This window comes from Tursiops truncatus, chromosome 5 (assembly GCF_011762595.2).
Source record: "Tursiops truncatus isolate mTurTru1 chromosome 5, mTurTru1.mat.Y, whole genome shotgun sequence".
NCBI lineage: Eukaryota > Metazoa > Chordata > Mammalia > Artiodactyla > Delphinidae > Tursiops > Tursiops truncatus.
In genome coordinates this window covers 51,330,553-51,605,850 of record NC_047038.1, presented here as the reverse complement: position 1 = coordinate 51,605,850, position 275,298 = coordinate 51,330,553, and the positions used below count along the sequence as shown (strand labels likewise).

The following is a 275,298-nucleotide window of genomic DNA, read 5'->3' as shown; positions in this document are numbered from 1 at the left end:
ATTAAAACGCTCTAGGTGCTGCCACTTTGCAGCCAAGGTAGGAGAGTCATACTCTAAAACCTCTGACATAGGCAAATATCTTGATCCTTTATCCCATGCCTGCAACTTATTAGTAGTATTAGCCCCCACCATGATAAATGAGGACTGTGGGCTCAGCCAGGATTTGTCCCGTAGCTATTGGAGCATCTACTATGTGAAGGAGTCTGAGCTACACAAATGCACGGGACGGAGGCTCTGCTCTGTAAGGTTCACAGGTCAGCCTGGCGGGTTATGTCAATCAGAACCCATCTGATGCTTCTTGTCACACATTTAAATGTGTTAACTTGTTTAAAAGTTTCCACAAGTTATGAACCTGGTTAAGAGAATGTGACAGTATCATCCTGTGATTCTTGATCTTAAAGTCTGTGGTAGAAAGCCATCTATCTAACTTTCACTTCTTTTACTTGTTCAAAGTAGAAAGGAGGCAGGATCTTCAATTTGCAACAAGCCCCGTCTTCCTGCCCTCTGTCTGGATCTAGCCCCTGGGATGAAGGTGATAGAGGTAGACTAATTCATTCAGCAACAAATATTCGAGGCACTCTTTTGTGCCAGGCGATTTGTAACTCCTCATGTTTACCCTGCTTCCTGAGATAGGCTTTTTCCCTTGCCTTTTCTGCAAACAATTTAGAATGTCCCCCAAATTCACCCACAGGCAATATCCTAAGGTGAGAATGGGCTTGCCTTTGTTATTCATGAAATGCGTTTTTGGGTATTATTTAATGTTCTGGGGTGGTGTGTGATTGCTAGCACAACTGATGCCACCTTGGGCACGTACAGTTCCTCCCGTCCTTCCACTGCCCTACCCAGGGCTGTACTGTGCGGTAAATCACTTCTCTGTCAAGGGCATTGTAGTTAATTGTTTAATAATCATTAGGACCAGGTGGCCTCTATGCTCTGTTAGTCCCCAAGCAATGATGAAGACCTTCCCTGACGTATTCCTGGCACCCACAAGACTAGTTACCCATTCATAAATCTTGACTTAACGAATGCACTTCCTGTTTCTCTAGGTGAACTATAAAATTGTCCCAGTGGTCCTTCGGCGATGCCGAGTGCAGCTGTGAATGCTTCCAGACCGTTGTCTGCTTGATCCCATCCTGTAAGTTACCGGATAAGCGTATCCATGGATTATATAATAGCTGCCTGCCTCATAGTCTGATCTCAAGATACCTTCTCCATCCTCCAACAGGTGGCAATAGATAACCTACATGGTAGGGGTCCAATATTTTTATCCGCTTAACAATCTTATGAAAACTGAATGCCATTTTCCTGAACCTTATCCTGAATATGAACCCTCATACAACACATGGAAAGGACTGTTAATAGAACTATACACTCAGTGCTACAAGACAGACGAGAGTAACTACCTGCATATTATGAAACCTTCACAGAAGAGTATGAATTACCCAGAAGGCATGTGTAACAACACAGGGAACAGCATAGGTGTGAAGTTCCAGATGTGGCCATAGCACCTCATGCGTGTCAGCGGGAGTGGGTGGCAGGGATTGTTACTGGAAATGATCCGAAGTAGCCATAGGACAAGAGCTGTTAGCACACGGTATTTCCAGGCTTTTCTTTTTCTCACTGCCCCATAAAGGAGACTTTGGCTTTACCCACTCCATTTCTTTGCCTTCCCCATTCTCTAAGGAAAGCACTGCTTAGTCAAATTGGTTTACTTGTGCTTATGTGGCACCGGATCAAAAGGAAAAGGGGGAAAGGCCCAGGGATCAGGCATTGGTGCTTTTTAAGAAGGCAAAGACGGGAGATACAAATGTGCAGAGTGGGAAGTGGGAAAGGGGTGAGAAGAGAAAATAGACTTTAAGAATTCCCATGATGTGTATTAATCTATCCTCTTCCTAGTGCTTGAAAAGAGAATGCAGGGGCTAGCTCTTCTGAAATAACTTTTTGGTAGCCAGGCTGTTTCTTTGATCACTACACCCCTTGGGCTAGCTCACACCGACGGCACCTTTCCACGTGTTATAACGGTGTGGGGTTAGATTCTGAAAGGCAGGAAGTTGAGAACAGAGGTTGTTGGCGGAGGGGCGTGTTGTTGACGGCATCACACTGGTTCATCAGTCATGCAAGACCTTAATTCTTGTGCCAAGGCTGATGATGGGTTAGAAAGGAAGGAAGACTAGTTGGGTAGAGGCGGAGGGGAGGGGGGGTTGCAGGAGGTGATTCCAGAGACATTTCTGAAGTAGGATAACATGAACAGATTATTGATTAGATCGGGGGAATGAAAGCAAGGGAGTAGTCAAGACAGGTTGGGATATTTGGGCGCACAGACTCAGGGAGTAGAGAACTGGTTGTTGTTGGGTGGGGTGGGATATGAGGGAAGTATGAGGGGAAGGGAGGGAAAGTAGACCAGAGCAAAGGAGTTCAGTGGGGACTGTGTTCAGGTGGAGGTGTGGTGTGAAAATCCATCTGTGATGGTCAAAAGGCAGCTGAAAAGGCAGGTGTGAAGGGGAAAGGTCAGGGCCTGAGCAGAGATGTGGGACTCACAGTGTACAGGGATGGAAGATGGGAGTTGTGTGGGATGTGACTGATCTAGGCCAGGTGGAAAGGCTGTTATTTTGAGAGGCCTATTTTGAAGTCAAAAAGTAAGTGAAACATACAAAATAAGCAAATTAACTGGATTTGCTGGAAAAAGAAATAAATGTTAGTGATAGAATCTCTCTGCCCTGCCGTGGTCCCAGTGGCACAAGTAATAACTAGAATGTGTCGGCTCATGTAAATTACAAGTCCAGTCATGGGGCCAACTTCAGGGCAGACTAGATCCAGCAACTTGGAGTCACCAGGGACCCAGCTGAAGGTGTGCACTACCATAAAGCTGGCTCCCCATGTGTTTGCTGGAAGACTGCCGACAGCACCTGGAGCTACAGGCTTCCTCATTCAGAAGGAAGAATGAGCGTCTCTTCACCAGTCACAAGACTAAAGTACTGAGCTGCGTTGTAATTAGACCAGCCCCTATCCTGAGCCTCGCTGAACTCACTCACAGGTAAAGGGGGTGGAATTATGCCCTATAAAAAGTCCTCCCCAAGAGCTGGAGCGGATGTCAGTCAACCCTCCCCCAAATCCCACAGCAGGCACACGATGGAACGGGTGGGAGTGATGGTGGCGAAGCGGCCCATCCATAGTGTTCAATATGACAATCAATCATTACTACTCAAAGGGTGGTTTTACGTTTGAAGCGCGTCTGGGAGATGTGGGTCTAGACTGTCAGTTCGTGGTGCTTTGCTTGTCTCCCACGACCACTTCAGATGCTGTTCGGAGACCAACTCATGTGACTCCCATCTGGAAAAAAAGTTGTAAGAGCTACAGAACCAGTATTTGTATGTATAGGAACTTACCTTAAGGAAATGAGAAAAAATGTGAGTATAAGTATGTTCACCATAGAGTTGTTTACACTAGTGAAAAATGCAAACAATTTAGATGTCCAACCATAAGAGACTGATTAAATACAGTACATGCATACTGAAGAATAATACCGTTGTTATAGGTATAAATTGATGTTCACAACATGTTTATGAGGAGAGGATTACAAACAGTATATTTTAATAGTTCCATTTTTGTGGGGGAAATTTTACAGCGTCTATATAGCTTTTACACAAGAAACAATCTTTGGACGAACACACACGTAAGTGTGACAGTGGTTATGTCTGGGTGGTAGAATTAGAGTTACTTTTCATTTTATTTGACTCACCTGGCTCATGTATTAATTGTAAAGTTAGCGGGCAGCAACTTTTATTTCCTTTTGTCCTCTAAGCATGTGGAATGTTTAGGCTGTCTATCTCTAGTTTTCTCCCTTTCCTCACCTCCACATTTTCAGATGAAGAAGCTGGCCCATCTAATCAGGCTTCGTTTCTTAGAGATCACCAGATGTCACGCTGCTAGTCTGCAGGGCTACTAAGCAACACAGTAGTGTGAGAATCTTGTGACTGTCCAGCTAATGGGATAAAACTCACCCCTCAGATCTCTGCGACCTGCTTGCTTACTTTCAGTGCTTTTTCCCCCCTCAGTCTTGCTGAGTTAACATTTATACTAAGTCACTTGAAATCAAATAGTAGAGTTCTTATCTTCACTTTTTTGCAGTAGCTGACGCTTAAGTAATTTAACCCATGTCCTAATGTTCCAATTAAAACCGCATCAAGTAAGTCAAATTGGATTTTGCTTTGCATTTTTTTAAGCTTTTCTTCCTTGGGGAGCTCTAAGTGTATTAGCGTCTTACTGTCAGGCAGCACAGATGGGTTTGGAGGCATAAGTGGCCATCTCCATTCACCCGGTCCGTATTTAGGAGCAGCTTCTACTTGGAGGGTGGAGAACGGTGTTAGCCTGGGCGCCTGCTTCCCAGGCTTGTGGGAGGAGGAATGAGGCCATGCATACTGCAACTGGTTGTCTCTGATATCACCATGTGCAAGACACAGCTCTGGGAGCCAATGAACGTTCACGATGATGTCCACAGGCCCCTGCCATCAACGAGTTTCTAATCTACACAGGGGAAACAAGCACAAAGAGTTGTTCTAATGCAGGGCATGATTTAAGTACCTGAAAAGAAGTAGAAATGAAAAGACACACAAACACACACCTATTTTTATTTCACTGGTAAGAGACGTACTGTTCCACTGGAGACACCAACAAGGACATCACGAAGGAGGCGGTATCAGACAAGCACCTTTTATAGGCTGTGGTTTTGTATTTAAAAATTAAATATCTTGTTTTATTGTGCTTCGTAGATATTGTGGTTTGTTTTACAAATTGAAGGTCTGTGGCATCCCTGTGTTATGAGATGATGTTTTAGCATTTTTTAGTAATAAAGTATTTTTAAATTCAGGTATGTGGATTTTTTTTTTTAGACAATGCTGCTGCGCACTTAACAGACTACAGTGTGGTATAAATGTAACTTTTAGATGCCCTGGGAAACCAAAAAATTCATGCGACTCCCTTCACTGAGATACTCAATTTATTGCGGTGGTCTGGAACCAAACCCACTATATTTCTCTGATGTCTGCCTATAGTCAAGCTTCTCCCAGATGCCTAGTATTTTAAAAATTGCTTCGAAAAGGGCAGAAATCAACTTAAGTGTTTTTCTTAAAATAACCTTGAAAGCTGAATTATTCTAAGTTTAAAGACTTCCAGATAAGGCTGCCAATCTCGCTCACACAGCACATCCCAACATTTAAACCCTCCTGTTGGCTCCGAATTCCTCCCAATATTGTTTAGGTCTGTTTTCCTATTTTCAGTCCTTCTGAGAAAGAGAAAAAAGCAACTCTCCATATCTTAGGCATGCTTACTGTTAGGGAATGAATTGTGTCTCCCCAAATCTGCATGTTGAAGTCCTAACATGCAGTAGCTCAGAGGGCGACTGTATTTAGAGACAGGGCCTTTAAAAAGGAGATGACAAGTAAAATGAGGGCATTAGGGTGGGCCCTAATCCAATCTGACTAGTATCCTTATACAAAGAGGAAATTTGGACACAGACAGACACCAGGAATACACACACATAGAAGAAGGACCATGTGAGGACACAGTGAGAAGGTACCATCTGCAAGCCAGGAAGAGAGATCTCACCAGGACCTGAATCAGCAGACACCTTGATCTTGGACTTCCAGGCTCCTGAACTGTGAGAAAGTTAATTACCGTTGTTTAAGCCACCCAGTCTGTGACTTTTTGTTATGGCAGCCCTAGCAAATGAATACACCTACCACCTGAGAACCTCTAGAAAATTCCATGTTTTCATCAACATTTTACTGAGCACCTACAATACATAAGAAAGACATTAGAGTATAAGAAGTGGGTACTGACCTGAAGAAACTGAAACCTTTCGGGGAAACAGAATCTGTCAATATAATCACAGAATAATACATGAAAAGTGCCTCAAATGTGGCGCAGAATAGCAAGGGGTTTGGAGAGGAAGGTACTGGCTGCTATCAGGGACTCATGTGAGGCTTCCCAGGAGAGAGTGGGACTTGGGCCAGGGCCTAAAGGCTCCATAAGACTTTAACAGACGGCTGTATGGAGGGAAATGTTCCAAACAGAAAGAAGAGAATAGGGTGAAAAGATTGGGGCATATTGGAGAAATAAATTAGTCTAAATATCAGACTAAATGTAGGGAAAAAAACAAATCTGATCATCCAGGGCCTACAAAGTAACTTTGTATTTCATTACATTTTATAATATAAGCAAGAAGTAGAATGAAATTTAGCTGTAGTTATTTAAGAAAAATGTCCTTTTAAAAAGCTTAGAAAGTTTTATCTGTCAAATTTCAGGAATTTTTTTCTATTGCTATTTTGAGTATCTTAATGTTCAGATAGGCAGATTTCTAATTAGAACAAATGACTTCATCTCCCATCACACTTTACCTCCCAGAGACATTTTTACATTCTATTAGTTTATCCTCTGAGAAAAGAAAGGGATTAAGTCCTTAAAATTAGTATTAATTGAACAAAAAAAACAGAACCATCAAATTTCCTATTTTTAACTCTCTGAGGTAACGAAGTTTTTAAGTACAGAATTCCTGATTATAAGTAATACCCTATTTGCTCAATACTAAGATGGACATTTTTTTCACATTTCAATATTTCTGAAAAAAGAGACATCTAAAATTTAATGTATACAATTAATGAGATAAAGGTGTTTTCTCCCTGAAAAGCTGTGATTACATTGAAAATGCATTTTACAATTGATCGTATCTTAAAACTAAGAAAATATGGTGATGATAAAAACCATTGGCCATCAGGACCCAATTCTTCAGCAGTCATGGTCCCGCAGCTGTTTGAGTTTCGGGGGACATTTCAACAGATTTTAACCACGGTATCGTGGACACCATGAAAGTCAGGCAATGTCCACATCTATGCCTGAATCAGAGAGGGGAACTCTCACAATGATTGTACAAGGTTCATATCTCATCCAATCACATCAAAATCTGCCCCTCCTATCACCACAGGAACCCATGTTAAAGAGGGGGCAAGAGAAGAGTTTTCTGATGCTTGTTAAGTCCAGGAGCTTAGCTCATTTTTTGCTATAGCCTGATCTACCAGGACCACACTGATCAGGGCCACATGTGTGTATTCCACATCAGGCAACAAACCATCCTAACTTAAATACCAGATGGAGTGCAGTTCTTCTACCTTTACTCTCAGGGCTCTAGCTAAGCCCAAGCAGAGATGCCTCCAAACCTGCTCTACAGCAGTCATTTGGGAAAGAGAGAAGAGTCATTGTGCAAATGCAAGCCATTCTACACTACTAAGGGTTGTGAAATGCAAGCCATTCTAAACTAAGTCTTAAGGAGACAATGAACTGTTTGTTCAAACTACTCCCTTCCATGCTACAGTACCTGACCACCCGGTGATTACCATTAGTGCTCCTAGCCATCTTCATTTGTTAACGTTTCTCACGGGTAGCAGGAGAGCTGAGAGCCAGGGGCATGTGCCTCATTTAATTTCACCACAAACAAACCTGAGGTCTAACTATTATTGTCCCCATTATAATAACGAAGAAACAGTAGCTTCTAGAGAATGAATGACCTGGCTAAGGACATACAACCAGGAAGTATTAGAATAGCAATGAGGATCACCAAAATGAAAACCAAAGTATCCTGCCTTCTGCTACTACTTGTACAAAGAGAGAAAAGTACTGCCTAGGTTAAAAGACACTAAGATGACAGGGCAAGTCATAATTCTAAATACCTCACTCATTCAACAAACATTTAGGTGATTCTATACCATCAAAGGACAACTGCAAAAAGTATTTGAAAAATAAATATTTAATAATAATAATGTAACCATAATCATAATCTTTATATCTTTAGACTGCCTTTGTCAAAATTCTTTCCATCATCTTCAGATTCTGTCTAAAAAAAATTAAACATTGTATTTCTCTTTACAAGTGGGGTTTAAGCCATTGTACAATACTTTAATATTTAAAATATCGAACTTAACATACTCTTATGTTCAATGTAAACAAAACCTCAGGTTTTCATTCTCATTTTCTTCTTTCTTCTAGCAAAAGGACGCTTTATGCCCATTTTTCAGATAAAAGAGGCTAAAATAATATGACTGGAAGAGATTTAAAGAGAGAAAAAAGGCACTGAGAGCTGGCAAACCAGCTAAGGATGAAACAACTCCCCAGGTCTCCAGAGGGGCTGCTGGGGGTGAGGAGGTCTATAAACCAGGAAATACCACCTGCCTACTTTCAAGCTTAGAGAGGTGCATACCTTTGAAAGCAACAGAAGTTAAGTCCAGTGAGGCACTTTCAGAAAATGGCATCAAATAAATCTATAAATCTTTCTTATTCGCAAGCCACTGGACATTTAAGAGCACAGATATTGATGAGCTTTTTCTCTTCTTTTCTTCTTCCCTGTAACAGTTGTATGATTCATGGACTGTCCTTTAGTGGTCTCCATTTTCATCTTATTGCTCTTTCTTTGCTTCCGCTTTCTGACAGCTCTGAAAAACAAGGTGCTAAATTATTTTGTAGAATGAGCACAGTGAATTATGTAATTATGTTGAAGTTTAATTAACTAGCTAACCAAATAAGAAAACAGAAGGGAAAGAATTTACTGTATTATAAGCATAAATCCTCAGAATCCTAACCATAATAACAAGGAGATAGAGTCCTGACCAAGCAAAATGTTTGAGAAAAGAAATTCCTTTGAAACATGGTGACTACAAATTTAGAACAATCTATTCAGGAGAAACACACCACAGAAGTAAATAGTCAGGCCAATGAGTTGGGAGGTTTTTTGGTTGGTTTTTCTTTCTTTCTTTCTTTTTTTGGTACATCTGTACTGCTCAACTCAGCACTTCAATCTCCAAATCCCTGAATTACATTTTTCAGAAAAAAGACCAATACACTGGCAGTTAGCAGTGGTAGAAAAATGAAATAGCACAATGGAAAAAACTGAAAAAACTTAAAGAGGCCCATCTTATAGTCCTACAGCTAATTTTCCTTTCCTCAGTAGATCTAAAAGTCCTGACAAGTGCCATACAAGATGCCCACATTTTGTGGTCTCTTCTTGAAGACTAGCTTCAAAATGAACAAGTTGAAGCCACTATGGAGAACAGTATGGAGGTTCCTTAAAAAACTAAAAATAGAACTACCATACGACCCAGCAATCCCACTACTGGGCATATACCCTGAGAAAACCATAATTCAAAAAGATACATATACCACAATGTTCACTGCAACACTGTTTACAATAGCCAGGACATGGAAGCAACCTAAATGTCCACTGACAGATGAATGGATAAAGAAGATGTGACACATATATACAATGGAATATTACTCAGCCATAAAAAGGAATGAAATTAAGTTATTTGTAATGAGGGGGATAGACCTAGAGTCTGTCAGAGTGAAGTAAGTCAGAAAGAGGAAAACAAATACTGTATGCTAACACACATATATAGAATCTAAAAAAAAAAACGGCACTGATGAAGCTAGTGGCAGGGCAGGAATAAAGATGCAGATGTAGAGAATGGACTTGAGGACACAGGGTGGGAAGGGGAAGCTGGGATGAAGTGAGAGAATAGCACTAACATACATACACTACCAAATGTAAAACAGATAGCTAGTGGGAAGCTGCTGCATAGCACAGGGAGATCAGCTGGGTGCTTTGTGACCACCTAGAGGGGTGGGATAGGGAGGGTGGGAGGGAGGCTCAAGAGGGAGGGGATATGCGGATATATGTATATGTATAGCTGATTCACTTTGTTGTACAGCAGAAACCAACATAACGTTGTAAAGCAATTATACTCTAATAAAGATATTTTTTAAAAAAATGAACAAGTTGAAACTCACTCTCTAAAAAACATTAAATCACACCAGGAAAAAAAACACCCAGATCGGGCTTCCCTGGTGGCGCAGTGGTTGAGAGTCCGCCTGCCGATGCGGGGGACACGGGTTCATGCCCCGGTCCGGGAAGATCCCACGTGCCGCGGAGCGGCTGGGCCCGTGGGCCATGGCCGCTGAGCCTGTGCGTCCGGAGCCTGTGCTCCGCAGCGGGAGAGGCCACAGCAGTGAGAGGCCCGCATACCGCAAAACAAAAAAAAAAAACAAACAAAACAAACAAACAAAAACCCACCTAGATCCTTTGTTTCAGGTGCTCTCTGAACTACATTACAGGCAATCTAGAGCTGAGGAAGATTACTGGTCTATCCATTCACTTTCTCCAAGCTAGCAGAATCATGCATTTATCATATCATGAACGAAGGGATGGGCTGGGGCTGCCAGTAATGGCAAACCTGGGCATTTCCATGGCTTCCCAGCAATATCAATTGTTAGATTCACTTATCCTAAACCACCACGAGTCCTAGGGAAATGCTCCTTCTTGATCTTCCCAGAACCAAAACCTGGGAAAGGAGCTTCATAAACAGTATATAATCTCCTAGTGGACCAAACTCAGCCTCTCCTTTTGTTCATTCAGTATATATGTTAAGTGTTGGGAATACAAAAATGAATGGACAAAGTCTTTGACTTCAAGGAGCTGGGAGACTGAGCCAAGGCAGATGTCACTCTTCCTTTTCCTTCCCCCCATTTTTTTTAGGGGAAGAAACAGAGGCTATGAAATCATCCATGAGAAAGTGGCAGAACTAGTTTGATTCAGGAAATTGTGTTCTTAATTACCTTGATACTACATACTCTACTATAAATTATTCAGGTATGTAAAATGCTAAGCATACAGTAATTAATAAATAAATATTAGCTATTATTAGTAGCTCCACATGACTACTACTCAGAATTTTGCTTGGCAATTTTATATTTTTCCATGTTTAGATTTTTCACCATGGACTGGGGTATCCTATAAGTTCAAAATAAAACAGTCATCTTTATACTGTTTTGTGCATGTTACATAAATCTCCTTTCCCTCCAGCCATTTTTTAGAAGTAGGATAATGTCCTGATAAGTGATGATCTAGCAAATTTTTTTTTTTTCTTTTTTGTGGTACGCGGGCCTCTCACTGCTGTGGCCTCTCCCGTTGCGGAGCACAGGCTCCAGACGTGCAGGCTCAGCGGCCATGGCTCACGGGTCCAGCCGCTCCGCGGCATGTGGGATCTTCCAGGACCGGGGCACGAACCCATGTCCCCCGCATCGGCAGGCGGATTCTCAACCACTGCGCCACCAGGGAAGCCCAGATTTAGAAAATTTAATGAAGTATAATCTCTTGATGGCAAAGGCAATGAAGCTATGCATGTCTGTATACAAAATTTAAACAAATTTTCTTTGGTTTGTCCACTCAGAAGAACTAAACATGAACCAGATTTCACTAGAAGATACAGTAAACAAAAACAGAAAGAAAATGTTCATTTGTAATATGAATAAACAAAACTTTCCAGAGATAAAGCCTCTCAACAGTGATAAACTGAGTATAATAAACTGATTGTTTCATTTTGCCTTAAAATTAAATTGACCTAGTATTTGTCCTCTAAATTATAGGTATTTATGTAACTGATAAAATGAGCTCTAACCACAAGAGGGAGCCAGCATCATGCCAGATCACAACCACAGGAAAATTAATACCAAGGAAAACCAAATTAACATGACAGCTATAAAACATATAAGATGAAAAGATCTTTTATGCCATATATGCTAAAAAAACTATTAAAATTATTTTTTACTATTATAGAGAAAAAATTTTGCATTGTCAATTTCATTGTAAAATTTTTTTGAAAGCAGTATCTGAAGATCACTGTTCACAGATTAGGAGTCTTCTCTAAGAGAAGAAAGTGGTACTATTTAATAACTATCAGGTATACCACATCCTAAGGAATTTGGTCTTGAATTAAAATTGATAAAATCTAGTACTAAGAGATACTACATGATTTCCCTCAATGAAAACAACATATTACTATCAAATAGACTAGTCAGGGCTGTTGAAGAACCAATAAAGAGCCTACATTGTATTACCAAAATGCAAATTCAGTTTCCACGTGTCATAAGATCACAGAATCAAAGGCTGAGCATGTTGTTTGCAAGCACAATTACATTGCAATAGTGCAACAACCCCAGATCGATCCTTTATTAGGTTGTATTCTATTCTTAAAGCTTTATAAAAAAATATTTTATAAGACTCTTCAATACACCTCTTTAATTAATTTTTAAAATTCCACTTCTACCCTAGATTACTTACTGGAAATATTTAAAGTAAATTTGATAAAAAGTAATAGAAAAGGTAGTTTAAATACTAGGCAGAATTCAAGTGGCTGGGCTTTAATGGAAAAAAATGATTTCTACTGACCAAAAAAAAAACAAATGGAAAAGAATTCTAATACAATCACAAGTAGCTACTAAACCATCAGATACTTCTAATAATAATAGATTTTTTTTCATCACAAGTCATATGATAGCTCAAAATTTTTATCCTGATCTCAACGGTCATATAATGTTAAACTTGGCTATCTGGTTTTCACATCAGTAAAACAAGAGGACTCAATAGCTATAAGTCCTTCAGTTTAAAAGGAAAAAAGTATAACATTCAAGTTAGCCCAGTTGAAATACCAATAGTTTTTCTAAATATACTATTGTCATTGGTGTAACCTTGCTCTGAATTACACAGCTATATTACACAAATATATAGGAAGTGAGTCACTTTCTACCTTATATTTTGGTTATTTTCATGCCTTACCTGTAAAATTTTTAGCTCTTTGACTCACCTTCATATCCTCCCTCTCCCCATCTATGCAAACAATACCTAACAGTGAAAGCAACAATTAATTTAGCATTTAGCATTTCTGGATCCTCTGATTATTGTGTACTTCTGTGGATTGCTCTGTACAAATATACAAGGAAAATTTTTTCTAGTAAATAAAAGAATTCAACTAACTTGTTAACTTTCTTAGACGTAAAGATGTTAGGACAAGTACTCCGTTTATGATCTAATTCACCACAAATAAAGCAGCCATCTTTAGGGCCGTTGCAAGAATGATCTGGAAGAGCACAGTGATTGCAAATGTTACAGTGGATCCAGGCTGTAAAATAAAAATTAGGTATTAGAAGAGGTTCATTTAATATAATTTTTCATTTGATTAACCTTTATGATAAGGAAGCATGAATAGTGTTTACTTCAAATATTGTGATTGCTTTGCATAGCTAATTATAATTTGGCTAAAGAGGCCAAGGTTAAGAGGTTGGAATTCCATGTAAACCAGCTAACTTCTTTCTGATACATGGCAACAAATTCAGCCCTTCTGCCCTGAGTCATGAGCTTAGAGCCACTGACAAAATGGGGGCTGGCTGAGTGATACAAAACCCTGTTAAAACAAGCCAAAGCAAATGCAACACTGAAACAGGGTTAAAGTCATGTCTCTCTTTGAAGGAGAGAACGTACATTTTGGCAAGTGTAAAAATTAAAAAGCAAGTAAATTAAGGCAAGTCTCTATTATTTTTTTCTTTTGTAAATACAGTTAAATAAAAACCCTATTTAGATGAAGAAAAAGTCAAATATTTTCAGAAGATCTCAAACACTTAAGTCTGAATACTTACAAGGCTTTACACACTTTTTGCAGAGAAAGCAATGATTCCATTTCCTGCCATCCTACAAAAACAATTTTTAAATTATGTTTAACTTGTCACTAAAAATCAAATTTCCACAATTAAAAATTAAAATGTCTTATTAAAATCTGTGTAAATTATTCATTCCTTATTTCTCACTTTCCTGGGCTTTACTATTAAATACTTTGATTTTAATTTATGCATTTCTCTACTCAACTCAAACACCTCCTTGATGGGCCCCAATTTCCTTAACTCTAAAACTGGAGGATTTATCTAAATGATCTTGAAAGTCCACTCCAGATCGAGCAACCCAATCTGCATAAAGAAGGACTCAATGAAAATTTCAAGAGAATTAATGATTCATAGTTTTTATGTGTCTAGCTGGTATAATCCTTAATAACATTCGTATTTGAGAACTTAATGTAATTTAGAAGGATAGAGATTACTATTTGAGGATTTAAAGACTGTGAAATAAAACATTCCTAAAAAAGCACATGAGATGCATATGTCCAGTTTAATGAGTATTATAAAGTGAACACTGATGAACCCAACAAGTCAAGAGACAATACCATCAGTACTCTAGACACTTCCCCACATGCCCCTTCCCAACCCAGCATTCCTCCTTCCCCACTGAGAAACACCTATCTTGGTTTTTGTGATGGTCACTTCCTTGCTTTTGTTTATTTTTTCCACTTACGTGTGCATCTCTAAATAATAAAATTTTGTTTTCCTCATTTTGTACTTTGTATGATCTGAGCATAATTTTTTTAATGAAGAATACAGATAATTTCTAAACTAATTGGAAATATATAATCAGATGTGTTACCATAGTTAAAAACCAGTATAACCAGTAATATAAAGTTATAAAAAATGTACTTTCCAATAGTTTTAAAAATATAGCCTTTCCTCTGGCAAATAATATGTGTGTATCAGCCAACTAAACTTCACGTGTTCTTTCTGACTGGATTTAGTTAAAATAACCGAGTAACCTAAAGGTGATCCCACCTTCCTAAAAAAATAACTAGGAGGTATGTCCCCTGTAGTCCTTCCTCATCTGTAAAAAGCCCTGTCTACTAGTGATGTGAGGAGTAAATACACAGCACATGTTATTAATTATTGCTTCATCAGAACAGTGATGGTATCTAATAGTTCAATTCCTTATTCGAAACACCTTAATTTTGCCCTCAACAAAATTTAGCCCTTATTTAGTGCCTTATTTGAAACACTAATAATTTTAGCAGTCATACAGTACCATATAAAAATAACTCAAATAGTTGTTAATGATGATGAAGGCAACTAAGTATTTTAAAAGCCTGCCATACTTTATAATTAGAGAAAAATATTATATTAAATTATAATTAATAAATGATAATACATTAATACAAATTAAAATATTAACAAAATAACATTAAACAAATGTAATGAAACTAGTGACCTAAAATAAAACTAATATGTTTGAGTAAAAACACATTCTAAAGAAAACTGTACCTTGGATGTGCAAGAATTACAGTGTTCACAGTGCTGATTCTCTAGAGAAACATATCGTTGACACAGAGGGCAAAATCTAAGGAGAAAAGAAAAGACTCGAAGAAATCAGCTGCATATACTTATTGAGATTCACTAGGTAGATAAAAGTTCACAAGGCATTTGTTACAAAAATTCGGTGTAATTCAAATTAAATTCAATATAACATTATAGGCCAAATTTAAAAGTAAGAAAAGAACTACATGAGTCAGTATGAAAGGCATTTGGTGTTAGATATACGGAACTTTATTTTCAGTGACTTGTGTACTTCAAGGTCTCTCTTACCTGTACCCTTCCTCAATAGGAAGGATTATTTTGTTGGGTGGGATATTGGTGAAAATACGCACAGGAGACTGTTTCCGTCCTGTCTTTCCATGTTTATAAAGTGCATGATTATCATAATCTACCTAGAAAGTTTAAAAAAATTAAAAAGGAAAAATTTCTCAAATGAGTCAACATTTGTTAAGATTCTTTAACCAATAAATGAACAAACTGATGCCAAGGTACAAATTAAATCAGAGTATTTAAGAAGAAGTTCTTAAAAGCAAGAGTTTACTTATTAATCAACAGCCTCAGAGGGGCCTCTATGAGAGTAAAATTTCATTATAAAAAAGGTAAAATTTGTTATGACACATTCATGTTACCTAGGATTCAAAAAACAACTCTAATCTTTTATCCAATGCAACAGACTTTGCAGGAAAGGCTTTTATATAATTAAGACTTTAGCTTTGGGCATTAAAACATTCCACCTTTGATGATCTGTGCCAGCTTGTATAGGGCTTTTCATTTTTTGCCTGTGAAATTCACTGCATGCCCGTTTTCAATTCCCCAAGGCTCAGTGCAGCCTCAGTGTGGCCCTCCACCATCACTCTCTGACACAGCCAACCCAGCATTCCTCCTTCCCCACTGAGAAACACCTATCTTGGTTTTTGTGATGGTCACTTCCTTGTGGGGGCCAGGCAGTGGCTCTGCCACTCACTTTTTATGTGACCTCAGGCAAGTCTGCATCATTTTCATCTGGAAAAGGAGGTTACTGATACTTACCTTAGAGTTGTTATGAAAGTTAAATGAGACAATGTATGTAAAACACTGAATTCAGGACCCGGCATATGGTGGAGACAGATAGAAGGATGGAGTGCAGAGGGAAATCTATAACTATAGTTGTTTTCCCCACAATGACTATTTCGAATGTTTACCTCTCTCCTCAAGATCCCTAACTCAACTTTCCATTTCTGCAGATTATCTGGAAAGTAAACTGAGGCCAACAAGCATGATTTCTATTAGCTTCTTGCTCCCTTCTCCTCCTCCACCCTATCATCCATACACATTCTCAATTTGGTTTTAAACCTGCCATGAATCCACCTGGCCACTAAGTCCATCCATCTTCAGATCAGTAATTCTCAAAGTTTGGTGTCTGGATCAGCAACATCAGCATCACCTGGGACCTTGTTAGAAATGCAAATTCTTGCCCCACCTGGGACCCAATAACACAGAAACTCTGGAGGTGGGACCCTGCAATCTGTTATTTTTAACAAGCCCTCCTGGCACACTAAAGTTTGAGAGCCACTGCTTTACATGACCCACAAGAATACCATGAGATTTTTATAAGGTTAATACAGGTAGATCGCAACTTTCAAGTAAGTTGTAATAAATTCTTTAGATTCTAAATAAGGTTACACTTAAGAATCTACAACAGAACTGACTTGCAAAGTAGCTATTTAATGAGAGAATTACAAAAATGTAAGGAATCGGTGACAATGGAAAGAGAGGACTTTAATGGGAGGGAGATTCCTAAGCTCTCTCCATGGCTATGCCAATGCCTGCTAGATTTACAGGTGAACAAATTTAGGAAGACTGATTAACAAACTTCAGCACTGGGAAAAAAATAAGTACAGGATGAGGAGACTCAGCTAAATGAGAGACAGTGCGGAAAAAAAAAAAGCCCTAGGGCGTTTGGCATGTGAGCACGCACAGTCCAACGTGGGGAGTCCACAGTCTATCACAAAGGTGTAAGACTGGTGTGGGCTCACAGCCGGCTTACACAGAACTGTAATATTGTAACAAGGAAGGGAGACGAAGTTAGATCACATTTGAAGCCCTCCATTCAGCTGCTACATTTTAAGAGAGACATTAATAAAGCCAGTTCATTTCTATTGAAAGTAATGGGAATAAATAGGGCTTATAGTTTAACAGATTGGGGGTGTTTATTCAGAAAAGAGAAGACTGGGAGGATCTGATAGCTATGTTATAACTGAAGGGGTGTCATGTGGAATAGAAATTAGACTTATCCTTTATTACTTCGGAAAACAGAAGTAGGACCAATGGTTAGAAGTTAATAGGGAGCATATTTTATCTCCATATGAGAAACTTTTCTAACGATTAGAGCTATTAAATAAATTGAGTTGCCTTGTAAGGCTGTAGGACTTTGCTCAGGGAAAGCATTCAAGTGAGACTAGATGACTGCTTGTCACGAATTTAGTGGAAAGGATCATTACATTGGGAAGTCAGCCTACGTTAAGGCTATGCATCTTCACAACTTTAAAATTCTATGAATATACGTTACCTATTAGAGGCTAAGATACAAAAGTAGATTTTACTTCAAAATCACCGTAAAATAGTACCTTAAGTAGTTTTCTTTTAAAATGATTTAAATTCGTAATTTTTCCCTAATGCACCTTCTCTATGTATTCAGTAAATATATGGTACCATATTAAATTCAACAAAGATATCTTGAACATTTATGAGTGTCATAAGAAAAAGAATTCTTCCCAAGAGAATCTTATGAAGATTTTCAAATGCTGGAAAAGAGTATCTTAGAAAGATTTTTAGTAAATGGAATAGTCCATGCAATATAATAGATAGCAGATGGAAGAGAGGGAAAAAAAAAGAATTTCTTTATGGTTACCTAAGGAGTCAGAGAATATGTGCGTCAGGGAGCTGGCTGATTACTTGATCTTGCATAACCTAATTGAGATTATTATTATTTTTAAATGTGGGTTTGTTGTGCTAATTAACTATAAACATATGGTATGTAAAATGCATGCTGCTAGGGTAAATTAATGTACCTCTAACATACATCCATATTTCATAGCTTCATCCACACAAATAAACCTCCTATGGAAGTGCTGTAAAGCAAACACAATTTTGCAAATTGCGTATCACTAGTGGTAGAGCTGATACACCATTTTCCCATCATTATCCCTGACATTTCACTCACAATGATGATGAGAGGCATTTTTGAATAGAAAATTTCTCCCATGGAGCTGATTAATGTGATGAAGTACTGTATAGAAATGAGGGAAAGCACAAAATCTCTGCAATTCCTAACTTTTAATTTTATCTATACACAAATTTCTTCTGCAACATGAGACTGAAACTAGTTATACGGAAAACAAGACATTCAAGTCGACAAACATTTATTATTCTGCACCTACTATGCTCCAGGTATCATGCTAGGAAACAAAGCTTAAATAAAACAGAGTACATGTTTGTATTTTCATAAATCCCTAAAGTGTGTTCTGTTTAATTTCAATATATTCAAAAGATTCCAAGTGAACTCTTCAGCTCCATCAATCAACTTCTACCATAGCAATAAGGTTTTTTAGTCACACCATATTCCATGTAACCTCTTATTTTAAATATCATATGTATTACACAGACATACACATACATATATGTGTGTGTGTTATTCCTCATCACTTCAAATCCATTAAATGTTTTATGTTTATTGTATATTGAATTTTGAGAATTTCACGTGTCACCTTATAATTTACAATCATTTCTCAGAAATTCCTGTCAAAACCTCTTCATTTCTGAACATGAAACCAGACTCGAAAAACAAACAGTTTTCTAAACAGGATGATTTTTTTAAAGACAGCTTAAAAAAAAAACAAAGATCTCTACTTTTAACAATCCAGACAAATGTCCCAGACTAAGCAGAAACAAGAGATCATAGCATGTTCAAGGTGGAAGGGAAGTGTGAAGATCTAGTTCAGATATGGTAAATACACGACCTGAATGCCATCACTCCCTGACCCTGACCCTGTGGCAGACATCACTAATCAGTCACGCTACTCTTTGCCACTGAGCCTGGTATTCTCAACAAATTCTCCAGAAAGTCACTACCAATTTATCAGGCTTAAGTCTAAAAGTAAAACTTATCTGGCATCCTTTTTCTGGTTCAGTCATTTTATTTTATAGGTAAGGAAACAGAGACCTGGAAAGATAAAGTGACTTCCCTCAAGATTATATTTAATCTTCTAAAAGGCAGGGCTAAGACTCAAACTTCTTCTGACTCTAAATCAGAATTTCTTTTCATTACCAAATCCTTCCTTTCTAATCTGCCCTTAATAAAGCTCTTGGTTTTCTACGTCTTTGATAGCTATTTTATTCTGTACTCATCAAGTGCTTTATCACTGAAGAGTCTACATGATTTATAGTTTATGAAGATTTGCAGCATTTCCGCCTTCCTCTTACCTATAAAGTATTTCCAAGAAAAGAGATTTAGTGATTTTTTTTTTTTTTTTTTTTTTTTACTGCATTGTGGTTTCGGGGCTTATAATCATCTCAGGCAAAGTCAGAAAGAAGGCCTAATCAAGGTCTATGGGAAAAGACCTGTGAAGGAGGAGAGGAAACTTTCAAATTTTTCATTTGATGAAGGTGGCTAATATAAAAGGAAAAAAATTACCACAAAATGAAGTTAAAGTAACAAAAGAAAAAAAAAGAATGCAAAAGGCTCAGAAAGGATAATAAGTCCAGAGAGAGTTTCAAACAAAAAAAATAGTAGAAAAATCATCAAAGGGGAGGTACAACAAACAAAGTTTACATATACCCTAGGAGATCTGGCAAAATCAGTTTCTCCCACTGAGCATGTAATGGGCAGTAGTGTTCTTATCTTTAATAGGAATCATGAAAAAATGAAGATTTTTTTTGTTTTATAGGTTTTATTCTAATTTTCTTCTCAAAGGTTGGCTTTCTCTTTATTGGAAAGACTGCTTTTCACCCTGATACACATGGCCTAATTAGAACATTTTCCACCAATGCACTGAATCATATGATTACTTTCAGTAAGCTTGGACCTTGGAACTAGTTCTTAAAATTAAAACTACAGTATTTCCAAAAGTTCTTTCCTAGTAACACAGGCTGTCTAAACAAACAGTAACTGGTTACTACACATTAATAATCACTCTCATCTGCTTTATTCTGGATCTGCCTTCTTCTGCCTCCTCACCAACTGAAACTCTTGCCCACAGTGAAAACTCATCTCTAAATTGTGGATGAAACAGTTTTCTGAGGAACGATGTGTTTTGCAGTTAAAATAATGTGTTTTCTGACATAAAAATTGAAGAAAAGTTTTACCCCCATTCTGGGGCCATCTGAATGATGACTATAGTGATGGTTACGACAATGCTTATAGCAATAACCTTTTTTCTCTATTTGCTGTGTGTCAGGGATGAGGCTGAATCTTTTAATGTATTATCTCAAATAATTCTTAAAACCTTATGAAGCAGATATATTATGACTATGCTCATTTAACAGGTAAGATGAGTTTCAGAGAGTTAGATAAAATGTGTAGGACTAGCTAGTAGGTGGCAGAACCAGCATTATAACCTAGTTCCTTTTCAACTCCAGAGTTCATGCCCTTTTTCATTCAAATATTCATTCAACATGTACAGGGCACCTACTACGTGCCAAACATTGTACTAGATGATTATTCACTGTCAAAGGCAGCAGGTGCTCCTGGAAACCAGAAATAGTTTACTTAGTTAACGTCTTTAGGATATGTCAGCTATCTCTGCATTGCAAATGTCCATATTAGAAGCATCCTTCAGATAAGAAACAGAAAACTGGATGCCCTAAAAAGGAAAGTAAACCAGCTTTGAGAAGATATATGGTATGGATTTGCCTAAAGCAGAGCTCAAGAAGTCAAGGTTAAAATGACTTGTGCTACACACTTTTGGAAAGGACACTGTTAATATGGTTCAAGAGCCATAAAAAAGTCCATTAAATTTGATAATGTAACTTTTATAATTCTATTTTAGTTTTGGAAATTTATTTTAAGGGAGTTATGGAAAATATGGAAAAATTATATGAATAAAAGATGTTCATGGCAGTGTTATTTATAGTACCTTAAAGGTGGGAGCAACCTCTAAGTCCAAAAAGAAGAGAATGATAACATAGCCTATTGATGGAACAATTTACTTGTTAAAAGCATAAGATTATGTAGCTACATTTTAAAATATACACTTATATAAGGCAGAAATGAAGAAAGCAGAATTCATATTCATCTTCTATGATTACAAATATGTAAAAGTGTTTTTTAAAAAGACTGGATGTGAATACAGCTGACCCTTGAACAGCATGGTTTGAACTGCGTGGGTCCACTTATACGTGGATTTTTTTCAATAGTAAATACTGAACCAAAGTTGGTTGGATCCACAGATGTGAAACTGCAGATATGGAGAAACCTCACATACAGAGGGCTGATTATAAGTTATATACCAATTTTCAACTGCACCCATAATCCTCCTGTTGTTCAAGAGTCAACTGTACCTCAAAATTATAATATTTGCTATGTGAGGTAGAATCACAGGTAGGATCTATCCCCTCATTTCTGGTAACACTGTTTCATTATTTCTAAATAATTTTCATAATAGTGTATATCTTCAAGACTAGAAAGATTAGAACCAAGTGCTATAGGGAATTATACCCATTATCTTGCAATAGCATATAATGGAATATAATCTGCAAAAATACTGAATCACTATGCTGTACACCTGAAACTAACACAATATTGTAAATCAACTATATAAAAAAAAAAGAAACAAGTGCTATCTTGGAACAACTAGTGAAGACGTTTACAGTTCTAGAGCTGAAAAGCCTGAATCAGAGGCTAGTCAACTGCTCAGAAAAATCAAATAGAAAAATGTCATTACAAACCTGGAAGCAGTGCCCACTTGGTGACCACACATAGTGATGGCGACAACAGGGTTAACCTCAGAACCCAAGGAAATGAATCCAGGAGAGTGGACATTGAAACAGAAGGAGTTGAAGGACAAGGATGCAAAGGAGGAGGTCCAGTCAGTCTGCCCTGAATCAGCACACCCACACCTCAGCATCTCTGCTTCTCTGACATGCCACAACCTTGGGCACACCCCTCCTTAGAGCTCCTGGCATCCTCTGAGCAGCAAAGTTAAGTGTACATGGCGTTCCACCCACCAGAAAAAGCAATTTACTTCTCTACAACCTCTGAATGGAGAAAACCATGTTCATAATGATGATCCTGGGGTGCTGCACAATCTTCTGGTGATGATGAAAGATCAGATCATTTGGTCTAAAACCTGGCTACAGTTCAGAATCACCTGGGAAACTTGGTAAAATATTTTTTCTTAGGGCTTTACCCTCTGATTTTGATTTAGTAGGTTTATTTTGGTACCTAAGAATCTATATTTTTAATAAGCACCCTAGAGATTACAGACGTTTAGGAACTACTGCACTAAGTTACATATGATATAGTTTTAGTGTTTCATACAGCTTATAGTGTTTGCATTTACTAAAACTGATGAATCATCTTATCAGAATATTTATTTAAGCAGAATATCCATTCCCCAACCATGTCAGAAAACAAAATATTTACTATACCTGGTAATCCAGCATGCAGAAGCTTGGGAAAAACTGACAAATTCGGGATTCAAAAAAATAGGGAAAAATCCAGAATATGGGTAGTTCTTTGTGACTGTTATCTAATGGATCACAAAAAAAAGAGAAAAGAAAATAAGAAACTGATATTAAAGAAAAAAAAATAAATTAGAAAGCTGTTACTGAAAATATATGGTATTGGGAGAAATTGTAATCCTTCAATACATTTAAATCATACAAACGAAGAGATGATTTACCAGAGTACCATTTACAACTTGACCTTTCCCAGAAGTCAATGGAAACATTCTTTTATATCTAAACACAGCTATACATGGTATGTAAAAGTTATCTTTACATGCATATCACTACAGTCTAGGTAAAGGCAAAGATATTACAAAAAAAGTGGGAGATAAAAAATGAGCATCACTTTGAAGCACAAAGGTGGTTATGATATGGAAGAAGGAAACCTGGACCAAAATGCAGAAGGCCTTAGGTCTGAATCTTAGCTCTGCCATAACTCACTATGCCAGCTTTCAGGGTGAATCCATCTTTTCTGAATCATGGAAAATTCTTATGAACAATTTTATCCAAATTAATTTTTATGAGAGACAGGGGACACAGCTATTAATTACAGAGCACCTGATACAGGCTAGTACAATGCTAGGTGCTTTCTGTATGTTACCTCCTTAAATAACCCCTGGAGTTAGATGTTAATATAGTAATCTCATTTCACAGATGCGGAAACTGAAGCTGCAAAATTTAAGCAATTTGTTCAAATTCATGCAGCTAATAAGCAGCAGAATCAGTTCAAGCTCACAAAGCTTTTTATTGCTTTCCCAACAACAATGACTTTATCCACTCTGATAAGTAGACTTCAGAACCAAAAATAAGTGGAATACTTAGCACTGTGAGTCATGTTTTAAATTTCATTTGCATCCTGTCCCCAAAGCACACTATTTATATAGCACAATTAATGGAGAAGCTTGATCACAAATTCCTGACACTCTTACATTTATCAACTTGCAGGTTGGAAACTGAAAAATGATTATACTGACTAATTAGATAATTACATAAAATACTTTGAAGTCCTAAGCCATTTTAAGCTGAATATCCCCCAGTCATTAACCCACTTCTAAGCTTGGGTATCCATGTGACACTGATAACCACTGTTAGGCGACTGGACAGCCAACCTTCCCACACAAATCTTGGCACAGTTTAGAGCTGTGGACCAGGGGCTGGGTGCCCTCCTAGAGTTCTGGGCAAGACTTTTGGAAGAGGAAATGTAAGGTCTAAGTGGGCAGAGATAAGTGTCTGTCTTGTTCACCCTTCCATTCCCAGCACCTAAACAGTACCTGGTACATAGTGGCCATTCAGGAAATATTTACTGAAGAAATGCCAACAGTTCACGGCTATTCTTCATAATGTCCCCTTATGCCCACCAAAAACAAATACTTTACCTATGAGCCATTTTTAAAACACATGATTAGAATAATACGAAGTGTATCATGATGATAAAGTTATTATCAAATAAGCCTATTTTTAAAAAAAGAAGAGAACGCAAGACATGTATATTTTATCAGTGCTCTGATTCACTGAGCTCTGCTAATATTTGACAGGAAGTATATACATAGATACATGTTTATTTTGCAGTAAGTAATAAATTACACACCTTGGCTTTGACCTTCTTTCCACATAGCAATTAACTTCTTGAATGTAACAGCCAGAGGTTCAACCAAGCCACCAAAAGGAGGATCTGTCACCATAATGACTCCTTCACCTTTATCCTTCTGTAAAAATGTTCTGCATACTTCAAGGGCAGCCTGGAACAAACAGAAATTCATTTCTAAATTAGGACTAAAGGGAGGTACTTCATCCTATTGGGAGGAGAATGCATTAGGCTCAGTCTCACTCTTCGGACTGAACTTCACCCATCCTGCCACCCCAGAGTCCCTCAGTGACATCCTGAAGCCTCTCTCATTCAGCCCCCATAAGATTTTATCTTTGGGTTCCTTGATAAGTGGGTTTTTAAAATTGCAAATTCAAACACCATCACTATCAGAGGACTACACATTCAAATGGTTAAATTAAAAAACTAAATTTAGTAACCTAAAAGAGAGAAACTCATTACCCATGAGGACTGTCTAAAATGCTAAATTCAATTGAACAAACAGAAGTAAGGACTGTGCTAAACACTGGAGACACAAAGACGAATAAGACATATTTTTTCCTGTCTGGTTTGTCCACCACCATAAGTTCAGGTTAATGAGAGCCTAATTACCAGTTAAACATGCACATGTTTTTGAGTGCCAGGTAAATGACAGGCACATTTGAACATGCAAAGTAACATGCAAAGTAAATAAATGAAAGCTCACAAATAAAGCTTACCCAGGCCATGAAACCATGCCATTAACGCATTTTCCCAGCAAGCTGACGTGTTTTTAGTGATTGCAAAGTTAACATTAAAAACTGTCTAGGATATTTATCACTTTTTTGCTTTGGGAGAAGTCAGTAAGAGACAGACCTGTAATATTAGCTCTAATCTACTGACTTTGTAGTTGCTTTCAAGTACTTATCTATAAAAGCAACTCAACACTTACAGTATACAAAATGGCAGAAGATTTGAAAGCTTAATGGCATTTAAACTTTAATAAACCTATATGTACTTTATAATAAAATATATATTACTTTACTACTAAATCAACTTAGAAGACCCAACTGATGAAAGGAAAAAAAATCACAACATCCTAATCCCTTTTCTCTAGTAAAGTCTTTATTAACTTCCTCCTCAAAGTCCTACAGCAAAGGATGGTGTCAAGAAGGTTAATCATTTTTCAAGTGCTGCCTGGCACTTCCTTAACCTGCCTACACGAACAAGGACTAAAAGTACAGATGATGTTACTGAAAAACTTCAAATTCCTTGGAGTAAACCAACTATACTCCAATACAAATTTTAAAATAAATTAATTAATTAAAACCCCTTAGAGTTAAAAGTAGAAAAAAGAAAATAGGTGAACGAGGCCTGAACTCTTAACCAAATTAAAAAAGAAATTAAAGAATATCTTCCCAGGTAAGAATCAATGGTGGGATGTCCCGTCCTAGGTTGCTGAGGGTCCTAATGTTGACCACCTATGGGAAACAGACACTTGCTTACGCCACCAAGGTTGACAATAACTTAACTCTGTTCTTCATCTCAGTCATCAATAAAAAAGTGCTCGGCATTTTAAATAGCCACCCTCTGTACACACTTTAACCACCTTACCAATAAGGCGTATGACATTTTTTATTACGCAAAAGACTGTATTATTTGCTATGAAAAAAATCCTGTGCAGAAAACTCCTACTTTTTAATCCCATGAACTGTGAAGAGCTTCTGTGCAGTGGCAGAGGCTTAGATCCTCAAAGGCACATGGTACCTCAAAGGCTTATATGTCTTCACAGACAGACACCTAGTAGACACTTAAATGCTTTGGTGATTGATTAGTAGATGGTAATCTCTACTGAAAACCCTGACTCCGTAAGTAGGTAGAAAAAGGGGAGACAGTAAAATCATTAAACAATAGTTTTCTGTAGGTCACTCTCTACAGTTGCAGTGCCATTTAGTGGCTGCTCTTAAAATACAGAGAAAGGAGAGCCTGGGCTGGATGACTGTTTTCTTCTGTGAAACAGAACATGGAGCTCAGTCTTGGCAGCTTATTCCAACCGTTATTCTAGAAACTTGTAAGGTAATTCTATAAACTCTCAATAAAAGTTACATAGAATTTCCTAGAAAAGGCTACTTACATGTCACTTTCTTAAGATATATGAAATTGCTAGCCAACTCTTCGGTATGTAATTTTACTCTTGTCTTTATTGTTCAAATTAAAAAGCAAAGTCATGGTCTGGTATTAAAAACAAATAAACAAATACCTGACCCACTACTGCAGCATCAAGCAGTAATATGAACTCAGTTCCTTCCTCAGCTGTGTCACCAGTGCTGACAACCCCCCTGAGCTCAAAGCCCCACAGTTTCAAGAGACCACACTGGACATTTGCACGTCGATGTCGTGCCAGCCCCACAAACTCAACATTTCCAAACGTCGCTTCCACACTTCCCTACTCTCTGTTTTGAAGAATGGAAGATGAATCCAGGTCACGGCCCCAAGTCATCTTTGATTTCACCCCTGGTACACTTATCACCAAGTCTTCTTTTTTGTTTTTTAATTGAGGTATAACTGACGTATAACATTATATTAGTTTCAGGTGTACACAGAGTAATTACACCAAGTCTTCTGGTTTCCATCTGGGAAATGCCTTCAGAATCCACTTCTTTCCTCTCTTTTCTCCACTGTCACTGTCCGAGGTGAGAAGCCCCTCTTCATCTTCTGTCAAGCGGTCTTTCAATTCCTCGTTCTCCTTCATGCTCATCGAATCAGTTCTCAAATTCTAGTGTTTATCAACCACACAAGCGCTCTGGGAAACAGTGAAGTCTAATTCTGTTATTTACTTCAATACTCGGTTTTCATACCTTTCGCGGCTGAAAAATATGTATCCCCATGCTAAACGGATTCTGATGGAAGGAGTACATCACTGGCTATACTTACTAAATCTCACTTTTCAATGAGTCTCATTTCTTCAATCCCAACCAACAATTTAGAATCTATTTTCATTTCCTGAATGCTTAGTTTTTTAGTCTTGCTTGGTTTTCATTCTATCATTAGCTAATATCTTAAAGCACAATATATACTTAAAACATGACTCACAATTCTTTAAAAATTGATATATACCCATCATATGTATGTATGGATATGCTTCAAGCAGTCTTGATAATTTCAAACATTTCTGACCAACCTCCTGTCAGGTGTGATTACTTGGTTGGTTATAGATTTTATTTTGTAATGGGACTGACAAAGAGCTCAAATTAGGAGTAGAAATATCAGCTCTGCTATGTTGTTTATTCACAATGATGTTATTAACATCATATTGAAAGAAGATTTTTTTAAACCACTCTCCCTTTATTACAAGGCTATTTTTTTTTAGAGTAGTTTTAGGTTTATACCAAAATTGAGAGGAAGGTACAGAGGTATCCCACATACTCCCTGCCCCACACATGGATAACCACTCCCACTATCAACAGCACCCACCAGAGTGGGACATTTGTTAGAAGTGATGAACCTAAACTGACACATTATCACCCAGAGTTCATAGATTGGAGTTAACTCTTGACACTGTCTATTTTTTAAGGATTAGTTTAATAAAACCATAAATCCCCTTAACTGGGACATGAAATTTATCAGGAAGGCAAACAGCAAACAACTAACTACAGAATTATTTAATTACAGCATCATAAATCTACAAAGGAGAACCTGACCTTGTCTGAGGGCCAGGAGAGGCTAAAGAAAGTGACTTGGAACAGGGTTCTGAAGGATGAGGTGACATTAACAAGGCAAAGAGAGAGTAGAAGGTGGAGGGAACAGCATGGGCAAAAAGCCCCTGTGCTGGAAAGGCCAGTTTGAGATGAAGGTCATATGTCCTGAACATGAACAGCAAAGCAGGAACAGGGAGAGGACAGGCTGGAGAGTGGCAGGGGTCAGATCACAAACAGCTACGTGAGTCTTGGTGAGAAAGTGGCTCTTCACCCAAGAAGCAGTGAAAAGTCATGAAAGATGAATAACATGATCACCTCTAGGTGCTCAATACACACTCAGTGAATGAACAAAAATAAATATCAATAAATGGTAGAAAAGCCACCATTTGCTCTTGAGGGACCCTAGAAAAATAATGAAGGAAATACAATAAAAGAAAGAGATAATTGTCATAATTCTTACCTTTCCATCAAAGAAGTGATGGTTAAACATGTTATAATGGCAAAAACTATCTTCCATATAAAACTGTGAATACCTGTAAGATAATTTGTTTATTACTGCAGTTACTTGTCTGGTCATAGTTATACATAAATAAATAAATAAATGTAAACTAAATTTTAAAACTATGAAATCACACCTTTAATAAAATCAATTTCATCATCCTTTAGTTTTTTGAAATAAAGAATACTTTCCCAAAATCTCAAGAAGTCAGCAACAGAGGATGAATAACAAACTTAAATTATGGTCCCAAGTTTAATAAACCAGTGGCAAAACTACAGAACACTCATATATAAAAAACACATATAATCTTCTGGTTCCTACGGACCAGAAGATTCTACATAAATAATCATGTTCCTGATAGATTATTATGCAACTTAAGCTTGAGATGGGCTGGCAATTAAAATACATCTCTCATAGTTAATAATTTTAAGGAAAATACTGAATCAACATTTCTTCTCAACAGCTGTTAATTATTTTCTTCCGTGGTTAACAAAAAAAGGTATTTAATACAGAGTTTTTCCTGTCTATTGTGAATTAGCTTAATAAAATATGCTTCTCAATATGTAAGAGAAAAGAAGTACGCACATTTCATATATACTGAATTAGTGCCAGGAAAGAGGATATTTATTTACTGATTGAATCATTTTATTCTTCTAACATACTACTTTAAAATGCAGTCAGTAATGAATGAGAATACCAGCTTCAGGTATTAACATTTTATAAATTTTCGCTAATTTACTAGGCAAAATTCATACCACATCATGGCTTAAATTTGCATTTATTTGACTTCTTACAAAACTGAGTTTTCTTTATTCCTTAATTTTATTTGTACTGCCTAGGTCTGTTTTTCCCATTTATGTCTATGGGCCTTAATGTCTTTCTTGCTGATTTCTGAGGTTTTTTTGTATAATATAGAAACCTCTTTTACCTCAATAGGATTTTGAACTTCCACAGTTTTGTCATAAACAATTCACATATGAACCACACCATCCTTCTACAGAATTCATAACCTAGTGGAAAGACTGAGAAAAAATCAGGGACACATCCTTACTTACACAGCTTCTTTAACCAAATCACGATACGGCGCTTCTTTGCTTCTACTTCTACTCACAGTTATTTATGACCATCTATAACTGATCACCAACAATGCTGAGTATTTAATACAACGGACAAGCCTAGTTTATCCTCTTCCTATTACACTGAGGCTAAGAGTACAGCTGTACAGTCGGGTGGTCTGGTTTCAAACTCTGGGTCTCTCACTTATTAGCTGTGTAATCTTAGTAAGTTATTTAACCTATCTGAGCCCCCATTTCTTCATGTACAAAGTAGGAAAATAGTTTCTATAATAACTCATAGGACTTGGTAAGAATAAATAAGATAATGTATGTAAAGTGCTGAATACAATGCCAGCTACAAAGCATATAATGAAATGTCAGGTATCATTATTTTAATAAATACCAGCTATAAAGATGTATGTCTCAGTGACTCTAATGTTAGGGAATTATGTTTATGCCCAATCAAAATATCTCCTCCTATAATCTAAATCCATTTCTTGTTATTCTGTGGAGATGGAAGAACAGCTGTTTGCCATTCTCAGTACAATATCCTTTAATATCACTTAAGATACTGTTAGTACATCTGATGATTTCATAAAACAAATTTTCACTGAAGAAATAAACAGAAGGTTTGAATAACTGAAAAATATTTAAACTATATACTGCAACCCAAGGAACATTCCAAAACACTGTGGGACAATGTAAATTACCATTAATAAACAAATGTCTTCCTCTTTAACCAAATCCCAAATAGCTGATAATATAGCTATATCAGTTACTTAATTTACACATATATATTAATACTAGTACAGCTGTGGATCAACCATCATTTGAGAGTGTTTTTCGCTCTTGCATTGCTTTGTGTAAGCAAGGGAAAATACAATCTCTTTTAAAATATATTTCTACCACCCTCCATTTATTTTCATTGCTTCATGATGCAACAGTCATTTTTTAAAATTAAAAAAAAATTTTATTTACATAAAATTCAGCATAGCACACTCATCCAAAATGTTCTGGGCAGCAGTGGGCAGAGCCAGAGAGAGAAAAAAGCCAAGATTTCAGCTCTAAGTTTCCATCAAACACAAACAAGGAAGCATAATTATTCATATTTTAAATTATGAAAAATCACGCAACATCACCCTCTTAGAATGAAATTGGCCACAAAGAATTATTCTCTCCATTGAATAAGGCAAACAAAACCAATCAGAAATGCATGCACTTGAAAACTGCTCAAAAGGACATTCATTTAATTTGGCCATTCATTCTCTTTAAATCTGAGTCAGTTACCAAGTATGAAACATGTTCTATACAAAGGAAATGTAATCAAGAGCTGAATAAAACTAGTTCATGAAATGAGCCTAAGAAATACATTTTTTTGATACAACTTTATTTGGATGATAGTTTGCCAAACAGAGTTTCATATCTTTCATGCTAAAATCAGAGCATATAGAAATCCATCTTAGCAAATGTTAACTTCATATCTTAGACCCCCAGAAAAGGACATTTACCGCACATCTACATATAGCCCTGGATTTGAGGCAGTTCTCTGCAGCCTTGCACACACCTTACATAGGGCAACAACAAGCCAAAGTCAAAGTGCCAGAAGGAACTATTCAGTACCACTTTATACCACAAAGGAATGTTTCCCTGATTTAACTGTGGTCCTTGTGAGAAATCTGAACCAACCCCACACTCCATCATAGTGTAAATACAGGCAACAGGCTGAGTTCATTCTGGCTACAAACATATGTCAATAAACCAGCTCTATCTTAGCACCCAATGTTGACCTTTTACAGAACTGACTCAGAAACAGAGTAGCTATCAAGGAAGCTATGCTAGGATACCACAGTACTATACCTTCAGCTTTTGTCTGCAACACACACACACACAGGTTTACACACACAAAGAAAAAAAGCATCTGTGTATTCCACAGGTTATAAAACAACTTTATCCACATCCCCTACTCCCTATTCTGACCAGGGGATTTGAACTACAAGCTCAAGAAAGGTAAAACTTCAAGGCATGGCATTTAAGGCAAAAGAGTTAAAGGGCCATATAAATCTTTCAAATTAAAAATACATCAGGTAAGATGCAAAGAGTTCTGGAAAATGTGTATAACGATATGAATGTACTTCACTTACTTAACACTACTGAACTATACACTTAAAAAATGTTTAACATGGTAAATTTTATATTTACTATGTATACTTTATTGTAATTTTTTTAAAAACAGGGCAGTAGCAATGAACAATAGATAATAAAATTTTAAAAAACAATTTATTTACAATAGCAACAAAAAGAATAAAGTGTTTAGGAACAAATTTAACAAAAGAAGTACAAGTCTTGCACACTGAAAACTACAAAATATTGTTTAAAGAACTTAAAGAATATCTAAATAAATGGAAAGACATCTCATATTCATGAACCAGAACACTTAATATTAAGATGAAAACACCCCTCAAATTGATCTATAAATTCAATGCAATCCCTATAAAAAGGCCAGTTGGCTTCTTTGTAGAAACTGAGAAGGTAATTCTAAAATTCATATAGAAGTGCAAGGAACCCACAATAGCCAAAACAATCTTGAAAGAGAATTAAGTTGAAAGACTCACACTTTGTAATTTCAAAACTCACTACAAAGCAACAGTAATCAAGATTGTGTGAGACTGGCATAAGGACAGACATAGATCAATGGAACAGAATTTACAGAGTCTACAAATAAATCCATACATTTATGGTCGTTTGGTTTTCAATAAGGTTCCAAGACCATTCAATGGGAAAAGAATGATCATTTTAACAAATGGTGCCAAGGCAACTGGATATCCACATGCAAAGAATAAAGTTAGACCCCTACGTCACACCATATATAAAAATTACTCAAAAGAAATCAATGACCTAAATATAAGAGCTAAAATTAAAAACTCTTAGAAGAAAACAAGTGTAAATATTCATGACTTTGGATTAGGCAATAGTTTCTTGGTATGACACCTAAAACACAAGCAACCAAAGAAAACAGAATGACTGGACTCCATCAAAAGTGAAAAAACACAAAGAACGGGAGAAAATATTTACGAATCATATATCTGATAGGGGTCTAGTATCCAGAATATATTGAGAACTCTTTCAATTCAACAATAAGACAAATAACCAATTTTAAAAATGGGCAAAGGACTGAATAGACATTTCTCCAAAAAGATAAACAATTGGCCATAAGCACATGAAAAGATGCTCAACAACATTAGCCACCAATAAAATGCAAAACAAACCACAATGAGACACTACTTCAAAAAGACAGAGAATAACAAGTGTTGAGAAAGATGTGGAGAAATTGGAACTCTCATACATTGCTGTTGGTAAAATAAAATACTGCAGTCACCTTGGAAAGCAGTTTGGGAGTCCCTCAAGAAGTTAAACATAGAATCACCACATGACCAAGCAATTCTACTCCTAGGTATATACCTGTTATGGCCTTGGTTGTGTCCCCCCAACTAATTCATATGCTGAAGCACTGATCTCTCAGTCTCTCAAAAGGTAACTATATTTGGAGAGAGGGCCCTTAAAGAGGTAATTAAGTTAATTTTTAAGCATTTATCCTTTTAAATTTTTTTTAATTGAAATATGATTGATGTACAATGTTATGTTAATTTCAGGTGTACTAAGAGGTGACTAAGTTAAAAGGAGGTCATTAGGGTGGGCCCCAATGCATATGACTGGTGTCTTTATAAGAAGAGGAAATCTGGACACATAAAGAGATACCATGGATGTGCACACACACAGGAAAGACCATGTGATGACACAGTTAGAAGGCAGCTATCCACAAGCCAAGGAGAGAGATCTCAGAAGAAACCAAACCTGGGACTTCCCTGGTGGCGCAGTGGTTAAGAATCCACCTGCCAATGCAGGGGACACAGGTTCGAGCCCTGGTCTGGGAAGATCCCACATGCCATGGAGCAACTAAGCCTGTGTGCCACAACTACTGAGCCTGTACTCTAGAGCTTGCGAGCCACAACTACTGAGGCCGTGTGCCACAACTACTGAAGCCTGCACACCTACAGCCCATGCTCTGCAACAAGTGAAGCCACTGCAATGAGAAGCCCATGCACCACAACGAAGAGTAGCCCCTGCTCTCCACAACTAGAGAAAGTCCATGCACAGCAACAAAGACCCAACACAGCCAAAAATAAATAAATAAATAATAAAATAAATTTAAAAAAAAAAAGAAGAAACCAAACTTACTGACACCCTGATCTTCGACTTCTAGCCTCCAAAACTGTGGGAAAATAAATTTCTATTGTTTAACCCACCCAGTCTGTGGTATTTTGTAATGGCATCCCTAGCAAATTAATACAATACCCAAGAGAGATGAAAATGTATGTGCTGCTGACAACTGACATATATTGTCTTGAATAATTCAGTTGTGGACATCTTTTCTTTTGTCTTTTTTTTGTCTTTCTAGTACCTATATCTCCCCTCGTTTCAGTCAAACATCTATTTCCTATGGAGAACCCACTCCATAGCACTCTATCTGCCAGGCCACAGTGATGATTCTGGAATGGCTATGTAACCCCAGGCAAGGTAGGCAGAGTACTCACTGGAGTTTTGCTGCTGGAGCTCTCAGGAAAGATTCTTTTTCTACTGGGCAGTTCAGCTGAGACTATGTAAGTTTAAAGCTGCTGCCCACCAAAGTCCTTGGCAGAATGAAGGAAGCTGTCTGAAGAATAAGGCCAGTACAGAGAGAAACACAGAATGAGAGGTAGAGAGAGAGAAAGACAGAGCTCTAAAACATTATGTGAGGCCCAGGATCTCAACTGGACTGAAGCCTGTTATACCCTAGACTCCAGCAGTGTGAGCCAATACATTCGCAGTGACATAAATGGATTTCTGGGATGCTAATGAAAGAAAGATTCCTGACTAATATGAATGCCTGACTCTAAATACATGAATAACCTGGAAACCAGTTATTAACGCATTTGCAAACTATTGTGGAACAAAGCAGGGGGATAGGTGGAAAAAGGGAAACCTAGAAGGATGGCAAGAGAGAAATACAGGCTATATAAGAAAGGCTTATATACACTTCCAAAAGCAAAGTTATTTCCAGAGGATAATTCAATTTTGGGGGCCAGACTGACTGGGTTTGAATCCTGAGCTGGACATTTATAAACTGTGACTTTGGTCAAGTTATTTAATTTCTTTGTACCTCAGTTTTCTATTCTGAGGAAAAGGAGAATGTTAATAGTATCTACCTTATAGGTCTATTGTGAGGATCAAAGGATTTAGAATAGGGTTTGACAAGTGCCAAGTATTCACTAAATACTAGTTTTGTTAATATTGTTATCATAAGACCTCAAAAGTTAAATTTCTACCTTTAAAATAATACATTTATAATAATTTAACAATAATACTTTAGGAAAGAAACATGGTAGTTAAAAAAGAAATTGAGATATTCATACAATGGGATATTACACAACCATAAAAGGAAGTACAGTTATAAGCTATGACATGGAGGAATTTTGAAAACATTATGCTAAAGTGAAAGAGGCCAGACATAAAGGTCACACATTGTATGATTCCATTTATATAAAACATCCAGAATAGACAAATCCATGGAGACAGAAAGCAGATTAATGGTTATTAGGGGAAGTAAGGAGTTTCTTTGTAGCATGATTAAAAATGTTCTGGAATCATGGGTGATGGTTGCAGAACCTAGTGAATATACCAAAAACTGCTGAAATACACACTTTAAAATGGTAAATTTTAGTGAATTATAACTCAATTTTAAAAAAGAATTTGAGTTTAAGAAAAAGTCCATATTATCACTTATGGAATTCCATTTTCCCGAGGATTACTCCCATCAAGCAGGTATTTGTAAAGTGTGTGCTAGTCCTGTTAATAAGGGATGAGGGTTACAGAAAGTGTGGGTTATTTCTGAGAAACATATGTGCTTATATTAGATAACCTAAAGTTGACTTGGAAGTCTAAAGAAAAATAAATAACGAAAGCTGTACATTTTATTGTGACTTTCTACACTTTAAAAATCTGTCTGCCTGTTTTTAGGGAGAAAAAGCATATGTAATTTCATAGAGAACCTGAGTAATAATACTAGAGAGAATCCAAGAAATGCTGGAATATTGGCCAAATAGACTCTATCAGATTAAATAAAAAGAAACTCAAAGCCCGATTCCTTCAATACACTCAAGAACAAGTAAAATATACTAAGAACACAGTGTCTTACAGACTCACCATGAACTCCTGGAAATCAAACAATTACAGAAACTAGGAAGAGTACTTCAAGTTTATAGAATCAGAGAGTCTGAGGATGGACACATTTGCCATCCTGTGTTGTAAGTCAAATGTCTGTATCTTCTCAATTACCACCAGAGGGGGGACTCAAGATGTGGTCCACTGTCTCACCTGTTTGTTCCAACACATCAGGAGCCATTTAATTCTGACCCTCTCCCACAAGCTTATCTGTTTGTTTATCCTCTGCCTCGGGACTTTTCTATTTCCTAGTTAGCGCTCCCTTCACTTCAGGTCATGTCCAGTGAAAGACAGTATGCATATCATCCAGTAAAAATATTAAAATACATGTCTTATCACACTTAAAACATCATGATGAAACAAAATTCTGGAGGAAATTTGGAATTACCCTTGAAAAATAAGTATATTAGAAGAAATTTCACTCAATTGAAATGTATCTCTAAATTATAAGCCAAAGACAACTAGACATATTCACAGAGAAAATTCAGGAAGCAAACTAGCAAAAGGAGAAATCTACCACCTCCCTGTCTGAAATATGGAAGATTACATGTTGAGTCTATATGACTAAAATGATACCTTATAACCAATCACTACTTCTAAATGTTAAGTAAAGGACTGTAATAGGATTAATAAGACGAAAACATTAAAAAGAAACAGAACACAATGAAGGAGAATAAATATTATACTTTGTAAACCTACCGAAAATCAATATCCAATAAAAGGCTTTTAATGTTAGACTTCTTGTCACCTGATGCTTTCAACCTGATCAGCTCATGCAACCTAAAGCAATGAGTGAAAGCAAATTTAATAAGAAATTAGAAATGCCATAGATGACAAGCAAACAAAAAACCCATCAATGTTCTCCTGATATTTCTAATATTTCAGTGAAACACTGAGGAAAATTTGGCAAGTATAAGCAAGGTTTAAATTTCACAAATATTTTTAAAACAGTGGATGGATCTCATCTGAAACAGAAAACTCTAAAATAATAAATAACTTAAGAATCAAATCAGAAAGAATCTCCTATCATATACCAGAAATCTACAAAGATTTCTCTCAAATGGAATAAAGATTACAAACTCCTCAGAGAGGGACCATGTCGTAACCTGCACATAGTATTGGGTTGGACAAAAAGTTCATTTGGGTTTTCCATATCTTATGGAAAAACCTAAATGAACTTTTTGGCCAACCCAATAAATAACTACTTAATAAATTTTCTTACAGTTTAAATAGTGGTGATAGGAAAATGTTTAAAATACCATATAACATACCTTGGTGTCCCGACACACAGTACTCTTCTGAACCCAAGGGTAGAGAGTAGGTCTACCAAAAACAGACAGCTCCTATCAGCAAACAAATACTGGGCATTTGTCTTCTTGTTTTCCAATGGATAAAGGAGTTGACTGGGCCTTTTTAACTGGGTGATAGAAATATCACCCACTATCTGATGCTTGCGATGCTTTTCCTCATCATCTGGCAACAGCAACTGCTGACATCTTTGACAAAACTTCCTCTGAGACAAGGGCAACTCAATAAACTTCAAGTACCTTCAAGACACAACAAAACACAAAGGAATACATTTTAAGTTTGTTGCTTTAAAGACAATTGATTTTCGCCAGGTTTAACATGCAAAAAGTATTATTACTTCCTAAAGAGTACTGCATGAAGAAGCAAAGGTACGAAACAATCTGTGGAATGTTGGCTAGGATTTATGTCTGGCTGCATACCTACAAAGTGGAAAAGAATCAGCGATTTCTTAAAAATTGAGATGCTCCAATTTAGTCACTGGCTGAAGATCAATATCCATTTAAAATGTGAATATAAGATATTATTCAAACAACTTAGTAGTAATGGAGACTACTATCACCTTTAAATTTATTGACAAATCCATGTGTTCTAACTTGGAGGTGTTAAACAGTCTGGCTCAGTAAGACAGTCATTTTCAAACGAGAAATTAAGATCATTCTTCAATTTCTTATGGCATACATAGCAAGAAAAATTACCTCCTAAAAGAAAAAATGTTCCCACAAAGTTCCTCTATTCTTAGCAGTACTGATGGAGGCAGTTCTGAGAAGCTCACTCCAAAGCAGCAAAACAATAATCAAAGCCTTAAGAAATACGACACCAGATAGCCTATTTGATCCCTTTCAAGTCATCTTTATATCTGATTTCAAAGCCACTACTTTGGGTTTTTTGCCCCTCTCTTTCCATTTTATTACTGATGACTAAAGAGAGAAGACAATCACAGTATGTTTTTAAAACTGCTGATTTTGTATATGCAATCCAGCTAAGAATTCACAGTAAGATGGACTTCCCTGGTGGCGCAGTGGTTAAGAATCCGCCTGCCAATGCAGGGGACATGGCTTCGAGCCCTGGTCCAGGAAGATCCCACATGCTGTGGAGCAACCAAGTCCATGCACCACAACTACTGAGCCTGTGCTCTAGAGCTCGCGAGCCACAACTACTGAGCCCGCGTGCCACGACTACTGAAGCCCATGTGCCTAGAGCCCCTGCTTCGCAACAAGAGAAGCCACTGCCATGAGAAGCCCGTGCGCCACAACAAAGAGTAGCCCCCGCTCACCACAACTAGAGAAAGCCCGCTCACAACAATGAAGACCCAAAGCAGCCAAAAATAAATAAATAAATTTTAAAAAATTTTAAAAAAGAAAGCAGAATAAGAAAACAAAAGAAAAATAAGTAAGATTATCATGGCTCATAGAGGGTCAGAAATGTCTAGATCTAAGCATGTCAAATAGTGCACTAAAGGATTCTTAGAGTTTGAGAACAGTCATATGATTTCAGTTGAACTAAACTCTGAACTGCACTGTAAAAACTGTGAACTTAACACAGAATCAAGGTGGATATTAAAACTTTCTGTATATAAGCACAGTTTCACTTCAAAGCACCCAAGGCAGTGAGAAATAGGTATTCTGAATGGCGATAGCAAGAAATAAGCTCATCATGCTGGTAATTTGTTTCTATTTCTATGATAACTGTTCTTTTGACAGCTTTATCTATGACTGCAAAGAAAAAGGAGCATGATATTAGAAGAAACTTTAATAGTAATTCAAAGTAAGAGTGTCAGTAGAGAAAAGGGCCCCTAAGACATGAGATGCAAGTGGAAGGAACCAGCACCCTCCTTGGCAACAGACACACTGAATTTACTCCTATTACCATTCATTAGTAACTGTTCATTGTTGAAGACTTCCACATTCAGCCACGAAAAAGCAAGAGAGACCAGATTTACCATCCTGGCCCTCAAAAAATTGATAAAATATATGAAACCACAGTTTTAAGATACTGGACAAAAGAAAAAAGTAGGAAAAAAAAAGATATCGGACAACTGGCAGCCCAAACAGTGAACGCCGAGAGAAGGGAAGAGGTGAGTGAGCAGTACAGCTGCTCAGCTTCCTGCCTGTGGAGAGCTGGCTGCACAGGATGGAGGCCCCAAACACAGCACAACAAGTTGATGAGGTAGAGTTGAGAAATCGTGGAGGCCAAGGCAGCTGGATCCACAAGGCAGGGCACTGGATGGTACACATGGAGTACACGGAAGGCAGACAGCAGACACTGAGCTAGTGCTCCAAGGCTTGCTGAGATTCCCCTCCAGTCTATGCTGAGCACTGACTAGCAGGTGCGTGAAAAGACTACCTACCAAGAGAGAGAGGACTGCTGGAAATGAGCAGGTAGAACAATCACCCAGGGCCCAGAGTGAGAAACCTCTGAATCCACAAGGATGAGGTAGGGCGCTCAGGACATACAGCCTCAGGAGTGGGAAGAAATCAGCCCTACCCCAAGGCTGCTCTGGTCCTCCAAAAGGCTTAAAGATAAACCTTCAAAAGCAAGAGACTATAAAGGATCAGACAGTAAATATTTTGAGCTTGGCAGACGATCCATTCTCTCTGTCACGACTATTCTATCGCTGCAGCACAAAAGCAACCACAAGCCCGAACAGAAATGAACAGGCATGGCCAGATTTGGCCTGCAGACTGTCGTTGGCCAAATCCTGCTCAAGAGTATCAAACATTAGCCAAGTAACTTAACTGTATCTTAGAACAAAGCTCAAAAATAGGTAAAGGAATAAAAAATATCCAGTATACAAAAAGGTAAAAATCACACTGCTAGCACTGAATCAAATATAACCAGGTATGCAAAGAAACAAGAAAACATGACCCATGATTAGAGGGAAAAAAAACCCAAAAAACCAATCAATTCAAACCAACTCAGAAATGACAGAGATAATATAATCAGTAGGCAAAAACATTCAAGCCATTTTATTATAACTATATTCCATATGTTCAAGAAGGTAGAGGAAAGCATGAGCCTAAGGAAAGCCATGGAAAATATAAAAGGACCCAAATCAAACCTATAAAGATTTTTTAATTGTCTGAAATGATGTGACTAACAGCAGTTCAGACACTACAGAAAAAAACACTGGTGTACTCGAAGGCACAGCCTTAGAAACTATCCAAAATGAAACACCAAAGGGCCTAGATACATGAAAATGGACCCCTGAAAGGGGGGAGGGGGAAGAAAAATTTTTGAAAAAATAATGGTTAAAATTTTCTAAAATTACATTCAAAGATCAAAGAAGCTCAGTGAACCCCATGTACAAGAAATGAAGAAAACTATAAGATACATTATAATAAAATTATTTGAAGATCAGTTGATAAAGAGAAAAATCTTAAAAGAAACCAGAGGGGAAAAAAACACGGAAGAACAAAGATAAGAATGATACCAGATTTCTCACTGGAAATTAGAAAACAGTGGAACAATACCAATTCTGTACAAATTCTTCCAAAAACCAGAAAGGAGGGTATAATTCCCACTTCATTTCATTAGGCCAACATTACTCCAATACCAATACCAGAAAAAAATTATAAGAAAACTAGACACCAATATACTTCATGAACACAAACTCAAAATTATTAACAAACCTTTAGTCAATCAAAAAACACATATATAAAGACAGTAAGTAATACATCATGACCAAGTGTAGTTGACCCCAGATATGCAAGGTTGCTTTAATGTTTGAATTCAATCAGTGCAATGCACCATGTTAAAAATCAAAAAAAAGAAAAAACGATCTCTTTAGATGCAGAAAAAAGCCCTTGACAAAAATCAAACATCCATTTGTGATAAAGAATCTCAGAAAACTAGGAATAGAAGGGGACTTCCATAACCTAATAAAGGGCATCTAAGAAAAACTTACAGCTAACACCACTGATGAAAGACTGAATGCATTCTTCCTGAGACTGGAACAAAGCAAGGATGTCTACGCTTACCATTTCTACTCAGCACTGACCAGGGATTCTAGCCACTTTGATAAGACAAGAAATAAAAGGCACAGATTAGAAAGGAAACATTAAAACTTCTTTACTCACAGACATGACCATGTATATAGAAAGTCCTAAGAAAATCTTCAAAAAAGCTGTTAAATAAGTAAGCTTATCAAGTATAAAAGATAATATACAAAATCAACTCTATTGTTAGACTAGCAATAATCAGAAACTGAAATCTGAAATATAACAATTTAAAATAGCATTAAAAATATAAAATATTTAGGAATAAATCTGACAAGAGACATATAACCCCAGTACACTGAAAATTACAAAATGTCATAGAGAAAAATTAAAGATGACTTAGTAACTGGAGAGATATACCATGGCTATGGATTATAGAACTCAGTATTATTAAGATGTCAATTCTTTCCAATTTTATCTATAAATTCAACACAATTTCAATTAAAATCTCAGCAGGACTTTTTGCAGATACTGAAAAACTGGTTTTAAAAAGTTCAAAAGCCTGACCCTATTTCATATCATATTTAAAAACTAAGCAAGGACTTCCCTCCCGGTCCAGTGGTTAAGACTCCATGCTTCCAATGCAGGGGGCATGGGTTCAATCCCTGGTCAGGAAACTCAGATTCCACATGCCATGCAGCACAGCCAAAAAAGAAAAAAAGGAAAAGAAAAACTAAGCCAAAATGGATCATAGACCTAAATCTAAGAGCTAAAACTATAAAACTTCTAGAAGAAAACATAGGAGAAAATAATAATGATTGGATTTGGCAAAGATTTCTTAAATAGGACTTAAAAAGCACAAAGTATTTAAAAAAAACCCAATAAATTGGAAATCAAAATTTTAAACTTTTCTTCAAAAGACACCCTTATCGTAAGCAACAAAAAAAATAAATTGGACTTAATCAAAATTAAAAACTTTTGTTTTGCAAGGGATACCACCAAGAAAGTGGAAAGACAACCCAAGAACGAGAAAATGTTTGCAAATCGTGTATCTGGTAAAGGAACTGCATCCACAATACATAAGAATACTTACAACTCAACAATAAAAAGAATTAGACCAACTAAAAAATGGCAAAGGAAGTGAACAGACATTTCTCCAAAGAAGATATACAAATAGCCAATAAGCACATGGAAAGATGCTCAACATCATTAGCAATCAAAGGAAATGCAAATCAAAACCACAATGTGATACTACATCACACTTAATATGATGACTATAATTTAAAAAATAATAATAAGTGTTGTGTAGAATGGGGAGAAACTGGAACCTCATAAATTGCTAGTGGGGATGTAAAATGATGCCGCTACTTCGGAAAACAGTTTGGTAAGGTTAAACACATTTATCATATGATCCAGCCATTCTACTCCTAGGTATTTACCTAAGAGAAATAAAAAGATGAGTCCATACAAACCCTTACACACAAATGTTTGTAGCAGCTTTATTTGTAATAGGCAATAACTGGAGGCAACCTGAATGTCTACAAACAGGTGAAAATATATCCATACAACACAGTATTATTCAGGAATAAAAAGGAATAAACTAATGATACAAACACTTAAACATGGATGAACATCAAAAATATTTATGCTAAGTAAAAGAAGATAGACACACATCCCCTCAAAAACTACTATATACTGTATAATTCCTTTATATAAAATTCTAGAAAATGCAAACTAATCTATAGTGACACAAAGCAGATCAGTGGTTATCTGCGGCCTCTGGGGATGGAGGAATATAGGACAATGGTAGAGGAGGAAACTTTGGGGGGTACTGGATATGTTCATATTCTTAATTGTGGTGACGGTTTCATGAGTAGATGGTTTCATGTCAAAACTTATCAAACTGTAATTTTAGATACATGCAACTTATTGTACACAAATTATTGTACTTCAGTAAAGCTGAAAAACTTGGGGAAAAAATGTTAATTTCCCCCTAACAACCCACATTCCTCCACGGTGCCCATACACCCCTGTTTGCCCAGAACAGTCCCAGTTTACATCTGCTGTCCTGGAGTTCCATCTAGTTAGTGCCCCCTTTTACTCTCAGAAAGTATTCTGGTTTGGATTAAAATTATATGGGCACCCTACCTATAACTTCCATCATATTGTAAAAATTAAATCAAATTCAAAAAGTGCTATACCAAAAAGAATAATTTCAATTAACTAAAAAATAACTAAAATTTTAAAATACATGTTTTCATAGTGATATTAAAAATAAAAGAACAATGACCCTGATAAGTCAACTCTGTAAGTTGCTGGGGTACCGAATCATTATTCTGAAAACAGGCTGAAAACAAACAGTAAGAGGGGAAGAATTAAACATTTATCTTGACTTCCCAGATGAACTGTAAACACAGTTAAGTCAACAGCTGATGAAACAAAGTTCTTCTTTAAAGAATCGCAGCTAATAAATGCATGAGCAATGACAGGAATTTGTAAACCCTTATAACTCTAGGCAATGATCGTCAATTACTGCTGAAATCATTAGAAGAAACAGTGACATAGAACTTTATAATGGATGGTATAGGCTGGCCTATACCTATATGATCTGAACACACAACCAATCTTATAACACACTAAGTGAACAGCCAGACATTATCTGCCTTTTGATGTGATATAAAAGGAAACAGACCACACAACTTACAGAAGAGGTTGCTCCTAAAACTGAACTCGATTCTGGGGACGCCGCTACTTTCCAAGAAATACAGGGGATAGAATAAATGTTAGCTGACACTATAGGATGCAATCAACCAAATTCAGAATATGGAAATTTCTATCAGACAAATGACTCTGTTTCTTCAATGAATAAAAGATTAAAGATATCAACCAATTGCCATGTGTAAAGTCTCTATGGATCCTGATTTGAACAGACCAATTATAAACTGGCATTTATGAGGTAACCAGAGAAACGCTGAACGCTAACTGCATGCTACGTAATATTAAAAAATTGTTTATGTTTTAGGTATTTTAATAGTATCGTGATAATTTTTTTTTAAAGGCCTTATCTCTTAAGATACATAGAGAAGTGTTTCCAGGTAGAACTATATAATGTCCAGATTGTAGGTCGGGGTAGAGGGTACAGGGGAAACAAAATTAGCCTCGTACTGATGACTGAGGAAGCTGGGTGTGGGTGCAGGAGGTTCTTAGTATACTGTTCTCTCTGCTCTTGCGTATGCTTGAAATTTTCCTAAATAAAAGATATTAAGAAGTGCTTTAAAGGAAAGGGAAGAGTTAAACTCAAAGAAAACAAAGACAATTCCAGAAGATCACTAAGCAAGAACTGGGTTGTACTCTGTCCTAAAATCATGTGAGACTTGGTTTTTCATTCTTTGGCAATAGGGACATAATCTGGGAAATTTCTCAGAACTCAAGAACATGAGTTTCCAGTTTGAAAGGATTTACCTAACACCAAGCAAAATAAAATAAAACAGACTTACATCAGATAGATCATCATGACATGTGACATCCCTAGGAATAAAAAGATTCTAAAAAACTGACAGAGGGATTAAACAAGTCACAGGTCACACATAAGAGATCAAGAATGAACTTGTTGAACTTCAACCTCTCAACAGCTATAATGAAGACAGAAGAAAATGGAGCACTGCCTTCCAAACCCTGAAGGAAAGATATTCCCAACCTAGAATTCTATCATCTGTATAGGTTATAAATCAAGTATCCGCATAAAGGTATTTTCAGAAATGCAAGATCTCAAAATATTTACTTCCTTTTAAGCATTCAGGAAAAAGATCAAGTGAACTGCTGGGTGGTCAAAATCAAACCGGCCCCAGACATCTACAGTACCTACTTAACTCTAGAACAGTGCTCCGCAAAGAGGGCCATGCACTGGAGCTGGCCGCCAAATGTTTCCAGTTCCTGATGAGACAAAGACAGACATCCAGAGTACATGTTTAGAAACTTTTATACCAATTAGACAGAGTACTTCTAGGTCTGTTCAATCTAATAACAAAAAATGTGGGCTTGTATTTTGTATGTCTTCTCTTTTTTTCCATTTTATTTTCTAGTTATTTATTTCTATTATATTTACAGAAGTATCTGATCCCAGTGGACTAGAAATAAAAACAAAAACATAAAACAAGCAAACAAGCAAAAGACTGACCCTTTAACACAGATCATTTAAGAAGTACTGCTCTGGAGGACATGAAGCAATCCTGCAAAGTCCCCAAGTAAAACATACACCCAAACAATTTTATACTTAAGTACCATGCCATTCAAGAATAAAGGAGTTACACAGACATAAAAAATAAACTTATGGTTACCACAAGGGAAAGGTGGGTGGGGAGAGATAAATTAGGAGTTTGGGATTAGCAGATACACACTACTGTATATAAAACAGAAACAACAAAGTCCTACTGTATAGCACAGGAAACTATATTCAACATCTTATAATAAACTATAATGGAGAAGAATCTGAAAAAGAATATATAACTGAACATATATATATATATATATATATACACATACATACATATATATAGAGAGAGAGAGAGAAAGAGAAAGAGAGAGAGAAAGAGAAAACTGAATCACTTTGCTATACACCAGAAACTAACACAACATTGTAAATTAAACAATACTTCAATTAAAAAATATATATGTAAAAGAAAAAATAAAGAGATCAAATTTCTAATTTTCAAAAAAAAAAGAATAAAGGAATTAAATATTTCTGGACTTGGAAGAACTCAGGTTATATAGTTATATTACCTGGATCCTTCATGAAGAAACTGCTGGACAGCTGGATGCCAAGGAGAAAGGGCAACCATTACAGATGGGAACATTTCTGAAAGCTCTAGGACAAATTTCTCCAAGAAGATGAAACCAATAGATTATGCTACACTTGAATGTTCTGAAAGGATTCAGACAACAGGCAGAGAGTTTGCAGTTGAATCATTTCTGAAGCACATAAATAATTAAGCAAATAGTCACTATAACAACAAATAAATTCAAAATTGTTATTAACTAGGAGGAAAATAAAAAGCTGTGTAGGAAAGAAGTTATTATGATTTATATATTTTTATATAAATGGAATCATACAATAGCCACACAGATATTTTGATTTAAATTTTTTTGATTAATAAAAGCCTTTCTAAAAAAATTAAAACTGCTAGAGGATGAATTTCAGCCAAATAGGAGATAAGTGAAGAAACTACAGCAAAGGGGCTATCAGTCAGCACTAAATCTATTTGACCACAGACTAAAAACAGAAAAAATATGGGTATTACAGTTAGAGTACAAAATGTAAATAATATAAAACCAAATAAAACTGGTATGGGAAGAGAAAGGGAAAGGGAAATCAAAAAGTGTATTGATTTTCTCATATTTTAGAGCCATCGGCCAAAAGATATAAAACTGAAAAACCAAGTAAAAGAGCTATAAGCAATATTCAAAGGCATAAAGGTTAACCCTAAAAGGAAATAACCAACTAAAATCAGATAGTAATTGAGCCCGAGTGCCACAACTACTGAAGCCCACGAGTCTAGAGCCTGCGCTCTGCAACAAGAGAAGCCACCCAATGAGACGCCTGCGAACCGCAAGGAAGAGTAGCCCCCGCTCGCTGCAACTAGAGAAAAGCCTGCGCGTAGCAACAAAGACCCAAGGCAGCCAAAAATAAAAATAAATAAATATATTTTAAAAATAATTATTAATTAAAAAAACAGATAGTAATTATAGAGAAGGAAAGAGAGAGGAAGAAGAAACATATTAAGTAATCATTTCTCATTTTTAGATGGAGGAAGGCAATCTAAAAAAAAAAAGAAATATGGTTTAAAAAGTTACAAAGGCAACCATTAGAACAAAAATACAGAAGAAACACACATTAAAACAAGAAAAACAGGGCTTCCCTGGTGGCACAGTGGTTAAGAATCCGCCTGCCAATGCAGGGGACACAGGTTCGAGCCCTGGCCGGGAAGATCCCACATGCCGCAGAGCAGCTAAGCCTGTGCACCACAACTACTGAACCTGTGCTCTGAAGCCCGCAAGCCACAACGACTGACCCCACGTGCCACAATTACTGAAGCCTGTGCGCCTAGAGCCCGTGCTCCACAACAAGAGAAACCACTGCAACGAGAAGCCCGCGCACCGCAACAGAGTAGCTCCCACTCGCTGCAACTAGAGAAAGCCCGCGCACAGCAACGAAGACCCAGCACAGCCAAAAATAAATAAAAATTAAAAATTAAAAAATTAAAGAAAAACAGGGCTTCCCTGGTGGCGCAGTGGTTGAGAGTCCGCCTGCCGATGCAGGGGACACGGGTTCGTGCCCCGGTCCGGGAAGATCCCACATGCCACGGAGCGGCTGGGCCCGTGAGCCATGGCCGCTGAGCCTGCGCATCTGGAACCTGTGGCCCGCAATGGGAGAGGCCCCAACAGTGAAAGGCCCGTGTACTGCAAAAAAAAAAAAGAAAAGAAAAGAAAAGAAAAGAAAACCAAACACAGACCACAGAGTGAAAGAGCATAAAAAGAAGCAATAAAAACAGGAAGTATAAAAATAATAAAACTAAGACCAAGCATATCTGTCATATCCGCTATAAAAACGGGCTAAACCCACCCATTAAAAGAAAGCCTGGGGGCTTTCCTGGTGGCACAGTGGTTAGGAATCCACCTGCCAATGCAGGGGACACAGATTTGAGCCCTGGTCCGGGAAGACCCCACATGCCGCGGAGCAACTAAGTCCATGAGCCACAACTACTGAGCCTGCACTCTAGAGCCCGCGAGCCACAACTACTGAGCCCGCGTGCCACAACTACTGAAGCCCACACACCTAGAGCCCGCGCTCCACAATGAGAGAAGCCACCGCAATGAGAAGCCCACTCACCTCAACGAGGTAGCAGCAGTAGCCCCTGCTCACCGCAATTAGAGAAAAGCCCACGCGCAGCAACAAAGACCCAACGCAGCCAAAAATAAAACAAATAAATAAATTAATTTAAAAAAAAAAGAAAGCCTGTCAGATTGGATCACAAAGCAAAATCCAATCACTTCTAAGATGCAAACATTTTCACATTTTAGCATCTAGGATATTGAGACATGATTTATAACTGCCATCAGCCAGACTGTAGGTGGAGTGTCACTGCTATTATCCTATGACTCAGTCCCAAAACAGAAAGTTATTGTACATGCACTCAGGGACCAAAACAGAGAAATGGAGCAGAAGCACACTTTTGATATTAGAGAAGTAAATAGTTGTCATTGAATGAATGATGAAAACAATCAAGGGCTTTATAGGAAAAAGGAGAAAGGAAGCTCCCCAAATAGATAACGCTGTGCCAGCTTCTGCTACTCAAATATGGTCAAAAGGACTGCCTATCACACACCAAGTGAAGCCAACTGAAGGCAGCAGAAGCTGCAAAATCACCAGGAAGAGATGAAAGTTCAAAGCGAGGGGCTAGTGTGGCAATTCACTCACTACATGGGACTATCTTAAGGCACTAAGTTTAATTATTTTTAAATGAAGGATAAAAAGAACAATGTTAAATGAACCTCCATTGATGTATTTTGTGCCTGGTCAAAACTGTCCTTCAGAAAGCTTCCATTGCTAGTTTATTAACCTTCTCTTGACAAAAGATCAACTGAGATCTTGCACATATTTCTATTCAAAATTATGTCATTATCATTCAACTGTATGGCTTTAAACGTAACATTCAGACACAAGGGGTTTTTCTTAAGTTTGGTAGGAAGAACTTGAGACTCTCAGGAACTAAGGATTACTCAGTGCTCCTTCCTCATTTGTACTTACTACACATACCCGGGGGGAGAAGAAATTCATTCTGCTGCATGGCTCAGCATGACTCACAAATTGCAGGCTAGCATTTTGAAATGTCATTTTTATTGATCTCCATTTGATGTTCCATTTGACTTTCCGGGAGTAGACAAATTATGTTTATGGCATTTCCCTAATAGCAGACCTTGAAAATCTGAGTTTAAATGAGCTCTGAAAAAAACATAACCGAATGAAATATCAACTAAACAAAACTATCGGGATGCACATAAATTAATGCTGATTTTAGCATTAAAATATATCCTCCCTAAGACTTCAGCAGTCACGATAAAGATGTCAACATACTACATAATAGAATAGCACATTTCAGGGCATGACAGGCAGCTAAAAACTATAAGGAAAGTCAAGTCTCAGACACAAAATGTAAATCTGTCAACTGAACACATATGAAATATAAAGCATGGTTGAAATTAGAAAAATGAATATCAAATCCTATTCTGTAGAACCTAGAAGTCTGTGCAGCACTGCCAGTTCCATAATAAAAATCAAGTAAGAAAGGTCAATTTATCTCAATAGCTACCATTATTCCTTTCTAATAATTTCAAAACTAAATCAGTCAATGAAAAGCTATTGCTATGTCACAGTAATAGATAAAAAGTTTGCTTTATAGAATAGGTATAATGTTTTAATGCATTTTAACACTTTCAAATATAGTAGTTATTTAATAAGATAACATAAATGAGTTGTATAAAGTTAAATTAGAAAATAATTATAATCTCAAGTAACAGTACGTCATCCTTACATCCATTTACACACAAGAATAATCTGCCAGTCTCAAGCTGAAGACACACTAAGAGAGTAATTAATAACACAGAAGAGGTAATTTAGTAAGCCTTTGGTTTTAAAAAGGCAAAATTTTTAATTTTGAGAAATGACTGATTTCAAACTTTTCACTCTTGTTGAAAGCATGTAAGAAAGCATAAGAGCATCAATTATAAAGTGATCCAGTGAAATCAGTGATATTACATTTCAAAAGCAAAAACTTTTACCTATCCTCCAAAACCTCTTCGAATACTATATCCTTAAACTGAATTGATCAGCTAAGGCATGAGTTAGCTGTAAAGCTTCTGACCTTCCAGAGTACTCAATCTTTTCTATGAATACTGTCAACACAAAACATTCTTCTTTTGCACTGTATTATGTTTAAATATATCTCAACTCCATTACTAGCATTTAAAGTTCTTTCTGAACCCTCAACAAAGAATGAATAAATGACTGGATGGATGGAATGGATGGAGGCTTGGACAACAAAATCTGAGGTTTTGGGTCACAGATGATTTAGGATGTTGAAAATGACTTTATTAAGACATGCTCTCAAGAATCAGCACTAAATAACAGATGAAATTATGGCCCCCAAGAAATAACCTTTTGAAAATTCTTTAATATTCCATAGTCTAGCCAGTGTCTTTAAATTCTAACTAACATGAAATGTGAATTTCAAAAATTCTTCAGTATCAAAAACCACACTCTGGTAGTACAAAGTCTTGCACAGTGGTTTAGCTCCAGACTAAAATCTTATTACGCAAGGAAAGAAGATCATCTAAATTTTCTTATAGAGTGTAACTGCATCACCAATATCCGTATGTAATAATATGAAGTACATGCTTATCAGCTAAAAGTGATACGGCAGAGTACAAAACTATGTCCACATTATGACCACAATCTTGTACAACAAACCTTTGCATAGGAAAAAAGGCCAGAAGGAAGACTACAAAATGACCAAGGTGATGGGTTCAAAGGGAGAAACCAATAGTGATATTTTTCTACTTTCTGCATCTTCGATATTCTATCTCATTATAATAATCTCATAATAATATATCTCTATATAACTCTTTGTTTTATATCCTTATATCTCCTTAAATTAAATCACTACACATAATATATTAACTACTATCTGCTTATATGCTTAAAAATACTGTTTTAGAATCTGGGAGACATACGTTTGAGTCACTGCTCATTCATTCTAATAGTATGAAGTTGATGAAGTTACTTAACTTCTCCAAGTACTCAATTTTCTCATCTAAGTAAACCACCTTGGCAGGATTCAAACAATATATCACGGAAAACACCTCGCATAGTGCCTAGCTCAGTGGTGCTCAGTTTACATTAATTCCTTTTTCAACATTTTTTGTTGTTGATTTAATTCCCATAAATTAAGTAGACTTAATCACTGATTAAGTACTGCAGTTAAGGGGCAATCAAGTTATCTCAAGAAAAGCCTCCCCTATCAAAGGACTTTAAAAGCTACTAAGAAGCTCAAAAAGACATTTTTAACAGATCCCAATATTCCTTTACACTTAGCCTAGATATGACCTCAGAATCCTTCTAAACACAGCAGCCCAGGTAACCAGCAGGAGTTATCATGAGAGTGAAAACCTATTTGTCATCAGCAACCCAGACAGAGGCTTCTTAAGAAGTCTCTCGCAGCACACAAAACACAACGCCTATAACAAAGGAGAGGGATGAATTCTTTTCACAAGTTTGCCAAAAAATTAAATCTATGACTCAATTCCAGTTCACCCAATAAAACATTTTAAAAATGCAGATTTTTAGGGACTTCCCTGGCAATCTAGTGGTTAAGACTTCGCCTTCCAATGCAGGGGGTGCAGGTTCAATCCCTGGTCAGGGAGCTAAGATCCCACATGCCTCACAGACAAAAAACCAAAACATAAAACAGAAGCAATACTGTAACAAATTCAATAAAGACTTTAAAAATGGTCCATATCTAGGCTTCCCTGGTGGCACAGTGGTTGAGAGTCTGCCTGCCGATGCAGGGGACACGAGTTCGGGCCCCGGTCCGGGAAGATCCCACATGCCGCGGAGCAGCTAGGCCCGTGAGCCATGGCCGCTAAGCCTGCGCGTCCGGAGCCTGTGCTCTGCAACGCAAGAGGCCACAACAGTGAGAGGCCCGTGTACCGCAAAAAAAATAAAATAAATAAATAATTTAAAAAAATGAAGATATTTAAAAACAGATGTTGACAGCTTTTAAAAGTTTTTTTTGTTTGCTTGGTTTAGTATTTCAAAAAGGAAGATTACAGTAAATCTTCATGAGATTGGATTTGGCAATGGATTCTCAGCTATGATACCAAAAGCACAAGCAACAACAACAAAAAAATTGAAAGCTGGACTTCATCAAAGTTAAAAACTCTTGTGTATCAAAGGACATCATTGAGAAGTGAAAAGACAATCTACAGAATAAGAGAAAATATTTTCAAATCATCTGATAAGAGTGTAATATCTAGAACATATAAAGAACTCCTGCAGCTCAACTACAAAAAGACAAATGACCTTATTAAAAATGGACAAAGGACTTGAATAGACATTTTTCCAAGAAGATATACAAATGGCCAAAAAGCATATGAAAAGATGGTCAACATCATTAATAATGAGGGAAATGAAAATCAAAACTACAATGACATACCACTTCACAACTGCTAGGATGGCTATAATCAAAAAAACAGAAGATAATATGTGTTGGCAAGGACATAGAAAAATTGGAACCCTCATACATTGCTGATGGGGATGTTAAATGGTGCAGCCACTGAAGAAAATAGGTTGGCAGTTCCTCAAAAAACGAAGCATAGTATTATCATATTATCCAGTAATTCCACTCCTAGGTATATATGCAAAAGAAATGAAAACAGGGGCTCAAACAGATATCTATACACCAACATGTGTTGAGTATTATTCACAATAGCCAAAAGGTGGAAACATCTGAGTGTCCACTGATGGATGAATGGATAAACAAGATGTGGTACAGGGACTTCCCTGGTGGCACAGTAGTTAAGAAACTGCCTGCCAATGCAGGGGACAGAGGTTCGAGCCCTGGTCCTGGAAGATACCACATGCCACAGAGCAACTAAGCCCATGTGCCACAACTACTGAGCCTGCGCTCTAGAGCCCGCAAGCCACAACTACTGAGCCCCCACGCCTAGAGCCTGTGCACCGCAACTAGAGAAAGCCCGCACGCAGCAACGAAGACCCAATGCAGCCAAAAAATAAACGAATAAATAAATAAATTTATAAAAATAAAAAGATGTGGTACATGGATACAAAGGAATATCATTCAGCCATAAAAAGGATGACGTTCTGATACATGCTACAACATGGATGAGCCTTGAAAACACAACGCTAAGTGAAATAAGCCAGACACAAAAGGACAAATATTGATGATTCCGCTTATCTGAGGTACCCAGAATGGTCAAATCATAGAGACAAAAAGTAGATTAGAGGTTACCAGGGATGGGAGAAAGGTGGAATGGGGAGTTATTGCTTACTGGTGACAGAATTTGTTTGGGGTGATGAAAAAGTTTGGAAACAGACAGTGGTGATAGCTGCACAACACTGTTAATGTAACAAATGTCACTGAATTGGCAAATGTTATCTTATATATATATTTTACCACGATAAAAAGAAATTAATTACTGAAAGTAAACTTAAAGGCACTGAGGGAAAAAAACAATAGGATAATAAATGAAAATGACACAGCATCAGTACCTTTCCACACACTGCGAACGGGATAAAGGAGGCTGACATTTTCGGTTATGAGATTCTCGGGCAGCCAGTCTGGCTCCTGACAACTGAAACAGAGTACAAAATAAACTTAATAAACCATCAAACTTGCTACTATCCTAGAAAAACTGGTATCGCATTCTGCCATTCAAGAGGCCAGAAATTCGAGCAACTCTAAGCTCTAAACAAGCATTCATTCCACGGGAAAACAAAACACATTAACCTGGGAAAATTCTAGAGCAGTTTGAAACAATAACCAACATATTAAAGCACTGAGGGATTAATTCACACATAGTGATTTTAACGAGTCTACAAGAGTGGCATACAGACTGTTTTCCAACAAACCTAACAAAGCTGAAAGATTTCTAGTCAAAACTTTCAGGGCTTCCCTGGTGGCGCAGCGGTTGAGAGTCCGCCTGAAAAAAAACTTTCAGAAACTTTAACTGGAGCTGAGTCCAAGAGAATTCCAAGCTCATAACTGTATCTCTAAGTGCCTTCATCAGTCATCCAGTAGCGGAATAAGGGATGGTCAATGCAAATGCTTCCCAAAAAGTGTTTTTCTAAAGCACTTCCTGGAATGGTAATGACCTGCACTCTTTAGGGAGAACTCTATATTGGCAAAACCAATACTAACACCTCAGAAAGCCTTAAAGGGAACTCAGACTTTGAGACAGTAGTTTAAGACATCAGTAATCAGAGTAAGTTCAGAGTAAATATAAACTCCAGTCTCTCAAACCAAAAAACATGGTATCTTCATCTCAAGAGATTTATCTCATACATTCTCAATGAAATGTCACAGACATCAACAATTAAAAAAAATACATACATATATCCAAAAAGTTGATATACCTTTTCATCTTCCCATTGAAAAAAATTACAATCTTTTCTATCTCTACAAGCTGAGCAGGCATAAAACCTCCGTGTTTCTTCTTTCCCTTGGTTCACCTTTACAAACAGAAGAGTGGGTCCTAGTTCCAGAATAGGAAAATATAAGTCAAACAGTCATCTACCTCAAGTTCCTAGTTTTCATCGCCTTTAAATAAAATTTGTTTCAGTTTTACGCACAATTTGTCACAATTAAATGCACTACTCTGTTTAATAATTTTTTTTCCCCCAAAGTCACAACATTCAGGCAAAGACTACTTAAGAAATAAATTTTGAAAACTGGTCTCTCCAGAAGGAAAATGCTATTGTCAGTACAGTTGCAGTCCACATGGTGAACGGCCTGGGTCCTGACACAACAACAAAGACGGAGTGCAAACAACTGAGCACTCTGCCACCGCCGCTCAGTTATCCTTTCAGTGAAAATCTGAGCTTTTAGAGTTGGACGCACTCTCTCTCCGCAAGAAAAACTGGGTCTAGTTAAGCAAGAATTCATTCTATCGTGCTCCCTAACGGTTTTTTAATTTTAATGGAAAAGACAGTAAAACAACAAATGAAATCTTCAAGTACTTGGCAACGGGAATTACTCAATAACACATATCCTTTTTGCCTAGCCTCTGCCTCATCCCTTCAAAAAACATGTAACAGCCGTAAAGCCAAAACCACAACAGTGGGGACTTTCTATGACGGTTTCTTAAGCAAGTGGAAAACCACAACTTCCCGAGGAAGGAGCGTTTTCTAGATATCACACTCGGTGGGAGAGAGAGAAGGGGATCTGAATCCGAGAGCCCTAAAAGCCCACGGCACGTTCAGGCTCACCCACGCCCCTTGGCTCCCGACAGCCAGGCTCAGCCCAGACGCGGACCCACCGTGAGGGCACAGCGGGGCGGGCGGGGCGGGATCGGAGGAAACCACCACCTCGACTCCCGAGTTCCCCTGGCGACCCGAGCTCCCCTCTGCCTCTACGGTTCCAAGCCGCTCCCTGGAGGCCGCCATCTTCCCGCCGCCGTCCCGAAAGCCTCAGTCCGAACCAAAGAGGCTGAGAAAGAGCGCCGCCATGACCCGCCGTGACTCAGAGCGCCCCCGCTCGCCTAGGAGGAGCTTCGGCCACTGGGGCAGAGGTCACGCCCCGAAATCCAACTTCTGCTGGAACGTCTGAGAAAGAAGCCGTGAGATCCATGTTGTCATCTCAGTGATTTCTCATGTATCTGAGGGGTTCAGCTCTCTAATCTTACCTGCGCTAAGTCATGTGTCTAGTGACCGGCTGATCTAGGTTCATCTTGGCAAGAGTAACTCAGCTCTGCTCCATGTGTCTCTCATCCTCCTGCTGTAACCAGCCGGCCAGCCTGGGCACATTTCTTTCATGGGAATGGCAGAAGCACAACAGAACTAGGAGAAACAGACAAGGTTCTTAAGGCCTAGGCTCGGAGCTGCCACTGTCACTTCTACCTCATTCTTTTGGCTCAAGCAAGTCATATGGTCAAACATTGCAGAGTTACATGGCAAAGGGCATAGGTCAGAAAGGGGTGAAAAATTGGAGCCAATGACACAGTCTATCACAAAAGCACTCTTCACTGGGACAACCAAGTGTCTGGTGGTACTGTTTCCCACCACTTAAGGAGCACCTGCCTCAGCAAGAAGGCAATAAGGAGGAAGCAAAACTAGGAGGTAGGAATGTATGACGATACCATGTGAGCACCTAGATCCAACCATGCCTGAAGTTTCCAGTTACATGAGTCACAAACGCCTCTGTCTACTTAAGACAGTTTGAGATGAGGTTGGTTCTATCTATCACAACCAAGAATGTCCACTAATGTTCTGTGGTCACAGCACAATATTGGATGGATATATCTGTTCATTAATATGCCTGGATTCCCTTTTCCAGTCAAGACCAGCTAACCCTGCTCTCCATTCTCCCTGCTACGATCCCTGTCAGTCTGCCTGCTATGCTCCCCTCCATCCAATCTGTCCCTTCTGGCCCTTGCGGTGGAACCCAGTCTCCTCAGCTGCCTTTTGCCTTGCTGCCCAAAAATCAGCACACAGACCTACTTCTCTTTAAGGGGAAACCTGTCAGGGGTGACAAGAAAGGAATCCTACAAAAGACTTTACCATGTCAGTCTCTGCTCTCTTGTTCTGGATCCTGACTCCCCTGCTGAAAGGGTCACTTCTATGGACTGAATTGTGTCCCGCTCAAAGTTCATATGTTGAAGCCCTGCCCCACAATGTGATGGTATTACAGGTGGGATCTTTGGAAGATAATTAGGTTTAAATGAAGGCATGAAGGTAGGCCCCCAAAATGGGATTAGTGCCCTCATAAGAAGAGACACCAGAATGTGCATGCTCTCCCTCTCCCTCTCCCTCTCCCTCTCTCTCTCTCCCTCTCTCCCTCTCCCTCTCTCCCTCTCTCCCTCTCCCTCTCTCTCTCTCCCTCTCTCTCTCTCTCTCTTTCTCTCTCTGCCATGTGAGGGAGGACACAGTAAGAAGGGGGCCATCCACAAGCAAGGAACAGTATCCTCACCAGGAACTGAATCTTCTGGCACCTTGATCTTGGAATTCTCAGCCTCCAGCAATGTGAGAAATAAATGTCTGATATTTAATACACCCAGTCTACAGAATCTTGTCATAGCAGCCTGCACTGACTAAGACACTCATTATGCCCCTTGACTTCTGATCTCTGCTTTAAATTCTGAGAGCAGACCTCTCCCCACCTCTGAAAAGCCTTAACTGTAACAACTTGGTTGGGGAAGGACTTGGACACGGAGGGGCTTTGTGTGGCCTTCCACACATCTTTGAAAAACAGCAACAACCCTGCTGAACCAAACACCCCGAAAGTAAGGACACCTTTCAATAAGCTACTGAGATTCACTGGTCATTTCTGATGTACTGGGCTTGGCGTGCATCCCAGGACACGACCGACAGCAGTCCTTACAGAGGAAGCCTTTTAGAAGCCAATGCAGACCAGAGGACATGGACCCCGGCAGGCATACCATCAGTGCGCTGAAGGGACTGGCCCTCCACGTTTCTTCCTGCCTGCATATGTCCCTCCAGTGAGAAAGCCAGGAGCAAGGTGCAAAAAAGAGCGTGCATTTATGTGTGTGAAAGTGACTGTTCCTTGTCTACACATACAAATGAAACCTGGAGATAAATAAATCTTCTGAAAGTTAAAATCCTATGGGTAGTGGGCTGAATAGTGTCCCTCAAAGAGCCATGTCCAGTCAGAACCTTGAATGTGACCTTATTTGGAAATAGGCTCTTTGCAGATGTAATTAGTTAATGATAAAGATGAGGTCATACTGGATTAGGGTGAGCCCTAAATCCAACGAGAATGTCCTTATAAGAAGGGGAGAGGACATAGAGAAGAAGGCCACGTGAGGACAGAGGTGGACAGAGATTGGGGTTATGCTGGCACAAGCCAAGGAATGCCTGGGGCCACTAGAATCTAGGAAGAGGCAAGAAAGGCTCCTCCTCCCCTAGAGACTTTGGAGGGAACATGGCCCTGCTGACCCCTTGATTTTGGACATCCAGCCTCCAGAGCTGTAGGAGAAGACATTTCTGTTGTTTGAAGTCACCTGGCTTGTGGCACTGTGTCACAGCAGCCCTAGGACACTAACACACCTTGTCTGAGGCTTGGTCTTGAGACCTTCTTGCTCAGAGCCCCACCGTTTACTTTCCAGGTGACCCTGGAGAAGTCACTATCTAAGCTTCAGGTTCCTCGTCTGTAAAAATAGCACTGTTGGGCTTCCCTGGTGGCGCAGTGGTTAAGAATCTGCCTGCCAGTGCAGGGGACACAGGTTTGAGCCCTGGTCCAGGAAGATCCCACATGCCGCAGAGTAACCAAGCCCGTGCATCACAACTACTGAAGCCGGCGTGCCTAAAGCCCGTGCGCCGCAATAAGAAGCCCGCGCACCACAATGAAGAGTAGCCCCCATTCGCCACAACTAGAGAAAGCTGGCGCACAGCAATGAAGACCCAACGCAGCCAAAAATGAATTAAAAAAAAAATAGTACTGTCTACCTTCAAGGAGAGGGAGTGTTTGAGTACACGAGAAAATGAACACAAGAGCTCTTTGTCAACAGCCAAATGATATGTACATATTATTACATTCCTCTTTTACAGCTATGTTCCAACCTACAAAGGTGCTACTCTATGGAAGAGAATTCCATTTATTCTGGATTACTCAGCACGGTAGAACCTGGGTGAAATTATGAGAGGCAGATTTTGGCTGAAAAAGAGCATACTGTGGGGTTCCTAGAAGCAGAGCCCAGGATGGAGATTCTTGTGCAAGTGACTTTTTGAAGGAGAAACCTGTAAGGAAGTGAGAGAAGCAGGAGAAGGCAGGGGTAGAAGTGAGGCAGAGTCCAGCCTCAGCCTGATGCACAGGGAGCTATGGTGCATGACGGCACCGTGGAGTTTCCTGCTTTGGCGGGGGATGGGGGCTATTGTACCCTGCCATCTGTCAGTCCCAAGCCCAGAATAAGTAGGAGTCCTTCTTAAGGGAACCAACTCAACTGGGAGGTTTATCTCCTTATTTTTTCCCCCTACTCCTCCCTGCTGGTGGAATGCAGATACAGTGATGGAAGCTCCAGCAGTCATTTTTGGACCCTGAGGTCCAAATAGGAGAAACTGGACTATCAAACTCAACTCCTTTTAGGTGACAATAAATTCTTGTCTGTTTAAGCCACTTGTTTATTGTGTTTTCCCTGATACATAATCAAACTTAATGTTAAAATAGGGGTTTTTTTTGTAATAGCACTTCAGGTTTCAAAAATGTTATTTGTAACTAAAATCATGTACTATACGCTCTCCAGATTATAATGCTCCCCCTTTGAAAATGGAAGGATTACAATCTGAATAGCTATTTAAAAAAAATATTCTACCACCATGTCTGGTGCTTAAATGTATAAATGTTTCATTTATATATCAACTCGCAGGAGCTATACTATTAGGTACACTTTACAGATGAGGAAACAGGATCGGAGGTTGGGCTGCGTAGGGCAACCGTGAGGAAAGTTGGCTCTGGAGTCAGTTGGTCTTGGTTCTAATTCCACTCCACCACTTGCTAGGTTAGGCAAGTTACTTAACCTTTCTGTGCCTCAGTTTCTCATTCTGTATACAGAGGGATGAGGTACTGTTGGGAGGATAAAAAGAGCTAATTCATGTAGTGCACTTACCAAAGTGCCTGGAACATAGTGAGGAGTTATTATAATGGCTCAGCGTTAGAGATGAGGCAGGATTTGAACCATGATCCCTCCAACTCCAAGGCTCATATGCTCCTTCAGCAACCTCTGCAGCAGATAGGCCACCCTAGTCCTTGCTTCAGGGAAAGAGCATGCTGCCTGCTCTTCATCTGTTCACGTCTTATTCCTGTTTGCTTGGTTAACACCTGGTCCGCTCTCATGATTGCTTAGACATCACCTCCTCTGGGAGAGCCTTCCCTGAGCCCCAAGATTAGGTTAGATGCTCCTCTTATGTCCTCCTGTAGCATCCTGAATGTACATCAGTAGTATTGATGATCACTCTACATTATTAATTGCCTGATTGCTGGCTTGTGCCACCCTTTACCCTGTAAGCCCTTTGAGAGCAATGATCGTATATTATCCTTATATCCACAGTGCTAGCGCGTAAGAGACTTTTAATACATATTACTGATTAAATGACAACTAAAATCAGACTTTAAAAATCTGATGATGTTTGAGTTGGAAGGAACCGTTGTGTCATCTCATCTAGTGATTCCAACAAGGCTGTGCCACCTCCTAGGGGGCACATTTTAGAAATGCCAGGAGGTGTTTTTGGTTGTGACAGTGATTGGGGGATGCTACTGGAATGTGGAGGGCAGGGGCTGTGCTAAAAGATCTGTAATGGTTAGGACAGTCCTGTGCCATGAAGAACTAACTACTCTCAATCCTGCACAACTTCCTCTAGAGTCTGGAAAGACACTTATGTAGGTGAGTAACCTGTTTATAGTTATTTGAACCTACACTCCAACTTTAATTTACACAAACACAAAGTAGTTTCTTACAGTTTTAATATATCTGAATATGCCAGGAATGCAACAACTGTGTATATCAGGGGGCAATTATACTTTGCTTTGTCCAGAAAAAAAAAATTCTTCACCACTGTGGAAAACTCACATGATCAACAACAACATGGCTCATGTAATCCGAATTCCCAGTACACCCCATCTGTATCTGCCTTTAAAGCTGTTACCTTCATTGCTTGTCTGTCAGCAATTTCTGTATAATAAGCTATTCTAAAACATAGTGGCTTAAAACAAGTCATTCTCTCGCATACATCTGTGGGTTAGCTGGCGGTTGGCTGATGTGGCTGGGCTCAGCGGAGTGGTCCTGCTTCACACTTGGTCAGCTGAGCCTGCTCCCAGCTTGGGTTGGGCTCAGGTCTGCTCACTGTGTCTCATCGTGGGCCCGGGCTGGAGGGGCAGCAGACACCTGGGAGCAGTTCTTCTCATGATAATGGCAGAGGCACAGGAGGGCAAGTCTCAGTGCACAGCACATTTCACGCCTTATTTCAGTCTTGCCTGACTCTCCCACTCGGCCAAAGCAGGCCACACTGGCAAGCCCAAAATCAAGGGGTGGAAAAGTACAAGTACACTCTTCCCGTGGAGGTGGAGGGCAGAGTGGATATTTTTGAGCAAAATCTAATCCACCTCAGTGATTTTACACAAATATCCTAATTTAGCTCTGATTTCAAAATGTCATACATAAAGAAAAATTCAGTTTTGTCTTACTTATCTTGAATCTAAGTGTATTCATTATAAGAAAGTATGTGCACCTGACAATTTCACTATAACGTAACAGTGTGGTCACGCTGAGCATTTACATGTGGAACACATATTTTATTGTAAGTAACCATCCTTTTATTTTAAAATATTTTGTGGGCTTCCCTGGTGGTGCAGTGGTTAAGAATCTGCCTGCCAATGCAGGGGACATGGGTTCGAGCCCTGGTCCGGGAGGATGCCACATGCCGCAGAGTAGCTGGGCCCATGTGCCACAACTGCTGAGCCTGTGCTCCACAGCCCATGAGCCACAACTCCTGAAGCCTGTGCGCCTAGAGCCCATGCTCCACAACAAGAGAAGCCACCACAGTGAGAAGCCTGCACACCGCAACTAGAGGAATCCTGAGTGCATCAACAGAGACCCAACACCACCAAAGATAAATACATAAATTTAAAATATTTTGTGTATTTTATTTGAAATTAGGTGTTTAGTTAGATTAAATTATCTATGAATTTCATTTTAAGAGGGTCAAGAGGGTCGGCAAAGTATTTTTTACGAGAAGAGGACAAGGGGAAAAGGTTGGGACCACAGAGGTAATCCAGTACAGCTCAGCCTGATGAGGGGGGTAGCTGAACCATACACGCCCCCACTTTGAATCCTGCTCTACCCTTCACAGATTATGTCACTTCAGGCAAGTTGCTTCACATCTCTGAGCCTTTCTCAGGTGTACTATGTGTAATAATACACGTGGCTTCTGGGTTGCGGAAAGAATGAAATGAACGCACATGTGTGACATTCAGGATCCTGGCAGGGAACAGACGGCACATTCATGTAGGGTAATTGAAGGAAGCTTCATAAGGGGGCTGTTTCCCAGGCTGGGGGCAGGGTTAAGTTAAACTACCCAGGGAAAGTGCATTCCCTTAGGGCTATTACTAGCAGGAAGTTATTTCCACCCCAGGTCTACAGGGCCAAGGAAGTTACTTGAAACCCAAAGAGAATAATTATATGGAAGGAACAGCCCTACAGAGCGATGGCCTTCAGCAGAGGGCCTCAGCCAACCATGACACGCCCACAGGGAAGAAGCTGGGGGGATAAATATCCAGCCTCAGTCTCCTCCTTTGTCCCTCAGATCTTTCATCTGTCAGTGTCTCCTACTGGGAAAAAAAAAACAACAGCCAGAGATGAGATGTAGAAGTGCCTTTTGATGGCGTCCATAAAGGTCAGCCTCCCAGAGCATAGAGCAGAAGGGGAAAGCGGGGAACAAATCTGGAGGAGAAAAAAAGAGGATGATTACACAGCATGAAAAACACAGTACATGGCAAAGTAAGAACTTTATAAGTGGTAGCACAGTTAACTAAATAAGTAAACACACCCACACACATACATATACATATACACATACACATACACATACATACAGGGGAAACTCAAATAATCTCCCTAAAGTATGAATAGAACCTCCACTAGAATCTAGTTGATCTTGTAGGGAAGGTAAAACAATCTCTTTCCTTTACCCATCTTGGGTTCTCTGGCTGAGGCCCTACAAATTAAACTAACAAAAAAACAGATTGATAAGAGAAAAAACAAGCAGACGTTTATAAACACGTGTGTCAAGCATACACATGGGAGCACTTAGAGGTGAGTACCTCAAAGAGGTCGTTAGAACCTAGGCTTACACAGCATCTTGACAAAAGAACAGTATATTTTTAGAGACATGACATGAGAAGGACTTTGAGCTCCTACAGGTGGCAAATTGTGGGAAGGCGAGGAGATGGGGAAACTAATGGTAAATAAGGGTCTAGAATTGTCTATGGTGATTTATTTCTGTTCTTCTTGATAGAGAGGGGAGGTGGCGGGGAGGAGGGCATCTTTACAAATTATGTTCTGCATTTAGGCAAATAAGGGGAAGGCAAAGAGCTTTTCTTATATCTGCTGATTCTCAATTGCCTTCAGCTCCAAATCATCCTTAAACCAAAGTGGCATATTCTGCTACCTTTCCGTCTCTTCGTTCAAAGGCTTTTTCTACTGCATTCCTTTATAGATTATATCAAATTTCCACGTCAGCAATGACAACTTGACCTCTCTGAGCCACAGACTTTCGAAACTTTAAAATAAAGATAGTAATATTTGCCCTCAAAACATATTAAGGGGGATGTTGTCCCAGTAACTGAGCAGCATTTAAGCGAGAGATTCAGGGAATTAAGCATATCCAATTCCTCATCTACAGCATGGAGAGTAAGCGTAGCTGAATGTTACATTGCTTAGAAACTATGCCAGGGCAGTGGCGACCTTGGTCTAAACCGGTGCCTTGGTTGAAATACAGTTACCTGTAAGTGCTGCAATTTAAAACAAACACTTGAAGGGTAGAGTAGTTTTCCGGATTGTTCCCAAAGCCACACTGAGATTAAAGGCAGTCTTATTTCACCCTGACAGGCGTTTGGGCACAAGCATCACTGAACCTGGTTAAACCAGTTCCAGCAGCCGGGGGATCAGCCCTAAATGTTTACACAACTTTCTGACTCCTGGGAAAGGCAAGGCTACCTGATTTTTCTACTGTTTCTGAAAGCTTCAATAGTTTCAGAAGTCTTAACAGTCAGGTGGGAATTGTGTAACCAGAGGTAAGGAGCAGCCAGGGTTCCTAGAGTCAAAGGAAAAATAAACACATCTCTTTGCATACAGAGTAGATTAGCTGCTTCTTTTTGATATCACATGCTTTCCATTTTCAGGTCTTAAAAAACCCACAAGGCGACCTGCAGAGGTACCAGCCACCGGCTGCCAGATTAGCATTTCACCAGCTGGAACCAGATGTCAGGATTCTGCACAAATACCTTTTTGAAATGTCGCTTAGTTTCTCAGGGAGTCAGGTTCAGACAAATCTCTCACTATTACCCAGTGACCTCAGGTGCCTTTTCCTCTCAACCCCAGATCAACCCCGGGTGTCACACAACAGAAAACTTTAAAATAGGCTTTGGTTCCAAATCTGTCACCATGCTCCAGGAAAGATGATATTCAATCTAAAACTTTATGCAATAATCCAAACCCATAAACACAGATGTATGCTTTATTTCATCATCTAAAACCCCAAATCCAAAAGTACCACTAACACACACAGACAGCTGCTCCGGTAAAAACTGAATCCATAACAGAATTTGTACCACACTTTTCACAAAATACGTGAAATGACATTATATGTCATCTTTGTTACAAAACTTTGAAGTTAGCATTAGCTCATGTATTTTACAGGTGGAGAGAAAGCTGGTCTGGGAGACTGTAAGATCTGCCCAGGGGCATGGAGCTCATGAGCAGAGCCAGGACTTAAATACAGGTCTATTCCAATCTCAGACTCAGCCAAAAGGGAATTGTGGCCTATCTTCTACTTATTGAAGATACGCAATATTAGAACATAAGTAAGTTTGCAGTATTTCAAAAAGACAAAAGTTAAACCTATTGTATTATTTGGCTTTAGAATAAAAACTTCAAAGCTTAAGGATTTGTTTTCTCAGAGAACTCTTTACGTGGAATCTGAAGCAGGTTAAAATTTGCTGAATAAGATGATGCTGATTAATAATGCACTTTGTTAGATAAATATATTTTCGTTATATACTTTCACAGTTCAATCCATGGGCCCACTTAACATTTAGGGATCTTCAGATGAGAAACACTGAGTAAAAGCAAGATAGCTCACGGCGATGAATAAAAGCTCTCAGAAGTCATACACGACTTTGTTCCAAGTTATGTATTTTGTTCCTCAGATTTTATGCTTAATTACTACCATTCATGACAATATTTTTTTGATATTACGACAGATTAGTAGACTTGCTTGATGGAAACCAACTCATCATCATCATCATTATCATCATCAAAAAAGAGAGCTAAATAAGAAAAACTCATTGACAAAAAAAGATGGGACAAGAATTAAGTTTTCAAAGAAATGGGGGTAGGAGGAAATCTAACCACACTCCATACACAAGAATATGTTTTGATTTGTTAAAAGAGTTCCTGCTGCCACAGCTCTCTGGCTTTTTTGGGATTTCCTCTCCTAACATGATGAATTCGTTGATAAAAATTAAATCTCTCTTTTCTAACTCCTGATCTAAATGCAATATGAAGTACACAGAATCATTTGTGAAATAGTCTTGCCAAAAATGTTTAACCTGAACCTATTCAAGCTTTTGGATCTCATTTCCAATTTATAGGAAATACAGGGGATACAGAATCAAGTTGAACACTAAGAGGAAACAATGAGACAGATCCAGTATGGGGAATATCCCAAAAGTTAATGTCATGGGGAAAGTGAAGGAACTGTTTTAGATTAAAAGCTAGAACAACAGATGCAATGTATACAACTTGATTGGATCTCGATTCAAAGAAACCTAGCTATAAAATATATATTTGGTGAATAATTAAAGATATATGAATACGGTCTATATAACAGATAACAGGAATTTTTTGTTAATTTAGGAGAGATGATGTTATGGTAAGTAGAATGGTCTTATTCTCCTCTCTTTCATTGTAGTCTTTCTACATGACTAGCTTGGGTTTCCTCACAGCATGGCGGACTCTGGGTAGTTGGACTTTTTTTTTTTTATTGGCCGTGCCACATGGTGTGCGGGATCTTAGCTCCCTGGCCAGGGATCAAACCCATGCCCCTTGCAGTGGAAGCATGGAGTCTTAACCACTGGACCGCCAGGGAAGTCCCATTTGACTTCTTACATGGCAGCTGATTTCCCAGGGAGAGTGGAGGCTGCCAGGCTTCTTAAAGACTAAGCCCAAACTGGCATAGTTGCACTTTTGTTACATTCTGATGATTAAAGCAAGTTGCAAGCCCAGCCCAGATAGAAATGGGGGAGAGGTAGATTCCACTTCCTCATGGGTGGAAAAGTACATGCTTGCAAAGAGGGAAGGAAGTAATGACAGCCATCTTTGGGGACTATCTACTCCCTTACCTCCAAAGAATGGATTAAATATATTGAGATGTTGAATGAAAGCCACGCTCTCCACAAGCCTAGACATTGAAAATATGCTTCTATTAATAAATAAGAAAAATGTTGACAGCTCAGGTCAAAGCCAGTGAAGCATTTTGTTTACAAAGCATTTCATTTCCCTCCCCTGTAGGCAAAGAATTTACAGTCTAAGAGGCAAAGGTAGAGATGTGCACACACGATCAAAGATTAAGACATTATTCCCTCAAAAATACTTCATTTTAGACCTACCACCATTTTCCGGTTTTCCTTCTGCCTTTGAGCGGTATCTGAAGAGTGAATCAAAGAGCTGAAACTGTATTTTACTGATATGTGTCTTCCTACTGCCTTTTGGAGAACCTGGCATACAGTGAGTACCCATAAATGTTTGTTGAATTCAGTGAGTGACTTCTATCATACAAACTGTTGTCCATACAGGTGTTGAGATTTTAGCAAATGAGAAAAGCTAAAGCAAATTCATGTATCTGCCATGATTGAGAAACGGAGCTGTTCTGGTTCACAACTATGCAGAACAGAACCAGGAGCGAGGCAGTAAGCATGACGTTTATTTCAGTTGTAAAAATAATTATTACAAATCCAGGCTGAAAAGTCCTACATAGTATTAAGAAGAAAGCCTCTCAGACTTCACTTCAGAAAATATTTACAGATGGGTGTTCTTATTATTTCAGTGTTCCACTGAGGATATGACTAAGGAGGTGGCTGGGACTGCAGCAGTGGCCAAGGTTGAGGCTGAGCCTGGCCGCAATCAGAGAGCCTAATGCAGATGGAGGTGCCTAATAGTTTTTTAGTTTGGGTAGTGCTATGGACTGCATTGTGTCCCCTCCCCCCAATTCATATGCTGAAGCTCTAGCCCCCATGTGACTATATTTGGAGATACAGCCTTTAAAGAGGTAATTACAGTTAAATGAGGTGGGCCCTAATTCAATAGAACCGTGTCCTCAGGATATGAGTGCAATAAGAAAAGGCCATGTGAGGACACAATAAGGCAGCGATTTGTAAGCCAGGAAAAAGTCCTCACCAGAAAACCCTGCTGGCATCTTGATCTTGGACTCCCAGCCTTCAGAACTGTGACAAAATGTATTTCCATTGTTTAAAGCCACTCTGTGATATTTTTTCGTGACAGCCATAGCAAATTAAGAAAGGTGACAAAGTATTCACATAAATGTGCTCCCATATAAAAGCTTATTTTAAAAAATGAAATAATTGAAGCATACGGAAAATAACAGAGAATAACATATAACAACTCACCTACCACCCAGATTTTAACAAATGTGGCCATCTGGTCATATTTGCTTCAGATACTTTTTAAAGAGATAAAATTTTATACTTAAAGTGTACTTGGTAACCTTTAAATCTGCTTCTATAACCTCCTTACCTCCTATTCTGAAGCTGGAGAAGGACATTCCTGTTCACTTTTTAATATACTTACATGTATGCATATGTCAAAAAGCAACTATAAAAAAGTACCGTAGTACTGTTTTGTATTTACATAAATGTGTAAATACTTTTGCAACTTAGTGTTGTTTTCCTTCAACATTGTTTTCAAGTTTATGTGTACATTTCAATACATGTGGCTACAGTTGATTTTTAGTGCTCTGTGGTCTTCCATTGTATGGGTATACCACAATTTATCCATTTCCTGCTAATATTCAGGTTGTTTTCAATTTTTCAGTACTATAAACACTATAGCATTGGCCAATCTTGTATGTGTTTCCTTGAATGCACACACTACCAGGTACTTGCATCTTCAATTTTACTAGAGACTGCTCTCCAAAATGATTCTACCAACTGTCAGGCTTTTACTTTTGCCCGAATCTGCTAGGTTTGAAGTGGTAATTCATTGCTTATTGTTTCATGAAGAATACTTTACATACAATGAGCTGTGCAATTTGATGATCTTTGATAAATGTACTCACCTGTGCAATCAGAACCACACTCAAGACACAAAGTATTTCCATCATCCCTTGAAATTTCCTCAGACCCCCATGCAAAGCAGTGTTTACAATGCCACCCTAGTTAACCAGCCCCCCCCAATAATACACCTCAGTCCCCAAGCAATCACTGGACTGTTTTAACAATGGATTAGTTTTTATTTTAGAAAATTTTATATAAAAGGAGCCACATGGTACATTCTCTTTGTGTTTGGCTTCTTTCAGTCAGCATAATCGTTTTGAGATTCATCCATGTTGTTGGGTTTATCAGCACACGACTTTTTTTTTTTTTTTTTTTTGCAGTACGCGGGCCTCTCACTGTTGTGGCCTCTCCCGTTGCGGAGCACAGGCTCCGGACGCACAGGCTCAGCGGCCATGGCTCACGAGCCCAGCCGCTCCACGGCATGTGGGATCTTCCCAGACCGGGGCACGAACCCGTATCCTCTGCATCGGCAGGTGGACTCTCAACCACTTGCACCACCAGGGAAGCCTAGCACATAGTCTTTTCCTTTTCATTGTATGGATGTATTTTTTGCTTATCCATGCACTTGTTGGTGAACTTGGGTTGTGCCCAATTTAGGGTATTACAAAAAAGGTTGCTGTGAATATTTCTATGTAGCCGTTTGCTTTCATTTCTCTTGGGTGGGTAAAAGAAAAAGGAATGGCTGGGTGTGCGATAGGTGTAAGTTTAACTCTACTCATTGTGGGTTTTATTTGCATTTCCCTAGTGGTAATGTTGAGCATCCTTTGATGTGCTTATTGGCCATTCATTTATCTTATTTTGTGAAGTGTCCGTAAAATATTTTGTTCATTTCTTTTTTTTTTTAACATCTTTATTGGAGTATAATTAGAGTGTTGTGTTAGTTGCTGCTTTATAACAAAGTGAATCGGCTATACATACATCCCCATATCTCCTCCCTTTTGTGTCTCCCTCCCACCCTCCCTATCCCACCCCTCTAGGTGGACACAAAGCACTGAGCTGACCTCCCTGTGCTATGCGGCTGCTTCCCACTAGCTATCTATTTTACATTTGTTAGTGTATATATGTCCATGTCTCTCTCTCTCTCTCTCTCTCTCTCTCACTTCGTCCAAGCTTACCTTTTCCCCTCCCCATGTCTTCAAGTCCATTCTCTACGTCTGCATCTTTATTCCTGTCCTGCTCCTATGTTCATTTCTTAAATGGGTTATTTTACTTCTTATTCTTGAGTTGTGCAATCTCTTTATATATTCTGGAATTCTTTATCAGATATATTTGTCAAATATTTTCTCCCAGTTTGTGACTAGAAATTTTATTTTCTGAAGTGTCTTTTGAAGAGCAAAAGTTTTTAGTTTTGATGAAGACCAATTTATCAATTTTTTCCTTTAATGGTTTGTGCCATTTGTGCTCTAAGAAATCTCTGTAAAAACAAGGTCACTAAGATTTTCTCCTGTTTTCTTCTATAAGTTTTAGCTCTCATACTTAGGTCTCTGTATGGGGTGAAAGTAAAAGTTCACTCTGTGTGTGTGTGTGTATTACAGTATCACTTGTTGAAAAGACTTCCCTTTCTATTGAAATGCCTTGGCACCTTTGTTGAAAATCAGTTTACCATGTATGTAGGGTTTATTTCTGGATTCTCTTTTCTGTGTCCTTGATCTTATGTCTATTTTTACCCCAATTACCACTGTTTTGATTGCTGTAGCTTTATAAGTTCTGAGACCAGGTAGCGTATAAGTCCTCCAACTTTTGCTCTTGTCTCATAGGTTGGCCAGAACATTTCCATATACATTTTAGAATTAGCTTGTCAATTTTTTTTTTTTTTTTTTTGCAGTACGCGGGCCTCTCACTGTTGTGGCCTCTCCCGTTGCGGGCCACAGGCTCCGGACGCACAGGCTCAGCGGCCATGGCTCACGGGCCCAGCCACTCCGTGGCATGTGGGATCTTTCCAGACCGGGGCACGAACCCGTGTCCCCTGCATCGGCAGATGGACCCTCTTGTCAATTTTTTAAAAAATCCTGATGGGATTTGATCATGTTGAAACTATAGACAAACTTGGGAGCATCAACATCCTAACATTATTGATACATAAGCATGGTAATGCCCTCCATTTATTTAAATCTTGAATTATTCTCAATACTCTTTTTATAGTTGGTATAGAGAGCTTATACATCTTTGGTTGGACTTATCCCTAGAAATCTGATGTGTTTCGCTGCTGCTATAAATGGTATCTTTTAAAATTTTCTTTTTCTAACTAATGTTGCTGGTATATAAACCTTGCAAAATTCACTTATCAATTCTAATAGCTATTGGTAGATTCTTGTTAATTTTCTACATGCATAATTATGTCATCTATAAATAATGACAATTTTCTTTCTTTCTTTCTGAACCTCATTCCTTTCACCTCTTCCCTGCCTTTACTGCACTGGTTATGCTCTCCAGTACGATACTGAATATGAATTGTGAAAGCAGGCCCCCTTGTCACATTACTGATCTCAGAGAGAAAGTGCAGAGGCAGAATACTGGCCCCCAAAGATGTCCATGTCCTAATCTCCAGAATTTTTGAATATATTAAATGGCAAAGGGGAATTAAAGTTGAAGATGGAATTAAGGTTACATATAAGCAGGCCTTAACATAGGGAGATTATTCTAGATTACCCAGGTGGGCCCAGTGTAATAACAAGTGTCCTTAAAAGTGCAAGAAGGAGGCAGAAGGGTCAATGTCAGAATGATGTGATGAGAAAAGTATTCAGCCCGCTGTTGCTGGCTTTGGAGATGGAGGGAGAGGGCTACAAGCCAAGGGATGTGTGAGGCTCCTCGATACTAGAAAGGACAAGGGAACAGATTCCCCCCTAGAGCCTCCAGAAAGAAACACAGCCCTGCTGACACCCTGATTTTAGTCCAGTGACACCTGTATCAGGCTTCTAACCTGCAGAACTGTCAGATAATGAATTTGTGTTGTTTAAAACACTAACGTTTGTGGTAATTTATTACAGCAGCAACAGAAAACAAATATAGAAAGCTTTAGATTTTCCAGCACTAAGTATGATGTTTGCTGTAGAGTTCCTGTGGATGTTGTCTATTTGCCCTTGGGTGCCTTCTAGTTTATTTCTGAAACATACTGTTAACTCCAATATTTCCTCTGAGCTCTGTCAGCTCTCATTTTATTTCCTCCTGTTGCTTGTCCATCTAATTTTTGAGCTTTCCTGATTTTGATGTTATATTGTTCTTTCTCAGGTTCTATCATTTCTTGAATTTCTTCAGCATTTTAACAAATATTACTGTTTTCTTCTGCTTTGTAAAAGTTTCTAGGCTATCTTCATTTCCTGTGGGTATGTGATACATGCTGTTATCCTGTTTTCTTAAAGCATATTGTATGATGTGGTCATGTTTAAGTGAGATGGACTTTTTCATACTTTCCTCCTATATTTTCAGAAGATTCCTGGGTAGGTGGTGAGGTAGGCCTGGAGTTTCCTGGTTTTGTAGTTCTAGGGTTCTCTCTTCTGTAGTTATTACAGAGTATTAGATAACATTTTTTTTTAAGATAACTTTTATTTTTATTATTCTTTTTGTAATAGCTGATATTTTAGTCTTACTTATTTATTCGACCGTGCCACTTGGCCTGCAGTATCTTAGTTCCTGGACCAGGGATGGAACCTGGGCCCAGCAGTGCAGGTGCTGAGTCCTAACCACTGGACCGCCAGGGAATTCCCAGATGACATGGTTTTTTATGAACCTTCTTAGTACTTTCTGAATTGTCTCATCTGGTCCCCTCTTCTATCTGTATCAGAACCTTGTCTCCTTTATCCCCAGGGTCCTTCCCTCATCAATGTCTATCCTATATCCAGTAGCTTCTCTCAGGGCAGGTCTATGTGCTCTCACCAGCTACTTCCGGGAACCCTGAAGACCAGGTTGCCCTGGCACCCTCATACCTTCCTGCAGGCTCCCTTTACAGCTTCCGGCTGAATGCTGGACAGCCCTCTCCCAATTTTGATTGTTGTTTTGGATGCACCAGTTGAGACTGCCACGATGACTGGGGGCGCCTCCTTTTGGGGCTGATGACATGTCAGCAGATTCTGGGCTCTTTGTACCATCACAGGCCCCCCTCACTTTCCCTCCGTTCACTCCTCCAAAGCTGTTGTTCCCATGTGATCCTTTTGCTATTGATGGATGTAGCCCAAACTGCTCATTTCTGGGATCCATAGGGATATTCTATCATCTAATTTTAGTGAAGATGGTGTCACTGTGATTTTCCTTTTGCTATCCTAGTTGTTCTATGGGGATTTGAGATTAAATACTCACTGCTGCTGCCATTCAGCCTTCTATAATTGGTTTTTTATTTTAAAATGATTTTTTTTTTCTATTTACACCGTTAATGCCCAGGATAGGACAGACTATGGTAAGTTTTAACATATAAATGCAAAATTTTAGTGACTAAACACAAGCACTATTTCTTGCTCATGTCACAGTCCAATGCAGTCAGCACGCTCTCCTGGTAGGTTTCCAAGCAGTGACTCACATGCCCTGGCTGCTTCCACTTTGCAAATTCTTTGTTTACAGCCAAATGGGAAGACAAGAGAGTGGTCAACGGTGATCACTGGTTGTGCCGCAGTGAGTTTTACTGCCAGGTCTGGAAGCCACATATATCCCTCATCCCCACATCTTACTGGCCAGAACTCGGTTACATGGCTCCAAACTCACCATAAGAGAGGCCTGGAAACAGAGCCACACTGAAGATCTCTGCCACTATCTGTACAGCTGCCCAAGCAACTTTGGGAAAGAAGGCAGACTATAAAACATAAGATGCTGCCTGTCTCTTCATATATCTGTAAAAGGATTTAAGATGTAATCTGATCAAAGGACTGGTCACCACTGTTTTTAATAAGGTTTTAATTCCATTAGTACAAAACTTTAATTAAAAAAAAATTTGTGAATCAAATCGTTTTCAAGATTGCAAAAAACATGTTTCCATAGTCTTCAACTAACTGCTGACAAATTTGGGGGAGAGTAAGGCAGCTTATATTCAAATAAAAATGAAAATGTCTCTAATTATAGAGATTCCAGTTAAATATATCTTTTGGAATGATGAAGTATTAAACTGTACTACTAATATATGCAGTAAGAAAATGGTGGTTTGTCATCATTTATAAACATAAATGTATTTACAAACATTCTAAATATTCAATATACATACTTCAGGAGAAATCTAGTCTTAAGACAGTGATTTTTATTACCTTTCGTCTACCATGTTTGACACTATAAATATACTCACTGAGAATATTAACACAATATTTAAATAAAAATGAAGTTCATGAAAATTTATAAAATAAAACCAACGTACTCTGACTTCTAAGCATATCTTAAATATTTCAACTCTATTTTTCTGGCCTGGTCAGACCATTTAAAAATATTTCCACACTATTTTAATTTTAGGGTACAAAACAGTAGCAACTTACTAAGTTTTCATCTTTTAAATTAATACAGAAATTCTCAAAATACTGAAAACCCTGTTTTATGAAAGCAGTAACCACATCATAACAACTTATTTCATTAAGAACACATCTTCAAAAGGCACATTTTAATGACTGGTATTTATCTAAAGATATTAGCTTGAGCTTTGAATTTCCAGTCAATTTTCCATTATCTCAACATTGAGATCATGGAGGGTCAGGGGAGGTAGGAGAACACAGGTTTCCAATGGACTTCCACTAGGACAGCAGTAATCCTCACTCATCACATCCACGAAGACCAAGAGAAAGGTGTGAAGAAAGGGAGAACGGCAGATCTGACTTCCATCCTAATTCAATCTTCAGGAAATACTTTTTATATAAAAATAATTTGAAAAATTACAGGACAGAAAGCTTAACGACAAAAGGCCAAGACCACAAACTGCCCAGTTTAGTCTGAGTGGTGATGTTATTTGTTTGGAGCCTAAGAAGAGAATGAAGCTCCTGCTTCTTTGGGATCAAATCTTCATATCGGGCTCATCTCAATTTCAATCACTTGGTAAGTTAAAAGTACTACAAATTCCCAGGATGTCAGAAATACTGATATTCAAAATCAAATAAAAATGACTTAATGGTTATCTCTGTTACGGTCCCCTTTAACTGGGACTAGTATTCTAAAGTTGACTGTAATTATAATAACATCAGTAATTTCAAGTACCCTACAACACTACTATTATTTTTAAGAGGTTATGTCCTAGGACCTGAAAATGCAACCCAATATACGGTTTGAGTTATGGTTTACCTTTCAGTGAAGTTTAATACTAATTGAAGTACTAAATTGAATGAGATCAGTACTCTGAGGTACTAAATGATTAAGTATTGATCCCATGCAAGAAACAGATGGGAATTTTTAATGCTATTCTGGAATTTCAAAATACTGGGGATCTATCTTAATTTCATATTATTCCCCTCAAGTCTCAGTTGAGTGTTTCCATTTTTTTAAAGGGGGAGATAGCGTTAGATTTTTTTTCCCTCACTATAACAAAATAATTGACCCAAAATATTCTGAAGTACAAAAAGGAAAATGGTCATTGGTAACTTGAAATATAATTTTCTGGTCCCTAATAATGGTCACTTTAGGAGCATTTATTCAAGTTCTAAAGTAGCAGCTTTTTAAATTAAGGCAACATTGTTTTATTCTTAACTATTTTCTATTAACTACTCTATTAAAGCTCATAAGAGCAGTTTCATCCTCAAAGTCCTTTTATAATGTAAGAAGAGTTAACATGACCATTCTTCTCAATATTAAAAAAGTATATAAAAAGTTATTGTATTCAAAGTCAACAAACACCTTATTTTTCTGTTTGGAATTCTAGAGTAATTATAGTCATTCCAGAATGTGTAAACTATGAAATGACCTCTGAAACTAACATCAACAACATAAAATACAATTTTTCTACAAAAATACGACATAGGAGATATATCACTTCTTCCCTGAAATAGAAATTTAGTATTTGGACAGAAAACTGTAAACTTCAATTACATTCAAAGAAAACCTTTTAGAAACTTATATTATTTGAGGTTTTGGCAACTGGAGCTCTTACCAGCAGGTTTACAGGGCGGTAATGTTGTAACAACACAATAATGCCAAACGGTTTCTTTCTCTCACATCTGCTACCAGGAGGAAAAAAAAGGCTTCCTGCAGTGGACAGTCTGGGTGAATGAATTGCTGAGGTGGACGATCCGACCCTGACCTCCACCTTGACTGCGCTCCACAATCACACAAGGCATCTGTACTAGCTGGACAGGACTCCTCCTGTCTCTCAATGCCTGAGTAAGGTTTAAGATCTGTGGAAAGAAGAGAGGTTTTCATCAGTTCAAAAAAGATAAAAACCTTCCGTTCATTGACATTATTTTAACCATCTATTCATAACTACAATTTTTATTTCATCCATTTATGCCCAGCAGAGACTGTGATGAGTAACTGCTATCAATATATATATGTGGATGTATGGATGCTTATACACACACATACATATACACAGACAAATGCACAGGATTAAAATTAAATAATTTTTGCCAATTGGTAACTTTGAAATATTCTAGAATGCATCTATGTCCAGGAGCAATGGAGTCAGAGACTGAATGAAGTGAATGGTTCCACATACATACCCCAGTTGACACTGGACCTAAAAAAATACTGCTCTAAATAGTCTGGTTTTTACTAAATACTTGCCTTACCCACTCATTCAACAAATAAATTTACTGCATGCTTATTATGTGCTAGGCTCTGTTCTAAGTGCTGGGGATGCAACAGTAAGAAAACAAACAAAATCTCTGCCTTCACAGAGCTCACATTTCAGCAGGGGAGGAGTCAATAAACATCTCAAACAAGTCAATTACACCAAGTATTAGAAGGAAAAAGTGCTATGGGGAAGCATGACGCAGGGCAAGTGAATTAGCGAACTGGGGAAGGTAGCATTTAAAGTAAAGTTTTATTTAAGAGTCTATTCTTTTTTTTTTTTTTTTTTTTTGCGGTACGCGGGCCTCTCACTGCTGTGGCCTCCTCCATTGTGGAGCACAGGCTCCGGACGCGCAGGCTCAAGTGGCCGTGGCTCACGGGTCCAGCCGCTCCGCGGCATGTGGGATCTTCCCGGACCGGGGCACGAACCCGTGTCCCCTGCATCGGCAGGCGGACTCTAAGAGTCTATTCTTAAATAGGAAAAGTAAAACTAGGAAACGTGAACTATATTACATTCCATGTTTAAACATACTCTTGGAATTGCTACTTGAGCATATAAATAAGGTTATGAAACAATGCATAGCTTACAGCCTATTCTACTCTGTTCAAATAAAAATTTAATAATTAATTTTCTTTTTTTCCCTGCATATCAGGTAAAAAATTCCCTTTGGGGGCTTCCCTGGTGGCGCAGTGGTTGAGAGTCCGCATGCCAATGCAGAGGACACGGGTTCGTGCCCCGGTCCGGGAGGATCCCACATGCCACGGAGCGGCTGGGCCCGTGAGCCATGGCCGTTGAGCCTGTGCATCCGGAGCCTGTGCTCCGCAACGGGAGAGGCCACAACAGTGAGAGGCCCGCGTACAGAAAAAAAAAAATTGCCTTTGTTGTGTACGTTAGAAATAAGGATGTCTCCTTCAGGTATTTGAAAATATTTAATATACAGATGGTGTGCATTTTACTAGTTGTTGTAAAGACTGTTTAATAGTGAGATAAGCATAAAGGTTTCAACATAAAGCCATACTAATAAATAAATGTCATAATACTTGAACAGTATAAACTAGATGGTTTAGATCCTGGAAGATCTGAAGTATTTAATACATCAGAGAAATAAACCTTTACTAGTAATAGTAGCTACTCATTGTATTTATGGTTTAGGATTCCTTTTAAGCTCTTCCCTTAAAATCTTCTAGGCTAGTTATGTTTGGATAAAAAGACAAAAAGAATTTACAAAATTTATGTTTATAAGCATTGCCCTTACCATGAAAATAAATGTGGGTACCAGCATGGCTAAGGAATGAAATATTCAGTTAGTTTCCTCTTTTGATTTTAAAAATCCTATTCTAAACATGTTAATCTAAACACACTAATTTAAGTAACATCTAATATTTTCCTGACTCTAAAAACAATACATGATTGTTGTAGAGAATCTAGAAGCGGAATGGTACAAAGAAAATGAAAGTCATTCTACAAGACTAAAAAATTTCAAATATATAATAGCAAAAATTATTCAGTCTTAAAACTATCCAAAATATTAGTATTTCTTTGGGAGTTGAGAAGACACTTGATGATCTTGCATTTATTTGCTAAAGAAATATTTACTGAGCACGCGCTGTGTTGGGGAGAAGACTAAATACGAGGGAAAAAACCCATCTGAGCCCTTAAAGTGCACACATTGTAGAAACAAACAGCCACACAAACAAATAACTGGAATGTAGTGTGACAAACACTTCAGCAACAGTGGATCTATGCCCTGACTTTACAATCTGATCCCCTCCTTTACATACCACTCATTTTTTCATTTCCCAAAGAATAAACACATCTATTACTATATCTTTACATCAGAGAAGATTATTTTTAGAAATAGACTAAACATTGCAGGCAAGGAAAAACACTTTATTTATTTATTTTGCGGTACACGGGCCTCTCACTGTTGTGGCCTCTCCCGCTGCAGTGCACAGCCTCCGGATGCGCAGGCCCAGCGGCCGTGGCTCACGGGCCCAGCCGCTCCGCGGCACGTGGGATCCTCCCAGACCAGGGCACAAACCCGTGTCCCCTGCATCGGCAGGCGGACTCTCAACCACTGCGCCACCAGCGAAGCCCAGGAAAAACACTTTAAATGCTCCATCTATGCCACATTTGATACCATGGTAGGGGTGTGATAGGTCAAGGGCAGATGGTGTGAACTCACAGACTTCTGCATATAGACTTTGCTTTCCTTTGGACTAGTTCACTGGTCCTCAAATTTTAGTAGGCATGAGAATTACTGTACTATCTACATAAAACTATGTATATTCTACTTCCTGGTTGGTTTTAAGCTATTTTTCAACTGTACTATGCCCAATTTGCTGTCCTTTTTTTTGGGGGCCTGCACCGTACGGCTTGTGGGATCTGTTTCCTGACTAAGGATTGAACCTGCGCTGCAGCAGTGAAAGCCCGGAATCCTAACCACTAGGCCACCAGGAAACTCCCCCAACATGCTGTCTTAACATCCAATTTCTGAGTGAAATGTGACCCCAATACTCCCATGGAGTGCTAGGGAAATCAGAACTCCTTGAGCGGCAGGAGGAGCCTAGGAAGACAGAGCTGGAGCTTGAAGGAAAAACTGTTCTCCAGAAGGAGAGGAAAAGGCATCCCAGGAGAGACGACAGCACGCAAAGGGCACCACTGGGAGATGTGAACTGGGACTGAAGAACAGTTCTGAGCGGCTAGGCTTAGGGGAAGCTGACAGTGACAAGAGATAAAGGTAGCTATGTTGCTGGAGGCAGACTGCAAAGGTGTTGGAGAAGTTGCTCAAAGTCAGGGCTTAAGCCTGTACGGACTGACAAATCAGGGGAGTTTTAAATCACAAAAGAGATGATCATATCTGCTTTGAGAAAGATTGTTCTGGTCTAATGTGGAAGAAGGATGGGAAAAGAGGTAAGGACACCACTTAGAAGATCATTAAATCCAGAGAAGAGATGATAAGGACCCCAGGCAGAGGCAATGCCGAAATGTTGCAGATTCGCCAGACTTTAGACTCCCTTATTAAACAGATGCAACGTGTTAACCCCTTTGAGCCAAGTTACAAAATGCAGGCAACTATGTAGAGCTGTTATGAGGAAAAATAATAACAAACATAAAAATATCTAGTAAAGAGTCAAGTACTCAGGAGGTACGAAAGCGTCACTTTCATTTTCTTTAACATCAATTTTTACTGAATCTGCAAATGAGCTTCTGGTTTATATATCACTGAATAGAATTTCACTCTGTATTAATGAAACTGTTTTATTAATCATTTCTGTCACTTTTTTCAGGTCGTGTATAAAATGTATTTCAAATAAATAAGTATTTCTGAGGTCCAGTGCTCCAAACAGGCACAGGTAGAAAGAACATAAAATGATGCTCTTATTGAGCTTGATCATGATTCAAGCTTGATCATGACCCTACTGCTAGTTAAAGTAAAATTCAAAAATTTTAACTGAATAAACATTTCTAGTCAAATTTTAAAAGAAATGCCTTCATACTAGCTCCTAATTCCAGTCCACATCTTTATATGTAGAATGAGAATTGTCACTGATTATGTGTGCAAAACTAAAAACTTACTATAAACTAGGACAGAAGACTAGGTTGTACGAAGCACAAATCATGATGTTAATTGGCAAAATTAGAAGGGAGAGGGATTCAAGGGATAATTATAAATGACTGAAATAATGAAACGGAGCAGGACCCTATGTCCTCTGCCTGCCTTTTGTCTGTGGAAAAACCTTAGCCAGAGAATAAGTTTAATCAGAGAAATGAGAAAATACGGAAACAAAGGAAAACAGCCAAAGGAGACCAAATAATAACAGGTTAGTCACTAAGCACAGTCAAAGACCTTAGTTCCTCCTCAAGGGCTATAGATAATAATCTGGGCCATATCCTGTGAGCTGTCTTATAGATACTGAAACCCCCATCAAGTGGAAGAAGTTAACTACATGATGACCAGACTGTAGCCATGACCTAAGCTGACACAATTCCAAGAATTGGCCTCAAGGAAATGGGAAAAAAAGGACCCTGGAACTGAAGATTAACTGTACTTACAACAACCAAGATGACGCTGGTCAGACCACCGCATGACCAATTTCAAGATGACTGTCAGAGCTGACTGTGCTGTTTCTGCATGTAGCCCCCTCCCTCCATCTATAAAAGCTCTTGCCCACTGGTTGTAGGAGGGGGGGAGGGGAGTTGGTCATTGGACAGGCGTCTGCCCTCCCCCACCAGTTGCCGGCATCTAAAATAAAGCAAACTTTCCTTTCCACCAACCTTGCCTCTTTATTGGTTTTTGAGCAGCGAGCAGCCCGGATCCCACTTTCGGTTTCAATAACACAGTATTTTGACTCAATTAAGGGACTGGCTGAATAATGAATTCTGTTGCTTGAAACACAGGTATTAGTTTTTGTTTGTTAAGCCTTGGTTTCAAAGCACTGCTTTACTTTAGAATATAAAATAATACCTGATTTTTTTCAGACTAGCTTCTTTTAAAAAAGGGTTAAAATCAGAGAGCTACACAATCATGTACATGGTCAGAGTACCTTACTCTTTTTGGCTATCAGAAAGGTCAAAACCAAATTAAAATAAAAAATCAAAACAAAATAAAATTAAAACATAATGTTCTATTTTATTTTTTCTTTCCCAGATCCTGATCCTGTCACTTTTATATTCTATTACACCCATTTGTATAATACTTTACTCCTTTGTATAATACTTTACTCCAGGATATGAATAAATAAACCTAAAACAGCAGATAGCCACTGGTATATCTTTGTAACAGACCTCAGAACTAGAATGTCCCCATATCTGTTCAGACAAGCATTTTAAAATTAAAATTAAAATTTCTCACATACTAACTTTAATCTACAATTAAAGCTTACAAGATTATTTACAGCTTTTATTTAAAAAAAACACACAAACATTTCTGAAATAAAGATACATCTTTAGGGATAAGAGAATTCCAGAAGATGGAGCATATTGTTAAGTCAAATAGATATGTTTCAAGCAAAAATGCCAAATAAGGGCATAATTACGTATGCCTGAAAATTTAGTTCAAATATAGTTTAGGGTGGTAACACTCAGCAACATAATTACAATCATCAATCATCTAAGCCCATCATTCATACCTGAATTACCGAAAACACCTCCCCACAAGGCTCCCTGGTTCTAGACTCATCTGCTGAGTCAATGTGCACCCCACTGTCCAATCTGCAGGGATTCTTTGTTGGGTTATGGACACCTTTTGCTGGGATATAAATTCTATTGCCCAGTCCATGCCCAAGACACACATATAAACAGAATTTAGCACGTAATCTGAGGGAGTTCATAGGAGAAACCCCAGGGTAAGGTCTCCTCTCGGGAAATGTAAGTCTCATCATAACTCTCCCTTTTAAAAAAATATTCTGATTCCTTTTTTATTATATACAATATGTTAGCAGCTTATACATACCATTATGCACTACATTTTATAACATATTCTGGAGATCTCTCCATACTAGTAAATGGACAACTTAGTCATTACCACAGCCCTGTTTAAAAATTGAAGTATAGTTGATTTAAAATATATTGCATTAGTTTCAGGTGTATAGCTTAGGGATTCTTTTTTTTTTTTTTTTTTTGCAGATTATACTCCATTAAACGTTATTACAAGATATTGGGTATAATTCCCTGTGCTATACAGTACATCCTTGTTGATTATCTATTTTATGTACAGTAGTTTGTTAATCCCATACTCCTAATTTGTCTCTCCCCTCTCCCTCTCCCCTTTGGTAATCATAAATTTGTTTTCTATGTCTGTGAATCTGTTCCTGTTTTGTATATAAATTCATTTGTATTATTTTTTAGATTTCACATATAAGTGATAATCAAAGTTTTGTCTTTTGCTGACTTATTTCATTAAGTATAATATTCTTTAGGTCTATCCATGTTGCTGCAAATGGCAATATTTCATTCTTTTTTATGGCTGAGTAATATTCCACTGTATTCTAAGCCAATCATCTGTTGATGGGCACTTGGGTTATCACAACTGCTCCAATCCCTTCCATGTGGAGTCTATACCCGGCACTTAAGGCCCTTCAGAATCTGGCTCTAGCCTGCTTCTCCGGACATTTCACTTACTATTTAAAACGTATGACTCCAGCAAAGCACTGTATAAGCGCAAGAGAACACAGAGAGATGTATATGCTAATAATTTGTCCCTTTTCCTGACCCCCAGCCTCATCAGAAGCAAGAGCTCCATCAGAGTAGGAACTTGGTTTTTACTCACTGCTTTGTCTCAATCATTAGGACAGTTTCTGGCTCTGGTTCTGTCAATAAATATATAATGAATACACAGTTATCTAATTTAACTATATCTATTTGTTAATGTTATATAATAAATAGTGCAAAACTTAGACTTGTCTTCTTTGTCACAGGTATGCAGCAAACAGCTACCTTAAATGAAATGCATATTTTAGGAAGAAAAAGTTAATTAGTAAGTCACTAAAAGACAATGTTTACCCTATAGTTTATTTTCATTTCAAGTCTTCCTTTTGGAATCTAAATACTATTAGTAGACTAGAAGAACCAGACATCACCTGTAGGTCAGCCCAGCCTGCAGGTCCACACCAGCAGATGTAATTGATACCCTGTATTGCTAATGAAAGGAAGTGAAAAGGAGTGAGAGGACTGAGTTACAGCTAGTACTTTTATGTCCTAATTCGTGCTCAACCATGGTGACATGGTTATTTACTGACTGCTCTAGCAAAGGCCAAACATATTTTATGAGGAAAATAATCAACAGGAAACAGAACTTGGTATTGAAACATTCAAGCAAGTGGATTTGAGGAGGAAGACGATACCAACACTCAGGAAACCAGTTATCAAAATGAGGACAAGAATTAGCAGTAGGAGGAAACTGGCTAACTAAACAATACACAACAAGGTAAAAAAAAATCTAATACAGAAGACAAAAGAGAAAAAAAGAGTATTGAAATCAACTTCATTTCTAATCATCTGAGCTACTTTGGTTCAGAATAAAGGACAGTGTTGAGAGCTGCATCTTTGGGTCACAATGGAAAAAAAAAGTTGACTACTGTTTCAAAGAGAGAGTTTTTCCTTAATGAACAAGATCTTAAAAAGGTGACCTACCTGACCCCTCATCACAGACATCTGCCTTTCAAAAGTGGCTTTGTCAAATCTTCTGTCAGTCTATCACAAAAAGGAAAGAAAACATTACTACAATTCTAAAAATCAGGATCTTTGAAAAAAAAAAATTGAAAAACAATGAACTCTTCAACTCAGCACATAAGGTCATTAGAAAGCATTCCTAATAGAAAAAAATAGCATGAAAAGATTATTTTTAATTGATGTATTTTCATATTCCTCGTTTATACGAAATACATTTTCGTATGTATTTCCTATAAACAGTGTAGTTATACTCCAACTTGTTCCGGAAAGGATTTAAAATGACTTTCCAGCCAATGGGCTTAGGCTTTTTTAAAAAGAAAATTGAATCATAGCAGATCACCAAACATTTATTATAATTCAGAGAAATTTTGTAAAAATTCAACTTTTGAAGCAAACAACTTCTCAAATTATAATGTAATTTCACTTCAAAGAATACTCATAGTGTAACTTCACAAACTTATGCTCCTATAAAGTAAAACTGCTAATTCCTTTCTGTTATGTCAGGTTCTACTGCAAGCAGTGATACCAGAAGCAGTAAACTGCAAATCAACTCTATTAAGAAAATCTCTTTTAAGATTTATTTCATTTTCTGCAATAATTAAAACTAAAAACTTATTTACCTTAAAAAGTTCATAAAGATCTTCACATAAATCTTGCACAAAGTTCATGTCAGAAATATGTGGCAGAACTAAATTTCTTATTTCTTCAGAAAAAGGAACTTTTGCTTGAGGAAGCCAAGCCCAGTGAAATGGATCTAAAAAAAAAAAAAAAGTATTCTTATCAGTGAGGGGAAGTGGTTTACTTAGACCTAAATTTACCCTGTTTTTCCCCTACAGTTCCTAGGTTAAAAAAAAAGACAGGAGACCTAGAGGGGTGGGATAGGGAGGGTGGGAGGGAGACACAAGAGGGAGGAGATATAGGGATATATGTATATGTATAGCTGATTCACTTTGTTATAAAGCAGAAACAAACACACCACTGTAAAGCAATTATACTCCAATAAAGATGTTAAAAAAAAAAAGGAGAAAGGAGGTATCAGAGAGAACAATTAGTTTTTGCCATCTAAATTATTCAGATTTCTAAGTTTGGATGGTTAATTCAGATGGTAAAGCACGGTAAGGTATTACCTGAACTGGTTAGGTTTCTGAGTTTTAAATTGGAAACAGTAAGAGTTTTGATAATGAATCTATCTCAAACAGCCCTATATCAAAAAATATATCTGGGGCTTCCCTGGTGGTGCGGTGGTTGAGAGTCCGCCTGCCGATGCAGGGGACACAGGTTCGTGCCCCGGTCTGGGAAGATCCCATATGCTGCGGAGCGGCTGGGCCCGTGAGCCATGGCCGCTGAGCCTGCGCGTCCGGAGCCTGTGCTCTGCAACGGGAGAGGCCGCAACAGTGAGAGGCCCGCGTACCGCAAAAAACAAAAAAACATATATATATATATATATATATATATATATATATATATATATATATATGAATCTCTGGTTCCTGTGTTTGGAAACTGAGGGGTATCTATAATTTGTTCACAGCCCCAGATACCATGGCCGAGGTCTCCCTGCCTTTTCAGCCATAAATTATCAGGAACTGACCACTCATATTTGTATATGTGTGTGTATGATGTTCCAAAATTTTAAATCATTAATAGGTAAACAGGTAATTGGCTTTGAGGGATAAAAGATCCATGATTCTGGGCTAACTCTAGTTCTCTCCCAAGAAGACCATTAAATATACACAGTGCCAGGACTAGAAAGATTTGTAACGTAGTGAGATTGTCTAGATAGGGTACATATTCAGATTCATGCAAGAAAATGTAAGGCTTATGAGAATATGATCACCCACAGAACTCCAGTGGGTACATCCAATGTGAACCTCCAGCTCCTACCATGTAGAAAGCCCTGAGGAAAACACTCTGCCTTTAGAGTCATTCCTTCTGAATTCTCTTTTATCTATCTCTTTGAACACTGTGGGAAGTAGTCCATTCCAAAGAAAGCCTTTCCTGTGGCCTACATCTCTGAAGCTATGTCCAATTTCCCTTTGACCTTTCCCTGACCAATTATATAAAAGAAAAGCCCTGATTCTATGCCTGCCTCTACTTCCAATCCCTATCCCTCAACTTCTACTATCACCATTCAAACTCTCCCCTAAGATCACCAGTCATCTCATAAGGGTTTCTCCAAAAGCCCGTCTTCAGCCCTCATTCTACTTCATGTGTCTTTGCAGCAAGCAGCACTGTTCTCTATCATCTCCCTCTGAAATTCTCTTCTATGTGGTTTTGGAGATACCACACTCTCAAACTTTACCTTCTGTCTTTTAAGCCATTTCTCTTGTTTGCTGGCTTTTCCTCTCATTTTCAATGTCACCATTCCCAGATTCTATACTTAGTCCTTCCTCTCCTTCATCTACTAAATATTCATGAAACATTTATTGAGTACCTACGTACCTCACATTGTCCTAGTGGTGGCATTTGTTCACCATGATTTTCCCAGGTGATAGCAATACCACCACGGCTTCCACTTACCAAGGTGACAGTTTAAAAATGACATCCTCAATACCAATTAATCTTTCAAGTTCTAGACCCTTAATCCCCAACTGTGTGTTTGGTAAAATTTTCCAGGTGTACTGTAGGCATCTTAAACTTGACACTTTTAAAATACAATTTGCATATAGATTCCAAACCATTAGAGGAAAAAAAAAATAGAACAAAGACATCTCAAGTCAGTTCAACCAAAGATAGGAAGGAAAAAAAGAAAAAATTGAAATTCATGGTAAATAGAAAAAAAAAAAAAAGATGGCAGGAAAAGTTCAAACACATCAGTAGTTTATTGAGACAAACTACAGAGTTAAGTGTACTGGTTAAAAGGATCTCAGATTGGGTAAAAAAAAAATTCAGCTAAGAGCTGTTCATATGTCATATCAAAATAATGAAAGTTGAAAATAAAAGTATAGAATAATACAGGTAAATACTAATAAAAAGAAACGAGGTACAGCAATGTTACAACAGATGAAATAAGAAATGCCAAAAACACTGCGAGGGATAAAGTGGGATATATTTTACACTAATAAAAAGAACAAGCCAACAGCAAGATAAAACGCCAGGCCTTTGTGCGTGAAATACAAAGCAAGAAACGCAAAAAAATGCAAAAAGAAACTGACAAAATTACAATCACAGTGAACTTTGTCTCTCAAAAATTAACAGATCAAGTGGTCAAAAAATATATCAAGAATATGATTTGACTAACAAGCTTTCATTAGTAGACAGACACAGAACTTTGTGCCTAACCGCATTCTTCTCAAATACAGTCCTTCAAACTGGCCATATATCAAGTTACAAAAGAATTACTAAAAAATTTCAAAGAGCAGAATTCACACAGTTAACATTCACAGATCACAAAGCAATAAAACTTGAAAATAACAATGGACAGTTTTTTTAATCAACTGCCCTAGAAATTTAAAACCAAACAAAATACTTCTAAATTATTCCTGTCAAAAATAAAATCGGAAAGTATGAATATGTAAAAGCAGAACAACAATGCAACACCTAGCCAATCTGTGCTTTAGCCAAATGATACCTAGAAAAAAAAAATATAGGAAAATAAAATAGCACGAACACAACAGAAGAAAATAATAATGGAAAACATAAATTATGAAAAAGAAAAAGCAAATAAACAAACTGGAAACCTGATCAACAGAAGGTCAATTACCTGATAAAAGCGAAAAAAATATATATATAAAATATATTTATATAATTATGTATATATTTTTTGTATATTTATATATAATCATATATATTATATATATGGGTCAATGCTTTACAATAGACAATCTTGGGCAAGTCTAGTGAAAAAAAATCCAATAAGCAGTAGGAGTTTAAAAGAGGCATAGTCATAAATACAGAGATTATTTTTTAAATTTATTACATATATTTCAAACATACACAAAAATTTTAAAAACTAGTACAATGAATTCCCATATTCTGAATAACCTAATTCAATTATTCCCAAATTTCTTATAAAATTTGTTTCATCTATCCTTGTTTTTCCTCCCCCTAAGTATTTTAAAGCAAATTCCATTTAATTTCACCCCTAAATATTTAATATGCACAGAGGGGATTTCTTAAATTATAAGAGAATTCTTTAAAACACTTATACGCATAAATTACAACTCAAGATAACATGGATAATTTAAAGCAAAATAACAATGTCTAAAACTGGCTCAAGAAGACGTAGAAAACCTGACCATTAACTGTAGAAGAGACTGGTAAGGCAGTTAAGCCACTACTCACTAGAAAACGGGGAGGTAGGCCTAAATTGTTTTAGAAGTGAATACTACCGAAATATGAAAATAAAATTCTACCAAAATATTAAAATAGATAATTCCCATATTACATACATTTAAAAACTGGAAAGCTATCAAACTTATTTTACAAGGCTAATACAAGCCAAAAAATCAAAATCAGACAGTTATCCAAAAATAAGCAAACAATACATGGCAAGACCCACAGAGCGTAGTACACATCTTTGCATCCCTAGTGCCTAGAACTGAGCCCTGATGAATGACTGTATTTCACCCAGTTTTTCCTCTGCTATTGTGATATCCATAAATTTCATTCCCTTCTTATTCTGGAAAAGGGGTAACTATAGAATCTATGGAAAGTTCTAAATACTCACATGCTCTCCACTCATCAGGATGTTTAAAAGGAAATGCTAGACCATTATCAATTGCAGCTATTTTAATAAGCGTTTCTTTATCATCAGTCCATTTTGTTTCCTGAAGGGCAGAAAAATAGTCTGTTGATAAAAAAATTTATATGCATATTTCCAAAAGATAATTTATAACAATTATTGAGGTTTAAAGACATTTTATCTGAAGAGCTTATAAAAATAAAGTTGCCAGAAGGTACCAATTTACCCTTTAAGGGAAGAGACTGTCTTAAGAATCAGTAAAAACTTCATAATCACTATTATTTTTTAAATTTGGTATTACAAATTCATGCATTAATAGTTTCATTTTTTTCCTCTTTGGGGAAGAGGGCTTGGAATTATCAAGACTTTAAAAAGTGTACTTCGGGATAATTTATTGTTAGATACATTGCTTAAATGTATGGTATTTGCAAAATATTGATATTTTTAAGATAACAACTTAAAGTTACCTTATTAAAATCAAGTCTTTCCTACGGTCTCATAGAAATAATTAGTTCAAATACAAAATGCTTCTAAATAAAACTCCTCAATGACCATAGCTAAATATAATAAGGTCCAGTAGAAGGAACTTCAAGATACTCTTGATTACAGAATGTAGGCCATTCCTAACTTCTCCATTCTTCTGTAAGGGAAACGAAGACCTCAGGGACAAGAGACTTTCATGTTAAACAGTACTTCCTATTATCAAAAAATAGAGGGTTGCCATTATTAAGTGGCCTAGATAAAATAACAAGACGTGAAAAAGATAAATTTTAAATTGAAAGTATTAGAGTGAAGGTCCAAGTGATATATGCCAGGTTTGTTCCTGTCAGTTTATATCAAATATCTCGATGAAAATGCACAAAATACTTAAGAGCAAAAGAATAAGGTTTTCAGTAAAATCCAATTGCTTAAGATATAACAATAAAATATATTTAGGAACTGTTATAAATATGAATATTTTTATATGTGTATTTTAAAACCCATTTCTGCTATAACTGCCATTTATTTTTATTTCTATCATTTTTTTCTATTTACAACTTTATGAGGTATAATTTACACACAATAAACTTTACATATTAAAGTGTACAATCTGACAAGCACTGACAGATGTGAAACCACCCAGAAGTTTCCTTGTGTCCCTTAGCAGTCCCCTCCCTCCCTCTACCCCACCCCAGGCAACCATGGCCTGCTTTCTGTCCCTAGGGATTAGTTTGAACATTCTAGATTTTTATATAAAAGGAATCAGACAGTATCTTCCATTTTGTGTAGCTTCTTTCACTTGGCAGGATTTTGAAATTCATTCACATTATTGCGTATATCAAGCTCATTCTTTTTTTATTGCTGAGTACTATGAATATGTAATTTTAAATTTCTTTGATGAACACGGAAAACTACAAACTTTTAAAGTTATGCAACAGCTTTAAGTGATGAGAATACACAGACTGTAAACATTAGAGAAATTTATTTTTAATCGGTTAAAACTTTCTTAAATGTATAAACTGATTTAAACTAGTAAAATTATTCTGAAAATATCTCTCACGTAAATATCTAAAATTTGAACTTGGGTAGTCAAAGTTGATAGGAATGGATCTAAAATCTATCATTCTGATAGTGTTAAGGGTCTTCACAGTCTATTATGTACATGAAAACCAGCTTCTTATAAGCATTAGAAGTATATTTTTTTAAGTTCAATGGCTATAATTCACAGGTAAAGCACATAGGTTCCATTTTAATTGGGTAATTCTGTATTACCTAATCCTGAGTCATAAGGCTCAGAAAGAAGTGAATTAGTAAAATATAAAAAATACTAGAAGCCTTTCTTTATTACATAAAAGTAAAATAAATATGGTGGTTATACAACAAATTTCCAAAGCCCTAAAAAAAGTACTGAGCTGGGCTTCCCTGGTGGCACAGCGGTTGAGAGTCCGCCTGCTGATGCAGGGGGACACGGGTTCGTGCCCCGGTCCGGGAAGATCCCACATGCCGCGGAGTGGCTGGGCCCGTGAGCCATGGCCGCTGAGCCTGCGCGTCCGGAGCCTGTGCTCCGCAATGGGAGAGGCCACAACAGTGAGAGGCCCGCGTGTCACAAAAAGAAAAAAAAAAAAGTACTAAGCTGATATCATTCTTCTATACTAATACAACATAAAAAATAAAACTGCACAGAGGTTTTGAAAATAGAATAAAAAATACAATGTAAACAGGTGAAGGAAAGAAAAAAGAGGATAAAAACAGAAAAAGGAGATAAAAACCAAGGATCTAGGTGAAGGAGAGGATGTGATGAAAAATAACATCAAGGAATATTTTACAGAAATTGATAGCGTGTGTATGTGTATATACATATATATATTAAAATCTCCTTACCGTAATTTCATCTTCTTGTTTCTGGTTTTCATATCTGATTAACCAATTATCATTTCCCCTGTCTTTCAAAACAAACAAACAAAAAATCTGTTACTTCATTTTTTTATGGATATCATAGTTTAATACCAAGGGGAAAAATTTAGTCATCACTTTTTGAGACCTTTATTTGTTATCTGTAGCATATGGACATATTAAAGGCTCCAATTTAACACATAACAGACTAAAAATACTCATAAATGTTAGCTAACATTCATTGAGATTTACTCTGTGCCAGACATTGTTGTAAGTGCTTAACATGTATTAGTTCACTGAATTCTTAAAACCACTCTGTGGTAGGTACAATTACTGTCAAGAACTCTTAAACCAAGGTTATTAAAAAGGATAATTTCTCTTCACCTTGGGAAAAAAAGCATCTACCCCCATTTCCAGGCAAATTCCTGGATAGGCTCTTACCTAATGTCTCTATAGGAGTATTCTAGATTCTACACTAATTTTTAAAAAAATTGAACTATAGTCGATTCGCAATATTGTGTTAGTTTGAGGTGTACAGCACTGATTCAGTTACATATACATATTTTTTTCACATTATTTTCCATTATGGGTTATTACAAGATATTGAATATAATTCCCTATGCTATACAGTAAATCCTTGTTGCTTATCTGTTTTATGTGTGGTAGTTTGTACCTGTTAATCCCATACTCCTAATTTATCCCTCCTTCCTTCCCTCTCCCCTTAGGTAACCGTAAATTTGTTTTCTATGTCTGTGAGTCTGTTTCTGTTTCGTATGTAGCTTCATTTGTACTATTTTTTTGGATTCCACATATAAGTGATATAATATTATTTTTGTCTTTCTCTGTATGATTTACTTCACTAAGTATAATATTCTCTGGGTCCATCCATACTGCTGCAAATGGCAATATCTCATTCTTTTTCATGGCTGAGTAATATTCCATTGGATTCTACACTAATTTTAACATTAACTTAAGACCATATGATTTAATAAAGGTAAATATAAAAAGGTACATAATGCTTCTCCAGAAACTAATATAAATGAGCAAAGATTTTGAACCAGTGGTTCTTAAGCTTCAGGGTGCATGAGAATTACCTGGAGGATTTATTAAAAACACAAACTGCTGGCCTCACATTCAGCAGGTCTGGGCTGGGCTCCCAGAACTGCATTTGTAACAAATGTCCATATAATACTGACCCTGACAGTCCAGGGAACCACTGTCGCAGATTATCTATTATGTTGGCCAAAAAGTTTGTTCGGGTTTTTCCATAAGATGTTACAACATTTCCAATTTCCAACAGGCTTTGTCCTGTTGCCAAGAAACTCCCCTCTCCCGAGGGATAGGAACTGATTGCTATCACCTGGGCAGGAGCCTGCTCTGAGTCAGAATATCCAGTACGAGATTAATTCTGCCTGGGAGAGTTGGTACTACCCCTCTGTTTTCTAAGGAACGTAAAGAAAAAGTGGCCTCAGGGCTTCCCTGGTGGCGCAGTGGTTGAGAGTCCGCCTGCCGATGCAGGGGTCACGGGTTCGTGCTCCAGTCCAGGAAGATCCCACATGCCGCGGAGCGGCTGGGCCCCTGAGCCATGGCCGCTGAGCCTGCGCGTCTGGAGCCTGTGCTCGGCGACGGGAGAGGCCACAACAGTGTGAGGCCCGCGTACCGCCAAAAAAAAAAAAAAAAAAAAAAAAAAAAAGTGGCCTCAAGACTACTGCAGCAAAATTTTATGTCTTTGATTTGGATAAACAAGAGTTGAATACAATTTGAAAGTTAACAAGATTTGAGTGAACAAATGAGAGAACTTCAGTACCTGTATTTCTGATGAGGTAATCCAAAATAACTAATCTTTCAAACTGTGACTGAAATTGTTTTCTAATATTCTCAGTCAAAGGGTCAGCTTCAAATTTCCTAAGCCAATATTCAGCCTCCTTGTAACCTTCAACAAATAACTGAAAGGAACCAATCTATAATTTTAAGAATTATAGTTAGAAAAGAAAATATAAGAACAAAGAGACTACTTTTTAAAGTTCTCAGCAGTATTGTCATAAAATACTTTACATGAACACAATAAGAAAAATCGAAGTTAACACTAATTTAGATAAGCCACATTTATCAAGAAAACTATTTTTATACACTGATTTAAAATAATCACATAAAGAATACATAGCAAATAAAAAATGCTCAATCCTAGACTTTCAAGGAGCATAGCAGCTATTTTAGGATAACTAAAAAACAAAATACACATGTGCCGTTAAGGTGATATTCTCAACAAGAATGCTGTTTTCTAAAAATATTCATTAACATGAAGTTAATTTTGAAGACCAAATTTTACACCTATCCTGGTTATTTATTTAATAATAGTATAATTTTATCTTACTGAAAAAATACTTCAGGATTCTTTTTACAACATAAGATACAGAAAATGACTTTATTTTTATAGAAGAATGAATTCTTTGACTACGTAGCTTAAAGATCCTGTCATAAATTTTAAAGAAGTAACCAATGAATCACAACCTCTATAGTGGTTTTTTTAAAAAGTCCTTTCCTTGAAGATATGTCTATTTTATAAAGTTTTCTATCGCTAAAATTACTAGTTGTTAATGTTAAACAAGTTTTTAAAGACGGAAATACAAATTTAAATAGCACAGGACACGTAGGTAATGGGTAACGTAGCTGGCCTCATAAATATTTACAAACAAATCACTACAAAGAAAACCTATTTAGGACTCCACGCTTTCACTGCCGAGGGCCCAGGCTGGCTCCCTGGTCCAGGAACTAAGATCCCACATGCTGGGCAGTGCAGCCAAAAAAAAGAAATCTATCACTTATCTTAACACTTTATGTTCTTGTTGGCATGAAATTTTAATGATTTCCTAAATGTTTTCTCTAAAGCACTCATAATGAAGTCCTAGTAGTCATAAATACAGAAATAATATCCTTCTTTAGTCACACCTATTTCAGCATATGCAAGGAGTAACAGGCCTTGTAAATTTTTTCAAAACTTCCTGCTTACTTGGAGTACAATACTAAAGACAAGTTAGGATAACCATGCATTTCTATTCAAATTCTTTTATATAGATAAATGCATAGCAACAACAAAACAACAAAATTGCAGGTTAAATATAATATAAAAATAATAATAATAAAGTCTACTGCTTTTTTCTAGAATGTTTTTCCCATTAACCCTCCCTACCCTTGCTTAGCTAGCTGCTAATCATCCCTTAGGTTTATTTAAAAGTGATAAGAAAAAACAAAATCTAGTATGTATTGAGTAAACTCGGCTACTATCATTTACTATGTGCCAGGTACTGTATCAAGTACTTGACATATATTTTTCCATTTTATTCTCACAACCCGAAGAGGTAGTTTTTTATTAGCCTCGTTTTACAGAAACTGGGGCTTGGAGAGTAAGGGACTTGCCCAAGGTCTCAGAGCTAACTGGTGGAGAGGGTTGGAATAAAACGTGGGTCTAATTCTCAGCCTGCACTTTCAGCCATTACTTTATAAAGCCTTAGGTGCAGCCTCCTCTTGGCAATTCCCTAGCCCTCCAAAGTGGGTTAAATATCCCTCCTCTACCCTCTCTGAGCTCCCTGCACTTAACCATCCTCAACAGCTTTATCATATTGCGTTGAGACTGCTTGTTACTATAAGCTGTTGAAGATGAGAAAACCGGTTTTACTAATATATATCCACAGTCCACAGCACAGTGCCTAGCGCACAGAGCTCAGGTAATATGTGATGAACTTCGCCCCAAAAAAAGCGCATCGCAGTAACTTACCTTAGGAGGAAGTCCTATCCGATGAAATTTTCTACCTACTTTTGGCACTTTCTCTAAAGCATACTTTTTGCCTCTAGATTTTGCACGGTCAATTGCACTGTAGTTAAATGTCTCACTGACGAGCCAAACCACCTAGAGACGTACAGTTAAAAAAAATGGCTATTAGAATTTGCATTATAGTATTTCTATTCACATACACCATGGAACTCATTCTAATGCTGTAAATTAGCAAAGTTTAACACTATACTAAATGCTCCTGAGAATCTAAAATAGAAAGGCTAAGGGATTTGGCAAAGTTGGTTAAATGGCACACATGTATTTCTTTCTGAGAGAGGCAGCTAAAATTGGCCAGTGGAAGAAAGAAGTAATAGTCTTGAAATGTAGAATTAGGAATGAACATTTCCGGTAAAACTTCAAGTAAAAATGTATAAAAGTCAGAAAGATAGCAGTTTTCTGAGCATATCAGTTATCTCTACCTTCAAAAGAATTTCTAGATTTTTTTCTGCTTTCTAAATGCTCGTTCTTTCTCCTCTTTACGTCAGCATCATCTCAGCTCACCTGAGCAAGAGATACTCCCTTGGATACTTTGTGGATCTACACTAGAATCAATTTACTAGTCATTTGTGACTCTGGATTACAAAAAAAGGGGCTCAACTTTAGGCTCTGGCATTACGAATAATACTAAAGTGTTCACAGAGAAGTGGGCTGTAAATGAGAAGTACATGATTAAAAACAATTTCTGCTTTACCCTTGTTTTTGGTACAATGCCCAGATGGAGCTTTTCATCCACAAGGGAGGCACCAGCTTCGGAAAGGTATCCCTGATTAGGAAGCAGGCAGCCTCTGCCAAAGCAGCAAGGGCAGCAGACCTTATGGACGTATTTGGTCCATTTTGGATTCAGGTGACCATAAGGCTCTTCCGATTTGGGTTTAAACACACCAATAATGTTCTATAGGGGAAAAAAAAAGGAGAAATTTTATTAGACTTTTAAGACAGAGAGATCATAATCCATAAAACGCATTCTGATCATTTTCTACTTCTTCCCACCACAAATTTGGGCATCACTCTTAACTATTAAGAGGTTTAATACCAATAACAGTTTTATACGCATTCTCATTCAACAATCTAAAATCAATAATCCTTTGGGCTAATGGTTTTCAAACCGTGCTCTGAGAAATTCTAGGGAAGGTGAGAGAAGAGGGGAGGGCAGGGCTCTAAGACCCCATCCACTGATTTCACCCATTTTATGTACTGGACTTCCTAGTTAAGAAGGGGTTCCACTGATTTTAAAATGTTTGAAAACCACTGACCTAGGTCAAACAGTGTTATTATTCAATATCTATTAAATACCCCAATTCTATGTTTATTTATTGTCTACTTTCCCAGTAGATGTGTATTCTAAAAGGGCAGGCACTTTCTCTGTTAGGGCTATATCCTAAGTACTGTGTACCTGGTACACAGTAGACATTCAAGCATCTGTTAAATGAATAAATCCAATGACAAAAAGTCATCTCTAAGATACAAAGGAAATGATAGGATATAGTGACATCTATGCTGTCAGATTCTCCTACCTTAAATTTTTTTTCAGTTATTTCTTTATGAACCAATTTTTAAATAAATTCTCTCCTCTTAAAAAAAATTGCTCATGTATGTCTAAAAGTCTATAATCATTATTACTGGTCTGATAAAATACATTAATATTAAATTTAGAAGCTGAATTATCCTTAAACAAGAAATAAAAATCTTACTATATGTATATAACTGTCTTATAGTGCAATAAAGTCTGAGTCACTAATAAAAAAGTCAAGAACAAATTAAGAAATCAAGCTTGGAATAAAGATAGAGAGATTGACATTACCTACATATATATATTTAAATCTCAAAAAAGCCTGTGTTTTAAAATATAACTTCAGTCTTTGCAAAAAATATTTGGGTGGAATTATAATCTTTTTTCCTCCTGAAAAAGAGAACTGCTGGCTATGCATCACTCAGAAAGCTTTTAGAAATAATACAGATTTTTGAAAAATTCTAGACTAAGTGGAACAAAGTCCCATATCAACTTCTCTTTTCTGCCTTAGAATTATACTTTGGTTCATTTCACTTTGTCACATTCCAACGCCTTCAAACTTCAGACTGCCCAGGCTCCTTCTCTGGTACAATGCTAGAAAAAATATTCTGAGGGTAAAATAAAACTCTGCTTGGTTACTGTACGGTAAGGACTTGTGAATATAAACCCAACGAATCTACAGCTAAATGTGAATATTCAATAAATACTTGAAACCAAATATTAAAATAATAAAACAGGGGCTTCCCTGGTGGCACAGTGGTTGAGAGTCCGCCTGCCGATGCAGGGGACACGGGTTCGTGCCCCAGTCCGGGAAGATCCCACATGCCGCGGAGCGGCTAGGCCCGTGAGCCATGGCCGCTGAGCCTGCGCGTCCGGAGCCTGTGCTCCGCAACAGGAGAGGCCACAACAGTGAGAGGCCCGCGTACCACAAAAAAATAAATAAATAAAATAATAATAATAATACAGAAAACTATGGCTTAAAATGAATAGCTCAATTTTTAAGCAGTAGAGTGCTTTAGTTAATAGTAAACTGACCTTTATTTCTGAAAAGAAGGTGTAATCAGATTTATTAGGAAAATATCTTCAGAAACTCACAATGACTTCACATTTAAATTAGTGTTTTCCAAAATGTCTGTCATATATAGTAGGTCTGTGAAATTCTCACCCTCTTAGGATCCTTCACGAAGTAACTTCCACTTGAACCTTGAGAGATTCTTTCTGGATAAACTCCAAATTCTATTGCTTGCTCTGCTTTCAATATAACATCAGCAAATTCTGGATCATCCAAGAATGTATTCAACTCTGAAGAACCAACAATTATTGCATTAAGAAAAATCAATGTTAAATAGAATGCTAAGAAGAAGAAAGACCAGCTCTGAGAATGCTCACAATATGGACCTGTAATACTGGATTAGATTATTAGCACTAAAACATTTAGGTACAGAAAAATGCAATTAAGTATTGTTTGGGCTGGTTTGATGCTTTTTTTTTTTTTCCTGTAACCCCACTTCAAGCTATGACACGTGAAAAACAAGATCTCCTATACTGAAATAATCACACTAATGCTTTGTGTTAACTTGAACTCCTCCCTCCCAGTGTTTTTGTTCTTCATCCCACCTCAGCCTCCGACTGCAGTCATACCTCAGATCTGTCATCACTAATACCTGCAATCTCTCCCTACTTTTCACTTTAGGCATCTTTTATTTTTCCTAGTTCACTCCCTCTGGCACCCTGAGTCCAAAAATTCTTCCATCCCACTAGGACGTTCAAAGCACCGATCTACCATATACTGTTCAAGGGTCTTCACCCACTTTGTGTCCCTACTTCCCTCCTTGGCCAGCATAAATTATGGTTAATCATCAAAAAATCACTCTCCTCCTCCCACCCCTCATCATGGTTACCTGGAAAAATCCCAATCCTGGATAAACCCAACTGTCTGCCTATGACTATGCCTATGCCTGGACAGCTAAACTTGACTAGATAAACACAATGCTTGGTGTCTCCCCTTAAATTCATCACCACAGTCCTCAGGTGGACCCTTCATGTTGCCATGGGAGCATACGACATTCCTGTTAAAGACTCAATGCTTGTGTCCCTCAAAACACTCAAAGCCTTAACCCCTAATGTGATCATACAGGGAGTGGGGTCTTTGGTAGGTAATTAGGTTTAGATGAGGGTGGGGACCCCATGATGGGATTAGGCCATGTGAGGACACAGTGAGAAGGTTGCCATCTGCAAGCCAAGAAGAGAGCCCTTAGCAAGAACCTGATCATGCTGGCACCCTGATCTTGGATTTCCCAGCCTCCAGAACGATGAGAAATAAATATCTGTTGTTTAGGCCACTCCAGCTAGGGTATGTCATTATAATGGCCTAAACTAGGATGACTCCCCTAATACACAGACTCTCCCACTCTTCTGGACAACTATCTCATACCCTCCCCTCTCCTCAAATTCCCAACACCTCTTTCCTCTCAGCAGATGATCTTCCTATTTCAAGGAGAAAAGAGAAGCAAGCAGAAAAAACTATCATCAGCCCTCAGCACCGTATCTACCCATCCACAACCTCTGCCTGCCGCCTAGTACTATAGATGGATGATCCAAGCTCTAAGATCAACTCCTCCACTTTGTATACTAGACCTATCTCTTCCTGACTACTCCAGGACATTTCTTCTGCAATTCTTTCCTGTATCAATATTTCCCTCTCTATTGGATCATTTCTACCACCATACAAAGCATGGTGTAATTTTTCTCATCTTAAATCTCTCTTAGCCTCCAAAGTCCCCCTAGATACCCCCTCATTTCTTTGCTCCCTTTTATAGCAGAAGACTTCTATAATTATAGTTACCATCTCCAATTGTTCTTCTCCCACTCTCTTTTGAACCCATTTCAATCACGCTTCTGACCTGACCACTCCATTGATATAATTTTTGTCAGGGTCCGTAGTAACATCCACATTGCTAAACCCAACCTCAGAACTGATCTTCCTTGACCAACACCATCATTTCACCCTGTCGGTCACTCCCTCCTCCTGAAAATACTTTCTTCACTTGGCTTCCAAGACGCCACTTCTCCAAGTTGTCCTTCCATTTCATTAGTTCCTCTTTTTCAGTCTTCTGTGGGCTCATTTTCATCTCCCTGATCACTTAACTTTGGAATGCCCAGGTTCAGTTCATGGCCCTCTTCTCTCCCTCATCAGCACTGATGGCTCCCTGATTTATATCTCAAGCCTGGACTTCTGCCCTGAACCCCAGACTATTATACTCAGCTTCTCCATTTGGATGTTTAGTAGACAGTTCAAACTTTACTGCCTCAAACTCAATTCTTCATTTCCTCTCAACTGCTTCACTCCCAGTATTCCCTGTGTTAGTTACTGGCAACTCCAAATCTTCTAGGTGCTCTTGCAAAAAACCTTGGAATCATCCATGATCTCACACCCTCACCCCCGCCACAGCCAGCAGCAAGCTGTGTAGCTCTACCTTAAATGAATATCCAGAACCTAACCACCTCTTACCACCTCCATTCCTTCCATGTGATTCAAGTCACTATCAACTCTAGCCTAGATTGTTACAAGAGTCTCCTAACTGATCTCTCTACACTCAACAGTGAAGGTATGGTAATCTTTTTCAAACGTAAGTCAGGGAATTCCCTGGTGGTCCAGTGGTTAGGACTCAGCACTTTCACTCACAGGGCCGCCCAGTGGTTCTCCATCTCACTTGAAGAAAAACTCTAAGTTCTTATATTGGCCCCCAAGACCCTACCCAATCTCCCCTAACCTCCACTTTATTTTTCTGGTTAGCACTTATCACCTAACATATTATATAACTTATTTATTTTGTGAGCTCCAAGAAGACAAGGATTCTCTCACTGCTATATACCCAGAACTTTTATAGTTCCTGGAACATAAAAGGCATTCAATAAACACTTGCAGAGTTAATCATTTAAATGGTAATTAATCATTTAAAGTGGTAGACAAGCCAAAAATTATTCACATTTTACTCTGAAAGGCATTTAAGTGCTATTACACATCAATCTTATGAAAATTCAAACTATAAACTTTCCTTAATTTAAAATTTTCCTTAATTCAGACATAAATAAAACAATTATTTACTAATTTTTAAAAGTTTATGCTGAGAAAAATACTACAAAAAGGGCCCTTGGGCATATTTAACCTACTTAAAAGAATAAATAATCCAAGTACCTTAGTCATGTCTATACAATTGATATACTATTTCCAGATCTATTCCATGAAAATTCTTAAGAATGAAGGGAGAAACTTTGTCTTTCTTGTTCACTGTGCATCCCTAGCACCTGGAAGAGGGATTGGCATTTAGTGGGTTCTTCATAAGCATTTAAATGAAGTATTATTTGTGTGGCAGAATATGCCAATAATAATTATCATTAGTCAAATGATATTTCTTCTAGATCAGGGCTCTTAACAAGAAAGAACTTGAAAAGCTATTTATTTCAACTTTGCTCACAGTACTGATGTACTTTGCATAATATATCACCAGCAGGTGGTCTCTGGACCAATGTTTAAACACTTTCAAAGACAGATCACTCCTTTTTCCATACTTTTTGTGTTTGTTTGAAAACAAATATAAACTTCTTTCTTTTTCAGAAATAGGTTTCCTGTAGTTTCACCCAATGTCCCAGACCTGCCATCTGGAGCAAAACAAAAGTCTACTTACTCCTCTCTTCCCAGGGATAGCCCTTCAAATAGCTGAAGATCATTTCATGCTCCCCTAAGTCTCCTCTATTCTCCGCCTCCTTCCATATGGAAGTATTTTCAGGCTTTTCAGCATCCGAGTTGCCCTCCTGTTTCATGCTTCAGTTTTCAATGTGCCACTTTAAAATATGTTCTCCAGAATCAAGCAACCCATTGCAGAGAATAGAGATATCTCTCAGTCTTGACACTATACCAAAATAAGAAGCACTCAAGTATTACAATCGTTGTTTAGGAGTCCTGTCATACTAATTCATGTTGAAATGGCTAAACTCTTGGACCCCTTTTGGTCTCTCCCATCCTGTACTTGAGCAATTCTTTTGGAAACTATGTGCAGACTTTGACATTACTATTAGATGTTATCAAATTGCTTTATGGGTTAAGCTTTATGAGTTCATCATAGAACCTGCCTTTGTTACTCTCATGGAGCCCAGGATCATACTCTGAATACTTAATAATTCAGCTTCAACCAAAATCAGATCAGAACGATTCCTAAAAAATCAGCCTGGATGTTCTCAATCTCTTTTTCTTTAACTTGTCCCTTTAATGAGCCACTCTTTTGGATAAATGAGATTATCTCCCTACATGAAAACTGGCATTCTTTGAAAATGGTCTGGATTTACCATCACAATCCAGAAAGGCACTTAAAAGACAACTGGTCCTACCTAACTACTGCCAGAAAAAAAAAAAAAAAAAGACTATATATCAACTATTCTAAAAATCAAAGTAATTATTTTTTAGTAATTTTTCTGATTCATAACTCACAATTACATTCTACAACTTTCTTCATTTTATTTACCTAAATGTGTATTTAGCAATGAGTTTAACTTGGAGAACACACCCTAAAGTTACACTTCAAGATAAATGTGCCATGGAGATTTGGTTTGAAGGTTTGTTGTCATTGTTTGGTTTGATTTTTAATAGCTGAGGGCTTAATTAGCTATATCTTCTTTAAATTTTGTTCAGTTAAAATTACTTTCTCCCTTTTAAGAAATAAACTATGAGATTTTTATTTATTTGTCCCTGTATCAAAAAATATTCCAATTTTCTGAGGAGCATGTGAGTTCTATCTCTGTATACTCTCTTTGGCACTCCTCCAAGAAGCAGTGGCCTTCTAGTCAAGTTCCAGTCCTATTCAAACTCCACACTTTTCACAAGGCATCCAGCCCACCCTCCGAACCTTTGTCCATGCTGTTCTGATGTATATGCCAAGTTTCCTTTCTATGGCTAATTCTTATCCATCCTTCAACTTCATCTGATCACCTTGCAATGCTATAACAAAATGATCTATGTTCCAGGAGGGCAGAGAGCTTTGTTTTGTCCTGTGATATATGCCAAGTGCTTAAAACTGTACCTGGCACATGGTAAACCCTCAATAAATTTGCGAATTATTTATTAACAAACCCTTAACCACACTTAAGGGTTACAGCTGATCCTCTGATAAGCAGAAATTGAAAATGGATTAAGAGAACCCCTTATATAACCGCTTATATTTAGTTTTATATAAGTGTGCATGGTAACTTATCAAGCTCTCATTTTAAATAAATAAATCAAAATGAACTCTTCCTCACCTAAGGGTTGGGAATATATCTTACCCATTGGCCAGAATATTTTCTAAAAAGAAAAGTAGCTGGCTCACAAGTTTGGCAATCTGACCCAAACTGGAACCCTCAGGGGTTCCAGTGCTATTCATCCTCAAGTCTCAAATTGGATGCTATTTCCTCTGCTAAATCTTCCCTGGCCCCTAAATCCAGGGTATGGCTCTATGGAAGCCTTGGCTTTCCCCATCCAAGCACATATATCCTCTGTTAGAACTGTTTGTTTTAATTGACTCTTTCCTTCATGAGGTTATAAGGTTGCATGGGGACAAGGCTCGTGACTGGACATCCATTTGATATCTGGCCACCACTGTTTCCCCAAGGCCTCAATTTCCACTGGCACCCCACAGACACTGAAACATTTGCTGAATGATGGATCTCTGCAATAAATGGAAAACGAGAATAAGTGTATTCTAATTATTGGTTGAGGAATAATCTCCAACACACTGCTGCTCACTCCCTTTCAAAAGTTCAGCTTTGGAGGATTGTCAAGATCCACGGGATATCCACTCTTCTAATACCTTCCTCTAAATTAAGCCAGACTATCAGGATCTCGAATCTAGACCCAGCAATACTGATAACACCACCCACTAGAATTACTTCTACTGAAATGAACTTCAGGGAAGTTGTAAGCAACACTCCTGTGAAAGTCATCACTTTTATTACCAAGATATTACTCAGCATATAATCTCTTCTCCAAGAGAATACATGACAGTTTATCCTTGGCCAGTTTTGTTTTGGTTCAAATAACTAGTCTGTTTTAACTTTATGGACAGAGTGATTGTGTTTCTCTCAAGTTGGCTGCTCGGTAATCTTAAATATCAAATTTGTGGGCTGCCTGTATCGAGTGTGTGATGTTAATTTTGTGTACTCTTATTCCGGCCCCCATCTTATTTATTTCATTGCTCTTATTTCCCATTCTCATATTTCTTCCTTACTTTTAAATGATTTTATTTTGTTCGTACATTTATAAGCCACCATGAATCATTAAATGGCTTCTAAACACACACTTTCTTTTACTTTAGAAGCTGTTTGCGAATTCTAACACCATTCTCTAATTGCCAGGCTCTCCAACAAAATTGATAAGTGCCTCTGGTTTATATTAACCGGGACCTTCACTTCACCTCTCTGTGCTTCCTTAAAATGAAAATAAATAAAAAATAGTGCTCACATCCATAGGGTTCGTTATAAATTAATATATGTGAAGCACACAGAACTATGCCCTCTGCACGTACTAACTGTTTTGTGGGTATTAACTATTATCATCTTTACTACTCTTCAACTCACTGATTAAAATGACAACTGGAACAAGGAATGCCACTAATCCTTTTGACATTGATCCAACCACACTATGTTTATGCAGGTTCTAGACTTTGTCACATGTCTTGTTCAAGTAAAGATAACAGACATATGACATTCTTCCACTGGGTAAAGTACATAAAGCTCCTGCTTACATAAAATAGTTAAGCATCATAAATGTTAATATTAATCTAAAGGCAAGAATATCTTGGAACTAGAGAGGTGGCTTCATGGAAATTGGATGGTAAAGGACAAAGCAAGTTAATGGACTCAAAAAATAACTAAACTTAATCATCTAGTTAAATTAATCATGAACTTTCTAGAAGAATGGTTTGAAATTTTAAAAATAGTTTTTACAGTTCAAAACTGTTTTTAAATCCATTAAAAATAAGACCTCCATAATAAGTAAACAAAAGTTAACAATTATTTTATAACACTTGGGGATCTACAGCAAAATGGAAAAACTGTAGGACATGAAAAAACTAGGTTCAGTCTGGCTTTTCCACTTCCTGGACCTTGACCTTGGCTTACCTCTGAAGTTCTATCAACTACTAGTTATTACAGTTTTCATTCATTTTCAGTCTTCACACTCAGGATGGGGGTAAATAACTAACTTGCTGTGATATTGTGAGAATTAATGAAATATACAAAAAAAAAGATCTTAGCAAACTGTAAACTGTGATATAAGTAAGTTACTGCCATTCAAAAGGTTGGAATTCTCTTTAATAATCCATTTGTATCCAAATATTATACTCTATCTCCACTTTGACTTTCTCTAGCCTTAATATCATTTGTTTACAAAACCTCACTTTCATAGAATAAATGCATTTTTAAGGTTTTAGGCTCTTTTAAAATCTAGCTACACAGGTAACTTTGGGTAGAAAAAGGCAAGCTAGCCGCACAAATCTTAGTTACTTCACAGACCAGTTTCTAGGTAATATATACCCATATTATCAATGTAGCTGGGTGAATGTGGATCCATTTGTGATTTGATTGCAAATGCATATTTGTTTGTTCTGTTAAATGTTGTACTGTCAATGCATCCCAAAGCTAACATAAGGGTAGCTAGCCGATCTGTATATTAGACAGGTGTGTTAAAGCTTTATTCATTAAAGTCTGCTTCCCTTGGGCTGCTCTGATTTATTTACTCTAGAATATTTGACCATAAATTCAACTACAACTAGAATAACCTACTCTATCCAGAATTCTTTAAATCGTAGAAGCCCCATTACTGTACTAATATAGCAGGACATGTAAAATCTAACCACTCCAGAAAAACTTAAGCAGCATTAATGAAAACTACATTTTCTGTGCCTTTTCTTTAAGCTCACAGGTGGAATGAAACTCCAGGCACAATGCACACATCTCATCATTTAAACCATCCTTACCACCAGCAAGTAGGTGTTATCATGGCCATTTTACAAACTAGCCTGTCTCAGCTCTACCTAGGACTCTTACAAGCCTATTCTATTTTACTATCAAATTAGCCTTATTCGACTCGATCATGGCAAAAAATTCGATTTATCAATAAATATCAATGCCTGCAGTCACATACCTTTCAACATTATTTCAATTATCCTCTCTTTCACCTGAGGCTGTCAGTCTGCTTAACAGTGAAAAATTTTTTTCTTTTTTTTTTAAAGTATAAAAATAGAAATGACTCAAGAAAGGAAACTTTGCAAGAGAGAGAGCAGGTACAGAAATTCAACTGCTTCTGCGCCCTCTGGCTAATGTTACAGTAACAATATTTAACTTCAAAAGTTTTTGAAACGTGTCCTAGTGGCAACCGGATATTCTTGCTCTCTATCTCTCGGCTGTCATCCACCTTGCAAGGTCACCAACTTTCCTGGTAGCTCAGGGTTCTTAACCCCAAACTCAAGTCCAAACTTGACCAAACAACTTACGTCATTTTACAGTGTTAACTTTTCCAAAAGTTTAGGCTCACTCTTAGGGGAGGCCTCAAGGATCAGTGTTTAATGACAACCCCGGGCCTCAGGTGAAGCAGCCTATAGCCCCTGGAAAAGGTGCGAGTAAACGGGGGAGCAGGAAACAAAGGCGAGGTGTCCAAGGTGTGCCCAGCGGCTGACCCCTCGGCCTGTGCGCCGGACCTCATGCCCGGCGAAGAGCCTTTCCTACTAGGCAAGGGCTAGCGGGAGACAGCGAAAGAAGCCGGGGGTAGGGACCCAAGGAGGGGCTTGAATGGGGGGCTGAGCGGCGGCGGCGACAGGCGCACTGGCAGGGCGCCGGGGAAGGGAAAAGCCAGATCGCACCTGAACCCACGGGGTGGTTCCGGTCCAGGTTGGTGGGCGAGCTCCGCAGGCACCCCAAACTCAGGGAAGAGAAGAAAGACGCATCCCTGGGCAGCAGCAGCAGTTCCCGGTCACTGGCCTGGTTAGGGGAGGCCGCGCCCTCCTCCCCGACAGCTTTCTCCAGCCGCACGGCGCCCCCTGGAGCGCCCTTCTGCGGCTGGGCCCAGGCGATCCGCGGCAGCAGCGGCTCCCGCTCCTCGTCCTCCTCATCCTCCTCCTCCAGGCTCCCGCCGCCCGCGGACGCCTGCCGCCCGGGCTCGGAGGGCTCCGCCATGGCCTCCCTCTGTGCCTTCCGCGCTGAGACCGACTCAGAGAGGCGAGGCGTCCGGATCTGGCCTCGGCATCGCGGGGTACCGGCGCCGCTGGGTCTGACCGAAAGCACCTCTCTAGCGTGTGGTCCCGCTCGGCGCCCGCCCGGCAGTTGCCCCGCCCGGCCGCCGGCCGAGCTCCACCTCGCGCCCGTCCCGCGCCTGCGCGGAAGGGCCGGGGCGGCTGAGATGGCGGGGCGGGGGGAGCGCGGGGCGCGGGGCGGGGCCGCCACTTGCCTACTAGGGGCCGGGAAGACGCCGGGAGGGGCTGACTTTACTCCTCGTTGAGCGAAGGGGTCGAAGTTAACTTACTTCTGCAGAGGTGCCCCTCTCCAGCCCCAATCGGCCTCTCCCTCCCCTGCAGAATTCTCATAGAGTTTACCACAATCTATACCTGTATATTTCTTTGTATGACCATGTAACATGTTTCCCCCACTAGAAGTCCACGAGAGCCAGGACCTTGTCACTTTTTCAAACATCCCTGATTTTGGTATTTTGCATTTTCTCTTTTATTTTCTACTGACTAATATGGTCAGAAGTTTATAAAAATTTTAAATTTTTTCAAAAAGCCATCTATGGTTCCATTGATTATTTATTCTCTGGTTTATTGACTTTTGTTCTTTATTATTTCCTTCTTCCTACTTAACTGGAATTTGATTTACTCTTCTAGCTGATTAGAGTAGAAGATTACATTACTGATTCTGGACTTTTCTATTTTTTTCATATAAGCATTTAAAACTATGCATTTCCCTCTAAGCACTGCATTATCTGCATTTCACAAGTTTTAATATGTTGTGCTTTCATTTTCATTCAGTACAGAGTAGTTTTAAATTTCCCTTATTGTTTCTTCTTTGACTCACTTTTTTTGAAGTGTGTTGTTTAATTTCCAAATATTCAGGGGCTTTTCTAGATACTATTTTTAAATTATTATATAGATATATTTTTAGGGAGACTGCGATTGACACATATACACTATTTTTAATTTATTTATTTTTGGCTGCGTGGGGTCTTCGTTGCTGCGCATGGACTTTCTCTAGTTGTGGTGAGCAGGGGCTACTCTTCGTTGCAGTGCATGGGCTTCTCATTGTGGTAGCTTGTCCTGTTGCGGAGCATGGGCTTTAGGCGCGCAGGCTTCAGTAGTTGTGGCACGCGGGCTCAGTAGTTGTGGTGCACTAGTTGCTCCACAGCATGTGGGATGTTCCCGGACCAGGGCTCGAACCTGCATCCCCTGCACTGGGAGGCAGATTCTTAATCACTACACCACCAGGGAAGCCCTAGATATTATTTTTTAATTACAGTATAGTTGACATATGACATTATATTACTTTCAGGTATACAACATAATGATTCAATATTTGTATATATTGCAAAATGATTCCTGGTTATTATTACTGATTTTTAATTTAATTCTGTTGTGGACAGAGAAGAGTCATTAAAATTTCAACCTTCTGGAGTTTATTGAGACTCATTTCATAACCCACCATATTATCTCCCTTGGTGAACATCCCATGTGTGCTTTAAAAAAGAATGTGTATTCTGCAGTTGAGTAGTTATATAACTGTCAATTTTTTTCTATAAATATTAATTCAGTTTGGTGTCGACAGTGTTATTCTGATCAACTATATCCTTATGGATTTTTAAATTGAGTTGTTCTATCACTCACTGAAAGGAGACTATTACAATCTGTGAATGTGGATTTGTCTATTTCTTCTTTTAGTTTGATGAGTTTTGCCTTTATGCATTTTGAAGTGTTATTAGGTGCATATATACATATGATTTTTATGTCTTCTGTTAGGCTTTCAAGTCTTCCTGATGATTTAACCCTTTCTTTCTTTCTTTCTTTCTTCCTTTCTTTCTCTTTCTTTCTTTCTTTCTTTCTTTCTTTCTTCCTTCCTTCCTTCCTTCCTTCCTTCCTTCCTTCCTTCCTTCCTTCCTTTCTTTCTTTCTTTCTTTCTTTCTTTCTTTCTCTCTTTCTTTCTTTCTTTCTCTTTCCTTCGTTCATGAACTGTCCCTCCTTATCTCTCTTAATACTCCTGGCTTGAATTCTATATTGTCTGATAATAATACAACCTCTCCACCTTTCTTATGTTTACTGTTTGCCTGGTAAATCTTTTTCCTTTTCAATCTATTTTTTTTTTTTTTTTTTTTTTTTTTTTGGCTATGTTGGGTCTTCCTTGCTGTGAGCAGGCTTTCTCTAGTTGCAGCGAGCAGGGGCTACTCTTTGTTGTGGTGTGCAGGCTTCTCATCATGGTGGCTTCTTTTGTTGCGGAGCACGGGCTCTAGACATGTGGGCTTCAGTAGTCTCAGCACATGGGCTCAGTAGTTGTGGCTTGTGGGCTCTAGAGCACAGGCTCTGTAGTTGTGGCACACGGGCTTAGGTGCTCAGCGGAATGTGGGATCTTCCCGCACCAGGGCTCAAACCTGGGTCCCCTGCATTGGCAGGCAGATGCCTAACCACTGTGCCACCAGGGAAGTCCTATAGTTGGTTCTTGATTAAAAAAAAAAAAATCCAGTCTGATAATTTCTGCCTTTTAATTGGAGTTTTTAGTCTATTTACATTTAACATAAGATTAATATCATTGGATTTTAAGTCTATTATTATTTGCAATTTGTATTCTATTTGTTTCATCCCTTTTTTGTTCTTTGGTTTCTCTTTTTCTGCTTTCATTTGGGTTAATCAATATTTGTTTATATTTCATCTTTATTCCTTTATTGACCTTCCACTAAACTTCTTTACATTAATTTTTAGTGCTTACTTTAGCATATTCATGCTTGAAGTGTCTCAATGCATGTAGACCTCATATTGTAGTAACTGATGTAAAATGTAAGAACCTTGCAGAAGTGTAGTTCTATTTATCCTCCATTCTTTACATGATTGCTTTCATATACATTAGGCCCACCTATGTTTAAATGCAGTGAACTATTTTTGCCTTAAACAATTATGTCTTTTAAAGAAATTTTTAAAATGTATATTCTTTTCTATTTACCTACATATTTACCATTTCCAGTGCCCTTTATTTCTTCCCATAGATCTGAATTTTCATCTAATATCATTTCCCTTCCCTCTGAATAATTTTTTAAAAGCATTTCTTGTAATGCATAACTTCTAAGTTTTTGTTTCTCTGAAGTCATCTTTCACTATCATTTTCAAAGAATATTTTCTCTGCATATAGAATTCTGGATTGATGTTGCCCCCTACCCCTGCTCCCAGTTTAACTCTTAAAAATATGATTCCATTGTCCTCTAGCTTTTGTTGTTTCTGAATCCTGTCCCTCTACCCACCCACTCAATTTCTACTATGTCATTTTTCCCTAGCTGCCTTTAAGATTTTCTCTTTATCTGGTTTTCAATAGTTTGACCATGATGTTTGTGGTATGAATTTCTTTTTTTATATATCCTGCTTGGGTTTTGCTGGGTTTATTCATTTTTAAAGTTATGTATTCTACCAAATTTGGGGAAATCTGTCATTATTTTTTCAAAAAATTTTCTGCCCCATTCTCTCTTCCCTTTCTTTCTGTGATTCCTATTACATGTATGTTAGGCTCTTTAATATTGTCTTGAAGGCTAGTAGGGCTCTGTCCATTTTTTTAATAGTTTTTATCTCTGTTTTTCAGATTGGATAATTTCTTTTAACCTGTTTTTAAGTTTACCAACCCTTCAGCCATTTCTAAATAGCTGTTAGGACTACCCAGTGAATTTTTTATTTCAAATTTTGTACTTTTCAGTTCTAGAATTTCCATTTGTCTCTCTCTCTCTCTTTTTAGAATTTCTATATCTCTGCTGACTTTTTCTGTTAATTCATTATTTTGACCATATACTTTTTCATGTCCTTGCATATATGTATAATAACTGTTTAAAACTCTTTTCTAGCCACAATGGAGAATGGTATGGAAGTTTCTTAAAGAAGTAAAAATAGAGTTAGCATATGATTCAGTGATCCAACTCCTGAGCATATATCCAGAGAAAATCATAATTGGAAAGATACATGCACCCCAATGTTCATAGCAGCTCTATTTACAATAGCCAAGACATGGAAGCAACCTAAATGTCCATCAACAGATGAATGAATAAAGAAGATGTGGTATGTGTGTGTATATATATATATATATATATATATATATATATATATATATATATATATATGATGGAGTATTACTCAGCCATAAAAAAGAATGAAATAATGCCATTTGCAGAAACATGGATGGACCTAGAATTTATCATCCTAAGTGGAGTAAGTCAGAGAAAGACAAATATAATATGATATCACTTATACGTGGAATCTTAAAAAAATGATACAAAGAACTTATTTACAAAACAGAAATAGACTCACAGACATAGAAAACAAACTTATGGTTACCAAAGGGGAAAGAAAGGGGGTGGGATAAACTGGGAGTTTGGGATTAACATATACACACTACTATATATAAAATAGATAAACAACAAGGACTTACAGTATAGCTCAGGGAGTTATATTCAATATCTTATAATAATCTATAATAGAAAAGAATCTGAAAAAGAATATATATCACTTTACTGTACACCTGAATAACACAACATTGTAAATCAACAGTACTTCAATTAAAAAAAAAAGTCTTTGCTAATTGTTACATCTGAGTCATCTTGGAGTCAGTTTCTACTGACTACCTTTTCTCTGAACCATGAGTCAAACTTTCCTGTTCCTTGGACTCCAAATTGGAAAAGAAGAAGTAAAACTGTCACTGTTTGCAGATGACATGATACTATACATAGAAAATCCTAAAGATGCCACCAGAAAACTACTAGAGCTAATCAATGAATTTGGTAAAGTTGCAGGATACAGAATTAATGCACAGAAATCTCTTGCATTCCTATACACTAGCAACAAAAGATCAGAAAGAGAAATTAGGGAAACAATCCCACTTACCATTGCAATAAAAAGAATAAATTACCTAGGAATAAACCTACCTAAGGAGGCAAAAGACCTGTACTCAGAAAACTATAAATACTGATGAAAGAAATCAAAGATGACACAAATGGAAATGGAGAGATATACCATGTTCTTGGATTGGAAGAATCAGTATTGTGAAAATGACTATACTACCCAAAGCAATCTACAGATCCAGTGCAATCCCTATCAAATTACCAATGGCATTTTTCACAGAATTAGAATACAATTTGTATGGAAACACAAAAGACCCCAAATAGCCAAAGCAATCTTGAGAAAGAAAAATGGAGCTGGAGGAATCAGTCTCCTTGACTTCAGACTACACTACAAAGCAACAGTCATCAAGACAGTATGGACTGGCACAAAAACAGAAATATAGAACAATGGAGCAGGATAGAAAGCCCAGAGATAAACCCAGGCACCTAATCTATGGTCACCTAATCTATGACAAAGGAGACAAGAACAGACAAAAGAAAAGACTGTCTCTTCAATACTGGACAGCTACATGTAAAAGAATGAAATTAGAACCTCCCTAACACCATACACAAAAATAAACTCAAAATGGATTAAAAACCTAAAGTAAGGCTGGACACTATAAAACTCTTAGAGGAAAACATAGGCAGAACACTCTGACATAAATCACAGCAAGATCTTTTTTGACCAACCTCCCAGAGTAATGAAAATAAACAAATGGGACCTAATGAAACTTAAAAGCTTTTGCACAGCAAAGGAAACCATAAACAACACCAAAAGACAACCCTCAGAACGGGATAAAACATTGCAAACGAGGCAACTGACAAGGGGTTAATATTCAAGATATACAAACAGCTCATGCAGCTCAATATCAGAAAAACAAACAACCCAATCAAAAAATGGGCGGAAGACCGAAATAGATATTTCTCCAAAGAAGACATACAGATGGCCAACAAACACATGAAAAGATGCTCAGTATCACTAATTATCAGAGAAATGCAAATCAAAACTACAATGAGGTATCACCTCACACCGGTCAGAATGGCCATCATCAAAAAATCTGCAAACAATAAATGCTGGAGAGGGTGTGGAGAAAAGGGAACCCTCTTGCACTGTTGGTGGGAATGTAAATTGATACAGCCACTCTGGAGAACAGTATGGAGGTTCCTTAAAAAATTAAAAATAGAACTACCATATGACCAGGCAATCCCATTCCTGGGCATATACCTGGAGAAAACCATAATTCAAAAAGACATATGCACCCCAATGTTCATTGCAGCACTAGTTACAATAGCCAGGACATGGAAGCAACCTAAATGCCCATCAACAGAGGAATGGATAAAGAAGGTGTGGTGCATATATATAATGGACTATTACTCAGCCATAAAAGGGAAAGAAATTGTGCCATTTACAGAGACGTGGACCTAGAGACTGTCATACAGAGTGAAAGTCAGAAAGAGAAAAAGAAATATCGTATAATATTGCTTACATGTGGAATCTAAAAAATGATACAGATGAACGTATTTGCAAAGCAGAAATAAAGACACAACTAGAGAACAGCGTATGGACACCAAGGGGGGAAAGGAGGGATGGGATGAATTGGGAGATTGGGATTGACATATATACACTACAATGTATAAAATAGATAACTAGTGGGCTTCCCTGGTGGCGCAGTGGTTGAGAGTCCGCCTGCTGATGCAGGGCACACGGGTTCGTGCCCCGGTTCGGGAATCGTGCCCCGGTCCGGGAAGATCCCACATGCTGCGGAGCGGCCTGGGCCCGTGAGCCATGGCCGCTGAGCCTGCGCGTCCGGAGCCTGTGCTCCGCAACGGGAGAGGCCACAACAGTGAGAGGCCCACGCGTACCGCAAAAAAAATAAATAAAAATAATAAATAAATAATAAAATAGATAACTAGTGAGAACCTACTGTATAGCACAGGGAACTCTACTCAGTGATCTGTGGTGACCTAAATGGGAAGGAAATCCAAAAATGAGGGGATATATGTACATGTATAGCTGATTCACTTTGCTGTACAGCAGAAACTAACACAACATTGTAAAGCAACTATACTCCAAAAAAATTAAGTAAAAAAACCCCAAAACTTTCCTATTCCTTTATATTCTTGTTAGTTTTTTATTGTGTACTGGAAATTGTAGGTGATACATTGTAGAGCCTCTAGATTCTGTTATCTTCCTCTGATACATGTTGATGTATTCTTGCAGGTACAGTAAGTCCCCTACATACGAATGAGTTCTGTTCCGAGAGCACATTCGTAAGTCCAATTTGTTTGTAAGTCCAACGGAGTTAGCCTAGGTACCCAACTAACACAATCGGCTACATAGTACTGTACTGTAATAGGTTTATAATACTTCTCACACAAATAATACATGAAGAAAAAACACAAAAAATAAAGAAAACATTTTTAATCTTACAGTACAGTACCTTGAAAAGTACAGTAGTACAGTACAACAGGGCTGGCATCGAGTGAACAGGCAAGAAGAGTTACTGACTGGAGGGAGAGGAGGTGGGAGATGGTAGAGCTCAAGGATCGTCAGCAATAGGAGACAGAGGGCAAGCTGCAATTTCACTCACGCCTGACGTTGACGGCACAGGTTCTGGTTCCTTGCTGGATTCAGTTCTATCTACCCTCTTGAAAAAACAATCCAGTGATGTCTGGGTAGCTATTTTTTTCTCATTGTAGATGACACGGTAGCACTGGATTGCATTCTGAACGGCTGCTGCAACCTTCATGTACTGTTCTACGATCGGGTCCTGTGCCTCCAAAAGTAACAGTGCCTCCTCACATAAAGAAAATCCCCTTGCCATTTCCTACATTGTGAATCTCTTCGGTTCTGCAGTTACTTCTTCTTCCTCTTGTCTCTCTTCATCCTTTCTCTGGGCCTCCAATTCCTGGCGCTTCTTAGCAGTACCAGCTACATCACCACTGCTTTTACGCTTGCTTCCGGACATCCTGGGCTTGAAATAAAGATACTGTACTACTGTACTCTATACAGTACTGTACAGTAAAATAAACAAAAGCACAACCACTTGTAGAGGATGCATGCACGTGACAATGTACAGCAGACACGTGAACTAACTTACATGATTGGACACGAATACACGTTCACATCTTTGAAAGTTTGCAACTTGAAGATTCGTATGTAGGGGACTTACGGTAGTTAACTTTTATCCTATGCACACAGAGTTCAGGAGTCAACCAAGGACTTGCAGAGTGTATGTGTAGATTTCGGAGCTCTCTCCCTCTATTACTCCTTCCTTTTCAGGAGTTTCATCCTCAACTTCCAGATGCTCTGGGAGCCCCAGGGTCCATTCTCTAATTTCTTAAGCCATTAAGATTGTGGCTTTCTGAGTTCCCGCTGCTTTTCACAGTGCAGACCGAGTAGTGCCCTCAGATAAAAAGAGGTATGAGCATAAATCACACTCATTATATTTCAATTCTTTGAAGAGTAGCCATCCCTTAAAATCCTGCCTGCTAGCTTTTGGTTACTTTCCAGCGTCTTCAAACAATTGTTTTTATATTTTATCCAAAGTTTATAACTTTTATCTATAAAAGGCTTAGTCTGATATAATCTCCTATAACATATTTTTATGGAAATGTATCTTTTAGTGAGATGAATGGTGCTATTTTTTGTCCATAGTTCACATGTTAGTAGAGGAATATTACTTATTGCTAGATAAGACAGGATTCATCATCAGTTCTATTTGTAGTTTTAGTTTTTATAGATATAAACACTGAGAAAGTATGTTCAAATAAATAGATGCTTATGGTGAATACTTTGAAATAGCAATGTCACTCAGATCTTTGATCTTCCAAATGCTAAAAGTCATATAGCACTCTATCATCAAAAATTATTTTTTATGATCTATTATAAGGCAATTCATTTAGGTCCTCCTTTGTTTGAGTTATTCACTTTGTCAATCTCTGGGAAGTATACCAAAAAGTCTTTTAAAAGACTTATCAGTAATTAATAATTGTACTGTAACTCTTTCATTTCAAGGCACTTCATTTTTTAACTCAGAATTGAGAAAATAAGAACATTAACATTTCTATAGACCTTTGGCGATACAATATTATTTGTTAAAATGCTTTTATCTTATCATGAGTTTTAAGTATATTTTTGCCAAAACTTTAGAAAGTTTTGCAGATTTGGAGATTTGGCTCATTCAGTGTATGTAAAAAAATCTAACTTAAAAGTTGATCGGGGGCTTCCGTGGTGGCGCAGTGGTTGAGAGTCCGCCTGCCCATGCAGGGGACACGGGTTCGTGCCCCGGTCCAGGAAGATCCCACATGCCGTGGAGCGGCTGGGCCCGTGAGCCGTGGCCGCTGAGCCTGCGCGTCCTGAGCCTGTGCTCTGCAACGGGAGAGGCCACAACAGTGAGAGGCCCGCGTACCACAAAAAAAAAAAAAAAAAAAAAAAAAGTTGATCTGTAAAGCCAATGTTTATTACCAAATCAATCAGCCAAAGCAGACTTGTTTTCAATTCTCGTAAACGTGGTAAAATATATCCCTGTGTCAGCATCTCAGTTTTGAATTCTAAGGCTCTGCTGCCTCCAGTATTTCTCACAGATATTTCTTAATTTTGTTCCCATGGAATATTCCCTTAGGAGTCCATTCTTCAATAAGAGTCAGGGTTTAGAAGATGCAAGATCTTTAAATGAAACGTGGCATCGCTCTTACAACATCACTCTACATCCTAACACTACATCCTAGAACATCCTAACACAGGCCTAAATGCACCATGTCCAATGTCACCGTCATCTGTAAAATAATGCTCCTTTAATAAGCAAAGACACAGAGCGCTGCCGCTAGTTGCTGGGGCTTTTGTTAATGGAGGCTGTGTCAACATCTGTATTTCAAATCCAGTCTTCGTTGTGAGCCTCAGGTTTTTTAACACCCCGGAGCAAGGAGCCCTTGGAAGATTCCGGGTAGGCATTCCAGCACCACCTGGCATACTACAATCCAATTCTGCCACTAACCACCCAGAGTTAGCACACATCCCACAAATTAAGGGGTCAGTTCTCCATGAGACTGTCCTTACTACAGATGCCAGCTACAATTCAGGGGTCCCCAGGACACCCCCTTTTATGACCAACTGGCTATAAATTTGGGGGGCCCATGACCTCCTCAGGTTCTGTAATTTGCCAGAACAACTCACAGAACTCAGCAAAGATCTCAAGGTTTTTGCCATAAGGGAGAGTATGATGAGATGGAAATTACAAACAAATAAACAGGCAGTTACAATACAGTATGCTGTAGCTATGTGGAGGAAGTACAGGCTGCTATGAGAGCATATAAGAGGGGCCAAGATCAGGAAAAAGGGTTAAGAAAGAGAATTCAGGGGCAGGGAAGAGACTTGGCTGGAGTAAAATCCCACCTGAAATTTCTGATCATTTTTTTTCAGCAACCTAGCTGCTGCTTTTTGCTAGTGGTACTGGTTGGGCTCCATCAACAACTCTCATCCCTCCAAGGTACCCCAAGTGATCTTTATTTTCACCCCTAAGTAGAAAACGATCCTTACTGAGGAAACATGGACTCAAGAAAGTTTCCTAGTTCCTCCATACATTCAACAAATAAATTGTGCCAAGTGCTATTGTAGTGCTGGGAAGAGAGGAGTGAACGCACCTCTGCTCTCATGAGGCTTCCATTCTCCTGGGGGAGATAAACGATAAAAAGTAGCCAAGAGAATATTAGAATGTGAAATTATGACAAACGTTATGAAAAAGAATAACGCAGGGTGAGGAGTACAGAATGATGGTAGTACAATGGGTGGGTGCTATTTCATACAAGGTGGTGGTAGTGGGTTGAATGGTGATTTCCCCCTAAAGATAATGTCCCTGTCAAATCCCTGGAACCTGTGCATATTATCTTATTTGGAAAAAAAGGTTTTGCAGATGTAATTAAGTTAAGGATTTGGGGATGATATCATCCCAGATGGCACTAAATCCAATGACAAGTGTCCTTATAAAAGAAAGGCACAGGGAAGTTTGAGACAGAAGAGGAGAAGACACACATAAAGGCGGATGTGAAGATGAGGCACAGATTGGACTGATGTGGCCACAAGCCATGGAATCCAAGGAATGCCAACAAAGGCAAGAAACTGATACAATAGTCAAACGCTCAAGGACAGAATTGAGGGTGAAAGTGATAGCTATTAGGCTATGGGATAAGAATGTTCCAAATACCTATCCAAGAACATGGTATATCTCTCCATCTATTTGTATCATCTTTAATTTCTTTCATCCGTGTCATAATTTTCTGCATACAGGTCTTTTGTCTCCTTAGGTAGGTTTATTCCTAGATATTTTATTCTTTTTGTTGCAATGGTAAATGGGAGTGTTTTCTTGATTTCACTTTCAGATTTTTCATCATTAGTGTATAGGAATGCCAGAGATTTCTGTGCATTAATTTTGTATCCTGCTACTTTACCAAATTCATTGATTAGCTCTAGTAGTTTTCTGGTAGCATCGTTAGGATTCTCTATGTATAGTATCATGTCATCTGCAAACTGATTCACTTTTTTATAAAGCAGAAACTAACACACCATTGTAAAGCAATTATACTCCAATAAAGAATTAAAAAAAACAAAAAACAAACAAACAAAAAGAATGTTCCAAATACCTGGTTACTTCTAAATCCCTTCTATATGAAAATTCTGGAGCTTCTACTTCTGTTTTTGGCACTGTTTTAATTTTTGTGTTTGTTTGGTTTTTTTTTTTTACTAAAAAGTTACATTAAAATGATTTTAGTGCATTACAAGGTTTTTATAGCAATGGAGAAAAAAGAAACAAAGACTACTTGACTTAGGTGAATGTCTTAATTAGATGAGGTTGATTTTTAAGGTTATGATTCAACTGATATGCCATGTGTAACCATGGAAAACAGAAAGAACACTAGCCTTTCTGATATATTATAAATATCATAATATTATAAATCTGATAATAGCCACTCGGTTGATAATCTATATTGGCTTTGTTTAGCTAGCTCCAGTGGACTTTTACTTCACGGGGAATTATTATTGTCTTGAAGAAACACAAAGATCCTTCAGAAGAACCCTCCAATCTTTGTATTCTGCTCCACTTCAATATCTACATGTATATGTTGTGATTTGAATACAGATATATTAAAGAAAATCCTGATTCTCAGTTTTCTGTCATTTCCCAAATTTATCTTATACTAATACTGGATCTTGCTTTAAGCAGAATCTGTTCCCAAAAACTTACATGCAGATAAAATGCTTGTGAAACAAATGCTGCTTTTATGCAGTGATAATGAAAGCTACAGTTTATTGAGAACCAGATGCTGTTCCACATGCTTTGAGTTTATTAGCTTATATACCCTCACAACAGCTCACTGTGGCAGGTGTTCTTATTATCCCCTCTTTACACATGGGGAAACTAAGGTATATACAGGTGAAGTGATTTGTCCCAGATCACCCAGCTGTAAGTGGCAGAGTTAATGTTGGAACGCCAGTGGTCTGGCTGCACCCTTTTAGCCATTCTATTATACAGCCTCTCTTCACTTAGGAAACCAGTGGAAGGTTCTTTCTAAATCACAGTTCTGATCATTGTCAACAACTTTGTTTTTAGGAGATAGTTTTTTTTTTTATTATTGAAGTATAGTTCATTTAAAATGTGTTAATTTCAGGTGTACAGCAAAGTGATTCAGTTATATATATGTATATATATATTCTTTTTCAGATTCTCTTTCATTATAGGCTATTACAAGGTACTGAATATAATTCCCTGTGCTATACAATAGGTCCTTGTTGGTTACCTTTTTTTTTTTTTTTTTTGCAGTACGCGGGCCTCTCACTGTTGTGGCCTCTCCCGTTGCAGAGCACAGGCTCCGGACGCGCAGGCTCAGCGGCCATGGCTCACGGGCCCAGCCGCTCCGCGGCATGTGGGATCTTCCCGGACCGGGGCACGAACCTGCGTTCCCTGCATGGGCAGGCGGACTCTCACCCACTGCGCCACCAGGGAAGCCCGGTTACCTATTTTATATACAGTAGTGTGTATCTGTTAATTCCAAACTCTTAATTTATCCCTCCCCTCCTTTCCCCCTTTGGTAACCATAAGTTTGTTTGTTTTCTATGTCTTTGAATCTATTTCTGTTTTGTAAATAAGTTCATTTGTATCATATTTTTTTTATATTCCACATATAAGTGATATCATGTGATATTTGTCTTTCTCTGTCTGACTTCACTTAAGATGATAAATTCTAGGTCCAACCATGTTGCTGCAAATGGCATTATTTCATTCTTTTTTATGGATGAGTAATATTCCATTGTATTGATATATATCTCTATATCTATATCTATATATATATGCACACCACATCTTCTTTATCCATTCATCTGTTGATGGACAGTCACTAACTTCTAATGTTATCCCATTGCTCACCAAAAAACAAAAACAAAAACAAACCTAAAAATTTACCATTGCAGGGACTTCCCTGGTGGCGCAGAGGTTAACAATCCACCTGCCAACGCAGGGGACACGGGTTCAAGCCCTGCTCTGGGAAGATCCCACATGCCACGGAGCAACTCAGCCCATGAGCCACAACTACTGAGCCCACGTGCCACAACTGCTGAAGCCTGTGCGCCTAGAGCCCACTCTCCGCAACAAGAGAAGCCACCGCAATGAGAAGCCCGCACGTGCACCGGAATGAAGAGTAGCCCCCGCTTGCTGCAACTAGAGAAAAGCCTGTGCGCAGCAACAAAGACCCAATGTAGCCAAAAATAAATAAATAAATAAATAAATTTATTAAAAGAAAAAATTATCACTGCATGTAATTCCTCCCAGACTGGGCTCTTAACTGCTCACATCACCCCCACGATTGACCTCATCCCAGCTGCAGCCATCCTGAACATCTCCCTATTCCTAGAACCAGTTATTTCATGCCTCTGTGGCTTTATTCTTGGTGACAGGAAATCCCTACCCTCTTCTCCACTTGGCCAACCTCTACCTGACCTCTAAATCCCAGTTTAATGCCAATTCCTTTGGAACACTGTCCCCACTTTCCTAAGCAGAGATCACCATGTCTCTGTCCTGTATTCTCCCCAAATCCTTGCTCTGACTTCCTCTAGTGGCACCTCTCCCACTGAAGTTTGATTATTTCTCTATTCAAAGGTGCTGTGAAACTGTGAGTTCCTTGCAGGGAAGGATGTGATGTTCTCTCTGTATTTCTCTCTCGCTCCCTCCAGTTCCTAGGAGAGTGACTAGAACATAATGTGTGCTTGACAAAGCACATAAATTCGTGAACAAATGAATGAATAAGTAAAATTAGATTTAAAGGAGTTATGTAAATAAACTTTGTAGTGAAAGCCATAAACCCGCCACTTCTCTTTGATAGTATTGATACTTGCTCCCCAAATATCACAAAGAAAGCTTGTGTTGGGAGGTCCCCAAGAGCATCCCCAGGTTTGATGATTCACTAAGAGGACTCACAATATAGTCATATTTACATCTATGACTTATTATAGCAAAAGGACGCAAAGCAGAATCAGCAAAGGGAAAAAGCACCTGAGACCAAGTTGGGAAAAACCAGGTCCTTACTTCCAAGAGCTCTCTCCCATTGGAGGCACCACATGACACTCTTACCTCCCTAGACTACAAGTTGGGACAACACGTGTCAAATGTTGTCTACCAGAGAAGCTCATTAGAGGCTCAGTGTCCGAGGTTTTTATTGGGGCTAGTCATGCAGGCACCCCCTGCCTAGCATCTACCAAAATTCCACATCCCTAGAAACAAAGCACGTGTTCAGCATAAACCATATTGTTTGCACAAACATTTTAGGCATAGTGAGCCACTCTTATTAGGAATGGTGGGAACTGAAGTTCCCAGATGTCAGTCAGGGGCCATGACGACTTCTTCAGTGATGATCACATCTGCCAAATGAGAAGAGCTCCCAAAGGAAAGGGTACATCTCAACAAGAAAAGAGGGAAAGGGTTGGCCAGCCCCACACTCCAGAATGAACACAAAGGACAGAAGCCTGGTTCCTCAGAGGCCATCTCAGAAGAGAGTTAAGCAAAAAGTTGCCAGATTTTCTTTTCCAAAATCCTGGTTGGAGATGGGGATGGGTTCATGGCATACAAGGCTGTGGTGGTGGTTAAAAATATAAGTACTTGATGAAAATGCATTGGTACTTCTGATTTGTGCAGTTTATATCAATTTTAGGAAATATTTTAAAATTGTTGTAACTGTAGAGAAGTATACAATTCAATTTTTGTTTGTTTTTTGTTTTAACAGACAGAAAGGAAAAATACCCAAGTGCCAATTTAATTGCAGACGCTAGATAAATCCAGGAACAAGATAGACCAGAAGAGCAGTGGTTTAACACGTTTTATAAACCTTGCAATTTCCCCTGCATTCTTACTTGTGTGATTGCCTGTCTGTCTGTAGTAATTAGTAAAAAAAAAAAAAAAAGTAATGAAAGCAAAGAGAGGATTATGAGCTTGTCAGCAGGAAAAGGAGGACCTGGGAAAATTGGGTACCACTCTGCTGCTGGGCTTGGGTGAGGGGAGGCGAGCGGGTGGTGACAGTTGCTGAAAGAAAAGGAAAATAGGTCATCCTTAAGCCCCTGGTGAAGAGGAAGAAATGGGGTCAGCAGGCGTGGGCCTGCAAAGAGATCTGGGGCTCAGCCTTTGAAGCCTGTATTAGTTTCCTGGAACTGCCCTAACAAACCATCACAAACTGGGTGCCTGAAAACAACAGAAATTTATTCTCTCACAGTTCTGAATGTAAGAAGTTTGAAATCAAGGTGTCAGCAGAGCCATGCTCCCTCCAAAGGCTCTTGGGGAAAATCCATCCTTGTTTCTTCCAGCTTCTGGTACCTCCCAGAAATCCCTGGCTTTGTGGACACATCATTCTAATCTCTGCTCCAACATCACATATCCTGCTCCTCTCTGTTTATCTCTGCTTGTCCTCTCTTCTTTTTATAAGGACACCAGTCATTAGATTTAGGGCCTCCATTAATCTAGGATGACCTCATCTTAACTCATTACATCTGCGAAGACCCTATCTCCAAATACGGTCACATTTTGAGGTTTTGAATGGACATGATATTTTCTTTTTTTTTTTTAAACAGGGGACACTATTCAACTCACTGTAAAACCCCATCGCAGTAACTTGCATCTGTCATTATTAGATGGAAGGTCCCCAGCCAAAACCTCAACGTGTCTATCAGCATAGCTTTCCTGGAATCTATGACTATCAAAAAAAGGAGACCACTGAGCAAACCTAAGAAGTGGTCAAAGAAAGGATAAGGAAAACTTCTTCCTATACATTACCAGATTTAATGCTTTTCCATGAATGAAAAGACCATGATTCCAAACCTCACAATGAAAGCTCTTTGTTGATGGAAATCTGCCTATGAAGCACCATATGCTGAATGTGGTTCCATTAACTCTTCGGGGTGTCTTGAATGTGCTCTGAGCTTCCTCACACAGTCCCTTCCTCACTGGGTGTGTGACAGGCCCACCTGCAAGGATCCAGATGCAGTCAGATGACAGGAGGCACATGCATGTAACCGTATCCAGAACTGTCCAAGCCACCCACAAAGACGCCCCAGCTACACCAAAATGACCTCTGGCCACTCGTTTCTGGAGACTGCTTCTCTGCTAGGCTTTCCCATCAAGCTGACCTCAGAATAAAGGAAATCTTTATTTGTTTAAGGAAGCTCTGGCAATTGGAATTTGTCACTCTTGGTTCTGAGAAAACACTGGAGAGTGGCTGCAAAGTCGTTTCTACTCCCAGAATTATACTTCTGGACTCTGGCACAGGTTAAAAAAACAAACGAACAAACAAACTTATAGGCTGATACTATTTTTAACTTCTGTCACAGAGTTGGTACTGTTGGCCAATGAATGAGATGCAAAAGAACCTCAGAAGTACAACTGCAATCATTTCTGGTCCACGAGAAATTTTCAAAGGGCATATTAAACTATTAAGTAATTGCCACAGATTGTGTTTCCCCCAAAATTCATATATTAAAATCTAATTCCTAATACAATGGTGTTTGGAAGTGGGGCCCTTGGGAGGTGATCAGGTTGTGGGCGTGGGACCCTCATGAATGGATTTAATACTCTTTAAAAAGACCCTAGAGAGCTTTCTTGCCCTCTTCTACCATGTGAGGACCCAGTGAAAAGATGGGCACCTATTAATCAGGAAGCAGGCTTTTACCAGACACCAAATCTGCTGGCACCACAATCTTGGGCTTCCCAGCCTCCAATCAATTTCTATGGTTTATAAGCCACCAGCGTATGGTATTCCTGTTATAGCATCCCAAATAGACTAAGACAGACATTGGCAACATGGGATATGGCATGGAACTTTCCTAATGATTTAATCTAACCATCCTTCCATTCATCCACCCCTCACCCTCTTGATTCTACTTCTGAAATATCTCTTGAATCATCAGCTTCTCTCTCTCTTCACCACTGCCATCCTTGTTCACCATCATCTCTGTCTTGACCACTCCAACAATCTTCTAATTTGACTCTCACTTGTACTTTAGCCCCCTAAATAGTTAAGAAGTCATAAGCAGCAGAAACAGAAATCCCAACTCAAATTGGTTTAAAAGAAATTCATTATCTGACTTAGGAGAAAGGCCAACAAGAGGGCACGTTTGGGAACTGGTTCACTCAGGGCCTCGTCACTGTCACCAGAGACCCAGGTTCTTTCCATCCTTTAGCTCATCCACGCTTAGTTTGTTGGCTTCACTCTCAGGCTGCCACTCTCATGGGTGAATGATGACTGCAGGTGTTGTCAGCAGCTTCATAGCCAGACACAGCCACATCCAGAAGCAGAAAGGTACTGTCTCCTGGTGCATTCCTACAAATGAAGATGCCATTCCCAGAAGTCTCCCACGATAGGTCTCCCCTGAAAGCTCATTAGTCAGAACTGGTTCACATGTCTACTATGGAACCAATCACTGACAAGGAGAATGGGACCATCATATTGACTTGGACCAATCAGAAGTTACCCTTGGAGTTGGGAATATGATCCCATTATCCTGAATCACCCTGAATAGATGTACACCAGACCAAATTATAATTCTGTCTGCAAGAGGTAAGGGAGGAAAAGGTATTTGACAAGCAACCCAAGGTATCAGCCAGGCATTCCACCCAAATCTCTTTTCTGTAGAGCAGCCAGAGTGATGTTCCTAACTTGCATTTCCAATTGTGTTCCCCCTCTGCTTATATATTCCGTGGCTTCCCATGATACTTATAATACAATCCGAAATGTTATTTGGGTTTACAAGCTGTGGTCCAGCTGAACTGGAGGGAAACCTGATAAGGAACTAGCTTCTCTCCTTGCACCTCAGCAACAAGGAGTCACCAATTCCCTGCCATTCTGCTGATTCAGCTCTGCCCCATCTCTTCGGCTCTTCTCCTGCTACTACCCACGAACAACTTCCCATCTGTCCACACCTTCCTGACCTTGTGGCAGCTGTTTATGAGTAACATGGGCTCACTCATGCCTTCTCTTTGCAAGTTTTCAGAATCTTGAACCCAGCTGATTCTCTCTTCATACTTTCTAGATCTAATTTCTGACCAAGGCACTCTGGTTGGCGTCTTTTCTTCCTACCCTTCCTGTTTGGATAGAGCTTCCCAATTGGTCCAACTGGTTGTGATGGAGGAGGTCAGGAGACAGGCAGATCACATGGAAAAGAACATTCCAGAGGCTGTGGGGGAGGACTTTTTTTTTCCCCCCCAGGGACTGAGAGTAAGGCAGGTACCCTCACTGATCTGTCCAATACTGCAGAAAAAGGATCGCCAGAGTTTTTGGATAATAGTCTAAAGTGTTATCTCCTGGCAAGGTATAGTAGTATCTTAAAGAGGCTCAGTCTCCCTCATTTCTGGCATATGGTGGCTCTAGATTTTCTTTTTCAGGTTAAGAGGCTGGGAGTAAAACATGCTGGGGGCAGTGTGAAGAAAATGGGAAAAGAAGTGTCAAATGTAAAGAAGTAAAATAACCCAAAGATTATAACATTATTTGATTTGGACAATAACAAGTGAATTTAAATGAAGCTAGATCTCAAAGTGATTTCTATGAAAACAGACAACTAAGTTTTATTTTTCTTCCTTTCTTTTCTTTTTTTTTTTATAAAAATTTTAATCCAATCTGGTCAAGTAGAAGGAAATAACTCAATGTTCTGAAAATAAATTTCTCAGAGGAGGTCATTAAGGCAGCCCTTTTGTTTCCTGTCATACTCGGAATCAGTTACAAGGACAAACTCTATTTGTTTGGGTACATTAATTTTGCTCAATGGCCTTTCTATAAAATGAGCATCAAATTGATGGGACTGGACCTCAGCAAAGAAGAAGTTCCAATTTTCTCTGCATGGATTGTTCTGGACGTGCCGTGGAAAATTATTATTAATAGTGATTCATGTTTACTATCCAGTGAACACGAAAGAAAGAGTTAGAAATGCAGCTGTATCCAACTAAGCACTGAACATCATAGGACAAATCACTATGCAGTGATGACCCCAATCTTCAGCTCCTGTGTGGCTAGTCTATTTAGACCACATTTGGTGTGTTGGACCATAGGTGTTCTCTGAATGTGCTTTGGTTCAATAACTTCAGGGAAGCAAAATAGGTTTTTGACACAAGCTATTCATTTGAGTTGTCTTCCTGCATGTACCACATAGTGCTTATACCCTGAATGCATCCACATGTTTATTTCAATCATTCAGCTGGGCACATGGAGGTGGGCTGAACAGATATGCTTGCTCGCTTCCCTCATGGAGTTGATATTCTAAGTGATAGAATCTGGTTCCTAAGGTCTTCCTGATTCAGAGCCAGCCTTCAAAGGTCAAACCAAATCAGAGGCATATGGTAGCTCTAGATTTTCCTTTTCAGGTTAAGGAGCGGGGGGTAAAGCATGCTGAAAGAGGGTGTGGAAAAGGAAATACCAAGAAGTAAAACAACTTCATCTTCCTGGAGCTTCACCAGAACCCAGCTAGTCCCTGTGATCAGTGGGGTATGGACAGTTGCCCTAATGTTCATTTCTCATAAATGTATATGCCTTTGTCATTTGCATTCTGTGTGCTAAGCTCACTCCCGAGTTCATTTCTCTTTCTCTTCTGTGGAAATAAATGAAGACCAACCAAATGAGAAGGGGCAAGTTGTCTTTGTTTAGAGTTTGCTATAGCAAGGGAGTCAGCCACCATTACTTGACTTTTGGCAGAGACTGAAAGGCAGGCAGAGGAGTGGGAAAGTTTTATAGTGAAACAAAGCGAAGGCTTCGGGTATGCCCTGATTGGAGCCTGTTGGCTTGGAGAACCTGGAGGTGGGCTAACTAGAAGTGGGGCATCCTATGTGATTGGTTAGGGGTGCATATTGGGCTGTGTCTGATTGGTCCTAAGTTCAAAGTGGGGACAAATATTAGGAAAGTTCAGTTATTAATCAAGTCCTGGCTTGATTTGGGGCCAACTGTTACAGCGATTATTATTTAGCTTCCTGGGCTGGTTGATAGAGATAGCAGTCTGACTTATAGATAGAAGACTGGCTTTCCAGTCTGGTTACTATAAATAATAGATTGGTTTCCCAGGCTGGTTGCTACAGGTTGTGGGTCAGAGCTCTATTTTTGTATATGGTCTGACCATTGTCTTTTTGTATATTCAGTTTCTCACTTATTATTTACCTAGGTCGCTTCATCTATTTTAAGTTTTACATCCTTTATCTTATACATATCTATTAATATCCATCAATTTTTCAGCCTTCATGGTACATTTTCAAAAAACTTTTGATTATGAAAATAATGCATGTTCACTGAATAAAAAGTTTTAAGGTAGAAATAAGCAAAAGGAAAAAGAATTTCACAAACTCCCACCAACCACATCTCTACTGACAATTTGCTATATGTTCTTTCTATGCATGTACAGTAATCAATATAAACCCATAGCACTTTGTAACTCTCTTATAAACAGTAGTTGGTGTATGTTTCTCCCAGTAGAGATTTTCAGAAATGGGGAGTATTTCTTATTCAACCTTTACTCCCCAAGCCTTACATAGTGCATTGAACATGGCAGTATGTTCAATAAGTATTAATTGAATATTTTATATTGAACCACATGAATTTGCATTTCTTGTAAGTCAAAAATGATCAAATAATGGCAATTTCATGTTGTTAAACCTAGTGGATGGGTAGATGAGTGGATGAATGAATGGACAGACGGACGATGGATGAATGACGATGGATGGATGAATTGTAATGCCTTTTACCATTGTCAGTTCTATTCCACATAACTAATGATTTGAGCATCAAAATTCTAGATCAATGTGTTGTGACCTCTTAAAGATGATGGGGAAAATTCTGACATCTGCTCTCAACTTGGTTATTTCTTCCATTTGTTTATGACTGTTGGCCAATTACCAAATGGCAGTGTCAATCCTTTTCAACCATATATGCATTCAACTTTTTTATTAGACCGCAATCTCCCTGTCACGAGTAGATGGACCATTTTCATTTTTCAATTATTTGAGCTTCAGTTTACGACTTTGGTTAACGATTTTGCAAGACATTGATTAGAGAGGTCTTTTTCTTTCCTGATTAAAAGCATGTATGATGTCTTCTCTCCAGCTCTCTTTTATTTGTGTCTAGTAATTGTGGATCTAAATATATGACTATGGTGATCTGTCACATACTATATTATGTGAATTTTTAAGGAAGTAAAATCTTTTTTATTTAAAAAAAATCATTCCAGAAGGTTGTCATTAATCAGACTAAGGATTCTGGAAGTAAGTCTTCAGTAAAATGAATTGTTTTCAATAAAACACTATAATAGCAAATCACTGCTGCCAACTCCTATTCAATATTCCTCCTATTATAGCATCTTTGTATAATATCTAGAGAAGAGTTGCCACATAAATTATCTCTAAGGGCTTGTCCTTGGGGCTTGGTCTCTAAATACAGCAAAAGTTGGCAGTTTAGTATGGTGGGTAAAAATACAGACTTGGCTGTCCCGAGTTCTCTTTCTTTCCAGTTCTGTCTGGCATAAGTTCCTGTTACCTCGGGAGTGTCAACTTCCCTCTTGGAGTTTCACCTTCTCTCTTGGAGTTTCAGATACCTCCCCTGTAAAATGGTTCTATCTATATATCTGAATGTTTATGGCCTTCCCCTCAAATACTTCTGTTAAATCTTAACCACCAATATGACAGTATTAGGAGGTGGGGCCTTTGGGAGGTGATTAGGTCATGAGGGTAGAGCCCTCACAAATGGGAATAGTGCCCTTATAAATGATACCTGAGATCCCCCTCATCTTGTCTGCCACGTGGGGTTACATCAAGAAGACCACCGTCTACGAACCAGGAAGTGAGCCTTCACCAGACACTGAATATACCAGCGCCTTGATCTTAGCTTCCCAGACTCTAGAACTGTGAGAAATAAATGTTTGTTGTTTATAAGCCACCCAGTCTATGGTATTTTGTTATAGCAGTCTGAAAGGACTAAGACAAATGGGGGTAATGTTATCTACAGTCATTCATTCTCTCATTCAATACACACTTACTCATGTGTCCGGACCCTGCTCCCAGGAGTACTATTGGTGGCACAGTTTCACGTAAAATATGTTCACATAACACAGGCGACCCTTCAAATCTGTGGCCTCTGAATCCTCAGAATCAACCAACCGTGGAGTGAAAATATTTGGGGGGAAAATCCAGAAAGTTCCCCAAAACACTTGAATTTGCTGCTCACTGGCAACTATCTACATAGCACTAACACTGTATTAGGTATTATAAGTAATCTAGAAATGATTTAAAGTATTCGGGAGGATGTGCTTAGGCTAAATGCAAATACAGCACCACTTTATAGAAAGGACTTGAGCACCCTTGGATTTTGGTATCTGTGTGAGTCCTGGAACCAATCTCCCATGGATACCAAGGGACGACTGTACTTTCACTTTGCTCTCTAGATCCTGAGGATGCAGTGGGAAAGGAGGAAGACAAGCCTTTTTTTGAATCTTTTGTTCTAGTGTAATGTTATTGGCAACTTAAAGATACAAGCCAATTTTTGAAACAAGCATGTTGTAATTGGGGAAGTTACTTGGGTTCAAGTCTGCTGGATCTTGGGAAACTTCTGAACGCTCTCCTCTCAATTCCCTCCTGGGCGAAATGTAAATAATGGTTTTTGCCTCCCTTACCTCCCAGAATTGTCTAGAGAGTTACACCTATTAGCACTTTACATACATTATCATAATTCAATGAGATTATCAAATAAGATTATCTCCATGATGACCTTTGTAAATTGTAAGGACAGAAGTAGCAATTAAAATTCTTACTTTAAAAAAAAACAAAAAAGACAAAAACCTCAGGTTGGTTTGAAGAAAGCAATATTTTTCTAGTTTTTTGGTTAGAGAGTTAAATGTTCCCAGAGGGGTTTTAGAACTCTTCCCAGCACTTTACATGGAGAATTTATCCACATTACATGGGAGTTTTCCCAAAGCTATCACTCTCCGTTCTGCTTATTAGCATTAACTGGGAAACATTAAAAATACTCACACCCGGGCCTCACCCTAAACAATAGATTTCTTATCTCTGGGGGTGGAGCGCTAAAAAATTCTCTCAGGCCATTCTAATATGCCTCCTGGGCTGAGAAGCACAGTCCTAAGAAATGCTTTTCTAATCTAACACCTTCGGTTTTGCCAGATAAACTCTTTTTTTTAAAAGAAGATGTTGGGGGTAGGAGTTTATTAATTTATTTATTTACTTTTGCTGTGTTGGGTCTTCGTTTCTGTGCGAGGGCTTTCTCTAGTTGCGGCGAGCAGGGGCCACTCCATCGCGGTGCGCGGGCCTCTCTGTCGCGGCCTCTCTTGTTGCGGAGCACAGGCTCCAGACACGCAGGCTCAGTAGTTGTGGCTCACGGGTCTAGTTGCTCCGTGGCATGTGGGATCCTCCCAGACCAGGGCTCGAACCATTGTCCCCTGCATTAGCCTGCAGATTCTCAACCACTGCGACACAAGGGAAGCCCCAACTCTTAAGCATTATAGTTGTTCTGGGTGGGCGGTGGTGGTCTGTCCGGCCTCCCTCCCACCTTCCGGAAGGCGGCAGCTGCGCAAAACTTGAGTGCTCGGGTAGTTGGTTAGTGGATCTGTCCTCTGACTTTACAAATGGCATTGCCAGCATTTAATACGTTTTACAGTAGTAATGAAATCACTTTTATAATTGAATTGCTCCACAGATTACAGAGTGCTTTCAAATGCATCATCTCATTGAAACAAGTTTTTTTTTTTCAGGCATAAAGAAACATATGCTCATCATAGGAATCTTAAAAAAGTTTAGAAAGGTGAAAGATGACATTAAAAAAATCTCCCAAACCCCATTACCTAAAGACAACCATTGTTAATATTTTACAAATTTCCTTCCAGTTGTTTTTAACGAATTAAAATTGTCATAAAATGCATCTTCACTGTAAAAAAAAAAAAATCAAATACAGAGTTTATAAAGTAAAAAATGAAAGTTCCTGTCCTCTCCCTAACCGTCCCCCACCCCAACTCCTACAACCACCTTGCCAAATCATACTTTTCAGAGACAGACATTGTGTTTTGTTTTGTTTTTGGTTTTGTTTTGTGGTACGCGGGCCTCTCACTGTTGTGGCCTCTCCTGTTGCGGAGCACAGGCTCCGGACTCACAGGCTCAGTGGCCATGGCTCACGGGCCCATCATGTGGGATCTTCCCGGACCGGGGCACGAACCCATGTCTCCTGCATCGGCAGGCGGACTCTCAACCACTGCACCACCAGGGAAACCCCAAATGGATTTTCATTTTAACTGTTTTAATAGCTTGTGAAAATATGGTGGTGCTTTTTGTGGCTGCGATGAATTTTAGAGATATGAGACTTCACTGTAGCTTTCTAATACTAAATCTTTTTAGTGGAGATACGATATGCAGTTTGCTGGTGTCTCTCCATGCATCCTGGTAGCCAATTCCTCCTTCTGTTGCTATTCATGCTTTCCTAGAAATTGCGGGCTATAAGTATTGGTAGAAGGGGGACAGTCTCAGCAGTTGGTGCCTAGGAAATTGGTATCATCCCCCATGAGCTTCATTTAACTTGAAACCAAGAAGGACCCTGTGGGGCTCCTGGGCACAGAAGCCTTTTTGTCCCCCGTTTCTTGTAGGCAAGACTCCAGTCTTCATGACCTTCCCTGAGTTCCAAAGGGCAGATTCGAACAGCTGCTAATCAAGGGAGGAGCAGCCAAGCTCCCACCTGAGGCAAGGTTAAAGGGACCAGGGATTTCCCTGGCGGTCTAGTGGCTAAGACTCTCCCAGCAGAGCTCCCAGCAGAGCTCCCAGGTTCGATCCCCGGTCAGGGAACTAGATCCCACATGAATGCTGCAACTAAGAGTTCACATGCAGTAATGAAGATCCCGCGTGCCACAACTAAGACCCGGCGCAGCCAAAATAAATAAATAATTAATTAATTTTAAAAAAAGATTAAAGAGACCAGAGAAGCTGAGACGACATTAAGCCAACATGAAGCAAGTGCAGGCCTTGCACACACCCTAACCTTGTCAGTAATCCCACCCTTGAACTATTGCTATAAAACTCTTCATCAAATCCTCAAGCGTTGGGACACATAGTTTTTGAGGGCAGGAGCCCGCTGTGTCCCCCTTTGCCTGGCAAAGCAATAAAGCTATTCTTTTCTACTTCACCTAAAACTCTGTCTCCAAGGTTCAATTTGGCACCTGTGCAGAGAGGCCAAGCTTTCCGCACCAGCCTTCCTTAGGTTTATTCTCATTTCTTAAAGACGAACTTTTCCCCTTCCTGTGAAGGGCACATGATGGCTTCTTTGGCATTGGAACTTTAAAAAGAGGATAAATATATAGGTGTATTAAGACTCTTTGACTTCAATAGCAGAAACTCAACTTCTTTGCCATAAAAAGGGAATTAATTGGCTCACATAACTGAAAAGTCTAGGCCATTTGACCTCAGGCATGGCTGGATCCAGGAGCTCAAATGCTGTCAAAGGCTTGATTCACATGTCTTGGGGCTTGCCTGCTTTCCTCTATAGTGGCTCCATTCTCAGACAGGCTGATCTCTAGTGCTGACAAGATAGCTGCCAACATTTTGTCTTCTCAGAAAACCCAGCAGAAAAAAACACATTCTTTCTTCAGTAGTTCCAAGAGAATGTGTCCACTCTGGAGGATGAGGGGTAAGGACAGGGTTGATGCTTACAGATGGGACAACAGTCTATCACTGCCATCAACTGGGCAGTGCCTATGCTGTACCTGTTGTTAACTAATCTGAAGTAAGGAGAAGTGGCAAAGAGTCATCCTGTTGGGTTTTTAATAGCTTTTACTTCATTTCATCCATTTTCACTTTTATTTTTCCCTTACCTCTTTCTTTGCTCCTCCAAAGTCTCAAGAAGTGGGTGGGTAAGATTTGATCTTAGTTTGGGGGAATGAGTGTGATGTAGTTGTAGTAGTGGTGACTGTGTGTTTGAGGAGTGGGGCCTGGTTATTCCAGCTCCTGTTTTCCACCACAAATCCCTTTGTCCAAGAAGAAAGTAGAAAAACTTCAGCTTCACTAGGGCAAGTGCCTAACGTCTAATTCACCATTAATTTCCAGCACATCACAGTCCAGTGCCTGGAGTACTTCAGAAGTATTCATCAAGTATTATTTGAATGTAGAAAAAAAGAAACTTGAAGAAGCTATAGGATTTTTTCTCCCTTAGTTGTCTTAAAAAGCATGAGCTATGGAGGTAGAGTTCCTGGGCTTGAAACCTGGCATCCCAGCTCTTCCCTTACTACCTGTGCCACTTTGGGTATGTCACTGAACCTCTCTGTGGCTCAGTTTCTTTATCTGGAAAATGAAGGTAGTAATAGGGGGTTGTCGAGAGAATTAAATGAATTAATACACATAAAAACACTCACGTGGTAGACAGGATTTCTAATCACCTATACCTAATCAGCTATGGGAAGAATGTACCTCACCGCCCGCTTTGAAGTCAAGCTTGGCCTTGGGACTTGATTTATCCAAAGATGTGAGAGTAAATGCCACGTGTTACTTCTGAGTAGAAGCTTTAAAAGCCAATGTGTGTTTTGACATATGCTATGTAGCAAGGAATTTGGCCTTGCATAGAGAAAAAAACTGACTTTGCTATCAGCTACTAGGAGGTAATCAATGTCATACTGGGTAGGAGTGTCTTTGCTTAGTGTAGGGGCTAGCCACACCAGAAAGACCACACATGGGGTTCAGGGGGGTGTCTTTGAGTCATGTGTTATCTCAACTCAGGAGACTGAGTTCAACCGTGTGGATAACCATTCCCTCAATCATGCCTCTGTAACCCCATAAAAAGTCTGGACACAGAAGCTCAGGTGAGCTGCCTTGGTCAGCAATATTCCGTGTGTATGGTTACATACTGACGCCGGCAGAGGACTGCATCCTGAGGACAGCATAGCTTTGTGTTTGGAACCTTCCCAGAGTCTGCCCTATGTGTCTCTCCCTTTAGCTGATTTTGATCTGTACCCTTTCCTGTACTAAGGAGTAACTCTGAGCACAATAGCTTTCAGTGAGTTCTGAGTCCTTCGGTGAATTATTGAACCTGAGGGTAGTTTGGGGAACCCTTGAACTTGCAGTTGATGTCAGAAGTGAGGACAGTCTTGGGGGCTGTACCCTCAAATTTTCTAGTTTGGTTACCTCTGGGTATTGATACTGAAAACTTGGCCTCTGTGTACCGGTGCTGAATTGAATCTCAGAGACAGAGTTTTGGGTGAAGTAGAAAAGAATAGCTTTATTGCTTTGCCAGGCTAAGGGGGACACAGCAAGCTTGTGCCCTAGAAAACTGTGTGTTCCCACCTGGGAGGATTTGGTGAGGAGTTTTATAGCAATGGTTGAAGGGTGGAGTTGCTGATAAGGATCAGTGTGTGTGCAGGGCCTGCACTCCTTTAATCTGGCCTCAGGTGGTCTTCTAATGAGCTTATCTGGTTCTCAGCCACCATTCTACTGTTTCTATGAATTTGACTACTGTAAATACCTCATACAAGTGGAATCACATAGTATTTGTCTTTTTGTGACTGGCTTAATGTGACTTAGCATAATGTCCTAAGGCTCATCCATGTCGTAGCATGTGTCACAATGATTCTCTACGTAATCACCTAACATGTTGTTTATTCATTTATCTATCAATGGACACCTGGATTGCTTCCACCTTTAGACTACTGTGTAGAATACCGCTATGAACATGGGTATACGAACACCTCTTTAAGACCCTGCTTTCGATTCTTTTGGATATGTATCCAGGAGTAGAATTGCTGGATCATATAGTAATTCCATGTTTAATTTTGTGAGGAACCACGATACTGTTTTCCATAGCAGCTGCATCATTTCATATTCTCACCAACAGCTAGAGCAGTTTTAAAATAGATTCTGCATTGAAAGCTCACAAGGGGCACTTTAGAATTTAGCCATGGTCTATTCTTCCTATTATCTCTTCCATCATAGAAATGTGGGAACTAAGAAGAATCTTCCTGCTCGAGTATATAGGGGGAGGACTATTCAGAGAGATCAACCACGATAAGGGAGTAAGCCATACCCTTATTTGACTTCCTCAAAGCTTCATCTTTTTATACCACTCAGCTCCTATATAGTCTTAATGTCTCATCCAGAATCTGCAAAGAGGACAGAGCTTGAAAAGTTTCCACATTTGATTTTCAACCATTACTTTTTCTCCTCTTTTCTAAAAGGAAAAATTTTTTTTCTTTTAAGGATTATATGCTTCTTTTTACTCCACCTGTCTTACCAGTACATGGGTGGCTATTAGCCCAGTTTAATTTCTGATTATCTATTGCTTTGTAACAAATTACTGCCACAATTAAAACAACAACCATTGAATTCTATCTCATGATTTTTTGGGTCATGAATTCAGGCAGGCTTAGTTGGGTGATAATTCTCCATCGTGAGTATCAACTGGGGTCATCTGATGGTGTTTAGCTTGTGGATGACTGCTCTGAAAGGCTTCACTGGCTTGTACAGTTTCTTGGAAGGGATGACTGAAAGGCTGGGCTTAGCTGGGACCCTCGGCTGTGGGATGCTCCCACACAGGGCTTCTCCAGCATGGTGGTCTCAGGGCGGTCAGACTTACATGGCAGCTTAGGGCTCCCAGAGAATGTTCCAAGGACAGGAGGTGAATGCTTCCAGACTCTTAATGCCTAAGCCCAGGCACAGAGTGAGCTTTTGCCATATTCTGTTGATGAAAACAGTTACAGAGCCCACCTAAGTTGAAGGGGAGGGGACACAAACCCTATCGCTTGATGGGAGGAGTGTCAAAGAGTTCTTGGCCATTTTCAATCTTTCACGCGATTTACATAAGAAGAGACTAACAAATACTGTGACTCAGGGAGAGTAGAGTCTGAGTTTCATAGTGATCAGTGATGGCAGGATTAAATGACTGTCGTAGGTTTAGGCAGAATAAAGATTGAGGTTCCAAAAAGTTAGCTATAGCCAAATCCCCAAACTGAATGAAAGAGTCATAGATTAATAAACTAATTAAACATTAAAACTACTAAATAGAAAAAATAAACAATTTACAAGGGAAAATAGTAATATGTTTAATAAATAAAGGGTTACTATCCTTAACATAGAAAGTACTTTTTGAATTAATAGTAGAAAAATACGTTTGGAAATGCAAGGGACCCAGAATATCCAAAACACTCATGAAAAAAAAAAAAACAACTAATTTGGAGAACTTACCCTTTCTGATTTCAGAAGTTATTACAAAACTATTTTAATCAAGACTACGTGGTACTGGCATGAGGATAGAATACAGATCAATAGAACAGAATTAAGAATAAACCAATTTATGGTCAATTAATTTTTGACAAGGGTGCCAAGAACAATTCAGTGGGGGAAAGATTCATCTTGTTTTCTTTTTTTTTTTGGCCGCACCCTCCAGCATGAGGGAGCTTAGTTCCCTGACCAGAGATCGAACCCATGCCCCCTGCAGTGAAAGTGTGGAGTCCTAACCACTGGACCACCAGGGAAGTCCCAAGATTAGTCTTTTCTAATAGTGCTGGGCCAACTGGATATCCACATGCAAAAGAATGAAGTTGGACCCCTGCCTCATACCATATACAAAAAAGAACTAATAATGAACCAAAGCCCTAAATGTAAGAGTTTAAACTCTAAGACTCATAGGGGTAAATCTTCCTGACCTTGCATTAAGCAATGGTTTCTTAGACGTGAAACCTAAAGCTCAGCAACCAATGAAAAAATACATTAATTGGATTTCATCAAAATTTACAACTTTTGGGCTTCAAAGGACGCTATTAAGAAAGTGAAAAGAAACCCATAGAATGGGAGAAAATTTTTCAACTCATATATCTGATAAGGAATTAGTACTATCCAGAATATGTAAGGAACACTTATAGCTCAACATTAAAAGGAAAAATTACCTATTTAAAAAATGGGCACAGGATTTGAATAGACATTTCTTAAAAGAAGATAGACAAATGGCCAGTAAACATATGAGAAGATAGTCACAGCATTAGTCACCAAAGAAATGCATATCAAAACCACACTGAGATACCACATCACACCTACTAGTACAGCTATAGTAAAAGACAGATAATAACAAGTGTTGATGAGGATATGGTGACACTGGGACCCACATACATTGTTGATGGGATATAAAAATGTGCAGTTGCTCTGGAAAACCATCTGACAGTTACTCTAAAAGTTAAACATAGGTTTACAAAATGAGACTCAATTTCACTCCTAGGTATATAACCAAGGTAATTGAAATTATATAAACTGCAATAACATTTCTAGAGAGCAAATTAGAAATAGTTATCACAACTTGAAAAATACATACCCTTCAACCCATACATTCCACCCCTCAGAATATATTCTAAGGAAACATATTAAGGCAAGAGTACAAAATATATATCTAAGATGTTCATTGAAGTATTGTTTAGTAAGTTTGGAAATAACCTATGATATCTATCAATAGGAAATAAGTTCTGATATGGTTTCTTTTAGGCAGTGGAATTCCTAGCACTTGTTTAAAAGGATAGTATGTGGCTGGGCTGATGACTCTCTTACACTGTAATTTTTTTCTTTCTTGTGGAGATTGAATGAACAGACTAGGACAAACATCTATATTCCTTATCCACCTCCGGGCCCAATTCCCAGAAGATGGACTGTGTATTTGAAGCAAAGGAGGAGAATGTGTGATACTTGTAAATTTCTTTTCGATAGTTTCTGTTTGTTGGAGGTTGTGCTGAGTTGCTTTCTAGGTTGTCTGTTTGGGAACTGGGGGAAGAAAGATGCCCCTCAGTGTCCCAAATGAGAGAATAGAAGTGTGATTGGGAGTGACTAAGGGTCACAATTTCAGCCTGGAGGAAGGTTAATAAAAGAGGTAAGGGCAGCTTCCACCTTAGAAAGGCAGTTCTCTTCAAGCCTGCAGGACATCAGAGGCTCCTTGTCATAAGTTCCCAAATCACTCCCCGAGCCTTCCTGACTTGGGCCCAGCATCACTTGGTAATCTGTGCATCCCACCTTCAGGAAGAAGGTTGGAACAGTACGGGACTAAAGGCTGCACTTTGCTTAACCTTGAATGGTCTTTGACTCTCTTGGCCCTGAAACTTCTACCTCATTCCAAAGAGTCTAAGTAAAACCGAGGCCTGGGTGGTGGCACAGCTGGCCAGGCTGAATTTTGACAAGTCTTAAGATAGCTGTTTATAGAAAAGGAAATATGTCCAGAATATATTAAGTAGAAAAAAACAAAGCTGAAAAATTATATATGTTATGATTTCTACTTTTTATGTTAAGAAGCACACAAGTCCTTGCATAGACAAAACATTCTGATGGATATACAACAAATGTAGTTAACAGTGGCTATCTCTGGGTGTGTATTTTTGGAGGTGATCTTATTTTCTTCTATATACTTCACCAGGGTTTGGTCTTTTTTTTTCCCCCAATGAGCATATATTACTTTTACAAACAGAAGAAACAGAACTATTTTTTAAAAATGTGCCAGTGTGAGAAGGTCAGGTAGATATTACTGGCCTAAACAGGTGGACTTTGGAACCTGGCAGGTCCATGCTGACACGTGGAAAGCACAGAGCACTAGGGTGACTGCAGATTACAGGGCAGAGGGCATTTACTCTCTGGCCCATTTATACCCTTCACTAGATGCCAGCGGTCATGTTTCTTCCTGTGTTATGTGGAAGTAAAAGGGATGTCAGAACTGGTCTGCTAAATGGAAGAGTGTGGTGGGCTGAATTATATCCCCCTAAAATTCCTATCTTGAAGCCTTGACCCCTAGCACCAAATACACCCGAGACAATATTTGGACATAGGGTCTTTAAAGAATAGTTAAGGTGAGGTCATTAGAATGGCCCCTAATCCAATCTTATTGGTGTCCTTATAAGAAAAGGAAATTAGACACAGAAAGACACCAGGGAGGTACAAGCACACACACAAAAAAGAAGTGAGAACACAGCCAGAAGTCAGCCATCTGTAAGCCAAGGAGAGAAGCCTCAGAAGAAAATAAACCTGTCGACACCTTCCTCTTAGACTTCCAGCTCCCAGAACTGAGAGAAAATAAATTTCTGTTAAGCCACCCTGTCTGTGGTATTTTATTATGGCAGCATTAGCAAACTAAAACAAGCATATTCACAATTTTAAGTTTTTGCATGTTGAAATGTGTAAATATTTCAGCCCAAATATTTTCACAGATGCTGACTTTTTTTGCCTTCATTCAGAGTGACTTTCTTCAACAAATATTTCATAAGAAAAACCTCATCAAATAAGTTGTCTCTACTTATGATTCTGCATAATTATAGGCCTCCTAAATTTCATTTCATTCCAGTATAGAACATAAATTTACCCAATTAAAAATAGGTACTTCAGGGCTTCCCTGGTGGCGCAGTGGTTGAGCATCCGCCTGCAGATGCAGGGGACACGGGTTCGTGCCCCGGTCCGGGAAGATCCCACATGATGGGCCCGTGAGCCATGGCCACTGAGCCTGTGCGTCCGGAGCCTGTGCTCCACAACAGGAGAGGCCACAACAGTGAGAGGCCCGTGTAGCGCAAAGAAAAAAAAAAAAAAATAGGTACTTCAGCAAATGATTCATTCTGCAAGTTGAGATATCCCAAAATGCAATTACAGAATTTCAATATCAATATTGTATACCATTTAGGGACTCATTGTTTAATTTGCTCAGTAGCTCCTGTGCTCGTGAAGTTATTGCTTCCAATAACTGCATTTTGGCATTTCATTTGATGGATATTTTGATTAAACATTTTCATAAGCACACGAAAAGTGTCCAACTTTATTGGTCATCAGAGAAATATCAATTAAAAATCACAGTGAGGGCTTCCCTGGTGGCGCAGTGGTTGGGAGTCCGCCTGCCGATGCAGGGGACACGGGTTCGTGCCCCGGTCCGGGAGGATCCCACATGCCGCGGAGCGGCTGGGCCCGTGAGCCATGGCCACTGAGCCTGCGCGTCCGGAGCCTGTGCTCCGCGATGGGAGAGGCCACGACAGTGAGAGGCCCGCGTATTACGCCGCAAAAAAAAAGGATGAGTTAGGAAACTTTAGGTGCATTCCTACATCTTAGAGAGGTGGCTGGTATGAAAATGGAGGCTCATGCAGAAAGGGATAATATGGTAAAGAAAATGCTCTAGCAGATCATTGTGCCAAATAAGCAGCTGTAACCAATGTTATGATCCTATCTAAACCTCAAAGCATCAATCTATGGAGGTATTCAAAGAGGCCATTATAAATATCAGTGTTTAACCCCTGATTTTGAAAGGTAAAAATGGAAAAGCTCTGGTTGTACCTTTCACTGAGATAGTCTCTGGAACTCCCAAGATGGCTGCTTGGTGGCATCAGATGACTTCAAATGGAAATTAGCTAAATTTCTCCATGAAACTACTCATCATGATAGAGACAAATCGGTCGCTCTCGTAAATCAGGACTGATCAGGAAACTCTAAAAGGTTAGCTGAGGTTATTTTCAGGTCATGGGCCACCAATCAACAACGTAATCCTGAAAAAAACCCATAAAGGTGGGACATAGCCTGGAACCAAAGCCTCAATCGCCTTTTGAACACCTTCAATTTACTGTTTTGTCTATTTTAAAATAGTTTTTAGTGATTGTATGTCTACTTTCAGGATGAGCTGCAGCATTTCCTTGCCAAAAAGCTATAGGCTTCACAGCTACTAAAAATCTGCTTGATTTTTATTTTTAACCTGGGGCATACCAATTTGTACGTCAGGTGACCAAGCACACACTTTATGGTAATCATTATAAAAGAATTCTGTAATGCATTACCCCTTACTCAAAAACTACATTGTCCTTACCACCCACAATGTTCTGGAAATGTTGAAAGAACCGATAGCATCCTTAAGTTTAAATTAACAAAACTTTCAGAAATGTGTGCCATCACTTGGCCAAAGGTAATCCCACTCCCACTAGCCTTTATGGCCATATGGTCCATCCCCTTGGGGACACATCACACATCACATCAGTTATTCCCCTATGAATTGGCAACTGGAAGGCCCAAGCATTTAGGGATTTCACCTCTAATAATAGTCTCTGTACTGCTGCACACAGACATGAGAACATATTGCAGGGACTCATGTACTATACCCCGTCCTATCACCAAGATCATTTTGCCATTATTCCCACAACATCTTCCTAAACAGCCTCTTTGTCATCTTCGGCCAGGAGATTTCAGCTATTGGAAGAGATATAAGAGACAAACTGTTCTTGAACCTCATTGGTAAGGACCTTATCAGGAACTGCTAACAACAAGTACAACAGTGTTACTCCAGAGAGTCAATCATGGGATTCAAGTTTCACAACTAAAGAATCAATTCAGAATTCCATGCAATTAGAAGATTACTCCAATAAGGCAGCTCAAAGTGAAGATTCTCAGGGATCTTCTAGAAGAAGCCAATCTTTGGAAGTTGACAGCTGACTCAAGACCTTCAGAAAAAGCAGATGACCTCAAATAGTAGATAGCCATGGCTGCTGAGCCTGCGCGTCCGGAGCCTGTGCTCCGCAATGGAAGAGGCCACAACAGTGAGAGGCCCGCGTACCGCAAAAAAGAAAAAAAAAAAAAAAAAAAAAAATAACAGTGAGATACCACTATACACTAGAATGGAGGAAGTGAAAAAGACTGACACTACCAAGTGTTGGCAAGGATGTGGTGCACCTGGAACTCTCAGACATTACTGGTGGGAATATAGTCACTTTGGCAAAGAGTATGGCATTATCTTAAAAAGTTAAAGATTCATTACCATACAACCATACCATACAAGCAGAAATTCTACTTCTGGGTATTCACCCCGGAGAAATGAAAATATATGTCTAGACAAAACATGTATATGAATGGTTGTAGCAGCATTATTTGTAATAGCACCAAACTGAAAATAACTCAAATGTCCATCGCCTTTGAATGGATAAACAAAGTGTGGTGTATCCATACCATGGAAAACTACTCAGCAATAAAAAGGAAGGAAATACTAACATAGACAACAATATGGATACATTTCCAAAATATTTCACTAAACGAAAGAAGTCAAACACAAAGATTCCATACTGTATGAGTCAATTTATATGAAATTCTATAATATTCTAACCTATAATGATACAATGGTTGCCTGAGCCAGGGTGAGGGGAGATGCTGGGTATGAGGTGAGGAAACTTTTTAGGGTGAGAGAATCGTTCTATTTCTTGATTGTGGTGGTGGTTCAATGATTGTAAAAAATTACAAAAGTTCACCAAATTGGACACTTGAAGTTAGTGTAAATATTATCTTGCTTAACAAAAAAGAGGAAAAAACTTCCAGCTAACTGTGAACAACATACAGCCAAAATTTAGAGGACTTACAAAAAAAAATAGATACACTGGTAGAACATATATTCATTTGCAAAGTAGTTATTTCAAGGCTCAAATGCTTGTTTGTTTGTTTAATGAAAGCTTATTTATTTATTTTTGGCTGTGTTAGGTCTTCGTTTCTGTGTGAGGGCTTTCTCTAGTTGCGACGAGCGGGGGCCACTCTTCATTGCGGTGCACGGGCCTCTCACTGTCGCGGCCTCTCTTATTGCGGAGCACAGGCTCCAGACGCGCAGGCTCAGTAGTTGTGGCTCACGGGCCTAGTTGCCCCACGGCATGTGGGATCTTCCCAGACCAGGGCTCGAACCCGTGTCCCCTGCATTGGCAGGCAGATTCTCAACCACTGTGCCATCAGGGAAGCCCTCAAATGTTTTTAATGTAAGATTGATGTGTTGGTTTGCATCCTTGGGAGTTTCCTGGTAAAATTCAGAATTGGTATCCTTACGTGGGGAACAAAGAGAGACCAAAGAAAGAGGCAGATCATTGCAGATTGGTAGGTGGCAGTTTTAATAAGCAAGAGACCTTACATATGAGGTTTGTCCTGGGTGGCTGCAACATAAGTAGATCTCCCCACCTATCCACCAGAATCTTAAGAGTTTGTGTAGAAGCCTTAATGGGGTTCAGTCATGTATACTGTCTAGATGTTCTCAATAATACATTGCTCTATCAAAGCTGTGTCCTTTAAGTGGCTCCTAGTGTGGGTACAGTGGGCAGAATGTATATTCCAAGGACAGGGGAGCAGGGAGTGAGGAGCTTCTGATTGCTTGGGTCCAGCTTGAAGGTCAACTGGGGTCATGTCCTCTTAATGACTTCCTCAAACACGATGAGATTCCCACAATGCTTTGAGGAAGTATGATCTTCATTTTGAAGTCGTTAAAGCAGGCCGAGAGACCATGAGTAACTTGCCCAGGGTAACAGCTAGTAAGTGGTGAGGCTGGGATTCAAACTAGGTCTGAAGTCAGAGCTCATATTCCATCTACTACACGCCTTTGACTTCTTAACTGAATCCGACATTAGTGTTTAACAGGGTCTTTGGGGGTCATTTGGACATGTTGTGAATAGAATTTAATGATAAACCTCATTTTTAGCTTGTTTTAAAAGTTGTTTTCCTCTCGAATCCTCTACCACAGTCACAATGCTCTACCAGTGGTCGGAGAATGTCTCATGAGTCCTTCTCCACACCTTGGTCTCTTCCATTTGAATCACCCTCTCACATTCCCCTTCGCTATCCATCAGTGGTTCACACACCCAGTAAAGGTCAGCCCTCCAGGGGGTATTTGGAAGCGTATATGTCGGGGAGTATTTTGGATCCCTGGTACGTAGCAGGCAGGAGTCAGGGATACTAAGCGTTATGTCATGCATGAAGCATGAACCAGTCATCCAGCCCCAAACTGTCAATAGCACAAAACTTTGGCTAAATCCTGTCTTTAGAGACCCAGCTCAAGTCATCCCTGCAACCCAGCCCGAAGTCACCTCTCCTTCTTGGATGACTCCATGCCGTTGCTACCCCGCCAACTCCTGAGTAGCTTTTCAGTCTTACTTTCTCTGGTTTCCTTCTCCTCTTGATGTAAAAGCCTATCTGTCGAAGCACATTGGAGGCACTCTGCCTTCAGGAAGCCAGTCTGCTATTCATAAAATGATTTAAAAAGGCTTCCATAGGCAGTGCTGTAGGAATTTCTTTAGAGATTGTACCTAGGGAGACATGAACATGGGCCTTTCTACAGAATGAGTATAAATGTGTATGCTACGGATGCCAGTGAGAGGCCTGGGGTTGGGGGTGGGTTGGGATCGGGGTTTCAACCATGGCTGGCCTTTGCTTGGGCCTCTAGAAGGCATCAGAGGTGGCTCTCCTGGAACCTCCTGTTAGCGCTTAATTCTGTGCGGGTTGTCGACATGATTCATGCACCAGGCCATTAATCCAGTAAGAGGCTGCTATATGGGCAGATGAACAAAAACAGGAGGCCCTTCTGAGAGCCATAAATTACCTCTCATAATAGCTTTATATACTTGAAAGTGAAGGGCATTCTGAGAGCACTGTGCAAAGTACCTGGAACCTCAGTTTCTAATAGAAACCTGGGAAATTTGTTCAACTACTAACAAATTGAAGACTTATTTTGTACAGGTGGCCGGGCTGGTACAGAGATGAATAAAAAGACAGTGCTTAATCCTTCTGGAGTTCAAAAACTTAGGAGAGAGAGTAATTTTCAAAAACTACATTTCCTTCCCCTACCCCGACCCTATAGCTAGCCCTAAAAACTAGCCCTTTAATACCCTCTCCAGACCTTCTGCTCCTCTTCATCCCTATTGCTACCGCCAGGTTTTCTGAAAGCCTGGATGGAGAGCGGCAACAGCCTCTCTACATGGTTTCCTTGACCACTCCTGCCCCATCCGGATCCAACATCCTCACAGCAGAACGTGAACATTTCCAGAAAGCAATCTGATCCTATCATTCAGTAACTGATGCCAAACCCTTTAACGCAGGGGTCCCCAACCCCTGGGCCGCGGACCGATACCGGTCTGCAGCCTGCTGGGAACCAGCCGCACAGCAGGAGGTGAGAGACAGGCAGGCGAGCAAAGCTTCCTCTGCCGCTTCCCATTGCTCCCCATCACCGGAATTACTGCCTGAACCATCCCCACCCCCACCCCCCATCTGTGGAAAAACTGTCTTCCATGAAACCGGTCCCTGGTGCCAAAAAGGATGGGGACTGCTGCTTTAATGGCACTCTAATGTTTTTAAGGATGAAATCTGAACCCTTCCAAGGCCCTTCACCAGCACAGGTCTGTTTGCGTCTTCAGCCTTTCTGTAATATAATTCTCTAATCCAGATATACCGACCCTCTGGCAGTTTCCCAGGCCTCCATGCTTTCACTCGCTGCTCCCTGATGCTATGTGTCCCAGCCCAGAATCCAGTCAACCACGCTTTCAAAATTCAGCCCAGGTTCCATCTCCTCCTTCTCCTCCTGTCCCCATGGGTCAGGGGCACCTCTATTTGGCCTCCCATCGCCACTATGCTTTCTCACTTGTCACACACACCATACCTGACTCCTTATTTGTCTCTCTCAGTCAACTTCGATTTTCTCAACTAAACCACAAGAACTATACCTGACTCATCTCTGACTGCTCAGCACCTAGCAGTGAGTCCGGCATCAGCTAGGCACACAGTAAGTGCTTGCTGAATGTATTTGAATGAGTCCTATGTGAGGTGATAATAAATAAGACAAGAATGGCTTATTCAGAGATGCTGTATTGTGCCTTTATGTGGTCCCTGCTTTGTTTCTAACATTGCACTTGGAAAAGTTGCCGTGGACAACTGAATGCCTCATTGTTCCTGAATGATGTATGGGAGGGGTATGATCTTAGAAAAGAGACAAGGTTTGTTTTCCTTGGGGAAACCAAAATACAGGTTTCCAATATAATTCTATCTCACAAATGATAAGAACATCCATGTTCAAAGTGATATATGCATAGAAGATCTATAGTTTAGTAGGCTGAATATTTTAGCTAAGTAGCTGAGTTTGAAATGTCATGATTTTGTTAAACAATCTGCCTTGCTTTTGACTCCACTTGATTTTTTTGGACTGTGTGTTAGTTTCCTAGGGATACCATAACAAATCCCCACTAACTTGGTGGCTGAAAACAACAGAAATTTATTCTCTCACCGTTCTGGAGGCCAGAAGTCCAAAAGCAACATGTTGGCAAGCTGCGCTCCCTCTGAAGGCTCTGGGGGAGGATCTCTCCCCACCTCTTCCATCTTCTGGTGGCTCCAGGCTTTCCTTGGCACAGGGCTGCATCACTCTAATCTCGGCCTCCATCTTCACATGGCCATCTCTTCTCCCTGTGTCCTCTCCTCTTCCGTCTCTTCTAAGGATACTTGTCAATGGTTTTAGGTAATTCCCCAGATAATCCATGACGATCTCATCTTGTGATACTTAATTACATCAGCAAAGACTCTTTTTCCAAATAAGGTCACATCCATAGGTTGCAGAGATCAGGGTGTGGATAAAATTTTTTTTTTGGGGGGGCGATGCACAATTCAATCCACTAATAGACTAATTTAAATACATTTATAAATGCGATCTGGATGGAATTCTAAGAGGCTAAATGATTATTTTGTAATTACAAATTACAAATAACTATTTTGAAATGCCTGAGAGGGGTCTTATTTCCTAAAGCAAGGGGCTGCGACTAGGTGAGTATTCAGTATTAATATGAAATGGAGATGCCACCACCCACTGGTTGCTAAGATTCACAACTGGCAGAGCTCGGAGGTAACAACACAAAATGCAGAATAACGTGATATCACGGCTAATACACTTAATTATGTGGTATCTGTTAGCACTTTTGAAAATGTAAAATGGCCATTCAAATACATTGGATATGTTGAGCCCAGCAAGGACAATTGGCAACTTTATTTTTCTCTTGGGCTTTGAAGACCTGAGTTGAATGAGTAGGGTTAGAAGCCTTTTTTTTTTTTTTTTTTTTTTTTCCCCTTAGAGCTGTTGGTATTTCATGTTCATTAAGGAAGAAGCAAGGAGAGGCAGATTCTCTTGGAATCACTGAGTATCAATTCAAGAGTCTGCAACAAAGGGGATAGAAAAAGTATTGCATAGATATTACTATTGTGCCATGAAATGAATCAGTTTATCCAGTCCAGGGGTTGGCAAACTATGGTCTTAGGCCAAATCTAGTCCACTGCCTGTTTTTGTAGGCAAAATTTTATTGGACCATAGCCATGCCCATTCATTTATATTTATTGTGGCTACTTTTGCAGTACACTAATGGAGCTGAATAGTTGGATCAGAGACATAATGGCCCTCAAAGCCAAAAAGTATTTACTATCTGGCCCTTTACAGAAAAAATTTGCCTGATTCTACTCAATAATATTTAACATTTTTGAACATAAGTACTAGATGTGTCGTTCTATATGCATTGTGTCATGTAATTTGATTTTATATTCAAAGCTACGCTCTGAATTAGTTGTTATTGATTGTTATTATTGACATTTTGTAGATAAGGAAACTGAGGCTTAGAGGACCAAGTAACTTGCCCCAGATACAAAGCTGCTAAGTGACAGAGATGGGACTTGAACTGGTCTGTTTGATTACTCAACTAGAGTTTTCATTCATAAACCAAATGCAAACTTTTTGTATCTCCTAATTACCTAAATTAGCACAGAAGAGTTTTACATACCAAGGACCATAAGGAATATAGTATATACTGACATATTTGTTGTTGCCTTTTGAAAAATACAAAAATATTTTTTAAACCTTATTGGAACAATATTCTAAAATAAGCTTTAGCTTATTTTAGTTATTTAGTTAGCCAGTATTTCGTTATTTAAACTGTATTATATGCAGAGAGGCAATGAATTCGCCTGTGGAGTGCACCCTCTTCTCTTGGTTATAAACGTGATAAAAGGGAGGTCTCATTCAAAAGCTACACCTGGGATGGAACCTTGGCCAACAGACTTCGTGTAATACTGTGGTTCTACTGGCAAGACTATCTTTGCAGTGAGGAGGACTGTCTCCTCACTGCATTCTCCCCTCCCTTGTTATCGGAGGGCCACTTCTAAAGTCTCCCTACCTGACTCTCCTCACCTGGTTCCATGTTTAACAACCAACCTATTGGTTATTCAGGGCTGGTGCACTGCACAGCTGTGGCAGTGGAGGTTGCACCAGTCTCACTGCAGTCCGCATGAATGGCAGCCCCTAGGGTTCCGCACTATGCAGCCTGGGAAGCTGTATGTAGGTGGCTCTGGAAAGAAGGGACAAGTCTTGCTGACACCTGCAGTTTCAGTGGAAGTTATGTCAGTCGTAAAATATATTGTCATCCAGTTGTATGCACTGCTATCTGTGAACCTGAGTTAATGTGAGTGCACCTCTGAGACAGGTCCATTTTCTATGTGCTCACACCATCAGGGTTTTGGATTTGGCAGACCATGAACCAGTCCCTGGAGGGCTGTAACATCGCCAAGGAATCAGATGCCACATTATGAGGTCTCTAGGTAAAGAGTCATAGACTTCCTTGGCATTACCATGATTAAACCACATGTCCTCCCATCTGTGGAAGATGTTTTGCTGTGCCACTCAGAAGTGGATGACTAAATCCTCAGCTGTTGAGATGGCATCAGCTAAGAGGACTGCCTTGTCCCCTTGGGAAAGCTTCCAAGGGTCCATCTGTCTTCAGAACTTCTTATAGGGTTGGCTGAAGCTCCTACTAAGACTGCATCACAGCTCGACTTCTCCCACTGCCCAATCCTGCTTTCTTCCCTTCCTCCCACTGGTGCTGATAAACAACCTGCATGCTCATCTCCATCTCAGAGTCTGCTTCCTGGGGAACGTGACCTGAGATACCACTCAAGCCTCAGAAGTGGAGACCTAACTAAGGATTGGCAATCTATGGAAATGACCATGGAGAAATCTCCACTTATTCATCCAACAATTATTTATTGAGCACCTATTATGAGCCAAGTCCTTTCTAGACATTAAGAATAGAGCAGTGAATAAGAAAAGTGTCTACATTCTGGAGAACTGTCTAGAGGGAGGCAGACAAAAACAAGTAACAATTTAATATATTAGGCAGAGATATACACTTGAAGAGAAACAAAGCAGGGTGAAAGCTTACAGTTTTGGGGTGGGAGGGGCTGCCATAGGATGCTTCAGGGAAGGCCTTTCTGGGGTGGCGACATAAAGCAGAGACCCAAAGGAAGTCAAAGTGCAAAGCAGTGCAAAGATTTGGGAGAAGAGCATTCCCAGCAGAGTCACCTAAAATGTAAAGGCCCAAGGTGGGAATGAGCATTGGGTTTTTGAGAAACAGCAGGAAGGCCAGGATGGCAGAGTGGAGTGAGCAAGGTGACAGGCGGTAGGGGGTGAGAACAGAGGTCCAGAAGGGCGTCTGAGCACAAGGGGAAGAAGCATTTAAGGGTTTGAGCAGAAAAGCAACAGAATCTGATTTTTGTTTTAAAAAGATCAATCTGACTGCAGTTGGGGAAAGAGTGGAAGCAGGGGACAAGTGAAGAGGCACTACAGTGATCTAGGAGAGCATTGATGGTGACTTGGACCACTGTGAGGGTGGTGAGAAGTAGCTGGATCTGGGGATGTATTTTGAAGGCAGAGCTTTAGGACTTGCTGATTGTTATGGACTGAACGTTTATGTCTCCCCAAGTTCATATGTTGAAGCCCTAACGTCCACCCCCACCCCCAGTGTGATGGTATTAGGAGGTGGGGCCTTTGAGAAGTAATTAAGATTAGATGAGGTTATGAGGGTACAGCCTCCATGATGGGATTGATACCCTTATGAGAGGAACTTGCTCTCACCACCGTGTAAGGAAGCTGCAAGAAGTGAGCCCTCCACAAGCCAGGAAGAGGTTTATCACCCTAACCAACCAGGCTGGCACCCTGATCTTGGATTTCCAGCTCCAGATTGCAAGAAATAAATTTCTGTTTAAGCCACCCACTCCATGGTATATTGCTATGGCAGCCAGAGCTAAGACACTGATGTGTCGGATGAGGGGATAGGGGTGGAGAGAGTCAAGGTGCTCACTAGTTTCTTGGCCTGAGTACGTGGATGAATGGTGGTGTCGTTTACTGCGATACGCATTCTCCCCATTTATAGATTTCTACAGTCTCTCGTGCACAAGTCAGAGGGCCCATATGGTGATTTGTATTTGCAGGAGAATGCGTCACTGCATGTCTGAGATGACTTATGATGAAGGAACTAGAGGAGATAGCATTTAAATTAGAACAATATGCACTTACTATTTTATAAGAAATATTCCTGGTGGGAAAGGGAAAGTGAGGGAGGTTGCAGTCACAAGCATTCTGCTCTTATTAGCACTAGAAGAATTGTCAACTCACTTGTAGAACAGAATTAGGTATGATAAATAAGCTTCAAAACCAGAGGAGTGCTGAATACAGTCTGGTGTCTCTGGTCAGTTCTGCTGGCATTTGTTGATATAGTTTTCTTCTTTAAATTGATGCAATAAATTTTACTGATATATTATTTCATAATGTTGAGCCATTCTAGCAATGCTGAAATAAAATTGACCTGGAAGTGGTATAACAATCCTTTCAATATACAACTGGATTTGATTTGCTCATAATTAATTATTTAGTTAACTTATTTATTAACATTTAATGTTCTTTCAAAAATAAGTTTAGAATACTTTCTATTGTCTTTTATTTTCTATTTTATTAATTTTAGCTTTTATCTTTATTAATTACCTTCTCCTACCTTATTTTATTCTCGTTCTAGTTTCTTAAAACTGACCACATATTTAATTTGTTTTCAGATTTTTTAAAATAATGACAGCATTTAAAGCTATACATTTCCATTTGAGTATAACACTACCTATGCCCATAAGCTTGGATATGATATATTTTCCTTGTTGTTAATTTCCATGTAATTTTTCAGTTTTGATTTCTCTTTGACCGAAGTGTTTAATTTTGTTTTGTTTTCAAGAGAGTTTAAAAGTTCCCAATCGTTTAAGGTTTTTTTAGTCATAATTTTGTTGTTGACTTATAATTTTATTAGCTTATAGAGAAATTAATCTATAAAAACAATATATTTCAGAGTTTATTAAGGTTGTCTTTCTGATCAATTATATGACCAATTTTTGTAAATAAGCAATGAACATAAGATTAGAAGGTATACTGGAAAGGAAATTTCAGTTACTCATGGGTTTTCCAAGAAATCTTGCCATTCCCTACAGGGCATACATGATGTGTTTGACTGTTACCTTCTACTGGTGGCTCCATCTTAAGCCAGGTCTGCATCATTTTCTTCATTATGATATCTCACTTGGTTTCATCCCTGTCACCTCATGTTAGAATTATTAATTATTCAATTGCTCATTCCTTCTAGTCTCTTTACTTTTACCGGCTTGGTCAAGTTTCTCTACTTTCACAGCACTCCCTCCTCATTCCAGACCCTGGTTTTCTGGAAGTTCTTCTAGGCTTTTGAATTCCACTAGTATTTACTTTTCCCTCTTTAACTATATTTTTCATTAAAAAAATTTATTAGTAAGCTGTTATGTGACAATGCCTTTGTTAGGAAACATGAAAGATATAAGGGGGGGTCATTTCACTGCTATACGCTTCAAATGCTTACAATTCCATTAGTTTATAGCAGGGGCTCGCAATCAACTACCACTCATCTTTCTACATTTCAGCTCACAAAATTAGGTTTCAGTCTTCTCTTTCTTATTCTCTTTGTCCTCGTGGATTTACAATTTTTTTAAAAAGCCATTTATTGTAGCTTTTAGTGAGGACTTGGTAGAGAACAGAGTAAAATTATGTGCTTCATTTTCCATCTTTAACCAGCAAACTTTATTTTTATACTAACATAGAAAATTTAAATAATGTTTATGCCACTCTAATAAACTATTTTACCTGCCCACTTCCTACAAGCCTCTAGAATTTTTAAAAAGCTTCTTTAAACCTCTCTTTCCAGACTGCCCTGGTGACGCAGTGGTTAAGAATCCACCTGCCAAGGCAGGGGACACAGGTTCATGCCCTGGTCTGGGAAGACTCCACATGCTGCAATAACAACTAAGCCCATGTGCCACAACTACTGAGCCTGCACTCTAGAGCCCGCAATCCACAACTACTGAGCCCATGTGCCACAACTACTGAAGCCCGCATGCCTAGAGCCCGTGCTCCACAGCAAGAGAAGCCACTGCAATGAGAAGCCCATGCACCACAATGAAAAGTAGGCCCCGCTCACCGCAACTAGAGAAAGCCTGTGCTCAGCAACAAAGACCCAGTGCAGCCAAAAATAAATAAATAAATTTATATTAAAAAATCAACAACCCTCTCTTCCCCCTCAGGCTCCCTCACCCTCAGCTGCTGGGTTTTTCTGAGACAGTTTAGAATTTCAGTTTCAGGCTATTATAAATTTTCCCCTGCAATATGTCTCATCTGTTTCAACAAACCTATGGAACACTTAGATTGTAATTCTCTGTCTCTTTAACAGAGTTTTAACTATAGATAAGGTACAATGCTTGTTATTTCTTGTATTCTTGATATTTTCTTAAGATATTTGTTTTGACATCATCCTTATTACATTTAATGTATTTCCTTGAGTACTTTCCTCAGCTGATTTTATGGGTGGTTTACTTTATTCATGTCGGATCACATCTTTTATCCTTTTTTTAATCAGTGATATCATTGCTGAGTATGGAAATCTTGGAGTTCCATACCGTTATAACAACATTCTATAATTTTATAATACCATCTTTTAGTCATCAATGTTACAGATGAAAAGATGAACACCAACCTGATTTCTTTCTTTGTGAATAATGTGTTCTTTCTGCCTGAAAGTTTGTAGGTTATCTTCTTTCTCTGAAGAGTTCAGATACTTCAACAGGATATAATATGTCTAAGTGTGTGCTTCTTTCTCACTTATCAAGCCGGATTCTTCTTTTTTTTTTTCCAGCTTTTAGTTTTATTGATCTTTCCTATTGTTTTCTTTGTTTCTATTTCATTTATTTCTGGTCTGATCTTTATTATTTCTTTCCTTCTACTAACTTTGGGTTTTGTTTGTTCTTCTTTCGCTAGTTCCTTTAGGTGTAAGGTTAGATTGTTTATTTGAGATTTTCTTGTTTCTTGAGGTAGGATTGTATCGCTATAAACTTCCCTCTTAGAACTGCTTTTGCTGCACCCATAGGTTTTGGATCATCGTGTTTTCGTCGTCATCTGTCTCTCGGTATTTTTGAGTTCTTCTTTGATTTCTTCAGTGATCTCTTGGTAATTTAGTACCATATTGATTAGCCTCCATGTGTTTGTGTTTTTTACGTTTTTTTCCCCTGTAATTTATTTCTAAGCTCATAGTGTTGTGGCCAGAGAAGATGCTTGATATGATTTCAATTTTCTTAAATTTACTGAGGCTTGATTTGTGACCCAAGATGTGATCTATTCTGGAGAATGTTCTGTGTGCACTTGAGAAGAAAGTGTAATCTGCTGTTTTTGGATGGAATGTCCTATAAATATCAATTAAATCTATCTGGTCTATCGTGTCATTTAAAGCTTGTGTTTCCTTATTAATTTTCTGTCTGGATGATCTGTCCATTGGTGTAAATGAGGTGTTAAAGTCCCCCACTATTATTGTGTTACTGTCGATTTCCTCTTTTATAGCTGTTAGCAGTTGCCTTATGTATTGAGGTGCTCCTATGTTGGTGCATATATAATTGTTATATCTTCTTCTTGGATTGATCCCTTGATCATTATGTAGTGTCCTTCCTTATCTCTTTTAACATTGTTTATTTTAAAGTCTATTTTATCTGATATGAATATTGCTACTCCAGCTTTCTTTTGATTTCTATTTGCATGGAATATCTTTTTCCATCCCCTCACTTTCAGTCTCTATGTGTCCCTAGGTCTGAAATGGGTCTCTTGTAGACAGCATATATATGGGTCTTGTTTTCTGTATCCATTCAGTGAGCCTGTGTCTTTTGGTTGGAGCATTTAATCCATTCACATTTAAGGTAATTATCAATATGTATGTTCCTATTACCATTTTCTTAATTGTTTTGGGTTTGTTTTCCTAGGTCCTTTTCTTCTCTTGTGTTTCCTACTTAGAGAAGTTCCTTTAGCATTTGTTGTAGAGCTGGTTTGGTGGTGTTGAATTCTCTTAGCTTTTGCTTGTCTGTAAAGCTTTTGATTTCTCCCTCGAATCTAAATGAGATCCTTGCTGGCTAGAGTAATCTTGGTTGTAGATTCTTCCCTTTCATCACTTGAAATATATCATGCCACTCCCTTCTGGCTTGTAGAGTTTCTGCTGAGAAATCAGCTGTTAACCTTATGGGAGTTCCTTTGTATGTTACTTGTTGTTTGTTCCTTGTTGCTTTTAGTAAGTTTTCTTTGTCTTTAAGTTTTGTCAATTTGATTACTATGTGTCTTGGCGTGTTTCTCCTTGGGTTTATTCTGCCTGGGACTCTGTGCTTCCTGGACTTGGGTGGCTATTTCCTTTCCCATGTTAGGGAAATTTTTGACTATCATCTCTTCAAATATTTTCTCAGGTCCTTTCTCTCTCTCTTCTCCTTCTGGGACCCCTATAATGTGGATGTTGGTGTGTTCAATGTTGTCCCAGAGGTCTCTTAGGCTGTCCTCATTTCTTTTCATTCTTTTTTCTTTATTCCTTTCCATGGCAGTGAATTCCACCATTCTGTCTTTCAAGTCACTTATCCATTCTTCTGCCTCAGTTATTCTGCTATTGATTCCTTCTAGTGTACTTTTCATTTCAGTTATTGTATTGTTCATCTCTGTTTGTTTGTTCTTTAATTCTTCTAGGTGTTTGTTTTTTAATTCTTCTAGGTCTTTGTTAAACATTTCTTGCATCTTCTCGATCTTTGCCTCCATTCTTTTTCCAAGGTCCTGGATCATCTTCACTATCAATATTCTGAATTCTTTTTCTGGAAGGTTGCCTATCTCCACTTCATTTAATTTTTCTTCTGGGGTTTTATCTTGTTCCTTCATCTGGTACATAGTCCTCTGCCTTTTCATTCTGTCTATCTTTCTGTGAATGTGGTTTTCATTCCACAGGCTGCAGGATTGTAGTTCTTGCTTCTGCTGTCTGTCCTCTGGTGGATGAGGCTATCTAAGAGGCTTGTGTGTCTGCCTAATTCTTCTCGGTGGGTCCTTTCAATCCAAAATTCAAGTCCTGTTAACTCAGTGAAGTTTTCTTTTATGACTTCTTTTACTGTTATTTCTTTCTTGTTTTTCCCATTTTAGAACTCCCATAATTGCTTGTTACTTCTACATGGCACATTCAAATCTTATAAAAAATAAGGTACCTAACTTAGGTCAGTACCTGATAGTATGGGTATATTACCTGAAAGTGGCATAGCAGGTGTATATTTCACAGTATAAATTCAGGTGTCAAAAATGAAATTTTATTTTTCTATAATTGAACTAAAATTAACTTGGAGTCTTCTAATCTCAGAAAACTAAATCTTTTGCTCCTAAGTAAACCCAGTCATTTTAGGATTTTTATTTATTTGGGCCCTCTCTCCTTTTTTCTTGATGAGTCTGGCTAAAGGATTATCAAATCTGTTTATCTTTTCAAAGAACTAGCTCTTAGTTTCATCGATCTTTTCTATTTTTTTTTACATCTCTATTTTATTTATTTCTGCTCTGATCTTCATTAATTTCTTTCCTTCTACTAATTTTGGGTTTTGTTTGTTCTTCTTTTTATAGTTCCTTTAGGTGTATTAGGTGTTTTAACTTGATCAATTCAGGATTTAAACTGGGGAGAGAAGAGAAGATAATACATTGCTCAGCTGTTGCCTCGTCTGTCCAGGCCGAGCTTTGTAATCTAAGCTTAGTGCTTGTATATCATTGAGAAATTGGGGGAAACATTTCTTTCAGGTCTATGCTGGCTTCTGCTGAAATGTGAAAACCCTAGTAGTCTTTGGCCATTGGTATACTTGCTCCTACATCCGCTTCTGAAATGTCTTCATCCTGCATGCTTTTCCGGATCTATGTGGGTTACTCTACATCCTCTTAATCTTGACTATGAGGCTGTTCCATGACCACCATCTGCTCTTAGCAATTCCAGACTTTTCTCAGGGGCATGGGACACTTTCAGATACTCTGTAATAGCTCTCCGGTGCTGTGGGAGATTTAGGGTTTTTTCTTAGGCCTTTTGCCTAAATACACTTGGCTTTCACTTTGAACTTAATACTACAAAGCCATGAAGATACCAGGAGCTTCTCCACGAGAAAATCAAGTATGAACCCTTCTATTTTGAAGACCAACATGAACCTATCTGTAGCTTCTATCACTACCCCACAACTGTCAGCATCAGAGGCTTGGCCTTGAGGGCAGAAATGGGTACTAGATCCATTTCAAGGATGAAACTGCTGCTAAATACTAGTTGCTTTGCTTTCTTTCCCTTGTCCCGTCCACCGATTTTACTTTCATCCCTTTTCCAACTGAAAAACTGACCTTACATCTTTATGTATTCCTCCTCATTTTTGCTCTAATGTATAAATTATTTTCTGAATTGTCCAGACTCTTAGCTTCTTAAGGCTTAAAAACTGTTTTTGCTCTCCAAAACTCTAGCTCTTACAAATCTAAAACACATAGGATTGTCAGGCTATACCATCTCAGGTCAGAGTTACTCAACTCTACCATTGTAGCATATAAGACAGTATATAAATAATGGGCATGGCTAGAATAATAATGGGTTCCAAAATTCCAAAGCTTTATTTACAAAAACAGACTGCTGAACCAGATTTGGTCCACAGGCTGTAATTTGCCACCCCCTGGGCTAGAGAGTAATTTTAATCTGAACTAATCTATAATACCTTAGACATTCCTGATTATCTACACAACAGAGGGTAGCATAATTTTGGAGAATGAATAGCAAATGAAGTTCTACTCTACCCATGCAGTTCTTATCGGAGAAAGCAGCTTGAATCTAGTAAGGGAAGGAGAACGTTTATGATCTCACCCAAACTGAGTTTTAAGATTGCTGGACATAAGTAACAAGGATCTCTGGAGGTGCAACTGTGGAGAGATTGGGTGTCTTTCCTGCCCATCAGTTCAGGTGTTCTCCTCTTTGGGAATACCTCTTTGAGATGCAAACACGCCTGTTTATTTACTTTGAGACCTTATTTCTGAACTACAGAGATAAGGAGGTCAGGGTGATTATCATAACAATTGCTAGCAATTCCTCACCACATCTCTGGGGCATCAGTTAATGTTAGCGAAGGAGATCAGAATATGCCACCCCAAAATATGCCATTTTGGCATAAGGATTATTTTGAGCTGGAGGCAAATGAGAATCAACAGATGGAGAAAGAAGCCTTCTCAGAGCTTATCTCATGTGAATAAAAGCAGACACTTCTGAGAAGTGAGGTCTGCTATAAATCCCCTTTCTCAGGGGAATTTTATGGTCATGAGGAAGATGGAAGGTCAGCACTGAGATAGGTCTGCAAACCAACCTTTCTGAAATAAACCTTATCTTTCATTAGTTTTCCCCATACATTTCCTAGTCACTTTCCCACAGTTTACCACCCTTAGCCCAAACTCCTTTTTCTTTTTTCTTGTCATGTCTCCACAATTTATCATTCTTTGTTAAAAAGGTATATATAAAATCTGAGGCCTATCCATGTCTTTGGGTCTTCACTTTTCTGTGAAGTGAAGACCTCCAAATGCATAAGTAATAATAAATCTTTTCTCCTGTTAATCTATCTTTTGTCAGTGTAATTTGTAGGGCCCCAGCTACTTAACCTAAGAGGATAGAGGAAAAAGTTATTTTTTTCCTCCTTTACATTAGTTATACTTTTTCAATATAACTAGAAAATAAAAAGTTCATGAAACTAGGTAGGTGGCTTAATTTGGTCAATAACACCCAGTCATTGGGTTTTTGTTTTTATCGTTGGTCATATCATCTCTCTGGGGGTATTCTCTAGAAGCTGTTTACTGTGAGGTAAAATATGTTAGTGATGATTTGTTTTTGAAAGTGAAGCTGCCATTGTGAATGTAGAGGCTGACTCTATAATTTCTGAGGGAATCAGCGTGTCCTTGAAGTCATGACTTGGGTGTTTGAGGAAACAAGCCTCATATGGGAGGTATAGATGATCTGGTAAACAAGCACCAGAATATGAATAATTCATTTACACTCCATTTTTATGAAACAAAATCATGTCCTCCCTTCAGAGCAGAAGTGAGGGACTGAGGTGGTGTGAACAGTTAGCTGTGTGGGCTTCTGCAGAGGCAGACCCTCAAATTGCAGCTCTGTCACTGATTGGCTGTGCCTTTGGGGCAAGTTCCTTTCCCTCTCTGAGCCTTAGTTTCTTTACTTGCAAAAGTGGAGATTCACTCAGTTACTGCTTCATTTATTAAAACACTATTATTTGGGCAGCCTGCCTTGGAACTTACTCTTATTTGTTGAAGATCTCCAGCTTTTGGGGGGGTGGTACTTGTTGGTTCTTACTCTCCACTGCTCCCTCTGGTTTACCGAAGTTCCACCACCATCTCATGTAGCTTGGTTAACTCTTTGTATCTGAACAAATTGTTAGGTACTATGAATTTCAAAGCAAAAGGAAGGAGGGGGCCAGGAGATACCGCTTCTCTCCACTCCTTCTGCTCTATTCTGAAGTCCCCTTGGCTAGTGCATTTTAAAAGAGATATTTCATTCTTTCACCATTATCTGATATCTTTTGTATATTGGATACTGTACGAAATGCAGAATATACAAAATCAGTGAACTATGGTCTTGGTCCTTGAGATGCCAATAATATTGCAAACGCAAATTCTAAAAATGAACCAGACAGACCTCAGAGTCTCTAAGAGTGTAAGTGTGTTCTTCAGTGAATGTTCAAGACAGTGTTTGGCAAAAACAGGTCTCATAATTTTTATAAATTCAAATGCAACACAGTGTCCCATGGGCAGAGAATTTTCCTTGATGTCTTAACCATCTGCTAACCAGCATTCTGCCTCTGTTTGTATTCACTTTTACTTCAACTGGACACCTCCTAACATCCCAAGAAGGAAATGTTTCTAAGCTATAAAGAACTTGGAATGTTGTGATGGCTTCAAATAAGTTGGTGATTAGGAAGCTGATGCATGAATATAAGGCATTATTATTCTACACTGACGCTTCAGAGAAGGAAACTAGTTAAGCGAATATTTTCCTCCCTAACATTTTATCCCTGCTGAAATAAGTCAAAATACCCAATATTCTTTGTATTCAGAGGTGACACTGGTAGCAGCACAACTGTCAGCTGCTGTCAATCCCAGGCTATTGGAAGCAATGTCATGGTGCTTTAACTTGCTTTTCAGTTTGCACAGCATGTCTTTGAAGCATTGCCTCTACTCATCTCTTCCACAGCTCACTGTTCAGCCAAATTGCACTATTTCAGCAGGAACTCAGCTAAATACTTAAAAGCTAGTGGGCCAGCCTCCTCCTTGTTGAGGTTTTAAGTCTGTGTTTTTCAAAGAGAGATCCTCAGACAGGCAGCAGCCATACTGCCTGGGGTGCTTGTTACATTGCCTATTCCTGGACCTTATCCCTGGACAGGAGGATTCAGAAACTCTGGGAATGGGAAATCAGATAACCTGCATTTTAAGCAAATAAATGCCTCTGGTGATGTCTATGCGCTGATGGTTAACACCTCTGAGTTGAGGGCTTTTACAGTCACCAACTATGTTTTGGTTGAGCCTCATGTATTCCTTTACACACTGGGACATCAACAGTCTGTAGAAGCCTGTTCTCAGAAATACACCTGGACGTCTCCACAAAGGGTAGATCTGTTCATATGATTCAAAGCTTCCCAGAAAACTCCCTGTCCCTTAAATATTTTATGGCTTATATGTTGAAAATGTCCCACTTGCAATCAAGTATATATCTTTCTAAATGGCTAGGTAGATCTAGAACAAAGATAGAAAGCAAACCAAATCCAAAACATTAACATACTTTGAAAGAAGAAGAGATTGAATAGTGAGAGTAGAATTATAACTTTTCATGGGAACAGAAAAAGCCCTCAGCGTAGCTGATACACAGGCAAGAACTCTTTCAGGTATTTGTTAAGAAAATGAAAATAAGTGCAATATCTTGGGCTTCCTTCCCAGACAGGTATCCTCCCTGCTGCGCTGCTCAGGGCAGACTGCACTTCCTCTAGTGGCCCAGATGCAGTGGCCATTCTGCCACCTCCTCACCTCCCACCCCCCAGTTCAGAGCTTCCTTTTCCATCCATTTTGTTTCTACAACCATGGACATCATTTCTACCCAATTTTTTTAAACTTTTGATTTTGAAATAATTGTAGATTTGCAGGAAACTGAAAAAAAAAAAAAAAAAAAGCACAGGGAGCTTCCATATGACCTGCACCAAGCTTCCCCAAGTGTAACATCTTGGACATTTGCAGTACGATATCAAAGCCAGGAAACTGATACTGGTGGTTGGTACAATCTAGAGCTTCTTCAGATTTGACCAGTTTTACCCACACCGTGTGTGTGTGTGTCTGTGTGTGTGTGTGTGTGTGTGTGTGTAGATCTAAGCAAATTTATCACACGTGTAGATTAGCATAACTACTACCGAAACTAAGCTACAGACTGTTCCATCACCCAAGATTCTCTTGTGCTACTCCTTCACAGCCAGGCCTAGCCTCTTCCACCACCATCTCTAACCCCTAGCAATAGCTAATCTGTTCTCTAGCCCTATAATTTCACACAATTATTTTTTAATAGCATTTTCATAGCCTTGGAGCAACTTCCAACCATGCCGAGCTTCCTGCCTGGACTGTCCAAGTTGTCTCCCAAGGTACCAATGACTGTTTTTGTTAGTGCTCTAGTTATAAAACTGCATAAATTTTTAGTGGTCTGACTGTAATCCTAATTCCTAAAAGCATTATTTTGAATGTATAATTTTGCTGAATGTGTGGTTTTTCGGCAATGTCTATTATGTCACAGCAGAAATATTTGTATAATGGCTCCAATATAATAAAAGTTTATTTTTTATCCAAAGAAGAGTTCAAGGAAGATCTTCTATATAGCAAGTATTTCTCCTCCAATTGGCAATCAAGTCACCCACACTCTTTTCATTTTGTGACTTTGCCACTTTGATGGTTAATTTTACGTGTCAACTGGACTGGGTCATAGGATGCCTAGTGATTTGGTTAAACATTATCTCTGGGTGTGTCTGTGAGGGTGTTTCTGGATGAGATTATATTTGAATCAGGAGACTGAGCAAAGCAGATTGCCCTCCCCAGTGTGGTCAGGTCTTATCCAATCTGTTGAAGGATTGAACAAAATAAAAGGCTGAATAAGAAAGAATTCCTTCTCTCTGCCTGACTCTCTTTGAGCCGGGACATCAGTTTTCTCCTGTCTCTGGACTCAGATGTGGACTGAAATTTACACCATTGGCTCTCCTGGTTCTTAGGCCTTTGGACTTGGACTAGAACTGTACTACTGGTTCCCCTGGATCTCCAGCTTGCCATCTGCAGATCTCAGGATTTTTAGCTCCCATAATCATGTGAGCCAATTCCTGATAATAAATCTCTTTCTCTCTATATATCCTATTAGTTCTGTTTCTCTGGAGCGCCCTAAATAGTACAGCCACTCTCTAGGGCTGTGCATAGTTGCAGTTGCACCTCTCTAGAGATGGGTACAGAGAGAATGGGAGAAGCACAGCTACTTCTTCGAGATTTGACTAGGAAACAGTCTGATCACTCTCACTTACATCCCATTGGCTAGAACTCAGTCACATGGCCACACTCAACTGCAACAGGTGCTGAGGAAAGTTTGTCTAGATCAAAGGACATCTCTCTTCTAACTTCTAAAAATGGAGGTTTCCTTAGGAGGAAAAACTGGGAGAAGAAATGGCTTTGGGATAAACAAAACTAGTGACTAAAAAAAGTATGCATGCAAAGATGATGCCACGAAAATGTTCATTACAGAGTTGTTTACAATAGTGAAAATATTTTAACAACCTAAATAAGCTATAATAGGAGATTGGTTAAATATAATACATTATGATGGATTCATACAACAGAATAAAATGCGATGTTCAAAACAGTATTGTAGAAGAAAACATGACTTAGAACTACATGGAAAATGTTTATAATGCATTGTTAAGTATGAAAAGCAGGTAATGAAACCTACATATTTCCTCTTTTGTAAAACATCAACAAAAATAGCAAATATGTACACAGAAGAGAGACAGGATGGGTATATACAACAATTTTAATAGTGGTTATCCTTCTCTGGAAAATTATAGGTGATTCTTAATTTCTTCTCTTTTTTAAAATCTGTGTTTTCTAATTTGGGGGGACTATGCCACAAATGTATTACACTTGAATAGAAATAATAAAAATTTAATTTCTTTTTAATAATAAAAAGAAAATAATAGATATAGATGACCATAAAACTGGTGACCTGGGTTTGAATCCTCACTCTACCACTTACTAGTTGTATGACCTTGGGTGAGTTACTAACCTTTCTAAGTATTGATTTCCTCATCCATAAAATGAGAACACTGGTAATAAAAATACCAACCTCATTGGCTTGTCATGAGGCTTAAATAAAATATTGTTCTTATAGTTCAGTACTTGGCACACAGTAAGAGCTCAAAAAGCTTAACCATTGTTATCATGATCATTATTAATAGTAATAATAGTGTCTTAGGGCAACTCAGTGTCATGGGGTAACATAGAAGTCATTGATGGTTCTCTCCACTCCTGGGTCAAATATCAATCTTCATAAATAAATTCCTGTTCTCCTCAAATCTACATTGCTTTTCTTTCATCTCAGTTTTGGCACCATCAATCAATCATCATTAAAGATCATTTCTAAAGAATTCAGCTCTTAAGAAACTTCTAGGCATTTATGATGACCACATTTTATAGAACACATCTCTCTCACCACCTCCACACACATACCTATCTCCACTCCCAGTGTTTCTTTCATGTGGAGCTAACTCTCCTGGCTCTCTCCAGCCCCTTACTCACTCCCCCACCTTCCCTCAGCCAGGACTTCCTTTCCTTCTCTTTGGGGAGCCTGCCCTGGGCCAGCGTGCCTTATGGTTAAGTCTGGTTAATTCTGGATGCTGTAGGGGAAGCCCATTTGGCAGTGTCTCTAACCTGGACTTTATCAGTGATAAAGAGGATATTTTGGTCCCTATCTGCCTTATCCTTTGTCTTATTTCTTAATTGGTTCAAAACCTGGATAGGGAATGCAATTTTATTTGTTGGGCCCTACTCAAAGTCCCCAAGAAAACACACACACACACACACACACACACACACACACACACACACACACACACGGCTTCTTTTTTTTTTGCGGTACGTGGGCTTCTCACCGCTGTGGTCTCTCCCGTTGTGGGACACAGGCTCCGGACGCACAGGCTCAGCGGCCATGGCTCACGCGCCCAGCCGCTCCGCGGCATGTGGGATCCTCCCGGACCGGGGCACAAACCTGTGTCCCCTGCATCATCAAGCAGGCTCTCAACCACTGCGCCACCAGGGAAGCCCCCCCACACACGGCTTTTTGATGATACAACTTCAAAGGATAAAGGTGGGGTTTTGTGTGTGTGTGTTTTGTTTTTAACTAAAGCTACAGTAGGAAGCAGGCAGCCAGGAAGGTATACTAAAGCATCTAAAGAAATAAAAATATCTTTAGATGTTTTAGTATACCTTCAGAATAGGAAAGACTAGGTGAGTGCTCAATGTGGCTTCAGTTTGCATTTTTAGGATAGGCTAGTGGTTCTCAAACTTTAATAGTGACAAAGAATCACCATATGGGTGATGTTGAAATTCATATCTGATTCAACAGGTTTGGTGGGGAGCCTAGCTCCACAGGAAATTCTGTATTTCCAATAAGCTCCAGGTAATGCTGCTGCCTCTGGTCCACAGACAACACCTTAAGTAGCAAGAGTGTGGAGTATCATGAATTACTATCTTCCACACTCAAAAATCACTCATCAACTTTTTTATTGTGAAGCAAATTTACATTACTAATTATGTTGCTTAATCTAATATTTACGATGTGCCTACAATTTCCTAACTATATGTCTATCTGGATAGCATGTCATATTTGCTCACCTGCCTCCACCTTTGAATGGCTCCCATTATCAGCAGGCTTTTGCTGTTTAACAAACCACGCCAAATGCAGTGGCTTAAGACAACAACCATTACTGTGCTCACAGTTCTTTGGCTTGGGCCGAGCTGGGTGATTCCCTTGCTGGTGTTGACTGGGCTCGCTCTTGGATCCATGGCCAGCTGCGGGGAGCTAGGTTACTGTTCCCCTGCCAGTGCTGACTGTTGACTTGTGCAACGGAGAGAACTGGACCACATGTTTCTCATCACCATCCAAATGACTAAAGCAGGCTTGTTCATGTGGCAGCAGAAAGTTTCCATGTGCAGCATGGGTCAGCCCACATGTGCAAGCTCTCTTCATGACTCTACCTGAATCACATTTGCTACCATCCATCCCACTGGTCAAAGCAAGCTGCATGATCAAGTTCAGTGTCAGTGTGGGAAAGAATTACCTAAGTTGTGGATGCTGAAGGGGGAAGCATTTGTGGCTGCTTTTGCAATCTGACTATTCAAGTTCAAGTTGGCCTTTAAGGTCCACTCCCTTACCCACCGAAAGGCCTATCAGGCTTATTTTTATCTCCACACTATTACTCTTTTACTGCCCTCCTCCTGGAACACTCTTTCTACCTATCTTTGGACAGAGACCTGTTCCACTTTCAGATGATACGTCCTACTTAAGCTTGTTGTCTAAATTGGATGGGATCTTGAGTTATATGGCGCATCTCATTCAGACTCTTATGTTACCTACATGCAGGTTGCATCCTCCCTTACTAGATCAGATATTTCTAAAGGGTTTTGATTGTGGCTTGCTCATCTTTGCATTCCTGTGACATCCAGCAAATAATTTCAATTTCAAGTCCATTCATGTTGCTGCAAATGGCAAAATTTCATTCTTTTTTATGGCTGAGTAGTATCCCATTGTGTGTGTGTGTGTGTGTGTGTGTGTGTGTGTGTGTGTACATATATACACACACACACACACACACACACACCACATTTTCCTTATCCATTCATCTGTTGATGGACACTTAGGTTGCTTCCATATCTTGGCAATTGTAAATAATGCTGCTATGTACATTGGGGTGCATGTATCTTTTCGAATTAGTGTTTTTGTTTTTTTTCAGATATATATCCAGGAGTGGAAATGCTGGGTCATATGGTAGTTCTATTTTTAGTTTTTTTGAGAAACCTCCATACTTTTTTCCACAGTGGCTGCACCAATTTACATTCCCACCAACAGTTAAGAGGGTTCCCTTTTCTCTACATCCTTGCCAACATTTGTTATTTGTATTCTTTTGGACCATAGCCATTCTGATAGGTGTGAGGTGATATCTCATGGTGGTTCTGATATGCATTTCCCTGATGATCAGTGATGTTGAACATCTTTTCAGGTGCCTGTTGGCCATCTGCGTTAAAAGTAGGTATTCTTATTGCTTCCTTTTACAAATTAGGAAAATGAAATGCAGAGAACTAAAGTAACTTGTCCAAGATCACAGAGCCAGGAAGCCAAAGACCAGGATTTGAACCCATATCTCTTGCACTCAAGAGCCTGGCCTTTTCAGTTAGTCTCCTAAGGGAATGAAAATAAATGGTGTTGAATATGCCACATGCAGATAATTAAGAATTGAACAAAAAGTGTATGTTTGTCCACTTGAGAATGCAAGTCGGGCTTTGGGGGGTAGAAGAAGGTCTCAGGGTTAATGGGCTTCTCATAGAGACGAGCTCAGATTTTGACTCAGATTTATAGGTTCACAAACTATTCTCACTTCTCTGTAGAACAGTTTTCAGGCTCTGTAAAACTGAATCATTGATAAAATGATTACAGACTCACAAAAAGCTGAAGAAAACTCTAGAATGCTAACTCATTAGTGTTGAGGGAGATAGAGAAGTTACAACCACACCAGCACAGGTGTCAGATGGGCAGCGTGATCTTTCATCAATAGGGAAACCTAGTTAAGATGAAAGGGTTGCAGAGTGTGTTTATTTCCTGCCTTCTTCTGAAAATGATTTGAGTCCATTGCAAAGGGAGTGGCTATTTTTAACTAATACAGTCACCATTGAGGGATGGTGAGTCATTCTCAGTGAAAAAGCTAAATCTGTCAAGCTGACGGAAAGACACATATTGAGTCATCAGTGCTCCATCTCTCTTGGGCAATACTGGAGAAATTCTCCTCTGTCAGCGTCTCCATTTTCAATATTCCATGAGCACATCAGTATGGATCGGGCTCCCCTTTCTTGGTTTGGGAATGTGAAGTCTGCTGTACTCTGATTTTCTGACTCTGATTACTCCCTCTCCAGCATCACGGTAGCAATCTGGGCAGCTGTCACCAGGGTATGACAATGCCTCAGGCTTAGTTACATAGGGATGGGGTAATTGGTCAATCTTCCTGTAGGTGCGACTAACTCAGGGAAAATAATATTACCAGGTAAAGTGGATGATGCTTTAAAGACACTTTTTTTTCACTCATGAAAAATGTGATAACAATTGAGATTGTGAAAGAAAGAAATGCAAACACCTAGTGTACTAGTCAGGATTGAGTGCAGGAAGCAGACATGCCTCTAGATATTTTAACTGTGAAGGGACTTAATATAGAGAATAAGGTGTTTACAAAATCATCGGGAGTTCTAGGGGTGTGGGCCCTAGACTGGGCCTCTAGAAATGCGTTCCAGAATACTGCGGAACTGACCTGCCAGGGAAGATACCACCTCTGGGGCCATTGCTATGGCTACTGATGTCAAGAACCCAGAGCTGAGACTGTGTTCCTAGTATCAAGGTCACACTGCCTCTGGACACCCAGGAGGCTAAAGAATGGATTCCATTCTAAAGAATGGATTCTGAAATGCCAGAAATTTCATGTGTCTACTGCCTTGCTTGCCAGTGACAAGAAACAGTCAAAAAAAGCAGGAAATGCCCTCCATCTTCTAAGTCTCACACAAGTACAGCTAATTGGCTAAACTTAGTTTGTTTCTAGAGTGCTAGTTGGGAGTCTGGAGAATGTATTTTGTAATTGTCCAGCTTCCAGTAAGGCCCATGAGAAAGAAGCTGTACTCTCCACACCCAGAGTCAAGTGACTGCCTCACTACCATGGCCACTACTAGCTGCAACAGCAGAGATCAGGGTCTCCCATTTGCTGAGTGCTCCCTTGGTGCCAGCGCTGGGCTGAACCCTTTACATCTGTCATTGCCTTCCCCTCACTATTATTAGATTCCTTTCACAGAGGAGGGAGCTGGGGTCTACAGAGATTGGGTAATTTGCACAAATTAATGCTGGAGGAAAAGGAGGAACCAGGCTCTGAACTCCATCTGCCTGATTCCAGAGGCCACTTCCTCACCATTACTTGACCACCAGCCACTCACTTCCCTTTATCACTGCTCCCCCACCCGCCATCACTCTAAGTCAAGGGTCTCTGAAACTCTCCTTACTCTCTTTCAAGTGTCAGCGAGCCCCAGGCTCTGGGCCAGTTCACAGACTCCTGACGAGTCTCCCACAGCTTTCCTCTTGGCTCCTGCTTTTGCAGGAACTGTAACCATGGCGCAGTTTTATTGCTTCGAAGAAGCTTTCTCTACCCATCCCTCCTCCCTCTGGAGAGAGAATTGCTTTACTCATCCCAGAGAAGGTCTTCAATTACCTTCTGCTACATCCACATCTACTTTTATTTCATCTTTCTCCATCTGAAATAGAGATGAAGGTGAGACCAGGATCTCTGAATTCTGAGTCTTAGCAAAATGTAATTACTACATTTTTTTCTTTTTCTAATCACAGGAGACTTTCCTGAGCAACCTAGTTACTGATTCTACTACTCCCTCACTTCCTCCTTCCAACTGCTCTATGAAGCTTGACATTGGTGTGGAAGTTATTTTGCTTCAAATTGCTTAAGAGGTCTCGTTAATGAGGTTGACAACCACCAGATCCTGCCATGCTTCGTGAGACTTGTCATTTCCCCCACCCTAAACACTTTTAGAACACATGTGAGTGGAATGACAAAGTGATGTGGTCATTATTTGCCTATTTGCATTTGCCTTTGGAAAGTATCTCCTTAATTGGAAATACCCTCATCACATGAGGTGTCACCTGCTCATCTCTGGTCCCTGCTCTCTCCCCTCTCTTCATATCTGGGTTCATTCAGCAACCACCAAATGATAAGCAATCTTTGGGACCCATTTTTATCATTTATTCATTCAAAAATGTTTGTGAATGCTTACTACGTGTCAGACACCATGCTAAGTGCTGGAGGAGTAGGTGAATAGATAGTCATGGTTCTGTCTTCCAGGAGCTTCCATTCCAGACATTACCCAAGCAATCAACTCATTAAAGAATTTTAAGTGAATATATAGAGAATTTACTTCAAACTAGGTTCTTACTTAGATATGGTGATCCGGGAAGGTTTCTCAGAAGAGGTGACATTTACACTGAAGGAAAAGTAGGAGCTAGCCATACAAATGGAAGAGGGGAAGATCATTTAAGGCAGCAGGCACAGTATGTGGGTAGGTCCTGAGGTTGTAAAGGAAAAATTTGGTGTGTTCCAGGGTCTGCAAGGAGGTCAGTGGGGTGGAAGCCCACAGGCTAGAGAGGAAAGATATCACTTGATGTTAGTGGGGACTAGACTTTGTGGGGCCTTACAGGTCAAGGTAAGGACTCTGGATTGTATTTGCAGTTGTCTAAGGTTAATGAGATGCCTGGCATAGGTGGCAGAAGGAAGATGGAGAGAAAGGGCTGCGGTGAAGCATGAAAAGATTGTTGACAGATGAACTGTGAGTGGTGGTGGAGTGGAAGAGTCTATGGTGCCTTCTGGGTCTTCAGATGCTATCAGGGCTCAGCATCAAGGACTCCTGATACCAATACGGTGGGGTCTTTTCTGCCCATAAGGTTTAATGGCTTTAAGACTTAGTCATATGCTTTTGGCAACCTGTCCTCTCTCCCCTTCTGGCAATATTTTTGTTACTCCATCCACATCCCATTGGATAGATCTTTGAGGCTGCATATTTACCTATCTAAAGCATGGACCATGCAGTGGCTCTTGGCTCTGACACTGGGTGGGGACGGTTTGTTAAGAGCACAGTCTCCAGAGCCAGACAGCACGGTCAGAATCCTATTTCCCTTGACTACTGGTGCAATCTCACCTGGATTCTTTGAGTCTTAGCTTTTTCAGTTATAAAATGGGGTGAGGATAATAATACCTGCCTCATAGGGCCACTGGGGAGATTGGATGAGCTACTGCAGGTGAAGTCCTCAGAGCAGCACCTGGCACATGGGCTCAGTGTTAGCTCTTATTAGAGCTAGGGACCAGGTGCTTTTGAACTGCCTTTATTTCACTCTTCACCCACGCTAAGAGCAGGATTTAGTGCTTCAAGACATCCCCAAAATAGATCGAATCCCATAATGGATTAACAAGAAAAGACTATTTTACTAAGTGTTTCATAGGGAGATGGAGGATGGGGGTTTCCTCTAGAATGTACAGCACTTCACCCCAAAATCCCAGTTGAAATCTGGCTCCTTCTCTCCCTCCCTGGCCACTTGCTGTGTATCTACCTTCCCCTGCGACCCCTCACACTTCATTCTTGTAGTTTCCCTGGTCTTTGGACCTGGACCCTGCTTCCCACCTCATCCTTAGTTTTTTCATAGAAACCACTATTGCTTTTGCTAATCCTCTCTTTGTTTTCTATTTCCTTAATTTCCAGTCTTACTGTTATTATTTCTTTCCTTCTATTTTCTTCAAGTTTATTTTCTACTGTTTTACTAATTCTTGAGATAAAAACTAAGAAAGGTTTAGCTTTTTTTTTTCCTTTCTACTATATGCTTTTTTCCTTCCATGCCCCCTCCCTTTTGCTTTAAAATATATATATATTTATTTATTTATTTTGGCTGTGCCGGGTCTTAGTTGCGGCACACGGGATCTTTAGTGTGGCATGCGGGATCTTCATTGCCACACGCGGAATCTAGTTCCTTGACCAGGGATTGAACCTGGGCCCCCTGCATTGGGAGAACAGAGTCTTAACCACTGGACCACCAGGGAAGTCCCCTCTTTTGCTTTTAAAGTCATATGTTTCTCCCAAGCATGGTTTTAGCTTCTTCCCATAAGCCTTGATATGTAGTTTTATTATCATTCAGTTCAAAATACTTTCTAATTTCTATTATAACCTTGTTTTTATTATTGATTCTTAGCTTAGTTGCATTGTGTCAGATGAGGTACTCTGCATGACTTTTACTGCTTTGAAATCTGTTGTGACTTGTTCTATGACCCAGGATGTAGTCAATTCTGGTAAATGTTCCACGTGACCTTGAAAAGAATGTATGGCTCTGCAGTTGTTGGGTACAGGGCTCTATGAATGTCCATTAGGTCAAGTTTACTAAATATAGTGTTTCTTAATCTTTACTAATTTTTTGTGTTAATATGACCTATTAGTTCCTAAAAGGTGCTCTGTAATATCTCAAAATGACTATAGATTTATCTATTTCTCCTTTTATCAGTTTTGACCTATGTATTTTGAAATTATATTATTTGGTGTGTACAAATTTAGAATTATTATATTTTCCTGGTGAACTGAGTCTTTTATCATTATGAAGTATTCCTCTTTATGTTTAGTAATGCCATTTACCTTAAAGTCTACTTCATCTAATATTAAAAATCTATGTCAGCTTTCTTTTTGTTAGTATTTGCATGTTATATTTCTTCCCATTCTTTTACTTTCCATTTTCAATCTTTGTATAGTCTTTTGTTTTAGATGTGTTCTCAGTACAAAGCATATAACTGTTTAAAAAAATTGTCTGATAATTTGCTTCACTTATATTTAATATGGTTTCTATGTGTCCTACCTGTTCTGTTTCTTTTTCACTCTTTTCTGCCTTATTTTGAACTGATTATTTTTTGTTATCCCACTTTTCCCCCGTGTTAGATCGGAAATTACACACTTTTTAAAACTATTCCTTCATTGCTTACCCCAGAGATTATAAAATAAATTCTAGATTTGCAAAAATGTAATATCAGTTGGTAGCTTTACTCTCTTTTTGAGACAATACAAGCACCTTTGGAACAGTATTTCCCAAACTTTAATGTGCATGTGAATCACAGGGGAGCTTGTTAAAATGAAAATTATGATTTAGTAAGTCTGGGGAGAGGCCCAAGATTCTGCTTTCTAGTAAGTTCATGGGCCACTCTATGACTACGAAACCCTCAGAACACTTTAACTGTATTTACTCTATTTATCTCCTCCCTACTTAAATGCCAACCATGTACTTTAATTCTATATATAGTTAAATCCCTCACCACATTACTGTAGTTTTTTATGTAGACAATACTAGCCTAGATTCACCCATATATTTACATCCATATATTTTCATTGTTCCTTATCCCTTCTTGCATCTTTGCTATCTCATCTGGAACTTTTTCTTTTCGCCTTGAGGACACTCTTTAGCATTTCCTTGAGTGGTGTTTTGTTGAAAACTCTCTGTTTTTGCCTGAAAATGTGTCCATTTTTTAAAAAAATAAATTTTTAAATTTTGGAACAATTTTAGAGGTACGGAGATGGATAAAGTTTCCCGTATATCCTTCACCTAGCTTCTCCTAATGTTAATGTCTAATATTACCATAATACATTTGTCAAAACAAAGAAACCAATATTGACACATACTGTTGACCACACTTCAGACTGTTATTTGGATTTTTCTGGTTTTCTCACCAGTGTCCTCTTTCTGTTCCAGGATTCAATCCAGGAAACCACACTGCATTCAGTCACCATGCCTTCCCTAGTTTCCTTCGGTCTATGAAAATTTCTCAGATTTTATTTTTTTCCATGATGAGGACAGTTTCGAGGAGTACTGGTCAGGTATTTCCTAGAATGTTCCTCAATTAGGGTTTGTCTGATATTTTCCAATGGTTATAATGGGGTTATTAGTTTTGGAGAAAAATATCGTGGAGCTGAAGTGCCCTTCTCAATTGCAATTGAGGCAGGCAGGGCAGTGGGAAAGCGTTATAATGGAAAAAAAAGAGAAGGCGTCAGGTATGCTCCAATTGTAGGCTGTTGGCATGAGGAAGCTAGAGATGGGTTAACTAGAAATGAGGTATCTGATGTGACTGGTGTGAAGAATAGCTTTTTCGAATCGGTCCTGCTTTGGAAGTGGAGGCAAATTAAAGGGATGCTTTTGGTGCTTGGCCAAGTCCTGACTATTCTAGGATGATTGCTGCAGAGACTGTGGTTTGCCTTCCTGGGCTGGTTGCTGCAAGGTTTTGGGTCAGAGTTCTATCATCATATATGGTCTGGCTAGTGTTCCTTTGTATAGTCAGCTCCTCAGACCCTGCCCTTTTGGGTCATTTTCTCACTTGAAAGAGGTTGGCCAATGTAGGGAAGGCTAGAGATCCAGATCTTCACCTCCTAGGGATTGCTCAGTTGCCTTCATGGTCAATTTTATTGTGAGATCTTCTTAAACTTTTTGTTGTTTTATTACTATGATAATAATCTGATGAAAGAGCAAGTGTACAGAAGAATTTAAGACTCTACATAGAATGCAAAGACCAGCATCATGACCATTATGACAAAAACAAAAACAAGTAAAAGTTCTTTTAAGATGTTTTAGAACCAGGAACCCAATAGATCCAACTCAGGCCAAGACAGCAAATCCTACAGGCCATGAGTATCAACTTAAGACAGCTAATTAGCTTTTTCCTTAAAACAATGTATAGCCTTTTCTATCTTGGATTTTTTATTGATCTAAGTACAGCAAGAATTTTAGCAATGGCACAGATGCCACCATGACTGGCCAATAAGAAACCTAGAAAAATGCATTTGTCCATTACTACTCATGCCAATGAATTGCAACTAATTTGTATTCCATCTAGAGCAGAAATGGTATCATTGAAAAATTCTGCTTTAGTTAGCAACAAGTTTCTTATAGTCTTTTCTCTTTGTATGATTCTCACCACTGGGGACCCTGCCTGAGCAATGAATCAGTAATTCTCCCAGGTAGAGAATAAGCAAGCAGATAAAAACCAAAACAGGAATAGGGCAGGGATCTTGGTTCAATATCTTGGGAGGAAGCTATCTACTATTTGAGGTCATCTGCTTTTTCTGAAGGTCTTGAGTCAGCTGTCAACTTCCAAAGATTGGCTTCTTCTAGAAGATCCCTGAGAATCTTCACTTTGAGCTGCCTTATTGGAGTAATCTTCTAATTGCATGGAATTCTGAATTGATTCTTTAGTTGTGAAACTTGAATCCCATGATTGACTCTCTGGAGTAACACTGTTGTACTTGTTGTTAGCAGTTCCTGATAAGGTCCTTACCAATGAGGTTCAAGAACAGTTTGTCTCTTATATCTCTTCCAATAGCTGAAATCTCCTGGCCGAAGATGACAAAGAGGCTGTTTAGGAAGATGTTGTGGGAATAATGGCAAAATGATCTTGGTGATAGGACGGGGTATAGTACATGAGTCCCTGCAATATGTTCTCATGTCTGTGTGCAGCAGTACAGAGACTATTATTAGAGGTGAAATCCCTAAATGCTTGGGCCTTCCAGTTGCCAATTCATAGGGGAATAACTGATGTGATGTGTGATGTGTCCCCAAGGGGATGGACCATATGGCCATAAAGGCTAGTGGGAGTGGGATTACCTTTGGCCAAGTGATGGCACACATTTCTGAAAGTTTTGTTAATTTAAACTTAAGGATGCTATCGGTTCTTTCAACATTTCCAGAACATTGTGGGTGGTAAGGACAATGTAGTTTTTGAGTAAGGGGTAATGCATTACAGAATTCTTTTATAATGATTACCATAAAGTGTGTGCTTGGTCACCTGACGTACAAATTGGTATGCCCCAGGTTAAAAATAAAAATCAAGCAGATTTTTAGTAGCTGTGAAGCCTATAGCTTTTTGGCAAGGAAATGCTGCAGCTCATCCTGAAAGTAGACATACAATCACTAAAAACTATTTTAAAATAGACAAAACAGTAAATTGAAGGTGTTCAAAAGGCGATTGAGGCTTTGGTTCCAGGCTATGTCCCACCTTTATGGGTTTTTTTCAGGATTACGTTGTTGATTGGTGGCCCATGACCTGAAAATAACCTCAGCTAACCTTTTAGAGTTTCCTGATCAGTCCTGATTTAAGAGAGCGACCGATTTGTCTCTATCATGATGAGTAGTTTCATGGAGAAATTTAGCTAATTTCCATTTGAAGTCATCTGATGCCACCAAGCAGCCATCTTGGGAGTTCCAGAGACTATCTCAGTGAAAGGTACAACCAGAGCTTTTCCATTTTTACCTTTCAAAATCAGGGGTTAAACACTGATATTTATAATGGCCTCTTTGAATACCTCCATAGATTGATGCTTTGAGGTTTAGATAGGATCATAACATTGGTTACGGCTGCTTATTTGGCACAATGATCTGCTAGAGCATTTTCTTTACCATATTATCCCTTTCTGCATGAGCCTCCATTTTCATACCAGCCACCTCTCTAAGATGTAGGAATGCACCTAAAGTTTCCTAACTCATCCTTTTTTTTTGTGGCGTAATACGCGGGCCTCTCACTGTCGTGGCCTCTCCCGTCGCGGAGCACAGGCTCCGGACGCGCAGGCTCAGTGGCCATGGCTCACGGGCCCAGCCGCTCCGCGGCACGTGGGATCTTCCCGGACCGGGGCACGAACCCGTGTCCCCTGCATCGGCAGGCGGACTCCCAACCACTGCGCCACCAGGGAAGCCCACTCATCCATTTTTTAAATGAGATTTCCAGTATTGTTTTCAAAATCATGTACTATTCCAAAAGCATACATTCTATCTTTCTATACATGCTTACTCTCTGGTCTTTCGTTAACTGACTAGCTCTATTAAGTGCAATAAGTTCTGGCATCTGGGCTGATTTTTACCTTGGGCAGAGGACTGCATTCCAAAGGAGAGCTTAAATTAGTGATAGTATATCCTGCTTGATAACCTCCAGTTTCAGTTTTGAGGTATGAGCCATCAACAAATAAAATTAGTTTGTGGTTCTCAGTGGCATTCTCTAATGCATTTGAATGCGTACACAACACTCCCTAGCAAAGGTAAGACAACTGTGAGGTTCACATTCCTCTGGCAAAGTGGCAAATTCAGTGTTGGAGTGGCGAATACTTAGCAATGCGAGACTGCAAGAGTAACAATGTCATAGGAGGTTAATCAGCTGGCTGAAAAGTGTTGCATGTTCTTAGCCAGTAGTAATGTCTGTCCTGTATGAGGAACCGTGACGTCAAGCAAGGAGCCTAGAACTAGCTCAGCAGAAACCTCAACAATTATTTATTTATTTATTTTTAGCAGCAGCTATTACTATAAGACGTGGGGAATAAATCTTTGCAACCAGGTCAAGGGTCTGGCAATAGGTTTTTGATGGTTCCCATGAAGTTGAAGGGCTTGTCAGGGCTTGTCCAGTTCAAGGGCTTGTCCAGTTCACTTATGCACATATAGACAAAAGGGAATTTTGTAGTTAGGAATGCCCGTGAATGAATCTACTGAAGAACTTTCTTCATATTACAGAAGGCCTGTTCCATATCTGGGTTCCCAGAAAAGGTCTCTTACTGAGAACTTAGTCAACTCATAAAGAGGCATTGCAATCTTATAAAAATTTGTCTGCAATATCCAGTTAAACCTAGAAATCCTGTCAGACTGTTATTTTGTGAGAGGTCTAAGGTAAGTTTGAATAGTTGTTTGTCTATCAAGAGAGAGCGTTTTCCCCTCCTTAGATATCCCATGACCTAAATAATGGACTGTGCTTTGTAAAAACTGCAGTTTATCTGTTGAAACTTTGTCCCTTTTCTTCTGAGACTGAGCGCAAGTAAATGGAATCCTTTTTCAAGTTTTCTTAATCTTTGAATAAAGTAAGGCATCATCTACATATTGTACCAGAACTTAATAACACAGGAAATTTAGATCTGTTAAGACTTGTTTGAGGAACTGAGAAAAATAGGAGGGGGCTTCAGCGAACTTCTGGGGCATGACTGTCTAGGAATACTGTTATCTTCTTCAGGTGATGGCTAAAAGGTATTGACTGTCCTAGATGTGATCTAGAGGCACATCAAAAAAGACAAAGCAAAGGTCCACTACAGTAAAGCAAGTAGCTTCAGGTAGAATTGATGCCAAGATAGTATTTGCGTTAGGTATCACTGGGAAGTGAGGGATATAAGTTTTGTTGATTGTCCTGAGGTCTTGAAGAAATTGATATCCTTATCCATTTGGTTTCTTTACTGAGTGTTACAAGGGCTAGTGAAGGATATAAGAAGACCTTTGGATATAAGGCATTCAACTACAGCTTTGAAACCTTCCTTTGTTTCTGGCTTCAAGGGATATTGGGGTTATTTGGTGGGATCTATTTACTGCTCTAATTAGTTTTCTATGTCAGGAGACTTTTAAGGTCATAGAATGTCATGTATGATGTCAAGACCTTTATCTGGGGTATGCATCAAATATAATAGAGAAGGCAAAGGTATATCTAGAACAGACACAACTTGATTATGAATAGAAGAGTCCTCTGGAACTTTAACAGTCGTTCTGTTGTGTATTTAATATTACAATTCCATTTGCAAAGTAAGTCTCTCCCTATTAAATTTGCAGGGTGATATCACAGAGCAGGAAGGAATGTTTTTTATTCAAGGGCTCAAGTGTTACAGCTAAGGGCTGGGAGATAGGAAATATCTGTGGGTTATTTGAAAGAACTGTCACTTGTGTGTATGGTTACTCTGAGGAAGAGGTTGAGCAAAGATGGCGTTTAATGTAGTAAGAGTAGCATCCCTATCTACCAGGAATTGATGAGGTTGACCATCTATATTTATTCAAGTTGAGTGTTTAAGGGTAAGTCAGGATATTGAAAGTGTTTTCCTTTTTCAGAGCACCCCCATAGATCAGAATTGAGGAATTTTCTTCATCTTTGTTTTTCTTTTATAGGATGGGACATTCTTTTTTTCCAGTGTCCTTTTTGTTTACAATATCTACCTTGTCAAAAATAGTTGTTTGGGAAGTGGGCCACCTAGCTGTTGAGTCTGCATGATTCTAGTTTATTTTGGAGCTTATCTAAAGCTGTTCAAAATGTTCTGACAGGTGTTTTAGTTCAGGCAAAGGAGCTACTTCTCGTTCTAATTTCTACTTTTGAATTAGGCTTCTAGTTTCCGGTTTAACCCCATTGACAAAATGAGATGTAAGGACTACTTTTACAACTGGCACCTTCATTAACTCTTGAGTGTTGTCACAAGGTATTTTCTACTAGAAAATCAAGGAAATCTCCTATATTTTCATCATTTTTCTGTTTGTATGGTTCAATTATGGTCCATTAAATTTTTATTGGAAATGTTTGAGGATACTACAGTACTTTTAGGAGACTTTGTCCTGCTTTTCAAATATATATATATATTTTAGATCCTTTTTTTTGGACAGGTGTATTGTAGAAAGAGAGATTCTGTAGATGCCTTTCTGGGTCAATCCAATCAGCTTTGCTATCCAAGATCTAGCTGAGGTTCTGAGGTTCTGACCAACATGTGTACAAGTTGATATAGGTTAGGTAACCCTGAATCATATGCACCCAAACTAATTTAAAATGCTCCTATGAATAGTTGCTGGTCTTATATGGCAGCAGAGATGCTTAATTATAGCTCTTAATTCATCTTGGGTCCAAAGTTTAAATTATGCAGTGGCCCATATATCTGGCTCATAGGAGGGGTGGATCTTAGAGGCAACTGGCATTTTGTACTCTTAGGAGAGTTTCTGGGAGTAGGGAGGGGGTGTGGACAAGAGGAAGAGAAGGGAAGAGTTGATGAGATCACAAGGACAAGGAAGAAGGGGGACATCTGGATGTAGGGAGGCAACAGGATGAGGAGGATTTACTAGGAAAGGAGTCTAGTTTATTGTTGCTTAAGTTTGTTAAATTGGGACTTCCCTGGTGGCACAGTGGTTAGGAATCGCCTGCCAATGCAGGGGACACGGGTTCGAGCCCTGGTCCAGGAGGATCCCACATGCCGAGGAGCAACTAAGCCCGTGTGCCACAACTACTGAGCCTGCGTTCTAGAGCCCGTGAGCTACAACTACTGAGCCCATGTACCACAACTACTGAAGCCTGCGCGCCTAGGGCCCATGCTCTGCAACAAGAGAAGCCACTGCAATGAGAACCCTGCCCACCGCAACGAAGAGTAGCCCCCGCTCACCGCAACTAGAGAAAGCCCACGCGCAGCAACAAAGACCCAATGCAGCCAAAAATAAATACATAAATAATTTTTTTAAAAAGATAAAATCTTAAAAAAAATAGTTTGTTAAATTGCTCATTGGCTTTGGCTACAGAATCTTTTAGTGAAATACTTTTCGAACCAGAATTTCCTTTGGAGGCTTCTGCATACTAATCAAACACAGCTGCCCATTGGGCCTGAGAAATCTTAATTCCCTTTCTTTTCTAAGGTGCCTATCAAATAAAATATGTATTCAAGTCAAATGTTCCCCAGAGTGGCCACTGAAGGCCCAAATACCCACTGCTGACATTACGCCATTTAGAGAACTAGGCACCAGTATTAGGATTGTAATAAAAATACACATAAGCAGCAGCCATTTTTCCCAGAGGAGGAGAGGTTTTAAGCTTTGATGACCTCAGGAGAGCTGGCAATGGTTGGTTAAAAGTGATGTTTGTTCTCTTCATGTTTCAAGACCCCTCTGAACACAGACCCAACAATCTGTGCCCCTTGGCAGGTGGAAAATTAGAGTGAACTCCCTTTTGATCAAAGGCAAGCTCTCAGGACAAAAAATCAAGAGGAAAGGAGAACCTCATCCAGTTTTACTGGTGACTCACAACGAAGTTTGTCCAAATGTATGCCGGTCTGGTAAGAACAGCAAACTCATCAGTCTGTGAGGCTGGCTCAAACAACAAGCTTACAGGGCCTATGCCTGTGTTCTACCCCATGATTCTTCTTCTTATGACCACACTTTCAGACAGCTCAATACAAAACAGAAGTACAAAAGAGAACCAAAAAGCATGAAAAAGAATGGTCTGATTCCACCAAGGATGTCAAACAAAATCGGAAGCAATAACAAAACCTGGGTACCACACTTAGAATAAATAGCTGAGGAACTCAACACAAAAATAGTGGAGCTCAGATTCAGCACTGACTTACCATGTTGGCACAGACTTGACAGCAAGAAGGCGCAAGGCACTACGGTCTCTGTGAGAACCTCATCTGGCTGAAGGCTGGGGTCCATGGTGATGGACAGTGCAGTCCGTGTCTCAGTGGAGTCTTCAGGAAAACTGTGGAAAGTAACGTAGACCATCCAAATAACAAACAGAGACTATTTATTCAGAACTTGGTAGTGCAGGAGACCTAGTTACTACCACTTGCATTTGGCAGACTCAGAGGCAGGCAGGGGAGAGGGAAAAGCTTTATGGTGAAAAAGAGGAAGGGTTCAGGTGTGCTCTGATTGGAGGCTGTTGGCAAGGGGAAGCTGTTGAACGACTATTACATAGTGTTCCGAGCTGTGCTTTGAACACAGATGTCAAATATAGCCCTTGTCAACCAGGAGCTCACAGTCTAGTTGAGGAAGGCAAAACATTAACAATTGAAATGGAATTTGACAAGCACTATGGCTGAAAAATGGCAGGATGCCCTGGGAACATGCAGTAGGAATAGTCGTGAGTTGGTACATGTTAAACAACTGAGTCCTAGGGGAGTGGTGTATGGGGGGAAGGTAAGAGCCGGATTTGTAGAGTTTTCTGATTTCCACGGTGTAAATACTCCTACCACAGCCAGTTTCAAGCTACCAACATGATAACACTAAAAAAGGGAGTTGGAAAGAGATGGGCAGTAGGATGCCAATATATCTTATTTCCACTATTCAGGTACAACAGATGTAAATAATCTCAAGAGCAGAGCTAATAGTAAAATGTAGTAAAATAATTAGGAAGTGATGACTATTTACTACTTTTGCTTTTAATACAATTGGCTTAATTGTAAAATCACAAAATTACTGAACATTTTTTTAACAATCAGCTCTTGCAAGCAAGTATGAACCAGTGCAAGTGGGCCCCAGCATACCAGTAGATAAGAGTGATTTCAGGAATTACTGTAGGCTCACCTAAAGGGAAGATTAGGAGGAAATCAAAGGCAGGGAATCTGCCTTTTCATTTCTGTATCTCAGGCACCTAGGGCTGGGTTGTTGAATAGTGAAACTAATTCATTAATTCAGTATTAAAATTTTTTTTAAGCCCCTTCTATATTCTGGGCACTTTTCTAGGTGTTCGTGGAGTATAGCAGCAAACACCAAGGCCCTGCCTTTCAGAGAGTTTACATTCATAGGTGTGTGTGTGTGTGTGTGTGTGTGTATAAACAAATGTCTGTTATATCAGGAGGTGAATGATAAGTGCTATGACCAAAAATTCTGTAATGCAAAGGAGAAAAGGAGTGGGGCACCACTATTTCAAATGGGGTCGCCAGGGAATTGCCTGGCAGTCCAGTGGTTAGTACCCCACGCTTCCCCTGCTGGGGGCACTGGTTCAATCCCGGTTGAGGAACTAAGATTCCCCCATGCCAGGTGGTGCGGTCAAAAAAAAAGAGAGGGGGGGCTTCATTGGTGGCGCAGTGGTTGGGAATCTGCCTGCCAGTGCAGGGGACACGGGTTCAAGCCCTGGTCCGGGAGGATCCCACATGCCTTGGAGCAACTAGGCCCGTGCATCACGACTACGGAGCCTGCACTCTAGAGCCCGCAAGCCACAACTACTGAGCCCGCGTGCCACAACTACTGAAGCCCGTGCGCCTGGAGCCCGTGCTCCGCCACAGGAGAGGCCACCGCAATGAGAGGCCCGCGCACCGCAACGAAGGGTGGCCCCCGCTCGCTGCAACTAGAGGGGGCCCGGGCGCAGCAACGAAGACCCAACACAGCCAAAAATAAATAAATAAATAAAATAAATTTAAAAAAAAATGGGGTTGCCAGGCAACTGTAAATGTTGAGATGTATGAGGGTAAGGATAAACGGTTCAGGAATCTGAGAAACACGACCTGAGTAAGGCTGAAGCACAGACTCCCAGAGCTCATCATTCAACAAGAGTGGAACACAGAGTAACTTCGGAAATGTTTTCTTCAGAGACGCCACGCACTTCGCTCTGACTCCTCAGGCCCTCCTCACAGAAGAAAAGTCCTTCCTTCAAGACGGTCTCAGGCACACTAGTGTTTAACTGGACCAATCAGATGCAGGGAGGCGGGGCTCGTTTTCTGTACTGCCTGAAGCCCGCCAAACGTCCTGACGCCTCTGCGCATGCTCAAATGCTTCCGCTCCTGGCACGCTATTTGGAGCGGTTTGCGCATGTGCGAGAGCGAGTCGTAGATGTTTGTCCCAAGGCCTTCCCGTACCGTCCAGGCGGCGAGTCGACTCCTGGTTTCGGAGTGTGTCCGGCGTGTGTTGTTCTCCGGCAGTAGTCGCCACTGCGGACATGAACCGCGAGAGCTTCGCGGCGGGCGAGCGGCTGGTGTCGCCGGCTTACGTGCGGCAGGGCTGTGAGGCCCGCCGCTCGCACGAGCACCTCATACGGCTGCTTCTGGAGAAGGTACCGAGCTTTCGGGTCCCTCCCCAGCTGCCGCGCCCCCCAGGCTCCGGCTCCGCCCAGCGCCCCTGTTAGTTCCAGGACCTGCATCACCTGCTCGTGTTTGCTGGTTGAGCCCTGTCCCCAGAGTCTTTCGCAGCTGGGCATGCCATATGCCGGCTTGCGCCGCTCAGCTCCTTCTCAGCCTCGCCAATGCTGGCAAAACCCCAGAGAGTGTTATTAGGGGATGTGGGGAGTTCGGAACGTCGAGCCCTTTTTTTTTTTTTTTCTTAACTTCGGGTTGGGGAAGCGAGGGGAAGGCCGGCATGATTTACTTTTTCGTTTGCGGATAGGGCAAAGTTCGTGTCTTCCATCTTTCACTACTCCTGGGGAACACATGATATTTATAAACTACGATATACTAACTCGAAGCAGGTGTTGCTGAGGAACTTCACAGGTCTCGTTCTTGCCAGCATCCTGAATTTTAATGTCACTAAAGTTTGACAACCCTAGTTCTAACACCCTGGTGTGAAAAATCCTAGTTGAAGATAAGGTTTATTCGTTTTCAGTTACTTTTAACTGCAACTTTAAACCTGAGTAATCTCATTGTATTTATCATCACTTCTCACAGCATCGTGTGGATAATTGTAATATAGTGTAACACAAACATTTTGCCTATTCAGAGTTTCTTCAGAGTGCTGAATTTATGTCTGAATTTTAGAAAACAAGGAGCATGGTAAAATGTGCATGGAAAAGTTTTAAAGTTCACTGAAGTAGGGTTCTGGGGAATGATGGTTTTTTAAATATAGTCATAAGACTTTTTTTGTTTTCTTTTTTCTTTTCTTAAGGGCAAGTGTCCAGAGGATGGTTGGGATGAAAGTACACTTGAACTCTTTTTACATGAACTTGCAATCATGGATAGCAACAATTTCCTGGGCAATTGTGGTGTGGGAGAAAGGGAAGGGAGAGTGGCGTCTGCATTAGTTGCTCGGCGACATTACAGGTATGATTTTTTTAAGTACAAAGTATTTCCTTTTCCCTTTTTTCTTTTTTTTTTTTGTTAAAAACAATAGTTTTTTTTTGTTAAAAACAATAGTTTTATAGCAGTATTAATCATATTAAATTATAAAATGTCCGTTTGTAACCTACTTCTTGTTTAAATGGGCATGTGAACTAGATGCCACGGGGAGATGGAAACAATGTACCTGAGTAGGTGCTTTTCAGGACAATAGGGTAAAAGTTCTAATATGAGGTGGTTATACCCTGTCAGCTTCTGGGTGATTAAGGATACTGGCTGTACGTTCTGTTAAGAATGTTTGTACTGTCTATACATTCTGTTAAGAGTGTTTAACCTAATAAACCTATTTGGTTGTTAAGAGTTTAAAATATGCTAAGGTTGTTTATAGTTTTCCATGTTTCTTTTCTAACATGGCAAGTTTTTTTAGAGAATGGTATATTTATAGAACTTTAACGTCATTCATCTGCATCTAAACTGAATCCCATTTTATAAATATCTTGTTGCAGTAGATGTAGGAAAGGTATATTATAATTTTAGATTATTAAGTCACTTTTTTCTTTTGCATTATTCAGAAAGCTTTTCATCAATTCTGATAACCATTTAGTTGTTAGTGGTTCCAAATATGATCATTTCTCTGTTCTCCAACCTTTCTGTGAAATATAGGTAAACTCTTTAAAACTCCCGTCTTCCATGATTTTAAATCATGATGAAATTTTCCTAGGAATAGTAGAATTTTATTTCAGCCGAAACTATTGCAGTCAAAACTAATGATATGAATGTATGACCTGGATGAAAAACTAATGGTTAAAAATAAGGTGATAACATGGTTGATAATATATGTAAAAAAATGCTTAGTATGTGAGGTTGCAGTGGTAATAGAGTGTGACACGTGTTCTGTGATAATTCCAGTGTGCAGAATTTCTGATCTAGGCAACTATAAATGACAAACAGATTTTTGATTTTGAAGTGTATTCAGAGGTATCTTTAAATAGTGTATAACATGATTAAATTTAAAATGAGTGGATTTGCACACTAATTTTCAAGGAGTATGTACTTCTTCTAAACTTAAGGCAGTATTTGAAACATCAGCTCATCCCTGTTAGAAGTTAGCTCACTGCTCTGATTAGGGAAATGGGAAGAAAGAAGAGAATTTAATGTTGCATATATCCTGGTTTTCTATTGCCGTATAACAAACCACCTCAAAACATAGTGGCTTAAAACAGTCATTTACTGTTACCTCTGACAGGTTACCTGGACTCAGCAGGTGATTATTGCTTCAGGTCTCTCATGTAGTACAGTCAGGTGTTGGCTGAGAGTTTAGTCGTCTGAAGGTTCAACTGGGCAGTTTATCCAAGTTGAGTCACTCAGATGGCTGGGAGCTCAGATGACCTCTCCAAGTGGCTTCGCTTGGGCTTTCCCCAGCATAGCAGCTGGCTTTGAAGAGAGGACCCCCTGCCCCCCACCTCCCCTTGAGCAAACCCTTCAAGAGGCCAGATGGAAGCTATAAGGCTTCTTATGACCTAGCTCAGAAGTTCCAGACCATCACTTCTGCTAGATTCTTCCAGACCAAGCAAGTCACTAAGGCCAGCCCAGATTCAGGTAGAGAGGAATTAGACCCCATCTCTTGGTGTGGCAGTGGCGTATGGGCATAGGGAGAAAAGGAATTGATGGTGGCCATCATGAAGACTAGCTACCACAGCATACTTGATGAATTTGTTTTGATTTAATTAGATATTTTCACATTATTAATAGTCAAGTATAGTGTTTATTTGGTTATTGTATTTGTATACTTATACAGTGGATTACTTAGAACACTGAATATTTTTGTCCAGTTTTTGGCCATTTTTTGCTTAGGTTCATTCATGGAATTGGACGATCGGGTGATATTTCTGCTGTGCAACCCAAAGCTGCAGGTTCTAGCCTTTTGAACAAAATTACCAATTCTTTGGTCCTGGACATCATAAAGTTGGCTGGTATGTACTGTGTTAATCATAATACTTTTGGCTGACCAGTCACACAAACCTTTGCCTAATTTCTTTTATTAATGCTTCTCTCCAAAAAGAGTATAAAATGGCTTTTGAAAAGACAAATATATATATATATATATATATATATATATATATATATATATATATATATATAAAACTTTTAGAATAAGATAGAAAATCAGAGCCATAAGCCTGGAGGATGAATTTAGCAGTGAGCTTCCTGAGTGTGAGTGCAGAAGAATAAGCACTAAGTCTGTTAACTCTTTTTATTTGATAGAAGTATATCATTTCTTTAAGAAGCATGCTGTTTTGTTAGTGGAATAACTAATTTCTGTTTTTCTTCTTATTTGTAGGTGTCCATACAGTGACCAACTGCTTTGTAGTTCCGATGGCAACTGGTATGAGTCTAACCCTGTGTTTCTTAACATTACGACACAAAAGACCAAAAGCAAAGTACATTATATGGCCACGAATAGACCAGAAGTCCTGCTTTAAATCCATGATCACTGCAGGTAAAAGAAGAGAAGTAACATATATGTTTTTCAATGTCACAGAAAATTCAAACTTTTTATATAGAGCTAGATAAATGAAAAAGAAACTAAACCTGTTCCTATTCCTTCTTTTTATTGTGGTAAAATATACATAACAAAATTTACCCTTTTAACAAAACATTTATAAACGTATAGTTCCTTGACAGTAACTACATTCCTCTTGTTGTGGACCATCACTGCCATCTCGCTACAGAACTTTTTCATCCTCTGAAACTGAAACTCTACCTATTAAACAATAACTCTCCCCTCCCCACCACCCTCAGTCCTTAGCAATCACTATTCTACTTTCTGTCTCTATAAATTTGTCCTTCATATAGGTGGAATTATAGAATATTTGTCCTTTTGTGACTGGTTTATTTGACTTAGCATAATGTCTTTAAGGTTCATCCATGTTATAGCATGTGCCAGAATTTCTTTCCTTTTTTAGGACTCCCATTGTATATATATCCCACATTTTGTTTGTTCATTCATTCATTCACTGGTGCACACTTGGGTTGGGTTGCTTCCACCTTTTGGCTGTGGTGAATAATGCTGCTATGAACATGGAGGTACAAATACCTGTTTGAGTCCCTGCTTTGAATTCTTTTCAGTACACTCTAAGAAATGGAAGTGTTATGTCGTATGTCCCTATTCTTTAAAATGGGGATATGATTACCTGCCTCAGAAGACTGTTTTCAGAATTAAGTGGGATGACATACGAAATGCCCAACAATAATCCCTGGAGCATAAGAGGTGCTTCAGGAATGTTTGTTCTGTATACATGAGTGGAGTACACGTAAATAATTACCATGAATCAAAGTACGAGGATACAGGCATCATTGAGTATAGATGAGACAAAAACTTTAAGTTGGTATTTTAGTATTTGGCTTGCTTAGGTCAAGTTGAATTTGAGAATTTAAAGTTATTTTTTGAATGGCCTCCGTCTGTTGTATGAAATGAACAGTATTGGGCTGTAATTAAACTGCATAAATAATCCTAAAGAAACTCCTGTAAAGGGATTCATAAGGACATATAGCAGAAATGGGTAGACTTTTAAAAGGTTTATTTTAAGTGGCATAAAGCTGTCAAGTCTGTTAATTTGCAAACTATTAACCGAAGAACTGATAACCAAACTTAGAGAAAGATTGGCATATTGAAAAACTGTAAACTTTTTCCAAATGATGTTATGACTTGGACTGTGTTATGTTCTTAGGAAGCAAGATGGTTGTATTCTTAAAAAAACCCAAAAACTTGCATCATAGTTGTTTGAAAACAAAAATAGGGTTGAGTGTAGAGAATTTGAGAAATAATAGAGAATTAACTGTCCTTAGGAAGTTACTTATTTAAGTAAAATTTTCTTTGTTTTAATAGCTGTATAGATATGAAACCTAGAGTTCTGTGGACCACCGTATATGAATTGATGATTTTATAGTGGCTGAAGTTTTATATTTCTGTAGATAGAATGCGGACAACTTGACGTGGATTCTAAAACAGAAGACTGCTTGCCTGTAACTTTGCTTTAAATTGCTGTGTGACCTTGGGGAAGGCACTTAATCTTCCTAAACTTTGACTCCCTTATCTTTGAAGTGAGTGAGTTGAGCTAAATGGTTTCTGAATCCCTCATAGCTCTTAAATCCACAAATCTAGCCTGCTGCTAGATCTGGTATTTGAGAAGACTGAAGATGTGAGTACATAGCTCGCGTGCAAGACAATTTTTATATTTAAATTATAGAAGGCTTTTGTAAGCTATGAGATAGGTCTACTAAAATGTCTTGTATTTTTCTTTAGAGGTAAAACATTAAGTTGATGATTGTGATTTGTTTCAATACTTGAGCTATTATTTTTGTTCATCTCTGAAATAAAGAGAAATTTAAAATAAAACTTAAATGTTGCCAGAGAATGAGTAGATTTACTTTTCTATGGACTGAAATTGAACTGGGCTAAGTGACCCTTTTTGTCATCAGTGAGTCTTTATTACTTTTGTAGGCCTCTATTTAACATTTGCTTCCTTACTTCCCAAAATTAGTCTTTCATGTCATATCAAAATGTTAAATAGATTTGTAGTCCTAATTGTGGTCTAGACGCCGCTCCACGGCATGTGGGATCTTCCGGGACCGGGTCACGAACCTGCGTCCCCTGCATCGGCAGACGGACTCTCAACCACTGCGCCACCAGGGAAGCCCTTGACCTTCCTTTGACTCATGCTGGTATTAAGCCAGGTCTTTATTATTAGAGAAGGGTTCATTGACTAGAATAAATGTTTAAGAGTTTTTGTGTAGAATAGCACTGCTTCCTAGAGTCCACAATCTCCCCTTATTTCAGTTTATACTAACATTTTGGTTTCTGGTTGACTTGGTTAGGTTTTGAGCCTGTGGTGATAGAGAACGTTTTAGAAGGTGACGAGCTACGCACAGACCTGAAAGCAGTGGAGGCTAAAGTCCACGAACTTGGGCCTGATTACGTTCTTTGTGTTCATTCTACTACATCCTGTTTTGCTCCAAGGGTGCCTGATAGGTAAATGATTTGTGAATATTGTCCTTCAGTGTTCATTAGTCTTTTACATAAAATGCACTTATACTAATTCTCAAAGATGCCTAAATAACATTTGGCAGTAAATACTACGTGAATGGACTGTTGAAGAAACAACATAATGGCTTGGGAAAATAAAAATTAGATATAGAAGAAGGAAAAATAACTAGTACCAAGTGGAGATCCTTTTATCACCTGAGTAGATGCAGAGCATCTCTGTTTTCTTGCTCTTCTTTATGTTTCTGGACATTTTGCATCTTTTTCCTTATTGTTTAATAGAAATCTCTAAGCTAAATTTTGGATTTACCTACTTGTTTTTATTGCCATCTCCACTTTGATCTTACAATTAGTTTTCATATATAGGAACTATCAGTATTAACAGATTTTAAAGAGAAAATTTTAGAATTATTGTCCTCTAATTTTTTTTTAATTGCAAGACTAACCCAGATATACAGTTAGGTATATAATTGTCTTTGCATTTTGAGAAAAATGCAGATATTTAAGAAAATTTTTTTTAAAAAGGCAAACGTTTGCTTTTCTGAAGGATGGCTGCAAATTTTTATTCTGAAAATGTAGTAGGCTTAGGTATAGTAATAAATATTTCTAGTTTTGACAGCAACTGTTGGTTTCATTTTAACATTTTGAACAGAAGTGTTAATAATTTGTAAAAAAACTATTGCTTTGGACTATTTTCATAGCATCAAGTTATACTTTGATTTTAATTCATGGAGTCATATAATTTGGCAGTAATTAATGCATGTTAGCTTTTACTATAGGCAGACTTTAAGAGACAATTTTAAAACCCTGCTCTTGAAAATTTACCTTGCTTCATTCATGAGTCTGGATTCTATTTTCAGATCATGTTGCATATGCTTTAGTTGTTTATTCATTACTTATCAATCAAATTTTAAATTTGTATTTAAATATTAAATAAGCATCTTTAGTCTTTCTTCATTGATGTTTTTGCTATCTAGAAAAATTTTAATGTGGTTGAAATAAATTACATTTCTAAAAACACCATATGAATATTTGTATTAGTTAAATTATTTATCCTTGAGGATATCTTTGTTTTTGTTTCATTTTGACTAACTTTTTTTTTAATTGACATATTTTTAATTGATGTATAGTTGATTTGCGGTGTTGTGTTAGTTTCTGGTGTACAGCAAAGTGATTCAGTTATACATATAGATGTATATGTATATATCTATATAACATATATACACACATACATATATATATATATTCTTTTTTGTATCTTTTTCATTATGGTTTATTATAGGGTATTGAATATAGTTCCCTGTGCTATACAGTATGACCTTGTGGTTTGTTTATTTTATATACAGTAGTTTGTATCTGCTAATCCCAGACTCCTAATTTATCCCTCCCCTAGCCTCTTTCCCTTTTGGTAACCATAAATTTGTTTTCTGTGTCTGTGAGTCTGTTTCTGTTTTGCAAGTTCATTTGTATCATATTTTACATTCCACATATAAGTGATATCAAATGGTATTTGTTTTTCTCTGTCTGACTTCTCTTCGTATGGTAATCTCTAGGTCTGTCCATGTTGCTGCAAATGTCATTATTTCATTCTTTTTTATGTCTGAGTAGTATTCTGTTATATATACAGACCACATCTTTATCCATTCATCTGTAGATGCACATTTAGGTTGCTTCCATATCTCGGCTATTGTACCTAGTGCTGTTATGAATATAGGGGTGCATGTATCTTTTTGAATTAGAATTTTGTCTGTGTATATGCCCAGGATTGGGATTGTTGGATCCTATGGCTACTCTGTTTTTAGTTTTTTTAAGGAACCTCCATAGTCTTTTCCATAGTAGCTGTACCAGTTTACATTCCCACCAACAGCGTAGGAGGGTTCCCTTTTCTCCACACCTTCTCCAGCATTTATTAATTGTAGACTTTTTAATGAAGGCCATTCTGACTGGTGTGAGGTGATACCTCATTGTAGTTTTGATTTGCATCTCTCTAATACTTAGCGATGTTGAGCATCTCTTCATGTGCCCATTGGCCATCTGTATCATTTTGAATAACTGTTTTGGAATGTTTACAGTATGCCTGGTATAGTGCTAAGTACATTTTACATGCATTTTCTCCTTTGGAAAAAATCAAAAAGTTTTTTTTTCAGTCAATAGAATTCTCATATACTATTTTTTGGTGGTGTTACATAATGAATGTTTCTGATTAGAGTGAACTTTAGGAAAATGGTGATGCTCAGTTATTAGTAATATGTTTGAATTTCTGATTTTATTAAATTTAAAAATACATTTTGATTTCTTTAAGTTTAATTCCTTTATAGTCTTAATTTGAACATATATATTGTCTTTATTAGTTAACTGGACAGAGAGTATTGTGGGGCAAAATCAAAGAAAATGTTAAAAAAATGAAGAGCATCATTTCTTCAAATTGAGAAACACCTTAAATTGGCTTCTAAGTTAGAATACAATCTGATTCACATGGAAAATATTTTTTCTGCTTCTCTTTGCCTTTCTCATACACAATGAAAATATTAGCAAATTTGATCAATTCAGAATATTTAAAACTACTCAAGTGATTTAAAAAAAATAGTACTTTATGTTATTATACTGCCTTACTCTCAAGGAAGCTTGTTATCAAGGAATACTTTCATTAGAACACAAACATGTGAAAGTGCCTTTTATGAAGAAAATACTTGTGTGTATCCCAGAAGGTCCATTTTGTTAAAAACAAAACCTGATTAGTTTTCTGCTTGATTTGTGAGGTTTATGAAAATGAGTGATAAAATAAGTTTTTAATTCATAAAACTTTTAGGGAAGTAAATTGAAAACTTCTGACAGTTGAATAGAATAATGTTAGTTCTGTTTGTAGTTTAAAAACATATTAATGCACAGCTACTAAAAAAGGAAAATGTATTCTGTGTAAGTTGATAATTAAACCATATAATATATATTTGTAGTACATTTATCTGAGAAATAATTTTTATTCTCTCAAAATGCTTTACTTCCAGATTTTTTATACTGTAGACAGAACATTTTTTAAAAATTAATTTTATCAAACCATAGGATTTAGTTTTAGCTTCATAGTTTGAAGACATTTCTGTTAGAGATGACTTCAGTCACAAGTATTATTTGGTTTTGCAAAGGAACATCATTTATTACACTCTAATTGAAATTTATTACCTTACTTTGCATAAAGTTAGACTCTCAGATTGTTTTAATATGGGGAGTGTCAAATGAAGGAGTACGAGTGAATTTAAAACCAGCAGCTATTTAAAAGATTCTTTAGTATCCAAGTTGTTGGAAAATGTTATTTTGGTACTGAAATATTTTAATGTTCTGTATTTTTTAATACATTAAAGTCTATTTGAAAATGTATTTTTTACTTTATGAGATGCTTAATGTGAGATTTCTTAACATTTCAAGATATGCTGATTATTTTGCGGATATTAGCTTAGGATGATAAGCAACCGAAAGCACTTAAAAATGAGCATATCAACCTTGTAAGAGGTCTTTATAAATAATCTGCTTCTTGCTTTTTATATAGGAAATTTTCAGGTGATTTAAAAGCTACTATCTATGTAAGATTTTTCTAAATACACATTTTCTTATTTATTGGTGACATTAATTTAAAAGCTTTTTCAAGTTTATCCTTAAATGCCTGCTATGCATTTCCAAGGTGCCAAACTATATGCCAAAATACTGCTGTAGAAATTTCAGTTTGTCTTTTTTTTCCCCTAGTATACTTTAAGGATAACTATTAAATTAAAAACGTTTTCTCGTAATTTATTAAGACAGAGTATGAATATGTCTTTCTGTTGAATATGTTTATAGATTAGAAGAACTGGCTGTGATTTGTGCTAATTATGACATTCCACATATAGTTAACAATGCGTATGGAGTGCAGTCTTCAAAGTGCATGCACCTCATTCAGCAGGTAAGAGAGTTTCCAAAGATATGTCGGGGAAAAATGGATTTTAACATATTTGGGATTATTACTTTGTGTTTCTTACAACCTAATACAGAAAAACGGTTAATCTAGCATCTTCTAATTCATGGAGCATTAGAAATTTGCACCCAGCAGTCACTCAGTAAAAGTCATTATTCTTTGCTAGTGTCATTGGACTATAGTTTTGGTCAGCACCAACATGGAAATACTTTAGTAGCTTATTTTTTTAACTTTCTGAGAATGTTCCATTGCCAATGTTTTTTTCATTTTTCTAATATAGTGGGTTATAGTGTTTTTAAAACTATATTGATTAGTGAAAATGACTTCATTTATAAACATTCTAGCGTATAACTATGGAGTTGGCAGGTTTTTAAAAACTGTGATTGTATTTTTTTTTATTTTTATAAGCATCACCTAGATCCCAGTCATCTGTTTTAGATTCTTATTTTTAAAACATGTCTGAGCTTCCCATCCCACTCAGAGTAAGAGTCCCACTCAGAGTAAGAGTCCCATCCCACACAGCCATGGCTCTGTGTCCTCAGGCATCTGCAGCTTCCCTGATTTCATTTCCTGCTGCTCTCCCTCTTACCCACCCTCCTGGCACATTTGCCTCCTTTCTCTTCCTCTCTTGTGCTACCCGTGTGCACTCCACTCCGGCTCATACCTCTTGTTAGGTTGCTTTTCAAGAGAGTTGCGTGGCTTGTTACCTGACTTTCTTTAGATTGATGAGACTTTCTCAGACACCTTATCTAAAATAGCACCTTCTTCCTTGCCAGCATTTTCTATCCCTCTTTTTCTGTTTTGCCATATTCATTGATTTTAAAGTACACATTTTTCCATGTTATATCTCTGAAATTGAGGTGTCTTATAATGTTAATTGGCAATGTTTATTCTTACCTAGTGGTATGTAAAGTAATGGTGCTTCTTGAAATTGATGGCCTCTTGCTCTTTTTCTCCATAGCACTTGTCACCATTTGATATGATGTTTGTTTACTGTCTACTTATTGGTAGTGATTAGAATTAAGGTTCTGTTAGGGAAAGGACTTTGTTTTGTTCACTGTTGTGTCCTCAATACTTAGGACAGTACCTGGTACATAACTGACACTCAATAATTGGTTACTCAAACAATTGAATGAATAAATGATGTATTACATTTACTTACAGTGATTAATTATTCACACTATATCAGGATATGGATAGATATTATCTGGGTATGATATGAATTTTATGATTTGCGTGCATAATGACGTTAGTCAAATATTCAGTTTTGACACACATGTGATATGTGGAGAAGAGTTATTCACAGATTATCTGTGGCCTTCTGCCATGTGGTGAGTGCTCCTTAGCCCTGTAGATCCTATCTCATAATTTTTTTTGTTTTCTTTTTTGTTATTTTGAGTACTAGTATTATCTCTGATATAAATATGGTTTATACAGTAGTATTAGCTGATTTGCTTAATTTCTTTACTCAAAGTTTGTACCAGTTAGTATGTAAATGACTGCAAGTAACAAAAACCCAACCCAAATTAGCTTAATCAATAAGGAAATAGATTAGTTTACATAACAAAAGAAGTCCAGAGGTGGAGTGGTCGTATGCATGGTATTCGAGGGTTTCTTAAAACCTTTGAGGAAGACCATTTACTGTTTCCTTGGTATCCTTTTGCATTATTCCTTAACTTTTTAAGGCTTATCACAGTTTCAGACTAGATTATATCTAATTTGAATGGTAGCAGAGGAAGGTTGTACAGTTAGCTATGCTGGAAATCTTGAAAAAACATACTATTTCAGTGATTCATTTTTATTCCTCCTCCCCTTTTTCCTTTCTCCTCCTCTTTAATTTTTAGCAGCCTTAATTCTTTTAAAAGTCAGATATTCTAGCATTCCTAAAAGTTTAGAAAAGTGAGGAAGGGATAGAAGATCACTCATAACCCTGTTACCCTAACAATTACCCTTAATAATTTGTGTATCCCTTTTTTCTCTTTCTTTAATACATATACATATTGCTTTTTACATGGTTATAGCCATTGTGTACATTTAGTATTAACTTTCTAAAATGTAGTCAAAAGCATATTTAACTTTTAAACTTAAATATAAACTTAGATTATATTTCTGTACTCTCCACATGCTTATAAAGTCTTCATTGATCAGTTTAATGGCTCCTTAACATTTACCCATATGTTATGTACTTAACTCAGCAGTGCTCATTGTTTTGGTGCTCATGACATAGTTTTGAATACTAGAAAATTTGGTGGTGTAATTGAAGAGATTAAGACTCTTAAATGAAAACAAGCTCCAGGATACAATATGAAAGCTGCCCATGGAGTTGTGCATCACGAATACCCTACTTTGTCATCACCCCTCTTAATTCGTGAGGTGGTTTTACTAAAATTTTAACCAGAAAATAACACTATAAGATGGTAAATGAATTTTTATAAGGTAGCTGTTGTATTGTTGCAGATACTGTATTACCTTCTAGAATGGGCATTTCTTTAAAAAAAAAAAAGCAGTACATAAAAATTGGCCCTCACAAAAAGAGATGGTGTCCCTATTGCTTTCAGCCAAATAAATACTTGGGTCTTATTCAGTGCTAGTTGTTTCATGACATTCTAAAAAATTAAAATTAGCTTTAATTTATCTCAGTAGTTTTTATCAGTTGTACATACCATTTACTGAGTACCCATACGCACCATGTGTCAGGCATCCTGCTAGATTTTTTTTTTTTTTTTTTTTTGCGGTACGCGGGCCTCTCACTGTTGTGGCCTCTCCCATTGCGGAGCACAGGCTCCAGATGCACAGGCCAGCAGCCGTGGCTCACGTGCCCAGCCGCTCCGCGGCATGTGGGATCTTCCTGGACCGGGGCACGAACCCGTATCCCCTGCATCCCCTGCATCAGCAGGCGGACTCTCAACCACTGCACCACCAGGGAAGCCCCCTGCTAGACTTGTAAAGTTTATTAACTTAATCCTAACAGTTTAAGGTGTACTTCTCATTGTTTCCGTTCTACAAGTGAGGAAACAAACTCGGAAGTATTAAGTGACTTGCCTAAGGTCCCAAGCTGCAAAATGGCCCATATAGTTCAGTGTGATTCCAAATCCCTTTATCTTCGTCTAAAAATCAAAGTACTAAAACTGGGAAGCTTTCTTGAGAAGATAGTATTATAATAATCAAGCAAATAATGAAGAAAGAGGTATAACTAAAATGTTTCAGAATTTTTTTTTTTTAGGGCAATGTCCCAGAATGACTCAATGCTGAACATATAGAGCATTCTGATATGCATATGTAGTCCCCAGGAAATTAGCTTTGCAGAACCTATACTTCTGACATATACTAAACTGACTAATTTAGGAGACTCATGGAATATGGATGTGAGGACACGTTAATAGAGAGGGTTGTAGTAGAGTCACAAAAATACATAGAATTAAGGATTGTAAAGCTCCCCAAGTGTGGGAAGCAGCAAGTTTTGTTTATTGAGAATTTGAGAGAAGTAGGTGTTATACTAGTTATTCATAGACCTAATTGTCAGTTCATTCAACAGATATTTGCAGGGTTCCCACGGATGTGCCAGGCAGCAGGGTAGGCACTGGGGATGCAGTAGTAAATACAACAAAATCTTTACCCTCATGGAACAGAAGCAGACAGTAAACAATAAGGATGACAGGTCTTGATAAATGCTCTAGTATTTGTGGGGGAGGAGTATCAGATGGTGTGATCCAGGAAGTCCTCTCTGAGAAGTAACATTTGAGCAGAGCCCCGAGTGTTATGAAGGCGTGAGCTGGGCAGCTCTCTGGAGAGATTCCAGACAGAAGGTAACATCAAATGCCAAGACATTGAGGCCGGGATGTGCTTGGAATGCATGAAGAATAGCAAGAGGCCAGCGTGGCCGGACCAGGGCAAATGAGAGCAGCAGTGGTCGTAAAGAAATTTGAGGTGTGTTAATTGAGGTGTGTTAAAGATTTGAGATTTTATTCTTGGTATGGTCATCAGCCATTGGAGGGTTTTGAGCAGGAGAGTGACGTGTGACGGCTGCGCTGTGGGGAATGGCCTGTAGGAAGGCAAACGGGGAACGCTGTTGCAGTAGCCCACATGAGATGCGTTGGTGGCATGGGCCAGGGTGGTTGCTGTTAAGGTGTTAAGAAATGGTTGGATTCAGATGTATTTTGAGAGTCGATCTTACACGGTATGCTGATGAACCAGATGCAAGGAACGAGGAAATGAGGATTCAGGGACTCCAAGACTTTTGGCCTGAGTTGCTGGAAGGATGGAAATGCCATAGGAATAATATTTTACTTTTATTTATTTATTTTTTTTGCGGTACGCGGGCCTCTCACTGTTGTGGCCTCTCCCGTTGCGGAGCACAGGCTCCGGACGCGCAGGCTCAGCGGCCATGGCTCATGGGCCCAGCCGCTCCGTGGCATGTGGGATCTTTCCAGACCGGGGCATGAGCCCGTGTCCCCTGCATTGGCAGGCAGACTCTCACCCACTGTGCCACCAGGGAAGCCCAATATTTTATTTTTTAAACATGGACTCTTCATCCTGACTACCTAGGTTTTTGCCTGGGTGACATTCAGTAAGGTGCTTTAACTGCCTGGATTTGAATCTCAGCTGTGCTATTAACTGCATTTCTGACCTTGGGCACGTCACTTTAATTTCACTGTGCCTTAATTTTCTCATCTGTGAAATAGCTATTATTGTGGCATCTGCCCAGATAGCTATTGCATTGGTTAACTGAGTTAAGAATGTAAAGTGCTTAGAACAGTGCCTGATGCATAGTAAGTTCTTAGTAAATTTTGGCTGTAATTATTATATGAACAATGATCTGTTTTATTCACTGCTGCTATGCCCAGAACCTGGAACAATGTTCGGCAGATGATAGGTGCCCAAATATTTGTTCCCTGAATAAATGAGTGAATGGATGAACTGATAAATGGCAACCGTTTACTTCTCCTGTGTTTCCTATTCTGTTTAAGCCCTTCCAGCCTTCTGGTGTTTTTCTCTCCTCCTCATTAATGGCCCCAGACTTTAGTGTGGAGAATGAGGTCTATACACCGTTCCTGAGGTTGGGTCCAGCCTGTTTGTTTTCTTGCCACAGAATTTGCTACCCTTTGAATGCTTCTGTGTTTTAGTGATGAAGGGGTTCTAGCAAAGTCTGGTGCACTGATTGCTCTCTTAGTACTCCTCCTAATTTAGGTTCAGATTTCTCTCAGGAAACCTCGGGCACTACTTAAGTGTTAATAAAAAGGCAACTCTGACTGTTCCACTTTATTTTTATGTGCTACTTTGCATGGTTTTCAGTTATTTATTCAATTAGTCTCATATGCTTCTCTCTGTTTTCCTGTGATAAGGTGAGATTTTCTCTGATCATAGTTTATGAGGAAGTTAGAAAGGAGAATGACAGGGGAAGGTTAAGATTTAAACAATCATGCGATAGCCTCCGAAGTTGTCTGTGCCCCTTCCCTTTTCTGCTTTTGCTGCTTCTACCTATGGCCTGGATCTGGCCTCTTAGATTAGGCTACTTCTGTTCTCTTCTATCTGCTCCTTCTATTCTCCCTCAGCTATGGATGTGGATATAAAGTGGGAGGATGAAGGTCAAATAGGGTTACAATATTAATAGGAATGTAGATTGTGAATACAGATTGAAAATCTGTGGCTACAGATAAAGAAAAAAACTATCTTAGTTGAAGTTTAGATAGTATCTTAGTTTTTAAGAGGAGGAAATTGAATCACATTAGGCAGAAGGTTATAGACTATGTCGCATGGGACTAGAGCTTAGTTTTACATTTCTAGCAAGTATTCCGTCTTTCACCAGAATACTAGATTTTCACTTGAAGTTCATTTGCAGTGGAATGAGATCATCTAAGATTATAACATTAGGAAACATAAGTTATGTAGAAACTCTTACGTAGAAACTCTTATGCCAAGAGTATGCCAAAACAATTCCATTAGTTGAAGTTAAAAATAAAATTTTTCTTTTCTCCTTTATTATCCAAGTGGTGGTAGGAGCAGAGCTTGTTGCTTAAAGTGGTCATGCAGGTTAGTAGATTATCCAAGCATCAAAGAGAGGCACTTAATGTATAACTTATTGATTGGCAGCATGGGTGGCTACAGTCCATTAGATTATGGTGGCCACTCGTGAACTCACAGAGGGTGTTTAAAATTACTTAATAGTTGTAGGACCCACTGTTGTTATTTATTGTCAAATAGAAGAGCACAGATGAAAGGCATGGGAGACATTCACTCTCTCTTACTCAATTTTAAGGTGAAAAGTTCTGTTTCAGTGTAGTTCCCACCTGAACTGATACTGAAACTCTGCCTTCCTCACAGGCTTGGTGTGAAATTAAATGATTTATGTGTGAAAGCAGCTTGTAACTATAAAGTGCTCTTCCACCTATAAGGAACAGCATTTAAAAACTCAGTTTAACGCTTAAAAATATTTTACTGGCATCGGTACAAAGAAAATAAAAATCTTTCATCTGGTTTTTGTTTCTTTGCATTGTTTTAATGGTATTTATTAATAGCAGTTGCTGTCTCTTCTTCTAAATATGTAATACTACATCTTATTCCATTCTAGGGGGCTCGGGTTGGTAGAATAGACGCTTTCGTTCAGAGCTTGGACAAAAATTTTATGGTTCCAGTAGGTGGCGCTATAATTGCTGGCTTTAATGATTCCTTCATTCAGGAAATAAGCAAGATGTATCCAGGTAAATAAATCAGTTGCTTTTCAGAAAAAGTAACTAACAAACAAAAATCCATTTGTACATAGGCTGCTGTAATAAATCTTAATTTACAAAGCTTTTTTCCCCTTCTGAATGTAACTTATCCTCCTTATTTCAGGAAGAGCTTCAGCTTCACCTTCTTTAGATGTCCTTATTACTTTATTATCACTTGGATCGAATGGCTACAAGAAGCTATTAAAAGAAAGAAAGGTAAGCTTTCCCGTTAGGTGTAAACAATACTGTTGACTAAAACAGTACTCCAAAGTATTGGTGTTTTTGTCTATTGGTTTATCACATTGGGATGTAGATACCTAGCAAAGTCCTAGGGGATTTACTTTGATCTGGATGGTTTTTAATTAATCATTGTTATCCTGTCTATTCAGATATCCTGAGGAATCTTGGAAAAGTGATTTTTGCTTTTGTGTTTGTTTTTGTCTTAAGAAACTCCTGCATCAGGGATTCTTATTATTTCGGTAAAATTTAATTCATTTATCACTTATAGGTAGAGGCTCTTAAAAGACAAATGGACACATTTTTTCTTTTTAGTTTTGGAAGCCTGAAGATTTGTTTAGGTGTGACATGTCAGTTGCAGGAGGAAGAACCAGGTCAGATGTTGGCCAGCTTCTCATTCTAAAATAATAAGTCCATCCCTTGGCATTATTAGAATGCTGAACTCATTGATTGTGTTGATTATGAAAAGAAAAGTGACATTTGTGCTTAAAAATTGGACTTTGTGGGCTTCCCTGGTGGCGCAGTGGTTGAGAGTCCGCCTGCTGATGCAGGGGACATGGGTTTGTGCCCCAGTCTGGGAAGAACCCACGTGCCACAGAGCAGCTAGGCCCGTGAGCCATGGCCACTGAGCCTGCGCACCTGGAGCCTGTGCTCTGCAACGGGAGAGACCACAACAGTGAGAGGCCTGCGTACCGCAAAAAAAAAAAAAAAAAAAAAAAAAAAAAATTGGACTTTGTCTCCAGCACTAAAAACTAGCTTAATTCAGGGGCAACTCCAAAATTGTAGACAGACAATGTTGGTAGGGCAGATCAGACTAAGATGTTTTATTCATCTCCCATCTGGGAGAGCTAGAGGCCCCTGGTGCAGTTTTTGTATCTGTATAACTTTCTAACACTTTGTAGCAATTACAGCCCCTTAGATTTATAATAGTAATTTACATATTTAAAGTATTTTCATGTACGTCATCTGATGGATCCTCTCAACAGCCTTATGAATATGTAACAGAAGTTTAACATTTTCTGTGCCCTGTTTTACCCTAGTCCCTTTCTCCCCACTAATTCAACGCATAGGAAGGTAATTATTTACTTTCCATTGTTAGGACATCTCTTAAGATTTACGTGATATAGGAAAAGATGCTCAACCTCAGTCATTAGGGGAATGCAGATTAAAACCACAGTGAGATACCACTACACACCTAGGAAAAGGGCTAATATTAAACAAACAAACAAACAATGAAAACAGACAACACTGGCAAGGATCTCAAGCAAGTAGAACTCTCAGATGTTGCTGATAGGAATGCAAAATGGTACAGCAACTTTGGAAAACACTTTGGCAGTTCCTTATAAACATTTACTTACCACATAAACTAGCTGTTCCACTCTTAGCTGTTTACTCAAGAGAAATGAAAATTTGTATCTGTACAAAAACCTTTATGAGAATGTTCATGGTGATTTTATTCATAATTGCCAAAACCTGGAAACAACTCAAGTGTCCATCATCTGGGGTATGAACAAACTGTGGTATGTACATACTCAGCAATAAAAAGGAACAAACTACTGATATATGCAATACTGTAACAACTCTCAGATGCATTACACTAAATGAAATAAGCCTGGCTTGAAAGGCTACATATTATATGGTTTATTTATATGCCATCCTGGAAAAGGCAAAAAAACATCAGGACAGAGAAAAGATCACTGGACGCTAGAGGCTTGGGTTGGGGGAGGGGACTATTAATGGCAGTGAAATGTTTTGTATCTTGATAGTGGGAGTAGTTTCATGACTGTATATATTTGTCAAAATTGGTAAAAGTGGACACCTGAAATTGTACTATATGTAAATTATGCCTGAAAAGAAATTTTAAATGATTAGACTAACACTCCAGTTTGATAAACTCCAAGAAGTAATCATCTTGTCCTGGCCAGGAGAAAACCTCAGCAGAATCTTTCAAGGGCCCTTCTCCGTATGACAGATAAAGACTGTTTATAGATGCGGAAAGCCATCATCTCTCTGTATGAGAGTTGAGTTGTATCCGATGTCAGGGAGTCTTAGCTCTCCTATCACTAGTTGTTTCCCTATGGAAAAGGTTCTTGAACTCACAGATTTTATTTCACTACTTGTGAAAGAAACAGTTGCTATCTCAGGCCACTTCTAGTTCTAAAAGATTGTAGAATATTTCCTGAAATAAAACAGCTACTTTTGGGGCCTTGAGCGTTATAATCATGGGAATTGGCCTGTAATTTAGTAATCCAGCACAAATCATATGGGTAATTTATAAATCAAACTTTTTTAAGTTTGAAAATTTTAAGATGATGGTCTCTTCAGTTTCATGGTACCTCCTATCCATTTCCACCCCTATTAAGCTGTTTTGACCCCTCCCACCCCCCATCTGAACAATGACAAGCCCATTTAAAGTAGCATGGTCTACAGTATGGACTAGTGTGTTTCTTTGAAACTCGAAGTAGATAAAGTTGAGTGTAGGATGAGTTTCATTGAGTAAATACTTAATTTACTAAATATCTGTTGAGCATCTGTTATGTGTCAGGCACATAATGTTGATAGAGCAATCAATAAAATAGACAAAGATACCTGCTCTTACGGAGCTTGCATTTCATATGGAGGACACCAGCAATAAACAAATCACATAAAATATAAATGTTTGTTTAATACATAAATTATAAAGCTGAAAGTGCTGTGGAAGAAAAGAATAAAGTAAAACAAGGGGGGGTTGGGGATGATGTGTGGGGGGAAGTGGTGAGGATTGATTTTTTAAATGTGGTTAGTGCAGGCCTCGTTGAGAACATATTTGAGTTGACTTGAAGAAGTTTGAGGGAGTATACATGCATGATGGAGAAGAGTGTTTCAGGTAAAAAGCCAGTACCAGGAATCAGGGTCGAGTCAGTGCGTTTGAGAAGCAGAGAAGAGGCCAGTATGGTTGGAGCAGCGTGATCAAGAAGAGTTGTGAGAGTTGAAGTCAGGATGGTAATGGGGGTGGGCCGGTCATGGAGGGCTTTCTAGGCCATAAAAGGTCTTTGCCTCATATTCTGAGTGAGATAGATGGAGAACCATTGGAGGGTTTTGAATAGAGGAGTAACGTGATCTGATTTATATCAGGAAAGACATAAAGGATCCTTGAAGGATCCTCTGGTTGAAGGATCGCTCTGGTTACCGTGTTGAGAATAAATTAGGGGGACAAGGGTAGAAGTTGAGCTTTTGCAGAAATCAAGAAGTGATGTTGACTTGGATCTAGATGGTGCCAGTGGAGGTGATGGAAGTGGTTGGATTCTAGCTCTCTTTTGAAGATTGAGCCAACAGGAATTCCAGATGAATGTATTGTGAGTGAAAGAGAGACATCAAGAATAATTCTGAGATTTTTGACCTGAGCATTTGGAAGAATGGAAGAGCCATTAACTGAGATGGGGAAGCCCGTGGGTTGGAGGGGAAGGCCAAGAGTTCAGTTTCAGACAAAGTTGAAATCAGGATGTCCTCTGATGTCTAGGTAGAGATGTAGGTATGGAGCACGATACGAGTCTGGTGTTAAGAGAGAGAGCTGATCTGGACATAAAAAATTGGGGGAGTTAATTGGCTAAGAGATTAGCTGAGATTTTAAGAGAATGAGTCTAAACAGAAAAGAAGTGTGAGGACTGAGCTCTGGGGCACTCCAACATTAAGAGGTCTGGGAGAAGGAAAGAGACCAGAAAAGGAGACTGAGAAGGAGGGAAAGCAAGAGCGTGGAGTCCTAGAAGCCAAGTGAAGGAAGTGTATCAAGGAGGGAAGTGTGATTGCCCAGTGCCACTGATAGGTCAGGTAGAGTGAGCACTAAGGTTTGACTACTGGGTAGAAAAGTTTCATGTAAAAATCATTCTTAACATAGTCTTTCAATGGAGGGCTTGTGTTATCTAGCAGATACCATATATGTGTAGATACACTTATGTATATATATGAAGTTATAGCCCCTAATATTGAGCACTTACCATGTGGCAGGCTCTCCTTGAAGCACTTTGTCATGTATTCATTTAATCCTCACAGCAGCCCTGTGAAGTGTTATCCTCATTTTCACAGGAAACGTAGTGACAGAGAAGTAATATGTATGAGGTAAATTGTGGGACATGGGTTTAAATCTAGGCAGTTGGTCTTCTGATCCTCTCTCTTAAAACCTCTAAACTGTACTTTTTTTTTTATATAGGTAAATAATGTAGTTTGGTAGCAATGTAGCTACTTTAAATAGCTATAAATCTGAAGACCTAGGTCTAATATCCAGAGGATGCAAAAGCAATAATACATTTAGCAGCTTTGGCCAAAAAAGCTCAGTTGTATTTTAGATATACACTATTTGCTTGTGCAGAACCACTGTTGCTGGGGAACTCCGTCTCTGACTCCAGGTGGTCCTGGTGAGACTGTCAATCACAGGGTCCCTTCTCCTCTTTCTTAGGGGTGGGCATGTGATCTGGCTAGCCTCGTTCGCAGGTGGACATGTGGCGATAGAGTCCTTCCAGCAGATATGATAGTTCATTTAGAGATGTTATGTCTGTTGCTTTGCAGATAGTAAACTGTAAGGATGTAATCTTATGACTCTCAGCCACCATATTTCTGGCCATGCCAAGAAAGCCTTCTTTAGAGTAGAGAACATAAGAGGGAAAACAGAACTGAGAGTCATTTGAGTCTCTGGATCCAGCCTTACCTGCTTGTAGAACTGGCTGTTATATGACCAATAAATTACCTCTTTCGTTTTAAACTAGATTTCTAATGCTGATACTTCTTTTTTTTTTTCCATTGACGTATAGTTAACTTACAATGTTATATTAGTTTCTGATGTGCAACAAAGTGATTCAGTTATACATATATTCTTTTTCATATTTTTTCCATTATGGTTTATTACAGGATATTGAATATAGTTCCTTGTGCTATACAGTAGGACCTTGTTGTTTATCCATTCTGTATGTAATAGTTTGTCTAATGCTGATACTTTTGATTCCTCTTATACCCTTCATAATGTTTCAAACATTCATTTCTTCTTTTCAATTGTCCCTGCCACAACTCCCTAACTAAAGCCCTTACCATATCACACCTGGATGGTTACAATAACTTATTAACTCTTCTCCTGATCCCCAGTCTTGGTCTACTCTAATTTGTCATGTTGTAGAGCAGTGCCAGGTTATATTCTTAAAATGGGGAAGTCCCTTTTGGTCCACTGGTTAAGACTGTGCACTTTCACTGCCGAGGGCGCACGTTCAATCCCACGTCAGGGAACTAAGATCCCATAAGCCGCTCAGCGTGACCCAAAAAAAAAAAAAGATTATATTCTAAAAATGCACCTTTCTTCAAGTTATTCCGCTTTGGGTTTTGGTTGCCTGTAAGACAAAGTCCAAACTCCTTAGCCTCCCATTATGATCCATCGTGATCCTTTGTGGTCTGGTCCCACATTACCTGAGCAGCATTGGCCCCTGCTCGTTCATTCATTCAAGCAAAGAAATGTTTATGCATAGGCCCTAAGGTTAAATTTACAAACAAGACTGACATAGTTGTTACCCTTAAGGAAATTGTAGTCGGGGAAATCTACATATTAAATAAATAATTACAAGTCTGATGAGAGTTATGAAAGAACAAGCAGAGTATATGAGAGCATATATCACCTAACCTTAGCTGGGGCACCTAGCCCAGCTCTCACAGGGTCAAGTGTCACTAGAAGAAGTGACATCTATTCTATGAAAATGCAACTCGTGCACTGATTAAGTGGCCCCCATGGTTTAATTGTAGGCTAGAATTGATGACTAGCGTAAGTGTAGAATTCTTAAAGGGTATTTTAGACTGAGTCTGGAAAGCAAAGTATTGTGCAATTGTTGGAGATTTTGTGATTTAGATCACTTTCCTTTAGGGTAAGTTCAGGTTCAGTAGGTCTGGAGTGGGGCTTAGACACTGCATTTCAACCAAACTTCCCTGCACACCCAAGTTTAAAACCCATTATTTTGGGGCACACAGGTCACTTGTATCTGTAACAGAAACTTGGAGGGGAATATATCATAGCATTTTAATACTTATACATAGATAATATTTCATGGAGTTTGAGGTGAACTGCACAAATATTGCAAATATCAAAGCTTGAATATATAACTTGTTAGTTTTCTATTTATTTCTGGTATTTTTAGTTGTCATAGTTATAATCTTTTCTTATACCGTAGCTACTTTTTACCTTATATTGATCAGTCTGCAGGTTTGGCTAAAATTTCATTTTTAAACTAAATAAATAGAATATGTAGCTCAAACAATAAAACCATTACACAGAGTTTTAAGTTAGACATTTTAAAACTATATTATATAGATGCAAATTTTTTTAATTTTTATATGCTGTTATTATAATATCAAATAAACATACTATTTAGTTTTTCCTGTTTTTGTTCTTCTTGAATTGAAACTGTAAATAATAATAGCTAATAATATTAAATATTTGCTATATAAACTAATATAAGTCTTGAGTAATTTGATAGTAAACTTATTTAATTAGCAAATTAAACTGACTGTTTGAATGCGCATCCCTAAAAAATTACCATCAGGTGTCTGAAGTGAAACTTGATCCTTGACTTTGGGTAGTGTAGTAGATTACTGCCTACTTTGGAGTTTGCCGATTGATCCCTTTATTCTTAGCATCCTTTGCTTGTTATGTAGTAGACGCTCATCAGATGTTTATAGAATGAACTAATGCAGGGCATTTGGGAACACACAGGTCCACTGTTGTACAGTCTTTTCTTGCTTTACACAGAATAAGTATCTTTCTATAAAATTAGGCAGAAAGTAAATAACATTTTGATACTGACTTCCATTGTGACTTAGATGTTCTTATAGAGACATTTCTCCATATGGATATAGTTGAAAACTTGTGAAAAGGAGTAAGTTAAAATGGTGATTACCTGTTGTATGTAACAGGCACTGTACTTCTGGGAGTAGGGCTTCCTCCCTAGTGGATACTCCTCTTCCAAAAGTACTTTTTCTTACCCCTAAGGATTTTGGAATTGTTGATATTAGGGGTGTTCTGTCATCTTTTTGGAATCTAAGAATTTCTTTTATGCCATGCTTCTTCTGACCATTGACATTTAGGGTTTGACTTTAAAATTTTCAGCTACTTTTAGGTGATACCAAAGGCCCATGCAGGTGTACATTTTGCTTAGCAAGAATGAAAATCCACCTTCTTTGAGACTGACCTGCAGCAGTATGTAGCTCAGCTGGTGAATGGATCGAGTAGGCTGCCCAGCTCTGCTTTTCATTGTGACTTTGTCCTTTATTAATCATCAGGTAAATATTTTGTGGGGAAATTTTATGTTTTTAGTGTTATGAATTAGACTCCATTTTAGATGTCAAGCGGTAACTCGCTTTGTAACATCCAGAACTTTGTTCTTCCCCTTTATCTAGATAGTGTAGAGTGAAATGAACAGGGACAGGACAAGAATAGGATTATAGCTGCAGGTTATTAGCATGTGTCTGTAGGAGTCCTGCTAGCTAATGTTAGTTATTTCAACCTGAAAACTATTTTAGGCTAAGGGAAAAGTAGGTGGGTAGGAAACTAATATTTTTATGAATGTCTGCTGTATGCCAGGAATTCTGCTAGGTTCATTATATTCATTATAATGAATTCATTATTTTCATTATAATGAATTCATTATTCATTTCATGTACTACTCAGAGCCAGCTTCTGAGGTAGGTATTATCCCCATTTTACAGATGAAATTGAGGCTAGAACAAGTATACTTACCCAAGGAGCACATATAAGTGCCAGAACCCAAGTCTCGGTGATGCTAAAGCCTCTGCACTTTCTGTCTTCCCACTCTTCCCACTGCTTCCGGTCACCCATCCACTGTTGTGGAAGTGTTTACCTGCTGTGTGCTAAGCATTTGAGCCATAAAAATGATAATCTCCTGACCTCTGTTCTTATCTAGTAGAGGTGTGTAAAACCCCAAAGGCTCTAATGTATTCATTGGTTTTATTTAAAATTCTTTGTATAGAATTCATTTAGAACAGAGACTATCTATAGTAGTAATTGTCAGAGTATAAAAATGCTCATTTGAGAACTTTGAGAACGCTATCATTGTAAGAGCATAAAGTTTGCTTTTTAACAACTTCATTCAACAGGAAAGTCTTTTTGTTGAAAAATGTGGATGTCCTCCATAAACCATAATTGCATATATGTAGCATAAATATTGTTTTTTTATTGGATTTGTTGCAGAAGTAAAGGCCTCTTTTGTTTAAATGGACTTGCTTTTGAACTGTGAAAATTTAATCGTGATAGTTTATTGGTTTAGCTCTGGAGAAGCTGAGGCAAAGCTATTTTGCTCCAGCCAGAGCTATTTATATACCATCACTGAGAGCTCCTCTTTATATTATTGGTGTTATTGCCTACTAAAAAAGGAGTGTTAAAAGACAACTTAGGATTTTTTTTTTTATTCCTTGCCCTTATTCACCACAATGTTATTTTTAGTTTATTTCATCTAGCTCTACATCTTCCAAAAAGGCTTTATCTTTTTCACAGTAGAGGAAGACAAGAACTCAGCTTGAAGCCATTCCTTCTCAAGCCTTTTTTTTTTTTGAAGGGTGAAAGGATCAAAGAGAGTGGAACTCTGGGTGTGAATTGAACCTCTTTGCTCTTAGCCCCTTCCTGATCAACACATCTGCTTCATTGAGGGGAGAAGTGACCAGGAAGTTTAACTGAAGAGGCCTTTAAGAAAAGGGGTGAAAATTGAAGAAATTATTTCTTTGAGTTGCTCTATGCAGAAGGAAAGATCAGTCTTAGACGTTCATTCTTCACATTTGGTTCTGGAGAAGATCATTATAATTCTGCTTAGCTTTACTTTTAGAAGAGTGCTTTGCTGGACAGGGCAGGCAGATAATCATTCATTGCTGCAACTATCTGCTGAACTGGACAAGCTCAGAAGAGGAATGACAGAGGACTGGCTGCTCCTGTGGCTGGAATTTGTTAGCTGAAACTTGGAGAACATAAGACATACAGTTTCAAACAATATCCTATAATAAAGCTAAGTTTGGGAACTTAGAAGATTTGCAGCCCTGAAAATAGAGTAGTTGAATCTCAACAAAAGTGTCAGATTTCAGGCCTGGATATGGGGCTTCAACAGAAGAGTTTGAAAGCAGTGCTTTAGCCTGTGATGCAAGGAGTATGCCTGGACACCGTGGCCTGGCCACGGTTATAGATAGCAGCATCCCTCATTTAGTACCGTTGTCTTCACTTAAGGACATCTGTGTGTGTGGATACATACCAACAGTCCGTTGTCCATCCAACCTTCCATGTTATCAATGAAATACCAGACTACTTGTTATGTTTCCTTTTTTTTGTATTACCCACCTTATGAGGCATATTGTAATAATATGTGAAGTTCTCTTTTATCTTATCCTGTAATATGAAGCAGTATAAGCATAAGACCTTTTTCTTTAGAATTTAGTGAATGATGCACATCTTTGGGTTATGGGAAGGGATAAGCTAGATGCTGGGCTTCACAACTGCAAATCAATTTGCAAAAGACTATACGAAAGATAATGCTTAATATAATTCAGCTTCTCTTCCATTAACATCTTGAATTATGGTGTAAAGGTTTTATATTTTTTTTCTAGAAATGTAGCTGACATTAGCATTCAGGTATACAGTTCAGTTTATCTCTAGTGAAGAGTCTTTTAAAATTAAGTTAAATACAGCACAAGAGACATAGAAAATCGATAATATTTCATTTCTTTTAAGTAAGATCTTTCTGTATACATTTGCTTGGGGTGCTTATAAATTTCTCCCTTTACGGAAGTATTTTATAATAAATGTCAGTTATAGATCTAACTGTAGCAAAAAATAGTGCAGGTTCTGGAGTACCTTTGATATATCAGATAAAAACTGCTTAGCTAAGTATTAGTGTAGGAAATAGTGTAGGAAATAGTGGTACAGTCTCTTAAATGATATTTTTAAAATGTAGTGATATCAATGGGAGAGCATTTAGGACCTTAATATGAGAAATACTGTAGGATTCAGTGCATTGAGCTTTAAGATATTGTAAACTGCTTTGCTTATTGGATTACCTGTCATAACACTTTATATGGAGTAGAGATACTAAAAATATTTGCGGATGGATGTGAACTTGACTCACTAATATATTCTTTTTTGTTTACTCCCATTTACTAGTGATATGTGATTGAGTTAGTATTACGTTTAGTCTGAAGATTTTTATCCTAATGTTAGCTACAGTTGTAGTGGCATTAGCAAGTCATTGATAGAACTGGTTAGAACTAATTTGTTAAATATTGAAATTTAACATTGGGAAAATTTGTTTTTTAATAGCCACGTATGCATTAGTAAATTTAAAAGCACCCTCTAGGGGTGTTACTGAAGAAACATTTCTTTTTTTTTTCTTTTTAAGAAATAGCTAAGTACAAATTAAGGACAAATTACTCATCAGGTTCCTTTCACACTACAAGTGTGACTGCATTGGTGATTATTGTGGCAGCCATGACTAGATAGAATAATATTCGAAATTGGCCCTCACAATTGAAATAAGTTTTTTTGTTGTTAGGGGGGAAAATGTAGGGGAAAATGTAGGAGTCTGTAAAAGGCATTTCCTGGTTATCAGATTTGTTTCTGCTTATGAGAGGTTAATGAATTTGAGAGTAAGAATTAGATGCAGATTAAGACTTTGGTGTTTAATATAATGAAGAAGAATCAACAGTTAATATCTAAATTAAAATGTGTGACTCCTTTTTCCTTTTTTAAACAACGCTGAGCATTTCTTTTCTTTTCTTTTCTTTTTGGCCTCGCCATGCGGCTTGTGGGATCTTAGATCTCCGACCAGATTGAACCTGGGCCTTCGGCAGTGAAAGTGCCAAGTCCTAACCACTGGACTGCCAAGGAATTCCCAACACTGAGCATTTAAATTATGACCTAGTTACTTCATAGTAGATGAAAATATAAATGAAACCTAGGAATTCTACTCTTCATTAACTCTGGTGTGGTACTAAAAGATTATGAATTGTTTCAGTTGCAGGAAAAACTCTTGATTTTTAAATTTCATTTGATTTTCTTATTGTTTCACCTTCTGAAGTGAACATCAATATTAGTTTAAGAAGGAGGGGCCAGGAAATCTTTATATGTCTAAGAAAAGATGCCTACTCTTTTTTCTGTTTCTGCAAGTGGTGATAACATATGCATCCTTAAGGATTTCTATACACTTTTTTTAATGACAAAAGAGAAAGACTTATTACATATAACAGTATGTTTACTTATAGCTTCATTCAGTATGACAGATGTGGGCGTTAACTTTTTGAATATAAAAAGAATCAGTACATTTTAGTGATCTAAGATTTCATCATTCTGGCATGCTGAGAATTGATCTTATAAAATATCCTAAAAATTTAAGAATGACTATTAAAGTTTTTTTAGTTCAGAATATAAAATATACTGTGTTGACAAGGATAAAAATGTTTGTGGTCTTAAGGAGACTCATTAATAATTCATAAACCTGGTAAGAATTTCCCTCTTTTTAAAACCTTTACCTAACAAAAGCTGGAGTTAGTCATCTACTACGTACTTTAGAAATGAAAAAGCTACTCTGGGTCTCACTGTGGGATCAGACTATCCAACCCTCACCTTAGAGAAAACTGAAGCCGCTTATGTGGCCTTTGAAGTTGAAGTATCATTTCCTCTTGTCTCCACTTGGCTACTCTGTTGGCCCTTGGCTCTTCGGTGCATCATTAGAGTTTCTATGTTTTGACTGTGGCTGGAGGAGGTCAGTGCAAATGGGTTTTGTTCAGCTGCAGACTCACTTGGGCAGATTTTCGTTTCAACACTTTTAAAGTGCTTCCTAGGAGAAGAAAATACAATTTTAGGTCAAACAGTTGCCAACTTAATATTTATTTGTAGGTTTATTAAATTCTCACATACACGTGCACATGAGATTTTGTACTTGTAAACTATATGTATTTTTATTTTTTACTACTGGGTATACACTATTTTTCAGAGTAGGATCAAGAATACAATTTTTAGTTTTTAGATGCTGTGTTCTTTTAATTGAGTTAAGGGAATTGTTAATTTTAAGTTTATAATATTTAAAGGAAGTACATTTTTAAACTGCCTCTTCCTAAGTCTGGCACATACTAAAAGTCTGGCACGTTTTTCTTGCTGTTAGGAAAGCAGTGGTGAAGAAGGTAGAAAGTCCCTGCTTTCAAGGAGTTTTTCCATTCTAATAGGTAGTCATAGGCAATATTTATTTAAGCAAATTAAAGAGAAATTTCAGACTGTGATAAGTATAGTGAAGGAACCAAAATAGGTAATGGTGTTGGAGGGAGATTGGGAGTTCGGGTGGGCAGAGTCGAAGAGCTACTTTAACAGGGAAGTAATAAAGAAAGGTCTCCTTACATTGTGACAAAAGGGACCACTCTTGGCATCATCTGGGAGAAGAGCTTTCCAAGTCCAGGGGAAACAGGCACAAAGGTTCTGACATGTTCAGGGATTGGAAAGGAGGCTGATGTGGCTAGCATATAGTGAGTGGAGGGAATGACTGTCACTGAGTTGGGTGTGTTGGCTGGGGTGTATCACGTGGATGAAGAGTTTGATTTTTTTAACACTTACAGGAGGAAGTCATTGGGAGGGACATGATCTGATTCATGTTTTTGAGAGACCACTGTGGCCTCTGGAGGGGTGGGAAAGTAGGCAGAGAAGTCATTTAGAATCTATTGCTGTGGTCCAGGGGAGAGGTTAATGGCTGCTTGGACTAGAGTGGTAGCCCTGGAGGTTCTGTGATTTGGTAGCCCTGGAGGATTTGTGACAGATATGTGATAGCCCCAGAGCAGGAAATGTGCTGGTTCTTTACCTTTAAATCCTGTGGTTTCTGATAATTCTGGCAGCTTTAAATCTTTCTATATTGTGGCAAAGGAAAAGAATTGCTCCTAGGGCATATGAAGGAGTTAATTTACAGCATAGACTGTACACCAGTCAGGGTTGTTTTATTAAATCTAGCAAGTTGCAGTGAGTATTTATTTGATTTTCTTTAAATGTAACATTTTGTTGTTGCAGGAAATGTTTTCATATTTGTCCAACGAACTAAAGAAGCTGTCAGAAGCCTACAATGAAAGAGTGTTGCATACACCTCACAACCCCATATCTTTAGGTAATTTTTTTTCTTAAAAACAAAATTGTACTTCTGAACCATCCCCAGTGGGAAGCTGGTGTTTCTAGAAAGAGTATGAATTCTTTCTGGTTACAGTGATGTTTCTAATTTCATTACAGTGCTAATTTGTAAATTTTAAAAGTTTAGTCAGCCTTTATAAATGCTGTAATGTATTTCTTTTTTTTTTAACATCTTTATTGGAGTATAATTGCTTTACAGTGGTGTGTTAGTTTCTGCTTTATAGCAAAGTGAATCAGTTATACATATACATATGTTCCCATATCTCTTCCCTCTTGCGTCTCCCTCCCTCCCACCCTCCCTATCCCACCCCTCTAGGTGGTCCAAAAGCACGGAGCTGATCTCCCTGTGCTATGCGGCTGCTTCCCACTAGCTATCTACCTTACATTTGGTAGTGTATATATGTGCATGCCTCTCTCTCGCTTTGTCACAGCTCACCCTTCCCCCTCCCCATATCCTCAAGTCCATTCTCTAGTAGGTCTGTGTCTTTATTCCTGTCTTACCCCTAGGTTCTTCATGACGTTTTTTTTTCCTTAAATTCCGTATATATGTGTTAGCATATGGTATTTGTCTTTCTCTTTCTGACTTACTTCACTCTGTATGACAGACTCTAGGTCTATCCACCTCATTACAAATAGCTCAATTTCGTTTCTTTTTATGGATGAATAATATTCCATTGTATATATGTGCCACATCTTCTTTATCCATTCATCCGATGATGGACACTTACGTTGTTTCCATCTTCAGGCTATTGTAAATAGAGCTGCAATGAACATTTTGGTACATGACTCTTTTTGAATTATGGTTTTCTCAGGGTATATGCCCAGTAGTGGGATTGCTGGGTCATATTGTAGTTCTATTTGTAGTTTTTTAAGGAACCTCCATACTGTTCTCCATAGTGGCTGTACCAATTCACATTCCCACCAGCAGTGCGAGAGTGTTCCCTTTTCTCCACACCCTCTCCAGCATTTATTGCTTCTAGATTTTTTGATGATGGCCATTCTGACTGGTGTGAGATGATATTGTAGTTTTGATTTGCATTTCTCTAATGATGACTGATGTTGAGCATTCTTTCATGGGTTTGTTGGCAGTCTGTATATCTTCTTTGGAGAAATGTCTATTTAGGTCTTCTGCCCATTTTTGTATAAGTACCGCATGCTAACCGAATGTGCCATTGGAGCTCCAAGGTCTTCTGCCCATTTTTGGATTGGGTTGTTTGCTTTTTTGTTATTGAGCTGCATGAGCTGCTTATAAATTTTGGAGATTAATCCTTTGTCAGTTGCTTCATTTGCAAATATTTTCTCCCATTCTGAGGGTTGTCTTTTGGTCTTGTTTATGGTTTCCTTTGCTGTGCAAAAGCTTTGAAGTTTCATTAGGTCCCATTTGTTTACTTTTGTTTTTATTTCCATTTCTCTAGGAGGTGGGTCAGAAAGGATCTTGCTGTGATTTATGTCATAGAGTGTTCTGCCTATGTTTTCCTCTAAGAGTTTGATAGTTTCTGGCCTTACATTTAGGTCTTTAATCCATTTTGAGCTTATTTTTGTGTATGGGGTTAGGGAGTGATCTAATCTCATACTTTTACACGTACCTGTCCAGTTTGCCCAGCACCACTTACTGAAGAGGCTGTCCTTTCTCCACTGTACATTCTGCCTCCTTTATCAAAGATAAGGTGACAATATGCTGTAATGTATTTCTAATATAAAACCTATACGCTGAAAGAATTCAAATCTATGTTAAGTGTTATACTGAATATATGGAAAATAATACTTTTAACTCTTGCTTCTCACCAAAATAACTTGGTCACTGATAAGGACTCTATATAAATATTTTAAAATTTCTACCAGTTAACAAAACACCATAACATTAAAGATATTCTTATAATTTTTAATGCTGTTATTATTTATTTTCTTGAGTATGCCTGTGTTAGAGAAATCTGTATTTATGATCATTTCATTTTGTCATGTAGTACAAGGACTACTAAACAGGATAAAAAGAATGTTGACTTTTGTGCATTTAACTAACTTTTACACTTCATGATTACCCCTTTTAATTTGTGAATATATATAGTATAATATGGTTCATATTTCATGTATATCTGAGGAAGGTAAGGAAATAATAATTTGTAATTGAAGCCTTTTTCAGGAATGGGCTTCCTTGGAAAACCATTTGGCCACTGATAGATAATAAAATCACCCCAATCAGTCCTTTGTTGGTTTATAATCTATGTAGATATTATAGAAGGTGATACGGTATGATTTGAATCCCAGTTCTGCCATGTACTAGCCTCTAACTTCCTTTTCCCTGTCTATAAGTAGAGATAATGATCCCTCACATACAAAGTTGTTAAAAATGGTTGAGATTATATTTGTAAAGTATCTAGTATAGTAAGTCATATTATCCATGTCATTGTTCCATTTATTTAATTGGAAAATTCACTTTTTGGAAGGGTGATATGGAAATTCTCTTCTGATTCTGAGCATGTTTATGTTAACATATTTTTATCTGATATGGAAACAAATCCTTACTATAATATATTAAATGCATTAAAGTGAAATGGTGCCATGTGACAATGAATAAAAAGTGATATCTCCATGAAATAAGACAGTCACAAAAAGACAAATGCTGTATGATTCCACCGATATGAGGTACTTAGAGTACTCAAAATCATAGACAGAAAGTGTAATGCTGGTTGCCAGGGGGAGGGGAAAATGGGGAATTATTGTTTAATAGGTATAGAGTGTGAGTTTTATAAGATAAAGTTATGGGGATGGATGGTGATGATCGTTGTGTAACGAGATTGAATGTATTTAATACCACTGAACTGTATACCTAAAAATTGGGTAAGATGGTAAATTTTATGTTACATGTTTATTAGCACAATAAAAAAAGTGATGTCTCTGTGATTGTTTGTTTCTTAAGTGGTTTTGTGCTGGTGAACCAAGGCTCACTGGAATACTTTTTTCTTTTTCAGCTATGACGCTTAAAACACTAGATAAACACTGTGACAAAGCTGTCACTCGGCTTGGCTCCATGCTTTTTACCAGACAGGTTTCTGGAGCCAGGTAAGTATGTTTAAAAGAGGATTAGATTTATTTCACTTTTTAAAATGAACTCTAATAAAGCACCTTTCTTTAACAATAAGTCCCCCAAGTATGTGCTGAACTGCACCTGAGAATTCATCGTGGAGGAAAAGAATGATGAGGTAGAGAATCTACAAGGCTGTCACATAGTCAGTCACCTGTGGAACGTGAAATAGTCACAGGAAAGATATGAATCTTCTTTGCTTTAATAGACATATAAAAACAAAGTTCATTACCCTTCTGTACAAATTTTTGTCTTTATTTTCCTTTGTTAGATTATCTTCAGTGGTGTCACATTATGGTGTTAGAAATAAGTTGTCTTCATTACTAAGTTTAAGTGAAAATGTTTTTAAGGAAAAGTCCATTTCCCAAACTGAAAACGCTATGCAATTCTTGTCTAAGTACTGCCTTTGAAAAATCTACTTTTTGCTTTTATATGTACATAGCTTAAGATGAATTTCATTTTTCATTTTATGTTTGATGAGGTCAGAGAAAAATGACTTGAAAAGTACCTTGCTCTAAGTACTCTTCTTTACGTGCTCCTGCTAAAGAATTTCTCTCTGACTACCAGAGGTTAGAGATTTCACATCAAAGAACAACTTTTTAAAAGGAAAAACATCTTAGATTAATTCACCTTTTACCTTGATGAGCTATATCTATATGCAGCATAGTTTTGACACTTCTAAAATGGTTTTCTTGGCCTTGCTTTTTAGTGTTGCCACTATTTGTCTTTATGTTTAGGTTGATCTTAATTGAGTTCTTAAAAAAAAAAAAGAGTACTGTTAGAAATCTGCTTATATCAAGTATGACAGTGAAATCAAGCTTTAAAAATACATGTACCATTGCTGAATTTAATGATTGCTGACCATCAACCCACTGTAAGCAGTTATGTAATTTCTGCTGGATCCTGGCTTTAAAACCCTCCATTGCATAATGTGATCAGATAGATGTAATTCTAGTCTATTGATTACTTGAGGCGATACACGGCAGTTAATCAAAGTGGTTTGATTTACAAACTTAAATATTCCATTAAAGTGTGTATATGTGAAATCAGATTCTGGTATTTGATACAAAAACAGAAATAACTTTCTTTTTACCTTTTTGAAGATGTAAAGGTGTTTTTGATTCCTAGAGCTTGTAGCTCTTTAATAGAAGATAAGTAAATGATAAGCATCAGGTAGTACTTCCTATGTGAAGTGCACTGTATAATTTTATTTTAAGGCTGCAGTCTGTTTTCATAGGCTACGATTTATGGCTGTTATTAAACTTCTTACTAAGTAGGTGTAAGGCTTAGTAACACAGCTTTCTTTTGTTTATGGGTGATACTCTGTTAACATCACCAGACATACTAAATTGGTAAATCTTTTCCCTTTCAGGGTTGTGCCTCTTGGGTCTGTGCAGACTGTGAGTGGCTACACTTTCAGAGGCTTTATGTCACATACAAATAATTACCCTTGTGCTTACCTCAATGCCGCATCAGCCATTGGTATGAAGACACAGGATGTGGACTTGTTCATAAATAGACTTGACAAGTGTTTAAAGACAATAAGAAAAGAACAAAGTAAAGAGAGTGATGTATCTGGAGTTGACAATTATGATAAAACTGAAGATGTGGTTATAGAAGAAATGGCTTTAAAACCAGATAATGTACTTCTTGGCACATGCCAGGATTCTTCCTGATGACATGTGAAGGGTTTCTTTGTGATAATTTTAAAAAAGTGATGAGGCTACCGTATAAGCTAGCAGTTTAAAGACAAGACTTGAGATTTTTGAATTGAGAATTTCATGGAGAATATTTGGTCAAGGAATAGAACATGGTCTGAGCTAGCCATTGACGATTGTTACATTTGTTGTTCTTAGACTGCCTCAATCATTATCCTTAACAGGTTATAATGTACAATTAGCGTTTTTCTAATTGTTAAATATTTGCCAAATAAACATTATGATTCAGATAATTCTTACTAATATAATGATAGTAAAATTACACATTACTCTAATTCTCTTTGAAATGTGTAGACTGCTTTCTTTCTGACCATTCTCTATCATTCACAAATTACTTATGTTTCTGACCACACAGAATTTAGAAAGATCGCTAATGCTACTAATTAGTAGATGTTTGTTGATGTGTGTAAGTCACAGAATGCCTGGAAAATGGACATTTCCCAGGAAAGCAGAGTCAAGGTCAAGGTGTAAGCTTTAATTTTTGCTCAACAGAAATGGATCTCAACTGGGGATGATTGGCTTCTTATATCTAAGTAACAGCTGGAGATATTTTTGGGGTTTTTTTGTTTGGTTTTTTTTTTCGGCCATGCCACATGGCTTGTGGGATCTTAGTTCCTCGACCAGGGACGGAACCTTTGCCCTCAGCAGTGAAAGCGTGGAGTCCTAACCATTGGACCACCAGGGAATTCTCTGGGGATCTTTTTTTTTTTTTTTTGCAGTACACGGGCCTCTCACTGTTGTGGCCTCTCCCGTTGTGGAGCACAGGCTCCGGACGCGCAGGCTCAGCGGCCATGGCTCACGGGCCCAGCCGCTCCGTGGCATGTGGGATCCTCCCGGACCGGGGCACGAACCCGTGTCCCCCGCATCGGCAGGTGGACTCTCAACCACTGCGCCACCAGGGAAGCCCCTGGGGATCTTTTTTGATTGTGAAACCTAGTAGGATGCTATTGACATCTAGTGAGGGGAGGCCAGGGGTGCTGTTCAATGTCCTACGATGGACAAGACAACTTCTCAAAACAAAGATTTATCCAGCCCAAAATGTCAGTAGTGCTGAGGTTGTTAAAACTTCTCTAAAGTAAAAGAACTCCTCAGTAAAGAGAAGTTTTCCATAGCAACTTGAATTATTCAGTAGTACTTCAAAGAAGGTAGCTCTATAAATGTTACCAACTAAACAGCATATAGATTTTTTTTTGTTAACATCTTTATTGGAGTATAATTGCTTTACAGTGTTGTGTTAGTTTCTGCTGTATCACAAAGTGAATCAGCTGTACATATACATATACCCCCATATCCCCTCCCTCTTGTGTCTCCCTCCTACCCTCCCTACCCCACCCCTCTAGGTGGTCACAAAGCACCGAGCTGATCTCCCTGTGCTATGTGGCTGCTTCCCACTAGCTATCTATTTTACATTTGGTAGTATATATATGTCAGTGCTACTCTCTCACTTCGTCCCAGCTTACCCTTCCCCCTTCCCATGTCCTCAAGTCCATTCTCTACATCTGCATCTTTATTCCTATCCTGACCCTAGATTCTTCAGAACCATTTTTTTTTTTAGATTCCGTATATATGTGTTAGCATACAGTATTTGTTTTTCTCTTTCGGACTTACTTCACTCTGTATGACAGACTCTAGGTCCATCCACCTCACTACAGATAGTTCAATTTCGTTTCTTTTTATGGTTGAGTAATATTCCATTGTATATATGTGCCACATCTTTATCCATTCATCTGTCAGTGGACACTTAGGTTGCTTCCACAGCATATAGATTCTTAAGTGAAAACCGAGGTTACCATTTCTAAATATGTAATTACAAATTGTTAATATGGCATGTGTGCATTTTTCCATTTGGGAAAGTGAAAACTTTATTCCATTGTTTTGCTTCAAGGAGTCTGTATATTTGGTTGGTTTGTTCAGGTGTTTTGCACAGCTGTCATTAAGAGTGGTTAACATGGGGATTCTGAACATATTTTTGCTGGAGAGGTGAAAATGATGGAGTATGAAGAACAGGTGTATTCCCTTTTCATTGCCCATATGCTTACTTTCTGAGTCTGAAATTCCAGATGTACTGGCTATAACTATTACATTTGTTTTTAATTTTAAGAAATAGACTGATGTCTCATAGCCTAAGGAGTTAGTGAAGCCTCTGAATGCACCAAAATGTCAAAGCTGTATTTCTCAAGACTTGCTCTGTGGAGCATTTATTCCTAAGAGATGCTCATGGGTATAAAAGGTTCCACGGACAAATAAGTTGGGGACTTTGCAAACCTGCCTATTGGCATATTAAAGTTTCTAAGAATTCCTTCTATTCCAGTTTGAATGTATCCTTATCTAAAGATGGAACCCTTTTTTTAATTAAATACTTACTGACATCCCATTGAACGAACTTTTGAAAACACTGCAGTAGAGAATGCCACGTAGCTTTCTGGATGGTGTTTTTCTCTATTGTTTTGGCATTGTAAACTATGTTAAATGTGAGCTCAGACAGCTGCCACTCCCACGGGTAAGTTAGAATATTTTGGACACTGGCTTGACAACCTTGGAAGTCAACTGTGTTGAGATAAAGTACTTAATTACAAATATTGTAAAGATTACTTTAAAATTATTGTATCTTTGGGGTTCAGATATTTGAAGTGTCTGGGTTCTTTAAATAGCTATAATAACTTCTTTCAAAGGGGTAAATCCTGGATTAAAAAATTGTATACTTTTTTAATGTGAATTTGAGACTGAATTGTAGAACTAATAAGCTGAAGAGTTACTATAGACCCTCTGGAATCTGTGAAAAGGAATGAAGTGATGTTGCAGATGTAGATGCTGGCAGTGCAGCATACCGTCCACGTAAGCCAAGATTGTTTTCTAGAACGAGTGATCTATATTGTGGGATCATCATTTAGTTTAAAAAAGGCCAGAGCCGAGAGACCAGCAAATGTTTTCTCATCTGCAGTGTATCAGCAGTTCTTGGGCTTCAGCTGCTGAATAGATAATAATTCTAATTGAAGATAAATTACATGAACCCACATGTGAGTGATAGATATGTTATAACATTTCATTCCTGGTGCATAAAAATCAGCTGCAGTTTTTATTATTAGTCCTTTCTTTTCAGAGGTTTTGGAATTCCAGCTCTATTCCTGCTGGTTTCAATTTGACCTTGAGGTCGGAGAAGTCACAAGAATTTTTGAAGGGATGTTGTAGGTTCTGCATATTGAGGCTTTCCTTTGCCACCACCCCAGTGTCCTTTGACTTGCTGTCTCTCATCTCCACATGTAAGTATAAAAAAGCATACAGTTATTTATTTTAGCCTGCTAGTAATGATTGGTAATCCTCATAATTGGCCTCAGTTATTCTCGTACTGGGGCAGAGGGGCAACGGATGATATCTTTTCCAGTCAGTGACTAAGATGTCCTTTTCTGTCTTTATGATCCGACTGCCCTTACTAAGACTATCAGGTAGAATTTTGGAGTTTGGTTTTTAAAGTCATTGGGCTGTGGTAGTCTGCCCCGAAAAGAAAGTTGAATAACATGAAATATTCTTTAGGTCACCGAACGTATTACTAATTATACACACAGCAGGGAAAGGTATTTTAAATCCAATTCTCAATTTGGCTCCTAAGTTCTCTGCTGACAAATTCTCCCTCTGTGTGATACTAGCCTTAGGAACTCTGTGTTCAACTATAAATCTTTTTATTTAGCTTTTTGCATTAGTTGACAAGGTGTCCGAATATGAACTGTTGAATACAGTTATGTTCAGCCAATAGGCACTTGATATGCAGAATGATAACTTTTAAGTTTTTTCTAATATTTTGCCATAGCACATACCTCTATTGTGGTTCTGTTTCTCTAACCACTATAATAAGAACTGTAATTGAGGTCTGAGCTATGGGATGTGCTTTTATTTTTAGACTATATGGCTATGATAACGTTTTAGGAAAATTAAAACAAAGATAATTTTTTTAACCAGCAATGTTACTTTAATATTGAATTAGTAGCTCATCATGAGTTAAATTCTTGTGTTCTTTCATAGAGGAAAATAGCCAACAATTGACGACAATGACACACCCTGATGAGTCTCATTGATAATACACTCAGAGAAATTTTTTTGAATACATCCACATTTGGTGCATATGGAAGTTGGGTTTTCTTTCCCACTGTCTAAGATGGACTAATTTCTGCCAAGCCCTTAAATGGTTTTGTTATGTTTTGCATTCAGGAGGCTGACCTCATTTTGTAACTGAATTTGTGTACACAGAAGTTTGATCATTTCAGAAGTTTGATACCTTCTGAATAATCTGATAAAAACAATTGAATATGCTGTTAACGTATAACATCAAGAAATCCAGTGAACAGTTTTTTTCCTTGTCTGTCAAATTGTGTTGATTATTTGTCTCTTGTGGCTACTCAGTGTACAGGTCTAAGACTTACCCACTGCTTCCTTTTGTGCCTTCCTTTTTACTTGCATGCTCTTTGTTGGCCATTATGGTAACATACACATGGAAGATGATGAGTTCAAGGCTAATGAATATATCGTTATAATTTTCGACCTAATGTTCTACAGTTCAATCTAAGACCTTAAGCAAAATCTGGAAATGTTTATATGGTCTTGTTTTTATCAAGTGGTATCAACTTTAACTTTTAGAGAAATGTGAGGAAAGGCTATGTTCTTCATATTTATACATATAAATGTTTAATTGTGGGGGATTTTAGCTGTTAGAATTGAAGCTGGTGTCAGCCTGCTAACCTGTATGTTACACTGAAAGAAAAAGATGTTTCCAAAAATACTTTTGGTGTAGACTATGTATAAATAAAACTAAATTGTATAATTTATTACATGAAATAAATTTTTAATAGATCATTGATAGTGCATTATATTATTTTACCTAATCACTGCTCCAGATACAATTTGAAAGTACAGATAACTAACATTAAATTACTTGCCCATTTTTTGATTCAGTCAACAGTATCGACTTGCCCAGAAATCAGCAAGAAAAGGCATACTTTATAATGAGAATCGTGAGTCACGGGGGTGGAGGCTAGATTATTTAAAAAAGAAAAAAAAACAGCAACCATTTCCCAAAGGATCTATTGACTATAGAAAGTTGGAGGCTTAGAAGTATTGAATCTTTTCTAAAGGCAACACCTTAATTAAAAATAAAATAGTGTCACTTCCTTCTTCAGCAAATTTCATTTTTAAATTGTACTATCTGAATTTTACATGTAGTTCTCATTTGATTTGGAATTAGATCTCTGCACTGGTACTTACTGACCATGTGAGTTCACATATTTAACCTCTCTGAACCTCAGTCTCATCATATGTGAAATGGGTACAATCCTATAGGATTGAGAGTTAAATGAGATAACAAGTAAAGTGATTAACTCAGTGCCTAAAACATAGCACTTGCCATTAATAACTGCTATGGTGGTCTGCATAAAGCTATAATGTACCAATTTGTACTAGATTTAAATTAAATTTCAAAAATTAAAATTTCTTCATTAGTTTATTAGTAGAATGTTTTTTGAGAGGGAGTCATCAATGAATTTTGCTCATCTCCAGTGGAAATTAAAAAGTATGTACTTGATTTTAGATGACGATCTTTTTTTTCTTTTTCCAGAATTTTTCTACTTTCATTTTTATGAGTTTCTTTTTGTTTTGTGTTTACACCTGAGTTGTTTTTTTGTTTGTTTGTTTGTTTTTGCGGTACGCAGGCCTCTCACTGTTGTGGCCTCTCCCGTTGCGGAGCACAGGCTCCGGACGCACAGGCTCAGCGGCCATGGCTCACGGTTCCAGCCGCTCCACGGCATGTGGGATCTTCCCGGACCGGGGCACGGACCCATATCCCCTGCATCGGCAGGCGGACTCTCAACCACTGCACCACCAGGTAAGCCCCTTGAGTATTCTTTTTAAGAAACATATTTAAAGTGCATTATCTATTTTATGTACTTGAAATTTCAGATCACAACCCAGCAAAAATGTACAGAGAAAGTTCATTCATTGTGACTTCCACATCAATTGTATTATCTGACCAAAGTTTTTGGTATAGTCAGCAGACCTGCAAGCATAGCAGTTTATTATATTTAGCCCTATTCTTAAATGACTTTATAGTAGAATGACCGATCGTGGCTCCCAAGTTTACATCTTTGTAAACTGAAGAAGAATCTGAAAAAGAATATATTATATAAAACTGAATCACTTTGTTGTATACCTGAAAGTAACACAACATTGTAAATCAACTATACTTCAATTTAAAAAACTGTAGCTGTGTTTATTGGCCTGATCTTGATTAAATCCTGTTAGGTCAGATGGAAAAAAAGAAAATTGAGACTGGAACTGTATTCAGAGTTCTTGGTTCGAGCGGCTGTTTTCCTTGTGGCCCCTTCCCTCCCTTCTCTCCCCTTTGCTCCCGTCTTATTTGCCACTGTTGGATTCATTTCTTTGTCTTAAGTCTTTCTTTCTCCTGTTAAAGTGTAGATACATCAGGAAATAGATAACTGCTATTTATCCTTATCAGTTAGTGACATCTTAGTTTGTATGAGTTTATCAGATGTTTCCCTAAGAGTGGGTTATTAAAGAAAACTTATTATAGAAAATTTCAAACATATACAAAAGTAGAGCAAACCATATAATGAGGCCCAGTATTCATCACTCATCTTTGGCACTTGTCAAGTCCAATTTCGTGTCCCCTCTACCACCCTCTTACTTGAAAGCAAATCTCAGGCATTTCAAGGTGTAGCTCACATTTCAACATGGATCTCCTAAGTAAAGGACTCATTTTTTAAAAAGTCATAATACTATTATCACCCCCCCAAATTAACATAATATCTTGATATCATCAAATATGCTATCATTGTTCATTTCTCTAATTACCGTTTTTTGTTTTTTTTTTTACATTTGAGTCATGATCCAAATAAGATCCCCTAAGGGTAGATTTTAGTGGAAAAGGGAGAAGAGGTGAGAAACAGATGGCTTGAGGAACCAGAGAAAATTAGACAAGTGCAGAGAGAAGAAGGCTTGAGATGGTGTTTTTCTAACGACTTTCCCATGGATTAATAATACTGGATTTATGAAGGATGTACTCCAAATGGGCTCCTAAAGATCTTCCAGGATGCTGGAGAAATTCCCATTTGACCTGCTCCAGGTTTCACTGGTTATCATAAGAAATGGACTTCAGTCCATAGTCGTGTATAACAATTCAATTTCAATGCTAACTTCCTTTACATAAGGCTGCGAGTTAGAACCCCAAATTAGATTAAGCCTATAAGGCAGTGGGGGTAATCATTCTAGATATATAGAGGGAACCCTTATTCTAAATAAATGTGTAGAAGGCTAGTTGAGTCATTGTGTTGGGCTCCAGCCAGCCAGGTTTAATGAGCAGTGGAAGGTTGAGTGCCATCTCAAAACCAGTTTTCAGAGGAGAAGGGAGGCAGACAGGGCCCCCCTCTGGGATGGATCAGAGGAGCTGAGTGTGACGCTCAATGAGAAGAATGTCTGATGTATCTCATGGACCACTTTAGAGAGACAGGAACTTTTAAGAAGTACTTGGGGCTTTTGACCAGATAAAAAGCTGAGAGAGTGTTCCCCCCTCCAAAAAATGTGTTCATAGGCAGTAAATTGGTCCTTTACACCATAAAGGCAGAAAGTACTTTTAGCTAGAAAGCTGTCCAAAAACAAAAACAAAAAGAGAACAGAACAAAAAACAAAAGCAAAACCTCTCCTTGAAGAAGTTAACCTGGAAATGAAATTCCCCCTTTTAAGCTTTCCCCAGTAAGAACACAGTTCTGAGAATGGCTGACTACCCAAAGTCACACAGCTAATTAAGGTCAGAACTGAGGCAGGAGCCACCTACTGGCCTATGACAGGGCAGGGGCAGGTCTGAAGGAGGTGAAGAAACCCTTTGCAAGATAAAAAGTTGATCTAGTAAACATTGTCACAGCTTTTGGGTAAACTTTCTTTTTTTTCCCTTGTGAAATGCATCAGTTTCTCTTTGTGCCTTCCATTTCCCATGCCTGCTCTCACCATGTTCAATTTATGCCCTATTTGTCATCACCTGGTGACTCAAACCTTCTGGGGTGGAGGTGGTGGCAGGTGGGAGATAGGAGCCTTTTGCACAGTGACCCCTGCTAAGTTTTCTTGAAAGCCAGTAAAAATACTCATTAGTTTTAATCTACTAATTATAAGCAAATGGACATTTTAACCTTAGGAAATTCAGCATTTTTGTTTGCATTTATGATCATTGTCTATTTTCCATTTATTCCCATCTATTTGCAGCAAGTGCATTTTGCGGCCAACTTGGTTTATGCTGTTCCCCAGGAAACAAAAAGAAAATCCACAACCAACCAAACTGCTTGTATAGCCATTCCCATGGAGCCCAGTGCTTCCTAGGCATGAAATTGACTGACACACAAAGGCAGCAGGTGCGGGGCCACATGCCACTTGCCGCTTTTTTTTTTAGTGTATGTTTATAATCAGTAAATGGCTGTGGATGTTTAAATGGTTCCCTAATACGATGGAGAGCGGATGCCATTATTACTTGAACTTGTATTGCCACGCAGATGGTGGAAATAAACATCCAATTCTGCACACAGTTTTGTTTGCCTCTTACTTTGAAAAGATCGGCTGAGCATCAGGCATCCTCGGTGCCAGCAGGGACTCTTGGGCGGGTCGGGGTGTAGGCGAGCAGGGCTGCCGTCGGGTTCCAGATTGGCTTTTGTGTTGAGAGCCCCGAGGACAGCAGGTTTCCTGTAGGTGGCTGAGGGGGTTCATTGCAGCAGTGGACCCCACCCCTGAACTACCAGGCGGCAGCTCCAAATATCCCTTCCTACTCGAGACGTGCCTCACACCTTTAATCTTCTCTATTAGACAGAACTGTTCTCTACCTCAGGAACTCTCGCTGTACCTTCCTCTCCACCTTTCACTTGCTTAGACACTTCGGAAAATGGAGTTGGTTCAGTACTGTGGTGATGGTACCAGCTTTAATTTCACCCTCCTAGCTTCCCCTGCTGGTCCCTCAAATTGCCTCCTTCCTGGGGGTCATCGATCTACGTACTATATTTTCCTCCCTCGGCACGTTGGAGGACCTTAGTAAATATCTGTTGGTCCAGTGATCAACTGACTTGTTCACACTACAGAAAAAAACAGTAGGGTTTAACGGCAGCCTATTCCAGAAATATTTAAACAAGTGTTTTAAAGAGTTCGGAATAAAGATAGAAATGAATCTCTGTGATCTTTTGCAAATCAGTGAACAGAAAGAACAGGGAGGATGTGGGGATAGGGAAGTCTTCCTAGCACCTTGAGATTCCCCGGGGAGGAAGCCCACTCCTTGGGAAGTGGGTCAAACTTGGGAAGGCCAGGTAAGCCACTTCTCTGGGGCAGAGACACTGGCCAAATAGGAATACGGATGCTTGAGGGATGATTCCTCTCTGCAGGGCCAAAGAAACTGCTAGATGAGCGAGGGGCACAGGGTTTACGCCAAAGGCCATTTCTAGCAGGTTTGCTCTGTTTTATTAACGAATCATGCAAAAGCGAAGCAGAACTCCCCTCCCCCAAACTGGCTTATTTTCCTCATGCCAACCTCCTTTCTTCCCATCAAATAATTTAGTAATCCTGCCCATTTCTATAGAGTGCTTTCCGGATTACAAAATGCTTGCACGTACACTATTTTGTTTTCATCTGCTGTCAGTCTCTGGAGCTGGGCAGGGCGTAATGATGATGTGTATTTTTGCATTTAAGCCCCAGAGAGGTTTGGTGATTTAGATAGCTTGTCTGGCCTCATTCCAAGGGGTAGGAGGGTCTAGAAACCCTGGCACTCAGGGCTCTGATGCTGGCCTTGGAGCTTTCTTGGAAACTTTGGAACAAGGATTAAGATCCTGTGCTTTGGAAGAGGGATAGGCAAACTTGTCCTGTAAAGAGCCAGGTAGTAAATATTTTAGGCTTCGTGAGCCACACGGCCTCTGTTGCAACTACTCAAAATCTGCGGCAGACAATATGTAAATGAATGGGCATGGCTGTGTTCCATTAACACTTTATTTATGGACACTGAAATTTGAATTTCATATAATTTTAAGAGTTGTGAAATATTCGCCTTTTGATTTTTTTTTCAATCATTAAAAGTGTGAAAACTATTCTTAGCTCATGGGCCACACAAAAATAGGAGGCTGGTTCGGTTTTGCTCATGGGCCACGGTGGGCTGACCCTCTTTTAGAGCTGGTTCTGCCATTTATTAAGCATGTAATTTCGGGCGGATTACCTAGGTAAGCCTCAGAGCTGTCAATGACAAGATTGGAAAAGTCATAATGATTTCCACCTGCAGGGACTAGAGGATGAAATGCAATAATTGTAAAGTGTTTAGCAAATCACTTATACAATTAGCCCTCAGTGGATGGGAGGTGTCATAATTTGATGATGCTACATTCTAGGGAACCATTTGTCCTCCCAAAATATACTGATAGGGGATTCTACTCTCTCTCAAACAACCTCAGCCTTTTCCACACCTGGTCCTAATGAAAATTTGTGTATTAAAGGGAAATCCAGATATGTCCACAGGACAGAAATACTTTTTTTTTTTAAGCCAAAGATAAACCTTTAAAAAATAATAACTCGTGGTGACAAGAAAGACCCAAACGAAATGAAAACAGGCTGCATGTTTGGCCTGCTGACAAAATCAGGATAAGGAGCTTCTGCTTTCCGGCCTTAGTTTCTTCATCTGTAAAATAGGGATAATAACCATGGTCTCTACCTCATAGGATGGAGGAGGAGATGAAACAGGATAATAGGTGTCAAGGGCATAGCGCGGTGCTTAGCCCGGGGTCAGCACTCCTCCAGGGCAGGTGGACTTCATGTTCTGTGTCTCACTGGCGCTCCCCTCCAAGCTCAAGTTCTGAAGAGACCGATGTTGATGCTGATGGTGGTGGTGAGGTGGGGAGGGAATTGCCTATTAGCTGAATATGCACCTTTTATTCCTGAGCATTAAAGAAACTGAGATCTTTGGCAACCCTTTGCTCCAGGCACCTAGAGGATTCAGCCCCAGGACTGGGGTCATGGTTCTGCGGGGCCCCGGCATCACCACGGGAGGCTGGGAGGGCAGCAGGAAGAAGACGCCTGTGAGCACAGAAAGCAGCTGAGGAGCTGAATCCAGGAAAAAATGCCGAGTCTGTCCGCTCAGCATGTGCCAACCTGGCCTAGATTTGCCCAGATCTGGCTCTCTGCTCTCCCTCTTCAGAAGCAGAAGCTTGTGACTTGGCACCTGCTTCTGGAAGCCTCCATAGACAGACCTTCTCAGATGATGCTACACCCTTGAGGTAGGAAGGATAGGTCGAGGCGAGAGCAGGGCTCTCGAGACCCAAGAGGCCGAGTAGGGTGTCTGTCCTCTTGGGCCTGAGGTTCCCTGCTCGTCAGTGGGAATCTCGGCCCGCACCCAGAGGACTCCTGACATTTGCACTGACCATGCTGCAAGGTGACCTTCTGCATCCTGCAGTGGTGGATGGTGAGGACCATTGGTAACCAAGCAGATGAAGTCCTGGGAGGTACAAATGAGGAAGGTCAGCCCTGTCCTTGGCTGTCCCTTCAGACAGCTTCATTGCCGGCCAGTCATGCCTTCTAGCCCAGGGGCTGCACTGGCAGTGATTTGGGGCCTGCATAGGGGAAGGCGGGTGGTGCTGCAGACTGAAGAGGAGCTGCTTTTGCCTGGCCCATCCATCTCTCCAGAGCCAGCCTCCCACCTTCCCACTCCCACTCAGTCAGTCTTATATAGGCAGCGCTGGCAAAAATTACAGGTCAACTGGCGTTTCAGTTCAGTGGGACTCCCCATGGCACAGTCAGAAAGGGCAGAGGCCCTTTCTGGACCGTTTATCTGTCTGAGATTTACTGAGCTAGTTTCTTCTCAGTATTCCCACCTCTCCTCTAGAACCCTGACTTTAACTGGGAATAACGGCACCTTTCCAATGGATTAAATTTCCCAGCTTGCCTTGGAGTTCAGTGTAGCCACCTAGTAAGGTCAGGCCAATGAAATGTAAGCTGAGTTATTGTGTGGGACTGCTGGAAAGTTTCCTTAAGGAAGAAGTAGTACACATGTCTGTGCTTTCTTGTTCTGAATGCAGAATTCAGACGTGATAGCTGGAGCTCAAGCAACCGTCTTTGACCATGAAGTAGACACACCAAGCCTAGTGGAGTAGCTAAGTAGAAGGAGTTTGAGCCTCTGATGATGACAGTGCCATGAAACTTTCCCTACGTTGCACACCTGCAGACATTTTTCGTGAGAGGTAGATAAACTTCTACCTTTTAAAACTCTTATTATCATGAGTTCCTTTGTTACATGCAGCTAAACTGATACAAGACCCTGCTGTGTGCCAGATACTCTTTCAGGTGATGGTGACACAGCAGTGAGGATGGTACATGTGGTAACCTGCCCTGTATACTCCCGTTCTAGTGGAGAGAGAACCACAAATGATGAAACACAATAATTCCAGGAAATAATCAGTGCTATGAAGTACAGAAAACAAGGTAATATTGAGTGAAACATGATTCTAAGCCTGTCACATGTATTAGCCAAATTAATTTTCATGCCAATTCTGTGAGGTAGGGGCTGTTAATATTCCCATTGTACAGTGGCCTGTGTAAGGACACACAGCCGGTGAGTGGACGAAGCAGCATGTGAATCCCAGCACTTAGCCTCCAGAGCCGACACCATTTAACAGTGGGCCCTGCTGCCTGCTGAGAGGCTAAAGAGAGAAAGCCACTCAGCTGGCATTGGGCCCTCTTATTCCCGTCCAATGGTCTTCATATCAATACTGTTTTCAGCATGGTGGTCCTGGGGTGTGAGACTTCTTAAGAACCAGCATCCTTAGAGTACCATCTGGAAGCTGCACGACCTTTCTGACCTGAGTCACGCTGTCTCTCTTCCATTGCATATTATTGGTTACAGGTGAGTCACAAATACTGGCCCAAATTTAGACCTCTACCTTTCTATATAGGAGTGTCATAGAATCTGTGGACATATTTAAAATCACCACACATATCAGTAAGGCATGCACTCAGTAATGGCCACTCTGGTTGGGGAAGCACCTGGGAAGAAAGGAGAGCACAGATGTGATGACTGGAACTCAAGCAGCCATCTTGGGCCATGAAGACTCCACAGAGAGACACCAGGAGCCAAGAGCACAGCACAGACAATTGGGACTGTGTGCAGTCAGTCTTTCCAGACCTAACCTAACATGGCTAGGTTCTGGAATCTGGGATGCTGAGGAGGCCTCTGTGCTGCCCCAGGCATCAATTCCAGTGATCAGTGCTGGCTGAATTCCCCTCGTTCTCCTGAGGGCCCTGTGAACTGCCAACCATTGCACCACCTGACTTGGAAATAACAGGGGCTGTGTCCAATTTAGATGTGCCCAGGCGCAGGGGAGTGTCTGTACCAGGGCAGGGCCAGATAAGCAAGACCATTTATAGATGAGCTGGTGGGAGCATCAATGGACTGTTTTGAATCATTGACATCTTGGAAGTGGTGGTTTTGAAATCAAACTGTCTTTGCAGGAATCAGCCTCAAATCCAGGACAACCTTCCAAGATAAGTCCCTGGAGAGTCCCCAAAGCTGTGGAATTGCCTGAGGTTTGGGGAATATGGACCAGGGCAGGAAAAGCTTGAGATCCTGCTCCAAAACTCTTCCAAGTCCTCCCACCCCATCACCTCCACCCCCTCATATCACCTCGGAGACAGTGAGCCACTTGCCCCAAGAAGTGTTACTAGATGGTTCACGGAATAGCAAACATAGGAATGACTATATATTATCATATATTATATCATATATTACACATTATATATGTATTATATATATTATCATATATTATAAAAATATATTATCATATGTTATCTGGCTTAATCTTCACTGCAACCCTGCAAGAGACCATCATTTTCCCCCTTCTACAGAGGGGGTTACTGATATTCAGAAAGAAGTAAGTCACATGCCTAAGGTCACAAAGCAAGCAGCAAGGACAGGACGGAAAGTCAAACCTGCCCGGTTTTGAGTCTTATTTTTCTTCCTCTGCCTTATTCTAACCCTCACACGTTGATGAGACAGAGGGAAAATCAGGCTTGGACGAGCTTGAGATCCTTAAGTGACAGTGGATATAGCTCTGCAGCTGCCTTGAGTTATTCAAGAGTAAGCTTGGCCTGGTCAAGGACACGTCCTACAGGAGGGGAGAACTCTCCTTGCTCAGCAGGTCCCAGGTGTTGCCCTGGAGGCCCCACGGATCTGGTTCCACCCAGACACTGCCCAGACCATCTGCAGCTTGGGACAGCAGGGCTCTGGGCAGCTGGGGAGATGCCTGTAGAACTATTCCCAGAAAAGGAGAACAAAGGAAAATGTGGCTTATTAGTGGGGAAAAGGTGGAAAGGAGTCTGGAACTAAAGGAAGGATTTAAGTTTCAACGAGAAGACTTCTCTCCCTGCCTCTCATTCTCCAACTGGCTTTGACTGAGAACAAAGCAACATCTTTTCATATGTTGAACAAATGGTTTGTCCCCAACAGTTCTTGGGAACCCGCACCCCAAACTCACCCTGGCTGTGACCTTAGAACACAACGGCTGGGGAAAGGCTCTCTGTCTGAATACTTCCCTTCCTAGAAATGAGACTGGTGAGCAGAGATTTGCGTCTCAGCTTGGCTTTGCTCCGTCACAGAGCCACACTCCGTTAACATTACCCTCAACCCCAAACCTTGGAAAACCTAAAGCTGAAAAAAATCTGACTTGAACTATGTGGGGCTCTTCTCAATCTTCCTTTATCCCACTTTGTGTGACTAGTCATCTATTTTTGCTGCAGAAATGTCAGTGTGTTTTTGTACAGGATGCTGCCCCAATACGACTATGCCCCATCGTACCTTTCTTAAGACCCCCCAGAATCCCAAATATGGGATTGGGATTGGTTGCAGGAGTTTCAGGTAAGAAACTGTGGAGCCGCCTGAGAAAAATGAGAACACCCTTCTCATCCTTCTCTCCTATCTCTGTCCTCCTCCCTCCTCTCTCCCCACTTAAAAAAATCCTGCTTTTAAGGGTACTCTGTTTCTTCTTTTCCTTGCCTTCCTTCTTCTTCTTAGCTGTTTGGCTCTCTGTGCACACAGGTGCCCATCCATCCACCTGACAGAAATGCATTGTGGGCCAAGCCCGCAGTTGATGGTACAGATACAATGGTACAGATACCACATGGGCGGGGTCCTGCTTCAGTCCGGAAGTGAGGACAGGGGAAGGATAAGGAACAACTCACCCGGACTGGGGTGGGGGCAGGATGGAGCCTGGTAAACCACTTTATTCCCTCCCAGCTTCACAATCCTTCCACCCAAAAGCACCACAAGGAAAGGTACTTATAGCACAATAGTCTCTCAACCCCATCCCCTGGCCATCCTCTCTTCTGTAGACCACCGTCAGGGGGTCCGTGAAGGCTTCTTGAGAGAGGGACACCTAAGTGGGGAGTCGGAGACTTTCATTAGCTGGGATGGCCACGTTTCCTCTCTATTATTTGATATCCAGTGTATTCACTGCCTAGGGCTACTGTAACAAAGTACCACACACTGGGTGGCTTAAACAACAGAAATTTATTGTCTTGCAATTCTGGAAGCTGGAAGTCCCAGATCAAAGTGTCAGCTGGGTTGGTTCCTTCTGAGGGCTTTGAGGAAGACTGTTCCATGCCCCTCCTCCAGCCTCGGGTGGTCTGCTGGCAGCGTTTTGCATCCCTTGGCTTCTGTCGCATCACCCCGATCGCTGCATTCATCATCATGCCTCCTTACAGCATTCTTCCTGTGTGTCTGTGTCCAAATTGTCTCTTCGTATAAGCACGCCAGTCACAATCTATTAGGACCCACACTACTCCAGTGTGACTTCATCTTAACTAGTTACATCTGAGATGACCCTGTTTCCAGATAAAGTCACATTCTGAGATACTGGAGGTTAGGACTTCAACATATGAACTGATACAATTCAACCCATAACACCAAGTCTTTCCTTGTGGATGACGCTTCCAGGGAAGAGATTTCCGTCTCTACCATCGTCTTAGTCTGGGCTTATGACTCCTGAAAAGACTGATGGGGAATGAATCAGGAGGCAGGAAAGGAGCCTGACTGGCTTTCCTGGTGAAGGATGGAGAAGGGCAGCAGCCTTGTTTGTGATGAGCTGAGATGGGCAAAGCAGGGCTGGGGCTTTGGCCAGGAGGACCTCAAAAGAGGCAGGGAAACTAGGGGGCTGGTGGGAGGAAGGCTAAGTTTCCATAAAGTCAGGACCAAACAGTGGTGCTAGAGTGACCTAAATGGGCTTTAAAAACAACTACTCATCTGATGCAAAAAATATTAATAGAAAACTGAAAATAATCTCCCATATTCCATAATGTTACAAAGGGTCTTTAAAGTTAAGTTCAGAAAAAGTGACAAAGAATGGACAGATCAGTGTAGCACTGTGGTTCAGGACATGGGTTTGAATGCCAGCTCTGCCACTTAGCTGTGTGACCTTGGAGAAATTACTCACCCTTTCTGGGCTTCTGTTTTCTCATCCGCACAAGGTGGTTAATAGCTACTTCATTGAGTTGTTCCAAGAATCACTGTGAGTCTGTGAGTAAAGCCCTTGGAACAATGTTGAACACACAGTATGTTCTTCAGTAAATGTAGCTGTTATTATATAGAATGTTAGTATATGTGGGAGCCCTGAACAGACCGTGACCACACTTAGTTTACTTCTAGCTTCTTCGGAAAGGCTCACCTTTAAACAACTGTTCAGGAAAGGAGTGAAAGGATCCTTACAAGCAGGAGGACAGAGAGAGTATATTGAGCTACTTTAAATTAGTGCCATTCCCAAGGCTCAATTAAATTGCACCCCATGACACTAAACAACTTGCTGACATGGCCATAAAACTGATAGGGGAGAGAGTCAGGGATGAGGAGAGTTTTTCTAGTTCTTTTTTAAGGAAAAAAGGGTGAATTGTAGCAACTCCAGACTAGTGTGACAACCATCACTTATAAAATTATTAGTTTGAGCATGCTTATAGAAGAAAAGAGTGATCACTGAGTACTATTATGGGTTCCCTATGCTAAACCACTTCAAATCTTTTAAGGATGGATTAATATGGATTTGGGAAATGCTAAATCCCTGGTGGACCTTGATCTTGTGCAATATTTATCAAAGGCATCCATGATAGCTTTTTGGACAAGAAGGTGAAATGTGTTCTGGCTATATAGCCCAAACAGGTTGATTCATCTTTGGTTAAAGCCAAATAATGCTGATTAATAACCAGTTTGAGAGGAAAGTCTTAAAAGCTGAGTCCTGGGCCCAAACATCCTTCTGTTGTCTTTTAGAAATAGATACCATTCTCCCCAGCACTATTCCTATTATTCTGATTTTTTCCCTCTGAATATAGTTTTAAGGTTTTTTGTTTGTTTGAGAAGCACATTATGAGACTAACAACAAACTTGGGATCGTTTTGTATTTGCATTTTTTTCTTAAATTCTACCCCCATAATGAAATGTTTCATCCAGATTCAAAAGTTCGATAATCATTTCATGTAATACCAAAGTCCCTGCAGTGTCTTGCTGTTGAAGAAGGAATGAATCTAGTTGGTCAGTTAGCATTCTTTTCTGCTTTTGTTCCTTCAAAATAATTTTTTTTTTTTTGCTTAATACCAACTATGTGCTAGGCACTGTGCTAGAAATGAGAGAATCACAGGATCATAAAATCAGAAGGAAACTGGAGATTTTTTAGAGCAAGTGCAAAAGGCATTTTCCTCATAATATAGGAGTTGCAGAAGCATTTTAATGCAAGCCCGTGCTATACAGCCATCCTCAAAAGGTTTGCAAGCTTCCTTACCCTTTGTGCTGGGGTTTTACTTTTGAAATAAAAGCTGATCTCATGGGAGAGGCCATAAAGGCAAAATTGCAGTCCAGGCATCTTTTTTTAATTTTTTTTTAAAGCAAGAAGAATGTTCAGAAAGGAAGTCCTAAATGATTACATTTGGCCAACCCTGGAAAAGAAGCAAACAAGCCCCTACCTCCCCCTTGCCCGCCCCGCCCAACAACTCAAAAACCAAACAGCCCCTAGACGTGGAGCACAGGCTTGTGCCCTGCCTTAGCCAGTCCCTTTCCTGGCCCTCATTGTGGTATGTGTGTGTGCTGGGCTCAGCTGTGTTTACTTTTCCCTGCACATCACAGGGACATTTGTGCTTATAAGAGGAGTGGAACAGAGCATGAATCATGGCTGGGACAAGCCGGGAGCGAATATCCCTGAGTTCTTCTCGTTGCGGCTACTTTTTATACTTCATAGTCCTGTAAAGCGTGTTCTCTAAAAATGAAAGGCCACATTAAAAAAGGAAAGGAGCATTCTCTTCTCCCGCCTCACTCATCCCCTCCACCCCTCATTTGCAGCCTTTAGGTCAGATGGTGGTTCTATCACTCAGGGGTGACTGGATCGTGTAATCCAAATGGCGATGTTTAGTCAAGCTGAGGGTTGCCCTGAGTTGCTGGGAATTTGGGAGGTCACATGCTTTTGTGCAAGTGGCTGAAAGTACTTTACAGAAATAGGAACTGTGTCTCCGTGATCTCATGCAATAGTTCTTCCTCCCAGCTTCCCATTAGGAGTAAGAACCACGGGAGATTTGAAAAGATATCAATGCCCGGGACCCACTCCAGACCAAGTGGTGCAAATCTTTAGGGATTGGCTTAGGTTTCTGGAATTTCTTAAAATCTTCCCAGGCGTTTCTGAACCACAAAGGTGCCAAGGGCTTGGGGTTCAACATCAGGGAGACCTGAATTTGAAACTCGATTTTACTGCTACCTTTAGAGGGGTGTCCTTGAGGAAGTTTCTGAAACTCTTTGAGGCTGTTTTCTCAGCTATAAAACGGGGAATAATAGTAACTACCTTTCAGGGTTGAGAGGATAAATAAGACAAAATATGTTAGCATTTGACTCATGGTAACTGCTCAGTAAGTGGTTGTTAATATTCTTATCAGGGATTTTAATCATCACCAGATGCTTATGGACCCTGGGCTCACACTCTGTCTCGCAGTAGCCTCCTCCATGTTCTGTGGGCTGTATTTGAAGGTACAAGGACCCATCTTCTCTCCCTTCTGTGCTCTGCCCACCACTTTGTGGGCTCCAGTCTCAGACTCCATGGGATGTTAGTTCTACTTCTATCACCTCATATTCATGGTGAGAATAAAAGAGTGAAAATCCAGTTCACACCACTGGCCCCAGTGGTGTCACATGTTCATTCCTAACCAGTCACTCTAGCCCTGAGAGTGTGAGGCTCTGATTGGCTCAGGACTGGGTCCCATGGTTCATGTCAAAGCCAGTGGTAGAGTTCAAACTGAAGAGTATGGGCTGGAGATCCACAAGGGAGTGAGCGGTTCCCCTGAGAGTAGCCACGGGTAGGGTTTATTGGATGCTGGGGCAAACACGGTAGATGCCTGCCTTCCACAGCCCGCCATGCTCATGGCCAACCATAACTGTGCTGAGAAATAAGTCAGACCACAGTGAACAGGAAGGTGGAATGGGACAAGAGAGAACACTTTCCAACAGAGTGCAATGGCCTTCATCTATTCGGTTGATTGTCATATCGCTTGTTAATTCTTTCCACAACTACACTCAATTCCTGGCTGCTTCCTGAACAGATTCTAATATCTCTCTTTGCTCATGCTCTCCCACCTGCTTAGTGTCAGGATCCTTCCTCCATATACACCCATCCAAATTCTTCAAGATCCTTCAAGATCCCACTTCTAATTCTCCTCCTCCAGAAAGGCTTCTGTGAACTCTTTGCTCCTTTACCTCCTTCCCATGGTCAAAGGAGTTATATTTCAATTTCTAGCACTGTTATCTGTGTCTCTTTTATAGCACGTATTGCTTTCTATTTTGTACTACTATTCTAGCACACACTATTGCTTCCCTACTAGTCTTTGATCTTCTTGAGGGCTGGGCTTCTTCAGCTCAGTGCCTCCATTACCACGATACTTAATTTTAAGTCAACTTTCTGTGTCAGCTTGCCTGGGCCAGTGCCCAGACATTTGATCAAACAGAATTTTGGATGTTTCTGTGAGGTGTTTTTTTGACGAGATTAACTAAATCGGGCGACAGTGATTAGAGTGGATTGTCTTCCATAATGTGGCTGAGCTTCATCCAATCAGCTGAAGGCCTGAATAGAACAAAAGACTCACCTCCCCTGAGCAAAAGGAGATTCTGCGAGCAGGTGGTCTTTGGACTTGAAATACAGCATGAGCTCTTCTGGGTCTCCAGCCTGCTGGTACACCATGCAGATTTTGTACTAGCCAGCCTCCATAATCATGTGTAGATTCCTTAATATAAGTATCTCCCTTTATATATGAATATCCTATAAGTTCCACTTCTTTGGAGTGCCCTGGCTAATACGATTACCTAGGAGAGAGCTCAGTAAGTGTTTGTCGGTAAGTGAATGAATGAATGAATGAATGAATGGATCAATGGCCATTGGGTGCTTTGCATCTAAGGGAAAAACTGTCTTTTCAACTGAAGCTAATAGGATTATGTATGGAAACATGCTTTGTAAAGGGCAAAGCTCTACACAAATGTTTGTTATTATCATTGTTATTTCTCTCACCACTGTGGCTACCGCTTCTAGGACTTGTATCACTGCTGTCCTTAAGTGGTCTGCAGCTCTTGTCCTCGTGGACCACCAGATACCTCATTCCAAATAATCACCCCTCCTCTCTCTCTCCAACTGCCTAGTACTGAGTTGATTAGCGGTGTTTGATTTCCAGGTCCCTCTCACATCGGCGCCATGTTGTTTGAAGTTGTGCCTCAATCGATGGAAGGAAGCTATGGGGAGGGGCCATTCACTGTCCTCTTTGCCTTCTCATGAGCAAATCATACAGCCATGGAATAACCAAACTATGTTAGACTGAGGGGCCTTTTTTGGCCAGTATATCCGTTGGTAGGAGAAAGCCAGTTTTCCAAATTCATGATATGATGTTGCCAAGATGTGTTCCTGGCTCCACTGAAAAGCCTTTGCTGAAACTGTGGAGACAAAATGATCAGTGGTTGCCAGGGGTGGTGGTGGGCTGGGGGGAGATGAATAGGCAGAGTACCAAGGATGTTTAGGGCAATGAAAATACTCTATATGATACTATAATGATGGATACATGTCATTAGACACTTGTCCAAACCCACAGAATGTACAACAGCAAGAGTGAACACTTAAGTAATCTTCGGACTTTGGGTGGTTATAATGTCAATGTAGGTTCATCCTTGGTACAAAGTGGACCATTCTGGTAACTGATGTTGATCATGGGGGAGGCTATGCGTGGGTGGGGGGCAGGGGGTGTATGGGAAATCTCTGCACCTTCCTCTCAATTTTGTTGTAAACCTAAAACTGCTCTAAAAAATTGTGTTAATAAGGCCTTTGCTGAATGAGAACAGTTTCTGAAACCAATGACAAGCCCCAGATGAAAAATCACCCCTATTTATTGCAGGTCCAAACAGCTTGGCTCTGATGAGGGGCTGGCCACGGCATCTGAAGAACAGCTGTGAGATCAATTTGGGTATGGGTTTATTAGCCATGATTCAGGCTTGGAAGGGTATCTTTGGGGAAAAGGGGTCTTGGGCAGGGGACGCAAGCTACTGTGAATAATACTGACAGCACACGCATTGCTGGGGAAGATTTAACGGCCTCAGCTGTGCCCCGTCGGTTGGCCAGTTCAACGGAGCCTCCGCGGATAAGAAACAACAGCCCAGGGCCAGGGCCAGCGGGCCAGCTCCCAGCCCGACGTCGGGCCAGGATTGATTTCACTTGTGGGCTGACAGCCGCTTCAGCTTCTGAGTTGGAAGAGGCCTAGGAAGGTCACAGAGTCCAGCAGTTGTCAAATGAGAGGAGACCCGTGAAACTTTCCTGGGGGAGAGCGTTTCACCTTGGGACACAGCAGGAGGGTAGCAGCCACACAGCTACACAGACGGTTGCTGGACACCTGCCCTGTGCCAGCCCCAGTCCCTACCCTCCAGGAGCTCAGATCCTCACCGGGAGAGTATAAGAGGGCACCAGGCCTTCCGGGAAGGCTATTTTGCTTTCCCCAGAAGTTAGTTTCTTGTTGAACTCTGATGTTATGTTGCTTTTCCCTCATTCATTCATTCACTCATTCTGTTTACAAAGATAACATTTGCATTCTGTGTACATGCTCTTGTAGAAAATGTAAATACAGAAGGGTCGAAAGAACGCAAAACACTCCATCAACCAGAAACAAACCCTCTGAACGCTCTGACGTTTGGCAGTGAAGTTTTTGACACTTTTTTCTATGTATGTACTTGTGTAGGCATTTATGTGTCACTCAACACAGTGAGACTTTTTCCGTTTCCCAATTTGCTTTTTTTCACTCGATGTCACCGAGAGCTTCCCCCAATGACTATAGACACACAGCAACATTTTAAAGGGCTGCTTAGAATTCAGTTCTCTGGCTGTAGCACAGTGTACTCTCAGCCCTCCTTGGATGGACTTGGGTTGCTGCCGGCCTTTTGCTTTGATAAACCCTGCTGAGGCGACTCTCCGTGGACCCATTCTCACACACATCCCCCTGCCTGTTAGATTTACACTCTGCCTGCTCCCTAGCTCATGCCCTGTGTACGGTATGCTCTCAATAGATGCTTGGGGACTAACCTAAATGAACAGTTTTGTGTCCTCGTTCTATTGTCTCCTTGGGAAAAGTTCTTAGAACTAGAATTTTAGGACGAAAGGAATAGAGATTTTGATGTTCGTCACATAGGGTCGGATTGCCCTCCAGAATGGTCCTGCCAACTTACAATCCTACTTATATTGTCAGGTTTTCGCCTCATCTCTGCAAACCGGAGTTTTTCCCTTTTTCAGTCTTTGCAGATCTAATATGTTTGATGCTTTATACTATTAGTCCCTGTTATCAATTTGGGTTAAAATTGTTGTCTACCTTCTTTCTTCTCATTAGCAGCTAGCCCAGGGCCTGAAGCAAGGTGAGTACTTAATACACAGGTAATGTCGTTGCTCGAGGATATTTAGTAAGCCCACCGCCATGCTAGGCAACCTCGGACATGAAGAGGAATAGAGCATTGTTTCTACCGCTGCTCACATGGAGACCCAGCACATGACCTGGTGAGGGGGGCACCCGCTTTGGGAGAGAAGCAAGTCATGCTGTAGGAGGGAGACCACAGGAATGTGTCCTGGCAGCAGACACGATGTCTAAGGTGTGGAAAGGGGGAAGCAAGGAACATCCCATAATTGGCATTCCTGTCGTCGCCCTCAAGGACAGATTCGATATAGGAGGAAGGGACTGCGTGTAGCGACCATATTTCTTGCACGACAGCTGAGAACCACCTACAAGAGAGCCCCGCATGGTACTTGTTCAAAATTAATTTTTCTGGGCTCACCTCAAAGCAACTTAGAACCGCCGGAGATTAGACAGGTCTTGACAAGGCCATCAGGAAAATTCCTTTACACACCAAAACTCGGGAGCCATCTCTCAGGTCATGTTACACATGTCAAAGGTGTTAGAGTGAAACAGAGGAAGAGGATTTAGGGTAACAGAAAAGCAAATAACCAGTCTGTCTGGCACCCTAACTTCCCCTGTGTCTCCGCACATCAGCCTATTGTTCTGATGTCAGGTCGACAAAGGGAATGTCTCCTTGCTGATTCTTGTGTAACCTCACCATGGGCAAATATGCTTTTGTCTGAGGGACTTAGAGAACTGGCCGGCGTGCACGCTGATGTTGGCTAAGTATGGGTGCGGAGGTGTCTCTCCCACAACACTCACCGTGACACCCTTGGGAGTCTTTGTGTGGTCAAATTGTCAACAAAATGGGAAATTCTCCCGGGCTTTCTCAGGAAACTCAGGAGAGGGCCTCCAGACACCCCCTCCAGTAGCCTCAGAGAAGAGCACACTCTTACTCTCCTGTCCCCAGAGCCAAGTTGCCCTTCCTGGGTGGGGTCAGCTCCCCCCAGGGCGGCTGGCCAGGGCAGAGCGTGGAGGGCAGCGGCAGCTGCTGGAAACTTCCCAGGCAGCTGCCTATAGAACTGAAGAATGAGCCTCCCACATAAGTGCACTGTGGAAAATTCAATTTCTGCTTGTTGCCTCCTGCAGCTCTCCACTGGCCAGCCACGAAGGTAAGGCTGGGAAGAGCTATGGAAACGTCAGAAAGCAATTGGTGCAGCTAAATCACGGCTGTCATCGCTGGGGCATCCATACATCCTGATCTTGCTTTACTGACAGTCTTGGCTTGGGACCCGCTGCTGATGGAGGGCAGGGTCGGGGGTCCAGGGGGAGCTGCGATGTCAAAGAGGCTGCCAGATGGCGGTGAGAGGCCTGGCGCACATATGTCACGCCGACTGACAGCATGGGGAATTATGCAGATGGAGAAGGAACCCTTTAGCTACAGTGGATGGTGTTTCTGCCATTCACTGAATACCTACGCGAAAGTAATTCACCTTGATAACTGACCGTGAACTCTTACTAAAGGTCTGATATGCCGAGACGGGGGCGCCTTTTCCAGCACTGATGATGCTTTGTACAGTCAGCATATCAAGATAATGTTCGGTGGAACCATCTTTCCCTGGAACCAAATAGAGCAGTTCCTCTTTCAAGTTTGCTGACTTAAGGCCTGATGAGTGAGGAACAGAAAAAATGCAAATGGTTTTGCCCATGGACTTCCTACTCTTCCTTTTATTTCTCTGTCCATTACCACCAAGAAAACTTCTTCCTCTCCTTTAGATGACCAGGGAATCTACCTCCATCTTCAAGAAGCCTTCCTGGATTTACTGAGCCCAAATAGCCAATACGCTTTCCTTGGCATGCACTGTTAAAACCAGACAGTCTCCAGTGCTAGAGTCCCAGCTCTTTCTGGTACTAAATGCATGGCCTGGGGCAACCCTCAAGGTGGCTGGGAGGATGGAATGAGTTAACATGCAAAGAATGTAGTAACTGTCCTTGGAATGGAGGTGCATTCATTGTAACTAGAATCTATGATATATATAGTGCATATACAGTAAGTTCCCTACATACAAACACCTTCTGTTCCAAGAGCCCATTCATAAGTCCAATTTGTTCGTAAGTCCAATGAAGTTAGCCAAGGTACCCAACTAACCAACACAATCAGCTATATCGTACTGTACTGTAATAGGTACAGGTTTATAATACTTTTCATTTTTCACACAAATAATACTTTCACACAAATATAATACTTTTCATACTTTTCACACAATACATAAAAAACAAGCAAACGCAAAAAATAAAGAAAACATTTTTAATCTTACAGTACAGTACCTTGAAAAGTACAGTAGTACAGTACAAGAGCTGGCATACAGGGCTGGCATCGAGTGAACAGGCAAGAAGAGTTACTGACTGGAGGAGGGAGAGGAGGTGGGAGATGGTAGAGCTGAAGGATCGTCAGCAATAGGAGATGGAGGGCAAGCTGCAGTTTCACTCATGCCTGACGTTGACGGCACAGGTTCTCGTTCCTTGCTGGAACCAGATGCACGTTTGCATCTTTGAAAGTTCACGACTTGAAGGTTCGTATGTAGGGGACTTACTGTATATATAATATATATAACACATCCATAATGTATATATATATATACATAAAATACTATATATATATTAAATAAAATATAATATTACATATATACTTTATATATAGTATATATAATGTATATATACATATATGTAATATAATAATAATTATTATTAGTTCAACAGATATTCATTAAGCACCTATCACGTGCCAAGCATGGTGCTGGCCACTGGAGATGGGGGTAAGAGGGAAGGGGAATAAATATAAAGCAAAATAAAATGTCTCCCATTCCCATCGACATGTAACAAACACCTAGAATGGGAGTAGGATGCATAGGCAACTCGCTCTAGCACAGAGCTGAACAAAACCTTTCTAAACAGAGAGTCAGGGGATAGGGGAGAGACCCGAGGAAGAAAGAGGACCTCCCCAAGTTACTCCGACTGCTGGAGGGGACGGGAGGCCTTCCTGGAAAACGTGGGTGTGTGCTGGAGTCTGAAGGATAAATAGGATTTGCCAAGGAGAGCTGGCGAGGCGGGTAATGGGCCTGGCACCCCTGGATCAGAGTCAGGGAAGGGAGCAAAGGCATTCACTCCTCCAGAGCGCACTTGGTGAGCACCCACTGTGTGCAAGGCACTGTGCTGGGCCCTGGGAACAGAGCAGCGACCAGCATGGATCACGAAGGCTTAGCTGGAGTTGAGCGGAGATATAAGGGAGAGGGAAAGCCCTCTCCCACCTCTCTGACCCCAAGGGGTCATGGAGGAAAATGGCACCAGAGGGAGAATGAAAAGTTCACATACCCAGGTCTTTGCTTTTCTGTTCCCTGATGGCTGCTGGTGGAGAAGGGAGCTTTAGAAATAGCCGGATAGGCATGAATATGCTAGGAAACATGGAGTTCGGACCTTTTGGACTGGGTGATCATGGCTCAGGAAAGGCTGCCCTCAGGAGAGGTCATGGCCCTGGGGATCCCCAACCCTCAGTGTGTACACACACTCACACACACACACGACGTGGCCATGGGGCGATGGTGGAGAGGCAGGGGTGTGGGGCAGCCCAGCTGCCCCAGTCTGCCTGCCAGCCGAGTAGGCTGCATAGGTGAGCCCAGGTGAGTCCAGCAGAAGAACCAGCCAACCGGCCAACCAACCAACCAATCGAATTGTGAGAATTAAATGTTGAGGGTTATTATGTAGCAGTCGACAAGTGGAACAAGGTATTATGAAGAGAACAGTCAAGAAAGGTAGGGCACCCAGCCGCAGGACTTGATGGTGCTGGGGCAGGTGGGAGGGGGCCCAGTGGAGGGGCAAATGGCAGGGACAGATGGTGAAAAGAAAGGGTCTGAGCCTCTTTTCTGACCTCTTGTCAGTGAGTCTCAGTGAGACCACAGCTGGTGGTTAGTTTCTTTGGGTTGGAAATTCATCCTTACTGCAGTCTCTCCTTCACTCTCACTTCTCTCCCAAGGCATCTACTGGGACCCCTTCCGGCAAGGCTCATTGCTGGCTCCTCTTCTAGCTAATTCTATGCACCTTCATTCTCAGAATCCATTGTCACATCCTCAGAAAGTCCTTCATCCTGAACCAGGGCTCCTGTACTCTCTCAAGATATGCTGAGTTTTCCTATATAGCACTCATCACAGTTTCTAAATATATCTTTATTTTTGTGTTTCAAAGGTCCGGGCTCAGCAAACCCTAAAGACCTTATATGCATTGAGACTCTATAAGACCTGATGAATTGGAGCAGAACTTCCCAGTTCCTCGCCCTCCATACTGGTTTCTCTAGACTCTTGGTTCTCAAAGTGTGGTCCCTGGATCAGATCAACATCATTTGACATTACCTGGGAATTTGTTAAGAATGGAAATTCTCAGCCCCACCCTAGTCCTATGGAATCAGAAACTGGGGGTGGGACTCAGCCCTCTGGGCTTTAGCGAGCTGTCCTGATGATTTTGATGGTACCCTATGGTTTGAGAACCACTGGTCTGGACAGTGAGGAGAGAGGTGAGTTGGCAAGGAAGCAAAGAATGAGGAGATGGCACCTGGAAAATAGACAACTCAATGGCAGCTCCCCTCTGCCTTTGGTTTGTCACATCAGGGGGTGGTGTCAGAAATGCCAGATGGGTTTGGAGGGCATGGGTCTGAAAGTACAAGGACCTTTGTCCAATGAGAGAGAGGACCACAGTACCATTTGACGGGTGAGGAAACAGTTTTAGCAGGATTAGGTAACTTCCCAGATCACATAGCTAGGCTGTGGCAGAACCCGGACGTGACCCCAAGTCCATCTGTCCCCAGGATCTGCACTGCTAGCCAGCCAGTTTGACTGCCAGCCTCATCATTATTAAGAAACGCATTTCACACTTTTCGAGAGAATCAGCAAAGTGAGCATCTCAGCAGTGAAGTACCCAGCACGCGGCGTTGGCTCTGAAGGTGAAGAGCGTGTTAGAGGCTTGACGGGCGGTTGGCAGCTCTGCTGTGGACTCGCACTGTATGCCTGTGTGTGTGTCTCTCTCCCTCTCAGTCCTTTGCTCCAAGCGCTCAGGGTGAGGTCGGCGGGGATAAAGAACAGTCGGCAATGCATCTCCCCGAGTTTATTTACTAAAACAACATTTTTTTATTACCAGGACATGTTCACAGCGAAAATATGACAGCCTACATTTTATGTTGCCATTGATCTTTAATCCGAGCCTGCCTCGAGGTTTCCTGTAAAATCAGGGCTTCCTGGCCCCAAATGTGATTCCAGCACTGGAATGAATGACGATCCGGGCTGCACTTTTCTCATCTGAAAAGGCTGAAATTGCTTTGTGTAAATGGGTGGAAAATGCTGATATTTGGATTCTATAAATAGCTCGCCTGCCGAGCGAGCAGCGCCGGTTTCATCTGCGCCGTCTCTTTGGAGTGTTCGGGGCCGTATCACTGTTATCCAGGCTGCGGCATACAAATGAACCCCACCGTGGTGCGCCCCGCCCGGCAGTGCGCATTTGGAACATTAGGGCCCATCTGCGGGTCGTGAGGGAGGGATGCTGCCGAAGGAAGCAGGACATTGCCCACGAGCGCGGCGCGGGGCTGGAGATGGGCACGAACCTCCCTTTAGGGGAGAGATCCGCACAGCCCCTTCTCCCCACTTCCACTGGCAGCCTGTGCCTGCCTGCGTGGGAGAAGGTTCTATCTATAGCGCGCTATTTTTAGCTCCATCATCTGAGGAACCTGACAGCCAGTTAATGACTGAGACCCATCGCGGCGTGTCTGCCAGGCTGTGGAATGCGCACTCGGGGAGCAGATGTGCTCAGGCTCAAGGTTGCTGCGTTGGAAGATGTCCTTCCTTCCCTGGGAAGCGGGTTGTTTGGGGGGCTTCATCCCCCACTCTCTGGGAACCCTCATTTGGCTCAGAGGGGGGGCATCTTGTATCATTTCTGGTGCAGTAAATGACATCTTCCTTCCAGGACCCCATTCCTAGACACGGTTAACACAGCCTGGAGAGATGGAGGGGACAGGGAAGGCTGGAGTGTAGGGCAGCTCTGGGCGCTGAGATAGGAGTCTCATTTCACCTCGGGGAGATCAGAAACCTGGGAAGAAGATGCGTACACAGCCACCCTGGTTAGGAAGTTTCATTTTCCCCCAGGAGGGAAAACCCTGTGTTTCAGAGATTTTATGCCTCTCAGGGGCTGTACTCTGTATTGGCTCGAACCTTTAATTCTATAGACCCTGTGCCACATGCTCAGGAGGCCCAGTGACCTGCCGGGACGACACAGCCCGCCCCTCCTTCCGCTATACCTCGGCAGGCAGCCGCTGCACCCAGGACCGAGTTACAAGTCAAAGGGCCTGCTTATACTCAGTTAATGAATACAGGGACGTGTTCATTCATTTCCTCACTCACCCTACACGCCAGAGACTGCAGTGGGCCAACCAGCTGAGCACCAGAAGATCAGACTCAGAGTTAGGGGTGGCATGGAAACGCCAGCATCGGGGCCCCAGTCAGGAAGCCTTGGTGCCGTGTTGAGTAGGGTTGAGGGGCAACACAGCAGGTGTGTCCAGCGAGGGCCCCTCTGGGGGATTTGGCCACCTGTCAGGTCTCCTGGATAACAGTGATGGCTGGCACTTACAGCAGGTGGCATGTGTCAGGGCAGCATTCTGAGCACGGTACGTGAATCAGTTCAGAGTTCTCACTGCAACCCCAGGAGATGCTTTCCTGTTATCACTCCCATTTTACAGATGGAGAAAGAGAGGATAAGTAACTTGTCCAAGGTCACCCATCCAGTAGGTGGGGGATCTGGGATTGAGACCTAAGCTGTCTGGTCTCACAGTTCATGCCCTTGACCACCCTTTCTTACTGCCTCCAGGTCAGGCCCATCTGGCTTGCCTCATTTAGCCAGACCAGATTTAAGGGGCCTTGAGATTCCTAACAGGCTCTCTTACCCTCAGGTTCTTCTGGAACAGAGCCATCCAATTACAGCATCATCTATGATGATGGAAAGTGCTATATCTGTGCTCTCCAATATGGTAGCCACTAGCCCCATGTGGCTACTGACTATTTGAAATATAGACAGTATGACTAAGAAACTAAATTTTAAATTTTATTTAATTTTAATTAATGTCAATGTCAATAGCCACATGGCTACCATGTTGGACAGAGCAGCTCTAGAGGATGGGCTGCGCAGTTTAGTCAACTAGGGCAACTTTAAAAATAACAATGCCAGGGTGTATTCCCAGAGATTCTGACTTAAGTGGTCTGGGGTTTGGCTTGTGCATCATTATTTTAAAAAATCTTGAGGTGATTCGAATGTGCAGCAAAGTGTTGAGACCACTGGGCTCCATGACATCCTAAGTCATTCTAGACTCTTCTAGCCTCTAGTAAATGGTCTTCTCTTCCTATCGTGGCAGATACTGTAGGTAACTCATTCAAAACCATTCTTAAGCCTTTCATCCCTTACCTTGCTCTACTCTAGAGGTTAGAAAGCTAAATACGTGATGGCCATGCAGTTGGGAGTGGCCATGTGACACTGTTCTGGCCAAAAAACATAAGCAGAATTCTGCTGGTGTTGTTTCTTCACCCTTCTTCCTGCCTAGAATGCAACTAGATGCCCAGAGCTCTGGCAGCCATCTTACAACCATGAGGGAAGACCAGGAGAGTTGTAGGCAATTACCTTCACTTCGCTGTGCTACTAAGTCAAACCCAGCAGCTGCCTACCTCTGGACTTCTTGTTTGGGGGAAAAAATACAACTTATTTGCTTAAGCCACTCAAGTCATGCTTTCTGTCTCTTCCAACATAAAGCATTCCTAATACAGCTGTCTTTTCTCTGACCTTGAGATTGCTCTAAAGACTGAACATGCTGAGGTATGTGAAAGCGCTCTGCATACTGTAAAGCCCTCAACAAATGGACAGTATTTGCAATTGGTTTGGAAACATTGCCAACCTTTGCTTTAGGCAAGAAATCCAAGCTTGAGGGCTTGAAATCTGTGCTACTCCAGGGCAAGTTGGGGAGAGTTCTGAATGGGGCTTTGGTGAGGGGAGGTGCAGAGAGAGTCCTGGGAATAAGGTGACCAACTTGTCCTGCTCTGTCTAGGGCTTTCTCGGTTTTAGCACTGAAAGTCCTGTGTCCCGGGAAACCCCTCAGTCCTGGGCAAACCAGAATTGATCACCCTACCTGGGCCCATGGGGCGCAGAGAACGCTCTTCTACCCCCAGAGCATCTGCTCTTAGATTAGGCTGCTCACTGACCCCAGGGACCTGGCCACTCCTTGCTGGAAAATCCATCAGCTGATACTCTCTGAGCCGGAACATCCTCCACTCAGCATTTTAGTTGTGGTGCTGGAAATGAATTAAAAATGCTCATGCATTTCCCTCAAACCCTCCACTTCTTCTTTCTCTAAGAAAGAAGAATCTGCCACCCTAGCGGAGACGGGGCCAGTCTGTGTCCAGCGCCTTGCACGGTGCCCAGTCCAGAGGCACCGTCCCAAACACATGCTGCTTGGGTGAAGTGCTGAGAGCTGGTCTTAGCTCCCCGTCCCAGCTGCTCTGTCCACTGCGCACCCCCTGCCTTTCATCTGAATGGCGCTTTTTGGTTTGCAAAGGAAGCTCATGCATATTATCTCTTGTGATTCTTCCAAAAGTCCTGGGAGACTTCACTTCATTATCCTTCAATTCAACTCCATTATATAGATGAGAAAACCGAGGCTCAGAAAATAAACTGACTTGCCAGTTTCCCTTCAGTTTCCCTCAGCTCTTGCTGAGGTGTGAGAGGTGGTCCTGGACAGGGCTTTGGAATCTGATAGATCTGCCTTTGAATTCTGCCTCTTCTTTTCTGCCGTGTGACTTTGGGCACTTAATCCTCTGAGCCCCACCTCTTGTTTGTTAGGAGAAGTAGATCAGATGTGTCTGGAAATCCCAAGACAGTGCCTGGCACCCAGGAGGGGCTCATAAGTGACCCCCCGCTTCTCCCTTTCTCCTTCCCCACTCACCATCCCTTCCACTATGTTTAAATTGTAACAAGCTTCTAAAGGACTAAAAGTCCTTTTATAGAAATAGGTGAAAGCCATGTGCCAAGCACTGTTCCAAACACTGGTCAATTCTCCTGGCCCTTAATGTCCATACTATTTTCATTCCCATCCACAGATGAGGAAACTGAGGCACAAGGCGGCTAAATAATCTGTTTATAGTCTCGGATGCCACCAGCTCCAGAAGGCATGTTCCTAATCACCACACCGTCCTACCTCTACTGGTTTCCTAGTGGGGAATTCTAGGAGCTGATGGGACTGGGTGGCTGGTGAGCCTCTCTGGATCCTACATGCTTTCTGTGCTGTTTCTATCAAGTGTGAATTTACTTTAAAATAACACACTTCTTGAAAACATCATGGCGGGTGTATGCTGGGGGCTATATCCATTTTCTGTGGCTTCTGTAGCAAATTGCCAAAACTTAGTGGCTTAAAATAACACAGATTTATTATTTTACAGTTTTGGAGGTCTTAAGTCCTAAGTGAGTCTATCTAGGCCAAAGTCAAGGTGTTGGCAGAGCTATGCTCCTTCTGGAGACTCCAGGGGAGAATCGATTTCTTTGCATTCTCCAGCTTCTCGGGGCTGCCTGCATTTCTTGACTTGCGCCTGTCACCTTCAAAGCCAGAAGCATCGTCCAGTCTGTGACTCAAACCTCCTCTTTATTAGACCCTTGTGATTGGGTCCAGCAAAAATAATCCAGGGTAATCGTCTCATCAGAAGATTCTGAATCATACCTACAAAGTCCCTTTTGTCATGCAAGGAAACATATTAATAGGTTCTTGGGTTTAGGGAACCCATTATTCTGTTTATTATAGGAGTGAGGCAAGGCTTGACTCCCAGCTCTGCTATTTGTAGCTTCTCTGCCTCAGTTTCTTCCTTGGTAAAGTGGGAGGATGATGAGGCTGGTGGAAATACCCACCTCTTAGAATTGTAAAGGTTAAAGAAGATGATATACGTTCAGACGCTTTGTGAAGTTCTGTGAACATCTGATTTCTTGTTATTTAATAAAATGGTACTGAAGGAGAAAGACTGCTTCAGGCCAGTCCAGACCTGGTCAGAAATACTTGCCTCTCTCAGCCCAGAAAACCCAACATTAAGATTACCCACTGTACCTCTTGTTTCTATTGCCAGACCTGGAATATGGGGTAACCACTCCCTATATGGCTCAACAGGCTCTTCTGTCTGACCATAATCAAAGTCATGGAACAGTCCTTTCTCGTTTGGGCCTGCATTCAGTGAACATGCCCCCCCCACCTCCATTTCCGTGAAAGACTCGACTTCATCTGGGAACATGCTCTTCATGCCCCCTCCCCCAGCAGTCACGTGCTCTGGGGCAGAGTGAGGAACTGCAAGGGATGCAGGAGAACTGGAAGTCTATGCTTCTGTCCTTTCAAGAGACTAACACTTGAATGGGGTGGGGTATTCCCCAAGGGGCCTCCAGAGAATGCATGTAAAGCATCCAACAGGGCAGGTAGTAGGTGTGCCACAAATAACCGAAAGCCTTCTTCTACCTGCTCTCCATAAAGCAGTTAATTTAATCCTCAGAATAACCTTAAGAGGGAGGTGTGGTCATTATTCCCATTTTGCAGATGGTAAAACTAAGGCACAGAGAGGTTAGACTGCTTGCTTAAGCTCATAGAGCTACTAAGTAGCAATATAGAATGTCCAGAGCTTGTTACCACTAGTCTTTACTACCTTTGTGGTCTCATCTCTCTTTCTTCTTCCCACTGAGGGATATTTACATTTTAAAGAGACTCTTAATGGACTTCCCTGGTGGCACAGTGGTTGGGAATCCGCCTGCCAATGCAGGGGACACGGATTCGATCCCTAGTCTGGGAAGATCCCACATGCCATGGAGCAACTAAGCCCATGTGCCACAACTACTGAGCCTGCGCTCTAGAGCCTGCGAGCCACAACTACTGAGCCTGCATGTTGCAATTACTGAGGCCCACGTGCCTAGAGCCCGTGCTCTGCAATGAGAAGCCACAGCAACGAGAAACCAGTGCACTGCAACAAAGAGTAGCCCCCGCTCGCCACGACTAGAGAAAGCCCATGCGCAGCAACAAAGACCCAACGCAGCCAAATATAAATAAAATAATTAATTAAAAAAAATAGACTCTTAAGCCTTAGCAACTAAATAATAATGATAGAGAAGAAGAGAATGATGATAGCAATAATGATAATACATGAGGCCAAAGAGGAGGGCTTTTGGGACAAAAGAGGAAGGCTTAAGACGGAAGGACTTTGAAAGGGGGGGACTGAGTCGGGCTTTGGGGGTGGGTGAGGCAGTAGTGGGAGCGGGGAGGTAAGCCTTTCTTTAAGCAGAAGCCCCGAGGCCAGGCATGCTTGTGAGCAGCTAAGAATTCTGTTTGAATGGAGTGAAGAATTTGCGGCCCATGTTGGAAGTTGAGGCCAGTCCTACTGATTCATTCAATGAGCATTTACTGAGTACCTCGATGGGTCAGTCCAGGTGTTATCCTTGGTGCTGGGGAAGTAGCGATAAGTGACAGACAGTGAGAACCCTGGCCTCCGGGAGCTGCCACTGCACTAGAAAAGATAGGTAAGAACAAAAACTAATGAGAAAATATCAGAAAGGTGGATGCTGAGATGAAAATAAAACAAAGCAATGGGTGTTGGAAGAGGCAATCCACTGTGGGCACTGCTCATCACTGCTGGGTAGGCCAAGAATGCAAGACCCTGATGCCTCTTTATCTTGGCCATTTCTCAGGGTTGTATTTGCAGTGAGCAATCTTGTCTCCCATCAAACAGACAAAGAGCAGGTTTGCTTACTGCTCACTGTAAAAGCGATAATTCCCCAAGTGCAACGGTCTTCTGCTGTGATGGAAATCCACTGTGTGTGTAGCATCCATGTGGGACTTGGGAGATGTGGGAACCAATGGCAACAGGCTTTGCTGTGAGTAATAAACCCTTTGTCTCTGACCCAGGAGTCTCGTGTCTTCTGCCAGCACCCATGAAACTGTGGCAGGCTAACTTATTAGCTTGCAAGTAGAGTAAAACCTTAGCCCCTGACAAAACGGTGGTGATAAAGTAGGAAGGAGGTGATAGGTTGGCTGGAGGTGATCTTATTTTGAACTCAAGGGACAGGGAAATACCACCTGACCTTGAAGTTACATATAGATGATTTGGCAGTAAAAAAAAAAGGGCTGTTAACATTATTAATTAGGTGATTTAGGAAACTTCATCTGGTGACTATAGGGAAGGTGGGGAGAATTACGTTCTTTGACATAAGAAAGGAGAGAAGGTAATGGCAATGCATTATGTTTTTTATAAGTTAATCTAAAATATTTTGATAGAGATAGTATAATATGTAAGTGTATGTGGGTCAGTTTTAATCTATACTCTAATGACAATTAACATTCCTAGTGTTTTGATCAGAACACTCCAGGGTGGTTGGTTAGCACTTGAAATCTGAAGTCCAAAATCTTGAGGCAGCTTCCGCAAGTTTTTAGCAGTCTTTATCTCAGATCAGAGGCTCTGTTAGTTAATATAATGGATACTAGAAATTATTTTTCAATCATGACACCAGGGCTTCCCTGGTGGCGCAGTGGATAAGACTCCATGCTCCCAATGCGGAGGGGGCTGGGTATAATCCCTGGTCAGGGAACTAGAGCCCACATGCATGCCGTAACTAAGAGGTTGCATGCCACAACTAAGGGGCTGGTGAGCCACAGCTAAGGAACCCGCCTGCTGCAACTAAGACCCAGTGCAACCAAATCAATAAATATCAGAAAAAATCATGACACCAATAGTATTCAATGTGCAGATGAGCTTGAAATATTATGGAGGAACTCCTGCTTTTACATGAACAGAGTTAAAGAATCCAGGGAGCCCAACAGTACGTGAGTTCTCAAACTTGGCTGTACGTTGTAATCCCCTGGCTGAAAACTTTAAAAAATACCAATACCTGGGTTCTACCTGCAGAGATTGACTGAATTGGTGTACCGCACATTTAGCTCTGTCACTTATGAGCTGTGAACTTGAACAAGTTACTAACCTCTGTGAGGCTCAGTTTCCTCACCTGGAACATGGGTATAATAATGTGCCTACCTTACCTGGTGGCTGTAGGGATTTAATGAGTTAATTCATGTTGACCACTTAGAACAGTGTAGGAAGTAGCAAGTTCTCAATTCATTGTTAGCCATTATTCTATTATACTTATTCAAACTATTTTTATTTTGATTTTTGGAAAAGCTCCTAGCTGCTAGTTGGCTGAAACCTACAACTAGAATATTTGCCTTGAATGAACTTTTCAGATGAGTTGCTGTAGGAAATCCTGAAAAGGCAGAGGGAGACAGAACTTGATCTCACTTCCAGAATCAGATGTAGGTATTGCTTTAGAGCAAGCTTGCTCATAAATGTCTGTGTAGGTGGCAGGACTCAGTCTGAAAGTTGCTTTCAATGAAACCTGGTGGGAAATTTGTGGAGCAGAGAACTTTGGCCCATGCATACCTCCAGTTCAGGGGTTCTTATTCCTTTTTAGGGCCATGGACCCCTTTGGCAGTCTGGTGAAGCCTACGGATACCATTGCAGAAAAATGATTCTAAATGCATAAAACAAAATACTAGTGTTACAGAAAAAAAGAATTATACAGAAGTACAGTTATCAAAATATTAATACATTTATTATCATATTAATATTATAATAATATTCTTCATTAACACCTTAAATAGCAAGGTCTAGCAATGGGTGATGATAAGCATGAAAGGTCTTTTAGGATATTTGCTAAAAATTGTAATGTGATATGAAAAAAATCTGTGATTTCTATTAGTGACAAAATCACAAATACCCTTGTACTACTGTGGTTTATTACCTCGTTCATAATTAAAGACAATGCGAAATTTCAGTTAAACGTTAATGAAAATAAAGATGTCATATCTATATATCTATGTCTATCTATCTATCTATCTATATCTATCTATCTATCTCTCCATCTCTCTGTCCAGTTCATGGACCTTCTTGAATTCCAGGAGCCTCAGGTTAAAAACCCTTATTGGGAGGCTGCTAAGAGCTGCCCAACTAATAATTGGGTGTGACCAAATGGGCTTAGTTAGGTCAGACTGTGATGCTATACAGTGGAAAGAAAAGGTGTCACAGGAGGGTTTTTTTCAGTTACTATTGCTATATAACAAAAGACTTCAAAACTTAATGGCTTAGAACAGCAATTTATTAATTTCCTCATGATTCTGTAGGTTACGTATTTGGCCAGGGTTCCACTGGATGACTTTCTGCTAGTCTCAGTTGGGGTTTTTTCATGTGTCCCCATTCACTTGGGAGCTTGGCTAGACCTGGAACTTCCAAGTTGGCGTCTCATCCTATGTCTTAGTCTGCTCAGGCTGCCATAATGAAATACCATAGACTGAGTACCTGAACAGAAATGTTCACAGTTCTGGAGGCTGGAAAGTCCAAGGAGTTTCTGGCAGAGTTTGGTTTCTCGTGAGGGTTCTCTTCCTGGCTTGTATACAGCCACCTTCTTGATGTGCATTCATATGGTCTTTCCTTGGTGTATTCACATGGAGAGACAGCTCTGGTCTCTCTTCTTGTTATAAGGACACTAATACTATCAGACCAGGGCCCCACCTTTATGATTTCTTTTAATCTTAGTTATTTCTGGAAAGGCCTTATCTCCAAATATAGTCACATTGTGGACTCAACATGAAATTTAGGGGAATGCAATTCAGTCCGTAGCATGCACCAAGGCCTTTCTCCATGCATAACCTCTATCATGCAGTCAACTAGCCTCCACTTCCTTCCAGCATGGCGTCTGGGCTCCAGAGAGAGAGAGTAGCACCTGTCGGTCCTCTTCAGGCCTGCGCTTGGAAGTTCAGAAAGTTACTTTCACAACCTTCTACTGGTTAAAACAAATCACAGGCCAGTCCAGATCCCGGGGAGGGAAAATAGATCCCACCTCTTGATGTGAGGAGTGGCATGCCAGCACAGAAAGGGAGGAATTCCTGGGGCCATATCTGGTGTCTATTCACCACGGAGACCTAAGAGCACTGCTGACTGCTCAGACCCAGGGATGAGGAAGAGATGAGTCAGAGCTGCCTCTGAGATTTTCTGGTCCAGGAGTTGGTGTTTTTTTTGTGGTAGTGCCACGCGGCATGCAAGATCTTAGTTCCCCAACCAGAGATTGAATCCGTGCCCCCTGCCATGGAAGCCCGGAGTCTTGACCACTGGACAGCCAGGGAAGTCCTGGGACTTACTTTTTTTGCTCACACATCAGACTTCTTCTCCTAGAGTTCCTGATAGGCTCCATCTAAACCACCAAAAGATATTCCTGGGGCTTTAGAAGTGTTAATCTAAATGAAAAAAAAAGTGCCAATTTTATTAATACTCATTAACAGACAATTATTCAGTGTGTCCTATACTGTCAATAATATAAGGGGCTGTTGCTTTAGAAATGAGAATTAAATGCACACTTTTCCCTTCATTATCTTAGCATGTCTGACTACTGCTGATATCTGAGCAGAGACGATAATTTCCCCCTCAGGAGCCTTCGCTAAGTCCGATGCCCTCCCCTAGTTGGAATCAGGTAGCACTCCCTGGGCTCTCATAACCCCAACACTTGCTTGTTGATTGTTTTAACATCTTTATTGCGATATAATTCATACACTGTATATCACTTGCCTGTTCTAGCAACACTGGATTGGAAATCATCTTTCACCTGCTGATCCTAGCAGATCACTGGCTCTCTGCTTGGCTACACATTGGACTCCTTTGGGGATATTTAAAAAATACTGCTGCCTGGGTCCCACACCGCGAGATTCTGATTTACTGGATCTGGAGGCCCTGGCACTTTCTAAAGCTCCCCAGGCGATCGTAAGTTGCAGCCAGGGTTGAGAACACTGTCCCAGGCTGCCATCTCTTTGAGGGCAGGGGGAATGTCTTACTGGTATACAGTACGCACTTAGCTTAATACAAAACGAACAAGTGAATAAATGGCCTGCCTTCCTTCTTGGGGAACTGGATTCTCCTCTTCCTTGGGCTCCTAGCTGTTGGCGAAGATACTGAGGTACCAGTTTTTGTTTGTCCTTGCAATTGTAGATGAGTTGGGAAAAATAAAAGGTTTCTTTTTTTCTTTTTTTTGGTGGGAAGCAGAGCTTGGAAACGTGCAATCTTGAAAGTATTTTGTTACCCTTGGGGCAGAAGGAAGAGGCCCTGAGGTTAGGAGGTCAAGGGCTGTAGGGATGATGGGAAGACTGGGGTTGGGGGGTGTTCTTTAGGGTCAGGGGGCATTCGAAGGGTCAGCAGCATCACTGAAGCTACTACATATGCAGCATGTGCTTGGTGCTAGGCTCTGTGCTAGGGCTTTACGTTAACATTTCTTTACTACCACCTGATGCCGTGAGGAAGACACGGTGGCTACTATGGCTAAGTGGGTGACCTCGGAAGGGCAGGACCAGCAGGGAAGCTAACGAAGACTGGAGGGTTTGGGTTTGGGAGAGTGGCAGGAGGTGGCCTCACCTCAGTTCCTTTGGCATGGATAGCACCTCCAAGGCGGTGTGCCGAGCATGGCTTTCTGGGAAGCTCCCACCTGGAACACCTGGAGGTGCCGGGTGTCTTAGATGATGGGCTGGTCAACAATATCCAGTGAGAACTGAGCACCACAGGGCCCTCCAGAGATGCTCTGGATGGCTTAGGAACTCATGCTTCCCTCCACCTAACCCTCTAAAGGGTCTTCCATAAGAAAAGGACTCTGGTAGGTAGGGGCTTGACCTGTATTTAATTGTACGTTTAATAAATAAAGCAAGAATAAACCTCAACCTCCTACAGTGTCTGCGATCAGGCTGAGGGTTTTGCTTCTGGGCTTCTCCTGCTGCTGTGACCAAGTTCAAGGTCACTCTATCCCTAGGATACCTCATGGGGCATGTTCCCAGCCTCCACCCCTCTGGGTCCCAGTTGCCTTGATTTTCCCACCAGTTCCAGGGGCCTGGCCCCAGCCTGCCTCGTGTCTCAGCCTGCTTGAATTGGGTTTATTTAGGGAGATTAAGAACCAAACCTGGCTTAACTCAAATCAGTCCCAACTCGTTACTGCTCTGTGCCCCTAAGCTTCAACCCAGCCTGAACAAATTCCTGTAAGCCGCTGTTAAAGGGCCACCCCCATAAAAGCATTCCTGTCACACTTCGAGGCAGGTGCACGCTAGGAAGAAATCTGTATGTGATTGTTTATATTCGTGTTTGTGTTTGCCTAATAGGATTTAGAATGTTCTGAGGGAAAGCTGTGTTTGAAGGGAGCAGCAGGTGACTGACAGAGGGAGGGGATCCATTAAGAGACAAAAAGACAGCCCCTTCCTCACCTTTGATAGACTCTGAGGGATCTTGGTGGAGGAGGCAACAAACTGCAAGTGAAAGAATTCCTGTGGGAAAACAGTAAGCCCATCCTTACCCCAGGAACTAAGTAACAAGAAGATTTCATAATAACACGTATCATCATGCAGTAAGCCAGCGGTCCCCAACATTTTTGGCACCAGGGGCCGGTTTTGTGGAAGACAATTTTTCCATGGGGTTGGGGGAGGGGATGGTCAGCCATGCGAGCGATGGGGAGAGGCAGATGAAGCTTCCTTTGCTCGCCCGCCACTCACCTCCTGCTATGCGGCCCGGTTTCTAAAGACCGCGGACAGGTACCGGTCATTGGCCCAGGGGCTGGGGACCCCTGTACTAAGCCCTTAAACTGCGCTTCATGCATGCCAGGCACTGCCCTGTTTCCCATACATTATCTCGTTACTCTCACTGCCCCCATTGAACAGATGAGAAGACTAAAGACCAGAGAGGTTATAAGATGTGCCCAAGACCACACAGGAGGGGCTGAGATGAGACTGAAGCCTGAACATGTCCGAAGCACTGCTTTTAGGAGCTCTGCAGAAAGGCAGCTGGGAAGAAGCCAGACCAGACTGTAGCCAGCGGTTCTCAGCTGGGATGCACATTAATATCATCTGGGGAGATTTTATAACAGCACTGGTGCCCAGGCCCCACCCCAGAGAGTCTGACTTAATTTTGAATTGAGCTGCAGCCTGGGCATCGGTATGTTTTTAAAGCTCTCCAGGTGAATCTGATGTGCAGCTGGGTCTGGGAACTCCGGCTGGATGGGCTGGAGCTGGGCTTAAGTCCTGAGGTGACCTAGATGGAGGGAAGACACAGAGAAAAAGCAAAGCCAGCCAGCATGTTGGGGGAGCCTGGGAAAGGGATGACTGGGATTATTGCTTCTTTATTCTTCCCTCTTTTTAGTAATAAGTGACTTTGCCTTCATGATAGACTTTAAGAACTTTAAATACCATGTTTAAGAAAAAAGAGTGAATCATCTAAAGCTTCCTTAGTTTCCTGGGTTTAGACCCAGAATCAAGCTGACTGCCATCCAACACGAATACCGTGGACCAGCTCTCGCTGTGCCCTGGCACCAGGTTAACTCAGACCTTGGAGTTACCCAAACCTAATTTAAAAATTATTTACTTAAAAAACTGTGGTCAAATATACATGATATAAAATTTATCATTTTAACCACTTTTAAGTGTCAGGCCGGTGGCATTAAGTACATTCACATTGCTGTACAAACACCACCACCATCCATCTGCAGAACTTTTTCATCTTGTAAAACTGAAACTCTGTGCACATTAAACGAATTCCACTTCCCCCACCTCCCAGCCCCTGGTAACCACCATCTTTCTTTCTCTATGAATTTGACTGCAACCCAGACCTAATTTTATGAGAGATCATTTATACCTATATCAACTCACATACAAATAGCAGTAAGTACCTTTGCATGAGCAGGGAATTACACAGCAGCCATGTCAGTAGGTTGCATTCCCCCCATCGTACAGATGCTCAGACAACAGAGCAGAGACCGTCCTATGTGCTTGTACCGAAAGACTGTCTTTGCTAGCCTCTGTGGCAGTTAGTTGGGGCCATCCTATTGGGCCTGGCCAGTGGAAAATGGGCAGAAGTGATGATATCACTTCCAGGCCTGGCCCTAACCCCCCCTGCACTGTCTACCACACTCTTCCCCTTCACAGCAACCTCAGAGGCTATGTGTCAAAAGATGAGAGGAGCCCGAATCCCTGAGTCCCTGTTTGGAGCAGAACCACCAAGAATTGTTGCCCAAGCTGGCACGTGAACGAGAAATCAGACTGAGCTATTGGGCATGTTTGTTGCTGCAGCAGAGCCTATCCTATCCTGACTAATGTAGAGGGGTTAAGTAGCTTACCAAGCTCTCCTAGCTAATAGTCGCTGGAGTCAGGATTCAACCCTAGCTCATACTGGTACCAAATTTTGTGGTATTCAGTATTATACTCTATTACTATCACGTTACAATATACAATATCCTGTATTGCTGCCAAACTATTTATTTGTGGTTAAATATATGGTCTTACATTTTAATATTTCTCTACAACATGCCACCTCCCAAAGGAAAACTAATGCAAATTTCTTTGGTTGGGCTCCATCCCACCCATTGATAAAAATTCGAGCAGCCTCTGGTACTCAAGTCAGGCAGATATTTAAACCTACTCTTCTTTAAGAGATGCTTCACCAGCAATTTATTTTCTGTCACTGCCTGTGTTTCTGCCTATGAAGGATGATATTTTGTTCACCTTTGGTGCCTTTACCCCACTGTAGTCTGCAGTAAATGTCCCAAACAATGCTCGTGCTATCCATTAGGTATGGCTGTCTTGACAGGTTGTCACCCAGCGAGGTTGTGTTTCCCATTCTTTGGTCTAAATATAATGTCATCTCTTCTCAGCATTTTCACCCACCACTATCTCTTACTGAGTGAGTGTATGTTCATTTAAAGAAAATGTTTCGACAGAGTGTTTTTTCTCTATTCTATATCAATACAGCACACGTCACCACACCTAGAGCAGGCTCAGTGCTTGATAACCTTTTTAAAGCTTTGAAGAGGAAGGTGTAGAGAATGGGCCAAGGGATAGCACATAAATCTGGGAACTTGGAAACAGAAAAACAAAGTTAGATACACAGCAGCAATGGTACTAGGAAGAAAAAGGCCAGAAAACTTTCCACATTATGAACCTAATAGGACAGTGAGGTAAGTACTTTTACCCAACCATTGAAATAGAGTAGGGTGGCCCGATACAGCAAATAAAATACATGCATTCATCGAGGGCCTCGGTGACGTTCGGTGCTGTGGTATGTATGCTCCATAACTTACTTTCTGTGTGATTTGGGGCAAGGTGTTAATCTCTCTGACCCTCACTTTCCTCACCTGTAAATGGAGATAAATAGCATCTACTTTCAGTATTACTGGAGGTGTTAGTGAATTGCGTGTGAAGTGCCTGGCACACAGCAGGTGCTCTTCCCTCATTCAAATCACCATTCCTGTGGGTTAAGTATTGCTCCTCAGTCAAGTCTGTCCTCATGAAAGCATGGAGCAGACCAAGGCACCGAAGAGATGAAGTAGGAGGGCTGGAAGGGCCAGAGGATGTACCCTAGGCAGAAACAGGACTCAGAAGAAAGCTTCCCTTTCCTTGCACTTTGCCTTGTGTGGGAGGAGCTGGGTTTTAGTAGGAGGTCGTCACTGAGAAGTTCCCTCTATTTTCTCCCCACCATCCCCTCTTCTCTGATTTGCTGATGTCTGAATATTTTCCCCAGAGAACCCGACTTCTAAATCAATGCAATTCTTCAAATACTTATTGAGAACCTATCACATACATTCAGGTGGCAGGTGGTTGTGGGGAGGCATATATAGGATTTAAATGGGATCAAAGTCTTCGGCTAGAAGGAAAAGCTCTCATGGTAGATTTTAGGAACTGGAAGAGGCACTTCTGGGAGCAGGAGAAATTTTCCAGGGACTCTTGTAATTATACTATGGAGTTCTTTTATTCACCAGGCATCTTTTGAGCACCTGTTACGTCTTGTACTAGGGGCTGGAGAGGTAGAATGAAAAGACTCAGTTCCAGCCTTGCAGTTTTTCATAGTCCACTAAGCAAAGTGTTAAAAACAATACAATGTGGCAAGTGCTATGCTAAGTGTAAGAATAGGGTGCCATGGGAACACAGAAGGGTCAGCCGACTCCCCCTGAGGGCGTCAGGGAAGGCTTCCTGGAGGAGGTAACATTTGACTTGTGTCTGGAGGATGAGTGAGTGTTAACAAGGGGGAAGAGACAAAGGAGAAAGACACTGCGGGCACATGTAGCACATGCCCCAAAAGAGCAGCACATGCTCTATAAGACACACCCAATAATAATAAAACAACACCCCAAATAGTAGCAGCCAACATTTCCTGAATGCTTACTGTAAGGTAAAGCACTTTACATGTATTATCTCATTTAACCCTTCCAATAGTCCTTGGAGACAGGTGTTACTCACTTTCCCGTTCTCCAAATGAGGAAACTGAGTCATAGAGAGGTTGGGTAACTTGTCCAACTGTACACAGCCTGTTAGTATCTGCGCTTAGAACTGAACTTGGCTTTTCCAATCCCCAAATCCCAAAGCAAAGCTCTTGAAGCCCCTTCCATACTTCCTCTGAATCTTAATTTGGAGTGATGAGGCCAAGAACTTCACTAAGCATTCCTTAGTCATCTTTCTATATACTTGCGGTCTTCTCTTTAATGTGGAAATCTGGCCCAGTCTGAGACCCGGCAGCTTGGGTGTGTATCAGGCGTCCCTGGACTTCCTTTCTGCCCTCTCACTGCCCAGTATTCCAGCCATCTATCTTCACAAAGCACTGAACCAGAGCAAAGTTCTGGGAAAAACAAAATCGATATCTGATGTCACCCCCGGGTCTTTAATGAAATTGCAGCCATGCTTGAATTGTCGCGCCGCGCCCCCTTCCCACCCCTGGCTCCCCAAGCACTTAGCCAGCCCTATCGATTGCCAGCCTGCTGGAGATGGGAGCCTATGAGAAGGAGTCGCCGGAGTCTGTTAATTTGCCTTCCACTGTGGGTTGATTTTTCACTTGTTGGCTTTCCTATCTCATTCCCCTAGTTACTCTATTTAGAAATAAATAATATTGTCAAGCTGAAAACGGAAAATAAAAGTGTGTTGCTTTTGTTGTTCTAGAATTCACTCCCTTTCTTGGTCTGCTCCGTATCAGAGGCTGTGCTTCCCAGGCTCCAGGGCAGTTGATCCTGGCTGGGTTTGGTCAGTGGGAGGCACTGGTGGGAGCCCTGAGAGTGGAAAGAAGATAGAAGCCAGTTTATTTCTTACCCATCTCTGCCCCCAGTGCTCCCTGCAGTGGCTGCATCTTCTCCGTGACATCATCCTCCAGGATCCACCGTGGTCCTGTGGGGGGACATTGGCCCTGGGCTTCGGTAATACCACCTCCTCCCTTTATTTCTACAGTCTAGCAGTTGACTCACTGAAAGGATGACTGGACCCAGTTTCAACGTGTGTGTGTGAAGACTTCCCCATACCAACAAGCAATTCTCAGACACCAGCAGGGTGTCCAAGAATTGAACTCGATTCTGACACTTTACCCAGAGATGGAATCAGATTCCACAGGTACAGGGCTCAGGCCTACAAGACCACCCTCCACTTCAGACGCCAGTTGCAAGCCCAAGTTGTTACCTGTGCTTCTGAGTGACAGGCTGCAAACTGGAGGTTCTGGTGACTCCCACCTTGGTTTGGGTTAATTTACTGGAACGGCTCACTAAACTCAGGAAATCTGTTTACTCACTAGATTACCAATTTATTATAAAAGGACATTAAACGATATGAATCAACAGCCAGATGAAGGGACACAGGGTGAGGTCCTGAACAAATGAGCTTCTGTCCTGGCAGAGCTTGGGACCCCACATGGCAGTACATGGAAGCATTCTGGTTCTCCAAGTAAAAGCTCTCCAAAAAGGGCCAAAAAGCTGTCCTTTGGGGGTTTTATGGAGCCTTCATGACATAGTCATGATTGACGAGCTCATTGGTCAATGGCCACTGATTCAACCTCAAGCCCCTCTCCCCTCTCCAGAAATTAGGGGCTGAGGCTGAAAGTTCCAACCCTTGAATCACATGATTGGTTCTCCTGGCAACCAGCCCCTACCCTGCGGTGAGATCCAAAAGTCACCTTCCTTAACATAAACCCAATTGTGACAGCAGAAAATTCCAAGGGTTTTGGGAGCGAGGAACTGTGGATGAAGACCACATCTATCTGAGAAATATATTTTGGTCATCCAAATGACTGACCATAAATATATTTCTTATAAATCACAGTATCTCACTCATCATCGCCTGTTTGGCTTCTCAGTTCTTCCATCAACTGGGCAAACAATCCCTTGTATTAAATTTCTTCTGTTTTAAATACTTAGATTGGTTTCTATTTACCTGGCTAAAGCCTGAATGATACAGAAAGGGCAGCCACTTGCTAAGAAAAGACATCTCAGTCTATAACCTACTAGCAATTCAATCCAATATGATTTTGTTCAATTCAACCCAACTCAATTTAACTCATTTCAAATCAATAAATGTTCGTTGAGCACTTACTTTGAGAAAGGCATTGGACTTACTAGGTAATTGGGGTACAAAATAATGAAATTAAAAAACCTGTCCTCAAGGAGTTGACTGTCTAGCAGCATAAGAGCTAAGGTATTCTGCACAGTGAATTGTAATAAAGGGTATTATTACATGAGGCCTGGGGAGGGGCACTTCATTAGATTGGGGGTTAAGAGAAGTTTCCCAAGGAAGCTGCACTCAAACAGGAAAATGTGGAATAAAGACTGCCAGCCCCATAATACAAGTCAGTAGATGGGTGACTATGAAGTTTGAGAAATCTAATTTCTAGAAAATATAACATGACCATAAAAATCCAGCCTCTGAAATCCATTCAGCAGAAGAGTTAGCCCAGAAATAGACTCTTCAATAAGATAATTTTTTGGATAAACATAACGAAAAAGGAAAGAAAACATGGCTAAATACATGATATTGGGACAACTTTTTAACTATTTGAGGGAAAATAGATTTTACCTTATATTTTTTACCAAATTTACTGACTGAAGAGTTAAGCTCTCCCCTCACCCTCAGGAAACCTTAAAATCTAGAAGACTCTTTAAGTTAAAGTTTATTGGATGTTGGGATGGAGATGGACTTTCTAAGGCATGGAATGTATGATGAAAAGAAAAAAGAAGTTTTGAATAAATTAAATCCCCATGCAATATCAAAATTAAGCTGAAAGAAACCAGGATTAAAAGTTTGCAAAAAGAAATATGACAAGACAGAGGATTTGTATTCTTAATACATAGAGAGATTTTACAAACAAATATGGAGAATATGAGCTAATGACATAAATGTGCAACTTATACAAAATACAGGTATATGGGAAATTTTTAAACCACTAGTAATTAAAGATAGTAAATTAAAATAATAAGATTTTTTTCCCACTAACCACATTGGCAAACTGTGTTTTATTTTCTAAATAAAACTCAATACCGTTGAGTGTGGTATAAATAGGGATCTCTCATCACTGCTGGTAGAAGTGTGAGTTATTACATTTCTGGGAAATAATTTTGTGACATGTATCCAGGGCCTTAAAAATGTTTATGACTTCTGTTCACATCCATAATATCACTTTTGGGAATCTATCCAAAGTAAATAAGCAGAGATACAACCATCTTAGTATTACATATAATGAAAAATTGAAAATAACCTGTCTTAGGCAGCTTTGTTGTGTAACAAACAATCATAGCATCGCATATCATGCAACAAATACGATACAAAGTGATAAATGCCCTTTATAACAAAGCTAAGTGTAAAGCAAAGCAAGACACCAGACAAGAAAGAGACCACTCTGCCTGGAGGGAAGTCCTAAAGAGAAGATGATATTTAAATTGGGTCCTAAAGGATGAGTAGGAGTTTACCAGGTAGAGCAGAGAGGCGTCCAGGCAGAAAGAAGATATGTAAATGTACTGAGGCCTAAGGGTACATTTAAGGAACAGTAAAGAGTTTGTTGGGGGAGAGAGGCAAGATGAAAGGGGAGAAGTCAGCTGGGGTCAGAAGGTTTTGGTACCATCCAGATATTAGACCATGGACAGTGAGTTTGGGTTTGCAAGCAGAATTGCAGAAGGATTCGTTCTGTTTCAGGAAGTTCATGAATCATCGGGGAGGCAGAGGGACAGTTAGGAGGCTCTGGAGAGAGGCCAGCCAGGACTTGCCAAGGGTTGACCCAAGGTAAAGGTGGGGGAAGGATTAGAGAGGTTTGAAGGAGCAAGGCTGCCAAGGTGAGGATAAACAAAGGTGCAATACCTGGATTTGTGCTATTTTGAGACAAATGGGAACAAATCATTAGAATACAGTTGATACCTGCACTCAAGAATTCGAGGGGGACCAAGGAGGAAAGCAGTAAAAATAGGAATTTGGGAAGTTATTTCCTCCAGAAGAATATCTTCACACCTGGTGTCAGACTTATCTGATGAAAATAAAACCTCTGGTCCCCCCACAGAAAGAGTCCAGGAAGCGGGGTCCACTCCCAAGACCCTGTTGTGGGCAGGCAGATGTCCATGTCAGTTTCTAGTATCTACCTCTTTCTAGCCTTTTCTCTCTCAGCTTCGCCCCATAGTGAAAGTGGGAGAAATGAAAGTTCATCAACTACTGCCTTAGAATTTGTTAAGAGAGCACACTTGGTGGCCAAACTCAAGATACGGGTTTTCTGGTAATATCAACAGAAGCCTCTCCCCTAAATGGATGAATAACCTGGGATGCTGGAAATTGTGCTCACACACCCTACCCTACCCACCCTGCATACACTTTTGCCTTCCTTTAATGGGTGACCATCAAAACAATTCCATATATTACTGTGACATTCTTTATATAATAAGAAAAGAGGAGAGGGCTGGGTGTTGGCTTGTAGGGCTGCAAGCTGTGTCTGGTAATAAGGCCCTTGGTTTATAAGGTTAATTCTTCCATCAGCTGAAGAGGCTGCCCTTTCAGGCATGTCAGGGAGAGGAGAATTTATTCCCCAGGCACTGCTGTCACGCAGGGAATGCAAGTGAATAACTGCATTGCCAAAGTGCTCTAAGGGGACACTCCTCCGGCCAGCAGAGGAGTGAAAAGGAGAGCCTAGGGACTCGGAGACAGGGCAAAGGAAGGACCACCCAGCTTATGTGTTGTTTGGACATTTCCCGTTTGGGGGCACTGTCATGGTCCTCTGGGGAGGTCAGATATTCAGCACTTGTTAAACCTGGGAAAGTTTGGACATTTCCCGTTTGGGGGCACTGTCATGGTCCTCTGGGGAGGTCAGATATTCAGCACTTGTTAAACCTGGGAAAGAGAGCTGATTGCACATTTTGGAGTCAATTTCCAAACAGCACTGTCATTCTTACTGAGGGCTTTAAACAAGCCATAGCCTGGTGACAAAGGGGTTTGAAATGCCAAGAGAGTGAGCGTTGAGTAAAAGTTGGCAATTAACTTCCATGACCCCTATCATCAACTGGTTTCTCAGAATTAGGTGCTAAGCCCAGATGAAGTTTTGACCTTACATTATAGGTTCATGGTCTGTGGTGACAATGAACATTCTGGGCCGAAGCCCTGAGGCTGCAAGGAGAGTGGGAAATGTAGTTTCTAGCTGGGTGGCCATGTGCCCAGCTAATATTTGGCGGGGCAGTTCTATCACTAAAAGGAAGAAGGGGAGAAGAGGTATTAGTAGGCAGCAATTTTTGCCATACCATGTAAGGTTTATTTAATTGTTCAACAGAGTCTTAGCTCTGATTCTGAAATCGCACTCTGGTCTAGGGTTGTCCTGAAAGTCAGTCTGTTGGGATGGGAGGGATGGGAGTTCCTAATTCAGACCTTGTCTTTCTCTCCTTGACACCACCCATCCCTCTGCCATTCTTCTGACTCTCTCTATCCCCTGCACCAATGCTCCATCTGTGTTAGTTTCTTAGGCTCTTGTAGAAAAGTACCACAAACTTGATGGTTTAAACAACAGAAATTTATTCTCTCACAGTTCCAGAGTCCTAGTGGAGCACAATTCCTTGCTTCTTCTCACGTCTAGCCCAGCTCTTGGCCTTCCTTGGCTTGCAGACTCATCACTCCAAACTGTGCTTGCATCTTCACGTCATCTCCTCTGGGTTTCTTTGTTTCTTCTTGTATTACAAAGATGCCAGTCATTGGATTTAGGGCCCACCCCCAATCCAGGATGATTTCATCTCAAGATCCTTGACTAATTACACCCGCAGAGACCCTTTTTCCAAATAAGGTCACATTCTGAGGTTCCAGGTGGACATGAATTTGGGGGACACTATTCGATCCACTACAATGTCTTATTAGGACTCTGAATCATGGCCAGAAGCTTTCCAACCACCTTCTCCCCATGACCCTAAATTTCCTCTGCTCAAAGGCCCTTGCATGTAGGAAACCCAGCACCAGAGAAGAGCTCAGGGAGTTTCTTGAGGACCTCCCATATGGCAGGAGGACTCAGAAAAGACAGGGGAATGCTGTGTAGAGAAGAAAGCCCCTCAGCACTGAAGGTGGCAGAAGGGGGTGGAGGACAGAGGGTGTAGAAGCAAAAATGATGCCTTGCACACCTCCACTAGGAATGAGTACACCCCAAAGAGAGTACATTATAAAACACTTTGCATCCTGCCATAAAATCACAACAAGAGAAAACGACAAAACAAAAGAACAAGATCACCCTGTCTAGTTCTAGTACCCCAAATAAATGAAGCCTTGAGTATTTCCTGACAGTCACTGATTACCTAGTAAAATGCCTCTATCCCTGACTCGTGCGATGCTGATTTCTGCAGATGTGGAGATGATAATCATGTCTGAAAATGGCTTTTATTCCATCATGGAAAGTTGGTAACCTTGATAGTTTTGCAGGGTTTTTTTTTTTTTTCTTTTAAATATCTGTTGTGTTTTTATTTTCAGGCTTCGTCACAATTTTTTTGCAAATTGACGTCTTGCTTTTGTCTCTGAGTCTTCCTTTCGGGTGGGTTTTGTAGTTGTCAAGGGGGAAGAATGATGACACTGGGATGAGACTTTCCTTGCTGTCTCTCCAGGTCCTATTGATTTTGTCGCCTATCTCTTCATTCTGTCCCTCTCTCTTCACCACCCCTCCACCATCCTTTTCCAAATTTCACCTGGACTACTGCAACAATTCTAACTGGTCAGCCCAATTAGAATTTTTGCCTCTCTACAATCCATTTTCTACACAGAAACTAGAGTAATCTTTTTGAAATTCAGACCTGATGATGTCACTCTCTTGCCACTAAGCTGCCCTGTCTCCCTGTTGTTCTTGGAATGATGACAAATATGTGTGGAATCAAACGTGTGCCAAGCACTGTTCTCAAGTTTTACATACACCATATTAATTAATTTAATCCTTCCATTAATATTGTCATATTTCACATGAGAAAACAGAGAGATAAAGTAACACAGCTAATAAGTGATAGAATGGAGGGACTTCCCTGGCGGTCCAGTGAGTAATACTCCATGCACCCAATGCAGGAGGCCTGGGTTCGAGCCCTGGTTGGGGAACTAGATCCCACATGCATGCTGCAACTGAGTCCACATGCCACAACTAAGAAGTCCACATGCCACAACTAAAGATCCCTCATGCCACAACTGAGAGTGGGAGCAGCCAAGATAAATAAATAAATAGTAAAAAAAAAAAAAAAAGTGATGGAATGGAGACTTGAACCCAAGAAAATAGGCTCCAGAATCTGGACTCTTACTAGGCCACTGTTCTGGACAATGGTCTAGTGAATTTTGAAACCCTCCATGATGCTCTTGCCATCTCACTAGCCTCGTCACTCCCTGCCCTTCAGTGACACTGGCCTGCTTCCACTCCCTTGTACCCCTCCTGCTCTCACTCACCTCAGGGCCTTTGCACACACATTGCTCTGCTGAGCATCCTCTTCTTTTCTCTCTTAGAGGAAGCAACTCTTCCCAGACCATGTTTCAGGAAGGCCATCCAAGATCTCCCCCAGTAGATCCAATCCCCCTAGATGGGTTTTCAGGGCATTGTGAACTTCTCTGCACAGCACATACCCGCTTCTACCTCTTGTTGGTTTGGGTGATTACTAGATAATGCCCCTGCCTCCCTTCTTCCCACCTCCTCCAACCCATGGATGAACTCCATGAGGACAGAATTCTGCTCTCTGCTGTCCCTTCAGGGACCCAGCATGGGGTCTGGCTCACAATATTTGCGGAAGAAGGAGATGGATGAGGAAGATGTTGATGAATCAATGATACCTGATACCAGGTTGTACAAAAAGTCCTTATGATGCAGATTATAGAAAAGCTAACCAGAGACGGAGAGGACTAACCATGTGGTTTTGTTGAATAGTCATGGTACTAATTCTAGTTCTCAGTGTAAGCTGCAGTTGTTGGACTTGATACACAGCGCAGTGAGCTAATGGGCTGTCATGGTGAGAGCTTGGTCTTGGGACCAGAAAGACCTTGAAATGAAGCCCTTCCTCAGGGCTGATGTTCTGTGTATATATATATATATATATATATATATATATATATATATATTTCTGTACATTTCAGATGTCCTTTTTTCCTTTCAAATTTTAATGTTTTTGAAAGCACAATTGATCTTAAAACAGCGCTGTACATTCAACGAAGTGTGTTTTTTGTTGGTCCCTGTAAAGCAGTTATGAAATCAATGGTGAGTCCCATGTCAATGGCATTTTGGAATTGAGGTAATTCTATTTGTGGCCTTGGGTAAAGTCTTTGTTCTTCTGAGTCCTAAGATGCTTATCTGTAAGAGGGCAGGGCTGTAGTAAATATTGGAGATGTAGATCACGGCCTCAGCACCGTGGCTGGTAGCTTTAATTCATCAACAGGAAGTCTATTAGGAGTTTCATAAAATATGTGTCAGGTTAGTGATTTGCTAGAATAACCCATATCCTTGCATGATCAGTCATATATTTGGCTACTCAGAGACTTAAAAAGGAAACAAGAGAGAAGATTTTAGAAGCTCTTTCTTCTTTACACTTTAATTAACGCTGTACGAAAACTCTTTCTAGTATACTATTAGTATTCTACTTCTAGTAAGGCTTCACCGGCTCCAGCCGCGGAGAGAGAGGCGCTGTTTAACCAGTCACTAGGGTGTGCTCGTAAAGCTCAGTTTTTTCCTCTCCTCCACTTCCTAAAGATTCTACAAATATTCTCCAGAGGACCTTGTTTCTCCCTCACATTAAAAATTATCTGAAAGTTGACTCATCGATGAAGCACATATTTTTTTTTTTTGACTCAGAGCAATTACTTGTTCTATTTCTACAGCGAATGCTCTTCCTCGTTTATTGTTGGTGAGCATTAGTCAGTACAGCATATATTTTCTTAAAGGATTCTATTTGCTTCAAGCCAGTAACTGGAGTATAATCTCAGCAAGATCCTCTTAAATCTTCATTTACGTCACTGTTTGTCATTCACCAACTTGACCCAGGACACAATGATGTAAGTTAAGCCTTCAGATGATTCTGTGAAAAATTATGCCTTTAGGAGGGACCTCCCTTTACTCTTAAAAAGAGTCAGAGGACCAATAAATAGCTGTCTTGACCATATTTAACTTGGCAGATGAATATGTACTAAGAATAAACAGAAAACATATATTTGGATTAAAAACAGAAAAAAACAACTGCTGCGTGAGGGCAGAGAAGAGTGTGAAGTAGACTGAGCAGATTTTTCAAGTACAGAGACCCAAATCCCTCTTCTGCTGATTGGAAGAGTCAGCCATTGTGAAAGACTGTTCAAAGCACAACTTTTCCATTGACCAACTTTTGTGGATGTTGGCAAATCACTTTTCCCCTCTATTTATGCTGCCGTGGAGCACATTGCTTATCTTTCAGAGTTGATTTAATTTTTGGCAACGGCAAAGAACACTGAGAGCTAAGTTGAGTGAAGGAAGTTGATGATCAAGCAGGGTAATGAATGTGTGTGTGTGTAAGAGATTTTCCTAATTGACTATAAAGCAATGAAACTAGTCGTGGTGGGTTAAATGGTGCCCCTCCCAGAAAAAGTATGTATTTGAGGGAAATACATAATTCCTCTGGTAATTTGAGGAAACTGTGAATGTGATCTTATTTAGAAAAAAAATCTTTGCAGAGGTAATTAAGGTTCTCAAGATGAGAGCATCCTTGAATATTTGGGTAGGCTTTGAATCCTATGATAAGTGTCTTATGAGGTAGAGGCAGAGGGAGATAGGAGACAGCAAAGAGGAGGAGACATTGTGAAAACAGGGGCAGAGATTGGAGTGATGCAGCCACGTGCCAGGGACTGTCTGGGGCCCATAGAAGCTGGAGCTAACAAAGAATTCTCTCTTAGTTCCTTCAGATGCAGCACGGCCCTGTTGCCACCTTGGTTTCAGATTTCTGGTCCACAGAACTAAGAAAATAAATTAATTTTCTTGTAAGCCACCATGTTTGTGGTTATTTGTTGCAGCAGCTCTAGAAAATTCATACTCTGGTTTTACTTTGGGGGCTTGAAGACTTGGTTTTAAGACAATCCCCAAAGAGAAAGGAATTTCCGAGCTAATTTGAGCAGTGACAGTATCGTTGAAATGTGTCTCTTTCCCCCCCATTGTCTACTTAAAATAATTCCTCCCCATCTCTATCAATCAGGGCCTAACTAGGGAAAGAGAAATCACTTTGGGTATTTATAGAGAGGGAATTGAATGCAGGAATTTGTTATACCACCGAGAGAGAAGCCAAAAGGAGACAGGGCGGTAACCCCGAGATCTGCAGCAGCAGCAGGGAGCTATGATCGCCTGTAGGGAGGGGGTCAGGATTACCTAGAAGAAGCTGGAACCGTGGTGGGGTTATGTGGGAGGAGCTTGGGCTGCAGGAGACACGATGTGAGGTGGAGAGGGAGGGAAGAAATACCCCCGCTTCTCCCTTCCTCCCCCTCCCATCCCACTCAGCCCCTCTCATGGGCTGAGTGCAGTCAGCAGTTCACTGGCACAGAAGCCCAGAAACTGCCTTTAGGTGACAGAGCAGGGGAAGGCCAAGCCACAGACTGAAGACAAATCTGCTCAGAACCTAGAGCCTGTTATGAAGATACGCGTCAAGGAAAATGCTCTAGAGGATGGAATGGCATTCTACTTATTTCCTAGAAGATTTGGAGTCACTCCTCTCTCTTTTCTTTTTTTATTTTCCTCTCTGTGGCAGACAGGATAAGAGTCTCCCAAAGACGTGCACATCCTAATCTCTGGAACCTGTCAATATGTTACCTCTTTTGACAAATGATGTGATTAAGATGTGATCTAGGTGTGATTAAGCTGAGGATTTGGAGATGGGGAGATCATGCTGGATTACCTGGGCTGGCCCAATGTCATCACAAGGGACCTTACATGAGGAAGAAAGGAGGGTCAGAGTCTAAAAAGGAGATGTGATGATGGAAGCAGAGGTTGGAGTGATGTGCTTTGAAGATGGAGGCAGAGGCCACCAGCTGCAGGATGCAGGCAGCCTCTAGAAGCTGGAGGAGGCAAGGGAAAGGATTCTCCTCGAGGTCCTCCAGAAAGGAATGGAGCCCAGCCAACACCTCATCTTAGCCCGTGAGACTGACTATAGGCTTCTGAACTCCAGAACTGTAAGATACTAAATTTATGCTCTCTTAAGCCACTGAGTTATGGTCATTTCTTACTGAAGCAAAGAAAAATTAAGCTTTTTAACCTTCTACTTCAAATAGCAAGATGAAAACATACAACGTTATTATCTCTCCAGCTGTCACACCTTACTTTTTCCACTCACTTCTCAATGTACCTCTTCACCAGGAAAGTTCAGTGTAAAGTCAAAAGGCCAAGAGAATAATTGCAGTGATTTCATGCAATCCAAAGGATTACAAACCATAGTTTTTCTAGAAAATGATGTTACAATTATTTTGTGTCAAAGTTGGATTTACATCTATAGGGTGGTATTTAATTCAATACCTGTACTCAACAGGTAATTACGTTGCATTCTGACAAATGCCCTTTTTCAACACTTGGGCATAACCCCTTTACTTTGGTTGTTGGTTAGCATTGCTTGGTGATATTTATTAAAGCTATAAAATGTCTTCTGCTATCACTTTAGTGTCTTCATTCAATTAAGCAGGCTTGATCCAGATAAATTAAGTGGGAAAGGATATTTTCTAAAATAATAGCTCATGCATTTCCAAGAGTTTTTACAACCTAGTTAATGGGAGAGCCCATGCCACCAACATTATTTCCTTTCTTCTTTCTCCATTCTAGGGGGAAACAGAGAAAGAAAAAGGGAATAATAAGGAGCAAGATTCTTTTCAGACCAAGTGACACACTAATAATGACGTAGCAATAGCAATAATAATTCAATTTAACTATATAGGATCTATGAAGGAGTGATTTTGCATACCCTTTATTTATTTATTTAATTTAGAGGTTCTTTTTTAAAAAAAATCAATTTATTTATTTATTTATCTTTGGCTGCGTTGGGTCTTCATTGCTGCCCACGGGCTTTCTCCAGTTGCGGCGAGCAGGGGCTACTCTTCGCTGCGGTGAGAGGTCCTCTTATTCGGGTGGCCTCTCTTGCTGTGGAGTACGGGCTCTAGGCACGTGGGCTTCAGCAGCTGTGGCTCACAGGCTCTGGAGCACAAGCTCAGCAGTTGTGGCTCACCGGCCTAGCCGCTCCGTGGCATGTGGGATCCTCCCGGCCCAGGGATCGAACCCGTGTCCCCTGCATTGGCAGGTGGATTCCTAACGACTGCACCACCAGGGAAGCCCTGCATGCTCATTTAATTTAGCTCTCACGACCTAATAAAAGGAGTATGATTAACCACATTTCACAGCTGAAGCAGTTGAGTCTTGGTAGATCAAGGTCATCCAGATAGTTAAGCATCTAAACTGGAACTCCTGAGTCAAACTTTTTAAGGGATATATTCAGGTTTTTAATTTTTTCCCCCCACCTTAGCTTTCTGTTATTTGGAAAGGGGAGAATGCCTCAGCTCAACAGTAACTTATACATGGTATGCATTTGTTAAATATTTATCACATTCATATATGAATAAATGAATGAAAATTGTCCACCCAGACACTGCACACCTCCAGGGAAGCTATATGCTAATCTTATGCCTGAGCAATGTGTTAAAAAAGAGTCAAGGCTGCTTCTGGTTGAGAAAAGAGTGAATGGCTTGAGTTTGTTCATTCATTCATTCATTCATTCTTTGCCCCATTGAACAGACATCACTGAAGACTTACCCAAACCAAGTACTATGCTGGCTGGTGGGAGTTACGGGTGAAGAAGACAGTTTCTTCTCTTAGGGATGTTCCGTGGCTTCTTCTTAGCGCCAGGAACCTCTGCCCACTCTGATAACTTGGACACCACTGACTCACGAAGCCTAGACCCAAAAGGAAATGTGGAAGGCATCTTCATGTGAAAGAGGAATCAGCTGGCCAGCTGGACTGTAGCTGAGGGTCAGATAGGTCTGGGTTCATATCCTGGGTCAGTTACTTACCAGCTAGACCTCATTAGCTGCACTTGCCCACGTGGGTATATTAGTACATCTGCCGGGGAGTTTGTTCCAGAACTTCCTGAGAATACCAAAATCCCAGGGTGCTCAAGTCTCTTATATAAAATGGCATAGTATTTGCATATAACCTATGCACATCCTCCCATATACTTTGAATCACCTCTTGATTACTTATAATACCTAACACAATGTAAATGCTAGGTAAATCTTTGCCAGTGCACGGCAAATTCAAGTTTCACTTTTTGGAACTTTCTGGAATTAAAAAAAAAATTTCTATCTGCAGTTGGTTGAAACTGTGGGTGCAGAACCCACAGATACAGAGGGCCAGCTGTACACACCCCAGAGGGTTGAGCTGAAGTTCATATGAGATGATATCCAGTGCTTAGCTCACGATTTCCCCATAGGAAGCGCTCAGTACGTGTTTATATGTCACTGTCTCTGCCATGCTTTGCGTCGGTATGCACTGCCTCCTCCATTATTGAATATTTAATGTCTGTGTGTCATATCTGCTTATCTATACGGCACATGCCTCCCAGATTGGTTAAACAACGTGTGAATATAAAGTGATGAGACTGAATATTTTGGTAACTATTTAAAATAGAGAGGAACTTATGTACAAAACAGAAACAGACCCACAGACATAGAAAACAAACTTATGGTTACCAAAGGAAAAAGAGGGGGAGGGATAAATTAGGAGTTTGGAGCATATACACACTACTATATATACACACTACTATATATAAAATAGATAACCAGCAAGGACCTACTGTATAGCACAGGGAAATCTACTCAATATTCTGTAATAACCTGTAAGGGAAAAGAATCTGAAAAAGAATATATATACATATGTATAATGGCGTCACTTTTCTGTACAACTGAAACTAACATAATATTGTAAATCAACTATACTTCAACAAAAAAATAAATAAAATAAAAATTAAAAGTCTAAAGTTTCAAAAAAAATATAGAGATTCGAGACCTCAAACCTCCTGGTACCACGACTCGTCCAAGCCCCCGTCACATCTTGCAGGGACACTTCTACAGCCTGCTGCCTCTCTCACTTGCTATGTCCAGTCTCTTCTTTACATGCTAGATCTGGGCGCTCCCTGCCTTCCAGTGAGTGCCCATTGCACTTAAAATGAACCCAAGCTTCCTACCGTGGGCTGGAGGCCCCTACTGACTCCTCTGCCTTCAAGCCAGCCCATTCCCGCTTTGATCCCTCTGTGCTGGTCACCCGACCTCCCTTCTGCTCCTCAACACATGAAGCCCTTCCCTGTTCCAAAGCTTTTGGCCTTCTGTCCCCACTACTCAGAATGACCATCGCAACCGTCCCTCAGCTGACCCTGCCGTATTAAATGCCACCTCCTCAAAGGCAGCGCTCCCTCCCTAACTCTCCAGCCCTTGCCTGGCTGTATGTCCTTCCTGGCTCTCATCCCCGGGTTCTTTCTTGTTTATCGTCTGCCTTCTCCACAGGAAGGGAAGCTCCAAGAACACAGTCTGCCTCACTTACCACTGCGTCCCCCCGGCCTAAGACACAGGCTGGCATGTAGCAAGTGTTCAATAAATATCTGTTGCATGAATGATTAAACCTCTCACGAGAGTGGCTTTTCCAATTTGGGAAAACACACTTTTTTTTTTTTTTTGCAGTACGTGGGCCTCTCACTGTTGTGGCCTCTCCCGTTGCGGAGCACAGGCTCCGGACGCGCAGGCCCAGCGGCCATGGCCCGTGGACCCAGCCGCTCCACGGCATGTGGGATCCTCCCGGACCGGGACACAAACCCGCGTCCCCTGCATTGGCAGGCGGACTCTCAACCACTGCGCCACCAGGGAAGCCCAAGGGAAAACACACTTTTGTAATTCAATAACAAATGATTACTATCTAATTTTTCTATTGTGCATGCTTGAGTCATGACCACTGAACAACAACAAAAGTAATAGATACTTATAATTCTTCCCTCCCATTGCCCTTTGGGCCACACTGGACAGAGTAGCAGGAAGATACATGTTTATGGACAACATTCCCAATACACCAATGAGGAGAGCGTGTCCTTAAGGCCCATGACTGCCTGTGAAAAGTCCAGGAGGTCAGAACAAACCAGGAAGAGCGCCAGCACCAAGGAAATAAAATTCCAAGCCAGAAAGGGCAGCTTCTATAACTTTTAAAAGACGTACAGGATGTGTCATATTCCACATACACAAGGACGTGGCTCAGCTGTCTTCAAATCTGCCCCCATGTTTCCTGGACCCTTGAAGAAGTGACTTGGGAGAAAAGTGGCTTGTTCAGTGGGTTCTTAGCACTGATGGTTTGCTTGCCTCTGAAACTTTGATTCAATGGATGATAGAGAAAGATGATATGGGATGGTGCAGATCATGCATTCTCAATGTGAACATCGGTTCTTGGATGATAAAAAAAATCGTAGCATTTTTATGTATAAATCACGGATATAAATAGACATTTCACGGTGAGGGGTGATTAGGAAAAAAACTGTCTAAATGTTACATGTAATTCACCTAACAACCTCTGTGAGGTTAGGACTCTTTAGACCATTTAGAGATGAAGACACTGGTTCTCGGATAGAGTGAATGGTGAGCTCAGGTTCACCCTACTGTAAATGGGGAAGCAGAGACAGGAAGCTCCAAAGTGCGATGTTGTTCCAGAAAAAATATATTTCTCCTAAAAAGCCTAGAAGGTGCTTAGGTTCACTCAGTGCTACTGGAATACTCTGTTAACAGAGCAGGAAGCAAACCTGGGAGCTGGGGGTCCTTCCCGCTTCCCATCAGGAAGCT

The 275,298-nt window shown here is 39.9% G+C and overlaps 3 protein-coding genes and 1 long non-coding RNA gene across 19 annotated transcripts; 2 read left to right on the top strand and 2 right to left on the bottom strand.

Annotated features, from left to right (window-relative positions):
* Positions 1 to 7,780: 7,780 nt before the first annotated feature.
* ZCCHC4 (zinc finger CCHC-type containing 4) lies at positions 7,781 to 55,359 on the bottom strand. Of its 3 annotated transcripts, none has more exons than XM_019928391.3 (13): positions 55,191 to 55,359; positions 54,289 to 54,407; positions 53,425 to 53,507; positions 37,110 to 37,385; positions 36,538 to 36,618; positions 28,487 to 28,559; positions 24,353 to 24,503; positions 22,687 to 22,787; positions 15,331 to 15,452; positions 15,010 to 15,085; positions 13,513 to 13,564; positions 12,854 to 12,998; positions 7,781 to 8,495 (listed from the first exon to the last, which is right to left on the bottom strand). In XM_019928391.3, exons 1-13 carry the CDS (start codon positions 55,315 to 55,317, stop codon positions 8,345 to 8,347), a joined length of 1,557 nt encoding a protein of 518 aa, XP_019783950.1. In that variant the 5' UTR covers positions 55,318 to 55,359; the 3' UTR covers positions 7,781 to 8,344. The 3 variants fall into 3 exon arrangements, with proteins under 3 accessions (XP_019783950.1, XP_019783951.1, XP_019783952.1); XM_019928392.3 differs by having other exon boundaries at positions 7,781 to 8,480; positions 55,191 to 55,355; XM_019928393.2 differs by lacking the exons at positions 53,425 to 53,507; positions 54,289 to 54,407; positions 55,191 to 55,359 and adding an exon at positions 44,947 to 45,062.
* A 4,970-nt stretch (positions 55,360 to 60,329) lies between these two features.
* PI4K2B (phosphatidylinositol 4-kinase type 2 beta) lies at positions 60,330 to 179,824 on the bottom strand. 9 transcript variants are annotated; one of them, XR_002175023.3, is made up of 11 exons: positions 105,095 to 105,562; positions 96,370 to 96,506; positions 94,386 to 94,586; positions 93,638 to 93,769; positions 91,670 to 91,823; positions 89,851 to 89,912; positions 87,475 to 87,574; positions 83,426 to 83,559; positions 82,767 to 82,826; positions 74,994 to 75,237; positions 60,330 to 62,321 (listed from the first exon to the last, which is right to left on the bottom strand). XR_002175023.3 is itself a non-coding variant. In XM_033856900.1 (11 exons), the coding sequence occupies exons 2-11, from the start codon at positions 177,932 to 177,934 to the stop codon at positions 75,064 to 75,066; spliced, it is 1,239 nt and encodes a 412-aa protein (XP_033712791.1). In that variant the 5' UTR covers positions 177,935 to 177,980; positions 179,725 to 179,824; the 3' UTR covers positions 72,816 to 75,063. The 9 variants fall into 9 exon arrangements, 6 of the variants coding, with proteins under 6 accessions (XP_019783956.1, XP_019783957.1, XP_033712791.1 ...); XR_002175024.3 differs by lacking the exon at positions 60,330 to 62,321 and adding an exon at positions 72,260 to 72,768; XR_002175022.3 differs by lacking the exon at positions 60,330 to 62,321 and adding an exon at positions 72,816 to 73,761.
* Positions 179,825 to 180,046: 222 nt separating this feature from the next.
* Positions 180,047 to 223,724, top strand: SEPSECS (Sep (O-phosphoserine) tRNA:Sec (selenocysteine) tRNA synthase). Of its 6 annotated transcripts, none has more exons than XM_073805126.1 (13): positions 180,048 to 180,269; positions 181,094 to 181,248; positions 183,118 to 183,236; positions 183,605 to 183,763; positions 186,142 to 186,295; positions 190,136 to 190,238; positions 196,819 to 196,948; positions 197,082 to 197,173; positions 210,243 to 210,336; positions 213,326 to 213,416; positions 214,811 to 217,163; positions 218,257 to 221,025; positions 223,413 to 223,724. In XM_073805126.1, the coding sequence occupies exons 1-11, from the start codon at positions 180,156 to 180,158 to the stop codon at positions 215,112 to 215,114; spliced, it is 1,515 nt and encodes a 504-aa protein (XP_073661227.1). In that variant the 5' UTR covers positions 180,048 to 180,155; the 3' UTR covers positions 215,115 to 217,163; positions 218,257 to 221,025; positions 223,413 to 223,724. The 6 variants fall into 6 exon arrangements, with proteins under 6 accessions (XP_073661230.1, XP_073661227.1, XP_073661229.1 ...); XM_073805128.1 differs by having other exon boundaries at positions 214,811 to 218,416; positions 220,892 to 221,025; XM_073805127.1 differs by having other exon boundaries at positions 214,811 to 218,416; positions 220,853 to 221,025.
* Positions 223,725 to 261,798: 38,074 nt separating this feature from the next.
* LOC141278683 (uncharacterized) lies at positions 261,799 to 269,446 on the top strand. Its single transcript, XR_012331722.1, has 3 exons — positions 261,799 to 261,826; positions 263,167 to 263,253; positions 269,356 to 269,446. It is a non-coding gene; the product is annotated as an uncharacterized lncRNA (long non-coding RNA).
* Positions 269,447 to 275,298: the final 5,852 nt, after the last annotated feature.

What these genes read in the sequence shown, in the direction of transcription:
- ZCCHC4 (XM_019928391.3), bottom strand. Translation starts at nt 55,317, where the DNA reads ATGGCGGCCTCCAGGGAGCGGCTTGGAACCGTAGAGGCAGAGGGGAGC. An exon ending in CGTTCGCAGTGTGTGGAAAG is followed by an intron (nt 37,386 to 53,424) that starts GTACTGATGCTG and finishes TGTGTCTTGAAG; the next exon opens with GTACTTGAAGTTTATTGAGT. An exon ending in ACGTCTAAGAAAGTTAACAA is followed by an intron (nt 8,496 to 12,853) that starts GTTAGTTGAATT and finishes AAAATAATTTAG; the next exon opens with CACCTTGTTTTTCAGAGCTG.
- PI4K2B (XM_019928394.3), bottom strand. Translation starts at nt 105,407, where the DNA reads ATGGCGGAGCCCTCCGAGCCCGGGCGGCAGGCGTCCGCGGGCGGCGGG. An exon ending in TTACCTCATCAGAAATACAG is followed by an intron (nt 89,913 to 91,669) that starts GTACTGAAGTTC and finishes TTGTTTTGAAAG; the next exon opens with ACAGGGGAAATGATAATTGG. An exon ending in ATCTTTATGAACTTTTTAAG is followed by an intron (nt 82,827 to 83,425) that starts GTAAATAAGTTT and finishes TTTTTGTGATAG; the next exon opens with ACTGACAGAAGATTTGACAA.
- SEPSECS (XM_073805126.1), top strand. Translation starts at nt 180,156, where the DNA reads ATGAACCGCGAGAGCTTCGCGGCGGGCGAGCGGCTGGTGTCGCCGGCT. An exon ending in AGCTATTAAAAGAAAGAAAG is followed by an intron (nt 197,174 to 210,242) that starts GTAAGCTTTCCC and finishes TTGTTGTTGCAG; the next exon opens with GAAATGTTTTCATATTTGTC. An exon ending in TCACAACCCCATATCTTTAG is followed by an intron (nt 210,337 to 213,325) that starts GTAATTTTTTTT and finishes TTTCTTTTTCAG; the next exon opens with CTATGACGCTTAAAACACTA.